The sequence below is a fragment of the Vicugna pacos genome, chromosome 36 (genome assembly GCF_048564905.1).
Source record: "Vicugna pacos chromosome 36, VicPac4, whole genome shotgun sequence".
Taxonomy (NCBI): Eukaryota; Metazoa; Chordata; class Mammalia; order Artiodactyla; family Camelidae; genus Vicugna; species Vicugna pacos.
In genome coordinates this window covers 2,988,106-3,274,824 of record NC_133022.1, presented here as the reverse complement: position 1 = coordinate 3,274,824, position 286,719 = coordinate 2,988,106, and the positions used below count along the sequence as shown (strand labels likewise).

The window sequence follows — 286,719 nt, the reverse complement described above, 5'->3', positions numbered from 1 at the left end:
CTTGGGTGACAGGGGGGAGTGCACTGCTGGGACGTCTCATTAACAGAGTAAAGAAACATAACTCACCTACATAAAATTACAAAAAGAAATTTAGACAAGATGAGGTGGCAGAGGAATATGTTCCAGGCAAAGGCACAAGATAAAATCCCCAAAAAATAAGTAAGTGATGAGGAGATAGGCAATCTACCTGAGAAAGAGTTCAGAGTAATGATTGTTAAGATGATCACAAAACGTGGGAGGAGAATAGATGCACAGAGGGAAGTTTTTATCAAAGAGTTAGAAAACATAAAGAATATGCAGAGTTGAAGAATACAATCACTGAAACAAGTAATACACTAGAAGGAACCAGGCATAGTCTAAATGAGGCAGAAGAAGAGGTCAGTGAGCTAGAAGACAGAAAGGAGCAAATCACTACTGCAGAACCATAAAAAGGAAAAAAAATGAGGATAGTTTAAGAGACCTCTGGGACAACATGAATTGCACTAATATCACATTATAGGAGTATCAGAAAAAGAAGAGAGAAAGAAAGGACCTAAGAAAATATTTGAAAAGATAATAGCTGAAAAATTCCCTTGGGAAAGGAAACAGTCACCTAAGTCCAGGAAGCACAGAGTCCCACACAGGATTAACCTGAAGGACACACCAAGGCATACTGAGTAATCAAATTGACAAAAATTAAAGATAAGGAGAAAATATTAAAATCAGCAAGAGGAAAGCAACATATAACATACAAGGGAACTCTTATAAGGTTATCAGCTGATTTTTCAGCAGAAACTCTACAGGCCAGAAGGGAGTGGCACAATATATTTAAAGTGATGAAAGGGAAAAACCTACAACCAAGAACACTCTACCCAGTGAGGCTCCCATTAACACTTGATAAAGAAATCAAAACCTTCACAGATAAGCAAAAGCTAAAAGAATTCAGCACCACCAAACCAGCTTTACAACAAATGTTAAAGGGAATTTTATAGGTAAAAAAGACAAGGCCACAATTATAAACAAGAAAAGTAATCATGAGGGGAGAAGGGTACCAATGCAGGGTATCTCAAATGCATTTAAAATTAAGAAATCGGCAACTAAAAACAGTCATGTATAGATATAGATATAGATAGATAGATTTTTATACCAAAACCTCATGGTAAGCACAAACCAAAAATCTGTAATAGATATACACACAAAAAAGAAAGAGGAATCCAAATGTAACTCTATAGTCATCAAACCACAAGAGAAAATAAAAAGAACAAGAAAAAAAGATCTATAAAAACAAACAATAAAATGGCAGTAAGAACATACATATCAATAATTACCTTAAATGTAAATGGATTAAACTCTCCAACCAAAAGACATAGACTGGCTGAATGAATACAAAAACAAGATTAATGTACATGTTGTCTACAAGAAACCCTCCACAGAGCTAGAGACACATAAAGACTGAAAGTGAGGGCATGGGGAAAGATATTCTATGCAAATAGAAACCAAAAGAAAGCTGGAGTAGCAATATTTATATGAAACAAAATAGATTTTAAACTAAAGACTGTTATAAGAGACAAAGACGACACAAAATAATATTTAAGGGATCAATCCAAGAAGAAGATCCACAATTGTAAACAGATACACACCCAACACAGAAGCACTTCAATGTGTAAGTCAACTGTCAACAAATATAAAACGAGAAATCAACAATAACACAATAATAGTGGGGGACGTTAACACCCCACTTACATCAATGGACAGATCATTCAGACAGAAAATCATTAAGGAAATACAGGTTTTAAAAGATGCATTAGACCAGGTGGACTTAATTGATATTTACAGAGCATTCCATCTGAAAGCAGTGCACATTCTTCTCAAGTGCACATGGAACATTCTCCAGAATTAATCATATGTTGGCCCACAAAGCAAGTCTCAGAAAATTTAAGAAATTTGAAATCATATCAAGCACTTTTTCTGACCACAACAGTGTAAGATTAGAAATGAACTACAAAAAAAACATACTGCAAAACCTGCAAACATGTGGAGGCTAAAAAATATGCTGCTAAACAACCAATGGATCGTTGAAGAAGTCAAGGAGGAAATCAAGACCTCTGGGACACAGAAAAGCAACTCCAAGAGGGAAGCTTATAGAGATACAAGCTTACCTCAGGAAACAAGAAAAATCTCAAATAAACAACCTAACTTTACACCTAAAGCAACAAGGGAAAGAAGAACAAAAACCCTCAAGTTAGTAGAAGGGAAAAAAAATCATAAAGGTTAGAGCAGAAATGAAAGAAAATAGAGAAAAATAGAAAAGACCAATGTAACTAAAAGCTGGTTCTTTGAAAAGATAAACAAAATTGATAAGCCTTCAGTCAGACTCCTCAAGAAAAACAGCGATAGGGCACAAATTAATAAAATCAGAAGTGAAAAAAAAGTTACAACTGACACCACAGAAATACAAGGTATCATAAAAGACTACTATGAGCAACCATACACCAAAAGGACAACCTAGAAGAAATGGACAACTTCTTAGAAAAGTACAATTGGTCAACACTGAACCAGGAAGAAATAAAAAATAAAAATAGATCAATTACCAGTACTGAAATCAAATCAGTAGTTTAAAAACTCCCAACACATAAAAGTCCAGGACCAGATGGCCTCACAGGTGAATTCTGCTAAACACTTAGAGAAGAGTTAACACCTACCCTTCTGAAACTATTCCAAAAAATTGCAGAGAAAGGAACACTTCCAAACTCATTCTGTGAGGCCGCCATTACCCTGATACCAAAAACAGACAAAGACATCACAAAAAAAAGAAAATTACAGGCCAGTATCACTTATGAATGTAGATTCAAAAAATCCTGAACAAAATACAAGCAAATCAACTCCAACGATGTATTAAAAGGATCATACACCATGATCAAGTAGGATTTATCCCAAAGATGCAAGGATTTTTCAGTATCTGCAACTCAATCACTGTGATACACTACACTAACAAATTGAACAATAAAAACCATACGGTCATCTCAATAGATGTAGAAAAACTTTTGATAAAATTCAACACCCATTTATAATTTTTTTAAAAACTCTCTAAAAAGTGGGCATAGAGGGAACATACTCAACATAATAAAGCCAATATATGACAAACTCACAGCTAACATCATATTTAATGGTGAAAAGTTAAAAGCATTTCCTCTAAGATTTGCTCCTCCAGGAATAAGACAAGGATGACAACTCTCACTACTTTTATTCAACTCAGTTTTGTAAGTTTTATAAGACCTAGCCACAGCAATCAGAGGAGAAAAAAAAAAATAAAAGGAATCCAAATTGGAAAAGAAGTTAACGCTGTCACTGTTTGCAGATGACATGACACTATATATAGAAAATCATAAAGACACTACAAGAAAATGACTAGAGCCCATCAATGCATTTGGTGAAGTGGCAGGATACAAAATTAATACAGAGAAATCAGTTGTATTTCTATATACTAACAACAAAATAGCAGAAAAAGACATTAAGGAAACAATCCCATTTACCATCACATCAAAAAGAATAAAATACTTAGTAATAAACCTACTTAAGGAGGCAAAGGACCTGTACTCTGAAAACCGTAAGACAGAGATGTAAGAAATGGAAGATGAAACAAGCATATGCGAAGATATACTGTGTTCTTGGATTAGAAGAATCAATATTGTTAAAATGGCCATACTACACAAAGCAATATACACATTCATTGCAACCCCTATCAAATTAGCAATGACATTTTTCATAGAACTGGGAAAAAATGCTAAAATTTTTATGGAAACACACAAGACCCCTAATCTTGAGAAAGAAGAATGGAGCTGGGGGAATCACGCTCCCTGACTTCAGACTATACTACAAAGCTAAAGTAATCAGAACATTATGGTACTGGTGCAAAAACAGATACATAGATCAATGGAATGGGATAGAAAGTCCAGAAATAAACTCACTCACACATGGGTGGTCAATGAATCTATGACAAAGGAGGTAAGATTTTACAATGGAGGAAAAAACAGTCTCTTTGATAGGTGGTACTGGGAAAACTGGACAGCTACCTGCAAAAGAATGAAATTAGAACATTCTTTAACACCATACACAAAAATAAACTCAAAATGGATTACATACCTAAATTTAAGACTGCATACTATAAAACTCCTAAAGGAAAACACAGGCAGAACACTCTTTGACATAAATCACAGCAATACTACTTTTGAACCAACTTCTACAGTAATGGAAATAAAAGTAAAAATAAGCAAATGGAACCTAATTAAACTTATTAGAACTCTTGCACAGCAAAGGATACCATCAACAAAATGAAAAAGACAACCTACAGAATAGGAGAAAATATTTGCAAATATTTGCAACCGACAAGGGACTAATTTCCAAAATATACAGCTCACACAGCTTAATATCCAAAAAAGCAAGCAACCCAATCAAAATATGGGCAGAAGACCTAAACAGACATCTCTCCAAAGAAAACATCCAGATGGCCAACAGCACATGAAATGAGGCTTGACATCACTAATTGTTAGAGAAATGCAAATCAAAACTACAATGAGGTAACACCTCACACCAGTCAGAATGGCCATCATCAAAAAGTCTACAAATGATAAGTGCTGGAGAGGGTGTAGAGAAAAAAGATCCCTCCTACACTGTTGTTGGGAATGTAAAGTGGAGCAGCCACTATGGAGGACAGACAGTATGGAGATTCCTCAAAAAACCAAAAATAAACTAACCACATGATCCAGCAATCCCACTCCTGGGCATATAGCTGGAGGAAAATATAATTTGAAAAGACACATGCAGTGATGAAAGAGAAAGATTTACAACCAAGAATACTCTATCCAGCAAGGCTCCCATTCAGATTTGATGGAGAAAACAAAAGCTTCACAGATAGACAAAAGTTAAAGAATTCAGTATGACCAAACCAGCTTTATAACAAACGTTAAAGGACCTTCTCTAGTCATCAAACCATAAGAAAAGAGAACAAAAATAAGACAGAGAATGGAAAAAGACCTACAAATAGATTACTTTGGCTGTTTGGGATCTTTTGTGATTCCTTACAAATTTTGGAATTGTTTGTTCTAGATCTGTGAGGAATGTCATGAGTATTTTGACAGGGGTTGCATTGGATCTGTGGATTGCTTTGGGTAGTGTGGACATTTAGATACTGTTGATTCTTCCAATCCAAGAGCACAAGATAGCTTTCCATTTCTTTGTGTCACTTCAGTTTTTGGTTTTTAGAGTATCAGTAACCTCCTTGGTATTTTGGGTATTTTGTTGTTTTCGATGCAAAGGAAATGTTTATGCCAGTTATAAAATTCCAGTTTTTTAAATTTTAGAAAAACTGAATGGAAGGCCACAAATGGCAAAATATCCATCTTTCTTATGGGTGAGTTGTTTATCTTGGCAATTATAAATAATGTTGCTGTGAATAGCAGGGTGTGTGTATCTTTTTGAATTAGTTCTTATTTTGTGGTTGGCTTTATTCCTCTAATAACTATGTAAATTTAAAAAGCTAAAGCTCTAAATGTTCTTAGAAACAATGAACAGTATACATATGTAAGGTTAAAAAAAAACGTGCAGTAAAAAAAAATGTTGTATTAGTTTCTGGTGTACAGTGTGGATGGACTTGGAGGGTACTGTGCTGAGTGAAGTAAGTCAGAGAAAGACAAATGCTATAAGATATCACTTACATGTGGAATCTTAAAAAATACAACAAACTAGTGAATATAACAGAAAGGAAACAGACTCATAGATGTAGAGAAGGAACTAGTGGTTGAACAAGGAGGAGAAGGAAGGGGGAGGGGCAAGACAGAGGTGAGGATTGAGAGGTACCAGCTACCAGATATAAAACAAGCTACGATGTATTGTACAACACGGGGAACAGACCCAGTATTTTATAATAGCAATAAATGGAGTATGACCTCTAAAAATCTGTGAATCACTATGTTGTATACCTGTAACACATAATATTGTACATCAACTATACTTGGAACCTACAAGTATTCTTAGTCCCTTCAAGTCCCTCAATTTTTTACTTCTTATATTTTGATGGTCTGACATTACGTGCATAAATTCTTATAACTGTTACATCTTGCCGCATTCAAATATTTGTTGACAGGTACTGCCCACTGTCTCTTGTAACCATTTTTGATTTGAAGCCTATTTCATCTGAAATTAGCATATCCACTCCTGTCCTCTGTTAGTAACTATTTAAATGTAACATCTTTCTCTGTCCTTTCACTTTCACAAAAAATGGTTTGTGTCTTTGGATCTCAAGTGAGCCCCTTATAGGCAGCATTTAGTTGGATCATGTGTTTTTATGCATTCTGACAATTGCTGTCTTTTAATTGGAGACTTTAACCCACTTACAATTAAAGTAATTACTGGTAAGAAAGCACTTAATTTTTGTCATTGTGCTTTTGGTTTTCTACAGGACTATAGCTTTGTCCTTCATTCCTTGCAATCCTCTTTTTTTTTTTTTATTTTGTTTTGCTTTGTTGATGTTTTGGTAGTGAAATGTTTACATTCCTTCTTGATTTCCTTCTGTGTATATTCAGTAGCAATTTTCTTTGTCGTTGCCATGGGGATTACATTTAATGTCCTAATGTTGTAACAAACATTTGAATTTATAGCACATTAACTTCAATAACATACAAAAACTCAGCTCCTAGACACTCTGTCCCCACTCCTTTGGGTTGCTGACGTCACAAGTCACATTTCTATACGTGTGCCCCAAAACGTAAACCAACAACTCTTCAAATGCATTCGTCTCCTAAATTACATACAGAACAAGATTTGGAGTTACAAACCAAAGTTACATTAATACTAGCTGTTACATCCATTTTTTAATTTAAATACATTGGTGTCTTCAGTCATGCAGAAAACAAAAAGTGTAGCTACAATCCATTGTTACAATTATACTAGCTATGGGGGTGGAGGGTGGGAAGGGACAGACGGGATTTCAAAATTGTAGAACAGATAAACAAGATTATACTGTATAGCACAGGGAAATATACACAAGATCTTACGGTAGCTCACAGTGAAAATGAATGTGACAATGAATATATGCATGTTCACGTGCAACTGAAAAATTGTGCTCTACACTGGAATTTGACACATTGTAAAATGATTATAAATCAATAAAAAATATTTAAAAAGAAAAGTAAAAAACCAATTATACTATTAGAATTGCCCATGTATTTACCCTGAGGTCTTTATTTCTCCATACAGCCTTGGGTTACTGTCTAATGTCATGTCGCTTTGTAGGACTCCCTTGAGCAATTCTCCCAGGGCCAGTCTAGTGCTCAAAAACTCCTTCAGCTTTCTGAGAACTTTTTTCAGCTTCTTGATTTCTCCCTCACTTTTGAAAGACAGTATTGCTGGATACATGAATCCTGGGTGACAGTTTTTTCCCTTAAGCACTTTGAATATATCTCCCCCCTATTTCTGGCCTCCAAAGTTTCTAATGAGCAATCTGCAGATAATCTCTTTGCGGATCACTTGTATGTCATGATTTGCTTCCCGCTTGCTGCTTTCAAGATTTCTTCTTTGTCTTTGTCGTTTGAAAGTTAAATGTCATGTGTCTTGGTATAAGTCTCTTTCATGAATCTTAACTTGGAGTTCACTGAGCTTCTTGGATGTTTACATGAATGTCTTCCTTTAAACTGGGGAAGCTTTCAGTTATTATTTCTTCAAACATTTTCTCTGCCTCTTTCTCCCTTCTTCTGGGACTCACAATGTGTGCCTTTGCCTTTCTGATGGTATCCAGTATTTCTTAGGCTCTGATGCTTTTCTTCAATCTTTTCTCTCTCTGTTCCTCAGACTAGATCATTTCTATTGTCCTAGTTTCAAGTTCACTTAATCATTCTTCTGCCTGCCAAGTGTGCCTTTGAATCCTGCTAGTGGATCTTTCATTTCAGTTACTGTACTCTTCAGTGCCAGAATTTTGTTTTGGCTTCTTTTTAGGTTTTCTATGTCTTTATTGGTATTTCCATTTTGTTCAGTCACCATTTTCTTAACTGTTTCCATGTCTTCCTTTACTTTTTTCCAGCATCTTTAGGACCATTGTTTTAAAGTCTTTGTCCAATATACCTGTCATGAAGTATTTTCAGAGACAGATTTTGTGGTAATTCTGGAAATCAGATTCTTCCACCACTCCCCAGGGTTTGGTCTTGTTATATTTTGGTTTCGGCATTTTTTTAACTTGTTTTTTGTTTGTTTGTTTGTTTTACGCTGTCTCTATGCTTAGGGTTAGCCTAAGGAGTAAACTTAAGGTCTTCTCTGATCCTTTCTGAGCATTTTCCTAAGAATGCACAGTAACTTTCTAATTTTCCCCACATACAAAGTTGTTTCTGAACATTCTAGTCTTTAACATGTGGCTGCCAAAAGTGGAAAAAGTGAAAATTTAAGGTGGGAGGTGAGAGTGTTGGCCTTTTTTTTAAATGGCAGTATAGTTGATTAACAATGTTGTGTTAGTTTCTGGTGTACAGCACAGTGGTACTGTGATTCAGATATAAAAAGTATATATTTTTTATTATAGGTTATTACAAGACATTGAATGTGGTTTCCTCTGCTATACATTAGGATCTGTTTTTTTTTTTAATGTATTTTATACACAGTAGTTTGTACCTGCTAATTCCAAACTTCTAATTTATCCCTCCCCTCCCTTTCCCCTTTGGCAACCATAAGGTTGTCTTCTACGTCTACGAGTCTCTTTCTGTTTTGTACATAAGTTCACTTGTATCTTTTTCTAGATTCCATATATAAAGGATATCATATAATACTTGGTTTTTTTCTGACTTACTTCACTTAGTATGGTAACTTCTAGGTCCATCCATGTTGCTGCAAATGGCATTACTTCATTCTTTATGGCTGAACAGTATTACATTGTGTGTGTGTGCGTGTGTGTGTGTCACATCACATCTCCTTTGTCCAATCATCTGTCGGTGGGCTTTTAGGCTGCTTTCATGTCTTGGCTACTGTAAAGTGTGCTGCTGTGAACACTGGGGTGCAGGTGTCTTTTTGAATTAGAGTTTTCTCCAGATATACGCCCAGGAGTGGGATTGCTGGATGATATGGTAGCTCTATTTTTAGTGTTTTAAGGAGTCTCCATACTGTCTTCCCATAGCGGCTGCACCAGATTACATTCCCACCAGCAGTGTAGGAGGGCTCCCTTTTCTCCACACCCGCTCCAGCATTTATTGTTTGTGGAGAAGTGCTGGCCCTTTAATTCCCATGTAAGTCACTTCAGTTAGAGGGTGAGGGGCTTGCAACAATGGGGGGAGGTGCAGCAGCAATGGCTGACCCCCCTTTGTCTTCACCTCCATGATCAGAAGCAGCAATCAGCAATCAGAGCATGGATGCTGGATATTTAGAAGATAGGGTTCTTTTTGCCCACCTTGCTTCCCACAAGATGCTCAAGCTGCTCCAGGAGCACAGTCAAACCACGTACCATGTGATGGCAGGTTGGAGACTAGTAGCTGCTACTGCCCTAGGAGCTGACATTGACAGAAACTTACCAATTCACTGCTACAAGTTACCTGGCTTCAAGAGACTTCAGAGCTCCAAAACAGATACATCAGATGATTCTGCTGGTGCGGCTGCTGCCTAGTTGGGCAGACAGACTCCTGGTGCTTCTGATTGCACCATCTTCCCAGATCCTTTTTACTCTTCTCTTTTTCTTCATCTATCCAGGTAAAGATTTGTCAATTTTGTTGTTCTTTAAAAAATACATACATTTTTTATTTTCATTCATCTTATCTGTCATTTTTCTAATCTATATTTCACTCATCTCTGTTATTTTTTATTATTTATTCCTTCACATAGCTTTGGGTTTAATTCCTCCCTCCCTTCTAAAGGACAGTTTTTGGCAGATACAGGATTCTTGATTGACACTTTGTTGTTTTTCTTTCAGTATTTTGAATATACCAGCCCATTGACTTTTGGCATCCAAAGTTTCAGGAGAAAAGTCTACTTGATAATCTTATTGAGGATCGTTTTTACGTGATGAATCGCTTCTCTCTTGTTGCTTTCAAGATTTTCTTTTGACAGCTTTTGTGTCTCCTTGTGGCTGTCTCTGAATTCATCTTATTAAGAGTTCATTGAGGTTCTTAAATGTTTTTATTCTTGTCTTTCCTTAAATTTGGAAAGTTTTCAGGCATTTTTTCCTTCAAATAATCTCTTTGTCCCTGCCTGTTAGTCTCTCCTGGGACTCCCGCAATGTATGTTGATCCTCTTGAAGATTTTCCACAGGTTTCTAAGGATTCGTTTCCTTTTCTTCAATCTTTACTCTTTCTATTCCTCAGACTTGATAATTTCGATTGTTTTATCTTTTAGTTCACTAATTCTTTCTTCTACTCAAATCTGCTTTTGAATGCATCTAGTGAGTTTTTCATTCGAGGTATTGTACTTCTCCACTTCAGAATTTCTTTTTGATGTATTCTTATATTTTCTCTTTCTTGATATTTCCATTTTGTTCATACATTTTCCTGACTGTCTCCATGTCTTCCTTTAGTTTTTTTAGCATTTCAATTCTTTGTCTGTTGTGTCTGCCATCTGGCCTTTCTGACCAGTGTTTTGTCTTTGGTTTTGTTTTGCTTTGAATGGCAAAATGTTTTATCCTGTTTCTTTGTATGTCTTATAATTTGGGGAGAGGGAGTGTTGAAACACTTAGTATTTGAATCTAATAGTGTAGTAAGTCTGGAAAACAGATTGTCCCATTTCCCCAGGATTTCCTTTCCTTTTTGTTTATTATTTTTGATATTTTCATTAATTTAGGCTGTCTGCCAGGGATCAGCCTGAGGTATAAACTTAAGATCTTCTCAGGTCTTGTATGAGCCTGTGTTTCTCCTTAGGCATGCGTGGTAACTTTCTAAATTCCCCTGTATGTATGATTGCTTTTGAATGTCCTGCTCATTAAATATCTTGCTCCCCCCACCAAAAAAAAGAGGGAAAGAGATAAATAAAGATGGGGACAATAGTTTCAGCTCTTTAAATCTCCTGGAAGTTGTTTCAGCTGTTGCAAGCAGCTTGCAACAACATGGGGTGTGGTGCAGCACTGGCTGTCACATCTGCATCTTTACTTACATTATCAGAAGCAGCAAATCAGAAATCAGATTCCTGATATTCGGAGGACAGGGTCCTTATGGTCCATTCTGAGTCAGCAAGCTTCATGTAAGCTGCTTCTGGTTCAAACGCACAACTGACTGTCACAGAGTTGAGGGTGGGGGATGGGTGGCCATTGCAGAAATTGACCAGAATTAACCGGAATTTCCCATTCAAGCCTTCCCCTTGAAGTTGCAAGTCTGAATAGACTCCAGAGTTCCAACCTAGTTGTAGCAAGCAGATTCTGCCAGTACAATTGTCGAGGCAAGAAGACAAGTTTCCTGGCACTTCATACTCTGCCGTCTTCCCAGAATCCCACAGCTCTTTTTATATATTGCTAAATCCTACTTATTAACGTTTCATTGAGGATTTCTGCATCTGTATTCCTGAGAGATACTAATCTGTAGTTTTTCTTTTTTCTGAATGGTCTTTGTATGGTTTTGACTTCAGGATAATACTGGCCTAACAAAATGAGTTGGGTAATTTCTCCTTTTCTGTTTTCTGGAAAACAGTGTGTAGAAATGCTTATTCTTTATATGTAGGATTTTCCACTGAAAACATCTGATTCTTTCTTGGGAGTTTTTTAATTAAAAATTCAATTTCTGTAATGTCTGTTGAACTATGTAAATTATGTATTTCATATTGGGTGAGTTTTGAGGAACTGGTCCATTCACGTAAGTTGTCAAATTTATGCATGTAAAATTGTTTATACTTCCTCATTCTACTTTTGATGTCTACAAGCTCTGCAGTGATGTCCCATTTCATTTCTGATATTGCTATTTTGTGTTATCTTTTTTGCTTTATTGATCTTAGAAGTTTGTCAATATTATTGATCTTTTCCAATAATCATCTTTTGTTTACTTTCTCTATTGTTTTTGTTTTCAATTTCATTGATTTCTCTTTATATTATTTATTTCTGCATCTCTGGGTTTACCCTGCTCTTCTTTTTATAGGATCTTAAGGTGAGATTTTACATTATTTTCTTGAAATTTTTCCTCTTTTCTAATGTAAGAATTTGGTGCTATAAACTTTTCTCTCAGCACTACTTTAGTTATATGCCATACATCTTGGTATGTTTTACTTTCATTTTCATTTAGTTCAATGTGTTGTTTTTATTTCCTTTGTGACTTCCTCTCTCACCCAAAGATTACTTAGCAACTTCTTTAGTTTCCAATTGTTTGGAGGTTTTTCCTGTTGTCTTTCTCTTCTGATTTCTAGTTTGGTTCCATTGTGGTCAGCACACAGTATGAATTCAATTATCTTTAAAATGTTGAATTTATTTTATAGTCCTGTCATGGTAAGTCGTTGATCTTGGTAAACTACCCTTGGGAACTTGAAAATAATGTCTATTGTGCTGTTGTTGAGTGAACTGGGGAGTGTGTGTGTGTGTGTGTGTGTGTGTGTGTGTGTGTGTGTGTTGGATCCTACTGATTTATGGTACTGCTGAGTCATATATCTTTGCTGATTTTCTGTGTAGATCAGTCAATTGTTGAAAGGGAGGTTTTGAAACCTCCAACTATAATCATGCGTTTGTCTATTTCTCCTCTCAGTTCTGTCAACTTTTTCATAAATAAAGTTTATTTATTTATTTCACAATATTATATTTTTTAAATTGAAGTATAGTTGATATACAATGTTATATGTTACAGGTATATAATTCAGTGCTCACAATTTTTAAAGGTAATTTCCATTTATAGTTATTATAAAATATTGGCTAGATTCTCATATTGTGCAATACATTCCTTTTTGCTTATTTTATACCTGATAGTTTGTACCTTTTAATCCCCCACCTCCATCTTGCCCCTCCCCCCACCTTCCCACTGGTAAACACTAGTTTCTTCTCTACATCTGTGAGTCTTTTTCTTTTCTGTTATATTCACTAGTTTGTCGTATTTTTTAAGATTCCACATGTAAGTGATATCTTAAAGTATTTGTCTTTCTCCGTCTGATTTATTTCACTTAGCACAGTGCCCTCCAAATCCATCTATGCTGTACACCATAAGCTAAAACAACATTTTAAATCAACTGTACTTCAATTTAAAAGCAAACAAACAACCCATTTAAAATATATGCAGAAGACTGAACAGACATTTTTCCAAAAGAGGAAATGCAGGTGGCCAACAGGAACATGGAAAGTTGCTCAACATCACCAACATCAGGGAAATGCAAATCAAAACCACCACCTCACACCTGTCAGAATGGCCATCATCAAAAACAGCAGAAATACCAAATGTTGGCAAGGATGTGGAGAAGAGGGAACCCTGTACACTGTCGGTGGAAATGTAAGTTGATGCAGTCACCATGGAAAACAATATGGAGGTTTCTCAAAAACCCCCAAACCAGTTTTGTCCATTTTTGCTTTAAGTATTTTGCAGCTCTGTGTCTTGGTACATACAGATTTAGGACTGCCATATCCTCTCGATAGCCTGACTCTTTTATTGTTACGAAATGCTCTCTGACCCTGGTAATTTTCTTTGCTATAGAGTCTACTTCATCTGCCATTAATAGAGCCTACTGCTTTTTTAAAAATTAAAGTTTGCGTTGCATTCTCTTTTTCCATCTTTTCAATTTCAACCTACCTATACCATTAATTTTGAACTGAGTTTCTCATGGGGAGCTTATAGTAGGTCTTGTTTAACTAGTCTGCCCTTCTCTTTTAATTGGTGTTTTCAGACATTTATATTTAATGTAACTACTGATATGCTAGGACTTCAGTGGAGAGTTTATTTCATTTTATTTTGTTTCCTTCTGTTTTCTCTTTCGGCCTCCCTTTAAGTGACTTGTACCTTTTATTTTAGAATTACATTGTGCTTTATCAACGATGCTTTTCAATGTACCTCTTTGTATAAATGTTTACTTGTTGCTCTAGGCATTATACTATGCGTACGTAACTTTTGGTGTATTTTTATTCATTTGAGTGAAGTGTTAAAACCTTACAATCCTTTAAATTCTTGTACCCTGTGTCATTTATAATAAAATTGTCCTAAATATTTCCCCTACATGATTTCAAATGCACATCAATGTTGCAATTTTTGCTTGTAATCTAATTTAGAAAACTTAGAGAAAAAAATCCATTGTATTAATATTTTTACTCTATTGTTCTACTGCCTTTCCTGATATTTCAAGATTCCTTCTTTTATCATTTCTTTTCCAATTCAAGAACCTCCTTTAGCCTTTTTTTTTTTTAATATGGTAGAACTCCTGGTGACAAATCCTTTTAGTTTTCCTTAATCTGAAAGTGTCTTGATATCCACTTTATTTCTGAAGGATGTTTTCACTGGATATAGAATTCTGAGTTACAGTTCTTTGTTTACAGCACTTGGAAATGTGACGCCCCTTCCTTCTAGCCCCCTCGGTTTCTGATAAGAAGCCTGCCGTCATTCGAATTGCTATCCACTGATAGGTAAAATATTTTTTTCTTTCTGCTTTCAAGATTTTTTGTCTTTAGTTTTCAAAATTTTGACTATGATGTATTTTGGCATGATATATTTGGGGGGGGTGTCCGATTTGGGGTTAGCATCTGTAATTGCTAAACTGCTAATATTTCTAGAAGCTTTTTGTAATCTCATTCAGATTTTTGTGTGTAGACAATCATGTCACTTGTGAATACTTTTGTGAATACTTACTTTTTCCAGTCTGCCTTTTATTTCTTGTCCTTGCCTTACAACAAAATGGCTAGGGCATCCAGTATAACATTGGATAGTAGTGAAAACAAACTTGCCTTATTCCTGATCTTAGGGTGGGGCAGAGGAAGCATGTAGCCCTTTCATTACCATTGTGGACTGAATGTTTATTTCCCCTCAAAATGTATATGTTGAAGCCCTAACTCCCAGTGTGGCTAAATTTGGAGATGGGATCTCTATGGAAGAAATTAAGGTTGAATGAGGTCATAAGGGTGGGGCTCTGATCCAACAGGACTGAGAGAACTAGTGCTCACCCCCTACCCCACTCACCATGTACATGCACCCAGGAAAGACCCTGCGAGTACCTAGTGAGAAGAAGGCCATTTACACACCAGGAAGAGAGCCCTCATGGAAACCAAGTCAGCCAGCACCTTGGTCTTGGACTTCTAACCTTCCGAGCTGTGAGAAAATTAATTTCTGTTATTTAAATCACTCAATATATGGTATTTATGGCAGTCCTGGCAAACTAACACAGATTCCCTTGGCTCAAGTTTTTTCACTAGGTTGCAGTCAAGCTGTCAGCCAGGATCATCCTAATGCTTGAGTGGGGAAGGATCGAATTCCAAGCTCATTCATATGGTGTTGGCAGGATTCAGTTTCTTGTGGAGTGTTAGACTGACGACCTGTTCTTCACTAGCTATCGCTAAGAGACCTCCCTGACTTCCTTGGCACAAGGGACTCTCCACAGGGCAGCTTACAATACGGCAGCTAGTTTCCATCACAGTGAGGAAGTGAAGGACCTAGGGAGCAAAGAAACAAGAGAGTGTGACAGCAAGAGCGTCTGCTCAAGATGGACCCTAAGCTCAGATGTGTCATCCCATCAACTTCTCTATTCATTGGAAACATCACTAAATCCAGCCCACGCTCAAGGAGAGATCACAAAAGAGCCTGGATACTAGGAGATAGGTATCATCAGAGGCCACCTTAGACTCTCCTGACAACAAGCTCTCAATGGCCAAATTTGGGATGACTTGAGAAGCATATTAAATGATGACACTAATGGATTAAAACCGATAGAATAAACATCCATGGGTCCATACTGATACAAACAAGATACCTGAATACAGATCTTCCTCAGTGTAAGATGGGGTTATGTCCTGACAAACCCATTGTAAGTTGAAAATGCACTTAATACACCTACTAAACATCATAGATTAGCCCAGCCTGTCTTAAACATGCTCAGAACACTTAACACTAGCTTACAATCAGATTTAATCATCTAACACAAAGAATATTTAAGCACTAAAGTATTGAAAAGTCTCGTGTATTCTGCTGAATACTGTACTGAAAGTAAAAACAAAATGGCCCAATGGGGACAGAATGGTTGTAAGTGTACTGATTGTTTACCTTCCTGACTGTGGGGCTTACTGGTTCACTGCAGCTCCCCAGCATCACAAGAGAGCATCATAACACAACGCTAGCCCAGGGAAAGATCAAAACTCAGAATTCAAAGTATGGTTTCTACTGAAGTTCTATTGCTTTCAAATCAACATCAAAGAAGTGTAAGTTGAATCACTGCAAGTCAAAGACTATCTGTAAGTAAATGGAGGAGAAAGGACAGCTCTTCCTTACAGCAGAATTCCATTTAACAAACGTAGAAAGAAAACTAGAAATAGAAAATTACCACTTGGTAAATACTACAGTAATAACTGCTGTAAGCAAGAATGGAATCTAAAATTACTAGATGATTTCACACAACATTGTAAAATGATTATAAATCAATAAAAAATGTTAAAAAATTAATAAAAATGAAAACCTCTTTAAAAAAATTACTGGATGAAAGTCTGATTTTAAAAAATAATCTATTTACTTAATCTCAAAGTTACTCCTCACAATCCACTTAATTTAAAAAGAAACATGTTTAGCTATACAGTGGAGTAATCTGACAAATGACTTAACAAAATAATCAGACTTAACCAGTCATGATTTATCAATGTCACATGTCTCTAATATGATGCACCAAAAAGTGCAAAACATCACTTCTCTAACAGTCTTGCCAAAAATGCATAACCTTAATCTCATCAACCAGAAAACCCAAATTGAGGAACAATTTACAAAATAACTTTCACATACTTTTCAAGTGTCAAGGTCATCAAAGACAAAGAAAGACTAAAAGTCATCTAAGACTGCAGGAGACTACAGTGACAGGATAAACAGATGTAACATGAGATCCTAAATTGAATCCTGGACCAGAAAAAGGACATGATGTGGACAATTAGTGAAATTTAAATGAAATCTGTAAACTAGTAAAAAGTATTATTTAGATGTTAATTTTCTCAATTAGATTATTATGTTAGTTACATAATATGCTAATGTTAGATGCTGAAGGGTATACAAAAACTCTGTGTATCGTGATTATATTTCAAACAGCTTTACAGACGTATCATTTACCCACTAGCAACCACTCCCTAGTCCTGTCCTCTCAGCTCTAAGCAACAACTAATATCCTTTGTTTCTACAGTTACCTATTCTAGACACTTCAGATAAATGGAATCATACAATATGTGCCCTTTTGAGACAGGCTTCTTTCATTTAGCATAATGTTTTCATCCATTTTTATGTGTTAAATTGTGTACCCTCAAAAGATGTTGAAGTCCTAACCCCAGCACCTGTGAACATGCCTTCATTTGAAATCTGAGTCTTCACAGATGTCAAGTAAAGATGAGGTCATTTGGTACAGTGGGCCCTGATCCTGTCATTGAGTCCTAATAAAAAGGGCAAATTTGGACAGAGATAGACACATATAGAGGGAAGGCGATGTCAAGACACAGGAAGAACAGCGTCCACAAGCCACAGAATGCCTGAGGCTACCAGAAGCTAGATGACAGGCATAGAAAGGATACTCCTCCACACTCCCCAGAAGAAACCAACCCTGCCAATACCTTGATTTCAGACTTCTAGCCTCCAAAACTGCAAGATAATAAATTCCTATTAAGCCTCCCAGCTTGCAGTACTGTTATGACAACCCCAGAAATCTATACATCCATGTAGTAGCGTATATCAGTACATTTTTTTGTATTATCGAATTATTTCATTGTGTGGCTATACCACATTTGGCTTATTCATTCAACATTTGGGTTGTTTTGACCTTTTGGCTAATATAAAAAACGCTGCTATAAACATTTGTGTACAAGTTTCTGCATGAACGTGTTTTAATTTCTCTCGGGTATATAGCTAAGATCGGAACTGCTAGGTCATATAATTCTACATTTAACTTTTTAAGGAGCTGTCCAACTATTTTCCAAAGTAGCCGCACCATTTTATATTCCCACCAGTGAAGCGCCACGGTTCCAGCTTCTCCACATCCTCGTCAACACTTGTGTTGTCTGTCCTTTGCATTACAGCCAAGAAGGTATGAAGTAGTATCTAACTGGAGCCGTGATTTGCATTTTCCTAATAACTAAGGATGTTGAGCTTATTTTATGTGCAATCATTGGCCACTTCTGTATCTTCTTTGGAGAAATTTCCACTCCAATTCTTTACTTTTTAGCTTATCTTTTTTATTAAGTTGTTAAAGTTCTTTACATATTCTGGATACTGAATCCTTATATATATGATCTGCAAATATTTTCTCCCATTCTGTGTGTTTCCTTTTTGCTTCCTTGATGGTGGTGTTCAAAGCACAAAAGCTTTACATTTTCGTGAAGTCCAATTTATCAATTTTTTATCTTTTATTGTATTTGCAACACTTCTGTACGTATAAAATTACTTCAACACAAAAACTATGTATAAAAACTTACATAAAAAATTTAGAAGACTACGCTCTAGACTAGCAACAGGAAGTAGAAATGTAACTTTTCATTGCTATTCAACACAATTGTTTCTTTTCTTTTTTCCTAGATTATACAAGTGATGCAAATTCTCCGGAAATTTTGGAAACTAACATTATTAGCACACTCATCATCCAGAGATAACCATCATCGTCACTGAGGTTTATACTCTTACATAAATATAAACACTTATAAAAAATTTAAGATCATGTATTCAGTCGGGGGAGAACCATGTAAACAATGTGAGGATGGATGACTCAAGAATTAACTGGAATTTGTGTTGCAAAGTGACACCAAGGAGAGGTGGTGCTCAACCAGGGCCATTCTGGATTGGAGTCGGGGAGGGGGTGATGCTTGAACTTGCTTTACAAGGTGAGTGATGGCTGTGCATCAGGTGAAAAGAAAAAGATGGTTTCTAGAGAGTAACCAGGAGTAAAAGAGTGTATTGGGAGCAGTGACGGAAACCGTTAATAGTAAGCCAGACTGGGCAACACTGAATTTTCAGGAGCCTTCCACGGCACTGGGTGTAATCCTTGGAGGTCATGGGGCGTCCCTGACGACTTTGGGGCAAAGACATGGCTGGGGACCATGGAAATGTCTGTAACACATTTTACATTCTGACTGAGTACCCACATAGACAGGACCATATGTCTTGACTGGCCAGCGAAAGCCTCAGATTACATCTTTGGTCCTGGAGTAATTATACTGCACCTCCTTCCACTCTCAAAAAAGCGCCTAAGTTTAGAGGATAAATACCATCTACACACACACACACAATCAGAACTTTCACAATTCTTACCTTTATTATGTGAAATGCACTAAGATTTTCTATTCTTTTTTTTTTTAAATGTTGGTTGCAACCCATTTACTTCGTGATGCATTTAATTGTACCTAACGCAAAAACTCTAACCTAGATGATTGCCAGGTCTTGGGAAAAGCAGGGAGGAGGCAGAGAAGTCAGTCTGGAGGCACAGTTTAAGGCCGTGGTTCTCAACTCTGGCAATGCGTCAAAATGCCGTCAAGCGTCACTGGACATGCCCCTCGCCAGCCCCACTGCCACGTGTACTTCTGCGCAAAGAGCAGCAACGTATTCGACGTCCCACGTGAGAGCATGAATACTTACAGACACACGTTCAAAGCAGGGGGAGAACCACTACCTCCAGGAACACGCGACAGCCCGGGATGGCCCACAGGACGGGGGTCAGAGGGCAGGGCCGCGGCGACGCCGCCCCCGGCCCTCGATCACCGGGCGGAGGCGACAGGCGGCGCACCCGCAGCCGCACGCGGGGACGCCGCCCCACAGTGCCCCGCGGCGCGCACGCGCAGGGGCCGCCCCGCGCCGGCAGCCGCCGCACCCGCAGCGGGGGTGGGATGGCGCTGACGCGGATCCAGGCGAGGCGTCCTCAGCCTTCGTGCTCCCTGCGAGTCCGAAGCGTCGGTTCGCGCGCCGCCCGGTGAACCGCGGCTGAGACGACACGCAGCGCGGCGACACCTGCCACGGAGGGAGGCGGAAGCGCCGCCCTGGCGGCCTTTAAAGGGCACGGCGCGGGGGGCGGGGCGGCGTCACAACAGACTATGGGGGCGGGGCGGCGTCACGTGGGACTAACGGCGCGCTGGGCGGGGCTGCGTCACAGGGGACTATGGGGGCGGGGCGGCGTCACGTGGGACTAACGGCCTGCGCGGCGGGGCGGGGCGACGGCTGCGTCACAAGGGGCTGTGGGGGCGGGGCGGCGGCTGCGGCGCCTCCGCTGGGCGCCTGGCGCTGGACCGGGCTCCGGGCCGCGGCGGGAGGAGGGCGAGCCCCTGCGGGGTGTCGGGAGCGCGGGGAGACGTGGCGCGGGCGCCTGGGGCTGAGTAGGAGCCCCGCGGGGGCGGGGACCGGACGCGGCGGGGCCGGGGCGCGCCTGAGGGCCCGGTGCGGGCACCGCTTTTTCACCCTGCGGGTCATTGGCAGTCCTCTAGGCGTTTACCGTATTAACTAGAATTTGGAAAACGCACAACGGCAGAAGACAGAAAAGGTGTTTTCAGGTCTACCGTATTACCGCTTGTTGACGTTCCCGCGCACCTGCTCCCAGTCTCCCCTATACTTAAAAAGAAGTTACACTGTATTTCGCATCCCGCTTTTTCACGTAGCATTAAACGTGAGCACTTTCCGTGTTGTGAAATGTTATTCGTAACTAATTTTGAACGGTAGCATTCCATTAAGTACGTGAGCAGTTAATTATTTAATCATTACCTGGGAGGAATAAACGCGTGGGTCACAGGGACCCTGGGTGGTCCCAAAGAAGAGTGTAGTCAACTTTTTTCTGATTATAAATGTTAATTGTTCTTTACAGAGAATTTGGAAAATCAGGAAAGTACAGATGAAACCGTATTTCACCTACTCTTAAGATGAACATTTTTTCACGTCTCTGAAATTGAAATGTTTCTTAAAATCACTGTCAGCCAGTAACGTAGAGTGACCGCAGGCAAGGTACTTAGTCACTCCCAGCCTGCGTGTCCTACGTGTTTATAGACTTCTTTTAGGACTTAAACGATAACATGTTTAGTACGTGCTTGGCAGACACCTAGCACCCAATATGAGTTAAGTGCTACTGATATTCTAAATTTTATATAAAGTAAGTAATGCTGTGATGAGCATCATTGTTCAGTGAGGTTTGATTGCCAGAGGTGGAATTACAGGATCTCTTAAGATGAATAGCTCTCAAAAAAAAAAAAAATGTTTCGGGCAAAGTATTTTCTAAAAGGGGTCACCTGTCATCCTAGGACTTGGAGGCAGGTGAATGACGTGCTCAGATCTGTGCCATAAAAAGAGCCTTCTGGCCCTGACGTGGCCTGGAGTGGGCCAGAGACTGGGACAAAGGGAGAGTAGAGAGTGTTGTGAAAGTCAACAAAGGTTCGTGCAAGACCATGGAATGGATACCAAGGCGAGCACCGTGCTGGGGTGTTATGGCAGGGGTAGAAGCGACAGGACTTGAGGAAGAACATGCGGTGAGAGTGAGAGAGGGAGGTGCACGAGATGGGTAACTGGGTGGTGGGTAGTGTCACTGCCTGCGACGGGGACTCAGACGTTTTGAGGCCAGGGAGCCGGGTCGGGGAGATAAGCAGTGCAGGTTTGAACCTGCACGTTGGAACATGTAGGCTGATGAGATTTACAGAAGGGAGAAATAGGAGAAACAAGTTTGGACCTTGAGGATGGCATGGCAACCATTGATAGGTAACTGAAGTCATAAGGCCAAGGGAGAGCCTTCCTTGATACTAACCAGTAAGGGAGAAAGCAGAGGTGGCTTCACCAGTATGTGACTCATCCGGTCTCACGGGGCCCCCCGGCTGTGAAGGGCCCTGCCCTTGGTTTAAAGCTCTGCCGTGACTGTCTTGAAATTTTTGATGATTAATTGAACAGGAAACCCTGCATTTTTATTTTGCACGAGGACCCTGCACATTCTATATCAAGACCTGGAAGAAACAACACAACTTGAAAAGTGCCAAGCCCACGGAAGTCACCAGTGGGATGATTTAGGAAGCCCTTGCTCACAGAATTGGAGGTCCGCAGGACGTGGGGAGTGACTGCCCTTTTTCTGTGAGAGCCTATAATCAGTAGCTGTAGGTCCCACTGCCCACTGGACACGGCCTGGGAGGCTGGGGGGCGCTGGCTTCCAGAAGTTCTCAGCCCAGCGAGTCATTTTTTTTTTCCCCTTTGCCCCTTGTTATGAATCAGGTCACATCCATGAACCAGTGAATAGTAAGGAGTGTGGCTGCCCTTAGGCCTGGAGCTGAGGGTGAGTCTGCCACTCCTGAGGGCCTGGAACTGCCCAGAAGCTCCTCAGGACAGAGGGAGGGGAGTGGATGCTGGCAGCTTGAGGCCTGGTCAGGAGGGGGCCTTGCGCTCGCCATCCCCTTAGCTCCCAACCCACAGCCCTTGCCAGCCAACTCCATGCCTTTTTAAAAAGCTTTTTCTAAAGAGTTGAATATGTGTGCGTGAACTTTCACTTTATTGATCAAGTATTTCCTTCAATTAAACAAGAATTCACATTTTAAAACTATGAATGAGTGTCTAACACTTCTAAATGCCTTCAGCAGGGACAGGGGTTTATGTGACAGCATTACATTTATGTCCTTTAGAGAAAATTTGGAAAATACCCGCAAAATGCTGTTTTCAAAGAAGTCATCTATAGCCCCACGAGGTAACTGCAGTTGACATTTTGATAGCTTTCATTCCAGTCTCTTCCATGTGAACGTGTGTTTCTGATGGTCATAGTCACGTGATGGATCAGATTTTTTTTTTTAATATTCTGCCTTTTCTCCCCTTTTCCTTAATGTTGTTTCATGACGTTTTACTCCTGTTATTCTGTAGTGCTTAGAAACTATAATTTTGAGTGATTGCATAATTGATTCAGCTTTCCAAAACAAGTTCAGTCAACTTTTTTTCTGATTATAAATGTTAATTGTTCTTCACAGAGAACTTGGAAAATCAGGGAAGTATAGACGAAAGGGTATTTAACCTACTCTTAAGATGAACATGTTTTCGCATCTCTGAAATTGGTATGTTTCTTAAAATGGCTGTCAGCCAGGCGGCAGTTGTGACTTAGTGTCACCATGTTTGCGTGAGCCAGGTGCATATTACAGAGGTTAAGTGCATTGTCGGTGTGTTGAGTTCAACTGCTTTAAAAATGTCTTCAAAAAGATACTGTGATTAAAAAAAGAAAGAAACAAAGAAACAAGCTGTTAAATATAAACTAAAAAAAAAAGGATACTGTGATTTAACACTGAAATTAAAAGCTTTTGTGAACACAGGCACAGAAACAGAAGAGCGGGGAGTAACTTTTATGTTAATGGAATAAATGTTGTTGGAGAAACCACTACAGTTCTCTTTTTCATGCCAAGCTGACCAAATGCTTCAGAGACCACAGAAAGCACCGTGTACCCTTGAGTCAGTGAGACCGGATCACCTTCGCTTGCTGGGGTTTGTGCAAAGAGATTGTGGATCATGGGTCTTTGCAAAATGAGCATCAGTGGCTTGGAAGAAAACTCCAGAAACAGTAGGGAAGGAGTCTGTAAGAATAGCCACATCACTGTTGCACAGACTCTCAACAGAAGAACCAATGTATTTATTTCTCTTCTTTTTTCTTTTTTTTTTTTGTATGCATGAGTTGATTTAAAAAAAAAAAAACTTCCACCCGAGTGAGCTTAATTTTAAAGTGAATTTAAATTAAAAGTTTTCAGTGTAAAGAATGCATTTGGCCTTAGTTTAATTACCAGCATATTTTCTTTCTTAGTTGTACGTATAATAAAAATTGTGTCTAACATTGAACAAGATCTTGGATTCAGTGAAACAGCTGAGACCTGTGGCTTGCTTAACTGTTTTCCTCTGGTAATTCCCTCTGCTTCCACCTTCTTTCCCCTTTTCAGGATTCACCTTTATCATAATTGTTATTTATAACAATTATTACACAGTTTGAACCTGCATAATAAATTAATAAAATATTTATTGAATAGGTAATACAATTCATAAATTACAAAATTCAAAAAGTGCAAAAGATTCTACACGGACAAGCCCCCCATCCATTTCTGTCCCCAGCCATCTAGTTCCCGTGGCATCCCATCCCGGGGCTGACCGGGCAGTGTTGTTAGTGTCCCCTGTATTTTTCTAGTACTGGCTGTTTTCTGTCCTTCCTCATTCTTCTCTTTGTGATGCTAATGACCGCATCCTCCACGCACTGTCACCCTTGATTCCTTCCTGGGTACCTTGTGTACAGTAAACACATCACGAAACTTCCAACCAAACATGAGTACTGGCCAGTTGACAGGCAGGTGTTACAGTTACAGTTTAACAGGTAATTGTACTGAGGCCCAAAGAGGTCACAGAGATTTTCCCAGCGACAGAGCTGAGGCTCAGCCCTGGATCTTCCAGCCTCTACTAGGAAAGCAGAGGAAGGCAATATGTGAGTGGACTAATTTCTTTTTGATCACACTGTTCTCCCTTGAAACGCCAGTTAGCATTTGAAACTCCTTGGTGCTGGGTGGAGTCCGTCAACTGAGACCCAATTCTGGGCCTCCAGGAGTCATTAAATCTCAGTGGCCATTCATCACACCCCTAACGAGGTACCTGCATTCTGGGGACAGGGAACGGCTCGTGCGAAGGCGTAGAGGTGTGGAGAGACCTGGTGAGCTGAGGAACTGGCCTGTAATGCGGCTTTTCCTGCCCCCAACTGCTCGTGTGATCTGTCCAGGACTTGCCTCAACAGCCTTTCCACACAGCATCACAGGAGGCGTGAACAGTCCCCCACAGGGTAGTAGGGGAGGTACCCAGGGGCAAGCAGGAAGGGAACTGTTCTCTGTTATCTGGTCCCCTCACGTGACCTTAGTTGTTCCCCAAGCTCATTTCTACTGTCACAGCTAGTAATGCCGGGTAACGAGTACTCACCAAATGCAACCTATTTAGATACATTAGATACCAGCTAAGAACTGATCAGTGCTGTACTGGTAGGTGTTTAAAAACCAACCCTCTGGGGTAAAGCATGGCTTTGATTTGGCAACACTTGCTGGCTTCTGGGGTATAAACATCCCCACCATGGCCAATTGTATTTGTGCATAGGTGGGCTAAGTACAGGATGGCTGGACAGGCAGGAGTTACTGGAATGATCAGCACGCCCGGAGATTATAAGGCAGAGTCAGGAGGGGCTTAGTGGATGAGCTCAGTTTCAGGCTTCGTGCAGGGAAGGGGGACGGTCATCACCAAGGATTGAACTTCATGTGTGTGTCCCGGACCCTGGGCTTTGCGATCCTCTGAGGAATTTATGTGTCACCTGATGGACCATTCACTGTGCAGCCTTCCTTCCCTTTAGAACTTGTCTAGAAACCCCAAGAAGTTTACCCAGCTCTGGGACCTGGGGAGAGAGGGGAGTACCACGGACCGCCTGGTACACACAAGCCCCAAATCTTAGGTCTTGAGGCTCATGCTGGGCTAGGATGAGTTTTGGGGATTGTGTCCAGAAGTTGGTATTCCATTAAAGGAGTCTAGTTATGATATAATTACTTTCCCCCATCAGTACACCAGGTGGCCGCGCTAGACTAACTCACATGCCCTTAATCTTCCACTCGGAGCCCTAGGGTTCCCGTACAACCAGTGGTCAGTAGGGCCATAGGGGAAGTAGAAAGATTGAAAAACAGGAGCCCTGTCCTTAACTGGGCACTTCCTCCGGGCTGAGTGTTGCAGGCATTAAATCTGGAAGCCAGAGCTAGAACCCAGCGGCCCCAGCCCCTGCCTTCTCCACCTGGGAGACACAGGAGACTCCTTGCTCTGCCCGCCTGCAGCTCTGTGACCCTGGGTAAGTAGCTTACCCTCTTTACGTCTCAATTTTCCAACTTATAAGATGAAAATGATAATACCTTCTTCCAGTGTGTTTTCACAGCCACGAGCAGACCCTAGTTTTCAAGGATTCTGCGGGTCCCCGGTTTTCCTGAGGTGCGGGAGCCCCTCCCACCAGGAGAAGGCACTTCTGGCCGGAGGTGTGGGGTGCGGAGCAGCACCCCCAGTTCACACAGCCGCTCTGAGCTCACTGTCCTGTGTTCCAGGAATTAAGTGACTTGCAGAGGGACTGTCCCGCCCCGTGCTCCACAGGACCCGTGGGAGATGACTGTAAGCGCCTTTCAGGGCACCAGATCCCAGGCGCCCTGCAATCAAGACCCCCAAATTTATCACCTCATCGGTTTTGTTTTGGTTTGTTTTTTTAAGAAAACCTGTCATGTTTTCCCTTCATTTGCTCGTGAACTGCTTCTTCAATAGACACATTGAGATCATAGGCAAGATGCTGCCAGAAGTTACCACCTCCCAGTCAGTACCCGGCCGGGGAGGGCAAGAAAGCCGTCTTGTCCCAAGGCACGTGGCTTCTGGAAAATGCCTCTGATGAATTGAAACTTGGGGAGCTGGTGTGAAAATGGTCATGAAGTGAGTCATCGACCTGCTGCGGCTGCACTTGGCAGAACTGGAGGGCTGGCGCGGGACAGGGGGCTGGCTCTCTGCCTCTGCAAAGGGGAGGAGCGGTGCCCATGGTTTTCCCCCACGTCTGCCCTTCCCCAGGGGAGCCTGAAAAAGCAGCGTGGCCAGCCCACTGCCACCCTCTGTGGCCAGCTGGCCACAGGCCAAGCTGCCTAACACCTGGGTTCCCCAAATCCATACTCCTCTCTCCCACTTCACCTCCACTTTCTCAGCATCTTAGGCTCGAGGACACTCATCCTTTACTGTGAGGCTGCAGTCGCTACAGCCGAAGGAAGAACAGGTAGGGAAGGGAGAGACTGGGTGACAGAGAGGGGTGGTGCCCTTCAAGTGTCAGAGCAGGCAGATGGCTAGCCATGAGCAGAGAAAGGGGTACACAGACCACGCGCGGCAGGAACTGGGCAGAAAGGAGGGGCACAGGCCAAATGCAGGGAACCACACATCATGTGAGCACCAGGGGTCCCTGGGCAGAGAGAGAAAAGCAGGAACCTTCAGGCTGATAAGGGATCACACCTTTTGGAGTGATGAGTGGCCTGGAGAGGAACAAAGAAAGGTGAGAAAAGGCAGGAATTTCCAGTGTCCGAATGTAACCTTTTGCTCATTATGCCCTCATTTCAATAACATTAGCCTTGCAGATTGGAAGTACCCATCATACATCGACACCATGACACTTCCCATCCAGACTAAATAAGGACAGAAGTCCCTCCTCCCTTCAGAAAGGTGGAGCTGGGATGAAAATCAGGGAATATGACCCCAAACCCTTCCTCCCCAATGAATATTCTGCCCATTCATTTTTACACCCTATGTAACCAACTTGCCAAAGAAACTCGGGGCAGCTGCTCACCTGAGTCTGCCCGCTCTCCCCTTCAGAGTGTGCTGTCCACCCCGTAATAAATCCCCACTTTTTTAACCACTGCATCTTATCTCTGAATTCTTTCCAGGACGGTACAAGAACCTGGAACACCGGTTACATCCACTGGCAACACAAGGACACCAGAGAATTAAAAACAGGGACTCAAACAGAACTTGTACACCAGTGTTCATTGCACCACTATTTACAATCCCCCAGAGGTGCCCAGAAGCCCATCAACAGGTAAATGAATAAGCAAAGGGTGGTGTCTACATACAAGTGCACGTTATTTAGCCAGAAAAGGGAATGAAGGTCTGGTACGTGCTGTAATGTGAGTGAAGCTTGAAAACATGCTGAGTGAGATAAGGCAGAAACAAAAAGACGAATACTGTATGATTCCATTGATATGAAATATCTAGGCAAGGCAAATTCATGGAGACAGAAAGTAGAGTAGAGGTTCATAGACGCTGAGGGGAGGTAGAAATGGGGAATTATTTCATGGTTCAGAATTTCTTTCTGGAGTGATGTAAAGGTTTTAGAAATGGGTCATGGTGGTGGTTGCACAACATGGTGAATGCACTTAATGCCACTGACCTATACACTTAAAAGTGTCTAAGATGACATATTTCATGCTATTTTTTTAAACTTTTTTATCATGTTAAAATACCAAAAAAAATCATAAAGCTGGAAAAAAAAAAAAAAGAAAGTAGTGTCACTTGTCTGTGTACCTGCATGTCCTGTGGGCTGAGTCTTTAGAGGTGGTGGACAGACGGAGCCACTGAAAATGAAGGGTTCCACCCTCCTGCACTGTCGGAGGGAATGCAGTTTGCTGCAGGCATTATGGAAAACAGTCTGGAGATTCCTCAAAAAACTGAAAATAGACTTACCATATGATCCAACAATCCCACTCCTGGGAACCTTAATTCAAAAAGACACCTGCACCCCAACGTTCATAGCAGCACTATGTACAATAGCCAAGACATGGAAACAGCCTAAATGTCCATCAACAGATGACTGGATAAAGAAGCTGTGGTATATTTATACAATGGAATACTACTCAGCCATGAAAAAGAATAAACGCCATTTGGAGCTACATGAATGGCCCTGGAGAATGTCATTCTAAGTGACGTAAACCAAAAAGAGAAAGGAAAATACCATATGATATCACTTATATGTGGAATCTTAAAAAAAAAGAAAAGAAAAGACAAATGAACTTACTTACAAAACAAAAACAGACTCATAGACAAACATGGTTATGTCCGGGGGGAGGGGAGTGGGAAGGGATAAACTAGGAGTTTGAGATTTGCAGATACTGACAGGTACATATAAAACAGATAAACAAGTTCATACTGCAGAGCCCAGAAATACACTCAAGATCTTGTAGTAGCTCAGGGTGAAAAAGAACATGAAAATGAATATATGTATGTTCATGTATGACTGAAGCACTGTGCTGTGCACCAGACATTGACACAACATTGTAAACTGACTACAATTCAATTTTTAAAAATTTTTTAAATGAAGGCTTCCGAAAGCTTTATGTGAGAGTTTAAATAATTTGTGCAGAGCAGAGCAGAAGTGATTCCCACTGCATGTGCAGAGTTTAATGAACAAGTGTGGCTCCAGCTTCACTGTTTCTCGGCCCTGACTGTTACCTGCTCTGTGTTGTCCTTCCAGCATCCCAGGTCTCAGAAGTATATTTTCCTTTCTTACCTGTTTCTTAAGATGATGTCAGACCGAGGACACGGGTCAGATCGCACTGGTACTGATCCAGCCTCTAAAGATGCCCCTGGGTGCTTCTCTGCCCCGCACGCGCTCTCACGCTGAGCGTGAGTCTCAGCCCTGGGCTGGGAGGCAGCTGACCGTATCAGACAGGCTGGCCATCCTCCATACTCAGTCCCTGAGTCTTGATGAGGTTTGTACCGCCTTGCAAACTGGCTAACCTTTTGGGACCATGTCACGTCTGCCCTGCAGGCAAACAGCCGCTTTCCAGCATCCCTCTGCAATGCCCTTTCTTTTCCTCTCTTTTGGGACTTTCTCTCCTGACTGTGCCCCAAGCCCTGCTCAGCCCCTCAGCAGAGCTCGGGGGTTAAAGTGAATGGGACCAGAGGGTCCCAGCCTGTTCACCAGAAGGAGCCAGTTGCATTACCCATCCCTCCGCATGGGCTCCTGACCTCCAATATGTCAATTATCAAATCCCCTTATTTAATGACCAGCTGAAAATAAACCTACGAGCCGATGATTAGCATGAGCTGGAATAAAAACAGTCCAAAACAGACAAAGTGACCTTTGCATTGGCTCCGGCAGCCTCACTGTAGCTGGAGGCGCTGTCTCCAGTAGCATTTCTGGAAACGGCCATGGACTGCCGTCTTGGGCACCCCTTAGGGTTTGGGGGAATCCTCTTTAGTCCCTTCACTTGCTTCCCCTCCTCAGCCCTTGGCGGTTTCCTGTCCCGCTGTCAAGAGTAGAGTCTGTGAGATGTTTGAACAGGTGGCAGGAAACCCAGGCCAGAACCAGGAGGTCTGAAACCTTGGACAAATCCACCCTCAACGTGGATGCATGAGGCAGAATTCCTTATAGAATGACAGACACCCCCGCCCCCAGATGCTCTCAGCAGCCCTCTAGGGTGGGCAGAGAGGTGCTTCCCACAAAGACTGGAGTCAGCTCTGATGGAAGCCTTGGAGGTGAGTCAGTGGCCAGCCTTACTGAGTGGACCGGAGCCTTTCCGGGGGCGGACAGAGCAACACAAGAAGCCTCAGACACCAGAGAGGGCAGCAGAAGTGCTGTGTAACGAGAGAAGCCTCTAACCCACCAACGAGGGCGCCTGGCCTGACCACCAGAGGTGGGGACCTGGGAGGGGAGGACGAGAGGGGCTGGTCTTGGCTGTGTCACCTTGTCCCTGGAGCACAGGGTGCTGCCTGGGGAGACGTGGGAGGGGACACAGATGGCGAGTGGCTGCGTTGAAGCCCCAGGGCCACGGGCACTGACTGGCTCCTGAAAAAGCACCTTTGGAGAGGACTTCAGAGTGACCCAAGCAGAACCAGGGAGAAGAGAGGTTTATAAAAGTGACGTGGGAAGTGGCTACAGCCCACCGAAGGCGGAGCTCTATGCAGAGAAGACCCAGCTGTCGTTCACTGGCACCTGAGTAGTAAAGAATTCAATCTTGTCCATAGCAGACCTGTTCTTTGTCCCCAGCCCGTGGGAGGTGGCCTCTAGGCTGGCCTGCCTGATAGGGCTGTCTGTTTACCCAAACGCTTTGACTCACATCAGCACTGTGATTTTGGGTGGAGGCTGGCCGCGCTAGAGAGACCAGCCACGTGGTTTGAGGTTGGGGCTTTGGGTCATGTCTGAAGGAGCCGGAGACTGAGATCAACCACGCGGGGAGTCTATTAACCAGCCCTGCTGATGTGATGAAGCCCTAGGAAAATCTCCGCCCGCTGAGCCTGGGGTGGGGATCCCTGCAGCCAGCCCTCCGCGTGCTCAGGACCACCACCCCCCGCCGCCGCCCCTGAACTTGCACTTGGCGTCAGCAGCGAGGGAAGGCCTGTGTGGACGGTGCCTTCTGCGCAGAGCAGCCCCTTCTTGGTGGAGACGCGTGTTTGCTGGGCAGGCTCTTCCATCCCGTCTCTCTCGTGTCTTGCAGGGGTCCACGGGCAGGCCACTGTCATGATGGGCGCACCCTCGCTTTGCTGTTGAGCAAAGTGCTAACTTGCTTTCCCCGTCTCGCTCCTGCAGAGCGGCAGTCCTCACCAAGGAGGGGTTTCTCCCTGACCACCCGCTTCCCTACAGGTGAGGACAGGGGATGGGGACAGCGTGCCGTGACGTCTCGGTGCAGACAGCTGCATGTGGGGGCTTCTCCCAAGGGCCCGAGCCCGCCTCCCGGAGGACAGCCTCCCAGGAGTTAAACTCTGGACTTTCAGAATCAATTCCTGTTGTGAGCAAGGGCCAGGCGTGGTGAGGGCTCCTTGTGAGGTGGCTGAGTGGGGACATGTCCCAGGCTTCCGTTCCCTTCTCTGCAATCCCTTTCAGTCTAGAACAGGGCTTCTCGGGCCCTGCCCTTGGGACACTGGGGGTGTTAAAACATGAGGTGGGAGCGACATGCCTGGAGACCAGGAATGCTGCTCGGCACCCTGAGTGGCACGGGATGGCCCTCCATGTCCGTAGGTGGAGACGCGCTGGTCTAGGACCCTGGCACCTTCCTGCACCCCGTGGAGTCCTGTCCTCATGACGCTCACAGTCCTGTGAGGGAGATGCTGAGTGTCAGAGCTGGTCGGTGCTGAGGGGACGCACGGAGCAGGAAACTGGGACAGGACAGTGGGGGCGGCTGGCAGAGGCATCACCCTGTGCATGGGGGCTGGGGTCACATGGAACTGAGGAGCAAGTCCGTGTTTGGGGGTTGGGAGGAGGCCAGAGGGCTGGCCCATGGCACGGGGTTGACTGCTCTGCCGTGATGAGGCGGAGAGGCCAGCTGGGGGCAGGTGCACGGGGGTGGGGAGGAGAGGCAGGCTCCGGGGTGTTCCAAGGGGGGGCCAGCAGGACACGCTGCCGGTCAGATGCGGTCACACAGCAGTGACGTGTGTGTGAGTCACATCACTTCTAACGTATTTTTCTGATTGAAAAACGGATCAAATTGATTGCTTTAAAATCAGGACGCTTGGAGAACTAACTAACATGCAGGTGGGAATCAGTGTCCTGATAAACCTACCCCCTAAGAAGACCCCCAGACAGCTGACAGCCCCAGTGTGCATTCCTCTGGGGTCTTTTCCTTCATACACCAATATATACTTTTATTTCCTTCTTTTTAATAAAATGGTCAGTTCCGGTTATGCATGAGGAAACAGGCTCTGACCGGGCGCATCATCACCTGAAAACGGCACGGCTCGCCGCGGAGGGTGGGACTTGAACCCAGAGGTGTCAGCCTTTTTTTTTTAACTGTTTGTTTTGAATGAATGTTAGACTTAGAGAAAAGTTACAAAAACGGTACAGGGTTATCTCCATGTCCCTTGTCCAACTTTCCCTGAAGTCGATGTCAGAACAGCTGGCAAACCCAGGAGATGAGCGCCGGCCATGATGCTCTGAACGAAGCTACCAGCCTTACTCTCTCACCAGTTTTCACTGCTGTCTCCCTTCTGTTCCGGGACCCCCAGCGGCACCTACTATCCTGCCTCTTCCAGCTCCACAGTCTGTAACACGCCTCCGCGTCCCTGGTCTTCCACACCCGTGATGCTCTCAAGAGGTAAACTGTCCACGGTCCCGCATTTGGAGACGTGTTTTCTCAGGCTTGAACTAAGCTTTTGCATCTTGGCAAGACTTGGGCTGAAGTCCCATCTCAGGGTTTGCGACGTGCCTTACTGCCCTGAGGTTGGCCTTGATGGCTCAGTGTGAATCCGGCCCTTAACCCCTGTGTCCACATTGTATCTGAGCCACGGGGGAAGCCTCTCCGGGCTTCCCAGCTACACCTCTTCCCAGGCTTTGACCCCTGAGGCCACTCATGCCTCAGTTTTTGGGGGTTTTTTAACATTTTTTATTGAGTTATAGTCATTTTACAATGTTGTGTCAAATTCCAGCATAGAGCACAATTTTTCAGTTATACATGAACATGTATATATTCATTGTCACATTTTTTTCGCTGTGAGCCACCACAAGATCTTGTATACATTTCCCTGTGCTGTACAGGATAATCTTGTTTATCCATTTTATATACACCTCTACAAATTTCAAACTCCCCGTCTGTCCCTTCCCACCCCCCGCCCCCTTGGCAACCACAAGTCTGTACTCTATGTCTGCAGGGGAGACTGGGGTGTGATGCGCAGAGAGGGAGATGCTGAGATAACTGCGGAATTTGAGTTCCCTGCTGTTCCAGGGGGGTTGGTGGAAAAAGTGTGTTTCATGGTCTCGAATCTACCCACCCCTCCCCTACCCCTGTGGGGCATGCTGCTGTATCTTAAAAAGCAGTGCTTTTCCATCTTCTCTCCTTCATTAGCTTGTAAGCTGCTGAAGATGTTTCCTGAAATAACAGATAGGATGTCATCCTGTATGTCTGTTGGGCATTTTCAGGATCCCCAGTTGCCCAAGTGTTGCCAGTAGATGCAACTGGTGTTCCAGGTTCTTGTCCCGTCCCAGAAAGAATTCAGAGACAAGACACAGTGGTAAAAAAAAAAAAGTAAGGTGAGGATTTATTAAAGGATGGATAGGACTCTCTCAAGGGGGGAGCGGGCAGACTCCGGTGAGCAGCTGCCCTGAGTTTCTTTGGCAAGTTAATTACACAGGGTGTAAAAATGAATGTTCAGAATATTCACTGAGGAGGGAAGGGTTTGGGGTCGTATTTTCTGATTATCACCCCAGCTCCACCTTCCCGAGGGGAGGACGGATTTTTGTCCTTATTTAGTCCGGATCAGAAGTGTCCCAGCATCGGTGCATGATGGGGACTTCTGATCTGCAAGGCTAATGTTATTGAAATGAGGGCAGAATGAGCAAAAGGTTCCATTTGGACACTGGAAATTCCTGCCTTTTCTCCTTTCTTTGCTGGTCTCCAGGCCAAAAGGTGTGATCCCTTATTAGCCCAGAGGGTCCTGCTTTTATCTCTTTGCCCAGGGACCCCTGGTGCTTACGTGATGTAGGGTTTCCTGCATTTGGCCCAGGCCCCTCCTTTCTGCCCAGTTCCTGCCATTTGGTCTGTGTCCCCCTTTCTCTGCTCATGTCTAGCCATCTGCCTGCTCTGACAGAATGGCCCAGCGGTCACTTCTGCCTTCCTTGGCTCATTTTCCAGACAGATCCCATCTAGAACGTCCCTCTGGTCGGTCTGACTTGAGGTCTCCCATCTCTTCGGGTTGCCTTCCCAACCAACCTTTATCCCCGAACATCAGCAGCAGCAGCGGCGTCTGCCTTGGCAGCCTGGGGTCCCAGTGGTCCCCAGCACTGCCAGTGTGAGCTCGGCTCCGACACGGCCCTCTACCCCCACGCTCCTGGCAGGAAAGGCAGGCAGGCTCGCGGAGAGCAGGCAGCTTCCCGCAGCCCGCGGTCACAGCCTGCCGGGGAAGACTCCAAGGCGACACTCTCCCTGCCCCCAGCGCGTCCCCGCGGGTCAGCTGCCGTGGGATGCTCCAGCCAGACTGTCACATGGGTGCAGGAAGAAAACATTGACCCTATTTATACTTCTTGTCTAGAAATGAGAAAGGCAAATACTCTATTACCTTCTCTGTCCCCTCTTTTATTCTCCCATCCAGTGCGGGTTGTGAGCGGCCCTGAAGGGACAAGACACAGGGCTTGCTCCCGGGGCCTTGCGGGTCATGGGGGACCCCTCCCTCCCCCCGAGCAGTGCTCTGAGCTCCGTCTCGATGAGGCTGAAGAAACCAGTCTAAACTGGGCTTAAAGAATGACGATACTCATTCCCAGCTGAGACGGGCTGAACACGGTTGTGTGTACACTGGGCCGCGAGTGTAGACGGTGTGGCTATCCTGTCAGTGGAGCGGGTGGGCAGCAACCGCAGAGAAACAGGGTCCCAGCGCCCAAGAAACAAGCAGAGTGGAGGGTGAGGCAGGGCCTCAGGGAGCAGACAGGGGCCGCGTGGGACTGTGGTCGGGCCTTGGACTCATGGAAGCAAGCGTCACACTTGCTGGGGTCGTACAGAGGGTCCAGGGCAAAGCCAGGAATGAATGACATGTCTGCGTATCTGCCTGGGTCGCCGAGTCCCAGCAGCACGCCTGCCCCGGCAGGGGGTCCTCGCAGGTCCAGAGCAGGACTGAGACGGGGCAGGGCAGCCCTGTGTGCACTCGGTTGAGAATCTTGCTTTTACCCATTTCCTGGGAGTTCCAAGTCTGTGACCTCGGACAGGTCACCAGAATGTTCGGAGTTCCATTTTATTTCATAGTAAGCAGGGCCCCTGGGACCAAATGACAAAGGCCCATGGGGTGGAGACAGCGCTTTGCAAGAGCAGGGAGTCAGTGTCCTGGAGCACAGGGGCCTGGGCCTGCCCCAGGATAAAATCACCATCCGGCTGGTAGATGGGCAAAGCGACCACGTTCATGACTATCGGGGCCTCAGAATAATGTACGTGGGATGTTGAAAGGAATACAGTTGTCCTGTAAACAGAGAATTCAAAGTGAGGGGGACGCTCACTGCCTTGTGGCCGCAGCTGACCCACCTTTTCTTTTCTTCCCCGCTCTCTTATCCATCAGTTTCCTGCTCTGCGACCCCAACCCTGACCATCCTCTGGTGCCGGAGATAGCCCACACTTACAAGGCCGACAGAGAGAAGTGTGCATCCTCTTTGGATTGCCTTTGGGCCTTAGCTGCCCCCCGGCAGCTCCTGGCAGTACTCAGCCCTGGGCTGGGGCTTCCAGGCTAACCAGGGTCCCGTGGACATCTTCCTGCCCGGCTGAGCCCATGCAGTGGGTGTGCCCTCGGCTCGGACCCCTGACTCTCTCATTAGCGTACCCTTTGAGGATCTGAGGATGGAGAAGGAGTTAGAAGCACACCCTCCTGGACCTTAAAAGATCCTCGCCAACCCTGCCCTCGAGGCGAACAAAGTCAGTGGTCAGCCAAGAACGGACGCAGAAGACTCTGACAACAAGAAACTTCTGGATTAAATTATAAGATTTATAGCACAAGATAAAGGGAGTGTCTGCCCGGATGTGCCCAGGGTGAGGCCAAGGCCAGTTGATGCGGGAAACGCTGCTGGGGTCAGTTTGCTGGTCGAGGCCGAGGGGTGGGCAGCGTGTCGCTGGTTTACTGACAGACCCTCACTGCCGAGTCTCTGGTTAAACACTGGTCGCCAGACTCAGGATCGTAGAATTTTCACCCATTTGGCCACACACAGCCGTGTGCGCTGCAGCCTGGTGGGGCTGATACAGGCAGGACTCCCCTTCACCATGTGACACCTCTGAGCGCTGACAGCTCCGTGATGAAGGGCCCTGTGTGACAGGGGCCCGGGCACTCGGAGTGGCCCGGGAGCGGCTCTGGCTTCTAAAGGAACATCTCCAGTGAGTCTGTTAGTTTATTTAATAACTTCTCTTCTGTCCGGAGAGATTAGAATGTAATATGGTTTTTCCAATTCATATATTTCTTGAAACCTTTGTAGATGTCAGTATTTCCTCATCTGAGTTTTCCTGCATGACAGCAAAGCGATTTTTCAATGGACTAGATTTTAATCTGTATTTATTAATTTCAGCATTTATGGCGATGCATTTCAGATGTCCCAAAAGTGTTTTGTTTCATTGCCTCCCGTCGACAAATCTCTCTTCCAGCGTCATGGCACCAGACGTCATCACAACCATGAGGAAAAAGGCACAGATTGTCAGTGGGCACCAGACCTGCCCCGTGGCTGCCCCGGGGGGCACTGACTCAGGCTGGTGGCCAGGCTCCTGGAGTCCGCGTGCTGGACAGCCAGGGGCTATTCCAAGCTGACCTCCAAACTCTCTCTTCCTGATCCTCATGCATCCATGTTGCAGGGCAGGAGAGAGGCAGGGAGGAGGTGTGTTGCACTGTTCAATCTTCCACAGCAGGGAGTTAAGAAGAACCATCAGGACTCGCCACACCAGGGCTTTGCAGCCGTGAATGACGTGTTTCTGCTCCAGGCAGCCTTTACTTCACTTACTCATCTCAGTTATTTGACCAGAAGCAGCTGCATTCTACGTTCTGTTCTCTACTCCACATTGAAAGGAAGCGGCCATCCTGAATGAGGGTGTCACCCCCTCTGCTTTTTCCGTCCAGGTACAACAGACGAGCAAGAGAGTGGACCCAGAAATATGCTGCGTAAGTGCCTTGGCGGTTTTCCACGAGAAGCCAGCCGTGAAACAGCTGGTGCACAGAGCGACATCTCTTCGGCAAACAAATGTTGGTTGCCCCGCTGTCTCCAGCCACGGCATGTTGGTACCACTCTCAGCCTCAATGGTTTTGATAGTGTCATGTCTTTGATGCTAGAACAGTAGTCACTGTTATGATCCACAGCCTTGCTGGCTCCAGGGGAATCGGTCCCTCCACCCCGACTCACTGCTCACCTCTTGGGGGCACCTCCCGTGCCCAGCCTCACCCAGGCAGCATCACTTGCCATGGCCACACGGGGGCCGCAGCCTGGGCCCTTACCACCTGCTCTTTGTTTTTAGAACTCAAGCCAGCCTGGGTGCCCAGGGCGGGGCAGGCAGGCTTCCCTGTCAACCCGTCTGCCACAAACCATGCCCCGAGGAGTCTCAACTTGTCCCAGGAGGCTCCTGGGAATTGGGCACAGTGTCACTGGGACGTAGAGGGCTCGCTCCACGGCTGCTACCAGCCTTCCTCTGCAGAGCCACCTGCTGGCACTCTCCCTTCATGCCAAGAAGCAGCAAACAGAATGTCAGGATATAAAGCACATAACACGCCAGGAGAGATGGCTGTCCTTTGAGACGCAAGAGCAAAATAATGAAACCTGGAAAGATCTGGGTCATGCTTTTCTATGTGATAAGGTTTTGCAACATCCCTGCCTCCTCCCGCTCAGCAGTTACTCATAAATGTAAATAAAAATGCAGTTTCACTCATAACCCTACATGATAACTGAAATTGAAGTCTACTTTCTTTTTCCCAGGCAGAACAGAAGATATGGAAGCTTTTAACAGGCTCTTCAGAGCCTTGAATTGAAAATAGCCTGTTGGGATGATTGGATAAAGAAAATGTGGTTTATTTATACAATGGAATACTATTCAGCCATAAACATGACAACATAACACCATCTGCAGCAACTTGGATGTCCCTGGAGAATGTCATTCTTAGTGAAGTAAGCCAGAAAGAGAAAGAAAAATACCATATGAGATCACTCATGTGGAATCTGAAAGAAAGAAAGAAAGAAAGAAAGAAAGAAAGAAAGAAAGAAAGAAAGAAAGAAAGAAAGAAAGAAAGAAAGAAAGAAAGAAAGAAAAAGACAAATGAACATAAACACAAAACAGAAACAGACTCAGACACAGAATATAAACTTGTGGTTGGCAGCGGGGAGGGGTGGGAAGGGACAGACTGGGAGTTTGAGATTTGTAGCCACTGACAGGTGTATACAGAATAGACAAACAAGATTATACTGTGCAGCACAGGGAAATATATACAAGATCTTGTGGTGGCTCACAGCGAAAAAGAATGTGACAATCAATGTATGTATGTTCATGTATGACTGAAAAATTGTGCTCTACACTGGAATTTGACACAACATTGTAAAATGACTATAACTCAATAAAAATATGTATATAGCCGGTCGGGTAGCTGGCCTCCGCTCTTAGGGTTCTGACGCAACACGTTTTAAGGGCTGCCTTTAGAGTTTGGAGGTGAGCTAGCAGAAGGGCAGGAGAGGGGTTATTCTAATTAAATCTCCAAAGAGGGAGGAAAATTGAGGGGCTTCAAACCTCTAAAGTCAGATTTGGTCTGATCTTTTCTGAGTGGGTTTACAAAACGCGTCCACTCCCGAGACAGCCATAAACGCAGTGTTCGGGTAAGTCGGAGCCAGGGATGGGGAAACAGTAAAATTCTGTAACCAGATGGCGAGGCCTGTGGAGTTTGGAAGGAAGGCCACGGACCTCGCCCGTGGGGATCAGCAACAGGTGACCTCACCTTGGGAGGCTGATCTGCTCCAGAAACTCCCAAGTTGTGACACAGCTTCACTGCGGCATCTTTCCAGTGAGGGTATTGAGCTTAGTCACCGCACCACGTCCTTAGCAAAGCAGGCTGCAGGTAAGCCTGGCCTGCGTTTACTTTATGGGGGGGGCCCCATATGGGACCCTCTGCTATCATTAAGGCTGCTTTTTTGGGTTCCATGCACCCCATTCCCTGCCCCTTACCATGGTGAGGACTGCCCTTTGAATTTTTGCCTCCTTGTTCCCCTATGGTCTCTGCTGAAACAAGATGATACATTTCAGGTGGCCTCACACGGCTCTGCCACCTCAGACAGTGATCCCAAGGCACCCTGAGCCGAGCGCAGCAAAGCTTGGGAAGTTGGGCCAGATCCACATTTATAGGAAGCAAGCCGGTCCAGGGTTCGAGCCTCTTGCCAGAGCTTTGCGAAAGTCTTCTTTAAAGTGTGGTTTATTTTCTCTACCTTCCCTGAAGCCTGAGGGTGCCAAGAAGTGTGTAACTTGTAGTCTCTCTCTAGGGCTGTTGTGGACCCCTGTGTGATTCTGGGTATAAAAAGGGGCCTGTCATCGCCCTGGAGGGACTTTGAAAGTCCAAACCGAGCAATTATTTCTTGTAAAAGGGACTTCAGTAGCCTTTTCAGATTGAGTAGGGAAGGCTTCAACCCATCCAGTGAAGGTATCAACAAACAAAAGACTGGGGCGGGGAGGCATCTGGGTGAAATTTAACTGCCAGTCTTTCCCCCGGGGTATGTCCCTCACTCTGAACCAACCTGAGCATTGAAGGGGGAGTGGAAGCGGCTGTTGTTTTGAGCCCCTGCCCTGAAAAAGCTTTTTGCATCGAGCCCCGTGCTGCACCCCGATGTCCCCTACAGTGGATTGCTGCTACGTGGTCAGGAGCTGCACCACTTCTGAAAGAGCCAGAATTCAATCTTTATGGGACAATTTCCAGCCATTGACACTCCACTTCTTTCCCAAAGGCACATAAGCATGCACCACGTGGAAACCATATTTAGAGTCGGTAAAAACATTTACTTTCTTATCCTTTCCTAATTGCAAAGCTCCCATGAATGCAATTAGCTCGGCCTTCTGGGCTGATGTCTGGGGTGGCAGGGCCTTGGCTTCCGTGACTCCGTGTAGAGTAAACTGTGGCATTTCCCCACCTTTCCGGCTCCCATCTCTACAAAACTTATCAGTAACTCACTTGCCTCGGGGCTGTCAGGAGGTTCACCCAGAAGCTCAGAGCTGGAGTCCATTTGCTCTGTGGTCTCTGAACACTGATGCAGTTAAGTCTATACCCAGGAAGCAGAGTTGCAGGGTTTGGCACACCTTGAAGGTAATACTCCGGGGGTGTAATTAGGAGAGTATGATGTTTATTTAACCCTTCCCCAGTCAACCAATGATGTCCTTTGACGTTCAGCACAGACTGTGCGCGATGAGGGGTCAATACATCGAACCAACAGGGCTGTGCCCGCTGCTGCCCGCAGGCAGCCTGGCCATCCCAGGGCACTGAGTCCACTTGTTTTGAAAAGGAAGCCGGCAACTGGCCTTCGATCTGGTCCCAGCTTTTGGGCTGGGACTCCTGGTGGTGTTCCTGAACGTACAGGGTAAAGGGCTTGTCCAAATCTGGAAGCCCCGGGGCCGGTGCCCTGCTCAGCTTAGAGCCTCCAGGTTCTGCTGCTGGTCCCTCTTTCACTGAACGGGCTCCCTTACTTCTCCCTTTGGAGCCTCATATCGGGGTTGGCTATAAGGCTATTAATTTGGGATTAAGATACAGCAGAACCCAGCCATCCTGAGAAAGGCTCAGAGCTGCCTCTGCGGTTGGAGATGCTAATGCACTAAACGCTGTGTTTCAGTCTATGGCCATGCCATCAAAACAAACTCCCAATCCTGAACCAGGTGCTGCGAGACCTGAGCCTTGGTTGGGGAGACTTTCATATCCCGTTTCTGCCAGAAAATTTAGCACCGCAACAGTATTTTGATCTGGATCTTGCTTTGCCTCCCTGCTTTTCAATAAATCATCAGCACATTGCAACCGACTTTCCTTTCCGGGGCTCCCTCGCTAACCTGTTTCCAAAAAGATGGGGGCTGTTCTGAACACCCCACGGAAGCCCTGTACCAGTGTGCTGGGCTGCCTCCAGGGTTCAGGGGCCCTTCCTCCAAAGGCAAAAAGGTATTGAGAGTCTAGACATCGGGGAATCCAGAAAAACGCACCTTCGAGTCTTCAAGTGAGCGCTCCCCGGCACTTGGGTGAGGAGGGTGTGTGGACCTGGCACCAGCAGGTGGATGAGAGTGACTGCCTCATTTAGTGCTCAGAAGTCTTGCACAAACCAGTATTCCCAGTCAGGCTTCTGAGCAGGGAGAATCGGGGTTTTGCAAGGGGGTTGGCAGGGCCTAATGAGTCTGTTTTGGGAATCTGGCGAGCAGTGGTTGGATCCCACTTTGGGCTTCAGGTTTTAAAGGTACTGTCTCTTCCAGTGGTCTTTTTCCCCGGGTCTTAATCTTCTTTCTGTTGGGGAAACACATTTTGCCCTTCCTGGCACCAAGGTATCTCAAACTACAGGGTCCATCTGTTCCCTAACTTCTTGGGGGATATTTTGATGACCAGCAGGTGGGTCATCTGGGGCTACCAAGAGAAGCATAGTCTCTGTTTGAATTTTCTACCTTCTAAGACTTCACCCCATCCTGAGCTCTCGATTTATTTAACAAGTCTCTTCCGAGGGTGGGGACAGGGCATTCTGGCAAATACAAAAAGGAGTGAGTAATTATACTGCAGGCAAGGGGAGATGTAAATCGCCTTACCTTAGGCCGTCCATCATCTCCCGTCACAGGACAGTCACGGTTGGAGAGGGGGCCCGCCAGCCAAGTCAGAACAGAGCAGGTGTCTCCAGTGTCTCCAAGAAATTCACGCCTCCTGCCTGCCACGTCGAGGGTGAGCGGAGTCTCTGTGGGGGTGGTGAGGACAGATCACACGGGACGTGGACCCTGGCAGGCACTCGGGGCCATCAGTGGGTGTGCGACAGTCTCCGATTCTCAAGGAACTGGGGCTGGTTGGCCTTGTCCCTTGGGCATCACTGAGGAGGGCGTTCAGGACATTCCGCGTTCCGGGGCCCATTCTTCCAACAAAAGGCACGCTGGTTTCAGCCCAGGCGGCTTCTCAGCTGTCTGTCTGGTCTGCTCAGCCCTCTTGAGTCCCTGCAAGGAGGCGGGTGAATCAGAGCAGCCGACAGCTGTGGTTTCTTTATTAGCCTCCTATCCTGTACCAAGGATGACAGCAGGGTGTGGGGCCCAGCCTCGAGCCTTTGTAATTTGGTCCTGACATCAGGAGTGGACCGGGTGTTACGATGCATGGCCAACGGCGATGTCCGTCTGCAGACCCAGGGTCCTCCTGAATGCCTCTGTCACCCGGCTCAGGAAGACTGCTGCGTTTTCATCTTTTTCCTGGGAAACGTCTGGAAACATCATAATTTACAGGCTTCACCACACACCTTTTCATTCCTTTTGAAAGATGGGTAATGTCTCATCTAGCCTGACCGACTGAATCTTCTTTGTCCCAGTGCGGGTCATGCTCTGGGACTGTTGCCTCTACACCTGCTTGGTAAATTTGGTGGTGGGGAATGGTGGCCAGTAGGCCGTCTGTGAGTCCCCTGGCCCTTCTTAGCATGCGCTCCTTTTCCTTCAGGGGGCAACGGTGGGCCAGAGTGACTGTGATGTCCTGCCAGGTCAGGGGGGCCGTTAACCCCAGCCAGACAAACTCACCCCTCAATTTGCCAGGGTTCTCTGAGGACCTGGGGTACAGGTTCCTTGTACCCCATCAAGGAGGGGACATGCACTCCAGTAACCCCTCCGTTTCCACCAGCTACTTCCCAAGACAGCACAAGGGCCTTGTGGGGCAAAAGTGCGGGCTGGCTTTGAACCTGACCGGAGCCCCACTGGGGCAAGCACTGGGGGCTCCAATTTGGGAATTTCTGACTTGACAGGGTCAGGTGGGGCTCTGGGGGCCAAAGGTCACGGTGAAGGAGAAGGAGGCTCGGGGTGCTGGTGGCTAGTCAGCGGTTGAAAGAGGGGGTCCACGAGAAGCTCTGGCTCTGAATCTTTTGGGGGTGACAGGAGAAATGGAGGCCGCACAGACACAGTAGGAGTCCCTCAGACCGGAGTCTTGATAACGTTTCATAAAGGCCTGCACATACGGGACCCCTCCCCATTTGGGGGTTTGCTGTAAAATGGTGCTGAAGTTAAGGGATCCATCCTGTGGCCACTTCTTCTGGTCACCCAAGGCATATTGGGGCCAGGCTGTGTTGCCAAAGAAAATCAGCTTATTCCTTAACCCATCTCATTTAAACTGTCTCCAGTTGATAAGAAGGTGGCAGAAGAGAATCTTTGGGGATTCCATATAAATTTGGGGTCTAACAACTAGAGATTGGGGTCCTCGAGGCCCAGCGTCATGACAAAGACCACAGAATACCAGCCCCAGAGTTAGTGATGCAAACAAGGACTCTCCAGGGACGGGAGTGTAGGTATGAGGACCAAGCGAGAGGAAAAGGGAGCAGGAACAGAAAAGACTGCAAAAGAGAGAGACAGAGAGAGATTGTCCTTTCAACCCACACGCTGCTGGTGTCTGTTAAGGGGTCAGTCTGTGAGCTTCCAGAAAGGCTCAGCGAAGGAGGGGCACCCTTGCCCACTGGGGTGCTCAGGCCCCCAAACCAGCCAGGTGTACGTCGTCTGCGGGACTCCAACCCACAGGTGTACAGAAGCCTGCCACTTCCGCCCATTCCCAACGGGACTTCTCTTGGTGGCAGGAAAATAAAGGCAAAGATACTGGGACAGTCAGACTTGCAGCCACCGCACAACATGAGGGCTGAACATGTCACTCTCAGAAATGTCAGGGAGAGCCCGCTGGACCAAGGCCTGCATGCTGTGAGCCGATCTTGTTTGTCACCCACCAGGGCAAGCTGCCGTCCCCCACAGGGGGCAGGTCTCACAAGCTGAGAGGATGGATGTCCGACATCCACTCTCTTGGAAGGAGAGGACGGAGAAGTCGGAGAGGACCAAGGAGAAGTGGAGAGATACCGGGAGGGGGCAAGGGGGAAAGGGGGAAAGGAAAGTGGAGAGGGCAAAAGGACAAAGGGGACGGGGAAGTATCGCCCGGATGAGAGGGAACTGAGGCCCTCAGGCGGCCACTTAACCAAGGAGAGGTTGCACTCGCTGGTCCAAGAGGTGCCTGGATCCTCTCCTGGGGAGGGGTTGCCATGGCGAAGTCGCCGCAGAATGTGTTATCGACCTGGGCCCTTGGACTCTTTTTAATGTTAGATGTTGGTAAGAGGCAGGAAAAATTCAGGCAAAGCTCAATTGGGACTCCTGCTGCAGAACAAGGGATTGAGAACAAGCAACAGGTTTCGTTCTTCGCGCCCTGAGGAGGGAGGGTGAGCTGGTCCCTTAAATGGGGCGAGGGTGGAGCGGATTGGTGGGTCAGGCCACAGAGGTGGCGCAGGTGGCCTGCCCGCCCCCTTGGTGGTGCTGTGCGCGGGGATCATGCACAGTGCCCTGCTTCTGCTCCTGGCCCCTCAGAAATGGCAGCTGGGTTTTGGACTTTTTGTATCTTACTGTTCACAATTTCCCCCAACTGCACACATATGCAGTCATTTTTAGTCTCTTAGAGTTTTTTGTGTTCTGTTGCTCCAGGAGACGTTTGTCTGGGTGCAAAACACTGCAGCAAAGGGTCCCAGGGCCAAGCCTATCTCACCAGCACCCCCAAGACAGCAGTCTGGTGCCAGGCAGGCAGGCATCCTGGCTACGCACCTGCTGGCCATTGGTGAGAGAAGGAAGGACCTGGTGTTCTCTGTGGCCAGTCTGCTGGCTTCGCCATGCCCACCACCAGCATCTCTCTCTGTTTACGGAGATTTTATTAAAAACAAAACCAAAGGGGGACGGTACAGCTCAAGTGGTAGAGCACATGCTTAGCATGCACGAGGTCCTGGGTTCAATCCCCAGTGCCCCCTCTAAAAAAATAAATAAATGTAGTTACCTTCCCTCAAAGTAAAAAATAATTAAGTAATACAAAAACAAATAAATACATAGAATTTAAAAATAAAACAAAACCAAAAAGCCATAGAAAGTCTGCAAATCCCCTATTAGACCAAATAATGGCGTCTCAATTTTCCTAAGAAAAGTCTCCTTTCTACCCCACCCCAACCTGCAATTCTCCCAGACAGGCGCACTTGATCTAACTAGTTCCCCGCAACAGAGCTTCCCTCTGGGTGCAGGGGCTTGGCTGGCCAGGCTCCACTTCCGGAGGTAATGACCGAGCTGCCCCCTCGGAGCCTGCTTGTCACCCCTACTGCCCAACCCCACCAAGCTCAAGGAGCTGGTCTTGGGGAAAGGCTGGTCACCTGCTGGCCAGCCATTGTTAGCATTTTCTAATGACTTTAGGTGGCTTCACCCAAGTATTCATTGGGGACTTGCCAAGTGAAATGTGAAGGGGAGAGGAGCGGAAGAAAATTCTAGAAAGAAAGCATGGTGTGGCTGCCTTCTGGCTGGGAGACCACAGGGTGGAGAAGGCCTCAGGAAGGAGGCACGACTAGGGTGGGGCCTGATGGATGGACAGACAGGGAGGACGGTCCTGCAGGCAAAGGCTGGGTTCCAGAACATGCACAGCACTTTCTGGAAGCTGACTTAGCACCTGGGGACACTCTCATACCTGACCCTTCCCAAACTGGGGTCCTCTTACCCTCTGGGAGCCAGAGGGGGCCCCAGGGTAAATGGAGATGCAGTCCTCACCTTTGTGGAGCATCAGTGAAGGCAGAGGAGTGGCAGGCTGAATACACATTTTTATCTTAAGCAGATGGGACAATTCATGTAAGTTGGCGTGTAAGACCATTTCACAGCCTAGGCCCCGAGGGAAACGAGCACTGTCATTGGACCAGAGACCTTTTAGGGGCAAGGACACAGGCACAGAGCTGCCTCTATCCTTCTGTCCATGTGAAGAAACGGAAGAAATACCCCTAGGCCTGAGACCAGCCTTGCCCCAGAGTCTGTTCTCAGGGGCAGTAATGGCCTGGCCAGGGCGCGAGATGGCCAGCAGTGCTCAGGGGGCAAGATGACCCAGCAGCTCCAGAAACCCGGGGGGTGGGTAAAGGCACGCGCTGTAAAGTTGGGGGTGGCAGAGATAAGGGGTGGCCACCCTTCCCAGGAAAGCTGGCTGTTTCTGCCTTCAGTGTCGAACGTCTAGCAGTGCCAGCTCAGGACATCTTCATCTGAGACTCACAGAGGGGAGGGACCAACAGAACCTGCTGACATCTTTGGGTGTAAAATGATGGCAGAGTTGTAGAGAAACCGCAGAACGTCTGTCACCTGTATCTTCTGTCCCGCTTTGGGCCTTATGGAATTCTGCTGGCTCCCTGCTGTGGGCCCACGCTTCCCCAGCAGGGAGCTTGGCTGATGCACCCATGTCTCCAGGCCTCTGAGGCTGAGGCCTCAGGAATCTGACAGGCCAGAGGCCCTCCCAGCGAGAGCTCTGTGAACAGCAAGGGTGCCGTCTCTGCGGCCTCTGTAAATGGTCAGGGTGGCAAGACAGAGCACTGGTCCTCCTCGAGGAGAAGGCTTTGCCCTTCCTGCGAGCCCCTGCTTACTGACTCGCGGCTGCCTCTCAGAGCCCAGTCTGAATCTTAACTGGTGAGCAGACCCCACTGGCCACTCCCCACCTGAGGGCCTGAGTCCCAGACCGGGGTCAGGACCGCCACCCTCCCACCGCCCTGCTTACTCCCTGCTAAAATCGTAACAGGGACTCAACTAGGAAGGGCTGGGTTTTGGTTTTTTTTAAATCTCTCAAGATGAGAAATATTTGTTTACTAGATTCTACTTCCCATGCAGCATAAATAAGGTTTTCTTTTCAGGGCAGGAAAAGCAATTATTTCATTTCTCTAAGGCCACGCGTGGCTGGAGCAGAGAGATGTAATCCTCGTGGTTTTTAAGAAAATGATTTCCTTGCTAATTGACACTTCTGTTGATGAAAACTTTGAATAAACACTTACTGTTTCTTACTGATTGTTATGATCTGAATGATCGTGCTCCCCTCAAAAATGCCTCTGTTTCAATCTTAACCCCCCAAGGTAATGATATTGGGAGGAGAGACCTTTGTGAGATGATTAGGTCATGACACAGAGCCCTCATGAGCGTGCTTATAAAAGACACCCCCCCCCCCGCAGAGAGCTCCCTTGACCCTTCCTCCATGGGAGGACACAGCAAGGAGGTGGCCCTCTGTGGCCCAGCAGTGGGCTCCCACCAGGTGCTAAATCTACCAGTGCCCTGATCTTGAACTTCCAGCCTCTACAACCGTGAGAAATAAATTTCTGTCTACGGTATCTTGTTACAGCAGCTCAAATGGACTGAGGCACTGGGGGACACTGCGCGCTTGGCAGGCAGTTGTTTTTCTCAGTACTGCTGGTTCCTCTTATTTTTTTAATATTTTATGTATTTATGATTGCATTACTTTTTTTTTTTTTTTTGGCAGGAAGGGGAGGTCATTAGGTTTGTTTATTTTTAGAGGAGGTCCTGGGGATTGCACCCAGGACCTCATGCATGCTAAGCCATGTGTTCTACCACTTGAGCTGTACCCTCCCCACTGTCGGTTCCTTTTTGACAGTGGGCTCCAGAGGGAGTTGGCCAGCCTGGTCCCTCTGCACGTGGGTCCACTGCCCTCAGGGTGTGGAGGACACTGACCACTGGGAGCCCCACTTTTGTGCCCTGGATCTGTTACCTAAACCCACATCAAGAAGTAAGGCAGATCTGAGTTTATCCACATGCAGGAAAAATATAGAGGCATGTGTGAATGACAGAGAAATTTGTTAAGAAGAGAGCAGAGCCCTAGGAGTGACCCTGGGGGACATCTGACATTCTCAGACCAAGGAACAACCAGTCAACGAGAAAGAGATGACAAAAAAGAAACAGGAACTCAAGAAAAGCAGGCGTGGGAGAGAAAGGGGTGTGAAGAGGATCCACACACAGCAGCCAGAGGGACATTTTTAAAGCACTCCTAGAACACATGCTCTCTCTTAGGGAGCTGAAATACACTCACACACACCAGAACAGGAAGGGGGATCCTAGCGCCCCCACCTCCCTACACCAGGGACCCCTCGTCTCAGTGGAGCCTGGGTCTCCCCGCTTTTCCCTCATCAGTAGGAGTGAACCTGGTCCCCACACGGAGCTGGTCTGTTTTCAGAACAAAGAGACCTGACTCTTTGGTCTGCACAGCCCTTCGAATCAGGCCAGGTGGGCCCCCCGTCTCAAGTTGACTAACATGTTGAAAGGTGTTCCCCGAACTCCTAAGGGCCAGGGGCCCCCGGCTGGGAACTTGCAGACACGTGGATGAAGGAAGCTGGTAATCAGGGTATGTTTAAAACGGAGAAACAAGAGAAAACGAAGACCCGTGGGGCCAAAGAGAAGAGGCGGGAAGAATGACAAGGCTGCCTGAGGGCTGAACGCCCCCAGGATATGGAGGGTGGAGGGACTGGGGAGGATCAGAAAATCACCTGAAGGTCGAGTCTGAGTCTGAGGGGAAAACCGACAGCAGAGATGTTACTCCAGACAAAAGAAGACCAGAAATTGGAAGCGCTGGGAGGCCTCCACCTAACAGAGTTCATTTTTCTGATGCAAACACAGCGGCGAAGTCAAAGTGGAAAAATGGGGACTCCTGTGCACTGCAGAAGAGAAGCCCCAGGATGTTCGGGGGAGGAAGGAGGGCTACACATGGGGCTGCTGGAGGGACCCAAGGTTTCCCCAGGTTGGGACCAAGTAACTGATGGCTCTGCCCAGCAGAGAGATGTCACCGTTTTTGCCTGTTAAGACAAGCGATAATGATGTGAACAGAAATGAAAATGGACGTAACAAATGACAATGTTTGTGCCCAAATAAGATTCAAAAGCCCTTAAATGTACAATCCAGACCCCAACACCTTAAGATCTTGGTAACTCATTTGTCAGCAAAATCTGACCTGCACCGCCATGAGGCAATTTAGAGTTTTTCTATAATGCCCTTAACTGACTTTTCACAGACATCGCTGCAGAAATATGAACATGTTTACCAGGTGCTGCTCAGGATGGCAGGGTTTACAGAATACAAAGCGTATACACAGTACGTTCCGAAAGCTGAACGACTCTGAATTCCAAAGCACACCTAAGGGGCTACAGGACTGTTGATCTGCATTTTAGGGAGGTGGGGGGAGCTCTCTAGGGCAGGAAATGAAGCTGCTATGGGCCGGGCATATGTCCCTGTTCCCCTCCAGGCAGGTCGGTCACGTGCAAGTGCATGGAAGGAAATGATGTGCGAAGGGAGCAGACTGAGGCACTGTGAGGCCCTGCCTTCAGTCAGCCAGGGCGGGGGAAGACCCAGGACTGGAACCAAGCAGGACCCTATGGGGCCTTCCCAGGTTAGACCCCTCCCCCACCACGTCCTCCGCCTGCCTCCTACACTTGGAAGAAAACTTTAGCCTCCTAGGCCTTCCCTGAGTTCCAAACAACAAATTTAATCAGAGAAGTGAGAAAATACAGAACTAAAGGAAAACCGTCAAGCAAGACAAAATAATAGCGCAGCCATTAAACAAAGTCAAGGACATTAACTTCCCTCTCAAAGGCTACAGATAATATTCTGAGCCATGTCCTTGGAGCTTTACTGCAGACACTGAAACCCCCAGCAGGTGGAAGAAGTTAACTGCGTGCTGACCACCAGCACTAGACCCCAGACGGGTCGGAACCAGAAGGCTGATAACGTTGACTCCCAATTACATCACCAGCAACCAGGCAGGGGAATGTCCATGAGCTGATCACACATCCACAACTCCCCTCCCTCACCCTGCCTTTTAAAACTTTTCCCTAAAAGCTGCTGGGGCGTTCGGGTCTTTTGCGTATTAGCTGCTGGGACTCGCTGCTTGGCGCCCTGCAATAAACGCTGCGCTTCCCTCCTGCACAACCAGTGTCCGCGGATCGGCTTTGCTGCACTGGCGCCGGCCAACCCGAGTTCGGTTCGGCAACAGGGCCAGCACAGGCAGGTTCTCATCCTTCCTGCCCCATCCCATCCTCAAGCAAACGGCAGGTGAAGATGCGGCTGAGGTCAAGACACACAGCAGCACTTGGAGTTAGGTCCGTGGAGGCGGGATCACCACTGAGCACTCGTTCGCATCCTTCCACCCGTTAATCCACGCATGCATGGTTCATGGATAGAGCTGCCGCTGCGTCTCCTGCCCGCCAGGAACCCAAGGTCCTCACGTAAGCGCACTGACTTTGCGGAGCGCAAGAGAAAATGCACGCTGCTCTGTGACCACAGCTAATTGCGGGCTGGGTGTGGTCCCCGGGCCAGACCCGCAAGGGGAGCCCGCGGCCGCGCAGGAGGGCACGACTTGCCTCCTTCCCGTTGTCCAGCTGCGCCCGGAGACAGAGCGCGCGAACCGCCGCAGACGCCCTGGCTACTCTCTGTCCGCCCACCCCGGGCCCCGCCTGCACCGCTTCCGCTTCCGGCTGTCAGGGCGGGGCTCCCGGCTCCCGGGGCGGGGCTTCCTATTGTCGGGGCGGGGCTTCCAACTGTCGGGGCGGGGCTTCTAGCCTTTGGGACGGGGCTTCCGGGTGTCGGGGCTTCCGGCCGCCGGGGCGGGGCTTCCGGCCGCCGTGGGCGGGCCGGGCCCGGAAGCGGCGGCGGCGGCGGCGGCGGCGGCGGCAGTGGACGCGCGGGGAACGCGGGGTCGGCCATGGCTGCGAACCTGAGCCGGAATGGGCCGGCACTGCAGGAGGCCTACGGGCGGGTGGTCAACGAGAAGTCCCCGACCGACTGGTGGGCGCCGAGGCGGCCGGGGGCGGGCGAGGGCGGGCCGGGGAGCCCTGTCTGCGCCGCTCCGCTCCCGGGAGGTGCGGTCCCCACCCTCGTCACCCGCCGCCTCACCGAACGGGGGGACCGGCTGCACCTGGCGTCGGGGCGCCGGGGGTCCCCAGCCCTTCCTGCGCCGCGAGCCACGCCTCGGCCCCGGCAGCCTCGGTGTTGGGTTTTGCTCTGGCTGTTCTCCTTTCTTGCCTGGGGACTTCCCTGGACAAAGGGGCCCTTCACAGCCCTCCCTGCGGAAGCCACGCCCGGCTTCTTCCAAACGCCGTTTTCGGGGATGGGCCCCGAGCGTGGTCTGGGAATGGGAGCCTTGCTCCGGAGGCGCCAGACAGGGAGGTCGAGGGGTTTAGTCCCTCGTTCTCTGTGAATGTGTATTTCGGAACCTCCCCTTCGCCAAGAATACTCATTTCTGTCTATGCCTGAGCCATGGAGAGATGAATGACAGGATAGCGCTGGCTGTCTATTTGGGGAAGGGTCCCATCTTCCCTCCCCCTCCCGGTGACACCCTTCTCCAGGCTGTCAGGGTTCGGGGCGTTGTAGTACTGGGAGTCTGGGTCCGAAGTCCCCGGGCCCCCCGTTCATGTGATCAGCCTGCGAGTAGGGGGGGTCGTTCTCTCTTACTTTCCCTTTTGCTGAAGTTGTTTCCACTGACCAGGTCTGAGCAATCAGTTCTGAGAAATATGCGGAGTGTGATGGACCAAGGTGACCAGCTTCCTGGAGCCTTTTCTCATTTCCAGGGAAAGGGCCCGCTGGCGTGGCTGTGCTACTGGGGCCCTCTCCCCTTGCCAAGTGCCCCTGCTTTCTCCTCTCTGCTTTCCCTGGTGCCCGGCGCAGAGTGGCTCTCATGCAGTGCACTGTTGTGACCCTGAGGACGGATTGTAGCCTTTCCTTTACTTCACCCCCAGGCCTTTTGGGGAAGAGCTTCAGAACACCAGCAGCCTGGGTTTGCAGAATCTCTGGGGCCACGTCAATGTGGGCAGATCCTGTGGGGCAGGTCCTCATTCACTAGTTGAAAAAACACCTAGACCATGTCACTTCCCCTCTTGAATTCTGCAGTGGCTTCCTGTTGCATAACGAATAAAGCCCAGGCTCCTCGCCTCGGCCGGCCCGGCTCCTGACTGCTGTGCTGTGGTCACACCTGTGTACCACCACGCTAGCTTTCTTTCTCTTCCTTAAACTTGCACACTGGTTCCTCCTCACAGCCCTGGTTCTTGCTGCTTCCTCTGCCTGGAGCGCCCTTCTACATCCTCCTAGGGGGCCCCCAAACTTCCTTTCTCATGTCTGATGTTGTCTTCTTGGAGAGGCCTTTCTTGGTTCCTGGGTCCCCAGCTGCAGTCACATTCTTCCATTTCCCTGTTTGACTTCCTTCGGACACACGCCAGACACCCTCACTGCTTTTCTTGTCCCCTTTCTGTCTTCCCCAGAAAGGGTGGGGTGAGCCCCATCTTTGTCCCTGGAGCAGGACTGTTACGTTGCTCCGATGAAGGATGGACTGAGGGATACAGAAAAAAGCAGTAGAGGATATCAGAGGAAGGCGTGGCCTCTGGTTTGGTGGGTCGTAAAAAGGTTCGCACGCAGAGTGGGTGCGTTGGCCTGGGCCCTGGAGCCAGGCGGAGCGGGGACCAGCCACAACACCACCTCTCCACACTTGGGCTTCCTCCCGATTCCCCCAGGGGGTTCTTCCCCCAATACTGGTGCGCCTTTGCTCACTTTGCACACCGCTTCACTGCACCTGACCGTACATTAGTGGTGATATGTGTGTTCCTTGGTGTCTTCCATCAGAAAGTATGTTCCACGGGCAGGGCTTCCTAGCTGCATTGCCATCACCAGCAAGCAGCAGCTTCTCCATGTGTGTTTTTGGAAAGAGTGAATTATAAGGTGCTCAGTGTTCATACACACTGCCTGAGCCGTAGGCCTGCACGAGCCAGCACACCATTTTTTTTTCCTCATGTTGGTTTGAAAGAAGAGTGGGATTTGATTGAATGTGTGGTGAGCCTCTGACCTGGGAATACTCAAGAAAATGACTTAGGCTGGGGCAGGGTGGAGGGGAATGAAGTCAGAGGGCAGGTGGCAGGCACGGAGCTCGGCTTTTGTCAGTTGCTGCATCCTTTCTTGGACGAGCTGAGCTGAGCAGCCATCTCTGGGCCCTGCTGCTTGTCCGGTGTCCCTGTCTTCAGCAGCCGGAGCTTTGTGGCCTTTAAGAAGAGGAGGAAGGCTGGGCAGGACTCCGGCCACCAGAGTCCGGCTGTCCGCACCTCCCAAGTCTGTTTCCCCCCGTTTTTCTGAGTGTTTCTCTCCTTCTGTATTTTCTCTCCTTTCTCGGAAAGCAGGGGTTCTTCCCCGGCAGCCCGTCCTCCCCTCCAGCCAGATCTCTGGGTCTGTGTACAATTTCTTCTGGCTTTCCCAGGCTTACGCAACTCTGCCCAGTGGCGGTAGCGAGGCCCTGGGGAGGCTGAGTTGATGTTGACACTGTCGACCCTGGAGCGCCTCCTGCTGTGTCTCCGGAGCACGGGGAGATGACGCACCACACAGGGTCTTACCTTTGACTTGCCCTCCAGTGGGTTAACCCCTTCACCTTGTGGCCTTCCAGCACTCTCTGTAGCTGAGCTCCCGTAGAGTCGGTGCTGGCGGCAGGGGCTTTGTGTGGACCGCAGGAAAGCCACCTCTTTCAGAATGTTCTTTTTCAGCACCCTCTGTTCTGGTCAAGGGACTGTCCCCGGCCTGGATTTAATCAGATCTATCATACTTCTCTCAACCCTTCTGAGGCACAAGTGCACAAGCCCAAGTCTTTGCCAGAATTCTTATGAATAACTAGTCTAACAGGAGAAGAAAGGCGTGGCCTCTCTAGATACAGAGCTTGCGCAACCAAGGAACCTGTCCTGTGAGGGGCCTGACTCCACGTTGAGTCATGGCCCCTGTGGCTTGTGATGCCCTAGGCCACCTATAAAAGTCTGTGTCTGCTGGAAGAGTCTCGGACCCAGAGACACCTGCTCCGCCAACCCTTCCGTCTGCCCGGAAGACAGCAGGCAGGCACCAGGGCACTGCGCATCACTAGCAGCGCAGGGGTTCTTCCTGCTTCTGCTGGGGTGCTCTGGTTTCAGGAACGTGCAGGTATCTTTTGTCGGTTCAAATTCACAAACCCGGCAGCCAGGCGAGTATTTCACACATGAATGTCTAGAAAGTTGCCATAAAACGTCACAGCGTAGTTTTCTTCAAAGCGCTCCCCGTCACCATAGGTTTGTCCATCACAAGCCGCTCAGGTGAGCTGAGAAGGCTGCCGCCCCGCGAGGCCCAGCAGGCGGCCGGGGTCCTGCCGGCGGAGTTCATCGCGGGGCCCGCGGCAGCCCGCAGCGCTGCCGTCGGGCTGAGCCCTTTGGGGTGCAGCACGGAGCCCTGGCGGCTACAGTAAGGACAGACGGTGACCCGTGCGCCGGCTACAGGGCTGTCTGTGTTTTGTTTCAGGGCTCTCTTCACCTACGAAGGGAACAGCAATGACATACGTGTGGCCGGCACTGGGGGTGAGTACAATCAGGCGAGGAAGCGGGGGGCTCTTGTGGGGCGTCAGGAGTGAGGACGGGAGGACGGGAGGATGGGGTGCGCGGAGGGGGGAGAGCCGTGACGTCAGTGCCCCGTCTCTGCTGGCATTTCAGCCATCACAGCCGGAGGCAGGAGACTCGGTGCGTAGGTGTCGCCTGCATGTGGCCTGACTGCAGTGACACCTTCCCTGGCTTAGGGTGAGCCCACCCCACATCAGTGTCAATGTTGGGGAGTTCCCTCGTCCCCCGATCCGGGGCTGGACCAGGCAGAGCGGCTGCAGCCCCGCAGGCAGGGCAGAGGCCTCCACCGAGCAGTGTGGGGCCCCATGCCCTCACAGCTAGTCTGGCCACCTTTGGGTTTCAGGTGTTTCTTAGTGAAAATACGTCCTTCTCGGCTCTCTCCGCCTCGTGGTGCAAGGCAGCACTGCTCTCTGTCTGTGTTGCAGTCGGGAGGAGCCAGGACGGGAAGCGGGCCTGCGCTCTCCAGCTTGCAGGCAGCCCAGGGCCCGGCCCGTGCCGCACACCCAGCCCGGGGCTGCGGCTGGGAGGGTGATGGTCCCTGGGAGCTGGGTGCCGGTGGAGTAGGAGGAGGTGCCGACGTCCTGCCCCTGCCCTCCTCCTGGGGGCTCAGTGCCTGCAGGGCACACCCTCGCCCACGCGGTCACGTCAGTGCACGTGGTCAGCTGGGACGCGGTGGCCTGGACCAGTGCTTCTCAGATACGGGGTGAGGAAGTTCCTCAGGCGGAGGTGGCCCTCGGCCAGTGCTGGGCAGAGGTTGTCCGAGGGGTCTGGGCCGAGACACTGGGCTGTGAACTGCAGGCCCCCCGCCTGATACCCTGACTCCTCAGCTGACCTGCGTGACCCAGCTTGGTTTCCCTTTGTTTCTCACCAATGGCTCGGCTGACTTGTTGATAGAAAGCCCCTCCCTATTACGAGCACCACTCGGTGACGGTGCCCTTCCTAGCACTGCCGCTGGCGGCGGTCTCGGGGGCGCTGGGCTGCGGAGGGGACTGGGAGGTGCGGAGTTCAGCCGAGTCTCATACCACCCTGCAGTGGTGTTCACGCTCTGCCGCGAGTGCCCGGCGCAGGGCCTCGGGACCGCCCCTGGTTCCCTGCAGCCCCGTAGCTAAAGTAGCTGAGCCAGCTACTCCTCACAGTCTGGGGAGGTTTGGGGTACCTGATAAGAACCCCAAACTCCAGTACATGCTGGAGGTCACAGCCTCCGTGTTGGGGGAGGATGGCCCAGGGTGGCCCACTCTTGTGTCCCCATCACTCCCTTATCCCTACGCAGAGAGTGTAAGAGCCGAGCCCCTGTGTGGCTGTGGGATGTCAACATCAGCTTGGGACCCCCTGGGTGGCCCTGGATTCTGAGCAGACATCTGGGTGGGGGCAGGGGGACTCACAGCGGGCCCTGCTAATCCAGGTCGCTTTGTGGAGTCTAGGAAATGGTAAAATCGTAGAAACCCTCCATTTGGAGGTCTGGTGCCTGCCTGGCTTGCCGCAGACATGACATTTTTATTTCTAGAATTACCTGTGGGTTTACAGGAGTGGTTTATAGACTAGTGTGGGTAAAAAAAAGATCACCCCAGGTGCTTTTCACAGGCACAGACCCCGGGTCCCCTCCTGTTCTTGTAAGTTAGCTCAGTGGGGGCAGGCCCAGGAGACGGGTTCTGACGCAGGCGGGGCTGAGAACCCTGGCTTCGAGGCAGCTCGGGTTTCTGTCCCTGGTGGACTAGGTGCCAGGGCGGGTGCCGGCTGCCCGGGCCGCCTCTGACCCTCCTCGTCACTGCCGCAGACGGGGGCCTGGAGGAGATGGTGGAGGAGCTGAACAGCGGGAAGGTGATGTACGCCTTCTGCAGGGTGAAGGACCCCAACTCCGGCCTGCCCAAGTTTGTCCTCGTCAACTGGGTATGTGCAGCCTGCGGGCTTCGAGTTCCCATCGAGGTGGGACCTGGAAGAACCCCCTTTTCTTCTTTCCTCCTCTGCCTTGTGTGCTGGAGCAGCTCAAATCTGGTGAATGAACAGGACAGTGGACTGATTGAGTGTGGCCCAGAGAACACGTGGGGCCTTCCGAGTGCAGAACTCACTCCCCAGCCCGGACTACTCCTGTAAAATGGGCGATCCCGGAACACTCACGTCCTTGCCCTCTTCGGGGTGGTCATCGTGAGGGAGCAGAGGGGCTGGATGAGGGCTGGGAAGGCTCTAGGGGCTCTAATGAAATGGAGCCCCGTGGGTGGGGACGAGGGAGCTCTAAGGTAACCGCCCCACAGTGGGAGCTGGTGACCATCCACACCAAGGACCTCCCTGGCCTGGAGGTGTGGGAGCTTACGGTGTCCTCTGCAGTTTTCTCTTTCCTGGGACACAGGGAAACTGCTAAGTCCCTGGGGTGGGCAGTGGCCTTGGAGGGAGACCTGGGTCACACGGGGAAGTGGCGGGTCATGGCGGGCGTGTTGTGTTGCAGACCGGCGAGGGTGTGAATGACGTGCGGAAGGGAGTGTGCGCCAACCACGTCAGCACCATGGCCAGCTTCCTGAAGGTGAGGGCAGCTCCCCACGGGGCCTCAGAGTTCGCCGGGTCCCAAGGTCCCAGGGTGGGGGTGAGCGGGAACCACAGTCAGGGGTGAAGGTGTCGCCCACGTCACGATGCTCCACCTGGGCAGAGGCCGCTGGGCCCTTTGCTCAGGATGTAGCCAGAGCCACCTGGCAGCTGGCTTCAGCGGGGAGGACGGGCAAAGGCCCACCAGGAGACCGCGCTGGAGCAGTGCTGTCAGGATTTGGAGGGGAGGGGCAGTCGCTTACGCCCACAGCCTCGCCACGCATGTTCCCTTTGTCGCTTTCCTTACCAGCCCGTTGCTGAATGTATTCATGTCTGTCACCATACACTGGAACCTGGCTTGGTTTCAGAAGCATTTTGTATCCAACAGCATTTGTTCCTCGCTTGCCAGCTTGCTTTTTTCATTCCTCTGACTACTGGCGAGGAGACTCAGGACTTTGTTTTCCAGTAATCCAGGTGTGCCTCAGTTTCCCCATCCTGGAGCTGAAAGAGAGGGCCCCAGACTTACTGAGTAACTGAGGTCGTGGGTCTGACTTCTCATGAAGAAATCAGTAACGTGCATTTTGTACAAACAGAGCTTGTTTCCAGGTGTTTTTTCAGGTTTAGTTTTCGTTGACTAGAATGAAGCGCTGCCCTGCCTGGGTTGTCTGTAGCACCAGGAACAGGCCACAGGCCACATGGTGGCTGGCACGGGCCTCACGTACAAGCTGGGGCAAGGATGAACATCTGAGGGCTCGAGAAGAGCATGCCTTGGTTCCCGGCAGGGCCTCCTGCCCGCACCCTGTGAGCGCCTGTCCCCTCCTGGGGTCGCGGTGCCTTGCCTTCGTGACCTGCTGCTCCTGCCGTAGGGGGCCCATGTGACCATCAACGCCAGGGCCGAGGAGGACGTGGAGCCCGAGTGCATCATGCAGAAGGTGGCCAGGGCCTCGGGTGCCAACTACGCCTTCCACAAGGAGAGCGGCCGCTTCCAGGACGCAGGCCCCCAGGCCCCAGTGGTGAGTGCTCCTTGGGCCCGGGGCGGCCAGGCAGGACTGAAGTTCCTGGCTTCCAGACTGACTGGACCTGCCCTCTGTGCTTTATCCCTCGAGGGGCTGGGCTCCCCGCTGTCCTGGATCGAGGTGCAGGTGGTTGCCCCATGCCTGACGGGAGCAGAAGCTGCGTCCTGGGGGGGCGGGCCCGAATGGGCACGAGGAGCAGCCCCTGACTGTGCCTGGTGGCTCCCCCCGCCGGCTGTCCGGAAGCTCTGACGCTTGGTCTGCGTGATCACAGTTTCTCTGCAGGGAGATGCCACCCCGCCTCAAGGCCACGGCACCAACATGGTCGGTGCGGCCCTGGGTGGTGGCCACTTTGGAGAAACTTCAGGTGGTGGACAGACCGGTCAGGCCCCTCCAAGTTGCGGGCAGACACCTGCCGGCCTGTGCCTGGAGCTGGCTGGGGAGCCGAGTCCCCTGGCGCACAGCTGGGGCCCTAGGGGGCTCTGCCATGGCGGTCAGCCGCCGGCGGCTGGTGGGCCGTCCACCTAAGGACGGCCTCGGAACCGCCAGCCTCCGGGAATCTCAGGCAGCCCAAGGGGCCTTTCCCGCCTTGGATTCCGTCCCCCAGGGCCTGCTGCCGCCAGAGCCTCCGCCAGTGTTGTCTGGGGTTGAGCCTCCCCGCTGGGCAGTGTCCAGGGCCTTTCAGGCCATCTTGGTGCCAGTCTCCTTAAGGGTCAGCAGGCCAGGCGCTGCTCCACCTGCTGGCTGTCAGCCTGACAGTTCTCACCTGTGCTCTGCGCCCCTGCCCGCCGCCCCGCAGCGAACCCTCTGTCCCCCCGCAGGGCTCCGTGTACCAGAAAACTAACGCCATGTCTGAGATCAAAAGGGTCGGCAAAGACAGCTTCTGGGCCAAAGCCGAGGTGAGTGCTGCCCAGGGCAGGACGGCTATGAGAGCTGGCGTTTGTGGAGCGTTGTGACGCACCAGACATGAAATATTTCGCTCGCTGTATCTCAGTTTTCCTTACAATTAGCCTGTAGAACAAAGGTGCCTGTCAGCGCCCATTTACGGAGGGTCAGAGTGAGGCTCAGAGGTGTTAACGTAACAAGGCCTGTGGGTGTCGCTCTGGAGCCCACGGCCCCTGCGGGCTGCCTGGGGGGGACGGGGACAGAAGGCAGGCCCGCGAAGCCCGCCCGCGGTCTGTGCCAGGGGCTGAGTGGGGCGGGCCGGGCCGGCTGTCCCTGCAGAAGGAGGAGGAGAACCGGCGGCTGGAGGAGAAGCGGCGGGCGGAGGAGGAGCGGCAGCGGCTGGAGCAGGAGCGGCGGGAGCGGGAGCTGCGGGAGGCCGCCCTCCGCGAGCAGCGCTATCAGGAGCAGGCCGGCCCGCAGAGGTGAGGGGGGGGCTGCCGCCTGGCGCCGGCCTTCCCTCCCCGACTTCCCGCGCCCTCCAGAGTGCCCCCTGGAGGCAGGCCGGGCGGAGGCCGGCTGCAGCTCTCCCCTCTGCCCCTCCCCGCAGGAAGAGTGAGCAGCACGAGGTGGCTTCCAGGAGCCGAGAGGGGCAGGTGAGGCTCGGATGCGTGTCCCTGCCCCCCCGGGGGCGGGTCCCGGACAGGTGCGCGGGCTGCCTGTCGTCAGCCCTGGTGGCCACGTGTGTTCCTGCTCATGCGCACGCCCCGCCCAGCAGGCCTGCGGGAGGGGCTTACTGCCGGGGCCCTGCCTGGCCCGACGCCGGGTCCTGGGCGAGGCCTGTGGGCCCTTCAGCTTCAATGTTTGGCTTCCGGGCTCGGCTGCAGGGAGCCAGGTGGGCCGAGGGGCCCCGGGTCCTCACTCATTGCGGGGTCCGTGTGCGCCCCGCCAGGAGCCTGTCTGCCAGCAGCCACCACACCCCCGGGAAATTTTCAAGCAGAAGGAGAGGGCCATGTCCACCACATCTATCTCCAGCCCCCAGCCAGGTGAGGCTTCCCTCTGGGCCCAGCTGTGAGGCGGGGGAGGCTGAAGGCGAGCCTGCAGTCCCAGTGCAGGGCCTCCCGAGTTGGTGACAGCTGTATCAGAGGTGACAGGGATGGGCGAATAAGGGGAACTTCCAGGAGGGGAGCCGGGGACCCAAATGTCCCCTTCCTGCTCTTGACCTCTTCTTGGAGGTGGGACAGGAGGGGCCACGTGTGGCCCCAGAGTGGGTTCCCTGTGAACCTCTGGTACATCTCAAACGTTGGCTGTTAGCTGAGTCCCAGGGACCTGCGTCTGTCACCTCTCTGGTCCCCAGAAAGAGATTGGATTGCAGTGCTGGTCTGCACTTTAACACTGCACAGCGTGACCCCCCGGGGCTGCTGGAGTGTACGGTGTGTGTTTGTGGCGTGGTGTTCCCGCAGCTGCTCCATGTCGCCATTCATTCCCTGTGTGACAGCCGCTGTCCCAGAACAGGTCTGCCCTCCGGGCAGTACAGCACGTGGAAAAGGCAGAGACCGCTTGGTTCTCCCTCTTGGCAGCTACGTGAGGCCTTACATGTTTCTCACTGGTTTTCAGGCAAGCTGAGGAGCCCCTTCCTGCAGAGGCAGCTCACCCAGCCGGAGACCCCTCTCAGCAGAGAGGCGGCCCACGCCCCTTCAAGGCCCCGGGCAGGCAAGGCACCCAGCTGCCCCAGGATGGGGTTGGGGGCGCGAGGGGGACACGGGATGTCCGTCCTCCTCCCCAGGCTCAGTGGGCTGCTTCCTCCTGTGCAGATCCCCGTGAGGAGCCAGTGCCCAGCGCCCCGCCGTGTCCGGCGCAGGTGGAAGCAGAGGCCGTGTACGAGGAGCCCCCAGAGCAGGAGACCCTCTACGAGGAGCCTCCAGTGGTGGGTTCCCTGCGGCAGGGCGGGACAGAAGGGGCCCCGTGCCCGGGAGCGCGCTCCCTGGCCACGCCGATCGTGGGGTGCCTGGCTCTTCCATGGCTCACTGCCTGTGAATTACCCTGCTCGGTTTTGAGGTAGCTCCTGCCCTCCGTGTGCCGGGCCCCTTCCCCCAAGTCTGCCATGAGCCCTGGCCACGGGCAGGGCTGAATCCGGGGTAACAAGGACCCCAGACTTCTCTTGTGCTTTCCCATCCACGGGCAGGTGCAGCAGCAAGATGGCAGCTCCGAGCACGTTGACCACTACCCGGGGCTGAGTGGGAAAGGGCTCTGTGCCCGGGCCCTGTATGACTACCAGGCAGGTAATGTGCCGTAGGCTAGCCCCCTCGGACCACAGGGCCCAGGAGCAGGAGGCAGGATGTGGGGGCTCCCTCGGGGGCACAGCCCCACGGGGCATCGGAAGTGAAGACGGGGGTGGGGGTGAGCAGGGAGAGTGGGTGGACGCCCTGCACAGCCCAGGCCGCCCTGCGCGCTCTGGGAAGCTGCTGGCTGTTCCCTGGTGTGCACCCGGTTGCCCCCTTGCTCTAGTGACCAGAGGGATGGGCCAGGCCTGGCTGCGGGCACCCTGCTGACCCTGGGTGGAGTCCTTGGGGAGCAGGCTGGCGTGTGGAAGCACCACATTCCAGCCTCTCGCTGGAGCGGTGGGCCCAGAACCTGCCGCTGTAGGAAGGGGTGTCCTAGGGGAAGGGGCACAGGAGCTGCACGAGGGCAGACTGGGGGCCGGCGCCCAGGGCCGCCAGCACAGCGTCTGGGCTCGCCTTCCCGCAGCCGACGAGACCGAGATCTCCTTTGACCCTGAGAACCTGATCACGGGCATCGAGGTGATCGACGAAGGCTGGTGGCGTGGCTATGGGCCCGACGGCCACTTTGGCATGTTCCCTGCTAACTACGTGGAGCTCATTGAGTGAGGCCCCCCGGGGGCGGCTGCAGCTGCGCGCCGGCCTCGCCCGCGCCCCCCCGGACGTGGTTTCCTCGCTGCTGGAAGCGGTGGCGTGAGGGTTGTAAGCAGCGCTTTTCCGGGAGTGGGACCCCCTGACGAGGACATGCCCCTGGGCTCCCTCTGGCCTGGGGGACTTCGCCTCTGTTACCCCAAACGCAGCAATACCTGGTGGCCTCCCGGCGTGCTCCCAGCGGTTTCCCGAGCCCTCCCGACCAGCCTGGCCCTCGCCCCCCAACAGAGGACACTGGCCGCGCCCTGTCCGGGGCCAGCCTCTCAGTGACCTCCGCTCCAGGTGCGCGGCTCTGCTGAGCTGGGCGGTCTGCAGGGGCGTCTGGAGGCCTCCCTCCTTCTGCATTGGCCCTTTTCTCCTTTTCCTCCTGTCTCTAAGGGGTGGTGGCTGTTAGCGACCCTTGGGGACAGTGAACTTCAGAGTTTATGACCAAAGTCGGAGTGGGTCGTGACAATTTGGGACGCAGTCGTTACTCTCTCTGGATCCTGCTCTGTGCTCCTCGTTTCTCTGTCCCTCTGCCTGGGCCGGGGGCAGTGGAGACGGACGACGGAGTCCCCGTCTGAACACGTGGCGGAAGGAGGCAGAACGCCCACAGACGCGGCGGGGCCTCGCACGCGGCTCCCTCCTGTCTGCTGGGCCTGCTGGGTGCTGCTCAGTTGGTCCGGTTCAGGAAAAGTGACCACAGTGGCCTCTTCCTTTTGTCGTCCCTTCTCTCTGCCCCAGCCCACTCGTGTCTGCTTCTGGAGTAAGAATTGCCCCACACAGGCCCTCGTTCTGATCTAGCCTGTTGTGGCCTGAGTGCCCCCTTTGGGAACAAGCCCCTTTCTGGGTGTCTTTGGCGGGTGTGGGTGACGTATGCCCTCAGACCTTTGACCAACCGTTAGCCGCCTGGAAGAGGCATAAAGGTGAAGATGTGCCGGAAGTCCGCCTCCTTCATTTCAGTTCCCTGGGAGGGGCCGAGGACCACCCTGATCCCTGCCATGAGAGTGTGCACGCAGTGAGGCACCTGGCACCCACGGAGCGTCTGGGGACTTACAGCCCCTCTCGTGTTCCGGAAGGTGCTAGGTGGGAGTGGCTTGGGTCAAAGGCAGTACTGAGGAGGCTGCCGGCCCCAGGTGGTGGCCAGTCCCACCTGGTTACAGGTGGCACTCCCTGTCTGCTGCGGGCAGGCCTCGCCATGTCCTGATTTTCAAGACAGGCGACAGGGCCCGCCCCAGGTGTGCATGCCCCATGAATCGGGTTTGCTTGCTTCTCTGTCACCGGACGAGGGGACACCCAGGAGGCGGGGCTCAGCGTACCTACACCTCGCCCTTCCCACCCTGGGGCTGCAGGGACAGGACGGCAGGCAGTCTGAAGGGAGCGGTGGCCTGGCTGCAGTGCTCGCTGACCGCAGGGAGGACTGGGTCACTAGGACCCTCCCTGAGTAGCCCCGGGCACTGATACAGAGCAGGGTCACCACGACGCTCTCCAGCTTAGGGGGTCACCCTAGGGGCTTGGCAGGGAGTACGTGACAGCCGGGGATGGGGACAGGCTCTTGCCCGTGGTCCCAGGGTCACGCCGCCCACTGAGGCAGGCTGGGCGGGCAGCAGGGGCCGGGGGTCGTGTTTGTAGTGCGAGCCGGTGCTGGGGGTGGGCTTCCGGCAGCCCGCGTGCCGGGCGTCCGGGGCCACAGTGAACTTGAGGCAGCGGGAGGAGGTACCTTTATTGGCAGAGCCCACCCCTCACTTGGCCTTGCCCTGGGCGGCCACAGCCTCCATGGCCTTGCGCACGGTCTCCTCGTCGCCCAGGAACCGCATGGGCTTGGTGGGCTTCAGCGCCTGGTCCAGCTCGTACACGATGGGGATGCCGGTGGGCAGGTTCAGCTCCATGATGGCCTGGTCCGACATCCCTGGGGGAACAGGGTCCTCAGCCCCTCCCAGCCTGTGCGCTAGGCAGCCGCCTGCTCCTGCGTCCCGCGGGCTCCGTGACCTTTGCGGGCCACAGAGCCGTCAGCCGGGCTCAGCCCTCCCGTCCCTGACGGCAAGGCCGCAGAAGTGTGGCTCGAGAAGGTCAGGGCAGACCTGAGACAGCAAGCGACAGAAATAGCTGTGGTAAACGGAGGAACCCCGCTCCACCCTGGGGCGACGCCATTGGTCCTCGCGGCCCGACGTGAACTCCAGCCAGACTGGTGGATACTTGGGTTCAGAAGGGACATTAACCATTTGGTTCCTAGAGAGTTCTAACTTCTCGGCACCCTAAGCAGAGGAGCAGGGGTACTTCTGAGGAAGGGAGAGGGGTAGGGACCGTGAGAGGGGCTGCTGGTGGCCGAGGTGGACGGGAGGCCCTGCCAGGTGGGAGGCAGTCTCTCGTGGAAACCCTACCCTGCCAGCCTCCCGCAGCCCCTGGCCTGGAATAGCAGCTCGACCTTTGCTGTCCTGCCACCCCACCCCCTTGGTGCAAGGAGGGCTCAAGGGAAATGCGTAAGTGGGAGGCCCCAGTCCCTCTGCCTCGCCTCGGGGCATCCTTTCCTCCTAGGCCAGCCCCCAGGACGGGGCTGGATGATCGACTTTGCACCTGCTAGACTCAGCGCCGGCTGTGAGGCGTCTGCCGGACGCAGCATCCTGGGGAAGGCGGACTGGGGCCAGCCAGGCTGTCGTGCTGGAAGGGGTTGCCCCCCTAAAGAGAAGCCCAGCTCGCAACCTGGGGTCCCCAGGGGTTCCCACACCCTGCATCCTTCTTTTGGTGGTCTTACCTGTGCCTGCAGTGGGCGTGAGCTGAGCCCTGCCGAGGGTCACTCAGACCGGGACTTAGAGCTGGGTGGCCCTGCCTTCTCACAGGTGGGTGTCCTTGGACAAGAGGCCCCCCCCCGGGGCACCCCTCCTCTCACCTGGGGCTTGTGTTTGGGAAGCCAGGCCAGCCGTGGGCCCCTCAGCCCCTGAGCAGGGCCTGGGCCCGGGGTCAGCGGTGCTGGACGCTGTCACCCACAGTCTCCGAAGGAAACTCCTCTTACACAGTGTCCCAGCACACACAGGTAGGGACTTACACAAAGCTGTTTTTTTTTTTAAATGATTTCTCAATCCTCCGTGTTTGATTCACAGTCCGAAAGCGCCACTCCGGGCGCTGTGCTGGAATGCGGAGCTGGGGGCTGGCCGGCCGCAGGGAGCGCGTGGCCGCGCCCCGGGGCGGCGGGCCTCACCTTCCAGGTGCTTGACGATCCCCCGCAGGCTGTTCCCGTGCGCTGCGATCAGCACTCTCTTGCCGGCCTTGATCTGGGGGGCGATCTCGTCGTTCCAGAAAGGCAGGGCCCGGGCGATCGTGTCCTTGAGGCTCTCGCAGGTGGGCAGCTCCCCGGGCTTCAGGCCCGCGTACCGCCGCTCCTGGGGGCGCCCACACTGCGGTCGGCCGCCCGCCCGCCGCCCCCCACCCCGGCCTGCCTCCCGCCCCGCCCCGCCGCGGCCGCTCACCTTGCTGATGGAGCTGTAGTAGGGGTGGTGCTCGTCCATGGGGGGCGGGGGGATGTCGAAGGAGCGCCTCCAGATCTTCACCTGCTCCTCCCCGTGCTTGGCCGCCGTCTCCGCCTTGTTGAGGCCGGTGAGGCCCCCGTAGTGCCGCTCGTTGAGGCGCCAGGTGCGCACCACGGGCAGCCACATCTGGTCCGTCCCGTCCAGGATGGTCCAGAGGGTGCGGATGGCCCGCTTGAGCACCGACGTGTAGCAGATGTCAAATTCCATCTTCGCATCCTTGATGGCGTGCGCGCCCCTCTTGGCCTCCTCGGCCCCCTTCTCGCTCAGCTCTGCGTCGAACCAGCCGCAGAAGCGGTTCTCCTGGTTCCAGGTGCTCTCGCCGTGCCGAACCATCACCAGGCGGTGGTGGGCGGACATGGTGCCGGTGGGGGCTGTGGCAGGTTCCCGACGGCGACAGGTGCCCCTCCAGCGCCCCTGGCTTTATAACAGTCTGTCCCCAGCCCCCACCCAGCCAACTGCCGATCAGCATTCCAGGCCTGACAGGCGGCGGCAGGTGGCCAGTAGCAGGGCTCCGTGCGCAAGGCTGGCCAGGAGCTGGCCTCAAAATAGCCTCAGCGGCCTCCGGTCCCCACGGCCCGGAGCCCAGGCTGGGCGGGGCCGGGTGGGGCCCCAGCAGGGCTGGGCCTGAAGGGCAGAATCCGGGCCTGCGGCAAACCTGGGAGGTGGGGGCTAGCAGGGCTCTCCAGGGGGAGACTCCCCCTAAGGTTGGGGCTCCCAGCCCCGTCCGGCCCCTCCCTGTTCCCAGACCCCCCAAAAAATCCCAGCCACATTCACTAGTCACTCAGCACAACCGGGGACAAGCCTGAGTTTCGGTAGGGACACTGCTCGATTCAAGGGGAGCTGCGGGATGCAGGAGCCCTGTGGAAGCCTGTGGCCGACAGCCAGCCTCGGAGGGGCTGTGGCACCCTCTCCACTAGGGACGGAGGAGGAGGAAAGGTTGCTGTGGGCAGAGCTAGGGAGCAGGTGAGGGCTCTGGCCCTGGGGAAAGAAGAGGTCTGGCCTTGCGGGAAGTGGCAACAGTGTGGGGCGAGGTCTGAGCTGGGCAGAGCGGGGTTTCCAGGACAGTTGGGAGCTGAAGGTCTGGCTGCTTGGGCCAGGGAGGGCCAGAGGGGTCTCTCTCCTCTCGTGCCCCTTTTTTGCATCCTTATCCCACATCTGGCTACGCTCTCCCGCTCTGCCTTCACCCAAGCCAGGCTCATTCCTTCCAGCGGGAACCACCTTTAAAAAGAAATCCTGAATGCATGTCCCCAAGAGGCCCCAGGAGCAGAGGCCACTGTGCCCATCTGTGGTCCCCCATGTCTTCCCACCCGCTGCCACGTTTCTGAAAACGGACAAGGGTGGGTGGGAGGCCATTTCAAGCTTGTGGTGGGGGGAGGGTGTAGCCCAAGTGGTAAAGTGTGTGCTGGGGTTCAATTCCCAGTACCTCCTCTAAAAATAAATAAATTAGCCTAATTCCCTCCCTCCCTCCTCCTCCCAAACAGCAACAACAATAAAAAAACACATAAAGAGGCATTCTGATTATACAAATAACCTGTGTTAAGTGCAGGATACTTTCAGATACACAATTAGAAAAAAATGAAAAAAAAAAAGCGAGGCGAGAGAGACTCTGACACCCCTCCCTCCAGCCTTGCTGCCTACCCAGCGTAGGGGCTCCCAGCTCTGAGCCCCCGAGATGGAGGCTCTCCACCCTAAGGCTGGAGGCGTCTACTTTTTGTCCCTTTGCCCCAGGGGTCCATCAGGGAGCCAGGTGGGGGGTTGATACTCCAGTGGGGAAAGGAATATGTGAAAGAATTTCAACCTAAAATAGGACTGGAGGGTATCAAGTGGAGAATCTCACACATGTGCCCTCAGGAAGACTGAGCGAGACCTGTGGGACCTTCCTGGGTTAGACACCTCCCACCCCCGACCCCACCAAACCATGTCCTCCACCTGCCTCTCTTTTGTAGAAGAACTTTCCTAGGCCTTCCCTAAGTTCCAAAGAATAAGTTTAATCTAAGTAGGAAAATGCAGAACCAAAGGGAAAAAGCCAAGCAAGACGAAATAGTTTAGCCATTAAACATAGTCAAGGACCTTAACTTTCTTCTCATGGGCTCTAGATGATATTCTGAGCCATGTCCTTGGAGCTTCATTGCAGACACTGAAATCCCCACCGGATGGGAAAAGCTAAGTGCGTGCTGCCCACCAGCAATAGACCCCAGACCGGTTGGAACCAGAAGGATGATGGTGTTGACTCCTGACCACCTTACCACCAACCGATTAGAAGGATGTCCATGAGCTGATCAGACAGACACAACCCCCTTCCTCACTCTGTCTTTAAAAACTTTTCCCTGAAAGCCATCAGGGAGCTCAGGTCTCTTGAGTACTAGCTGCCTGGACTCCTTGCTCGGCACCCTGCAATAAACGCTGTGCTTTCCTTCGCCGTAGCCAGTGCCGGTAGCCTGCCTTCCCTGCACCCAGGTGGATGCACCCAAGTTTGCTTTGGTAACAAATTCCCATCAATGCCTGATGACAGAAAGCTGATAGTGTAGGAATTTTCCCAGATAATGGGTGGTTGATCACAAGTTGTCTTGTATGAAAACTTGGGAAGTTTTGCCTGGGGCATAAATCAAAGATGACCCAGGTTGGGTTGGTCTCACGAAGTGGGCTGAAATGAGCTTTGTTTGTGTGGCTGAATGGATTTTTTCTGCTTGGCAAGTTTTCAAGGCTGGTCCCTTTCTGGTTTTGATTTTTAACTGACCCGAACCACACTCTCCCTGACCATTAATACAACCTGCTTCAAACCCTCAACAGACCCTCCTGGACCTTGCTACAGAGTTTCCTGAATTGCAGCTCCTCTTTTAGTCCTGAATAAACTCATCTTTGGGGCTTTCCTCAGTTTACTTCTTCATATTTAGGCCAACAGATGACACAGACAACTCAAGCTATTCTGGTCCATCCTGGCCACTAGGAAAGGGGAAATAATGGGATAGAGAGAGATGGAAGGTGACAGGGCAGCGACTTTTGGTGGGAGGCGGGCGTGGGGGTCTGGAGATAGTCCTTCAGGCTTGACATCTGAGAAACAGCAGAATGCAGAGGACTTAGCTTTCTTGACTCCTAGGGAGAGAGCATTCCAGGCAGAGGAGCCAGGAAAGAACCGATCTGCACAGAACAGCAAACAGGTGTGAGGCAGAGCGGCATGGAGGGGCTGGGCCCTGAGTCCTGAGGAGTGGGAATCACTGGAGAGTCCGAAGTGTGGTTATATCTTAAACTCACTTATGGCTGCGGATGCAGGAGTGGAAGCCGAAAGCCCTGGTAGAGGCGGTGGCTTTGTGTTAAAACGAGGTTGCTTGGCCTGGGCTGGGTACAGATTGCGTGATGAGGAGCCGCCAGACTGAGATGCTGCGGGGCCTTTCTGCCAACCAAAGGGAGGGGGTGGGCATGCCTTCCTGCCTGTCTGAGGAGTGCTGAGAAAGTGGGGCCCTCAGAGGAGAGTGTAGGACTGAGAAGACAAGACCCAGCTTTCAAGCCTTGGCTGCAGCCTGGCTCGTTCATTCAACAAGTATTTGCTGGGGATGTTCGAGCGCTGGGGGTACCAGTGGTCCAGCGTGGCCCTGCCTGTGGGGACCTCCATCCCAGTGAGAGGACACGGACGACATGCAACGTGTGGCACGGTGGACAGTGATGAGGTCCACGGAGAAGCAAGTGAGGGGTCAGGAGAGATGCGGTTTCAAGAGGACAGTCCTGGGACGATGGAGCGAGGACCGCCCACTGGTTTCTCCCCATGATCACAACTATAAATCCTGGACAGAGGCAGAGAGCGGATCTCAGAGGACTGAAAGTAAGTAACAGCAGGCAGATGAAGCAGGGATGTCAGATTCAACATTCCACGGTGAGTTTACCTTTTTTCTGTTTTTTTACTTCCAGGATTGCCCACCTTGAAACCTAGAAGTGCACCCAGTGTGGACAGAAAAGGCTCCAGAGAATTCCTCTGGTCCAAGGAACAGAAATAAATTTCCTGAAACCTCACCCCCAACCCCGTTTGTTTTTTCACCTTCTTACCAACACCAGCTCCTGGGTGGTAATGTCGAGGTGGCATTGTGATGGCCGCGCCAGCCAGGCAGGCATCTGAAGCCCTGAGAAGGGGAGTGAGCCTCTAACCAGAGGAGTTGAAGCCACAAGGGTGTGTGGCAACCACTCACTGCTTTCCCTCTGCCCTCACATCTTTTTCAACCAATTGCCTGTGGATGGGCACTTGGGTTGTTTCCATGTCTTGGCTCTTGTAAATTATTCTGTTATGAACAACGGAGTCCATGTATCTTTTCCAATTAGAGTTTTACCCTTTTAGGGTATATATGCCCAGGAGTCGGACTGCTGGACCTACTTTTGGATTTTTAAGGAAACTCCACACTGTTTTCCATAGTGGCTGCACCAAGTTACAGTCCCTCCGAAAGTGTGGGAGGGTTCTCTTTTCTCCACACCCTCTCCAGCATTTATTATTTATAGATGTTTTGATGATGGCCATTCTGACTTGCGTGGGATGGTACCTTGTTGTAGTTTGGATTTACATTTCTCTAATAATTCGTGATGTTGAGCATCTTTTTATGTGCCTGTGGGCCATCTGTATGTCTTCTTTGGAAAAATGTCTTTTTGGGTCTTCTGCCCAATTTTTGAATTTTTTTAAATATTTTATTTACTTATTATTGTATTACTTATTTTTTATTTTGGGGGGGAGGTAATTAGGTTTATTGATTTTTAGAGGAGGTACCAGGGATTGAACCCAGGACCTCATGCATGCCAAGCATGTGCTCTACCACTTGAGCTATATTCTCCCCTCTGAATGGTTTTTTTTTTAAAATATTGAGTTGTATGAGCTGTTTGTGTATTTGGGTTATCATCCCCTCATCAGCTGCATGGTTTGCAAATATTTCCTCCCGTTCCATGGGTTGTCTTTTCAATTTGTTGATGATTTCCCTTACTGTACAAAAGCTTCTGTGTTTGATTAGAACCCATTTGTTTATTTCTGCTTTTATTCCTTTCACGTTGGGAGACTGATCTAGGAACGTTATGGTGTCATGTTTTATATTTAGATCTTTAAGCCATTTTGAGCTTATTTTTGCATATAGTGTAAGGGATTTTTCTACTTTCGTGGATTTACATGCAGCTGTTCAGCTCTCCCAGAATCACTTATTGAAGAAACTGTCTTTTCTCCATTGTATATTCTTGCCTCCTCGGTCATAGATTAATTGACCAGAGGTGTGTGGGGGTTTTTTTTCTGGGCTCTCTATTTGGTTCCATTGATCTATGTATCTGTTTTTGTGCTAGTACCACACTGTTTTGATCACTTTAGCTTTGTAGTATAGCCTAAAGCCTCCAGCTTTGTTCTTTTTCATCAGAATATCTTCAGCAATTCTGCATCTTTTGTGGTTCCGTGTAAATTTTAGGATAATGTGTTGCAGTTCTCAGAAAAATCTCATGCCTGTTTTGATAGGGGTCACATTAAATCTGTAGATTGTTTTAGGTATGTGGTCATTTTAACAATATTAATTCTTCCAAGAATTCTATCCCATCCAAGAGCATGGAATATTTATTTCTTCGAATGATCATTTCTATTATCAATGTTTTATAGTCTTCAGTATATAGGTTTTTTTTACCTCCTTGGTTAAGTTTATTCCTAGGTATTTTATTTTTATTGACACAATCTTAAATGGGATTTTTTTTCTCTTTCTCATCATTTCACTGTAATGTAAAGAAATGCAACGAATTGCTGTATGTTAATCTTGTATCCTGCTACCTTGCTGAATTCATTTATTAGTTCTAATAGTTTTTGTGCGGAGACTTCTGGGTTCTATATATGGAGTATCATGTCATCTGCAAATAGTGACCATTTTACCTCTTCTCTTCCAATTTGTATATATTTTATTTCTTTTTTTTGACTGATTGTGGTGGCCAGGACTTCCAATACCATGTTGAACAGAAGTGGTGAGAGCGGGCATCCTTATCTTGTTCCTGAACTCAGCAGGAAGGATTTCCATTTTTCACCCTTGAGTATTATGTTGGCTGTGGATTTGCTGTGAACAGCTTTTACGATGTTGAGATACGTTCCCTCTACACCTACTTCAGTGAGAGTTTTGATCATGAATGGGTGTTGAATTTTGTCCAATGCTTTTTCTGTGTCTAAGGAAATAATCTTGTGGTATTTGCCTTTTCTCTTGTTACTGTGAGGTATCACAGTGCTTGATTTGTGTATATTGAACCATTTTTGCAGCCCCGCAATGAATCCAACTTGGTCATGGTCTCTGATCCTTTTTATGTATTGTTGGATTTGCTTTGCTAAAGTTTTGTTGAGGATTTTTGCATCAATATTCATCAGAGTTACTGGCCTGTAATTTTCTTTTGTTTGTAGTGTCTTTGTCTGGTTTTTGGTATCAGAATGATGTTGCTTTCATAGAATGAATTTGGGAGTGGCCCTCCTGTTCAATCTTTTGGGGTAGTTTGAGAAGGATCAGTATGAATTCTTCTTTGAATGTGGTAGAATTCCCCAGTGAAGGTCCTGGACTTTTGTTTTCAGGGAGTTTTTTTTTTTAATTATTATTATTACAGATTCCATTTCATTTCTAGTGATCTGTCTGTTCAAGTGATCTGTTTCTTCTTAAGTCAGTTTTATCAGGTTGTATGTTTCTAGAAACTTGTCCATTTCTTCTAGGTTGTCCCATTTGTGGGCATACAACTGTTCATAGTGTTTCCTTATGATTTTTTGTATTTCTGTGGTATCTATTGTTATTTCTCCTCTTTCATTTCTTATTTTGTTTATTTGGGTCCTCTCTCTTTTTCTCTTGGTGAGTCTGGTTAGAGGTTTGTCAGTTTTATCTTTATGAAAAACCACATTTGGGTTTTATTAATCTTTTGTATTGTTTTTTGATCTCTATTTTATTTATTTCCTTTCTAATCTTTATTATGTTCTTCCTTCTGCTGACTTTGGATTTTGTTTTTTTGCTTTTTTTTTTCCTAATTCTTTTAGGTGGTGGTTTAGGTTGTTCATTTGAGATTTTTCTTTTTCCCGAAGAAGACTTGTATTGTATTTCCATCTTAGAACTGCCATCTCGATCCTCCTGGCCAAGCTCTACATTTTTATCCACCCTCGTGTTTTATGCTTTTGATATTACAATTAAATTTTTTCATGCATTTTTTATCCATTAACAAATTCTATTTTGTTATTTAAAATACTTTTGTCTTTTAACTTTCATTAGATTTATAAGTGATTTGTAGATTTATAACTGGTTCATCCATCACCATTACATTAGAATATTCTGAATTTAACTTTACCAGTGAGATTTCTAATTTCAGATGTTTTTCTGATACTATTCTAATAAGCATCTTTTCATTTCAGCTTTTGAAGTCCTTTTAATATTTCTTTCAAGGCTGATCTAATGGGAATGAATTCTTTCTGCCTTTGCTTATCTAGAAAATTCTTTATCTCTCCTTTAATTCTGAAGGACAACTTTGCCAGTCAGAATATTCTTGGCTGGCAGCGTTTTTTCCCCAGCAGTTAAAATATATCATGCTGCTCCATTCTAGCCTGCGAAGCTTCTGCTGTACACCTGAAACATTATGTATCACCTATACTTCAATAAAAAAATTAAAATTAAAAAATCAATTTGAAACAGACTAAAGACTTGCACATAAGACCTGAAGCCATAAAACTCCTAGAAGAAAACATGGGGGGGAAACTCCTTGACGTTGGTCTCAGCAATGATTTTTTTGATTCCACATCAAAAGCATAGAAAAAAAGGCAAAAATAAATAACTGAGACTATCAAACTAAAAACTTCTACACAGCCAAGGGAATAACCAACAAAATGAAAAGTTAGCCTATGAAATGGGAGGAAATATTTGCAAATCGTTTGTCTGATAAGGGATTAATAGCCAAAATAAATATAGAAGGAACTCTTCACTCAATAGTAAAAAAACAAGCAATCAAATTGAAAAATGGACAGAGGAAGTGAATACATCTTTTTCTAGAGAAGACATACAAATGGCCAACAGGCACATGAAAAGATGCTCGACATCACTAATCATCAATGAAATGCAAGTCAAAATTGCAATGAGATATTTTGTCTCACAGCTGTCAGAATGGCTGTCAACAAGGGGGAGGGTATAGCTCAGTAGAAGAGCATGTGCTTAGCATGCATGAGGTTATGGGTTCAATCCCCAGTACCTCCATTAAAAAAATTAAAATTAAAAAAAAAAAAAAGAATGGCTGTCAACAAAAAGACAAGAGATAACAAGTGTCAGTGAGGATGAGGAGATTCTCCACACACTTGTGCACTGTGATGGGATTGTAAATTGGTACACTATGAGAAACAGTATAGAGTTTCCTAAAAAAATTGAAAATAGAACCATATGATCCAGCAATCCTACTTCATGGCATATAGCCAAAGGAAATGTTTTCCTCAGTGGATGAATGGATAAAGACAATGTGGGGAATGTGTGTGTAAAATTCAGCCGTGAGAAAGGAAAAAATCTTGCTATTTATAGCAACATGGGTGAAACTGGAGGTCACTGTGTTAAGTAAAATACATCAGAAAGAGAAAGAGAAAGACAAATACTGTATGGTATCACTTATATGGGGAACTAAAAAAAAAAAAAAACCCAGTCCAGCTCATAGAAACAGAAAGTACAGAAGTGGTTTTTTAGAGGCTAGGAGTGCTAGAAATAAGCAGATGCTGGCAAAATGGTACAGACTTTATGCAGAACAGATAAACAAGATTATACTGCAGAGCACAGGGAAATATATACAAGATCTTATGGTAGCTCACAGCAAAAAAAAATGTGACAATGAATATATGTATGTTCATGTATAACTGAAAAATTGTGCTCTGCACTGGAATTTGACACAACGTTGTCAAATGACTATAGCTCAATAAAAGTGTTTTTAAAAAATGGTACAGACTTCCAAGTGTAAGATGACTATGGTCTGAGGACCTTATGTAAAACGTGATGATTATAGTTGTTAATGCTACTGAACAATTGGAATTTGCTTAGAAAGTAGAATGTACATGTTCTCACAAAACAAACAAACAAACACGTTTTGTGCCAGGTCCCTGGAAGCTCTCTACTTTCTAACTTCCGTGCTACCCTCTTTTTCCCTTCCTGTCCCTTCCTGGCTATTCCCTGCTCAGCTCTCATGTTTCAAGATGTCACGTCTTCCAAGCCTCTGCTTCCCTAACTCATCAACTCATCTGGCATTGCTGTCCATCCTATGTCATGTTTCTTTGAGAGCATTAATTAGTTCTACTGCGATAGTTTGAGTCTTTCCTAAATCGTAGCCATTATCCCGCTGACAACATGCGTAGCTGTCCATCTCCAGGATACAATCAAATATTACCTAGTATATAAAACCAGGGAAATTTCAACATGTAAGAAGAAAGACAATCAACAGGTGCCCACCCTGAGATGTCATAGACATTGGTGTCATCAGATAAAGGCTTTACAGCATCTCCTGTAATCGTGCTGCAACAAGTATCAGTGAACGTTCTTAAATGGGATGGAAATGTACAAAGTACCATGCAAGAAACAAGACATAAAGAGGAACAAATGGAAATTTTAGAACTGAAAAATAAAATAACCAAAATTTGAAATCCACCTGATGAACTCAATAGCAGAATGTAAATGGCAGAAAACAAGAATTTGGGAAAAGATGGAAGCTTATAAATTCATGAAGTTCAGTGAATTACAATCAGGATAAACAACCACCAAAGAGCCGAAGCCTAGAAACATCCGAATGAAATTTCTGAAAACTAAAGACCGAGAAATATTCAAAAACCAGCCCAAGGAAAATGAAGACATGTCCCACACAAAAATGTGTACGTTAATGCTCATGGCAGCATTATTCATGAGAGCCAAAAAGTGAAAATAACCCATTTTTGTGTCCTGTGGGACTCCCACTGTCCTGGACCTGCTCCAGTTCCAGCCAGAGCCTCGGAGGTGGTACTCCCCATAGGCTGCCCCCAGCCCTCGCCCACTCCAGCCCACACGAACCTGCCAATTCAGCTTTAGGCGCAGCGCTCCCCGTGGACTGAGCCTGGCCCTTACCCACTGCCGCTCCAGCCTCCCCTGGCCTGCACCTACTCCAGCTCCAGCCAACCTGTCAAAGCCACCAGGTAGAAGCGGTCCACACAGGGAATGATCCCACACAAGATAACTCTTTCAAGACCAGGAAAGGTAGCTGGTTTGCTTAGTTCATAGAAACAAAAGCCAAAGGTCAAACAAAGAGGAGATTGATGAGCATCTTCCAAATGAATGAACGGTAACAATAAAAGCCAGAAAATCCCTAATGAAACAGAAGTAAATAATTTACCTGATACAGTGTTCAAAGAAATGGTCATAAGGATGCTGAGTGAACTGAGGAGAGGAATGGAAGAACTCACTGAAAACATCAACAAAATCTTAGAAGAGATAAGAAAGAACCTACCAGAACTAAATAATACAACAACTAACATTTTTTAAAATACCCTAGAGGCAATCAACAGCCAATTAGATGATACAGAAAAAAGCAAAAAAGAAATCTGGAAGATAGGATAGTGGAAATTGCCCAATCAGAAGAGTTATTATTATTATTATTATTATTATTATTATTATTATTATTATTATTATTATATTAATTGTATATATAATAATTTAAATTATTATTATTATTAAAGTAAGAATAGTTTAAGGGACCCCTGGAACAACATTCAGTGTGCTAACATTTGAATTATAGGGGTCTCAGAAGGAGAAGATACAGAGAAAGAAACAACAAAAAAAACTTATTTGAAGAAATAATGGCTGAAAAATTCCCTAACCTGGGGAAGGAAACAGAGATCCAGGTACAAGAAGAACAGAGGATTGCAAACAAGATGTACCCAAAGGGATCCACACCAAGATATGTTATGACTAAATGCAAAAGTTAAAGATAGAGAGAGAATCTTAAAGGCAGGAAGAAAAAAAAAAAAAGATTAATGACATACAAAGAACCCCCCATAAAACTATCAGCTGATTTTTTTTTCAGCAGAAAGTTTGTAAGTCAGAGGGAGTGGCAGGATAAATTTAGAAGGCTGAAAGGAAAAACAGTACAATCTAGAGTACTCTACCTGGCAAGGTCATTATTCAGAATCGAAGGAGAGAAAAGAGTTTCCCAGACAAGCAAAAACTAAAGGAGTTCATTATTAGTAAACTTGCCTCAGAAGAAACGTTAAAGGATCTTCTTTATGCAAATAAGGAAAGACCACAACTCAAAATAAGAAAATATGTGAAAATATGTCTCAGGAGGTAGAGCACATGCTTTGCATGCACAAGGTCCTGGGTTCAATCCCCAGTACCTCCTCTGAAAATAAATAAATAAACCTATTTACTCCTTCTCCCCCCCCCCAAAAAAAGAAAATATGTGAAAGGGAAAAAATCTCACTTGTAAAGGCAGAAGACTAGCCACTTAAAAAGCTAGTATGAACAAGCTTACACTGTGTAGCACAGGGAAATATATACAAGATCTTGTGGTAGCTCACGGTGAAAAAGAATGTGACAATGAATATACATATGTTCATGTATAACTGAAAAATTGTGCTCTACACTGGAAATGGACACAACATTGTAAAATGACTATAACTCAATAAAAAATGTTTAAAAAAAAAGCTAGTATGGAGAGGTTACAAGACAAAAGCAGTACAATTAATTATAACTGTAATAAGTAGGCTATGTATACATAAAATAAAAAGATGTAAAATAAAACATCAAAAACATAAAGCATGATAGAGGAGAGTAAAAAATGTAGTGATTTTAGAATACCTTCAAACATGACTATCAGCTTAAAATAGACAGCTATAGAGAGGGGGCAATATAAACGAACCTCATGGCAACCACAAATCAAAAACCTGCAATAGATACACAGACGAAAAATCCAAATATAACACTACAGAAATCCATCAAACTACAAGGGAAAAAAACCAAGAGAAAAACAACCAGGAAACAACAAAGTGGCAATACATGCATAGCTATCAATGATTGCTTTAAATGTAAGTGGACTAAATTCTCTAATCAAAAGACGTGGAGTAACTGAATGGATTTAAAAACTAAGACCCATCTCTATGCTGTATACAAGGGACTCATTTCAGATCTAAAGATACACAGACTAGAAAGTGAAGGGATGGAAAATGATATTGTTTGCAAATAAAAAAGCAAAGAAAGCCGGAGTAGCAATACGCATATAAGACAAAGCAGAGTTTGAAATAAGTACGACAACAAAAGACAAAGAAGGGCACTGCATAATGACAAAGGGGTTAATCCAACAAGAGGATATATGATGTGTAAACATTTATGCATCCAACACAGGAGCACCATAGTCTATAAAGCAAATATTAACATAACTAAAAGGAGAAATGGAATGCAATATTAATAGGGGGGTTTAATACCCCACTTACATCAATGAGCACATCATTCAGACAGAAAACCAGCGAGAAAAACCACTGGTCTTAAATGACACGTCAGACCAGATGGGCTTAGCAGATCTATGAAAAACATTCCATCTAAAAGCAGCAGAAAGCATTGCATGCAATATAATGTGTATGTGCAGTCGAACTGTAATAATTCGACATAATAAAACTGAAAAAGAAAAAAAGAGAGAGATGTAGATGGATCCAGACATTGGATCAATGTGCTTTGTAGAAAAAGAAGAGGCAGTGAAGAAAACATGCAGGTAGGCTCTAGAATGTGAAAAAAGCCAAGGTAGAGAAATTCTTCTCAAACGGTTAAAATTTACAAAGCACGAAAAGGGAAATGTTTGATGTTACTACCATTAAGCACATTTATTCGATAAAGTTAATGTGTTTTTAAAAATAAAAATGCAGCAGAATACACGTTCTTCTCAAGTGCACATGAAACACTCCCCAAGATTGATCACATGTTAGGCTGCAAAGCAAGTCTCAATAAATTTAAGAAGATTGAATCATACCAAACCCCTTTTCAAACCACAACAGGATAAAACTAGAAACGAGAAAATTAAAAAAACAAAACAAATCACACAAACACGTGGAGACTAAACAACATGGAGGAATGAAAAAATTTTAAAAGGAGGGGGGAAGTGGCCAAGACGGCAGAGTAAAAAGTCACTGAGCTCATGCTGTCCACGCACACAGCAAAATTAACAACCATTTACAAAGCAACCATCAATGAAAAAACCTTAAAGGCTAACAGAAGAGAATTTCTCCATCCAAAGACAAACAGAAGAACCACAATGAGACAGGTCAGAGGGGCAGAAATATGGTAGAGTCAAGACACAGACTTCGGGGTGGGAGACCCACGAATGGGAGGCTAATTTCAATGGCAGAGGCAGTCCCCAAGGAATGGTGGGTCCAAGTCCCATATCTGGCCCCCCGGACTGGAGCTGCTGCCCTGGGGGGATGAAGATGAGCCCAGATCATTTGGTTTTTAAGGCTGGCAGAGTTTACTTTCAGGAGAGCCGAGAGGCTGTGGGAAATTGAGACATCGTTCTTAAAGGGCACACACAAGATCTCAAACGTCCCAGGACCCGAAGCAGAAGCATTCATTTGAAATGAGCCAGGCTCAGACCTGCCTGCTGACCTTTAAGGGCCTCCCAGAGAGGCAGAATGCAACTGGAAGTCACCCTGAGGACATAGATGCTGGTGGAAGTCATTACTGGGAGCTCTTTCTACCACAGGGACACTGCTCCTGGCAAGGGTCATTTTGCAATCCTGCCTCCAGCCTATTAGCTTCAGGACCCAGCCCTTCCCACCGCCTGTTAGCACAGTCTTGGGATGCCCCCGGCCAAGCAAGGAGCCAGGCAGGACATACCCCACTGACCAGTAGATTGGCTGCTGCCCTGAGGCCTACTCCCACCCTCCACAGGGACCCACAACTGGGCTGGCACTAGCCCTGGGACCCATGAGACCCCACAATGGCCACCCCAGGATCTAGACTTACCTACCAGCAGCCAAACACAAGCCCTGGAAACCACCCCCAACTCGCCCATGACCTTGCACACCAGCACACTGACACCAGTGCCAGGACCCCCATCCCCACGGAGGAGCCACCCTGGGACCCAGCTCCATCCGTCAGCAGTCTGACGCTGCCTCAGGACCGCCCAGGCACTGACACCACCCATCATCAGCCAACAGAGTTCACACTAAGCAGGGCCTGGCAAGCAACAGAGCTGGAAGCCAGCCACACCAACCAGCATCCCACGGCAGCCAGCCTGCCACACGCAGCCCGCAGAGAGGCACCCCGGGGGCATATGGCCCTGGAGACTGCTGGCCCCGAAGGGACACTTCTCCAAGATCAGCAAACATAGCCAACCTACCAAATACATAGAAATAAAAACAGAGAATTAGGCAAAATGGTGGCGGGGGAATATAATTCAAACGAAAGAACAAGATAAAATGCCATAAGAAGAGCCAGGGGAAGTAGAGACAAGAGATCTACACTTATTCAAAGCCAGACAGAGAAAGAAAAATACTGCAAGATACGGCTTACATGTGGAATCTAAAAAAAAAAAAAAATACAGCAAACTAGTGAATGCAACAGAAAAGAAACAGACTCAGATGCAGAGAACGAACTAGTGGTGGAACAAGGGGGAGAGGGGAGGGGGAGGGGCAAGATGGAGGCGGGGGATGAAGAGGTATCAACTCTCGCGTATAAAATAAGCAAAAAGGATGTATTTTACACCAGGAGGAATATAGCCAATATCTTATAATAGTTTTACATGGAGTATAATCTATAAAAATTTTGAATTACTGTGTTGCACACCTGAAACTGATATGTCGTAAAACCACTATATCCTGATAAAAATAATTATATTTTTTAAAGTCAATGGATTGGATATTGACATTAGCATCATACTGGTCTAAGACAATTAATTAGACATTCATCCATGATCAGAAGTGTCTCAGTGGGAGCGGTGGGACACAGCGTCATTTACCAAGGGACCCTGGAGGACTGTCACTCACCTGCATATCTGAAAAGAGACAAAAGACATTTGGTGAGGACTTCGTCTCAAGCAGAGTTAGTAAGCTTGCCCCACTCCTCCACACCATGACTGGAGAACAAAACTTCGGGAGTGCTACCTCAGATGGGCAAGAGAATTTTTAGAAGTCCGGAATCCCTGAGGATGGACTCCAACACCCATCAGAGAGGGAGGATGCAGGTTTGGACCCAGCGAAGAAGAAGCTCCTCCCCCCTGCCACTCCCATCCAGCCGCCCCAGAGCAGCACTGAAAGCGGCTGGTCTGTTGGGTTTGGGCAAACTCTCCCCACAGGAGAGTTGGAAAGCTGGCAGCGAGTGCCTGGCCACCCCAGCTGTGTGGGGTGTGACTGGACAGGTTCATTTTTCTCCAGCAGCGCCCAGAGTACTGGGGACAGACCTCTATGACAAGGGGCAATGGCGGAGAAAGACAAAGATGCAGATGAGAACTTCCAACATTAAAGGCACATGGACTCTGCTGACTGCTTTAGGATTTCAGCAGGAAGGCAGCCCCCACAAGCTTCTCGGAGAACCCCAACCAAGCATCTCCCCATATGGCCCGAAGGTACCCCCAACACCCCTTTGCTAAACCCCAGCCTCACCCATTCTGTGTCCAGATCCTTGGGAGAGCTCCCAAGCGCAGCAGGTGTGGCAGATCCAGTCATCACGGTGCTTCCAGAAAAACGGATCCGGGTCTGTGCGCAAGGGAGAGCCACCAGCTGAAGCTATAACACTACCTTCCGGAAAAGAGAAGAAAGATTTCTAGCAGCCAGCATCAAGAGTTGTAAGAATAAGAGAAGACATTATAGATACTGACAGGTGTATATAGAATCGAGAAACAAGTTTATACTGCATAACACAGGGAAATACATTCAAGATCTTGTAGTAGCTCATGGTGAAAAAGAATATGAAGATGAATATATGTATGTTCATGGATGACTGAAGCACTGCGCTGGACACCAGAAATTGATGTGACATTATAAGCTAACTATACCTCAATTTAAAAAAATGTATTTCAGAGCAGCTGAAAGAAAAAAGAGAGAAGACATTGAAGCTTGATAGTTCTACCACAAGGGGGAGCAGGAAGAGCGGAGAATGACTACACATGCACAATCTAGGAAACCCCAGATGAAGCTACATCAACAAATAGGGCTCCATCTGAAGGCAACCAGCAAAGATTTAAGGAGGTGTCTGCTACTTCCAGTGTGAAAGCAAAAATGCCAAACTGCAAGGAACACGAGAAATCACGGAAATATGTCATCACCAAAAGATATCAAAAGCTGCACAACCACCAAGCTCAAAACCACAGAATATTGCGATCCGGCTGATGAAGAATTCAAAGCAGCTGTCTTGAAGACACTCGATGAGCTGCAAGAAAACCGAGAAAGAAAGTCAATGATTTCAGGAAGCGCTTTACCAAATAGATATTATTTTTTTTAACAATATAACATTTTTTATTGATGTATAATCATTTTACAATGTTGTGTCAAATTCCAGTGTAGAGCACAATTTTTCAGTTATACATAAACATATATATATATATATTCATTGTCACATTTTTTTCTCTGTGAGCTACCACAAGATCTTGTCTGTATTTCCCTGTGCTATACAGTGTAATCTTGTTTATCTATTCTACAATTTTGAAATCCCAGTCTATCCCTTCCCACCCCCAACCCCCTTGGCAACCACAAGTTTGTATTCTATGTCTATGAGTCTGTTTCTGTTTTGTATTTATGCTTTGTTTATTTGTTTTTAGATTCCACATATGAGCGATCTCATATGGTATTTTTCTTTCTCTTTCTGTCTTACTTCCCTTAGAACGACATTCTCCAGGAGCATCCATGTTGCTGCAAATGGCATTATGTTGTCGGTTTTTATGGCTGAATACTATTCCATTGTATAAATATACCACCTCTTCTTTATCCAGTCATCCGTTGATGGACATTTAGGCTGTCTCCATGTCTTGGCTGTTGTAAATAGTGCTGCTATGAAGAAACCATTTTTTTTTAAATCAAACAGAAATTCCGTGGCTGAAGAATTCATTGAGGGAGATACAGGATGCAAAGGGAGCACCTGTAGAAAAGATGAGAGAGAGGACCAAGGACGAAGGTGATAGGAATTTTGAAATAACACAGAAAAAAATAAAGAATTTAAAACAGTGAGGAAAACCTGTGTGACCAAATGGGAACCCATTAAAAGGACAAATATTAGAGTGATCTATATTCCATACAGGGAAGATTGGAAGAGGAGTGTAGAGAGTTTATTTAAAGGAATAATGGCTGGGAAATTCCCAAATCTTGGGAAAGACTTGAATATCCAAGTTATGAAGTTAATAGACCACCCTATTTTTAGTTATTATTATTAATTATTATAAATTATTATTATAATAAATTATTGTTTTCAATACCAAAAGACCATCTCCAAGACACAATACAATTAAACTATGAAAAATCAGAAGTAAACAGGTAATACTAAAGGCAGCTGGGGGTGGGGAAGTAACCTACATTAGGCTGTTAGTGGACTTTTCAGCAGAAATTCTACAGGCCAGTTGAGAATGGAATAATATATTCAAATTGTTTAAAGAAAAAAATTGCCAGCAAAGAATACTCTATCGGGCAAAGCTAATGCAGAAAACAGCAAAGGAAACCATAAACAAAATGAAAAGACAAGCTACAGACTGGGAGAAAATATTTGCAAATGATGCAACCGACAAGGGCTTAACTTCCAGAATATATAAACAGCTCATACCACTCAACAACAACAAACAATGCAAACAAAAAATGGACAGAAGACCTAAACAGATATTTCTCCAATGAAGACACACAGATGGTCAACAGGCACGTGAAAAGATGCTCAGTATCGCCAATTATCAGAGAAATGCCAATCAAAACTACAATGAGGTGTCACCTCACACCGGTCAGGATGGCCATCGTGAGAATGTCCACAAATAATACATGGTGGGGAGGATTTAGAGAAGAGGAACCCTCCTATACTGTTGGTAGAAATGTAATTTGGTGCAGCCACTATGGAAAACAGTATGGAGGTTCCTAAAAAAAACTAAAAGTAGACTTACCATATGATCCATCAATCCCACTTCTGGGCATATATCTGGAGAAAACACTAATTCAAAAAGACACATGCGCCCCACTGTTCACAGCAGCACAATTTACAACAGCTAAGACATGGAGACAGCCTAAATGTCCATCGACAGGTGACTGGATAAAGAAGATGTGCCTGTGTATTACTCAACCATAACAAAAGGAAATGCCATTTGCGACAACATGGATGGAAACCTAGATATTATTATATTAAGTGAAATAAGTCAGAGGAAGACAAATATCACATGATAGCACTTATATGTGAAAACTTAAAAATGACACAAACGAACTTATTTATAAAACAGAAATCAACTCACAGACATAGAAAACAAACCTATGGTTACCAAAGGGGAATGGGGGGGGGGTGAGGGATAAATTAGGAGTTTGAGATTAGCAGTACAAACAACTATACACAAAATAGGTAAAGAACAAGATCCTACTGTGTAACACAGGGGTATGTATCTGAATCACTAGCTGTACACAACATTGTAACACACTAACACTGTAACAAACTCACACAACATTGTAAGCCAACTATACTTCAATTAAAAATAAGCAGTAGACAGAAAGTTCTTTACTGAAGAGACGGAAACAATTTTTAAAACACTAAAGAGAAATTCTGGAGCTAAAGAATGCATGAAAGAAATGAAGAATGCAGCTAAGAGCGTCAGTAACAAGGGAGACCAGATGGAAGACAGAGTAAGTGACATGTCGGACAGGAATATAGGAATAGCTCAATGGGGAGAGAGAACAAAAGTATTAAAAAGCGAGGAAACCTTGCAAGACCTATCGGTGTTGATCAGAAAGCAAATATAATAATAATTGGTATACCAGAAAGAGAGGAAGTGGGCAGAGAGTTTATTGGAAGAATAAAAACTGATAACTTCCCAAATCTGGAGAAGGAACAGGACATACAAGTGCATAAAGCTAACAGAACACCCCATTATCACAATGCAAAAGAGCTTCTCCAAGACACATTGTAATGAAATGGTAAAAATCAAGGATAAAGAAAGAATATTAAAGACAGCCGGGGGGGAACAAGAGGGTAAGCTACAAAAGAACCCCTATTAGGCAATTAGCAAATTTCTCAGAAGGAACTTTACAAGCCAGGGGAGTGAAAAGACATTTTAAAAGAGCTGAATGATAAAATTGCCAGTCAAGAACCCAAAGTCCAGCAAAGTCCAGCAAAATATGAAGGAAAAATAAAGATTTGCCCAACAAGAAAAAAGTGAGGGAGTTCACCACCATCAGATTTTTTTTTTATTGCAAGAAGTACTACAAGAAGTTCTTGAAACTGATTATAAAGTTGCCAATCAGTTACATGAAAACGTGTAAGAGTACATAACACTTTGCTGGGGGAAAAATAAACACTCAGATTTTGTAATTTTGTATTAGAATGGTGTGTTAACCACTTAACTATGGTTAACAGAGTAGAAGTTAAAAGAAAAGAATATTATGAGAACTACAGTATGACCAGAAATACAAAATTTTGCTACTAACACACAGCATAAAAGAGGTAAATAGTGATATCAGAAATATAAAAGGAGGAGTGAAAGTGTGGAGCCTTAATAATTGAATAAAGATAAGTTACTGTCTGCATAAAATGGACTGATTTATCTATGAGATATTTTATATAAACCTCTTGGCCACCACAAAGCAAAAACTTAGATTGGACTCACAAAACAAAAAGGAGGAGACAGAGCATATGATCATGGAAATACACCAATTTATACAGGAAGAAAAACAAAAGTGGAGATATCAAACAACCACAAGGCAAACAATAAGATGATAGTAGCGAGTCCTTACATATAATCACTGTATGTGTTGGGGAGAGGGTGTAGCTCAAGTGGCAGAGCGCATGCTTAACATGCATGAGGTCCTGGGTTCAATCCCCAGTGCCTCCTCTAAAAATTAAGATGTAAATAAACCTAGTTACTTCCCCACTCCAAAAAAAAAACCGTAAATAAATACATAAACCACTGTTAAAAAAATTTTTTTAAATCATTGTATATGTAGATGTATTGAAATAAAAAGGAGCAGAATATATGGGTAGATTAAAAAAAAAAGACCTAACTGTATACTGCTCACAAGAGATTCCTTTCAGTTCTAAAGAAACAGGTAGGCTCAAAGGAAAGGGATATAAGAAAATATTCTAAGTGATGGAAACCAAAGAAAGAGGGTAGCTATACTTACATCAGACAAAATGGATTTTAAGCCAAAAATGGTGACACAAGACAAAGAAGGTCAGTGTATAATGGTAAAGCGATCAACACACCAGGAAGATATAACAACCATGAATAAATGCACCCAACATTAATTGGATTGCCTAAATGTCTTAAGCAAACACTACCAGATCTGACGTGTGAAACAAGGAATACAGGACTAGTAGGGTTCAATACTGTGCTATCAGCAAGGGATAGCCGATAGCAAACAGAAAACCAACAGAAAACATTGGACTTGAATCAGTTGTTAGATAAATGGACTTAACAGGCGAATCCAGAACATTCCATCTAACAGCAGCAAAATGCATGTTCTCCACTAGTGTACATGGAAATTTCACCAGGATAGATCCTATGAGAAGACACAAAATAAGGCTTAGAAAATTGTAGAAGATTGATCATGCCAATTATCATTTCTGACCTCAGTGGTGTGAACTAGAAATCAACAAGGGAAAACTGGAAATTTACAACTATGTGGTAACTCAACTAATTTAAAAATTATCTCGAAACAAATGAAAATGGAAATACAACATATGAAGTCCTGTTGGGCACTGTAAAAGCAGTCCTGAGAAGAAACCTTATAGCAATAAACGCATACATTATGAAATTAGAAATAGCTCAACATAATTTTACACCTGAAGGAACTAGAAAAAGACAAGCAAGTTAAATTCAAAGTTAACAGATGGAAGAAAATAATCAAGATCAGACTGGAAACAAATGAAATGGAGACCAGAAAAATTAATAGAATAGATCAATGAAGCTAAGAGCTAGTCCTTTGAAAAGATAAACAAAATTAAAAACCTTTAGTCAGACTAAGATAAGAGAGAGAACACTTAAATAAATGAAATCAGAAATGAAAGGAGAGACGTTAAATCTGACAGTAGAGAAATACGTAGGATCATAAGAGACTAGTATGAACCATTATTAGCCAAGAAGTTATATAACCTAAAAGAAATGGATACATATCTGGAAACACACAACCTACAAACACTGGATTAATAAGAAATAGAAAATCTGAACAGACCAATAAATTAAGAGATTGAATCAGTTATCAAAATCCTCCGAACACAGAAAATCTCATGACCAGACAGCATTACTGGTAAATTTTACCAAGGAGTTAATGGAGAATTATGGAGAATGGAGAATTATCCTTCTAAAACTCTTACAAAAAAAATTGAAGAAGAGGTAATACTCCCAAACACATTTTATGAGACCAATATTACCTATTACCCTGATACCATAGCCAGATAAGATCACTATAAGAAAGAAAATGTAGGCCAATATCCTTGATGAATATAAATGCAAAAATTCTCAAAAAATATTTGGAAACAGAATTCAAGACCACATTAAAGGGTAACAAAATGGCTGCAATCAAGTGTGATTTATCCCTGGAATGCAAGGGTGGATTAACATAAAGCAAATTAATAAATGTAATATGTTACATTAATAAAGGGTCAGATAAAATCACTTGATTAGTGGATACAGAAAAAGCATTTGAAAAAACACAATATTTCCTCATGATAAAAGCCCTGACACCTTGGTGTTAAAGGGAACATATCTCAACATAATGATGCCCATACGCTGCAAACCCACAGCTAACATTATATTCAATGAAGAAAAATTGAAAGCTTTTCCTCTAAGATCAGGAACAAAACAAGGATGCCCCCTTTCACAACCTTTATTCAATATAGTTCTAGAATTCCTAGTCAAAAAATTAGGCAAGTCGAAGGGATGAAAAGGCACCCGAATTGGAAATGAAGAAGTAAAATTGTCATTATTTGTAGAGGACATGATCTTGTATTTATAAAATCACAAAGACTCAACCAAAAAATGTTGGAACTAATCTACAAATTCAGTAAATTTGTAGGATATAAAATCAACACACAGGATTGATGTTAGCATCATGGAGGCATGAGTCATTTTTTCTCCCCTTCAGTTTGCAACTAAACAGATATCTGTAACTGAACAAAAGCACCTCTGTACAGTACGTCAGAATACCCAAGAGATCCAATCATCTGTGCATCGGAAAGTGTGTGGATTGGACCTCAGGGAAGGGTATGGACCCAAGGGAGTTGTGGCTGTGACAGGGCAACAGCAGAAGTGATGTTGGAGGCAATGACACCAGGGTCAGTGGCACACGGGTCAATAGCAGTGGCATCAGAAGCACCAGAGAACTTTCTAACAGAGGAAGTGAAAAGGGTGGATGACTGTCTGCCCAGTCACATGGGCTTCAGCTGGAGGGTCCAGCTGTTCTTCAGCAAAACCTGGATCTCTGAGGAGATACCTCCATGGCTGAGGGGAGGCTAGGAAAGGAAAGAAGGCAGTCAAAGAGAACTGACAGAGTATATGTCCTGCTGTCTGCCCCAGGTTTCTAGCAAGAGATCTGTCCACAGATCTGCAGAATTTCCCCCCATAGATCCCCTACCAGGCCATGAGCATACCCAAAGCCCCAGTTCTAAGGGCACATCTCCCCACACTCTGCCATTATCTTTTTCTGCCAGTTTTTTTATGTACATGCTCCAAACTTTAGCAAGCTATTAGGTTCCATTAGAAAAGTCAACATAAGAATAATGATCATTCTATGTTATTCTAAGTGAAATAAGCCAGAAAGAGAAAGAAAAATATCATATGAGATCATTCATATGTGGAATCTTAAAAAAAATGAACATAAATGCAAAATAGGAGCAGACTCATAGACATAGAATATAAACTTGTGGTTGCCAGGTTGGGGGGGTGGGAAGGGACAGACTGGAAGTTCGAGATTTGTAGATACTGACAGGCATATGCAGAATAGATAAACAAGATTACACTGTGTAGCACAGGGAAATATATACAAGATCTTGTGGTAGCTCACGGTGAAAAAGAATGTGACAATGAATATACATATGTTCATGTATAACTGAAAACTTGTGCTCTACACTGGAAATTGACACAACATTGTAAACTGACTATAACTCAATTAAAAAAAAAAAAGAATAATGATCATTCCAGAAGAGAAAGAGAAGGAGAAGGCAATGAGCTTAAAAAGAAACAGTATCTTGGACTTCCCAAACCTGCAGAAAGAACTAAACACACAAATCCATAAAGCTAACAGAACACCAAATTATCTCAATGGAAAAGACTTTCTCCAAGACACATTATAATGAAGCTATTAAAAGTCAATAGTAAATAAAGAATTTTAAAGGCAGCCAAGGGGAAAAAAGAGAACCTCCATTAGGCTGTCAGCAGATTTTTCAGCAGAAACTCTATAGACTAGGAGAGAGTTGAGTGACATATACAAAGTATTGCCAGCCAACGATACTCTATTCTGCAAAGTTATCCTTCAGTTATGAAGGAGAAATAAAGGCTTTGTTAGACAAACAAAAGAGGAGGTGTTCACCACTAACAGACCTGCTTTACAAAAAAATGGGGAAAGAAGCTTTGCAAGCTGAAATGAAAAGACAAAATACACAAAACCAGAAGATATTCTAAGTAGAAACCAAAAGAAAATGGGCGTGGCCATATTTATATCAGGCGAAACAGACTTCAAGCCAAAAAAGGTAACAAGAGACAGAAAGGACATTAAATAATCATAAAGTGGTCAGTACATCAAGAAGATAAAACACTTACAAATATAAGCATTCCCAAGACTCAAGCCCTGAAATTTTTAAGCAAATACTAACAGACCTTAAGGGAGAAATGGACACCAATAATAGTAGGAGATTTCAATACTCCACTATCAGCAAAGGATAAATTGTCCAGATGGAAAATCAACACAAAAATGTTGGAATCGAACCATGCTTCAGAGAAATGGACTTAGCAGACATACACGAGACGTTCCACACAACAGCAGCAGAATACGCATTCTTTGCAAGAGCATATGGAACATTCTCCGGAATAGGGCATATGAAAAGATGCAAAACAAGTGTTAGCAAATTTAAGAAGATTGAAATCATGCCAACTATCATTTCTGACATCAGTGGTGTGAAACTAGGAGTTAACGGCAATAGGAAAGTGAGACGTCCAGCAAATATGAGGAAACGAAATGAAACAGTTCTGAACAATGAATGGGTGAAAGAAGAAAATTAAAAGGGAAATAAACAATTATCTCCAAACAAATGAAAATGGAAACATAACATATCAAATCTTGTGGGGTGCAACAAAAGCAGTTCTGAGAGGAAAGTTTATAGCAATAAACACATATGTTAAGAAGTTAGAAAGCTGTCAAATAAAGAACCTAACTTTATACCTCAAGAAAGTAGAAAATGAAGAATGAATTAAGCCGAAGGAAGGAAATAATAAAGATCAGAGTGGAAATAAATGAAAGAGAGTCCAGAAAAGCAGTAAGAATGGTCAACAAAACTAAGAACTGGTTCTTCCAAAAGACAAACAAAATTGACAATCCTTTAGCTAGATTAAGGAGAAAAGAAAGCAAACTCAAATAAATAAAATTAGAAATGTAACAGGAGATATACAACGTATACTACAGAAATACACAGGATCATAAGAGCAATTACATGCCAAGAAATTACATAACTTAGAAGAAATGGATGCATATCCAGAAACATACAATCTACAGAAGCTGAATCAGTAAGAAACAGACAATCCAAACAAACCAATAAGGAGTAAAGAGATTAAATCAGTAATTAAAAAAAAAAACTTTCAATGCAGGAAACTCCAGGACCAGATGGCTTCATTGGTGAAAGCTACCAAACTTTTAAAGAAGAATTTAAACAAATCCCCCTTCAAACTCTTCCAGAATATCAATGAGTGGGACCACTTCCAACTTACTCTACAAAGCCAGCATCACCTTGAAACCACAACCAGATAAGGATCCCACAAGAAAAGAAACCATGGATCAATACCCTGATGGATATAAAAGAAAAAGTTCTTAACAACATATTAGCAAACAGGATTAAGGAACAAATTAAGAGTCTTATACACCATGTCAAGTGGGATTTCTCCGCAGAATACAGAGATAACTCAATAAGTGGAAATCAATAAATGTAGTACATCACATCAATAAAAGGAAAACCAAAAATCATGTAACATCTCAATAGATGCAGAAAAAGCATTTGACAAAAAGCACTTGACATCCTTTTCATTGATAAAAACCCTTAACAGGTTGGGTATAGAAGGACCATAACTCAACATAATAAAGGCCATATATGAAAAACCAATGGATAACATTATATTCAATGGAGGAAAAATATTGAAGATTTTTTCTCTAAGATCAGGAATACAACGAGGATGCCCACTGTCATCACTCCTATTTAATAGATGGTTCTGGAAATCCTATTCAGAGCTATTAGACAAGATAAAGAAATAAAAGGCATTCAGATCAGAAACAAACTCATAAAACGGTTGGTAGTTGCTGATAAGATCTTATATATTGTAAATTCCAAAGATTCAATCAAAAACTCTTGGACCTAATGAATAATTTCAGTAAATGAATGAATGAATGAATGAATGAATGAATGAATGAATGAATAAACAAATAAATTGAGACAAAGGGAAAATGGAAACCAGCCATTTGTGACAACATGGATGGACCATGGACCTTAAGGGCATTATGCAAAGTGAGAGAAGTCAAAGACAAATACTGTATGATATGATTTATATGTGAAATCTTTAAAAAGCTGAATTTGTAATAACGGTAGAGTGGCGGTTCCCAGGGGCTGCACTTGGAGGAACAGGAGAGATACTGTTAAAGGGTACAAACTTTTGCCGCTAGTAGGTAAATACATGGCCATAGATAAATGTATCCAGTTAACATGTTGCAAAACTCAAATTTGCATAATGTTCTGTGTCAAATATGTTTAAATTTTTTTAAAAGAAAAGAAAATAGATTAAACGCCCCCAATCAAAAGATGTAGTTTGTGTGTATGAACGGATTGGCAAAGTGGATCCATGGAGGGAGGGTGTAGCTCAGCAGTAGAGCGTGTGCTTAGCATGCACAGGGTCCTGGGTTCAATCTCTGGTCCCGTTGTTAAAATAATTAAAATTTTATTTTATTGAGTTGTGTCAATTTCCAGTGTAGAGCACAAGTTTTCAGTCATACATGAACATACATATATTCATTGTCGTGTTCTTTTTCACCATGAGCTACTACAAGATCTTGTATATATTTCCCTGTGCTCTACAGTATAATCTTGTTTATCCATTCTATATATACCTGTCTGAAATATTTAACTTTAATTAAAGAGTACACCAAGGCTGAAAGTGGAGGGATGGAAAAAGATATTCCATGCAAACGGCAACCAAGAGCAATCAGGAATTTCTACATTAATATTACACAAAAAAAGATTATTATGTCCAATAATTTGAAAGCAGAATATTGAAAAGATATTTTTACACCCACATTCATAGTAGCACTATTCATAATAGCCAAGATGTGGAAGCAACCCACTGTCCGTCAACAGATGAATGGATTAATAGTATGTAGCAATGCAGTGTCTATATACAATGGAATATTATGCATCCTTCAAAAGGAAGAAAATTCTGATATATGTCACATCATGGATGGACCTTAGGACATCATGCTAAGTGAAATAAGTCACTCACAAAAAGGCAAACATTTTTGCATAATTCCACTTATACAAGTTACCTAAAGTAGTCAAATTTGAGAGACACCAGCACGATGGTGGATAAGAGTTCTCTACCATCATCTCCCAAAAGAATATCAGTTTTGAAAATCACCCTCAGTTAAGAGAACCTTTGTGGGAGTCCAGGATTCCAGTGCAGAAATTCCAGCACACTGATGGAAAAAAAAAATCTGAGTTTAGACGCCTTGGAGAAGTCAAGAGGAACAGTTTCATTTTAAATGTGTCACCCTCAAATAAGGGGACACAACCAAGGTGCCAAAGAGACTCCCTCAGCCCATGATCTCTCTTGTAGGGGAAAGAGAGAGCGAGTGAGTAAGTGCCCAGAATCCCCAGGCATGCAGGATGCTGCCCACGTGGCACATCTTTTTCTTGCCTTCCCCATATTAGAGAGGTGATTTGTAAGTGTGGGGAGGTAGGGGAAGGCTGGGAGCGTAGCAGTCAAGGCTTGGAACTCAACAAATGGATGTTACTAACTAGCTTAGAATTGTTCCCACTAACCAATTCATGGTCTCCATCAAGACGCTCACATATGAGCAGCTAAGGACACCTTCTCTGCAGACCCTAAAGAGCCCCACAGGCACCAAATACTTCACGTGTTTTTACCACCCTCTCCCCACATGGCTGGACTCCTGCATGCACACTCCCATGGATGGTAAATTGGTAACTAAGAAAGTCCAAACCTTAGGAGGTAGAGAGCAAACACAGAGTGCCAGCCCAGCTCTGTGGAACTGGGAGAAGTATCAAAAACCTGAGCAATTCAGGAAACCACCCTACAGAAAACAAATGGGAGGCTGTCAGCACCCAGCCTGGCTTTGTGAGATTGAGAGAAGGCACACAATGTCAAGAGCCATCCCCCAGCACCTCCACCCAGAGGACACTACGTCTATAGAACGAGAACGTCTATAGAAAAGATCTGAGAAATCCTCAGAACCCCAGGCTGGACTGGCTGGTGAAGTTATGTCTTTTGCAAAGTGAATAGAAGACTGGAAGGGGTGATTACTTCTTAAAATGTGAAGACAGCAACTCAACACTTCAAGGAACATGAAATATCAAGGAAATATCAAGACACCATCAAAGGAATACAAAATTTTCCAGTTACTGACTCTAAAAAAAAATATATAGAAAAGATTGACAAAGCTAAGAGCTTGGTTTCTGAACGATAAACAAAATTGACAAATCTTTGGCTAGATATCTAAGGAAAGAAAGAGAGAAAACTCAAATAAATAAAACCAGACTTGAAGAGTAGACATAACAACTCAATACATATGATCACAAGAGATTACTGAAAACGAATGTATGTATATTCATGTATGACTGAAAACCCATGCTGTACACCAGACATTGACACAACATTGTAAATTGACTATACCTCAATAAAAAAAACTTAAAAAACAAGAGATTATTATGAACAGTTGTATGCCAACAATTGAATATCCGAGAAAAAATGGATAAAATTCTACAAATATACAACCTACCAAGACTGAATCAGGAAGAAATAGAAAATCTGAACAGACTAACAACAAGTAAAGAGATTGGATTGGTAACCAAAAACCTCCCAGCACAGAAAAGCCCAAGATTAGATGGTGTCACTGGTGAATTCCACCAAACAAAGAAGAGTCAATATCAATCTTTCTCAAACTGTTCCAAAAAATTGAAGAAGAGGGAAGACCCCCACATTTTACAAGGCCAGCATTACCCTGATACCAAAATTGGATAAGGACAGTGTAAAAAAACTATAAACCTATATCCCTGATGAATATAGATGCAAAAATTCTAAATAAAATATTAGCAAACCAAATTCACCAACAAGTTAAAAGGTCATACACCATGATCGAGTTGCACTTATCTCTAGGTTGCAAGGATGTTTCAACATATGCAAATCAGTAAGTGTGATATACATTATTACTAGGATGAAAAATAAAAATCATATGATTGAATAAATAAATGCAGAAAAAAGTTGACAAAAGTAGTACAATTAACTATAACTGTAATAAGTAGGCTATGCATACATAAAATAAACAAATGTAAAATGTAACACCAAAAACATTAAACGTGGTAGGGGAGAGTAACAATGTAGTGATTTTAGAATGCCTTCAAACTTAAGTGACTACGGTGCCTACAGAAGACTCACTTCCGGGCAAAAGACATACACAGACTGAAAGTGAAGGGATGTCTATTCAGTTCCTCTACCAATTTTTTAATGATTGCTTCATTTCTTTGTTGAGTTGTATGGGTTTTTATATATTCTGGGCATTAAACCTTTATCTGATAGATCTTTTGCAAATATGTTCTCCCATTCTGTACTCTGCCTTTTCATTCTGTTGATTGTTTCTTTTGCTGTGCAGAATCTTTTAAGTTTGATGTCGTCTATTTATTGTTTTTTGCTTTTGTTCCTTGTTCTTTTGGTGTCATTTCCAAAAAAAATTATTGCCAAGATCAATATCTGGGAACTTCTTTTCTCTGTTTTCTTCTCACAGTTTTACATCCCAGGGCTTACGTCTTTAACCCATTTCAAGTTATTTCTGTGAGTAGTGTAAGATACAGGTCCAATTTTGTTTTTCTGCATGTGTTTCTCCAATTTTCCTAACACCATTGATTGAAGAGTGTATCCTTTCTCCACTGGCTCCCTTGACTATATATACAGGGGTTAATTACTGGGCTCCCTACTCTGTTCAGTGGCTCAGGGAAATAGCTCTCTGTGTCCTTTTTTATGCTGGTACAATACTGTTGTAATAACTATATCTTTACGTATAGTTTGAAATAGGATGTGTGGTAGCTCCAGCTATATTCGTCTTTCTCAGGATTGCTTTGGTTATTCTAGGTCTCTTGTGGTTTCATACAAATTTTAGGATTTTTTCCTATTTCTGTGAAAAATACCTTTGGAAACTTGATAGGGATTGTACTGAATATGGCTTTGGGTAATATGGATATCTTCACAACATTAATTCTTCTGATTCATAAACATGAGACAACTTTCCATCTGTTTCCATCGTCCTCAATTTCTTTCATCAAAGTCTTATAGTTTCCATTGCACAGAGCTGTCACTTCTTTGCGTAAATTTATTCCTAAGCATTTTATTGCTTGGACGGTGTTGTGAATTTATTTCTTTGTCAGATATTTCAATTTAACTGTTTATTAATGCAACAGATTTTTGTATGTTGACTTTATCCTGCAACTCTACTGAAGTTGTTGGTTATTCCCAACAATTTTATGAGTCTAAGTCTTCAGGGTTTTCTATAAGTGAGATCATATCATGGCAAAGAATGAGTATTTTATTTCTTTCTCTCTAATTTAGATGACTTTTAGTTCTTTATTGTGCTGGATTGCTCTAGCTAGGACTTCCGGCACTATGTTGAATAAGCTTTTTAAGTGTCTGGTCTACGGCCTTTACCAGTGAGATATTTTTTTCCCCAAAGAAGACACACAAGTAGTCAACAGGTACATAAAAAGATGCTCAATATCAGTAATCATGAGGGAAACAAAGGCTGGTCAAACCCACAGTGAGATGCCACCTTACACTCAGTTTGAAGACAGCCATCTTTCAGAGGACAAGACATATAAAGCAGTGATGAAGACGTGGAGAAAAAGGGCCACTTGTGCACTGTTGGTGGGGATGCAAACTGGTGCAGTCACTGTGGAAAACAGTGTGAAGGACCCCTGAAAAATTAAAAATAAAACCACCATGTGATCCAGGAATTCCACTTCTGAGTAGATGAGCAAAGGAAAACAGTGTATCAAAGAGGTATCTGAACTCCCTTGTGCATTGCAGCATTGTTCCAATAGTGAAGACAAGGAGGCAATCCATGTGTTCCTCAGTGAATGAATGGATAGTGAGGAAGTCTCATATATATTGCAATGTATTGTTATTCAGCCACGAGAAAGAAGAGCGTTGAGGGCATTACGTGAAGTGAGATAAGTTCGCCAGAGAAGGACAAATAGTGTATGGCGTCAAATGATGTGGAATCTGAAAAAGCTGAAGTCATAGAAACAAACAAAATGGTAGTTACCAGAGGCTGGATTTGATAGGGAATTGCAAGGGTACAAACTTGCAACTAGTAGATAATGAAGTTCTGGGGATCCTATGCGAAGCGTGGTGATTATGGTCAACAATACTGGTTTATATACTGCAAACCTGCCTGGAGACTTGATCATAAATGTTCTCACCACAAAAAAGAATTGATAATTATGTCACATCATAGAAGCGTTTTCTTACTCTCTGGTGGTTATCAATGCAGTAGATGAATGTATCAAATCAACAGGTTATGCAACTTAAAATTACACAATGCTATGTGGCAACTGTATCTCAATTTAAAAAGCAAGTAATTTTTAAAGTGTAAGAGATAGCTGGCTTCCCCTAGAATGGGTGATTCAAGAGAACAAGGAGAGAGTGGGAATGTCTTTTATCGCTTAGCTACAAGTCACACGCCATCATCTCCACTGATAAACTATGAGGAGATTACATGGGGGCAGGAATATTAGGAGGTGAGATGACCGGGGGCCATCATAGAGGCTGGTTCCCACAGTCCTACACAACAAAGATTTCTCCACGGTTCCTTCAGGATAACCTGCTGGATATTTATGCTTTGAAAGACCTATTTACAATTCTCTTAAGTCTAAAATCAAACTGCGTTTTATGTGCGAACACAATGTAGGTTTTGGACCATCTAATACACACTAAATTTTCTAGGAATGCAACTTCTGTGTAAATAGAAGGAAAGATTGTGACTATTTGGTTTATAACTGTACTAAAAATTTTTCATCATTTCGGATAACCTCACTTGGGCTATTTTGGCCACACAGCACACCTGGCAATTCTGGTTTAATTCCCCTAGTTGGTAACAATTCTCCATATAAGTGCAACTATCTAACCACTTCACTGACTCAAGCGATGCTAAATATTTATGTATCAATATATATCAGTTAATTATAAATAAGGTTTTCTCCTTTATATTGTAATTAGATTACTCTAATGGTTTCAATTATGTGTAGGGGATGTCATAGAATTTATGAATTTCATTTCAGGATGCTAAAAGGAGAATTACAGTAGGTTTTAAGAAAAGTTGTGAGAGTGAGCCCTTCCGCAAAGAAAGGAAGAGAGAACAGAGGAATGTTTGCCAGGGCTGGGGAGTGAGAAGGGTCTGGAAACAGGTGGCAGCGCTAGGGGACTGCATCCTTTTCACATTATGGTTGCAGAATTTATGCACGTTAAAACATCACAGAACTGTACATCAGAAAAGTGAATTTTTACTGTTTGTAAATAAAATAAAATAGAAATTCATCTGGAAAAAAAGAAAAAAGGTTGTGAGGGTCACATAATGTAGTGGAGTATTGTTTTAATCCAGCATCCTTTTTCACATTTATAAACTGAGGACAGAAGAGGCTGAACATTTGAAACATTTCATGTCTAATTAGTGGAGGAACTTGGAGGAAAACCCAGTCCTTAACATTAGCCCAGTGCAGACTCAATTGCATCCAGTTCCAGGCACTGACTTTCTAATTAATCGCTACACTGTGAACACGGATCAGCCTTGATCAGCTGTTGGCCACAGTGGTCCAGGAAACTCATTCTTTTAATGGCTAGCCTCTTTTCCTCCCCAGCCCTCCAAGGAAAACACAGTTTAAATCTATCTTACAAATTACTTCTTACTACCTCAAAAGTTACTCTCTCCCATCATACCTGAACAGTTGATTGTATATTTAACAATATGGCCCCATGAGGACTTTTGTAAGTTGCAGTGAATTTTGTGTGCGCAAGATGTATATGTCTGTTATTGTAATTTTATTAGGCAGAGGAAAATTTTACCACAAGCGACATGAATCATACATGCAGATCTTTTTTTTTTTACATAAACTTGTAAATAAAATCCTTGTATTAAGAAAAGGAAATTTAAGCATTGGAAATGACTTTTCTGAGGAATGAAGCCCATTGGGGCGATGAACAATCAGAAGAAAACTCTTAAATCTATTAAAATTTAATTTAATCAATTAAATCTACTAAAATTCATTAAAATTAAATCTATTAAAAATCCAATTCATGTTTCCCAAGTAAATTCTTTCATTGTAATAAAGACTGGGTTCCTAGCTATGGAATTGTATCCTTGAAATATGGATTTGGCTGCAAGGAATGGAGACTGAAAATGTCAGCGGTTTAAATAAGATGGAAATGCATCTCTCTCTCAAGTAAAGGGCCAGAGGGATGCAGCCAAGGACTGCAAAGAAAGTTCCTCACTGATGGAGTGGTCAGGGAGTCAGGCGTCTCCAGTCTCACTGCTTCTGTCTTTCCTAGAGCGTGACTCTCATCCTTATGGTCCCACATGGCAGTATCACATCCGAGGTAGCTGCTAAATGAAAGAACACACACACACAAAAGGGCGTGAGTTTCTGAGAGCAGATCCTGAAAGTTCTCATCCCAAGGGGAAAAGGTTGTAACTCCACGAGGTGATGGATATTAAGTAAACTCACTGTGGTGATCATTTTGCAACATATGTAACTCAAGCCATTACGCTGTGAGTTTAAACTTAGGCTGGTGGCTGTATGTGAAATAAACCTCAATAAAAATGAAAACCAAAGACCCTTAGCCATCTGTCTCTGGCTGGCTGCTTTCCTTTATGTATCTTGCAACTTTTTAGCACGAATGTTTTTACAAACAGAGGAAGATTGAAAATATGCATTAAGCGCTTTTTGACTTTCCATCTTGAATCAACAGTTAATATTCTCTCTGTGTTCCAACCCTCTCTCCCACCTCCCTTAAGCGTGTGTGTGTCTTCAGTAACCAAAACATGTGAAAATACATTTTAGAAATCATTTTCCGCCCTTAAGATTTCATCTGCATTCTCCAACCTACTCACAATTTAATTATCACAGAGAAGAAAATTAACAATATTACCTGCTATTCAGATTTTTCCAAATGTTCCAGGCAAGGCTGACAAACCACATTCAGTTTTTATGTTTCTTCAATCTTCTCAAAGAACAGTTCCCCTAATTTTTTTTTTTTTTTGCTTGTGTCTGGCGTTGTCCAGGGCACCCTCCATTGTAAAGGTGCATTTTTGCATTTGCAATTTGAAAGGCATCTCTTAGGTGATAATTTAGCCTCCCGCTCATATGTTTTTCCCCAAACGTAGCTCACTCAAAGGGTGACGATCTTTGTCTGAATGGATGACTGCATAGATGTTTACAAAATATAAAATTTCTAATCATATCATTGCTTATGCATTTATTAGCTGCTGCCAGTTGCGTCTTAAGTAACAGACACCCTGGAAGATGCCACATATTAAGGAAGACACCTTTTTATGTTTCACTGGTGTATGTTATGGGCTGAGCTGTCTTCCTCTTCGTCCAAATTCATACGCAGAAGGCTCAGAATGTGACTAATTGGAAAGAAGGCCGTTAAAGAGGGGATTAAATTAAAAGGAGGCCATTCAAATCCAATCTGACTGGTGTCCTCATAAAAGGAGGGAACTTGGACACCCAGAGAGATACGGGGGTGCGCATGCACAGAGTGACAGCCATGTGGCAGGCAGCAAGAGGGTGGCCGTCTATAAGCCAAGGAGTGGGGCCTCAGAGGACACCAGCCCTGCCAGCACCTTGGTCTTGGACTGACTTCCAGCCTCCAAGGCTGCGAGAAAATAAATTTGTGTCGTTCAAGCCACTCGGTCTATGGGACCTTGTTATGGCAGCTCCAGGACGTGGATACAGACTAGCACTGAGAATTGGGGCGCTGCTGTAGCAAACACCTAAAACTGTGACAGTGGCTTTGGAACTGGGTAGCGAGCAGAGCCCGAAAGAGCTTTACGGTACGTGTTAGGAAAACCTGAAATTACCTTGAAGGGAGGATCGGTAGGTCATTCTGATAAGGTCTCAGGTGGAAGCGAGAACAATTGTAATGGGCAGTGGAGGAAAGGTGAGCCTTGTGTTGACTGAAATAAAATCACACAGTGTGAGAGCTGGGGGGTAAGTTTTATTGGGGGCAAAATAAGGACTATAGCCCGGGAGACAGCCTTCCAGAAAGCTCTGAGAAACTGCTCCAAAGAGATGGGGGGAGAACTCAGTATTCTGTGTGACTTCAGTGAAGGATGGGCACGTGCAGCCAAGCACACACTTAGGCAGAGGCTGGATGCTCGTCACAAGGCGCAGATGTCACCATTAACAATTTCAGCGCTTTTCTAGATGTGAGAAGACACAAGAATTTGAGCTCATAAAATCTTCTGCCGCAAATATCTGTCTGAAGGCCTGCTCGGCCAGTTTCCCCAGGGCACAGCGCGCCTCATTCCTGACCTCCACCCTGAACTCCTTTCTGGGTGTGTTGGAGGCCAGTGGCTGCAGCGGCTTGGGGCTTAATCCAAGCACAGTTCGATGGCAAGTGCCAGCGTGATCAATCCCTGGAGAGGCAGATGGCCAGTGCCAAGTTTTAGTTAGCACCTGTTGTAAAGTGACAAAGAAACTGGCTGAACTGTGTTCTAGTGTTTTGTGGAAGGTGGAAACCAGAAGTGACAAACCTGAGAGATTTCTAAACAAAGTTTGGAAGGTGCAGGCTGGTCTCTCTATACTGTTTGAGTAAGATGAGAGAGGAGAGAAATTTAAGAATGAATTGTCAAGCAAAAAGGATCTGTAACGTGAAGATTTTAAACTCTCATCCTGTCCATATTGCAAAAACTGAGAACGTCTGTTCTAGACAGAATCCCAGAGTGGCCGGACACTCACTCCGTAAAGAGATAACCGTGTGACTCATGGATCCAGTCAGCTGTCTCAGCAAAGGCTGGGGATAGAAACGGGGATGTCCCAGCAGGGACACAGCCATCCTGAACTAAAAAGGGACAGAAATGAGATAAAATGTAGGAAGGCTGTTGGGGACTCTTCAGGATGAGAGGGCAGAACTATTTCGCTGTCAGTATGTGTTATCCTGTAAGAAAAGGAGAAAGGAACCCTATGGTGGGGCTGTCGCCTCTTCGGGTCCAGAGGGCAGGGCCACTTCCTAGGTAACAGTGGGCCAGGCTGTTGTGAACACAAGGTGGGCGGGTGTCACAGGTGGGGAAAGGATTTACCAAAGACCACGGGGATTGAGGGAAAAAGGCGAGATTTAATAGCTATGCTGGACAAGCAACAGTGGGCCACACACACAAGAGGCACCTGCATGAGCCCTGAGGGTGGCCTTGCGGGGTCTTTCATTGGGGGGAGGAGCTGTGCCCACAAGGGGGCGGGGCTACATGATCAATTCGGGCACAGGCGTCTGATTGGTTGTAAGACCCTTAAGGATATCTCTGAATAATAGGATTTATGACTTTGATAAGGGAAGGATGCAAGGTCTGTCCGGCCAGGGTATTGTGAGCCGGGCTATGTCCCAGTTTTGTTCAAGGGAAGATGTTTCTGTCTTGCAGAAGTGCAGGTGTGCAGCGGGTCCAGCCGTGGGGAGTGGGGCTGAGGTGTCTCCAGGCACACAGAGAGCCCTGGGGTGGGGGTTTTCTAACTTTAAAGTGGCTTCAGAGAGTGCCAGCTGGCCCCACACAGGCTGCTACCGCCCAGAACTGAGGGAACAATTCTTCCCTCCCCACCGCCACCTGGCAGGGGTCCCAGAAGGCAGAGCTGCCACCCTAGTGAGCCCGGAGAACAGAACACTGAGCCACGGAGAATTATTCTCAAGTCTTAAAATCTAACAGAATTTGCCCTGCTAGGATTTGAACTTGCTTAGAACCCATCATGCTGCCCTTTCTCAGATTTCTCCCTTTTGTAAGTGGCGCTGTCTACACTGTCCCCATCCCACTGCTGTATTTTGAAAGTGGATAACGTGTGTGGTTTCACAGATTCAGAGCTGAGGAGGAATTTTGCTTCAGGATGAATCACACCTCAAGCCTCACACACTTGATCTAGATGGTATTTAAATGAGATTTGGGACTTGGCGTTGACGCTGGAATAGGTAAGACTTTTGGGATGTTGGGATGGGGGTGAATGCATTTTGCGTGTGTCAACTGGAAAAAAAAAATTGCACAGCCTGAAGTTGAAAATGATGTTTTATTTGGCGTGGAGCAGGCTGGCACTCTTTGGGGTCATATAAACCCCCACCCTTGGGCTCTCTGTGTGCCTGGAGCCCTGTTGACAGCTTGACCCCCAGTCCCCACCGCAGGACCACTCTGCACGCCTGCATTTTGCAGGACTTCAAACCACCCGTCATGTGAGTTTGCATTTGGCAGACTCACTGATACTGGCAGACTTAAGCCTGGGAGGCAGCCTCTCAGATCGCTGAGGATTGTTCCAAAGAGGTAAGGGAGTGCCCAGGATATACAGGAGTTTTTGCAAAAATCCTGGTAGCCAGAACATTAAAAAAAGTTACTATTAATTAAAGAAAACCAGACATCTCAAGTTAATGAATTCAGTGCCCTTCTCTGTATGGGAAGCGTCGGGGCTCATTGAAATTATTCCTTTGATCTGCAACTTAACTATCTTACTTTCCTCCAGCCTGAATCCCCTCAGGGTGCGCGGTCAGGGACAGCTGAAATGGCTGATGGCTGGATGCCTGCAGCATCCTTTGTTTACTGAGATAGCAGGTGACATCCTTTGCCCACGTGTGTGAGAAGGACGTGAATTTGGGGGCGAGGGCAATGGTGGAATATTGTGGGTTGAATTGCATTCTTTCCAATTCATGTGATGAGGTCCTAACCACCAGCACCTCAGAATGTGATTGTATTTGGAGACAGAGCTTTTAAAGAGGTGAGTAAGGTAAAACAAGGCCATCAGGGCACGCCTGAATCCAGTCTGACTGGCGTCCTTAAAAGATGGAATTTGCACAGAGAGAAACTCCAGGGCCAAGAGCAGATGAGGCAGGAGAGGGCAGGGCACAGCCATTCAAGGAACCCTACAGCAATTAACATCAAAATGGTGAAAGATTCAAACCCGGGAGGCCTTGAGGCTCAAGACAGTGGGAGATTTGACGTCTAGTAGACCTTGAGCTTCATTATACGCCCTTTGTAATATATTAACATGGTGACTAACACCCCCACAGCACCATGGCAGTCCCGAGGCTGCCACAATAGGTCACAGGGTGGGAAATGGCCAACTCCCTGGGAATCCCAGCCCCTTCCCCTTAGGCTGGTCCTTCTACTTATCAGCATATGAAGCCACCAAGCCCATAAAAATGGGCAGCACTGCCCCTCACGGCCGCCACCTGTGTATCCCTCTTTGGAGACAGCCCACACTCTTGTCTACGGAGTGTGCACCTGCTGTTACTCTGAGCATCCAACCCCCACACCTCGTGGCCTTTCTCTTGCCTTTCGATGTATCTCTCTGAATAAATCTACCTTGACTCAACCGTGGCTCGCTCTTGAATTATTTCCTGCACGAAGCCAAGGACCCACACTTGGTGGGGCACGTCCCAGGGGCTCCACCAAAGCCTGGGACACAGCCTTCCTCATGCCCCACACCCATTTTTCCTGCATCCCAGAAAGGAACCATCACATGAAGAGGCCACAAGCAAGTGGCCACCTGAAAGCCAGGAGCGAAGCCTCAGAGGTAACCAACCCGGTTGGCGCCTTGATCTTGAACTTCTAGTCCTTGGAACTATGAGGAAATAAATGTTTATTCTTTAAGGCACCCAGTCTGGCATTTCTTATGGCAGCCTGAGCAAACTAATATGCGGAGTCAACTGCAAACACCTTGTGCAAGGGATGCTGAAAACTGTAATCCTCATTATTCTAAACCCTGGGGGACTGTTTTTATGGGAGAAAAGGAGAACTGGTATGATGGGCAACTCAGACCATCACAAGCCCTGCACAGACGCGAATTCCTGAGGAGAACTTTCCTTTTTAAAAGGGTCCAAATAATGCTTAAGATTGGGAAACACTCAACTCAAGAAACATCTGTAGTTAAAGGCGAAATTATGTTGCAAGTTCTGAGTCCTTCAGTAACCCGGAGACAGGAAACTGCCAAGTCTTTCAGATAATGATGATTGAGGGGCCAGGGCTGCTAACACAGCTGAACCCAGTAGGTGACAGCTCACTGCTCTTCTCCACAACCCCGGAGTTTGAAAGTGTATTTCTCCTGGATTCCAGCTCACATCCTCCTTACATGTGAAGCTCCCCAGGCTTTATTTGGGACCTATTTAAAGGTTTATATTTCTAGTAAAGGACTTGTTCTGACTGTGAGCACTCATTTGGCACTTTGGTCTGATTTTTTTTTTTTTTTATCAGACTGTTTCGCTGAAACTGGCTGAAATTGCCCTTGGTTTATTCCCTTTGGAACAGGTGGTTAACCTTTGACTCATCCCTTCAGGAACAGAGGCTGTTTCTCTGAAACGGTGCCAAGTTTTTCAACCTTTAGCCTGTTGCTTTGGAAAGGCTGTCTTCTGAAGACTGGCTTTTTAAAAAAAGCCTTTGGCCTGGCTCCTCCAGGACCCACCGGTCTCCTTAAGACTGGCTGGGACAGGCTTGCAGCCTTTTGAATTGAGCTGTTTGAAAATTGTTCTTTACGCTAGAGGAAAAAATCTCTGAGAAATAATTGCAGGGATATTGTATCATATCACTTACATGTGGAATCTAAAAAAAAATCGTACACATGAACTTATAAAACAGAAACAGACTCACATAAACAAGCAAACGAACAAACTTGACTGTCTGGAAGCTGGGGAAGTCATCTTGAACTTCACGGTGATGGAGGAACCCACGTTACTGGCCAGGTGTTTTGACAACTGTGCACCGTGTGGTCGGTTTTAAAACGCCTTCACTGTTCTTATCACCTCGGTCCTCTGGTTTCGTGGAACCTACTAATGGCACCGTTAAGACTCAGCTGGCGAGGTCTGTCACAAGCATTGCTGTTGGTCCTTCTAAGTCCCAGGTCCACCTTTTTGGGAACTCATAAACTCTCACCTTTCGAGATGGTCACAGGGCGTCCAATGCACTTGGCTCCTGCCTCTTTTCACCCACAACTGATTAAAAAAAAAAAGAGAGAGAGAGAGAGATACCTCAATATTGCAAAACCCTAACTGCTTCCATTAAAAATAACCATCTTTTTCTTTAACACTTTTTATTGATTTATAATCATTTTACAATGTTGTGTCAAATTCCAGTGTTCAGCACAATTTTTCAGTCATTCATGGACATATACACACTCATTGTCACATTTTTTTCTCTCTGAGTTATCATAATATTTTGTGTGTATTTCCCTGTGCTATACAGTATAATCTTGTTTATCTATTCTACAGTTTTGAAATCCCAGTCTATCCCTTCCCACCCTCTGCCCCCCGGTAACCACAAGTCTGTATTCTCTGTCTATGAGTCTATTTCTGTCCTGTATTTACGCTTTGTTTTTGTTTGTTTGTTTGTTTGTTTTTGTTTTTGTTTTTTAGACTCCACATATGAGCGCTCTCATATGGTATTTTTCTTTCTCTTTCTGGCTTACTTCACTTAGAATGACATTCTCCAGGAGCATCCACGTTGCTCCAAATGGCATTATGTTGTCAGTTTTCATGGCTGAGTAGTATTCCATTGTATAAATATACCACTTCTTCTTTATCCAGTCACCTGTTGATGGACATTTAGGCTGTTTCCATGTCTTGGCTGTTGTAAATAGTGCTGCTATGAACATTGGGGTGCAGGTGTCATCCTGAAGTAGGGTTCCTTCTGGATACAAGCCCAGGAGTGGGATTCCTGGGTCATACGGTAAGTCTATTCCTAGTCTTTTGAGGAATCTCCACACTGTTTTCCACAGTGGCTGCACCAAACTGCATTCCCACCAGCAGTGTAGGAGGGTTCCCCTTTCTCCACAGCCTCTCCAGCATTTGTCAAAAAATAACCATCTTTTGGCAGAGCAATCTTTTCACAGTGTGCTCCCACAGTGTGGGATTCAAAGACCTGAAGTATTACACTTTTCAACGTGGAGTTTTTGTCCATTGGAAGGGATTCCTCCAGAACTCTCTTCAGCCTCACTGGAGCGCCCCCCCCATCAGGTTCTGATAACCAAGTCTGGGGCTGCCAAACTCCAAGGAAAAGACTCGTGATTCGCATGGCACATCTTTAAAAAGCACCAAACCCTGACTAGATCTTCACACCATCTGGTGACCAGAAAGAAGAGACTTACCGGAACTGAAGCCGATGACATGTGATGAAACAGCTTTCCCAGGATATCCGGATCAGGCTTAGCTGGAAGTCTGTCGCCAAACCTTCGACAATGACGTAACACTTCAGATGATCTCCAGAGTCTATGGTCTTGACAACATATGAACTTCAGATGAAAAAATGCCTGAGTTCTCTTTCCTAACCCCTCTTTGTTACTCAGCTGTGGCTTTAATAGTTTTCCAACCTGTGCATTTTCCCTCTGACATAAGACACTGCACCCAGGAAAGATTCTTCCCAACATTAAGGGATAAAAAGCTGTTGACACTAGAAAAGCCATCAGTGACGCTTTCACAGGAAGATCTTGATCAAAAGGGGTAAATGCAAAAAATTAATGAAAAGAAATCTCAGTTAAATAGTTGAGAGACCAGAAGGGGGAGCTCTCATAACCTATGATGATAGCAGAACCCAATAGGAAAGAAGCAAGATTTCTCTTCTTGCTCAGGGAGGACCCAGGCAAAGGAAAGTCATGGACTCTGTTTACTTTAGCCACCCCAACGTCCTCCTCTATAAAAGGGTACTCCCTCTTTCCACTGTGGGGCATGCATGTGGCATGCCATGGCCACACACCTCAAATTGCAATTCTCTGCTGTGTCTGAATGAACCCATCTTTGCTGGAGAAATTACTTATTTGTTTCAGGGCAACAACCCATTAATGAGGAACCAGCAAAGCTACTTCAAGGGAGAATGCAAGCAAGTGTGTATACAGAGCAAGTGACAAAGAGGAGAAACAGAAAACTCTTGGGGTGAAATTGATGAATCAGACAGAAAACTGGTTAAGGCTCTGAGCGTGGCAGAGGTCACTTGCATTTTTACAGGATAAGATCGTTTACATCATCACTGGGGAAAAAAAAACTTTGCATCTCTGTTACACAACACAGCCTGGGCTTCGTTTTCTGCAAGTTGAATTCTGCCCTTTAAGAGTAATAAAATGCTCTCACTTTAAATAGTAAGTCAAAGTTACTGGAGTCCAAAGACCCTTGGCGATCCTGTCCGATGGTGTGTTACCATTGCAATGAAGAGCAAGGGCGGCTTTTCTGCTTTACTGGCAAGTTCTGGTTCCAACAGGTGTGGTCTGGTGTTGCACGATTCAGTCAATCAGATGTGCACATTTGCTGAGATCTGGAAAAGTGTCTGGGACTCGTCTGAGGTGTTGTCTATTTCCCTGACCCCCCTCCCTTCACCTCTGGTCATGGGTAAGTTCATTTCCTTTACCTCCTTAACTAACTTGTAGCCTCACCGTCTGCACTCAGCACTTTGCATCCTGCTGGCGTAATTGATTCTCTCTCTCTCTAGACACCAGGCAGAATTTTCTTGCAACCCTCTGTGTACTGGCTCTCCTGCTCGGGGTCTGGTACAACTTACAAGTTCAAGAAATGGTTTTCGAATAACTGCACGAATAAGATGGGATCTGAGCCGTGTTGTGAAAAAAAAAAACATGGTGGGTAAGAGGTAGTGGGGGGTGGAAGGGGAATTCAGCAGAGGTGAAGGACATCTCAAAGTCACCAGCTGGAGGGTGGGCTTCAGTGTGGGCCAATTGTAGGGGAGCGCGGGGCAGGGCCAGGGCGGGAAGATCCAGGCATGAAAGCTCCACATCTAAGTGAGAGGTGAGGCTCAGGGAGCCTTCCGTCCGCGGTCTGCCTCCTCATCCTTTGGCTGTCCTTGCTGTCACACGTGGGGAGAGTGCATGGCCCCACCGGGCGCAGAGATCGAAGGGACCTTGAAGAACCTAGAAGCACACGACGCCGCGAGGCAGAGCAATGGGTTCACGGCCAGTCACCGCCCTCTGGAACAAGCCTCAGCCCGCAGGGACTTCGCTTCTTTCCAAAACCTTGCCAGGCCTATTCCAGGGTGACAGGACTGTGTCCTAGAGGGAGGAGACCCCTGGCAGCCACACTCCACCTCGGCGGCCCAGCCACTGCCCTCGGGGCCCCTGGCGCGCGCACTCAGGCGGGGCGGACCTTGGTCCCCAGGGGTGTGCCCAGGGGGTTGCGAGCTGGGGCGGGGCGCGCGAGCCGGGGGCGGGGTTTGCGCGAGAGACGGGGGTGCGGTGGGCGGGGGCGCGCGAGCCGGGGGGCGGGGCTTGCGCGCGAGCCGGGGGTGCGGTGGGCGGGGGCGCGCGAGCCGGGGGCGGGGTTTGCGCGCGAGCCGGGGGTCGGGGCTTGCGCGCGAGACGGGGGTACGGTGGGTGGGGGCGCGCGAGCCGGGGGCGGGGTTTGCGCGCGAGACGGGGGTGGGCTGGGCGGGGGCGCGCGAGCCGGGGGGCGGGGTTTGCGCGCGAGCCGGGGGGCGGGGCTTGCGCGCGAGCCGGGGGTGCGGTGGGCGGGGGCGCGCGAGCCGGGGGGCGGGGCTTGCGCGAGAGCCGGGGGTGGGCTGGGCGGGGGCGGGGCGCGGCGAAGGCTGCGCGGCGCATCCCCGCTCCTCGCCCGCTCGCGCGCCCCCGGCTCGTGCGCCCCCGGGGCCGGATCCCGCCCGCCGCGCAGGGGACGTGCCGCTATCCCGCGTCTGCGGCGAGGAGGGCGCGCCGCCATGGGCCGCCTGGCCAGGAGGGTGGCGGCGCTGCTGCTCGGGCTGCTCGTGGAGGTAGGGCCCCGCCGGGCCGGGCCGGGCTGGGCGGGGGCCGCCCCGAGGCGCACGCGAACCCCTCTTCGGGGAGCCCGGAAGGCCGAGGGCCCCTCTGTGTCGGGGAGTCGCCCCAGTGCCCCCCGCTCCTCTGACGCCCGCCGCGCGTGTGGGGAGGACCCCGAAGCATCTTCCCCGAGGGGCCCGGCTCGGGTGGGGGGGGCGATGAGGGTCCAGGGAGCGGCCCGGCGGTTCGGGGCGGGGTGGGGTGCCGCCGGGTCAAGGTGCAAGCGCGCGGGGACGCGGATGTGGGACATGTCACGGGAGCGCGAGGCGGACGGCAGGGCTGAGTAAGAGGGAATGTCGCCCTTGAGAAAACAGCGCAAAAGCTTCAGATGCAAGAGCAAAGCCCTGGAGAGCTGGCAGGGTGGGTGTGGCCTTCGGAGCCTGGACCGGGGACTGGACTTGCTGAAGCGGTCGCGGCGGGGGCGCTGGTGACCGCAGCCCCCGTGGGGACCTCGGCTGTCCCCGGCTGGGAGGTCGCGCCCTCGGATGCGGGCCACCTCCTTCTTGCCAGAGCGGCTTCCTTCAAATGTGAGCTCGTGGGATTCTGGGGTGTCGTTTGCATTCGGGTTTGTTCCGTCCCCTGCTCAGCTCCATTATTTTGAAGTGAATGTGTATTAAATTAATGAAGTGAGAGTAAGTGATGAGACTGCCTTCCGTTTCTGTCTTGAATATTTGTGGTCTTCAACTCTTTTCTTTAATAGTGGGGTGTTCGTGTTGGAAATCACCCCTTGGTTTTCTCCATTTATAAAGAAAGATACGTTACAAATGCTCTCCTAAAAGGTAGGTTGATGGCCAAGTTTCTGGCCCCAGGATCCGCCATAACAAAGGCTTCCTGTTCTGTTCTTACATCTCCCTGGCAGAGTGGTTTCTGTTTTTGTGGTTTCCCTCCACTTGCATTCTTTTCATTCATTCAGAATTCTATGACCTCACGAATCACATCGCCTCGGTGATTACGAGACAGGATAATGGGGAAATGAGTCTGAGGCCACTATTCACATAAAAAAACAAACGTATCTGTTCTTACACGTGCAGTCCCCGCACTTTTCAATCAGCACTTGATGAAATTATCTGGCATTTGTTGCTTCTGTCTTCCCCAGATCGTCTGTGTGGTGCTGTCCCCTGAATGTAGGGTAGACTGCCTCTTCCCAAAATAGATGCTCAGTTGCACAGGAGTGTTGCTGTGGGGGAAAAAAACAAAAACAAAAATGTACAACTGCAAAGTTGAGAATTAAGTTTAATTCAGCAGACTTACTGAGGACTTAAGCCCCGGACACAGCCTTTCAGCTCTGAGGGACTGCTGGGAAGAGGTCAGGGAGGAGCCAGGATATATATTTTTGCAAAAATAAAATAAAATAAAATTAATTATAGAAATAATTAATTTCTGTTAATTAAGGAAAACCAGACATCTCAGGTTAATAAATTTAGCGCCTTTCTCTGTATGGGAAGATGCTGGAAGAGTCTGGGCGCGTTGAAATCATTCCTTTGATCTGCAACTTAACTGTCTTGGGGCCAGAATTCTGTTTTTCTCCGTCCTGAATCCCCACAGGGTGCTGTCTGGGGCAGCTGCAGTGGCTGGTGGCTAGATGGATGCCACATCCTTTGTTCACTGAATATGGCAGGTGACATTCTTTGCCCACAGGAATTTATGGTCTTAACAGAGAATTCAAGTCATGTCTGAAAACTTCAAACAATCTTAGGCGGAACTGCGACAACACTAAAATTTAAGTGACGAAATGGATGCTGGCACACAGTCAAATATTTAGATGACTGGTGATTTTTGTTTTCATGGGATGGTTATTCCAAGCACCTGTTCTGTCTGTGGCAGAGGTATCTCTCCAAGGAATTACTAAGAAGATTTCTTTCTAATTTATCGCGTGGAATTTTATACATGGGGTATACGTCTGAGATGTTGTCACCTGAAGGGGGTTGCTCTGAATTTTGTCTAAAATTGGGTGTTACCAGCATACCTCGCGTGCTTTTGAAGCCCTGAATCACATGCATAAATGTGCGATTTCAGTTGCCGATTATGTGGAGAGGCCGAGGGCTGTCTTCCAGGTGAGGGCATAAGACGATCAAGGCAGATGTTTGAAGGCTTCTGACAGCCAGCTGCAACCTGGGATTCTTGTCTTTGTTTCTTTGTTCTGCTTGAGCTGGCTTCATTGCAGTCCTGGTGTGGTAGATCAGAAGCCACCTGGCAGCCTGTAAGCCGTCCGGGCCCCTCCTCTGGCACCCTGTTCCTAGCCAGCACCACGCAGGAAGATTGCAGGCGGGGGTTAAGCTAGCAAGGGGTCCTTGAGCAGGGAGAGGGGTCTGAAAGCCGTCTCAGAAGGGCTTTCCTCCCCTGCCTCACATCCTCTTATAAAAATTCACTTTGCTTCTACACATAAAGACTGCGTGTTTGTTACTTAGCAAGCACTTCCAGAGTGTGTACCCTGAGGCACGCATTGTTCTGAGCACTTGACAAACATTAACTCCTTCATCTTATCAATTGCTTGTACCCGTTTTTGTTTCAAATGGGAGGTGTTAAAAGAGCTTGTCCGCAGTCCCTCTGCTGTGAGGTGGGAGGGCTTGAGATGTCAGCTCAGGCGGTGGCCCCCGCTCCCTGTGCTATGCTCCTGGACAGACAGACATGGAAAGGGTTTGTACACGGGTGCTCCCAGGGCCGGTGGTGGGCTCGGAGAGGTGTTCGGTCCACGCAGGAGCTAAACCAGCAAAGTGCCCTCTAGGAACTCAGCCACATCTCCTTAGGGGACCACAGAATTTGGCATCCACACTGAAATCGGGGGCTGTACCCCAGGCAGCGAGACCGTCCTGGAAGCCCTGGTGTGCACCCCTCGCCAGAAGCCCAGGCAGGGCTTTAACAAAGTGGGAACAGGCCGCTGATCGCAGCGTCACTTCCCCGGGGAGGCTCCTGATTCCCGCAGTGGCCTTTCCTTCCTGTTAACTCAGAATTGCCTGTGAGTTGCATGGGGAGCCGGCGAGGACCCTGTTTCATCTTCCCCCTTACCCGGTCACTCTGCGTACATCCCAGGCCCCCGGGCCATGAGCGTGGCCACACAGTAGGGGTCTTTTGGGGTCATAAAATTCTATGATGGTCTTCTGTCCCCTGGTTCATGTGAGGCCCTGAGAACAGCGCCTTTAGGAAGAGGGAGAATGCTGAGAGCCGCCTCCCAGAAGCCCTGGTGAAGCAGCTCCCAGTGGCCGTCCCTGGGCTGCAGAGCACCTTAGAAACTGGAAAAGAAAAGAGGTTGGAAAGCTGATGGTGCCTTTGACCCTGGGGAGCCATTAGGCCCCGAGCATACGCGCTCCTGTGGGCCTTCATCAGAGGGCGTGGCTTTCTAGCTCTGTCACTGCAGTTTCTTCCCAGGGGCCGGGTTGTTGACACTTTTGTAATAGACTGAGTGGTGTTTGTTCTGGCTTCTGTCCTTCCGGAAATGAGCGCAGACCTGCGCAGCGCCCCGTTCAGTGTGACACCCTCCCGTGCCAGTGTCGGGGGTCCCGCTGTGCCCATTCACGGGGGAAATAACTCTGTGCCAGGTGACCTTATTAAGAGACTGGCATCAGTAGCTTTCTGACCCTCTCCTGGAGCCAAAAGCTGGAAAACTTTAAGCAAGGCCACTGTGTGTTTCATAATTATTCTGGCCAATGGACAGCCCTTCTTGGGCTAGAAAGAAAGGAGTGGTCTTGTCTTAGAGAGAGAGGGTCGGGAAGGAAGCATTGTCTTTTGCAACTAGGGAAAAATAAGAGAGTTATTGAGTATTTTTCTCAAGTCCTTTGTATTTTGAGGCCCAGGAGTCTTGAAATGAGACCCAAGTCATGTTTTAAGAGTGTTTCCTGTTGCCACGAACGTGGCAGCCTCTGGGTGCCAATTTTCTGAAATCCATCGTTTCAAGCCTCCCGCTCTTGAAGAGTTTTTAGATTTCTGCAGTTTGAATGAGAAAGGAGCCTGTAGGGAGTCTGTTAGGGCTGGAAGCTCCACGGGAGGCCGGGGGCGCGAGGATGCGAGGTGGCAGTGATCAGCGAACCTGGTGGCACGGACACCACTCCGAAGTGGGGCAAACTGGCTCCCGGTGTGTGAGGAGGTCTCAGAGCTCTGGGCCCAGACCTGGGAGCCTCGTGAGCCCTTGCTGTCCTTTGGTTTGTACACAGCTGGGGCGGGGGGGAGTCGGTCAGTGACTCCAGAAGTCCATAGATTAGGCTGGTGGCCACTGGATATCTCACCATGGGTTGGCACGTCATTTTTTTAGAACCCATGTGTGTCCTCTCAATGAGGCCTACCAAGATCTTGCTCTGACCAAGCCCCTCCTTTTTCTGTGTCTATCACCTTCAAAACATGGAATATACTTTCCATAATCTAGTGGTCCATTGTGTTATCTGAAACCGTATCTGGCACAGAGCAGGGACTCAGTGCGTATTTGAGTGAATAAATAGATCAGGGGGTGATGACCATGGAGAAGAGTCTGAATAGGTCTCTAGAAAGAGAGGGGAAGGCGATCCATTAGCCGTGGGCTCTGAAGGGGGCCACGTGTGCTTCAACTTGGAGCTGACTTTTATTTGAATATTTCTAGGGCTGGAAACTCACTGTCTCAAAACAAAGCATCAACTCTGCGGCCCATTTCCGCAGTTAAAGTTTTCTGTTCCGTTGAGCGGAAATGTCTGCGCCGTTGCGCCTGGCTCTAGCTCTGTTCCTTGGGCTTTTCCAGAGGAAGTGCCATCACGATGACGGCCCCTTGGTGTCTGAACACAGCTGTGCTGGTCCCCACTGTGTTCTCCTCCAGGCTCCATCTCCATCTGTCGTTTCTCACAAGATGTGGTTTCGAATTTGAAAACCGCCAAGCTGCATGGGCAGCACTCAGGAAACCATCACTGTCTGAAAAAAGCGGGTCCTAGAAAACGGCCCCTCAGAGTGGATCCACTTCAAAAGAGGGGTCAAAATTTCATAGCTGATAGTGGGGGGAGAAAGCTTGATGGAGCGTTGTTTTGAGAAAGCAGAGCCCAGATGAGAAAGATGAATTAATTTGTTGTTTGTCTTATCATTTCTCATTTCTTTTCTTTTTTTCCTTTGAGAGGGAATGCAATTTGGTTTCTTCATTTTTCTTTTTTTTTTTTTTTAATGGCAGTGCTGGGGATGGAACCCAGGACCTCATGTATGCTAAGCACGCTCTCTACACCTGAGCTGCACCCTTCCCCAAAGATGAATGAATTTTATCCTAAGTACCCATTTTTAGAATTGAGTCAATGTGGGGGCGAGGAAGGGAGATTCACTTTTCTGCTAAAATCCTGTGATGTGTAACAGCACAGTCTTCACTTGACTTTGCAAGTTAAGGGCATGATCATAGTAAGGGTTTTATTTCTTTTTTTTTCCCCCAGAATTATTTAGTCTGTTAATCAAAGCCCACCTTACGTCCACCTCCAGCTTCTCTTGGTCTTTTTAATTCATATCACTTTTCCTTTGGGCATCTGTTGGGTTATTTCTTTTTAATAGGCTTTATGTTTTTAGAGGAGTTTCAGGTTCACAGCAGAATTGAGCAGAACACACAGAGTTCGCACAGAGCCCTCCCCACCCACACATATGTCCTCCCGACCCTCAACATCCCTCGTCAGTGTGGCATCTTTGGTGCCATCGATGAACCAACATGGGCACATTATTATCAACCAAAGTCCACAGTTTACATGAGGGCTCGCTTTTGATGTTGTACATTCTGTGGGTTTTGCCAAAATGCATGATGACATGTGGCCACCACTATGGTGTCACACAGAATAATTTCATCGCCTTAAAATTCCCTTGTGCTCCATCTGTTCCTCCCTCCCTCCCTCCTTCTCCCCAAACCGCTGGAAACCATGATCTTTTTATTGTCTCTGTAGCTGTGCCTTTTCCAGAACGTCATTTGGTTGGAATCGTACGGTTTGTAGCATTTCCAGACTGGCTTCTTTCATTTACTAATGTAACTTTTAAGTTTCTTCTGTGTCTTTCATGGCTTGATAAGCCTTTTTTTTTTAACTGCACATATATTTTTTAATTTTAATTTACATATATGTACTGTTTATTGTTTCTAAGAATGTTCAGAGCTTTAGCTTTTTGAACTTACATAGTTATTAAAGGAATGAAGCCACCTGTTGGCTTGTTACCAACAGGTACCTGCCACATCCGTTTGTCTGTTTCATAGGCTTCATGAGCCACTGCGTCTTTGGGAGATCTGCATGGTCACGGTCATGGTCACTGTGTTGGACTGTCCTGGGATCCTGCCCTCTGAGGTTGACCCGGAGCAGCTCGTGCGACGTGGCGCTGTCTGAGAAGGGGTGACTTCGGTGCTGAGTGCATTTTGTCAGCCGGCGTGCCTCCCATCTCTTCCCCCCTGGGCCTTGTCTGAGCGGTAGACACGCTCCGCCCTGCATGTGCCGTCTCTCTGGCACTGTCACCGCCCCTGTTTGAACCTTTTCATCGCGAAGAGAAGCCAAGAGTTGCACATTGAGTTTGCAGTTGCAGAGCTGTTTAGCATCATATTTAAAACCCAAATTGAGGACGATATCTTGATTCTAATTATATTTTACATTACTTTTCATCTCAAGTTCTTAAGCCTGTCAACATCTGTCTGAATACTATTTTTTTTAAAAATCCAGTATCCTTTATGGTTTTGCTACATCGAGGGTGAAGTATATGGCTAAGATTTTTGACACCGATATCCTTAATTTTTAAAAGTCAGAATTTAGCTGTAAATATTCACTGTTTTTAAGTGCTTGATCACTTGCTCTTGGTGAAGAAAGACCCAGCAAATGAGGGCCTGGAACTCTGGCAAAGTATCTAAATGTGGGTCTTCTTTGCACTCATGCTGCCGAGCAATCCAGAAGCCTTATGCGACACCGTTGTTTGGTGACCAGGAAACGGTGACCCTTCGCTACTTAAGGAGTCAGGTGGTGGATGAACACAGGGAGGCAGTGGGTATGAATATATACACTTTCAGGAAATGCAGCTGTGGACTTCAGAGCTTTTGACAAGGGCACAGAACTGAGGTAGTATCTTATAAATCAGGTTGGACGTTGATTGATGATTGATTTTGAACTTGAAGCACAGAAGACGCCTGCTGGTGGTGTTTTGTTTAGATGGTGTCAGTCCATCTGAGCCGCCGTAACAAACTTCAGAACACTGGGTGGTTTGCAAAGAGCAGAAGTTCTGGAGGCTGGGAAGACAGCATCCTGGTCCAGTCCTGGTGAGGGACCTCTTCCTCGTTCATACCTGGTTCGTACCTGGCACCTCCTCACGTGGTGGGAGGGACACACAATCTCTGCGCGGTCTCTTTTATAAAAACATTAATCCCATCAACCCTTGTGATCTAATCACACCCCAAAGCCCCCCACCTCCTAAGTCACCACATCGGCGTTAGGATTTCAACGTGAATTTTGAGAGGTGGGGGACATGAACATTCAGGCCAGAGCAGGTGGCGCCATAGCCCCGTGTTGTGGGACCTCGGCGCTTTGTGGATCGGCTGGGAGCCTTTGTAGTAAACTCAGGCTGTCCTTGGCTTAGCTGAGCCCCTTGTAGGAAGAGAAGGCCCTCGTTGTTGAGGGAAGCGGTGGGAAGGGCCACCGGTTGGAATTTAGCTCCGCACAGGTTGCGCCAACAGATTGCGAACACGGTCAGCTGTTTGTAAGCAAGGTTTTTCGCCCGGGTTTCCTGCCAGAAATGGAGGCTGCACATCTGCAGAGAGGGAGGGCCCCAAATACCTTTTTGTTTAAAAATGATGCTTTTTTGGCCTTTTTAGGGTATATGTGACTAGGCTCGGTCATTAGCGGCCGAAACAAAGGAAGATTGCGATTACTGTCCCCTTTGGCTCGTAATTTTTGCCCTGGGTAAGGTCATCAAAGGGTCCCAGCGGGCATTCTCTCCCCGCGTCTATGCTTTTTTGGGTGGTGGGCCGGAAGGCAGCAGCCACGCAGGTCACATCTTGACTTTTTAACCAAGTGACGATGAGTGACACCCTTTTAGCTCATCTCAGTCTCGTGGCATTCGGTGATTTGTGACCAGTGTTGTCCCAAGAATCAAACCAACCATGGCTTCGCGGAGGGTGGGGACACATCGCAGACTCTTATGGGGGGTGGGGAGTGTGTTTGTGAAGTGTAGTTGTGGTACCTCGTTTCCTCAGTCAGATGGAAAAGAAGCAGGGCTGGCAGGGTGTGGCGTGTATGAGGCAGGTCCCCCAGCCTCAGGGCACCCCTGTCTTTGATGAAGCCTCTAGAACCTCATTCTGCTGTCTGCTGACCTCAAGATACAGTCCAAGGAGTTCAGCCTTACGCTCTATTTTCAGGAACCCTGGCTTCTTTTTTCTGTTTGTTTTTTTTTTTTAATTTATTTCATGTCGCTTTCCTCCTGACCACTTTTCTCTAGCTCAGAGATTGTCAAAAATTGGGTTTGTATGCTCTCTGGAGGCATTTTCAAAACCCGTATACCCCTTCGCACGTTTTATGGAATCCTTTGCATTACAGATTTTAAATGATCGATAAATTTATTCCAGTGAGATCAATGGGTATTAATCGCTCAGGTATTCTGAAAACTACTTGAAATTAAACTAGAACATCATTCTTTTAATGCATCCAATGGAATCAAAATACCAGCTGCAATTTGATACTGATTCTTGTGGATGGAGAGCGTCGCCTGCCGTATCAGTAAACAAAGGATGCTGCGGCCGGCAAGCCATCAGCCACTGCAGCTGCCACGACTGGGCACCCTGAGGGGATTCAGGATGCAGAAAAACAGCAGACTGGCCTTAGTAGCTAAGGTGCACGTCAAAGAAATGATTTCAGAGTCCACACTATTGCATCTTCCCATGGAGAGAAAAGTGCAAGATGTCTGGTTTTCTTTAGTTAACAGCAATGTTTTGATGTTCAGACTACCTGGTCTTTGTCGCAGAAACTCCGATATATCCCTTACCTCTTTGGAGCAGTCCCTCCAAGCTATCTGAGAGGCTGTCTCCAGGGCTGAAGTCCTCAGTATGTCTGCCGAATAGAACATAATTCTCAAAAAAAAAAATTAAAAATTAAAGAAAAAAAGAAATATGAGACCAAACCAAAAATAGAAGGGGAAAAACCCCATAATTCTCAACTTTCAGGTTGTGCATTTTTCTTCAGTTAACATTATCATTCCTTTAAAAATAGACAAACAAGCTCATCTCTAACAGTTGGAAAATTTATGTCATCTCCTTTTCTCTGACCTTCTGCTTCCATTCTTTTTACCCTGCAGAACTTTAATGAAACCCATGCTTAAGTCTGTTTTTTTTAATATCTATCTTTTTTTGTAACAGAAATACATATCTCGAGTTAATTTTAAAAGCATTTCCTCAGATAAGCCATTCAAAGATTAGAAATTGGAACCTGACTATAACTCAATAAAAAAAATTGACTAATGGATTTATCATTACACATTTGACTGAAACAATAACTACATTCCAAGCTGAATAGTCTTCAACAGACAAGTTTACTGGAAGCGAATTTCTGGGTGAGCTGAGTGAGGATTTCTTTTTTCCAATTAGATCATGTATCACTGGTAGAAATGGAAGAAGTTTTGTACTGAACTTCTTTTGACTCATGTGCCCAAACCTCATAGTCAGCTGTGATCAGGTCATTTTTTCACTTTAGCTGGAAGCAAAGAGTTTAAGAGCAGCGGTCAAGTGTGTCCTGACGGAGACCACCTCCTTGACAGACCCTCAGTGAGCTTCCTCTGAGGGTCTCTTGACCAGGCCCCTGAGTTGCCCTTCTGGGTCGGTCTGCACAGAGCCAAGTTCAGCAAGAATCTTGCCGAGTAGCCCCCTACCCTTGGTATCCAACTGCTTTGACCTGCCTTCAGCAAGAATTCTGTTCAGTCAGTTTCGCAAAAATGTCCCCGCCCTCAGTGCGTCCTCCCAGTGATTTTTCCACTCCCTGACCCCGTCGCTCTGCTCCGTGGCTGTAAACCCCCGTTTGTCCCCGTTGGGTTTGGAGCTGAGCTCTGTCACCCTCTCTGCAAGTGCAGAGTCGTGAGCGAACCCTTTCCTACCGTCTCAGCAAGCAGCAGAGTTAGTCCCCGCGGGCAGGGTTGGTATCTGATGCCTGGGACAGTTTGCAGTTCGAGGACAACGCATCCCAGTAAGAGCAGGAGTCGGGGGGGAGGTGTGCCTTGCTTTGTAAAGAGGAGAAGGGTGACCGGGAAAGGGGGACCACCTTGGTCACTTGACCAGCATCTTCACCAGAACCTGAGTTCCCTGGCAGGTCAGTTTTAGGAAAAGAGGGCCTATGGGAGTTACGGTCTAGAAATCGGGTTTTTAACAGCACGGAGGAGTGTCCGTTAGTTAAGTCTCTGATCCTCCGAGGACCTCCCTGCCCGTCTGATACTGGGGAGCTTTGAGCCATTACCTGCGCCTTGGGCTGCAGCGCAGAGCGATGGCGTGTGTCCCCGGGTGTGGGCCCTGGGCAGCTCTGCTTTCTGAGAGGCGCTTCTGATGAGATGGTGAGATGGGAGCCTTCGGTCCTTCCAGCCAGACAAGACTTGCTCCGGGTCCCTGAAGGCACCACACTTCCTCTGCGCGTTTCCCCTTCCCCCTGACTTTGGCATTTCAGCTCCCACTGTGGTTAAAGACCCTCAGGTGATGTCTGGGAAGACAGTGCTGATGGTCCCCGCAGGTAAGAGCTGCAGGACCTGGCCAGTCTACTCCCAGAAGCTCCTAGCTCAGGGGTCTTCCTCGCCTGCCTGTTAGGTCTTCTTGAGCAGAGACGGGGGGAGATCAGAGCTTGGATATAGAGGTTAGCGCCAGGAAAGAGAGTGGGGGTCTGAGGAGGCAGATGAGCTGGAGGGAAGTTGCACGTATATTTGAGGTTTAGTGGAAAGAGGTTGAGGCAACACTGGTGGGATGTCCTGAACTTTTTGTTAACCATGAAGATGAGTGAGAAGGGTCTTACTTCAAGTAGTGGGGAAGGTCCAAGAGAGCAGCTGGGGGACCGGTCCCCAGGGAGCTGCATCCTAGCATCTCAGAGCATCCATGGTGGAGGTGAAGGTGAGCCTTTCTTTTTCTTTTTCTTTTTTTTTTTTAATTGAGTTATAGTCAGTTTACAACGTTCTGTCCATTTGTGGTGCACAACACAATGCTTCAGTCATACGGAACATACATATATTCATTTTCATATTCTTTTTTTACCGTGAGCTACTACAAGATATTGAATATATTTCCCTGTGCTCTACAGTATAATCTTGTTTATCTGTTTTATATTTACTAGTCAGTATCTGCAAATCTCAAGCTCCCAGTTTATACCTTCTCACCCCGCCCCCTTCACCGGCAACCGCAAGTCTGTATTCTATGTCTGTGAGTCCGTTTCTGTTTTATATATAAGTTCATGTGTCTTTTAAGAGTCCACATATGAGTCATCTCATATACTATTTTTCGTTCTGTTTCTGGCTTACTTCACTTAGAATGACAGTCTCCAGGGCCATTCATGTTGCTGCAAATGGCATTAGTTTATCCTTTTTCATGGCTGAGTAGTATTCCATTGTATAAATATACCACAGCTTCTTTATCCAGTCATCTGTCGATGGACATTTAGGCTGTTTCCATGTCTTGGCTGTTGTAAATAGTGCTGCTGTGAACAATGGGGTGCAGGTGTCTTTTAGAATTAGGGTTCCTTCTGGATATATGCCCAGAAGTGGGATTCCTGGGTCATACAGTAAGTCTATTCCTAGTCTTTTGAGGAATCTGCACCCTGTTTTCCACACTGGCTGCCCCGGGGTTGAGCATTTCTGATAGTCCTGTGGATACAGCCGGGAGTCCTTGGCTTGCCCCCCAGTGGCATGGGGACAGACGAATGGGAAGGTGGCACCAGAGCTGGGTTTAGTGCTGTGGGCCTGGCGGCGTGCCTGGAGTAGGAGTTCTAAGGGGTTAGTGTTCAGGTGGCTGACAACCACCTGAGGGTCACTGAGGGTCATTGCTGGAGTATGTGAGGCTAGAAGGGGGTTGATGGCTTGGGAAATGAGGACTGCATGATGGCAAAGAAAAAAGTGGAGGTCCCTTGGGAGCCAGGTGAGTCTGTGTGGCAGATCCACCAGACGGGAGCCTTCGGGAGAGGGGGAGGGTGGAGATGCTGTGCTGTGAGCTCTGTATTAGTTTCCCATGGCTGCCGTGACAAATTACCGAACACCGATGGCCTGAAACAACGCAGGTTTTTGTCTTACAGTTCTGCAGGTCAGAAGTCTTACAAGAGTCTTGCTAAAACCAGGGTGTCAGCAGGGCTGCACGGCTGCACTCTTTCTAGTGGAGAATCTGTTTCCTCATCTTTCAAAGCTTCTGGAGACTTGTCCCCAGTCCTTGGCTGGTGCCCCCTTCTTCCATCTTCAAAGCCGGCAGCGTGGTGTCTTCCAGTCTCCCTCACCCTTGTGCCTCCTTCTGTCAAGTACAATGGTTGTCGGGGTGACACTGGGCCCACCTGCATTAGCCGGTGCATCTTCCCAGCTCAGGATCCTTGGCTGATCCCACCTGCAGAGCCCTTCTGCCGGGGAAGCTTCCGAGGGTGGACCGGGGACATCTCTGAGGGGCAGAAGAGAATTCTGCTCACCACAGGGTTGAAAAAAAATTATTTCTTAAAATATGTACTGCACCTGAGCCACTGTTAGTGGCATATTTCTGCAGTTCATTGGCAAATAATGAGGCGGCTCTTTGGTCACTGACCTGAGCAGTTCAAAGCCTCATTAAGGATTTGCTGAATTAAGTTGAGGTCTGTCTCGTGCTCTGGGTTCTTGGCGGCGGTCACGTCAGTGGAAGGTGAGGGTTTCCTTCTAACTTTTCTAAGTTCCTTCAGTATCGCGGACAAGGAAGAGGTTTCTGGCACGACGGAGCTGGCTCCGGGTTATTTGGTGCCATTGGTGTTTCGACCACTTCCTCGCAGGCAAGGAGCTGCTGTTTGAGCTCATGACCCCCGGGCTTCGGTCAGCTGAGCCGGGCGTGAGGTGTGGTCCCTGGGACAGCTGGCCAGGGGCTGTTCCTGGAGGCTTCCTCCTGGATGAAGGACCGCCTTGACTGTCCACCTTACACCTAACGTCCTCCTGACCTAAGGTGTCTGTGTACTTGGAGCACAAACATCAGTAATGCAGTTAAGCCTTCGGAAGGAAACCTGAAGTACTAGAAGGCTTTCCAGTGAAGCTACTCCTCGCTGACCTTGAACCCCGACCTCCCCTTGGCGTTCTCTTGTTTTTCAGCAAGTCCACATTATTGCGGAAAAGGTCTCAGGGCACTAACATGGCTCGCTCTTTGACACCCAGCGCCATCAGTGATGCGGGGTCTGGTGGCAGCCCTTGAGCATCCCGTGTTTCAGGCCGCAGTCTGAAGTCCTTACCCCGTGGGGTCTGTGTCCACAGGGAGGCTGGGGGGAGCGCGCGGGGGGATAGGTGGGTGAGCGTGGGCCGTGGGGGTGGCACAGCCCACGGCGCGGTCTCGCTGCCCGTGTCCCAGGCTCTGATCGTGGCTCTCGGGAGCCCGAGCACAGATGGCTGGAGTTGGCGTCACAGCATCCAGGGGGGCAGGGTCCACCCGCTGTTGAACCCAGTGTCGATCTTCCGTGCGATTGTGAGCATGTACACAAGTCAGTGGGTGTGAAACATTCACGTCATTTGTGTGAGTGTACGTTTTTTTTTTGTTTGTTTTGTTTTTTTAACATTTTTTATTGATTTATAATCATTTTACAGTGTTGTGTCAAATTCCAGTGTTCAGCACAATTTTTCAGTCACTCATGGACATATACACTCATTGTCACATTTTTTTCTCTGTGATTTATCATAACATTTTGTGTATATTTCCCTGTGCTATACAGTGTAATCCTGTTTATCTATTCTACAATTTTGAAATCCTAGTCTATCCCTTCCCACCCTCTACCCCCCTGGTAACCACAAGTCTGTATTCTCTGTCCATGAGTCTATTTCTGTCCTGTATTTATGCTTTGTTTTTGTTTGTTTGTTTTTGTTTTTTAGATTCCACATATGAGCGATCTCATATGGTATTTTTCTTTCACTTTTTGGCTTACTTCTCTTAGAATGATGTTCTCCAGGAGCATCCATGTTGCTGCAAATGGCATTATGTTGCCGGTTTTTATGGCTGAGTAGTATTCCATTGTATAAATACACCACATCTTCTTTATCCAGTCACCTGTTGATGGACATTTAGGTTGTTTCCATGTTTTGGCTATTGTAAATAGTGCTGCTATGAACATTGGGGTGCAGGTGTCATCCTGAAGTAGATTTCCTTCTGGGTACAAGCCCAGGAGTGGGATTCCTGGGTCATACGGTAAGTCTATTCCTAGTCTTTTGAGGAATGTCCATACTGTTTTCCATAGTGGCTGCTGTGTGAGTTTACATTTATTTCTCTGGGGGAAAGTTTAAAGTGGGCATCTGAAAAAAACGCAGAAGGATTTGCCTGTGTGTGTTAGACTGTGTTACCGGTTGGGTTACCAGGAGGAAACCCATTCAACTGATGTAAACTTTGAGGACGTGTATTCCTTCCTCTGGTAAGAAGTCCTGCGTGGTTGGGGTCCCCTCAGGGTCAGTTCACGCGGCGGCTCTGTGCTGTCCTTGGGGCCTTTCCGCTTTGTCATTCGGCCGCGACTTGGGGCTGCTTCTGTCCTTGTGGTCGCGTCGTGGGTGGGGGTAGTTGGTTCTGCGCGAGATGCAGATAAGCCAGCTTCCCACGCGTCTGTTAAGACATCGATGTGTTTGTTCTGTTCCGGCCGAGCGGTGCTGCTTGGCTCCCCCAGCCCCAGGTTTCCCCGGTGAGAAACACATTTTGGACGAGGATGGTGTTAGATGGGTCCTTAGGGATCAGCATTGTGGAATCAAAAATCAGCCCAGTGATTCAGGTGTAAACACACACAGAGACCTTCTTGCTGAGATGTGGGGTTTTGTAACTGTTTTTTTTGAAACATCTTACACTGGAGTATTTTTCAGACTCTCCAACATTCTTTACTTTTTCTGACTTAAAAGATGATGGGGGTGATGCGGTAGCTGGCACTTCCTGCGTGTTTATTCTGTGCCAGACACTATCCAAATAAAAAAATTTGGGTCTTTCGAATTTTCTTTTCTTTTTTCCGAGTTTACTGAGATCTAGTGGACAAGTTAAAATTTTACGTACATTTAAGGTGTATAATGTGATGGTCTGATATATATGTACATTGTGAAGTGATTGACACAGCCAAGCTAATTAACATCCCCGCATACAGTTACCTTTTGTACGTGTGTGCTGAGAACAAGTCTCTTGGCAAATTAATGGTTTTATTAATTGCAGTCACCATGCTGTGCTTTAGATCTCCAGAACTTACTCCTCCTACATAACTGAACTCTTTTTTTTTACCATTTTTTATTGATTTATATAACTGAACTCTTGTACCCTTTAACCAACACCTCCCCATTTCCCCATCCACTCAGCTCTTTGGCAGACATCATTCTACCCTCTTTACGAGTTTGACTTTTTTAGATTCCATGTATACGTAAGATTGTGTAGTTTTTGTCTTTGTGAATCTGCCCTATTTCATTGAACGTAATGTCCTCCAGGGTCATCTGTGTTGTCCAGTGGCAGAATATGCTTTTTTATGGCTGAGTAATATTTCACTATAAATATAATATTATATGTTTCAAATAAATATATTTATATTTATATATAAATAATTACTTGTATTTAAACACATGTTTATTTATGTAACTTTTATTTAAATAAGTAAATATAGTGTGTGTGTATATATATATATATATGTATATACATCACATTTTCTTTTTTTTTATAATTTTTTTTTTGCGTTGGGGGGAGGTAATTAGGTTTATTTATTTATTTTCAGAGGAGGTACCGGGGATTGAACCCAGGACCTCACGCCTGCTAGGCAGGCGCTCTCGCACTTGAGCTGTACCCGCCCCCACTACATCACGTTTTCTTTATCCATTCATCCACTGACAGACACTTACATTGTTTTGTGATCTTAGCTATTATGGAAAATGCTACAGTGAACATGAGGCTTCAGATATCTCTTCAAGATAGTGATTTTATTTCCTCTGGATTTGTACCCCGAAATGGGACCGTTGGACCTTGTGTTTGCTCTGTTCTTCATTTGTTGAGGAATCTCCACACTGTTTTCCATAGCGGCTGCACCAATTTACATTTCCCACTGATGGTTCCCTTTGCTCCACGTCCTTGCCGACCCTTGTTCTCTTGTGTTTCTGGTGATGCCCATTCTGACAGGTATGAGGTGATAACCTCATCGTGGTTTCAATTTACATTTTCCTGATAATTTGTGATGCTGGGTACCTTTCCCTGTGCCTGTTGGCCATTGTATGCCTTCTTCGGGAAAATGTGTATTCAGGTACTTTGCCAAATTTTTATTGTTGTTTTTGTTGTTGAATGGTTTAAGTTCCTTGTCTATTTTACATGTGAACCCCTTGCCAGATGTACGGTTTACAAATATGTCCTACCACTTTGTAGGCTGCCTTTTCCCCTTGTTGACTGTTCCCTTTGCTGTGCAGACGTCATTTAGTTAGATGTGGTCACACCTGTTAATTTGTGCTTTTGTTGCCTGTGTGTTTGGTGTCATATTAAAAAAAATAATAATATGGGTAAGACCTATGTTAAGGAGCTTTCCCCCTATGTTTTCTTTGGGAGTTTTATAGTTTTAGCTCTTAAAATTTAAGGCTTTAAACTTGGAATGCTTTGATCTGTTTGGAATTTTTTTTGTGAACTAACACGTGATCTGTCTTGCAGGATGTTCTGTATGCACTTGAGAAGTATGTATGTTCTTCTACTGTTGGTGGAAAGTTCTGGATATGTCCTTTAGGTCCATTTGCTGTGCAGTGTACTTTGGCTGCTTCCTTCCTGACATTCTCCCTGGGTGATTGATCCATTTGAAAGTGGGATCTTGAACTCTCCTAGTATTACTGTACTGCTGTCTATAATTCCTTTCAGATCTGTCAATATTTACTTTATATATTTAGATACTTTGATGTTGGGTGAATATTTATAACTGTCTTGGCTTCCTGTTGAATTGACTTTTTATCATTATATAATGACCTTCTTGGTCTCTTTTGACAGTTTTGACTTAAGGTCAAGTTTGTCTGATATAAGAACAATGGAGCCTTGAACATTTTGGTGGATAGGGTGCCAACTGCCCATGCATTTGAAAATCCACATGTAACTTTACAGTGAGCTCTCTGTATTCGCGATTCCACATCCATGAATTCAACCGTGGCTCGTGTAGTCCTTATTTAGTATGTATGTATTGAAAACAATACCAGTAAAAAAAAAAAAAAAGGGAGAAAGAAAAAAAAATGCCAAATGAACTTAAATATGAAATAGAAACAGACGAATAGACACAGAACACAAACTTGTGGTTGCCAGGGGGGAAGGGGTGGGAAGGGACAGACTGGGATTTCACAATTTGTAGATACTGAGAGGCACATGCAGAACAGATAAACAAGATTATACTTTATAGCACAGGGAAGTATATACAAGATCTTGTGGCAGCTCACAGCGAAAAAGAATGTGACAATGAATATATGTATGTTCACGTATAACTGAAAACTTGGGCTCTACACTGGGATTTGACACAACATTGTAAACTGACTATAACTCAATAAAAAAAAATTTTCAAAAAGAAAGAAATGAAAGCAACACCAGTGTAGTATGTAAGTGGACTCGTGAAGTTCAAACCTGTGTTGTTAAGCTTATAGACACCACATTCTCTTTTGGTTGCTGTTTGCATAGAATATCTTTTTCCATCCCTTTGAGCCTCTGTGTGCTTTTGAAGCTCGAGTCTCTCATGTGCAGCATACAGCTGGATCTTCTTTTTCCATTCATTCAGCCACTCTTTTTTTTTTTGATTGAAGAATTTAATCTAAATTTAAATTATTAATTATTAACAGGTAAGAACTTGCTCCTGCAATTTTGTTTATTATTTTCTGACTTTTTTTTTTTATAGTTTCTTTGCTCCTTTCCTGCCTGCTTGCTTTCTTGCTTTGGGATTCGATCATTTTTTGCAGTATTTCCTTTGAGTCAGTTCTCTTAAGCTTTCGTTCCTATGCTGTAGGCCTTAGCTTGGTGGTTACCATGAGGTTTATATAAAAGAGCTTACAGTTCTAACAGTCTAATTTAAGCCAGTCACTTACTGTCAGCCGCACACAAGAAGTCCCCACAGCACATTGTATGCTACGGATGTCAAACTTCTTTTTGTATTTGTCTGTCCACTAACAAATCATCGCAGCCATAGCTGTTTGTAATATTTTTGTGTCTAACTCGCATACTCGAGTTGAAAGTAATTTTCCCACCAGCCCTGCTGTATTAGAGTATTTTGAATTTGATTATGTGTCTACCGGTGAGTTTGATGCTTCCATCATGTCTTCGTGTTCCTCAATCAATAGCCTCCTTTCATTTCAACTGGAAGAATTCCCTTTCGCATGTCTCGGAAGACAGGTCTAGTGGTGATGAGTCAGTCCCTCAGGTTTTGTTTATCTGAGAAAGTCTTTATCTCGTCATCATTTCGGCAAGAGCAGCTTTGCTGCGTGTAGAATTCTTCATTGGTCATCTTTTTCTCTCATCACTTTGAATATATCTTTGAATTATCCCAGTATCTCCTGGCTTGTAAGTTTTATACACTCATAGAAATCCACTTACAGCCTTTTAGGGGTTCCTCTAACTGTAAATCTTTTTTCTCTCGCTGCTTTTAAAACTTCCGCCTTGCATTTGACTGTGGATAATTTAACTAATGAACTCCCTGCCCTTTTCTCTCTTCCCTCCTTCTCAGAGTCCCGTGGTACATCTTTTGGTTTGCTTGATGGCGTCTCATACATCCCATAGGCTTTTTTTCAGTCTTCCTCATTTTCGCCTTTTCACTCTCCCTGGATAATTTCAGATGACCCGTCTTTGAGTTCATAGATTCTTCCTTCTGCTTGATCGCAGAGCGTTGAAGGAATCTACTGGATTTTTCATTTTCTTCATTGTGTTCCTCAGCTCCAGCGTTTCTGTTTGCATCTTTTGTGTGTGTGTGTGTGTGTGTGTGTGTGATTTCTTTTGGTTGGAATTCTCATCTCATTCACGTAGCATTATCCTGATTTTGTTGGATTACGTGTCTGTGTTCTCTTGCAGTTTGCAGAGCTCCCTTAAGACAATTATTTTGAGTTCGTCGTAGGGCGGAGTCATTGATTTCCAGTTCTTTGTGGTTGGTTTCTGTGGTGGCTCATGGTTGCCTGACTCATTGTGGTCCACGAAGCCTGGCATTGCTGTCTGTGCATTTGAAGGGGCAAACCCCTCCTCCTGTCTTAACAGGCTGATTTTAGGGGGACCCAAGACTGGTGGCGTTGCCTTTGCACCTGAATTTGAGCCGGGCTAGAGCCTGGTCACTCGGCTGCTATCAGGTCTACAGTTGTGTCCACCGTGGGCAGGCCCATTACTGTCTGTCCCCTGGGCGACGGGGCTGCCTCCAAGCCTGTGGTTGGGCAGGGCTGCAGCCTGGTCACAGTGCCACTTCAGGGTCTGTGTTGGAGGTCCCGTTACCAGGGACGTGGGCGCGTGGGGCCCCCCTGGCCCCTTGGCAGCTTGGCTCTGTGCAGGACCATGTCCAGGCTGGGCCAGAGCCAAGTCCACAGGGGACAGAGCTGCGTTGGGCCTGTAGCCAGGGCTGCTGTCAGCCAGCCTGCCTTCTCCAGGTCTTGATCTCGGGCTTCACTAGGGTTTTGCAGCTTCCTGCCTGAATCGAAAAGCTCCCACGAAGACACTGTTGCCTGTGGATGGATGCCAGTTTGTTCTTGGGGTGGGGGGCATGAGCTGGGGACCTCTTACTCTACATCACGCGGATATCCTGCCAAACACTGCTTTAGACACTTGGCGTTTCATCTCTAGCGCCCTTCTCTGAGCGTAGTGCTGTGTTGTGTCCATTTTGCAGATGAACCAACTGAGGCACAGGAGATGGAGAAGCTTGCCCCAGACTTTCCAGCTAGAGCCAGGATGCTAACCTCATCAGACTGATTTCAGAGTCTGTGTCCTTAAATACTGTGGTCCTCCTGCCCCAAATGTATATATTTATATAATAATAATAATAATATTTTCTTCTCTGGGGGTCTTGCCTGGCCTGGCCTGGCCTGGAAGGAGGTCCTGCTGGATGGTTCACATTTAGGGCTTTCTGGTTCTTAAGAGTGTGAGAAACTCAGCCGTGTTACCCTAAGTGGTGCGACTTTATTGTAAATAGGATGTGGAAATGAGGAAGATGGGGAGTCCGGCTCATGGAATCCAGAAACGGATAAACCAGCTTAAGTTCAGGAAGGCAGCTCAGGAACTAGTGTGCCCCACTGGGTTGTCTCTGTGGCCTCTGTGTCACATCTTCTGCGGGGCAGCCCTGCCAGCGCCCCCCTCCCCCAGGCCCCCACGTCACCAGCTCGGCTGCGCAGGTGGCAGGCAAGGCGGTGGCCTTCTGCCTCGTAACTGTGAGCGCGTGGTGCCTGCACAGGCGGGGTGGGAGGCCCTGGACAGACGTCCCCACTGGGCCATCGCCAAGCACGAGCTATTAGGAGAATCTGTTGGCAAACATCTTATAATACGTGTAAAAGAAAACAAGTGGGTGTTGGTTCGTAGACAGTTTGGCCTTATTTGTTAATTTATATTTGTGGACTCTGTTTTACTTGCACTCACTGAAGGAATTCTAGTGCAAGCCGTCTTTAAATCAGTAGGATTATAGTCCTTGAAAGGCCTCTCTAAGTAGAAATTATGTGAGTGAAATTTGGTCTCTTTTTAAAATTCATCATAAAGCATCATGCTCGCAGCCAAAGGCATACAGCTCCTGTGAAAGAAACTGGCCGCCGCTGTGCTTAATAAGGGGGCCTGGGGCCGGGGAGTAGGAGGGGAGCCCGGGGCTAAAGAGCTTTTGACAGGGGGACACTTAGGGACAAGGCCACCCAGGACAACGCGCCAAACCACAATGTGCTGCGTGCCTTACCTGTGTCCCCACAGTAACCCTGTCACACGGTCACTCCGCTGCGGCTGAGAAGTTAGGTGATTTGTTATAGGTCACACGTGCAGTAAAAGGAGATGGGGGTTTTCTGTTTAGTTTTGACATGTGCGGAAACTGAGGCACTGAAGCTTGAAGACTGTTGCAAGTCGGCATCCGTGAAGCCCCGTTATGCTTCGTGGGCTGGTGTCTGATGGGGGAGGGGGAGGGAGCAGCCGTGTGCCTGGTGGGGTGTGTGCCGACACGGGTCCCCGCCTTCCGTTCTGGCCCATGGTTTGCCGCTTTCTTTCAACTACTTCTCTGAAGTCTGCAGGCAGGCTGATAATTGAAAAAAAAAATTTTTAAAGACCTTTAAAAAGTGTATTTCTCCAATAGCCAAGATTTGGAAGCAACCTAAGTGTCCATCAACAGAGGACTGGATAAAGAAGCTGTGGTGTATTTATACAATGGAATATTATTCAGCCATAAAAAAGAATACAATCACAACATTTGCAGCAACATGGATGGACCTGGAGAATGTCACTCTAAGTGAAGTAAGCCAGAAAGAGAAAGAAAAATACCATATGAGATCGCGTATATATGGAATCTAAAGAAAGAAAAAAAGAAGACACTAATGAACTCATCTACGAAACAGAAACAGACTCGCAGACATAGTAAACAATCTTATGGTTACCCCAGGGGAAAAGGGGGTGGGAAGGGATAAATTGGGAGTTCAAGATTTGCAAATATTAACTGTTATACATAAAAATAGGTAAACAACAAGTTTCTTCAGCACGGGAAACTATATTCAATATCTTGTAACCTTTAGCGAAAAAGAATATAAAAACAAATATACGTATGTATGTGTATGACTGAAACGTGAAAGTTGACACATTGTAACTGACTATATACTTCAGCTTAAAATACATGTATATATATTTCTCTGTGAAACTTGTTCCCGATGGGTTTGTCTTTTGGCTTCCAAGCATGTTTTACTGTAGTGGTTTAACGTGGAAACAGCACGTGTTGGTGAAGGTGACATCGCCTGCTCCTTCCCTTCCCGGCGCACGGCAGAGTTCCCCGGCCCCGTGGTTCTTCCTCCTGCGCCCCCTTCCCGCACCTCTCACGTGCACCTTGGCTGCTGACGTCCTCCAGGCTTGGCTGAGGACCTCTTCCTCTTCTGATTCTCTGAACGATCCTGAGGGATCTCAGCCTCCTCTAAATCTTCCATCACGGTACTTATGCTGTCTCCCAAATCTATGCTTCTAGCCTGAGTTCCCTGCTGAGTGCCGGCCCCTGGGGATCCCGTGATGTAATAGGAATCTCTCAGGTCCTGTATCCGAAAGAGAGCCCATCCGTGGATTTTTATCTCAGTCGGCGGGCCCTGCCACGCACCCCGCGCGCTGCCCCGGAGACCTGGACCATTCCAGCCCCACCCTCCGTGCGGTCTCTGCCGTCCCCAGTCCTGCGACTCGCCCTCCTCCCGGGTCCCAGAACTCACCTCTCTCAGGCCTCCATCTGGCTTGCCTGCCGCAGTCCAGGCCCTTCTCCCTGTGGAGGACCCTCCTCCTTCTGCCTGTATGATCGTTTGAAACCCTAATCCAGCCTGTCACTTCCTTACTGGCAATCCACAAGTGGCCCTGAAATTCCGCCCCACCTTAGCTTAGTTGACAGCTCCCGTCGGCACCTGTCCATTCCTTAGGGAGTGCGTGGTGGTGTGGCCGTGCTGCCCCTCGGCTGTCTGGCTCCACGCCCTTGCCCGAACCAGCTGCTCTGTCCAGGAGTCAGGGAGCAGACATCACACATTTTTAAGTGTGTTTTATCGTAGGAGAATTAACTGATCATTGTACAAGTTTCAGAGCCTGTCTCATCAGCAGTAAGCGGGTGAGGAAGGGAGGGCCTGTGAGTGGCAAGTTCTCTCTGCCTCTCCTCTTTGTCGGGGATCACAGCCCCGGACAAGCTTTCACAATTTGGAAATCACAAAGGGTGGGAGGGAAGGAGATCCAAGATTGCAAATTTGGAACAGGGTACATTGCTAAGCTGCAACCAGGACGTGCAGTCTTTCTCAGTGGCACCCACTGATTTGTGCAGTGCGCCACCCGTGAGACTGAACAGGGCAGACCTGGGAGCCGTCCTGCTGTGAGGACGGAAATGATGGCTGACTGTGATGCCACAGGAGGAGAGTGAGTGAACGTGTGTGTGCACGCGTACATGTGTATACGGGGTGTGTGTTGAGGATGGAGGAGAGGGAACACAGTGGAATCAAAAGTAGGGGGGCCTTCTTACATGGTGATGCGTGACAAGTAGGCATGGTGTGTAGGGGGTGGGGCTGGGGTTGAAGACACGGAATGGGGGCACCCGGCAGGCTTGAGGGCCATATTTACTTCTGACCCCCAGTTTGTCTTATTGGTTTTGGTAAAGGAAATATTTAAAGAAAAACCAAAATATTTTGGCCTAGGTTTATAATCAAAATTTTATTCGTCTTGCAGCAAATGAATTGGCACATGCAGCCAAACCTAGTAACTTGTCTCAGGGTCTGTGTTGTAGGTAAACAGCCCATTTCCCCAGGCTCATCTTTCCCTCCCTTTGAAAGCGGGCCTCTTAACAAAGATTGTTCACTGATGCGGATTCCATCAGCCTGCCCTGACTCCTCGTCATACGCGGTGCAGGAGGAGAAATAACAGGATAACTTGGGAATCTGAGATTTGCAGATACTAAGTACTATATATAAAATAGATCAACAAGTTTCTACTGTACAGCACGGGGAACTATATTCAATGAAAAAAGTATGAAAAGAATTATATGTATGTTCATGTATGACTGAAGCACTGTGCTGTGCACCAGAAATGGACACAGCATTGTAAACTGACTGTACTTCAATAAAAAAATAAAGTATGTGTTTTACACACACACACACACACACACACAGAATATATCCCCGTTAAATTCTGTGAGGGGGTGGAACTAAGTAGGGGCATTAAAAACTTACCCCCCAAAAAAAGTAAAATAAAAAAGAAACTTTCCCCCAAACCTCTCCTTTTTGCAAAAAAAAAATTCTTTTTAACATTTTTATTATTGAGTTATAGTTATTTTTCAATGTTGTGTCAAATTCCAGTGTAGAGCACAATTTTTCAGTCATACATGAACATGCATATATTCATTGTCACATTTTTTTCTCTGTGAGCTACCACAAGATCTTGTATATATTTTCCTGTGCTATGCAGTATAATCTTGTTTATCTAGTCTACATTTTGAAATCCCAGTCTGTCCCTTCCCACCCCTCACCCCCTTGGCAACCACAAGTTTGTCTTCTATGTCTATGAGTCTGTTTCTGTCCTATATTTATTTTTTGGGGGGTTTTTTTTAGATTCCACGTATGAGCGACCGCATATGGTATTTTTCTTTCTCTTTCTGGCTGACTTCACTTAGAAGACATTCACCAGGGACATCCGTGTTGCTGCAAATGGCATTATGTTGTCATTTTTAGTGGCTGAGTAGTATTCCATTGTATAAATATACCGCATCTTCTTTATCCAGTCTGTGGATGGACATTTAGGCTGTCTCCATGTCTTGGCTGTTGTAAATAGGGCTGCTATGAACATTGGGGTTCAGGTGTCATCCTGAAGTAGGGTTCCTTCTGGATATATGCCCAGGAGTGGGATTCCTGGGTCATATGGTAAGTCTATTCCTAGTCAAAAAAAAAAAATTCTTGAATCCAAAATTTAAAAATAGCCGACACAATAGATGAATTATGGTTCCTTTCTAGCAATGCTTCCTGGCAGTGTTAACATGCACTGGCAAGGAGGTTATGAGATGTAATTAACTCCTGGGCCTACACAGTCACTCCCTGAATGTTTCCAAGCTTAATACATTTTAGAAAGAGTGACAGTTGTAATTATGTTGTCAAGCATTTGTCGTTTTCTGCTGTAGCAACACCGCTGAAACCCAGACAGAGAGCTCCACCCGGACTTTGAAGGGTGCAAGGCATGAGTGTTGGCTGCACGTCTTTCCCGAAGTGTGTAAATGTTTATCAGCAGTGTGTAGACAGCCCCACGTAGACTTTTTCCTTTGGGTTCAAGGGTCCAGTCTAGGCGATCCTGTGTCTTGTCCCCCCAGTGTACTGTCACCTTTCTGACTTCAGCACAGGTGGCTCTCGGAGAGGTCCCCTGCTCCCCCGGCCGCCTTGTCACTTTCTTCCATGAGTGAGTTCCCCGTCAGCGACCTGGGAGATCAGACTCCTGCCTTAGGAGCGAGGTCGGGCTGCACGACCTGAGGTCTAACCCCCAGTTTTTGGAGGTGACGTAAATGGGGTAGGAAAAAGGGCAGCTTTGGAGCCAGGCAGACCTGAGTTTTAAACCGGTTCCAGCCTTTCATTTTGGGGGTCATGTCACTTAGCTTTCCTGGACTTTATTTGTGACACCGGGGTCCCCAACCCGGCTCCCAGCGCTGGGCCTCCACCTCTCCATCCTTTGTTACCTGTTTAATGGGGAGGGTACAGCTCAGTGACAGAGTGCATGCTTAGCATGCATGAGGTCCTGGGTTCAATCCCCAGTACTGCTGTTAAAAATAAATAAATATACCTCATTTTTTTTAAAAAGCAAACACCCACTTTTGCCTTGTCTTCCTGCTTCAGCTTCCAGTCCCCCCCAGCCCCAATTCGGTGCGTTTCTGTTTGCCCCCCTGCTGTACCAGAGAGGAAACTTGCCCCCTCCCCACTCAGGGTTGCTCGTAGGAAGAAGGAGAAAGATGTCCCTTCTCTGATTTTCTGCACTTAGACTTATCCTTGGATGGGAAGATGGACCTTTGAGATACGCTTCCGGAAGTGCTCAGAATCCGATTTGGCACTGAGCGCGCTGTGTTCTGTTTCAGCCCACGAGGAAATCTGTGGGGAATTTGCCAACCAAGCAGGAATGTTCTGTGTTTTCACGGAAGAACCCAACCCCGTTGCTTCTGCTGGGGCTGCTGCCTCCTCTGGGAACGCCCTCTCTCCCTGGCTTTCTGTTCTCATTTCAAACACGGCCCCCTCCAGGAAGCCTGCCCTGATCTCTCAAGCCGAAAGGAATCTCCGACTTCCAAACTTCATAGTTAAACCATTGCGATATTTATTACGAAAATAAAACGAATGCATTCTAATCATGGAGTAATTTTAAAGCAGAGAAATATGCAGAGGAACAAAACCGTGCCCCTCCTAATTCACCAAGACAGGAGCCATTAACCTCGAATGACGTCTCCTTGCAGCATTTGTTTTCTGCATTATTCATACAGTGGTCACAGCATGCGTAAAGTTGCGCATTCTTCTGTCATGAGCACTTGCATTCCATTAAAAATGAGCCCATAAACATGGCAGTGGCTCTGTAATATTTCGAGGTGGTTTTTGATGGAGTGAGTCATCCATTCTCCAGATGCTGGACATTCAGCTTGTTCCCCATTTTCCTAGGTTTTAAGGATCCTAAGATCAGCCTCTTTGTGCATTTGGGATTTTTATTTTATTGCATTTTACTTGTTTTGGATTTTTTTTTTAAGGTAGATTTCTAAAAATGGAATAACCAGACAGACCAGAGCTGATTGACGGATTTAAGGGCATCTGCTATGTCTTACCAGCTTGACTTTCAGAAAGTTAATTTTTTTTTTAAATCAAGTTTATTCTCCCTCCGGTGGCATGTATGATTTCTGGGTCAAACGCTATGTTTGCTCATTTGGACAGAAGTAAGTTTTCCCCCCGTTACGAGACACAGAGGTTTAAAACACCAGCGCGTGCGTGCGGACACTGAAGGTGTCTTTCAGAGGCGGGCTGACCGTCCGCCCTGCGCCCAGGCTCTCGTGGCAGGTAGACTGGCCTGTTGGCTGATGTTGTTACCCCTTTGGTTCTGATGGCCGTGTTATGCAAGGTGAGGAAGCCGGATTCCGCCCGGAGTCCTTGGACCAATGCTGTGCCCTCTCCCCAGCACGGGTGTTGTCTGGCGGCCCCCCTCGTTGTGCCCGACTGTTCTGGCCCCCGGACCCCCGGCACCTGGGCTCCGGGGGGCACCCTGGGGAGCGGCCCGGTCTTGATGTGGGCGACCCAGGGGCTGCTCTCCTGGACAAGGCTCTCAGTCCCTGCAGTCACCCTGGTGGGAGTGGGTGGAAATGAGCCTTTTCCTGATTTGGGAGTCCCATTTTTTTTCTTTAGAAAGGATGAGAGTGCAGGCTTTTAAATACACAGATTTTTTTTTATATATATATATATAAAGGGGATTTATTTTAGAATATTTCCACGCTCTCTTGTCTGGGAAGAGGGCAAAGTATTCTCCGTAGAGTTGGGTGTCTGTTCAGAATGTAGTTTTGGGGGCAAGGAAGTACCTCCTTTTGTTCGGTGCTCAGGGTAAGTGTCCAGTGCTCGGAGTGTCAGCCAGGGTAGCCCTGCCCCTCCGGGTCACCCTGGGGAAGGCGGTGGAGATGGGCAGGCTGTTTCCAAGGGTGGGAAAGTGGGGGAGAGCTCTGAGAACCCAGAGCCTGGTTCGGCCCCAGTTGCAAAAATGGTACCTGAGGGTCCCTTCCTTCCTCAGCCTTTGTCCAGACAAGTCACAGACTTGGGGCTTTGGGCCGAAACCGAGCCATGAGCCGCGTGCATCCATCACCAAGTCTCCTGTCCCACGGGGTGTGCATGTCTGACCTGGGGTCACTTGCCCTAAGGGATGGGCGAATGGTGAAGGGCCCGGGGCCCTCCTGCCCCGTGACTGTCTATCTGAGCGGGCCTTTGCTCTAAGAGCCGGAGTGTGTTCAGTGCTTGGTAATGGTTTGTGATGAACTCGTCCTGGGTCCCTCATGAAACCTTTAGGTAATCTGGGGTCCATTTGGAGCACCAGGTCCCCAGCTGCCTGGACTGTCCATTATCCGCTAGCAAACCTCTCAGAATTGTGTTCTCTTTGCTAGGCCGGACCCCCACGTGATCCTCGTCCAGTGCCTACGCCCCCCAACTTCCCTGTCTCCAGGTGGCCGGTCCCCCCCGGGTCCTATGTCTCCAGGTGGCCGGCCCCCCCGGGCCCTGCATCTCCAGGTGGCTGCCCTCCTGGGCCCTGTGTCTCCAGGTGGCTGCCTTCCTGGGCCCTGCGTCTCCAGGTGGCTGGTCCCCCCAGGCCCTGTGTCTCCAGGTGCCCCTCCCCCGGCCCTGCGTCTCCAGGTGGCTGGTCCCCCCCCCCCCCCGTGTCCTATGTCTCCAGGTGGCTGGTCCCCCCCCAGGCCCTGTGTCTCCAGGTGGCTGGTCCCCCCCGGGTCTTATGTCTTCAGGTGGCTGGTCCCCCCCAGGCCCTGTGTCTCCAGGTGGCTGGTCCCCCCCGGGTCCTATGTCTCCAGGTGGCTGGTCCCCCCCCAGGCCCTGTGTCTCCAGGTGGCTGGTCCCCCCCGGGCCCTGCGTCTCCAGGTGGCTGGTCCCCCCCGGGCCCTGCGTCTCCAGGTGGCTGGTCCCCCCCAGGCCCTGCATCTCCAGGTGGCTGGTTCCCCCCGGGCCCTGCGTCTCCAGGTCGCCAGCCCCCGCTGTGGCTGCGCTAGGCTGGTCGTAGACGTGAATGGTGACGAAATAAGATCTCCTGCTCCCCCCTTAGGAGTGTGGATTTTGCTGGTCATTGGGAGATGCTGGTTTTTCATTATCCTGAAGTGCCTGTTGCAGGTCCCATGATATTTGCCTCATGTCTCATGGACCCCCAGCTTCGTCGCATCCTGAGTGATGAGAAAGAAGTGGTGTGACCTTGCCTCATCGTGTGAAGGGCGTGTTGGGACCGGGGTGGGAGGGACAGGGTAGGTACCACTCGTGGTCTAGGCGATCGTGGACAGGCCTTTGGGCTCTTCAGAAAAGTTGGAAATCTAGGTTTCTCTGGAGAGTTTCCTTATCTTAACAGTGCTGTGGGCCAAGCAGAATAAACATGTCCACTGGTGGCCTTTGAAGCTGACCCTTCTCAAGTCACCTGCCAGCAAGGGTTGAGTGATTGCTACACGTAGGTCTGTGTGTTCAGAGGCGTCTGTCAAAGGTGTTTTCTTGCTTTTATTTATTTACTTTTTTTCGAGTTTACATGATTCTGTAACTCCCAAGGAGTTGGCTATCATGTACAGAGACTTCAGTTTAAATTATTGACCCCTATACTTACATGTTGAAGAGCAGGACTTCACTGTAAAATTAGCCAAAATGTCCTGCCACCGTCTTCCAAGTGGCAGCACAGAAAGAGCGTCCGAGGTCACCTGGCCGCCCCTCCTCCTCTTCCCGCCTCGTGGGGGTGGGGGTGTCCTGCTGGGGGGGTTCTGTCTGAAAAACCTGGAGTCTTTTTTGACTTTCTCCCCAGCCCCAGAGTTGGGACAGGGTGTGACCTGGGTGTCACGATACCCAACCCACCACTGCTGCCTGGAGCTGTCCGGGGGCTGCTCAGATCCAGGGCGGAGGGCTGACGAATGGCCTCAGCTCCTGCCACGCTGGGCTCCCGGCACACAGCGTGGGCCGGGAGGGCTGACTGTCCCCTCTCTTCTGGGCTCCGGGGCTGCTGGCTCAGTCATGTGCAGACCGAGGCTTCCCCTCCCCCTCCAGGTGCAGGCTGTGGGCCTCACAGCCAGGCTCTGAGGGGCATGCACCCCGGGGCCACCCTCCCCACCCCGCACCCCCGCCTCTGCTCAGGGTGTTTCACCGCCGGGAGCCTTCATTCAGGTGTTACTCTTGTTTCTTTGTTTTGGGCATGATATATCTGTATATTTTTTAATCAGCTTTTTAACTTTGGAAGAGTCTGAGATTTATAGGAAAGTGTCAAAGCTAATACAGACTTCCTGCATACCTCTGAGCCACTTTCCACTGATCTAACGTCTGACTTCACCACACTGTATTTGCTAAAAAAAAAAAAACCCCAAAACCAACGCAACCTACATTGGTAATGTTACCATTAATGAAACTTCTGGCTTTTATTTCTGTTCCCCGGCTTTCCTACTTGGGTCTCTCTGTGTCCCATGCTGAAGTGAGGCCAAGTCCAGCTTTGCCCAAACTTCCCGCCTTCCCCTTTTCTTTGTGTGTCCCCTTTGTGTAACCATTCTCAACTTGGTGGAGTTCCTGGCAGTAACTACATGTTCATTGTGGGCTAAATTTTAAATACAAGAGCCGTGAGCCCTGCCCGGTGATGCATCTGTCCGTTTAGAAGGTGTACACCTTGGGGGAGGGGAAGGCTCAGTGGCAGAGCGCATGCTTAACACGCACAAGGCCCTGGGTTCCACCCCCAGTCCCTCCATCAAAATAAAAAATAAATAAACCTAATTACCCCCCCCCAAAAACAGCAAACAAACAAGCAATAGAAGGTGTACACCTTGCACTAATGTGGCTGGGAGCATCTCAGGGAACTTCGAGGCTGACTAGGAACCAGGGTACCACCCGAGCTCCGTCGGATGCATAACCAGGGTGGCCCGCAAGCTGGGACTCCAGCGGCAGTGCTGTCTGTTTTATTTTTCCAGTCACACCAGGGTGTAATCATACATGTGTATTCAGTTACGCAGGCCAGGCCAGAAACGGGGAGCAGGAGAGGAGACAGCTTCGACTGTGCCCGGGCCGTGCCGGGGCTGGTGGGACACCGGGGGGAGGCCCCGGGACAGGACGGGAGCGCCTTCACCTCGCAGCACCAGGGTCCTCACCTCATCTCCCCAGGGACCTTGTTGGATAGAAACGGTGTTCATTTCAGCTTGTTACTGACTATAAATGACGTATGTTGTATGTTGCTGGTGGATTTTTTTTGCTGTGTTGTATTTTAAAAAAGGAACATATGCCTGTCAGTTGAGAAGTTTAATAGTGCCAGAGCTTCAAACTAAAAATGATGCAGGAAAAACAGATGTGGGGCCTGAGGAGGGCCGTGTTCCAGGTCCCTGTTGAGTCCCCAGAACGCACCCCGCCAAGTGTGGGTCCTTGGCTTCGTGCAGGAAAGAATTCAAGTGTGAGCCATAGTTGAGTAAAGGTAGATTTATTTAGAGAGAGACACACTGCATAGAGCGTAGGCTGTCTCAGAAGGCGAGAGAAAGGCCACGAGGTGTGCGGGCTGGGTGCTCAGGTTGGAGCCAAAGCAGGTGCACACTCCATAGACAGAGTGGGGGCCGCCTCCTTTATATCCTTTGATGTCATAGTCACGTCCAGTTTCGCCACATCCCTGTCGACACTTGTAATTGTCTGTCTTTTATGCCGTGGTCAACTGAGGGAGTGTAAGGTGGTGTCTCGCTGTGGTTTTGGACTTGCGTCTCCTCAATGATCAGTGAAACGGAGCATCTGATTCTGTGCTTATTGGCCATCCTTGGAGAAATGTCTATTCAAATGATGGCCGATTTTAAAAAGAGTTTTATTGAGATATAACCCACATACACGCAGCTCACCCATTTAAAGTGTAGAATTCAGCAGTTTTTACATTCACATGGTTGTGCCAGTCAGTTTTAGATCCTTGCCGTGACCCCAAAAAGGAACCCTGTGGCCGTTTTTAACGGCTTGTCCTTTTATCGTTGAGTTTGCAGACGTCTGTATACAGGTCCCTCGTCAGCTGCAGGACTTGGCACATCTTTGCCCCATTCTGTGGGTTAGCCTTTTCACTTTCTTCATGGTATTATTTGCAGCATAGCAGTTTCAAATGTTCATGTGGTCCAGTTATGTTTTTTTCTTTCGGTGCATCCGCTTTGGGCATTTTTTTTCCCTTGTGTGTTTAACTGACGTTTATTTCTGCAGCATCCTCAGGCCCTTTTTGAGATCTAAGTCAGATATAAAAATAAACAAGACAAAGCTGTGTGACAGGGTGATGGCACTGCCCCCATCCAGGCGCATCCCAGCAGGGACATCGGTCGTGAGTTTTCTCTGAGCACTTGTCTTCAGCCAGGCTTCTCTGAGTCCTTTCTCTTCAACCTCTGCTTCAGGTGCAGTTGGGCCGGGCGGCTGCTGACCGCCCAGCGTGGTGGCCAGACCTCGTCTGCGCTTCCCTGCTGCTGGCAGGTGGACCGCTCAGGCCAGTCACAAAGATGGGGGGCAGTTCGTTGATTTAGGAGCTAAAAAGAAACCGGTTGGCCAGCCAGGGAACGTAGCCAATGTGCGTACCATTGCTTCTGTGCAAAAAAAAAAAAAAGGGGTCCTAAATTCAAAAATCATCAGTTTAGAAATAGACTTTTGAAATGCGGTCCAAGTGAGGCTGTACCTGCGTTCATTCATGGCTGCTCTTTTCCACAGCTGTTCCATCACACACAGGGAGGGCTGTGCGTACGTGCAGTTCTAATGTGCTGTGTGTGTTTTATGTCCCAGAAAGACGCTCATCCGTGTGTCCCGCTGCTGTCCAGCTCCTGAGCCTGCCCATGGGCATCGCTGCGCCAGGACCGGCTGGAAGGCAGCGTGCCCCGCAGACCCCCAGTCTACCGGGGGGAGGGGGGACACGGGCTCTGCCCAAGGCTGGTCTCCGCAGGCTGTGGCCCTTGCTTGTGAAGGGCTGTTATCCACGTGAATGAGTCAGAGCCTTTTTCCCTCTTCCTTTCAGACTCCCGTTTGGCCGCTTCACGGCTCATTAGTTTTATTTTAAGGACGGGCAGAGAGAGATGAATTGGAGGAAACTGAACTCAGCCTGGAGCTTTTTATAAAAAGGGATGGATACCAACAGACACTGCATTCTTAAATTACCTGGGGATTTCATCTATGTTGCCCTTGTCCCGTATCTTCATAGAGAATTGATTTGATTTTTTTTAAATGCACATATATGGTGTAAACAAAAAAGGGTATGAAACAGAACATAAGAGTCTCAGCCTCCCCTCCCATCTCCCCACGTCTAGACTCTCTGCAGGGGGAGAGAGTCTAATTTCTCTGTTAAACTTCTTTTGCAGCCCTCTGAATTTTTTTTTTAATTATGTGCCAGATACTTTGTTAAAAGTACGCAGATGGGGTCGTATGTTACACAGCGTTCTTCTGCATCTCTTGTCTTCTTTTTTTTTGTAAGAGAGATTTCTTGGAGCTATTTGCATGTTGGCATGCAACGCACTGAGCGCATCCTCCTTGGAACTGCAGGGTGTTCCCTGACGTGAATGAGTGCAGCTCTCTTAAATCGCTTCTGATGGGCATTTAGGTGCTTTCTGGCATCTGGCTGTTAGCAGCGCCCCGTGAAACCCTTGGGCAGGTGTCTGTCTTACGCTCTTTTGTGCGTTTGCGTTGAGGGGTTATTCTGCCTGTCTTTAAACCGTCGGAGGCCGTCGTGGTTTATAGTGATTCTCTCTGTGGACTCACGAGGCTTTGGGTTGTAGGCGGATTTGCTGTGGAAGGTTTGGGTGCAGCCCATACTCGGATTTTTGTTTTTGAGAAGATGCCTGAGCGATTAAGTTAGAAAAGGTCCCAAATGAAAGGTCTGTGTCGGGGTGTTGAACTTACACTTGGCGTCTTTGTAATGCTTTGGAGGCTGGAAGGACTTTAGCCAAATCCTTGCCTGGACTGGAGACGGGCTTGGGGGAGCAGCTTGGTGAGAGAACACAGCCCCAGGCAGGGCACGGTGCAGACAGCCCCGGGGCAGAATGGGCGGGGGGCACCTGCCCTTTCTGGGAAAGTCTACAGGACTAGACTTTGCAACGTTTCCTGATCAAGAAGCACTTCCCCAGCGAGATGGACACATGATCTGCAGAGCGGATCAGCAGTCAAGTTCTCTGCCACGTCGTCAGCTGGTGAAGGGAGGTGTCCTGCAGCGCAGGGTGTGGGGTTGGGGCTTGTGTGGCCGAGCCAGGCTGCAGTGGGACACGTGGCTCTGGCCGTGCGAGCGTCCCTGCTCCGACCTGCAGCTTCCCACGCGGGGCCTGCGAGCTCCTTGTTGGCTTGTGGGGGAGAGCTGGCCAGGGAGACGATGGCCGGGAAAGGGGACAGTCTCAGCTTCACGCTTTTACACTTACTAGCTCACAGAATCTTCGTGATACCCTCAGGGAGGTGGACTTTATCACCTGCACGCAGTGGAGGTGTCACTGGGGATCTCAGTGGTCCACCCGGAACGGGTTTCATTCGATGGCAGGTGACTGCGGGCCGACCTCTGACTACACTCCTTTGCTCTGTGTCCTTCCTGGCACCCAGGACGGTGCGGAGCTGGACGCGGGGCATTCTCACTCGCTCAGGTGGTTGGGTGAGCGATGGCTGAGTTTGCTGAAACCTGGCCCGGAGTTTGGGCATCTGTTCTCCAAAAGAAGAGGCGTTGGAGGCGACCTTCCCGAAAACTCCGACGTGAATGACTCATACGCCTCCGCTTGTGTGAAGGGCGGCCTGATCGCTGCTGCCTGCCTCGCTAGGGGCGCGCGCTGGCGTTCCCGCAGTGTCAGCATCCCCAGGAGCGCCGTGTGAGCCAGAGGGCCAGCTGCCTCACCTGGCAGGGGCCGGGGGGCGGTGCACGGTGCTAAGCGTGTTCTCTTTTCCGATCGGCCTTTCATGAGCCCTCTGGGGGCTCGGGACACCCGTGGGGAGACCAGCCTGGCTGTGAGGGAGCAGCCTCTGTCCACACGGTCCTGCTCGCTCCCCTAGGGAGTGCTGACAGCCCGTCCCAGTTCAGGGGATTGGCTGTCAGGTTGAAAGCTCTTTGATTTACCACAGGCATTCAGCCTGCTGTCAGAAGATGGCCGGTCCCTTCCCGCTTCCCCCTCCAAACTCCTCAGACATGACTTTAATCCAGTCGTGTGCCACTCTCCTGCCTCCTTCCCCTCGGCTCCGCTGGGGTCCGGTCCATCTTTGCTTCCCGCAGCAGCCGAGCTCTCCATCCTCGCTGTGCTGAGCCTTGCCTCTGTCTTAATTGGAACGTGAGCGGGGCGGGTGTCCAAACTGCAGTGTGTTAAGCCGAGTCAAATTAAAACGTTTGAGCAGGCAGAGGAGGAAGGGGATATGCAAGCATTTCCACAAGAGCGTTTCCTGAGCCCCTGCCCGGGGCTGGACCCCGGAGGTAAGAGGGCGGACGAGGCAGGACCCTCAACTTCAGAGGCTCCCGGTCTGCGGGAGGAAGCCAGACAGCACGAGTGGGTGGGCAGGGTGGCAAAGAGGGGGCATTTGAGACCCCCTCCCACCAGCTGCAGAGTGGGGGCCGCACGCTGTCCTCCTGACACGGGACAGTCCCTCCCTGATGACCCCGTGGGACAGCGCGCCCCACGCTCAGCGTGGGCTCAGCAACCTGCCCCTTCACGCTATATTTTTAGGAGCAAATAAGAAGATCACACAAATGAAAACCCTTGTGCTGTATGAAAATGCTGGAGTGCTGAAGATTTTAGTAAAAATTTAATCAGAGCCCCAAGGGGAAAACTGACATCTCATTTTTAGGAAAACTCAGGAAGTTTTCATCTGGGGACACCGAGCCTGGCCACACACAGTGTTAGCTCCAGGGAAGGGCATTCCCGGAGGAGATAAAGATCTAGACGGGTCATCAGGGATGTGCTGTCTAGACGCAGGTGGGGGCAGGTGGCCGTGGGGGGGCAGGGGCGGGACGCCTGCTGGGCTGGGGGGCACAGCCGCGCTGGGGCTCTGCTCTCCTGCCTCCACGGGTCTCCACCTGCCTCCTCTTCCTTGTCTTTTCACCCCCCTCCTTTGCCACCAGCAAGTCCACGCACGCCCACCATTCGCCTCCCGCCCCAGAGAAGGCTTGACGCCCAGGAGGGTGGAGATGGGGACGCAGGACACGGCGACAGCCATCGGAAACGCTAGCTGACAGAGCCGGGAGACGGAGCTGTACGCACTTTGCTGAGACTCGCCCAGAAACAGGGAGCATTGCCCGGAAAGTGCGGCCGCCCTCCTCCCTTGGGTGTCTCCGGGTACCCGCCACGCCACCCCGGCCCGCATCCTCAGCAGGAGGAAAGGGAAGGAGGGAAAGCTTAGGAGGGTCGGGGCACCCGAGACAGAGCATCGAGAGGGTGATGTGCCCAGGAGAGCAGCGGAGTGTAGCTGCTGCCAGGGGTGGGCAGGCGGGTCCTTCAGACCACGTGCCGCCGGCTGTGTCGGGGCACAGTTCCTTTCTAACTCACGCATTATGCACCCTGTGCATGCAAGGGCCAAGTGTGCGTCCCGCTCATGTGTCCCTGGCGTCCTGCTTAGGAAAGCGAGGGCAGCGAGCAGGGATCAGCACCAAGCACTGTGTTCCCTGGAAGCGTGGGGTGGGGGGTCCAGGACGGCGCTGGGGAAAGGGGGGTCGGGTCAGCGGGGTCCTCCCCGGCAGATCAGATTGAGGAGGAACCCCGAGTTTCAGCTGGGACCTGCAGGAGGGGCGGCAGGTGCCGGGGGTGCACGTGGCGGTGCCCTGGTGAGTGGGACGACCTCATGGGATTTGGGGGACCCAGTAGGGGCCACGCCGCCTCGAACTCGGGGGGGCTACCACTTGTTCAGCCTTTGGTCGTGTTTCGTCAAATCTCAGCTCTTCTCCATCCCCTATGCTCCCGATGGTTAAAATCCAGACCTTTCATCACTGCGTGTCCTCACTCAGTCCAGCACACTTTCCCTCCAAAATGTAAGTCAAAGAGGGGAGGCTGGTGCGCAGCCCAGGTTAGGGGACCCTCCTCTGCCCTTTTCGGCATTTTGCTACCAAAGCCGCTGTCTTTGCTAACCTTTGTAGGCATTTCTGTCCACAGAAGTTGAGAAGTGACTAATTTCTCCCTAGCCTGGTGGTTAAGTGTGTCTGTTAATCCCTTCTCGGGGCTCTGTGTGCTGTGGTTGGAAACAACGGATTTTTTTTCGTCACATTCTCACTCACTCCCTTTGAGGTCATGAAAGCAGCATCTCCCGCCTTCTTGCCCCCCGCCAGGTTGCCGGGCTCACCTGAGGGCCTTTGCACGTCGGAACTCCTGCGCTGTGTGCTCCTGAATGAGTGATGTTTTGTGGCATTTAGAAAATTTGCCATGGAACCCCTCTTGGCCGCGGCCCATGCATGCGTTCATTTCGTGTTGTTCTGGGCCCCAAAGTTCCACCTCTGAGTATTTTTCGCAACGAAGAACTTTCTCCTGAGAGCCAGAGGGACTGGCCTGTGGTTTGCCACCCAGCCATTCTGGGCGCCTTTGTTTTTGTTTTGCTCTTAGAGAGGTAGGAAGTGATAGTTCAGATGGCCGAACAACCCATAAAAGGTTGCTCGCGGGATAGAGGTGCGCTAGTCTGTGTGGTTTTGGTAGAGCAGGCAGACAGCTAGACATGAGCAGAGAAAGGGGGACGCAGGCCACATGGCGGGAACTGGGCAGAAAGGAGGGGCACAGGCCAAATGCAGGGAACCACACATCATGTGAGCACCAGGGGTCCCTGGGCAGAGAGAGAAAAGCAGGACCCTCTGGGCTGATAAGGGGTCACACATTTTGGGGTGAAGAGCAACCTGGAGACCAACAAAGAAAGATGGAAAAAGGCAGGAATCTCCAGTGAGTGTCTGAATGTAACCTTTTGCTCATTATGCCCTCATTTCAATAAAATTAGCCTGCAGATCAGAATTCCCCATCATGCACCGATGCTGGGACACTTCTGACCCAGAGTAAATAAGGACAAAAATCCGTCCTCCCCTCGGGAAGGTGGGGCTGGGGTGATAATCAGGGAACAGGACCCCAAACCCTTCCCTCCCCAGTGAATATTCTGCCCGTTCGTTTTTACACCCTGTGTAACTAACTTGCCAAAGAAACTCGGGGCAGCTGCTCACCTGAGTCTGCCCGCTCCCCCCGTGAGAGTGTGCCGTCCATCCTTTGGTAAATTTTCACTTTGCTTTTTTTAAGCACTATGTCTTGTCTCTAAATTATTTTGGGGACAGGGCAAGAACCTGGAACACCGGGTACATCCACGGGCAGCAGTTTCAGTTGGCATTTTTGGTTTCTTCTAGCAGTAAAGTGATGCCTAAAATAAATCTCATTCTGGCTCCCTGTGAGAGGTGTGGCAGACATTCCAGAGAACGAGACTGTGAATTATTGTCACACGGGAAGCTGCAGCGTCCGGGCACTGGCAGAGAAAACACACAGGCAGAAGCTGGCAGACCTCACTCGAGCCCAGCTTTCTGCCTGCTTCTTGAGTTCACTTGGCCCAGTTAAGTCACCTCTCCACACTCCATAAATGGAGTGAGCTATCCCACCCACCCCCCAACCCAAGGGGCGATGATTTAATCATGCCGGTGGAGCGAAGCCACCGTAAACCCTAAAGGACAGGGTGCAGAGAGCTCCTGGGGTGTTGAGCCCGTGGAGATGCGGGGAGAGTGGTGCGCCCGGACAGCGCGGTGGCTCTGTGCTCCCCACACCTTGCCCTGGGCGTCTTCCACCTGGCTGCTCCTGGGTTACATCCTTTTATAATAAGTCAGTGATCTCATGAGTGAAATGTTCCCAGAGTTCTGCGAGCCTCTCTTGCAAATTAATGGAATCCAGGGAGGGGCTTGTGGGAACCGCCAGTGTGTAGCTGGTCGCTCAGAAGCACCGGTGACAACCCGGACGTGTGCCTGGCATCTGAGTGGGGACTGGGGCAGTCTTGTGGGACTGAGCCCTGCCCTGTGGGACCCGGTGCCGTCTCCACGGAGACAGTGTCAGATTGAGCTGAACGGCAGGGACACCCAGTTGGTGCTGGAGGGTTGCCTGGTGGCGGGGAAAGCACACACATGGGGTGTCAGACGCGTTGTGGGTGTGGCAACGTGTGAGAGTGACAGAGAAGCAGTTGTCCAGCACGGCGGCGTCCACATTAAACTCCACGCTGAGCTAGAACTTGGATGACACGACGGCCTCGTAAATAATGTTTCACGTTGATAATTATGTTTCACAAATAGCATGGTTTTCAGAGTGCTTGTGTTCAGTTGAGCACGAACTGAGTTTTGAACGTTTCAGGGGTCCTGTCTTTTGCACCAGCTTCCCATTCTGTGCCTTGTCGCCACAACAGCTTTGTTCTGATTATTGTCAGAGGAATTTAAGACTCAAGAGAGAAATATTTGTAAAGTAACCCCGAAGAGGCCACGCTGTCCAAAAATAACGTTGTAAGTTTAGGCTTATGTGGTCCCATTCCTTTTCCTATGAATATGTCTTTATTTTTCCGTTGTTAAAATGAAATGTGTGTAAGGTGTTTTAAAGTGAGTGCATTAAATGGATGTTTTCCATGATGTTAAACTTTTTATAAATATGGTTTTAACTGCTGACCATACGAGTGTTTGTTTCATTAATCCTTTCTAACCCTTTCACTAGCTTTGCTAATCGCTTACTTTTTATTTACCTCCTGAGTTGAATAATGTTCGCTTTTGCTAACCATTTATATTGCCTTCATTTAAATATCTCTTTATACCCACTCTCTATTCTTTATTGGACTATAAATCATGTGCTTTTTAGAGCCAAATTGAATAGAAATTTTGGAACAAAATGTTACGAGTTCCATACAGAAAATGTGAAGACTGATTGCCAAAATGGACAGTGGGAAAAAGTTATCTCCGGTACCACCGGAAAGATAATTTATTGTCAATATTTTGGTGTTTATTTTTCCACAGTATTTTCTCTCTCCTGTGATTTATAACAGAAATATACTACGCCAGGTACACTATTTTATGGGCTTTATCTTTCTTTGCAAAATTTTCCCATAATTGTATGTTTCTCTACAACCTGACAGCGTATGCCTACCATCATGTCTTTTGGATGTATTATAAATTTGGTAGCCAAACCCATATTCTGAAAATTCTGGTTATTGCCAGTTTTTATTAATACTCTTTTTCACAATCGTTAATATTATTTCCTCGGGACCAATGTTAATAACCGTGTTTAAGTTACGTACATTTTTAAAGGTTTTTTTTTTTACATATATTGAAAAATTGTCCCCCTGAGACATTCCATTTATATTCCCATCTGTGTTATGTGATATGTCTTTTTCTTCACGGCCTCATCAGCCGTAGATACTAATTTTTTCTTTTAAAAAAATTTTTTGGTGGATAAATCCATACCATTGTAATTTATATTGATTTGATTACTAATGAACTACATCTTTTCAAATAGATTTATTGACCTTCTCTGTTTTTTCTTTGAAAAATGCTCATTTCTGTGACTTTTATTCTTCTCCTTTTGGGATTTTTATCTTTTTCTTATTGAATTATATAAGCTCTTTATTGTTTAAGGGTATTAATCTTATTCTACTTGAATACTTTGCTCTGTTGTTTTAATTTCGATGACCTCACTGAATGATGGAATTGGAGGAGATCTGCCTTCTACCGTTCTTTTGTTGAAAACTAAAACGGGTAAAGCAAAGAAGCTTTTTTAAAAGTAATTTATAAGAGTTCACAGAATTTTTCCAAGGATATGCAGGTAGAACTAAGTATGTCTTGCAGTCAGCATGTCCCTAGAGTCTTCAAGATATTCGTAGATGGTGCCCCATCTCTGTTGGCTGTTTGCTGGCAGTACATGAATTCCTGGTGTGATTCCTTCTATAAGGCACGGGAGTCGCTTTTATTTTTGTTCCTCTGAGTTCCTCCCCTTTTTTTCCTTTAGTCAGTGATGCTTGTGAGAAACCTCATACTCTTATTTCTTTAAGAAAAAAAGAATCAAGGCTCCTGAAAAGAAAAATGTCCATAAGCCAAAAGATTAAGTAATGAGCACTTAGGGAATTGATTTAAATTCTGATACAGGAAGCATTATCATTCCTTTTATTATTTGAAATTCAGAGACCTCGAGATAATTAACTGTCCCTCCGTCCGTAGCTTCTTTTCTTTTACTGAAATATATAGTCAGTTTATAATGTTGTGTGAGTTTCTGGTGCACAGCGTATTGTTTCAGTCACACATGTATGCACATATGTTCCTTTTCATATTCTTTTTCATTGTACATCACTACAAGGTATTGAATATAGTTCCCTGTGCTGCACAGTAAGATCTTTCTGTTTATCTACTTTACATATAGTAGTTGGTGTCTGCAAATCTCGAACTCCCAGTTTACCCCTTCCCACGCCCTTCCCCCCGCTGGTAACCATAAGTTTGTTTCCTACGTCTGCGAGTCTGCTTCTGTTTCTCAAAGAAGTTCATTTGTGCCTTTTATGCAGATTCCACGTACAAGTGATACGACATTTTCCTTTCTCTTTCTGGCTTCCTTCACCTAGAATGACAATCTCCAGGGCCATCCATGTTGCTGCGAAAACCAGTTCTTGATCGCACACCAGCAAGGCCTTCTGCCTCTGTCCCTGGTCCTGAGCACCAGGCCTGCCCGCACCCCCCAGGCTCCTTTTGTTCAGACTTTGGGAGCGTGAACGCCCGCCCTAACTGGGCCAAGCTGAACGCCGCCGGTGTTGAGTTCAGCTTCTGTCGAGTGTGCCAGCAGCACCGCGTCGCAGCACAGGACAGTGAGCATCGTCGGGTTCTTCCTCTCGGGGGACACCCCCCCATTTTGCAGCACGTTGTGGCTTACGGGCCCAGGACAGACTGGCCAAAGCTGTTACCACGAAAACAAGGATCCTTGCTTTCCAAGTGCCTGGGGCATTCGTTCTGTTGGTGAAGCCCTTGTTTGCCAGTTTGTTATTTACCTAAAGACCCCGCCTCAACCCCCTACTGAGCAGGAGGAGAAGGGATGGAATTTAGGTCAAATCCTCAGAGTTTTGAGTCTTTTGGACCTTCCTGCTGACTTCCCTGTGCCCAGAGCCACAGACGGCTGCAGTTCTAAGCTGACCAGTGTTGTGGGACAGCGTGTCTTTGAACTTGGAATAGAAAAAGGATCTATTATTTTATCGAACAGTGGCTCTGGTTCTTCCTGTATTCAGGAGAGATAAATGCAGAATCATTTATGTCAGTATGAGGATTACCATTTGGAATTAGCAGGGATGTGTTCTTTGGGGCCTTATTTAGATCTTGGCTAAGTACGGATAACTATATTTAGGAAGGGCTGAACTGCGTTTATAAATATCCTAGTCCCTGAGTAACGGGTGGCCAGGATTCTTCGCTGAGTGCAGACATCTTGTAAGCCTTTCCCAGTTCAAATCTGAGATTCCCTCACTCGGATTGCTCCTGACGTTAGACGGGTTTGCACAATCCCACATGTTCTGCTCTGTAGATCGTTTATAAATTATATGTCGCTACTCTTTACGATCCCTTCAGGACCTAGATGGCTGTGTCATTATTACTTCCATTAGACCCGGGGGGGAGCGTTGCATCATGAGCTCGTTGGAGGCCTGCCGTTTGCCCGGAACGTGGTGGAGCACGCTGGCCGATAAGGATGCCCAGACAGTAACAGAAAGCAGCTGCCCTGACCTCACCCAACAGAAGTGCTTTCTGCTTCAGTAGATGGTCAGTTCTCGCGAAGCCTTGACAGGCTCTTGGCAGAGTGGGTGGAGCTACTTTTAGCAGTTGCCATAAAACCCTGAAATTGATTTTTTTCTTAGTTTATTTACTTCTCAAATTCTTTTTCTCCTCCCACATTTTAAGGCTGTTTATTTACATCAATTTTACCTTAATTATCAGGTTTATTGACAGTTGTTCATAATATTTCCTAATTATCTTTTTTATTGAGTTATAGTCAGTTTATAATGTTGTGTCAATTTCTGATGCACAGCACGGTGCTTCAGTCACACATGAACATACATTTATTCATTTTCATAGTCTTTTTCACCGTGAGCCACCACAAGATCTTGTATATATTTCCCTGTGCTCTACAGCATAAACTTGTTTATCTATTTTATATATGCCTGTCAGTATCTACAAATCTCGAACTCCCAGTCTGTCCCTTCCCACCCCCCTCCCCCCTGGCAATCACAAGTTTGTATTCTACGTCTATGAGTGTCTCTATCTTGTATTTATGTTCATTTGTCTTCTGTTTTGTTTTTTGTTGTTGTTGTTAGAGTTTTTTTTTTTAATTCCACATATGAGCGATCTCATGTGGTATTTTTCTTTCTCTTTCTGGCTTACTTCACTTAGAATGCCATTCTCCAGGGACATCCATGTTGCTGCCAATGGCATTATTTTATTATTTTTTATGGCTGTGTAGTATTCCATTGTATAAATGGACCACAACTTCTTCATCCAGTCATCTGTCAGTGGACATTTAGGTTGGTCCCATGTCTTGGCTGTTGTAAACTGCTGCTGTGAACACTGGGGTGCACGTGTCTTTTTGAAGTAGGGTTCCTTCTGGGTATATGCCCAGGAGTGGGTCAAATTCTTTTTGGAGAAGACCTTACTCTTTTTAGGGAGATTTTTGGAAAACGGGAAAGCACACAAATGTAAGGTATTACTTATTTAGAACCTTCGTTCTCAAGAGGTTTGGAAGCATTGCTCCGTCACAGTAAAACGAGCCTTGGAAGTCCCTTGTCCCAGAGAATTAAGAAAAGTTGCTTCAGGACACACAGTTCGGGGTGGAGCTGGTAAATGGCTGTGGGATTCAGTGAACTATACACCAGTCTAGCCAGGCATTTTGATATATTCAATCTCAGTCACTTCATAAAGCTGTCTTCTAATCCTGGTTTTTAGAAATAAGGAAGCTGAGATCCGAGCTAACTGGCCACGTGGCCAGCAGTGGCAGTCAGGGTGGGAACGTGGTCCTCTCGGCTTCCATTCATTCCCCCTCGATGCGGAGAAGCCATCCGGCCCCTCGATGCGCCGCAGCCTGGCTGGGGCCTTCTTTCTGCTGTTCCCCGTGCTGCCGTCTGCCCGCTCACGGCGTCACCTCCGACAGCCCGCCAGAGTTGGGGGCTACTCTGGAAAGCCCCCTCACTCATCCCTTACAAACTCCCATTTTGACCGCCTCTGCAGAGCCCCAGCTGCCTGCCTCCGCCCCGAATCCTGGTGTTTATGCCGGGTTTGGAAATGGGCTTGGGTGGGCGGATGGTGGCTGTGCTGGTGGACTTTTCCCCCTGGCCCAGCCTGGCTCTCCATCCTGGCTGGTTTCCCGCAGGAATCTCCCCCAGCACTTCCCGCCCCGTGGAACCTAATCTCCGTTTATCCCACAAGGCGTCCGGGATGCTGTGCAGGCTGTCCATGACACCTGGTGCCCAGTGTCGTGCGTCTATTGAAGGAGAGCCTCAACAGCGAGAAGCATCAGGACCTCTCGGTCCTCATCCAGTGTTTTCCAGCTGGTGAATGAGACACGACGTGTGTTCTTTACATTATCCGTTCTTTACATTAACGATACATCTATCCGTGAAATAGATGTGTCGTTACAGCATTGACATTCCTCACAAGGAAGCTGTTGTAAAAGTCCAGCGACCAAAAAAAAAAAAAAATTGAAGGAGTTGCCTGGATATTAGCAACTTTCAAAGGACTTAACCCAATTTCAGGAACAATAAAAAGAAACTATATTTTAGCCCTAGGTAGCTCCGTTTAAAAGGGATTTTTTCTCTTCTGTTTCAGGAAATATTCATAGCCATATTTTTTTTTTCTTAAGAGAATTTTTTTTATAAAGGAGCAAACTGGGTTAATGTTTTAAAAATAGGTCTTATTTGAGTGGATCAGTGAAAAATGGCAAAAGGTTATTGGCCAGTAACTGAGCAAGAGTAACCAGCAAGGCCCAGTGGAGTTGCCGGGAAGAGGTCTGGGGGGGTCTGGGCAAGAGTGGGTGGGAATAGGGTGCTGGGCGTCTGCGCCGGGCGGGGCACCGAGGGGAGAGGGTGTCCCCCGTACCGATCTCGTGTGAGCATTAACCCCAGCTCCCTCATGTGCTTGCTCTTGGCAAAGTGGTGGCCTGTGTAGAAGCTCCCTGCTGGTCCTTAGGAAATGTCTTCAGGCTGGGAAGAGTGGATTTAAAAAAAAAAGGGGGGGGCAAGCAGTTCATTACTTTTTGCACAACCCTTCCTGCAATTTCTTTTTTGCAAAGAATTAATCAAATGTACAATTTCCCTTTTCCATAAAAACTAATGTGCTACATGCATCGCTTGGCATGGTACTTCCTCTGCCTCTTGCAAATCACTTCATCCTGGTTCTGAGAAGCCTCAGTCCTCTCGGTGGCCTGGTCCTCCACTGTATGGACTCACCGTCCCCCGCCTAGCCAGCCTGCTGTGAGCGGGCATTCAACGTCCTTCCCGGAATTTGGCTGTTAGAAGTAATGCCACGATAAATAACCTTGTGTGTGGGGCGTCCCATGATTATGGAGAGATCACCAGAGATGGAGGAGAAACGCAACACTCGCTTGGCAGGCGTTGCTAAGTGTCCTTCCCAGCAGCCACGAACGGGAGTGTCTGGGAGCCGTGCCGTCTCACCGCTCAGGTTTTCACACCAGCTGCTGTAGCTCTGTGCTCCGCTCGGCCCTGTGACACACGCGTGTGTACGTCCCCACGCCCCCGCCCGCCGGCAGCTGAGTGCGGAAGATGCGCGGGCTGGGATGGATGCTGCCTGCCGCCCGCCCCCAGCCTCTCACCTGCTGACGGGGGAGCTGGGAGCAGGTGCCACCCCTCGGTCCGTTCGCTTCTGCCGTCCTGCAGTCATCGGACGGCGGGGGGCAGTGGGCCGGGGGCAAAGGAGGTCCCTCGGGCAACTCTGGGCAGCCACACCGTAAACAAATGTGAATCTGAGTGAGACACCCTTTGGGGGCCCCAGTTTTTTGTCTATAAATTGGCCTTCCTCATATTCATATACCAAGAAAAAAATCCTAAAAGGTTTAATGGTTCTAGTTCTGTTGTTTCAAGAGTTAGGAGATGAGGTGCAGGGGGCCAGGAACGTGGTGGTTCCGAAGACGGAGCCTGCAGAGGGCCTTCCCACAGCAGGGCCTGTGTCCTGACCCCCCACCCCTGCACTGAGCTGCCCTGGGAGGGGCCGGGGCAGCGGGAAGGGACGGCTTCAGCCTCTGGCCCTGGTGTCCCCAGCTTCGGGCTGGCACTCTTCCTTCACTGTGTCTGGAACTTGAGTGTCAGATTCTGAGACCGTGTGTCTGTCCCCAGCGGTGATGGAGAATATAAAGAGGAGACATTTGAAATGCTCCCCCTGGTTTCTCAGTTGTGTCACCAAAGACTCCAGTGAAATGAATTGCCATTTCGGGCAGAGACCTGAAATTGCGCTTCCTTCCAAAATAAATTGACTTCTTCAGCCGTCTGAACTTCATTTCTTGAACTGGACAACAGCTAACCCAGTCTAAATTAAACTCACTTTCCATGAATAAAGCTGGGTCACTTCAGGCTGCCTAAATGTGCTTCTGAGTGTCGTAAAGCATATTTTTTAAAAAAAATTCAGTACTTCAAGCTCTTTCCATAACCCAGCTGATTTAGCCGGCAGAACATGTAACGTTCGAACCCACCTCTCCCTTAGATTCGGGGTCTGTTTCTGAACTTCCGCACGCACCTGTCGGGCAGGCCGAGGCAGCAGCCATCCCACACCCCGCGGGGGTCGGAGCCAGCAGGACAGTTCGTCCCTGCCTCGCCCAAAGAAAGCTTTGTTTTCACTGCTCCTTTTCCTGCTGGCAGCTTTGTGCTGTCGTATTTTGAAGGTGGGATTTACGCTTGGGGCCAGTGAGCTGGATCGTGGAGGTAGGAGGGTGTGTATTTTATTTTTAAATGATGGCATGAGTGGAGTGATTTTAGAAGAACCTTGCTGGGCCAAGTCAGGGCACTTCCACTGGGAGCCCTTGGTGCACAGACGCATCTGCTCGGGGTGGGAGGTGCAGCGCCCCCCCCCCCCGCTCTGCCCCGCCCTCCGGGAATTTCCACATCAATTTCCTCGGAAGCACAGGGGAGGCTCCTGTGGTCCCTCCTTGTCCCCCACTTCCGTCTTCCTCGTCCCTGGGAGTGAGTGATGACCGATGCTGACTTCCAGAGTCCAGCAGACACAGGTGCCCACTGAGGGGTCGATGGCTTTTGGAACACAGTGCGCCCTCCGAACAACATGGGTTTGAACTGCGTGGGTCGCCTTACACGTGAATTTTTAAAACCAGTAAACACGACAGCCCTGAGGAACCGACCTGTGGAACCGGGAAGGGGGTGGGGGGCTAAGTTCTATGTGAACTGTCAACTCTGCAGAGGGCGGGCGCCCGGGAACCCCCTGCATCGTTCAGGGCTCGACTGTATCCTGAAATATACAGATCTAGAATTGTTCAGTTTCAGATGTCTTTCAAAAACAAAAGTGGGGGAAGCCTTTGTAATTCTGTATTTCTAACGTCCTTTAGGTACTTGAAGTAACACACCATGTGAATTTTAAGAAAGAATTGTCTAATTTTCATTTGTAATGAATTGTTCACGCCCTTGAATTTAGAGACGTGAAAGGCTAGAAAAATTTTAGGGAAATAGACGTTCTCTTCCCTTTTAAAACATCTGAAGGAATGAAAAGTCATGTTGGGGGTGGGTCTCTGTAGTTCCTTGACGTCCCCCCCCCCAGCCCCTGCTTCTCACACTTTAAGCTTCCTTGTTTCTTTCCGTGAGGTCTTTTCCCCAATATGCAAGCAACTTTTCACTGACAAATCTTTTCTTTTATTTCCAGTGTACAGAGGCCAAAAAGCACTGCTGGTATTTCGAAGGACTTTATCCAACATATTATATGTAAGTATTTGTGCTTGTCTGTGAGCCCGATTCTGCAGGTCACAGCCCAGCCTTGGGAGGCCCCCGGCCCTGCTCTCACCGGCCCCTGCCCTCCAGTGAGCAGGCCACCTCCCTGAGGACGCCCCGCCCGCTCAGACCAGCCGCTGTGGGGACAGCGTTAAATGCTGGGCGCTCTGTTCTCTGGTTCGTGTCAACTCGCACGGGATTGGTCACAAAGGGCAAGACGCCTGAGCCAGGCCAGGGTTATGTTGGTTTATGCCACTCTTCCCAGGCAGACGGCGCACCATAGCAGAAGTAGAATTTTGAATTTCTTGTGCAGGACAGGACAACGTACTTGGCTCGGCTGCTGTGACTGTGTGCATGTGAGAGAGAGAGATGACGGTGACCTCTGGGCCCCCCGGCCCCTCCCCAGACAGGGGCACACCTGCTGTGTTAGCCACTCTCTCTGCTGACCCACCTGCCTGGGTGGCCAGATTACCTTTCTAGATTATCAATCATTATTTTTGACTGTGTTTTGAAAGTCCCTAAGTTTTGAGTGGAACGCACCAAACCAGCTTTTCCCAAAAACTCTTTGTACTGAATGTTGCGAAACATGAGAAATTTCAGTAACGCGTATACCGAATGCGTCTTACAGCAGAAACATTCCATTTTCTGGTATAAAGGGAGATTGGACAGGAAATACTATACATTTACTATTTTTTTTTTTGGCAGGCGGGAGGTAATTAGGTTTTATTATTTAGTTTTAGAGGAGGTGCTGGGGATGGGACCCAGGACCTCGTGCCTGCTAAGCACGTGCTCTGCCTCTTGAGCCGTACCCTCCCCTGGGAAACACTATACATGATGATCACAAAGAGGGTTATTTTTCAATTGGCCAAGATGTACATTTTCCGTCTCTGTCATTCTTAGGGAGTTTCTCACCTCGAAGGGACCACAGTAGGTGGGACGGTGGCCTGGCTGTGCAGGGGGATGGAGTGCACGGAGATGGGCAGCTTTCCCGCCTTGGTTTCATGCCGACAAGCAGGGGTCCTTCATGCCCCACGTGATGGGGGTCCTGGCAGATGTCCTCTGCGGCTGCAAAAAGACAGAAGTCCACTTGGACAGCAAAGCAGACGCATAAGGGCTTTGGTTCTCCTTGCGGAGCTGTCACGCTGAAGAGAAATGGCTGTGGGAATAAGAGGGACGTAAAAGATTTGGTTCCTGAGTGGGTCAGCCACGTCTTCCTGTGCGTTCTGCCTCGAAAAGGCATCTTTCTCAGACGGTTTGGTAGATCAGCTGGTAAACCGTTTCCTGGTTTGTCAGAGGTCATTGCTCGTTTGTTCCTTTGTCCGTTTCTTTCTTCACTACATGTTTTGAAAGTGTTTCTGCTTTGACAGAAAAGTACCAAGCCAGGCCCCGTGCTTGTCACTTGGACCTGCTGCTTTGGTGGGTGCCTGTCACCTCTCTGCTGATAGTGAGGGGAAGGGTCCTAAAACTTAAAAAATAAAGCCACTCGACCCGTTTTTAGAGTATTGAAGTGTAAAAATGATAGCAGGGAGCATTTATTGGGCCCTTAATGTAGACTGGGCATTGTTTTATGCCCCTTTCATGAATTCGTGTCATTTAATCCCACAGCCACTTGCAAACCCCAACCCTACACACCAGTCTTCTTGAATCCATCCCTGATCTGTCGTTCCTCTGCTGTCTGTCCCCACAGCCTTCACCTGGATCCGCACCTCTGTTAACGCTCACCTGAAGCATGGCATAAGCGTTCTTACCCCCACCCCAGTTCTACTGACATATAACCGGCCTGCAACATTGTCTAAGTTTACAGGTGCGCAGTGCAGTGATGGGATGCGCTTACCTGCTGCAAAGCGATCACCGCCGTAGCCTTAGCTAACACCTGCATCGCGTCCCACAATTACCTTTATGGGTAATTATTACCCATAATTCTGTGATGAGGACTTTGAGATCTACTCTTTTAGTAACTTTCAAGTTACTTTCAAGTATATAATAAAGTATTGTTAACGACAACCACCATGCTGTGCGTTAGATGCCCGGAACTTACTTGTAACTGGAAGTTTGTGCCCTTTGACACATATCTCCTCATTACCCCCGCTTCCGCCCCAGCCCCCTGGTAACCAGCCTTCTACTCTCTTTTTTCTACAAGTTCTGCTTTTCTAGATTCCACATGTAAGTGAGATCATGCAGTATCTACCTTTTTCTGTATGCCTTAGCATGATCGCCTCAAGGTCCATCCATGTTGTTGCAAATGGCGGGGTTTCCCGCTTCCTCAGCACTGAATCGTATTCCATCGTGTGCACAGGTGCCACGTGTTCTTTACCCATTCACCCACTGATGCAGGCTGCCTTGGCTACTGTGGATAGTTGCTGCAGTGAGCCCAGGATTGCAGCTGTCTCCTCAAGATCTTTTTTCCATTTCCTTTGCATGTATTCCCGGAAGTGGCATTCGCAGTTCTATTTTTAAGTTTTTGAGGAACCTCTGTGCTGCTCTCCATGGTGGCTGTACCGCTTTGCCTTCCCACCAGCAGTGCACTGACTTCACACTTCTCCCACGCCAACACTTATCTTGTCTTCTTTTCTATTGAGTTATAGTCAGTTTACCATGTTGTGTCAATTTCTGGTGCACAGCACAGTGCTTCAGCCATACGTGAATATTCACATATTCATTTTCATATTTTTCACCTTGAATATATTTCCCTGTGCTGTACAGTATTAACTTGTTTGTCTGTTTTATGTGCACCAGTCAGTATCTGCAAATCTCGAACTCCCAGTCTATCCCTTCCCATCCCACTCCCCGCTGGGAACCACAAGTCTGTATTCTGTGCCTGTGTTACCTTGTCTTTTTCACGATAGCCATCAGACCGATGTGAGGTGATACCTTTGTGTGATTTTGGTTTGCATTTTCCTAATGATTTGCGATGTTAAGCACATTTTCATACACCTGTTCGCCATCTGTGTGTCTTCTTTGGAAAATGAACTGTTCAGCTCCTCTGCCTTTTAAAAAATTGGATTATTTGCTTTTTTCTGTATGAGTTCCTTCTATATTTTCTATATGAGTTCCTTCTAACCCCTTATCTGTTATGTGGTTTGCAAGTATTTTCTTCCAGTAGTTCATTTTGCTGAGTGTTTCTTTTGCTGAACAGGAGCTTTTTAGTTTGAAGCTTTCTGGTCCTTTTTTGCTTTTTGTGTTTTTGTTGTTTGTGCTTTTGGTGTCATGTCCAAAAAGTCATTGCCAAGGGCGGTGTTGAGGCGCTTCTCCCTGCATGTTCTTCTGGTTTTGTGGTGTTAGGTCTTACATTTAAGTCTTCGATCCGTTTCAGGCTAATCTTTGTGAGTGGTGTGAGGTAGGGGTTCCGTTTCATTTTTCTGCATGTGTTTCTCCAGTTTTCCCAGCACCGTTTGTTAAAGACACTATTCTTTCCCCATCGGGTGCTTTTGGCTCCCTCGTTAACTGTTAGTTGACTGTTTATGTGAGGGTTTATTTCTGGCCTTTTTATTCTTTTCCATTGGTCAGCGTGTGCATATGTGTGCCAGTACCGAACTGTTTGTATTACTGAACTTGGTCGTATCGTCTGATTTCAGGGAGCTTGATTCCTAGTTCTTCCTTCTCATGATCGCTTTGGATATTTGGGGTCTTTTGTGATTCCATACAAATTTTAGGATTGTTTTTTTCTGTCTCTGAAAAATGCCGTTGGAATTTTGGTAGGATTTCCATGGAGTCTGGAGGTGACTTTCTGGTGGCCCTCCTTTCTTTCTCTTCTCTCATTAAGTTCTCACTTCTTCATAAATTACTGAAAGTTCTGTGTCGCTTCCCTACTTAAAAATATCAGGAACAAAGTTCAGATTCTTACCCACCTTTAGAAACAGTAGGTCCCCATGATACTTGTCTGGCTTTATCACGTCGGGCACATGGTGGGCATCCCTGAATGTTGGGTGGATTTGCATGGCTGCTCGTCCATTCCCCACCTTTGGCTCTGCTGTTCGTCTCTGGCATTTCCTGGTTCTCTGCCTGGCAGGCTCCTTGGTGACAGGGAAACCTTCCTTCAGAATCAGTTCCTCCTTCCCTGTTGGCTCTGATACAGCATCCTGGAAAGTCTCCACACAGTACGGTGTGTCGGTTGAGTGCTTCTGGTGTGGGGCCCATAATGTGTGCATTTATTTGGCTCCAGTGTGTAGCACTGTACACGGCACAGCATGTAGCTTGACCCTCGATGCTTGTCTTCATGTCTGCGCAGCTGGTGTACTACAAGCTTCTCTCTCCCTGTTTCCATTTCCTGGATTCTGGCCCCTTGCCCTTAATCATAGATTTTCAAGTGTTTCAGAGTCCAGAGGATTAAGGTCTAAATATTTGCTCTGATACTTTTGTGTAAAACTGAGGTGAAATTCTCATAACAAAATTAACCATTCTAAAGTGAACGGTGCAGGGTAAAGAAGCTGTGGTGTATTTCTACAGTGGAATACTACTCAGCCATAAAAAATGATAAAATAATGCCATTTGCAGCAACATGGATGGCCCTGGAGAATGTCATTCTAAGTGAAGTCAGCCAGAAAGAGAAAGAAAAATACCGTATGAGGTCACTCATATGTGGAATCTAAAAAAAAAGAAAAAAGAAAAAAACCAAATGAACTTGTATATAAAACAGAAACAGACTCACAGACGTAGAATACAGACTTGTGGTTGCCAGAGGGGAGGAGGCGGTGGGAAGGGATGGACTGGGAGTTCGAGATTTGTGGATACTGACCGATGTATATAGACTAGATAAGCAAGTTTATACTGTAGAGCACAGGGAAATATATTCAAGATCTTGTAGTAACTCACGGTGAAAAAGTATATGAAAATGAACATACATATGTTCAGGTATGACTGAAGCATTGTGCTGTGCACCAGAAATTGACACCACATTGTAAACTGACTATACCTCAATTTAAAAAAATAATAAATTATATTGGAATTCTTAGAACACAAAAATAATGAATCAGTGAGTAAATAAAGTGAACAGTGCAGTGCCCCATAGTTTAGTCATTGTGTTGTGAAGTCACTGACTTTGTCCAGTTCCAGGCATTTCCATCGCTGCTCTGTCATTTCCCAGCCCTGTGACCTTCTCAGCTGGCTTCCGCATGAAATGTGAACACAAATGTTGACCTCCTGGCTTGCAGCAAAGGGCCTGTGTGTGGTCAGCGCGGAAATTGTATGCAAATATGTGCCCACCCAAGGCCAGCTGGCATCTCTGTGGCGCGTGCGCACAAGACGGGTTCTCACCCAGACTGGCCCTGCCACTTCCCTGCAGGCCTGAGGGACATCGGTGCCCTGACACACCCCCCGGGGCTCAGTGTGGTGCCACGGAGAGGAGCCGCTTTTGGGCGTCCACCCCTGTTATCCAAGGGGAAGGAGGAAAGGTGACTTAGGTACATTCTACTCTGCCCAAGCTTACATTGCTCAAGGATTGATTTGCTGCAGGTTGGACGGCTTTTGGACGATCACAACCTTGAGCCTGTGTGTTGGTCCCCGAATCCAACCCCATCGTGGTTTCTGTGGGCGTGGCACCGATGTGGTGCAGATAAAGGAGACTGTCACCTGGTCCAAGCTCGCTTGCTGGGGGCCTGGGCATCCAGGGCCCCACCAGGGCTGGTGCCACGTGGTCCACACGGTGTGTCAGACACATGTTCGGATGCGGGATGCTTCCTGCTCAGGCACAGAGATATTGCCTCTTCTCCGTTCAGTCCACATTTGCATGTTGAGTGTCTGGCACGTGCTGATTGTGATGATTCAGTGGCGCCTGTGCCGCGGGGGCTGTGGCATAATAGTGTGTGACGGACCAGTTCATTTTTTGAAGCACCTTCTAACATTATTTCAGAAACCATGGGTTATAACATCTCATTTAAAAACTGTATCCCACCTCTCATTTCTTCTGGGTTAAGTGCTTTATGCTTTATTCTCTTAAATACATAATTCTTTCAGGATATGATGACTCAAGATGGTATTTTTATTCTATTATAGGGTTTTTCCCTCTGGCAGAAAATACGTTACAAATGGCACCTGTTTTATGCTGATCATTTGCCCTGGAGCACACTGGGGAGAGAACGTCTAGGTTACACACTTGTTTTAGAGATTTTACTCTTACGTTTGAAATCTAATTTCATTTGTCTTGCGGTGGGAAGCCCCATGAAAAGACCAGCAGGACCCCCAGGCAGGGCCACTGCTTTGCCACCCATGCCATCATGTTCCCTAGCCCTGCGGTATTATCTTGCTTTTGTGCTTCTGTAAAAGGGCTGGCTTCTAGGAAAGCGAAACGTACCCCTAAGAGTCTATTGATTCCCAAAGCTCACTCCTGATTGGTTCATTTCTAACACCTCATTTGCATAAAGCTCACTCCTGATTGGTTCATTTGTTACACCTACTCTGCATAGGATGTTGCAGAATCTTGACTAGTACCCTATAAAATCCTGTGTAAACCCACAGACGGGGTCCAGAGCTCGGAGTGTTAACTCCTCTGGGCCCGCTGGCGTAATAAACCCGAGTTCTCCAACCCCCCCAGTGTCCCTCGATCTCTTGCCCGGATCCAGGTTGCTGTCACCCTGAGCTGTCACCCTTTGCTGTAACAGCACCGCCAGAAATCCCCCCTGCGCCTTCTGCTTCTCTTCTCTCTCTGCCTGTTCCTGAATTTCATTCTAGCGTTGCGGTTACCAAGCTGATAAGGCTAATTTGTTTTTTAAGATAATTAGGTTTCTGCTGTAGCTCTGTGGACATTTTGACTCTGGCCTGATTGAGTTATTTATCCAAATTCTCTCTCTCTCTCTCTCTCTCTGCCCTCTCCCTTTGTTGAGGTTTTTGATTTCTTTAATTTGTCATTTTACCAGTGCTGAACTGGAAGACTGCATGTGTATAAATGTACAAACAAAATATATTCTCCTTACTTTTGAATGAAAATTCCCTTGGGAAGCTGAGCGGAGAAGCAACACGTTATTCAAACCTCTCCCCTGTTGTTTATTCTTTCTACCTACCCTGCGCTTGACCACCTTTCTTTCCTGTCTCCAGGCTGTCCTTTCAAAGGCTTTTAATTAAAATGTGCCTTCCTTGTACTTCGGTTCTGGGCTCACAAGACGTCTCCTTGTAGCAACAGTGTGATTTAAAAATCGCAGTGGCCACGTGGCCTCGCCAGGCCCCTTGCTGTGCTTTTCCTTCATTCCTGTCTTGAGTTCTGAGAGGGCTTGCCCATTCAGCCCCTGCCTGCGGTGGGCAGGTGAGGTGAGAGATGGGGGTGGTCTGCCGGGGAGCGGGTGCCCGCCAGCCTCGCAGGGCTGCACGGATCAGGGGAGGCAGATGTCTTTCCTCCCATTTGTTCAGAGTCCAGGGAGCACTGCACACCGTGGGGGGCTGTCAGAGAAGGGTCTCGATGCAGCATCACATCCGGGGGCACTTGGATGTCCTGTAGCTGCTGGAAACCCTCGTCCGGTGGCTGGAGCGCTGATGGGTCCCGTGCTCCGTGCGGCACCTGGGTGGTTCTGGCTCACCTGCGCTCACCAGCAGATCCCTTGGCCTCTTGGTTCTCTTGGTACAAGGGAGCCATGGGAGCAGCAACTCCCACGAGTGTAGATACAGCCCTGCATGACTGTAATGTCTGTGTCATCAGTAATGGTTGCCATTTCCTTGTGGCTGGGAGAGGGTCCGTGGCTCTGTGTGCAGAGAGGACCAGGTGGGACCTCTGCCTTTAGGGGTGGGGATGCTGCCCTACAGAGGTCGGGGCGCTGGCCGAGCTGCTCTCGCTGTGGGGTGGGCTCTGGATGGCTCCGAGGGGCCCTTCGCAGCTTGTATCCAGTATCCAGAGGTGCCTGGGCGGGCACCACCACGGCCAGAATCGACCCGGTGTGGGCAGTGGGGGCCTCTCAGATCAGGGGCACTGTTCCTGCCGTCTGCAAGAGATGCCACCGTGTCTGCTGAGATTTACAGCCCGAGGTCACCCACCCACAGCTGCCGTCCACACGCGCCCACGAGAGCAGAGGTGGGAGACCGCCTGGGAGGCAGAATCGGGGGAAGGTGGTGGGTGTCGAGTCTGTGCTGGGCACGTGGACTTGCGTGAGTCTCCAAGTGTGGGGGACCCGGGGCCTCAGGGCCTTCGGGGAAGCTGACGGCGGTGGGAGGCCCTCACGCCCGGGCCCTCCCTCCAGCCGTCCCCGGGAGCCACCCATGTTTCCAGGTCTTCCTCAGAGCAGAGAACGGCCCTGAGCTTTCCCAGGCTAGCTGAGGCGGGGCCGCCCGCTGGGTCAAGCAAGTGGCGAGGGAATTAATGAGTACAAAGGCTAAGAATCGCTGGCATTCTTGAGCGCTGACTGTGTGCAGTGGGCTTCCCTGTGCTCTTTAGTAATGGCTCGCCGTGGTGGCCCCCTGCAGGCTTGGAGAAAGAGAGTGACTCACTGCCATTCTTTGATGATGGGGCTTGTTTCAGGGACCTGATGTCGAGAGAACCTTCTCGAGTCCTGCTCTGCCGTCAGATTGCTGTGTGACCCTGGGTAAATCTCCTAACCTCTCTGGGCCCCAGTGTCTTGGGCTCGATCATCTCCAAGGTCGCATCCTGCTTATTCTATGGCAGCCCCTGGCTGGCTGCGCCGCGTCATTTAGAGCCTGGAGAACAAAAAGATGAAAAACCAGAGCAGGCTTGTGTGTTGAACCAGAGGCGAGGGTGCAGATGTGAGATGGATTTTCGCGTGTTAAGGGTCCAACCTGCTTGCCAAGTACAGAGTAACCCCCTAATATTTCCTCTCTAAGCAGTGAGTCATCCTTCTTCTGCGGGTTCTTGGTACAGACACAGCAGTGAGGAAAGAATGCTAGCCACACAGTCGGGTTGTGGACTGGGTCTAGGAGCCTGGGACCACTCGCTGTTCCGGATTTTGAGGTTCCTAAGATGTCTCATGGAGCTTTGTGACAGTCAGGTGCCTGGAGGTTTATTCCAACAGTGACTTTTTCCGTCTGATTTTAAACAAGCCAGAGAAAGCTGGTGATTTAAATGTGTGTGTTTCCTGTTTTGTATGAACAGAGATGGATCTGGTAATTCCTTCCAGAAAATTCAGGGCATGTTAGAAATTGATTCGATCTGCTTAGCTGGACACCAGTGATTTAAAAACTTGACCCAGGGGCCCTCGGTAGAGCTGGCAGGTGCGAAGGGACCCAGAGGGGGTCTTTGATTTACCTTTATTCTTTTAGAATACGAAGGAAACCTTGAGACCATTCCTACCTTGTTTTACAAGTGAAATAACTCCACCTGGGCCCGTGGTGTCTTCAGGAAGACACTCAGTCACCCCTCTGGCCACCACGTGGATGGAACAGAGCTGCAGGGCCTTTGGGTTCTGGGTGGCGCGCTTGCTCGCTCCTGTTAGCTTTTCCTTTAGATCTAACTACCGCCGGAGGAGAGAATGTGGGGAACCTCTCCGAATCAGTGCAGCTGAGACTTGGACTCATTCCACAACTGCCCGGCTCAGAGGGCAGAAGGAACTGGGTTACTCCCATCCCCCCGGTGTGTTGTCTCGCCGGGTGCATATCTCTGCTGTGGATCATTAATGCTGTGACTAGGCGCAGTGTTTGCAGGGGTCAGGTCAAGATCCCAGACACGGCCCCCACCCGCCTGCTGGAGGCGGAGGGGCCAAGGTTGGTCCAGGGGGCCTGCGACCGGCAGGAGGCTCTTTGGTGACCTGGGGCCGGATGGAGAGCACCCTCCGTGCCGGCCAGATGGAGAGCACCCTCCATGCCGGCCAGCAGACCCCATGCGCCCAGCTCCCCCCAGCAGCTTGGGAAGCCTGAGGTGTAAGCAAGGTGGACAAGGTGGGGGGCAGTGGGGCAGGGCAGGGGGCGTCCTCCACGGTTGGCGGTGGAGCAGCTGAGCACAATCTTTGGTGGCAGGCCGAGGAGGGGAGATGTCTGGTCTGGGGACAGATAGTCTAAAGATCTTTTCTTCTCCCTCATTCCTTTTTTTTTTTTTACATTTTTTTAATTGAGTTATAGTCAGTTTACAATGTTGTATCAATTTCCAGTTTAGAGCACAATTTTTCAGTCATACACAAACATACATATATTCATTGTCACATTCTTTTTCGCCGTGAGCTGCCACAAGATCTTGTATATATTTCCCTGTGCTGTACAGGATAATCTTGTTTATCTATTCTATATATACCTGTCAGTGTCTACCAATCTCGAAGTTCCAGTCTATCCCTTCCCACCCCCTTCCCCCCCGGCAACCACAAGTTTGTATTCTGTGTCTATGAGTCTGTTTCTGTTTTGTATTTATGTTCTTTTTCTTGTTTTTTTGGTTTAGATTCCACATATGAGTGATCGCATATGGTATTTTTCTTTCTCTTTCTGGCTTACTTCAGTTAGAATGACATTCTCCAGGAGCATCCGTGTTGCTGCAAATGGCGTTGTGTTGACTTTTTATGGCTGAGTAGTATTCCATTGCATAAATGTACCACATCTTCTTTATCCAGTCATCTGTCGATGGACATTTAGGCTGTTTCCATGTCTTGGCTGTTGTAAATAGTGCTGCTGTGAACACTGGGGTGCAGGTGCCTTTTTGAAGTAGGGGTCCTCCTGGATACAAACCCAGGGGTGGGATTCTGATCTTTTATTCTTGCTGCACTTCTTACTGAAGACTCCTGATACAAGCTGGGGGCATTTTCGTGTCCTTAGAACAGGGAGGAAGATGTCACAGTGATTCTTCCTTTCAGATGTCGAGACCCCGCTGTGGTCTGAATATTTGGGTGCCCCCAAATTCACATGCTGACTCCTACCCCAAAGGTGATGGTATTCGAAATTGCTTAAGTCATGCGGGTGGACCTTCTCACACGGGATTAATGCTCTTGGGAAAGCGCCTCCAGAGAGCTCCCTTGCCCCTCCGCCGCGGGAGGGCCCACGAGGAGGCTGTTCCCCCAGAAGCGGCCTCGCCGAAACATGACCGTGAGCTTGATCTTGGACTCCCCAGCTCCCAAACTGTGAGAAATAAATGTGTGTTGTTTGCAAGCCACCCAGTCAGGGGAGTTCTGTTATAGCAGCCTGAACAGACTGAGACAACCTCTGAAATGTCATGTTTCTATATATATTCTGTAACTTGGTTTTTTTTTTTTCCATCAAGAGCGTATTATAAATATTCTTCTAAATCAGCATCCACAGCATCCCCATTGTAACTCCCAGTGACCCAGCAGTCCCCAGGGAGGCACTGCGATTCATCTACATGTTTCCTTACAATCATCATGCATTCAGGTAGCGCCACCTCTGTGTCTACTGTTGAAGGTCCACACTCCCTAATCTGTTGTTCTACAATGCCAAGCAGTGCTCATCAACAAATTTTTTTTTAAAATAATTCCCTTGGTAGGGAGATTGGACTTGAACACCACGGGGCTATTTTTATCTCATTAAAATTCCACTTAGTATGATGTGTTAAAAGATGAACGGAGGCATGTTCGATTTTTTAAGAGTTCGTTTGAGCAAAAAGCATCCATTCAAGATTGACAGCACCATCCGGTGGCGGGGGTGGGGGTGGGAGGGGGTGACGAGGACCCTTCTGCCGACCGACCGGAGCTGGGGGCGGGGTGTTTACAGGGATGCAGACAAGGAAGCGATCTGACTGGCTTAAGCGGCTGCCTGCTTTGGAAAACCGAGTTGGCTGCAGGTCATTGGTTTCCTTCCTCACCTCGAGGCATTTACAGGAATCCACTCTGGGCTGGGTTTCAGTTCCCTTACGAGGCATCGAGCCCCTTGGAGCCACGTCAGGCTAACGCAGCCTCCTGGTTTGTGCATTTCAGGGCAGGTTCGGCTGGCAGCGATGTGTCCCACGTGGTGTTACTTATCTCACAATTCATGAACCCAGACCATTCTGGGTCTCTACAAATCTGACCCCAGTAGTTTGGGGGAAGGATCCCGGTGTGCCCCAGGACTGAACTAAACATGTCGTAGAACTTACTTTGTCACGAGATGAATTTGCAGAAACAGAATTGCCGGCGCAAAGGTCATGCTAATTTTATATTCGAATAAATGCTGTTGGTTCCCCAAAGGTTGTCCAGATACAATCAGCCATCAGGGCGTCATGGCAGCTGCTTCCGACCACCCTCACCAGCGCTGGGTGTCATGCTGTCATCAGGGGACAGTTTGCACCCTGAGTTCTAGGTCACGTGCACGGTCACCGTAGGGAGTGTCTGCAGCAAATCACTCCTGCTGAAGGCGAAACACTTAACGGTGTGCCGGGAGCCATGGTGAGCACCCGGGCTGTGCATGAAGGGATGGGCGAGTGTTGCTCTTAAGCTCACGGTCTGGCAGAGGACAGATGCCTTTAACAATGAACGAAAATATTGTGCATGGTCAGGGCTGCAGAAATGGGGACCCAGCCAGGGGAGGATCGTGTCCCGGAGGGGGTGGTGTTGGGAAAGACCCCACAGAGCTGAACTCTGAAGGGCGAGGAGCAGGCTCAGAGGCGCCAGTGAGGTACGGAGGTGCTTGCACATTTGGGGAAGTACAAGGCTTCAACTGGGGCTGCCTTGGAGGTGGCAGGGGATGAGGTGGGGGGAGGCTGAGGCTCACTTAGAAGGGTCTTGAATGGCCCTCTGAGGAGCTGAGGCTCCCTTCTGCACAAGGCAGGGGAGCAGCCTGGCCCCTCAGAAGGCTGCCTGGACAGTGATGGGCTGGGGGTCGAGCCTGGAGCTGAGGAAGTTGCTTTGCAGGGGGCACAGCGTGGAGGGTCTGACTCTTTCAGTGCAGATGGGGCCAAGAAGCAAGGTTCTGGACTCAGGCGTATCTCCCAGAAGAATGGATGCAGGGTGGAGGGAGCCATTAAAGCAGAGCTCTCTGGTTGGACAGACCATGAGAGAACCCACGAAGAGGGCGGGTTCAGGGAGGGGTTTAGCAGAAGAGGGAGGGCAGGACATTGAGTCTGACATTCCAAGAACATTCCAGAACATCCAAGCAGTGAGAGCTTTGCTTTTGGAGCTCAGGAGGGTGCAGGTCGACGAGGTCTAAGCATGCACGTGATAGTTACCAAGTCAACTGAAAGTCGAGCTGAGAAAGTCAGCCACGTGTCCACCCGAATCCAGCTTTCTAGACTTTTGAGCGAATGGGCACTTGAACGTCTGCTTGCCAGGGCTCATGGCCAAGTTCATGGTTCCATGTGTACTTGCCACGCTTGTGTTATTTCGGTGAAATGAGATTTATTATCGGATTTCAGTTCTACAGGGTCATAGAAGGACTTCTGTTTTACCATTTCCCGTAGGACCTCCCTGGCCAGAATTTATCTTTTAATCGGAGACTTGGTCAGCCCCAAAGTCTAGAAGGAAAAGATCCTTGTTTTCCAGAATAGAGTTGACTAGAACTGATATTCAGTGATCAGCAATTTACCCAAAGGAGAAAAGTGGAGAAACCCTTAGAAACACGAGGGTGGAGCTTCAGGCTCCGAAGCCAGCAGAGGTCGGCAATTGTGCGAAAGTCCGTCTTACCTCGTCCCCCCACCTCCGCTCTGGGTGCAGCTGGGTTGGAGGCAGCAGCTGATCAGAGGTTAAAACGGCAAGGAAATGAGCCCTTTCTAACCTATGTGGTCTTTTAATTTTAAGGCTTACAATAAGCATTTGTAATGCCTTCTCCCTGGAAGACGCGGAGGTAAAATTTTCCCAGGCAAACCCCACGTGCCACCGATAAGGACAACCAGTTTCAATTTGATCAAGTTTGAGATTTTTTTGGTAAAAGACGTGTCTCTGGAGGAATGCCTCGCAGGGGGTCTGTCCCCGCCACCCTCCAAGTCTCGAGGTCAGGTCTCGTCAGAGCCCCTGCGGTCCCCTCTTCAGAGCCCAGAGATGTGTGGCTTTGCCACGAGACGATGAAAGGTCGTCAGAATATAACCATCTGTCTTCCCAGACCCAGGGCACATCCCCGCCTGTCAGGGAAGTCAGATCAGACCAGGAAGGGAAAGATTCTGACGGGAGAATCGCCGGCTAAAGTGGCAGAAAGAACGAACCACCAGTTCACCCTCAGGTCTGTGAAGTTTTTGACTCGACGGCCAGGCACGTATGAGGGCTGAAACCTGTGACTGGAGGGGTGAAAGTTCTTTTGACAGAAGAGTGGAAACTTACCAGAGTATGTCCGTTACTCATTTGTGATGACGGCACCGTGGGTTTGTATGTGTCCAAACTCAGCAACTTTGTACGTCTGGACTATGTACAGTTCTTTGGGTATCAATTTTACTTCAGTACAACTGTTTTTTTTTTTTAAACTGATCAGAACCCCCAGAACCCTGCCCCTTCCCCTGCGATGGGTCCCAGGAGAGGAGTGACAGACAAGAGCGTGCCACCCGCAGGGCGCTGGCTCTCAGCCTGGCTGTGCCCTAGACTCGCCTGAGGAGTGACTTCCAACCAGCAGGCACGGGCGGATCTTAACTCCCATGCCAGTAACTGGGATGGGAGGCGGTGTTGAGCAGCCACTGCTTTCACAGTGACCATCTGAAGCTGCAGGGCTCCTCCTGGGCCGCCTCCTTTCCTGTTGATGGAAAGGGTCCTGCAGGGGAGGGCTTACGGCTGCTTCATTCAAATAGAGGACTTCCCCATCTTTCCCATGGCAGCTGGAGCTCCGGTTGCCATGTTCTGCCGTAATAAGGCTAAAAATAAACAGATACTTTAAATGGAATTGAGAAGCTTGTTATCAGGAAAGTGGAGTTGGTGGTGAGTAATAGATAGTGTGGGAAAGAGATGGCTCTGACTCATTGATGTCTTTCAGGGAATTAACGGGAACCCTGAAGCGTCATGGGGACCGCAGACGGCCTGGTTTGGGAGGGAGCCGAGGCTGGAATGCCCAGGCCATCATGTGCTAAGGAAGCAAGCAGTCGCCCAGGCTGAGCTTTCAACAGGGCTCTTGCGAAAGATGAGAAGTGAGTGGTCCCCCAGGGCAGCGGCGCAGGCACCTCCGCGAATCACCCAGAAGGAATTGTTAAACGGGTTGTTGCCATTCGGGCTTGCCTGCTAACGTCCTGTGAGGTTGGGCGCGGTTTCCCAGTGGGACCACAAGGCTGGGAGATCTGCGACCCGGCTTGTGCCTGAGCTGCGTGGAGGACCTTTAACAGCATCTCAGTCCGTGTCTGATAAGATAGGGAATTCCAGGCTAAACAAACAGGCCGGCTAGGCCGACTCGTGACTGGCCAACAGCTGGACCCGCACAAGTAGAATCAATGAGAAAGCAGCACGGAAGGAAGGTCTTCAATGGGATTCGCCGTCGGCTCCGTCATCAGTATGTTTTCAGGTTGTACGGAGAGAAGGTCTTACATCTAATCTTTTTTCCTTTTCCGTTTCCTTTCCTTCCTTCCCTCCCTCCCTTTCATCCTCCGTCTTTTAAAAATGAACACGCAAGTCACATACCGTAACGTTCAGTCGTGCTGTGTTTGTGCCCAGGCCGTGGGCTGATCGGGTTGGCTGACACGTAGGACAGCTGAGCAGACACCTCGTGGGGGCCTGGGCCACGTGCCCGGGTTGGGATCCAGGAAATGCCCAATGCACCCAGCCCCTCCTCCCTCCCCGCCTGCACCGCCGGCTGCGTCCCCTCTGACAGTCCACGCAGCTCAGCCAGGGCTCCGTTCTTGGGGTAGCCTCCTCTCTCTTTCTCTTCCATTGATCTTCTTCCTCCAGACACCCTGTGGGAATGTGGGGAGACCTCGGAGTCTGGCTTACGGCTTCAGGGTGTGAAAGAGTCCACTTTGTGTCCCGACTCAAGCCTCATTCTCCTCCACCTGGCCTTGCCGTGGGGCGGCTGGACACTGCCACGCTGCCATCTGCCGTGGGGTCACTGCAGACGGGTGTGCTCGGCACTGCTGGATCCCAACAAAGCTTGACTCCCATCCTTCATTTTAAGCGGCAGAAAATGACAAGGAGTAGTGAACGCCTGGAGGGGCACAGTGAGGCTGCAGAAGCTCCGGACTGGCTGGCGTAATGGGCCAGATTTCATGCATTTAATTTTCACTGTGGATAACTGTAGGATGCTATATTTAGGTCCCGAAGCCCTGCTGTACCGGCGCAGGATGGGAAGACAGAATTTACTGCGAGAGCCTGGCAAGTTGGCGTTGACAGAGAGTTCGCTATGACTCAGCTGCCTATGGTTGCTGACGATGTTAGCACCGTGTGAGGCTGCAGGCAGAGAGCGGAGGCATCCTTCCTGATGATGGGGAGCCAGGGTGGGACCCAAACGGGGCGTGCTTTTCCTGGAGAAGAGAGACCGGGAAACCATGAGAACCACCCCCTCCAGGTGTTGAAGGGCTGGCTCGTGCTGTAACGGCCCCGTGAGGCGGGAATGGCATGGGGCGGGGGGAGCAGACGTGGACTGTGCGCGAGGAAGGATGCCCGTGGCCGTGGAAGGTGTGGGCGGCCCCAGGCGGGGAGGGACGTGGCCGTGGTGGCTTCCTCCATACGGGTGAGAAGGGGTAGAACCCGTCAGGCCCTTACGGGGAGACCTGCCAAGGGCATTCTGTGGGCCCGGGGTCCAGCCAACCTCTGCTCCATCCTTCGGAGTTTTCACCTCCCCTTTGGGGTTTTCTCTCATCTTGTGGGGCTGTGTTTAGTTTAGGAGCCCACTTTCTCACAGGTTAATTGCAAGTCTCAGATAACGGTGCACAGATAAAAGCACACGGCAGATGCTTGAAGAAGGTTTCCTGAGTTAGCATCAGGAAGCCTTCTTCAAGCATCTGCCGTGTGCTTCGCCCTGCAGGAAAATGCATGTGACAATAAAAGCTCTGTAAGAAGCAGGTCCAGGTGTCAGGACCCACGTGGTCGGGGAGGAGGGTGTAGCTCAGGGGTAGAGCATGTGCTTAGCAGGCACGAGGTCCTGAGTTCAATCCCCAGTACCTCCACTAAAAATAATAAATCAAACTACGCCCCCCCAAAAAATAAAACTTAAAAAATTCCATACAGTATATAATTGAGAAGATCAGACCTGCTGTCAAACTAAGAAACTTCGGACTACACAGGGGGAAAAATGTCCCGGCAGCTACTTAGAAGAGAGAATGCTCTGCTGACAGCTAGCCCAGCAGGTCGGGGGAGGATTGGCCCGTGCGTGAAGCGGGGTTGATGGAATTTCCTTAAAACCCTCAAGCTTTCCTGTTTCAGCCATGCTCTGTTCTTTACCACCAAAAATGCTTCATCCGCCACGAACTCCATCCTCCGCCCTGAAGACTTGACTCATATTTTAGGTGCTTTGCTAGATGCCGAGATAATTTTTCATGAATCAGTTTAAATATAAATTACCATTTTACATCACATGACAAAAAAATCTACTTACCAACATTTTGCCATTTTTCTTTTTTTTTTTTTGGTATATATATGTATTTATTGAGGTATAGGCAATTTACAATGTTGTGTCAATTTCTGGTGCACAGCACAGTGCCTCAGTCATACATGAATACACATACGTTCATTTTCATATTCTTTTTCACCATAAGTTACTACAAGATATTGAATATAGTTCTCTGTGCTGTGCAGCAGAAACGTGCTGTTTATCCATTTTATATACATTAGTATCTGCAAATCTCAGACTCCCAATTTATCCCTTCCTGCCCCATCCACCCCGTGGTAACCATAAGTTTGTTTTCTATGTCTGTGAGTCTGTTTCTGTTTTGTAAATAAGTTCATTTGTCTTTTTTTTTAGATTCCACATAGGAGTGATATCATTTGGTATTTTTCTTTCTCTTTCTGGCTTATTTCACTTAGAATGACAATCTCCAGGGACATCCATGTTGCTGCAAATGGCATTGTTTCATTCTTGTTTATGGCTGAGTAGTATTCCATTGTATAAATATACCACAGCTTCTTTATCCGGTCATCTGTTGATGGACATTTAGTCTGTTTCCATGTCTTGGCTGTTGTAAATGGTGCAGGTGTCTCTTTGAATTAAGGTTCCCTCCAGGTATATGCCTAGGAGTAGGATTGCTGGATCATAGGGTGAGTCTATTTTTAGTTTTTTGAGGCATCTCCAGACTATTTTCCATAATGGCTGAACCAAACTGCATTCCCACCAGCAGTGTAGGAGGGTTCCCTTTTCTCCACAGCCTCTCCAGCATTTGTCATTCATGAACTGTTGAATGATGGCCATTCTGACTGGTGTGAGGTGACACCTCATTGTAGTTTTGACTTGCGTTTCTCTGATAATCAGCGATATTAAGCATTTCTTCGTGTGCCTATTGACCATTCATGTGTCTTCACTGGAGAAATACTTGTTTAGGTCTTCTGCCCATTTTTGATTGGGTTGCTTGTTCTGTCACTATTAAGCTGTATGAGCTGTTTACATATATTCTGGAAAGTAAACCCTTGTCAGTCTCAGCTTTTGCAAACATTTTCTCCCATTCCACAGGTTGTCTTTTTGTTTTCCTTTGCAAAAGGCCATTTTTCTTTAATAGAAAGACTTTGTCCGTTTATTAATGTCGGACCCTCCCTGACCTGATACGCTGTCTTTCTCTGTGCTTTAGATTTGTCTGACTCAGAGGCTAAGAATAAATGCATCTGGTGGTCAGACCACATCTCCCCTCCTGGACAGTGCTAAGCATGTCATGTGCTTACTCCTTAGGCTCCTGAAACTCCCTAAGGGACCTCTTGTCATCTGTGCCTTTAACCCCCTGCTACGATGAATTTCTAACTCGTGACAGATACACTCCCAGACATGACCGTCCCCAGAACCACATCACCTGTCATTTCCTTGGGGGAGAACCCGCACACCCTGACTTTACCCCTGTGATGTTCTTCCTTACAAATTCACACCTGCTCAGACCATCCCATCCTCTGATCTTACCAGAAATTTGTGTTTGGATCCCGGAATACAGTGGCGAATACCTGGTTAACAGGGAGCAGTTCCAGGGGCCCCGTTCTGCTAGTGCACATGCTCTGTTCACCCTTCCGAAGCCGCTGTGTGTGTTTCAGAGCCCCAGACCTCTAGTTGGATGTGTTGGGAGTCGGTTTAGTTAAAATCAACGTCAGTTGCAGCCTGACATCTGGCGCACAGAGCAGCATGAAGAGGAAGATTGCTTCCTGCTGTCTCCACCCGGACTCGTCCCGCCCGCAGCACAGCGAGGGTCGTGGGCTCAGTCAGGCTTCCGCTGGCCTTTGGGACATCAGAGCCACTTCAGGGCTTGAGCACTGGGGCCGGGGACCTGGTGTGTCCCATGGTGAGTTATTTATTCGCTAGACTACCCACTCACATTGGCTGCTTTTGCTTCAGCTCGGTGTTCACACTTAACTCTCTTTTTATAGTTGCAGCTGTTAGAAATGTCAGCAGGCGGTGCTCTTAGGGCCCCAGTTTGCCAGCAGGTTCATGGGGAGAAAGCAGCAGAGAGAAAGCGGGTGACGGTGACACCCCCACAGGTTGGAGCCAGGCTCCTTCAAGTGGCTGGCTCTCCCCAGCGTCCACGCCGGGAGCCGGGCCAGGACCACAGGTGACACAGATGACCACAGTGCTGGGGGCGAACGTGTCTGCAGCTGAACGAAAGAGCATAAAAGGCAGTCTATTTTGAGGGGAAGAAAAGGACATAATCTGTTGACAATGCATATTTCTGCTGGCCTTACAAATTTCGATCCCAAAAAGTGAGACAGAGTTGGGGTGCTTCAGTGTTGAATCTTGTCAACAGAGGCATTTGAATGAGGAACTCACAGTCAGTACACTTCTAGCGTTTGCTCTCAGGCTGAGGTGTGTGTATAATTTGAGACAGGAGGCGCTAAGGATGTTTAAAAGCTCGTAGTGATTCTGGTCTCATGTGCTTCCTCTAACATGAGAATAGGATGCTGGGGGGCTTCCTTGTAAATGCGACACTGAAAGGGAGGCATTTAAATTTAAGCACATTGAGCTCTTGAAAGACGACCCACTCACTAAATGTTATCCCCACCTGCTTTCCTCTTCTGTACTAAGATCCCAGTTGCCGGACTGGGATGGACTCCAGGAACCCTTCAGCCCCGCTGTGCCCGAGCCAGGAAGCTCTGGGTGTAGTCGGGGTCGGGGCTAACCCTCCAGGAAACATCGCGGTGACAAAAGGCGTAGGACAATGGGAGAGAAGCTGAGCTGACTGTGAGGATCGCAGTCTCGTTTCTCCTAAGCTGCAGGTGTCTGCCATCTGTGTTCTCCGTCCTCTGCAGCCGCCTCCTGCCCTCATTCACAGGCTGTTCATAGGAGGTATATGAGCAGGGGCACTCCCACCGGAGAGGGTCTTCAAGATGTGACAGCAACCTGAATCCTGTAGAGAGACCAGGTGACACTCGGAGGGTTGGAGAACTCAGGTTTATCACGCTGGCGGGCCCAGAGGAGTTAACACTCCAAGCTCTGGACCCCGTCTGTAGGTTTGCACAAGCTTTTATAGGGTTTTAGGTTTTGATTGAGTTTGTACCATATGCAAATGAGGGGTGAGAAATTGAGCAATCAGGAGCGAGCTTTGGGGACCCAGTGGAATTTTAGGGGTAAATGCAAATGAGGTGTTAGAAATGGACCAATCAGGAGCGAGCTTTTGGGAACCCATGGAATCTTAGGGGTAAGTTTCGTTTTCCTGGAAGCAAGCCGTTTTTCAGAAGCGCAAAAGCAGGAAGGCAGTGGCCCTGCCTAGGAGGTCTTGCTGGCCCCTTTGTGGCTTTTCCCCTTCAGGGAGAGCTGTACCTTCTAGAATTTGATTGTTGCAGGACATTTAGCAGAATTAGGAGCAAAGATGCAGTAGGTCATTGGACCCAGTGTCACCCAGACAGAAATCACGGGGGCCAGAAAGAACCCTTAGCTCAGCACTGTTGACAGCAAGAAGTGCCCTGCTAGCTAGTCAGGGGACTGGGACCTGCAGCTGCCCGGAACCCGCCAGGAGGACGAAGCCCATGCAGGCACAACAGAAACTTGAGCCTGTCCGCGTCTGACCCAGGGCTTCCACAGCGCTAGCTTTGGAGGAATGTGTTTATCTGTGTGGCTGCATGTGTGACCCAAACCTAAGTTCCACAAAACACGAGTTATGTTTGGTGCCCTCTGATTTGTTAAAAGTGATCTTTAAAGTGGGGGAGGATGTAGCTCAAGTGTTAGAGCGCATGCTTAGCATGCATGAGGTCCTGGGTTCCATCCCCAGTGCCTCCTCTAAAAAATAAATAAACTTAAATTACCTATCCGCTCCCCCCGCCAAAATAAAATAATTAAATAGAATAAAAAATAAAGCTAATTTGTAAAAAAAAAAAAAAAGTATGAAAAAAGTGGTCTTTACCTTTGTAAAATGCCTGTCACAGCCCAGTAACTTGATGTCACAACCCAGCAGTGGGTCACGATGGTTGAAAACTCTCTTCTGTCGTGTCATATTGTGGGAAATTTGATCTTTCTTTCCAAATCAACGCCATGCTTTTAGCCAGTGTCGCATCTTAATGGCTTTCTGTCTTTATGATATTTTCTAAATATCATAGCGAGTTCTTGACATGCAGTGTGGCAGGTGGCTGGGGAGATTTGCAGTTCCAGCTTAAACCAAGGACCCCTTCGGGCGTTGTTAGAGCGGTTGCCGAATTTCTCTCTGTGGCTGTATCGTTTGCCCAAGGGCTGTCTGGTTCCTTCACGTCGCCTGTTCCCACAGTCCTGCCGAATCTCCATCTTTCCTCCTGCTTCCTCTGGGCGTGGTCTGCCCTCTGGGAAACTGTGAACGTCACCTTCCCTTCTACACCTCCCCAACCTCTTTCACTCTCTTACACATCCCTCCACATCCCTGCTTCTCCTGGTCCCTCCCGGTTGGTGCATTCGCATGAACGAAAAGGTTGTGGAATCTTACACCGTCACTGTTCACGAACACAGTCACAGCGCACCATCGCCGTGATGGCTTTTGTAAGAAGCGGGGACAAGGAGGAATAGGAGAGTTAAGTGGGATCGGAGAAGGCGGCCCTTTGGTGATGAAAAACGCAGTGTTGCCGAAGACGCAGGGTCTCCGCCAAGTGCCTCCCTGAGATGTTGGCCAGCTCCACCCTTGGCTTCAGCGGACGGTGACCTGGGCTGGGTGGAGGTGTGGCATCCCTCGTGCCCTGGTTCCTGAGCTGCTTTCAGACATGGGAGTGACGGTAATTACGTCGTGTGACCTGGCATCCAGGTTGTTAAGCTGTGCCCAAAGCCTGTAAGCGGTGTTCTTATTTGTATTAAAATCCTATTGCTGAGTGATGAACCACACAGGTTATCAGATTTAAATCTCGTATATTTATGATCTTTGAAATCCTGTGGGTCACGAACCGGGCAGAGCATTGATGGGTCCCTTTGCTCCTGGTGTCGCAAAGCTGAAACCACGAGGCTGGCGGGGGCGTGCCCTCTTTGGGGCTCGGGGTCCTCTTGGACACTCATCCAGGTTGCTGGCAGGATTCATTGCCTCGCGGTTGCAGGACTGACGCCCCAGTCTCCTTGCTGGCAGGCTGTGGTTTGCACCCACTCTCGGAGACCACCCTGAGTCCCCGCCACGCGGCTCCCTGCAGCCGCTTCCTCAGAGCCAGCAGTCTTGCACGATGGTTCACCTTGGGTCCATGGGGGTGGCCGTCTCACCCTGTTCGCGGGACCCTCCACACTCCAGGGGAGGAGGTCACACAGGCCATCTCCTCTAGGAGGGCGAGAGTCTTGAGGCCCTCTTTGAGTTCTGCCTTCCATAAGGTCACATTTGTCATGAGTCTGGCGCGGTTGCTAAGGACTTTTTGCAAATTCATGATCGGAAGCAGTCCCATCTCTTTTTTGTGTACAATTAATTGTCTGAACTCCACGTTCGCTAAAACTGAGACGTCCTTTGTCTCCCTCGAATGCAGCCCCCGCTCCGTCCACGCACACGTGCACGCACACACCAAGGGGTCGCTGTGGGGGATGTTGTGTGCGCGGTGCTGGCAGGTGGTACCCTGGGCCCCCGACCCAGTTCCTGTTTTTCTTGCTTATTGTTTGTCTCCCTCTTCTAGAAAGAAGGCACCTCTGTGGCAGGGACGTCTGTCAGGGTGTTCTTTGCTCCACCCCCGGGACCCAGCACAGGCCAAGTCCCTAGTAGCCTCAGTGGCTTTTTGTTGGATGCATAGGTTATGAGAGCCCATAGCATTTTCTTAAAAAAATTTTTTGGGGGGAGGGGAGGCAATTAGGTTTATTTATTTACTTATGTTTAGAGCAGCTGCTGGGGATTGAACCCAGGACCTTATGCATGCTAAGCACATGCTCTACCCCTGAGCTACACCCTCCCCCGTCTCCATAGCATTTTTAAGCACACATTTCGGCGCTCTGCCAGCTGTTGGTGGGTTAAAGCAAGTTAACCAGGTTAGCTTATGTCACAGCTTATAGGAGCATCTCATTAGAATCGGCAGTTTCTAACCAGCTCGTGGACTCTAGGGAGAGTGGGCTGAAATGTCCCATCATGTGGAGAACGGGGGGTGTGTGCGTGCGCGTGATGGTGGTGGTTCACTGGTGGGGGGACCCTCTCAGCTCAGTTTGTCCTTGAAATGACAGAGGACTCAGCAGGGAGTGGGTGCTGGGGGTTTAAGGAGCTGGAAAGCTAGCAGAGACCTAGATCTCAATTCCATGATCGTATAATATTATTGAAAACCTGCCTCCCCCTGCCCCCAGCCCGGTCCACTGCCACCTGGACTGAAATTGTTTCAGTGGCAGTATGTCTGTAGAAACCAAAGCGCAGGGCCTTTCCCGGGGACCGAGCAGAGGCCTGTCCTTGGGCTGGGCAGGGGGTGCTTTCTAGGGCCCTTCTCGGGGCTCCTCTGGGGGAGATGGACGCCGGACACCACAAGCGCCAGCATCGCGGGGCTGGGAGGCGTGGCAGCCGGTCCTCATCATCACTCCCCATCAGACTTCAAGCAGGCCCTGAGGGGCTCCTGCCCGCCCACCCCTTCTGCTGATGGGGAAACTGAGGCTTCCAGAGGGCGGTTCGCTTGCCAGAAGTCCCGCGGCTGGGCTGAGCCCCTCTGGCTGCGGGCGGGCAGGTTCCACGCCGGTCCTCGGGCCTCCGGCCACGGTGCATCCGCAGAGGGAAACGCTGTGATCGGCCCAGGGGATGTGCAGCGGTCACAGTGCTTTGAAGGACACCGGCCCTGGCCCTCTCAGCGCCTTCCCTTTGGGCCACCACAGCTCTGCTGGTGCCACCAGACGCAGCAGTGGCAGCTGTGTCCTTCGCGCTGAAGCCCGCCGGGGCCTGCTGGCCGGCCTGGCCCTTGCCTCCGCGGGACGCTGACCAGCCTGTGCCCTCTCTCCCACAGATGTCGCCCCTTCGAGGACTGCTGTGGCTCCCGGTGCTGCGTGCGGGCGCTCTCCATCCAGAGGCTCTGGTACTTCTGGTAGGTGGCGGCTCTCCCTGCTCCCGGGTGCTCCCCACCCCCAGGGGCCCTGCCCGGGCAGCTTGTCACGGCCGCAGTGACATCACCCCCACCCCAAGGGCGCGGTCAAGGACGCAGGGACGTCCGGGCTGGCTTCACAGAGTGTGCCTGTGCTTGGGGAGAAAAGTTCTTCTTTTGGAAACTGGGCTGGACAACAGCCTGGTCCTTCAGTGGCTCTGACCCCAACTCTTAAAGAATCAGAGAATCAGCACATCTTGCATGAGGTTTCTGCCGTCTGGAAATCTTCCTTATGCACCTTGTGCCGGCTAAGTCCCGAGACAGACGGCCTGCCTCCCTGTCCATCCTCCGGCTCTGCTGAGGGAGGCTGGGAGAGCTGTCTGGAGTCTATGAAATTGTACCTTGGGAGGGAACGAGCGAGCCAACCTGACAGAGTGTCCCAGAGGCTGGGCGCAGGGCTTCTGTTAACGAGAGGGACCCCCCCGTGGCTTGCCATCCTCAAAGGATGCCCGTTTGGAGGTTGGTCTGAGGAGTTCTGGCTCTGCAGATAAGAGAGAGGCTTCAGATGGTAGAGATGGCAGAGCGTGTGCGGGAAGGGGTTTGCCTAAAGCCGAAAAGAGCCTTTCCCGTGCCCGCCAGCCTCTCCTCTGCGCCACCGCGGGGGCCAGTCATCCAGGCAGACCCCACACAGGGGCAGGACCCCGCTTCGTGACTTTCAGATTCGGCCGCTGCTGACTTCTCATGACCCCCAGGCCTTTCCCCTCTGACAGCTCTTCTGGTGTTTGACTAGGGGAGCCGGCAGGAGGTGGGGGCTCCACGTGCCACGTTGTCCTTCCCAGGAGAGCCTCCGTTCGTGCTCACCGTCACCACCGCCCTGATGGGACATGGGTCACGGGGGGCCCTGAGCGGTGGCAGGCTGGCGCCGGCTCTTCCCACCTCCCGGTGCTCAGGCCATCGAGCTCTGTAACAGGAGGGTTTTTTTAGCCCAAGATCTCTGTGTACGTGTCGAGGTGGAGGTGACTGGTCCCAAAGCGGGGGGGAGGTGGCATTTCAGAGCTTTGCCTGGCTTCACACGCGCTTCCCCTTGGACCTTGGGTTGAAGCAGGCAGGACTGTCTGGGGCGTGAGTCCCAGAAGGGTTCAGCCGGGTTGGTCCGAAGCACCTGCTGAATGATGATAAAGTTGTGGAAATGCTCCTAAAAATGAAAAAAAAAAAAAGTCACAACTAGGTATTATGTGATGAGGAAGAAGGGAAAGTGGAGCATCCTGGCCGCTCCTGCAGCCTCCGTCGGCCCTCCCAGGCAGCCCTGCCTGAGCCAGCAGCCCCCCGAGCTGCTGGCCGGCGTCACTTGCCGGGGCCGGGGCGCCTCGGCGGCTCTGGGGGACCCCCACACACGGAGGCGGCTGGTGAGCGCCGTCTAGGGAGGGCAGGTCGCAAGGGGTTGGACTGCCAGGTGCCGGAGGCCTGGCCGAGTTCTTAGAGCTGAGATTGTGCTGCCAGCTTCTACCCCGGGGACACAGCCAGAGAACACCTTGCTTTGTGAGTCCGAGGTGGCCCAGCTGAAGTCAGAGGATGCGTGGTCTCCGCTCCACGCTCAAGTGGCTCCTTGTCTCAGTAAACACCAGGTGTCCGGTGCACGCCAGGGCCCCAGGGCCTCGGGGCAGTCGGGCTCCTGGAGGAGACAGGTGTCTCAACAGATAATGACACCCAGAGGCTTTGAAACCAGCGCTCTGGAAACTGCTGCCCAGGACCTCAGAGTTGAGCGCTGCTGACCTCGTGCTGGGGCAGGCAGGGAGGGACTGAGGAATCCAGATTCCTTCTGATCCTAGAAAAGGCGCCGACATCCTGTCTTCATCCCAGGAAAGCGCCCCCGCCCTGCTCAGCAGTGAAGCAGAGAGGAACCATCCTGCAGCTCACGGCGCTTCCAAGAGATGCTTTCGGCCCCCTTCCCTCCCTCCCTGACACCCTGCGTCCTCGCTTTCCTTGTCAGCAGAAGCCCATTCCCTTGTCACCTCTCAGTTTGTCTCTTAAAATAAAGTTGGTCTCCAACTACTGTTTCAATCAGGGGTGACTCTGGCGATGACCGCCTCCCGCGCCAGGAGCTGGCCTCCTGCGCGTGACGTCTCGTCTGCTTGCACCGACTTGCTCTCTGGCCGTCCAAGGCAGGAGGTGCACACGGCTTTAATTTTCCTAGGGAAAAATGTATATTCGATTTGACAGTGTGACCAACGTTTTGGCTTATCGCACAGAAAAGACCAAGACCTCATCCGGCTCCTGCATGTCCAGTGCAGGGAGCCTGGCCTTCTGTTGCTGAGAAAGTAGACCTTTATGTCATTCGCCTCCCTGTGCTTTGCGCTCCTGCGCTCGGATGCGCGTCGTTGGACCAGGGTTGGATGTAAGATTTTCAGGGAGTCCAAATGAAGCCGTTCCCTTTGTGATTCCAGCGTCTGCCCTGCTTTGCCAGCCCCCCACACGGCCTGGATTCCTCCAGCTCCCCAGGACTGCACGCCTGGCCCCCTCCCCATCTGCCGCCCACAGTGGTCCCCTGTGGGTCCCTCGCCCACCCAGCTCTTCCTACGGGAGCACCCGCACGTGTCTTTCCACCCAGAAAGCTCCCCTTCCCTGCCCTCCAACGTGTCTCTTTTTTTTTTCCCCCATCCTCAGCTGTTTCCAAAGCTCAGCTGTTGCTTTGAAGGAAAGGAAGCTTTTCTGATCTTCCTCATTCTGACATGTACCCTTGTTTAAACCTCTTATTACCCTGAACAGTACCTTGACGTGATGGAAATGGTCAGTTGTGTGTTATATGTGTTTTACTGCACACACACACACACCTGTGTTGCATCCTTGATTTTCCTAGAACTACTCGAGTTGTAAATAAATACTTTTGTTAGTTTGTTGTCTCCGGCCCCCCTCCCCTAACAGAACGCAAGTTCAGTGACAGGACCTCACCTGTCTTACCCCCTGTAATGCACGCATTGGCGCTGGGAGCGTGGCAGGTGCATAAAGTCGCTTGTTGAATGAATGTGAATGAAAAGATCAGAAAGCCAGTTTCAGCCCTTTCTTGAATCATTTCCTGTCTGGTGCCTCTGATCTTGGCTCCCGCTCACCGTCCCAAGGTTGTCTGGTAAATGCCGACTGACTAACTGTGGGACTTAATACTTCACGTCATGTGAATGCTCCCAAGGGCTTCACTCTCTGCTCTTTTCTTAAATTTCATTTGTGCGTGGACAGGTGCCTTTGACCATGACGTGGCTGGCTCTGCTGTGTGCTCATCCTCCACAAAAGTGCATGCGTGCGTGTGCATGTGTGTGACGTTCTGGAAGGTTCCAAGAGCCTCGTCATCATGTCAGTTTAGAGATGGGCAAGTTTCTTAGTGAAGTCTGTGTGGGACAGACAGCTTGGCCCTTCTCTGGATGAATGACTCCCCCTGTTTCTAGAAAAGCAAGTATAGGCAAATGTGAGGCGGGAAGAAGTCATTCATTCATTCGTTCATTCATTCATTCTTCACTGAAAGCCAGTGATGTGACAGTCACTAAGAATCCTTAGGTGAGTTGGACAAAGGTCCGGTCCTTAAGGCAGTCAGGTCTGCATCAATTAGACCTTAGGGTCACAGTAGAAGGTACCCCCTTACGTAGAACTTAAGAATTTTAAATCCGTTTTTTTTTTAATTGAGATCTAGTCAGTTTACAATGTTGTGTCAATTGTGGAGCAGAGCACAGTGCTTCAGTCACACATGAACATACGTATATTCATTTTCAGATTGTTTTTCACCACAAATTACTACAAGGTATTGAATATCGTTTCCTGTGCTGTGCAGTATAATCCTGTTTATCTATTAAATCAGCTTTTTTATTGATCGGGAGTGTTTACTCCTGTGGTTCCTCTGTAATTAAGACGTGCCCTAGAAAGGACGCCTTTTACGTTTTCTTTGTGGGTGGCCGTATGACAACGGGGAGACGACTGCTGGAACGGAGCGCACGCTTACTCTCCTTGCGGTGCAGAAAACGGGGGGCAGCAGACAGCAAGGAGCAGCCCCAGTGTTCAAACAGGACTGAGAAGGGACCTCCTGTTTTGACTAAGGTGGAGGCGAGGTCAGAGCCACGGACAGGAAAGTCATTGCACCAAGCCTCTGAAGCCAGGAGCCATTGGGATGTGCTTGAGACAGAAAGCGCACTTTAGAGAGCGTCTCGGTGGGGGTGGCGTGGTCCGGGGGCACCCAGAGCTGGGCAGGCCATGGGACACCTCCACCGGGAACTGTCCCCGGGGAGAGGGGCCAGGACAGGGCTTTGGGACCTGCCTCTCTAGCCTCGGCCTGAGCTCGGCATGTGCTCTTGAGGTGGGACGCCCCAGGAAAAGACTGGCAGGACCCCCAGGCAGGGCCACTACTTTCCTGCCAGCACCATCCGGTTCCCTAGCCCGGCGGCATTATCTCGCTTCTGCGCTTCTGTAAAACAGCTTGCTTCTAGAAAGCAGAACTCACCCCTAAGATCCTGTTGGTTCCCGAAGCTCACTCCTGATTGGTCCACTTCTAACACCTCAGTTGCATAAAGCTCACTCCTGATTGGCCCACTTCTAACACTTCATTTGCATGAAGCTCACTCCTGATTGGCCCACTTCTAACACCTCATTTGCATAAAGCTCACTCCTGATTGGTCCGCTTCTAACACTTCATTTGCATGAAGCTCACTCCTGATTGGCCCACTTCTAACACCTCATTTGCATAAAGCTCACTCCTGATTGGTCCACTTCTAACACTTTGTTTGCATAAAGCTCACTCCTGATTGGTCCACTTCTAACACCTCATTTGCATACGGTGTTGCCAAATGTTGCAAAGTCTTGACTGGCAGCCCATAAAAGCCTGTGTAAACGTACAGACGGGGTCCAGGGCTCCGAGTGTTAACTCCTCTGGGCCCGCCGGCGTGATAAACCTGAGTTCTCCAACCCCCTGAGTGCTGCTTGGTCTCTCGCCCGGATCCAGGCTGCTGTCACCACTGAGCTGCCACTCTGAGCTGTAACACGCTTTGCTGTGTCATTTCGTCCCAGGTTCCTGCTCATGATGGGCGTGCTCTTCTGCTGCGGAGCCGGCTTCTTCATCCGGAGACGCATGTACCCGCCGCCGCTGATCGAGGAGCCCGCGTTCAACGTGTCCTACACCAGGCAGCCCCCGAGCTCCACTCCAGGTCAGCCGCGCCCCAGTCCTTGTCTCTCCTCCCTGCGCTTTCCGCGTCCTTCTGCAAGCCTTTGGAAAGGGCACTGCCACCGAACATGCTCAGAGGGAAAAAAGAATCAGGCCGCCTGTGTTCACTTAAGTTCTGGTGGTCAGCCCTCCTGTGCGTTTGTGTCGGTAAAAAATGCACCATCTGTTGTGCTGTGTGTCTGTCACCTCATGTAATCGCCTGATTAGCGGTGCGTCTTTTATGCAGTTCATAGATGCACGTTATTTGCATTTTCCTTCAAGATTATTTCATGTATATATTATTATGTAGAAACAGTTAAGTGCTTGCCTTTCTTAATGCTTCTGGACAAAATATTAATTACGTTTCTAAGTGGTGAAATGACACTTAGATATTCTGTCCTGGCTGACCGTTCGCTTTCTTTTGTTTTGCTTTTTATTCATTCATTCATTCATTCAGTGTTCATTGTGCTTTGACTGGTATTCTGAGTACTTACAAATAGCGCTGCTACAGACATTTCTGTACAAGTTCCCTGTTCAGGGAACATTTCCTAAAGTGGTGCCCCAGGGTCAGAAAGAATTTGTGGTTTCTTAATTCGTGTAAAACACTGCTTTAACTACCTAAAACTCCAAGGTACTGTGGTGGGTAAATTCGAGTCTCCCTTGGGATGCAGCCCGGTTCCCTAGCTTGACAGTTTTCCCTTTGGGGCCTGAGGGGTGCCAGGGGCGCTGGGGGGAGCCCCCTCTGATGTTCAGGGTTGTTACCATCATTTCAGAAGGTGGGAGGAAATGTTTGGAGGAGATGGATAACTTCATGGCATCTATGTGATGATGGCTTCATGGTGTATATTTAATCTCTAAACTCATTAACTTTCAGACATTAAATTTCTTCACCTTTTTGTATGTCCGTCACACCTCAGAAAAATTATTTTCAAAGGAAAAAGAAAGAAGCAGACGACTGAGGGTGGGAAGAGCTCTCTCCTGCTCTTCAGACACAGAGGTGCGGAGATGGACCTTTGCTGACCTGTCTCTTAACAGTTTTCTTCTGCCAAATAAATTCTCCCCGGGTTTTTTTTTTTTTTAAGAAGCATCTTTATTATTTTTTAAAATGTTGCTCAAAAATCTGAATGTGTATTTTGCACAACGGTTACAGAGATTGCTGTACTTAAAGCTTTGACTCAAGGTTAGTACCACGTTTCACGCATAGGTAGGTTTTTATTCTTTCACATTTGGAAATACCTGAATTGTGCCCCAGCGTGGGGTAATGCGAAAATTTTCAGTTAAAATGGGAGGTGAAAGTTAGATTTTACCTGGGTTAACCTGACTTTTCAGTCCTCTTCGACTGTTTTTCCAAGAAGCAGGCAGCAGATCGGAGAAATGGGTAAAAGACTAATGGATTTCCTCTTTCCATCTTCATTACGTGGATTTCTAGTGTCCCATGTGGTCACAGAGGCAAGAGGCCATGTGTCCCTGGCCCACAGTGTCAGCTCTGTGGTTCCTTTCCTGGGCCACGCCATTCTGGCTGAATGTCCTCAGCGTCTCAGTGTTTCCGGACAAGGATACCACGCACCCCCGTCACCCCCTCTCCCTGTCCCCGTCATCTCGTTTCTGCATCACAGTGCACCATGTCTGACTGGAAACCTCAGCCCCCTTGTAATAAATAGGTCATCCGATCCTACCCAGTCTTATTTCAGACGCTCACCTCGCCCCTGAGCAATGCCTGCTGAAAGCGTTCCCAGCCACTGGCCTCTGCCAGCCCTTCTCTGTCTCGCATGTTGCCACCAGAAAGTTCTTGGTGGGGAAAAAAGAGCACATAGGTCACGTCGTTCCCCTGCTTAAGGGTCTCCACCAGCTCACTTTGCTCCCAGCAAGTCCAGACTCCTCGGTCAAGGACCCAGGCCCCCGCCACCTCATCCCGCATCCTCACCCTCCCAGTCCCCCGGGGGAGCAGCCTGCCCCCAAGTCCCCCACCTCACTGGGGCCCCAGCCCCCGCCCTCCCTTTGTCCCAGGCTACTTCCCTTCCTCCTCTTTCTCTCCTGGGTGCTCAGGTGATTTAACTGCACTTATTGTGGTGATTTTCTTTTTCGTTGACATTAGCATCGGTTTACATTAGATCAGTTTCGCGTGTACAACTTTGTATTTCTGCTACTGTGTACCCTAGTGTCCTTACCACCAAAAGTTTACTTTCCATCCATCACCATACAGTTGATCGCCTTTACACATTTTGTCTGTCCCCCCTTCACCAAACCCCCCACCCCCTTAACCACTACTCTGTCCTCTGTATCTGTGTGTTTGTCTTTATATTCTCAATAAGAGTGAAATCATGGAACCATATTTGTATTTGTCTCTCTCACTTAACTTCTCTTAGCATAATACCCGCTAAATCGCATCTGTGTTGTCACAAATGCCAAGATTTCATTCTTTTTAATGGCTGAGTAATATTCCATCTCTCTCTCTCTCTCTCTCTCTCTCTCTCTCTCTCTCTCTCTCTCTCTCTCTCTCTCCCCCTCTCTCTCTCCCCCTCTCTCTCTCTCACACACACACACACACACACACACACACCCTACCTTCTTTACCTCCATTCTTCCATTGATGGACACTCAGGTTGCTTCCATGTCTTGGTTGTTGAGAATAATGCTGCTGTGAACATTGGGGTGCATGTATCTTTTTGAATTTGTGTTTTCATATACTTTGGAAAAATACCCAGAAGTGGGATTACTGGCTCGTATGGTAGTTCTGTCTTAATTGTTTGAGGACCTTCCATACTGTTTTCCGCAGTGGCTGCACCAGCTTACGTTCCTGCTGACAGTGCACAAGGGGTCTGTTTTTCTCCACATCCTCACCAACCCTTGTTATCTCTTACCTTTTTCATGATAACCATTCTCATAGGTATGAGGTGACATCTCATTGTGGCTTTGATTTGCATTTGCCTCGTGATTACGCGATGTTGAGCATCTTTTCATGTGCCTGTTGGCCATCTGTATATCCTCTTTGGAAAAATGTCTTTTCAGATCTACCCACTATTCAATAAGATTGTTTTTTGTTGTTGTTGAGTTGTATGAATTCTTTATATATTTTGGCTACTAACCTGTTATCAAATCTATGATTTGCAAATATTTCTCCTATTCAGAAGGTTTCCTTATTCTTTTGACTTTCACCATTTTAAAAATTCATTTATGTATTTATTTTACAATATTGTATTTTTTAAATTGAAGGATAGCTGACGTACAATATTATATGTTGCAGGTATGCAATGTAATGATTCACAAATTTTTTAAGGTTATACTCCATTTATAGTTATTACAAAATATTGCGTATATTCCTCATGTTGCACAACACATCCTTTTTGCTTATTTTATACCTGAGAGATGGTACCTCTTCATCCTCCACCCTGATCTTGCCCCTCCCTTGTCCCTCTCCCACTGGTAACCACTAGTTCCTTCTCTACATCTGTGAGTCTGTTTCTTGTCTGTTATATTCACTGGTTTGTTGTATATTTTTAGATTCCGCATGTAAGCAATATCTTACAGTATTTGTCTTTCTCTGTCTGACTTACGTCACTTAGCATAAATGCTAAATCCATCCATGCTGTGCCCCAGAAACTAATACATTTTAAATCAACTGTATTTCAATTAAAAAGCAAACAAACAACAACGCATTTAAAATATGAGCAGAAGAACTGAACAGACGTTTTTCCAAAAGAGGAAATGCAGATGGTCCACAGGACCCCTCACGCCCGTCAGAATGGCCATCACCAAAAAGAACACAAATGGATGTTGGCAAGGATGTGGAGAAAAGGGAACCCCTGTACACTGATGGTGGGAATGTAAATTGGAGCAGCCACTGTGGGAAACAACCCGGAGGGTTCTCAAACACCCCAAAATAGAACCACCGCATGGCCCAGCAATTCCACTCCTGGGAATCTATCCAAGAAAGCTAAAACGTTAATTCAAAAAGATATACACATCCCACTATTAACAGCAGCGCTATTTACGGTTGCCAAGACATGGAAACATCCTCAGTGCACACCAACAGATGCAGGGACAAAGAATACGTAGCATGCATACGTAATAGAACGTAACTCACCCACAAAAAAGAAGGATATTTTGCCATTCGCAGCCCTTCGTTCACTTTTCTTTTTTTTTTTTGACTTCAAAAACCAGAATTTTTTAACTGGCATAAACATTTCCATTGCATCGAAAACAACAAAATACCTAGAAATAAACTTAACCAAGGAGGTTCCCTATACTCTGAAAGCTGTGAAACGTTGATGAAGGAAATTGAACACGATACAAAGAAGTGGAGAGATAGCTTGTGCTCTTGGATTGGAAGAATCAACATTATCAAAATGACCACAGTACCCAAAGCAATACACAGATCCAACGCAATCCCCGTCAAAACACCCACGACATTTTTCACAGAACTAGAACAAACAATTCCAGATTTTATGTGGAGCCGTGAAAGATCGCAGATTGCCAAAGCAATCTTTTGTAGGTCTTTTTTTCTTTTTGTTCTTTTATGGTGTGATGACCAGAGAAGTTCCTTTCATATTTGTTGTAAAGCTGGTTTGGTGGCGCTGAAACCTTTTAACTTTTGTTTATCTGTGAAGCTTTTGATTTCTCCATCAAATCTGAGCGACAGCCTTGTTAGACAGAGTGTTCTTGATTGTAAGTTTTTCCCTTTCATTGCTTTAAATAATTCATGCCACTCCCTTCTGGTCTATAGAGTTTCTGCTGAAAAATCAGCTGATAACCTTGTGGAAATTCCCTTGTATGTTATCTGTTGCTTTTCTCTTGCTGATTTTAATATTGTCTCCTTACCTTTCATTTTTGTCAGTTTCATGACCATGTGCCTTGGCGTGTTCCTCTTCGGGTTGATTCTGGGTGGTGCTGTCTGCACTTCCTGGACCTGGGTGACTGTTTCCTTTCCCAAGATGGGGAAGTTTTCAGTTACTACCTCCAAAAATTTTCTCAGGTCCTCTCTCTCTCTTCTCTCTGGGACCCCCATAATGTGAATATGAGTGTACTTCATGTTGTCCCAGAGTTCTCGTAAACTATCCTCATTCCTTTTCATTCTTTTCTATTTTTTTCTGGTCTGCAGTAGTGATTTCCACGAATCTGTCTTCTAGCTCACGGATCCGTTCTTCTGCCTCATTTAGTCTCTTCTTGGTTCCTTCTAGTGTGTGATTTATTTCAGTGATTTTATTCTTCAGCTCTGTTGTATTTTCCGACCCTTTGCTAAAAACTTCTCTCTGTGCATCTACACTCCTCTTGAGTTCTCTGAACATCTTGGCATCATTACTTTAAACTCTTTCTCAGATAAATTGCCTCTCTCCTCATCACTCATTTTTCCTTCTGGGATTTTATCTTGGGCCTTGACCTGGGAGATAGTCCTTTGCCACCTCATATCGTCTGCCTTTCTATTTGTATCTTTAGGTAGGTTAATTACATTTCTCGACCTTGGAGAGGTGGCCCTCTGTGGGAGACATCCTGTGTGTCCCAGCAGTACACTCCTCTCTTGTCCCCCGAGGGCCAGGTTCCAGCCAGTCCCAGTATAGAGTCTGGCCTGCGTTTGTGGATTCCTTCCACAGGCTTTGGGGCTGTTGTTTTCGCATTTCTAGTTTCTGCCACCTGGTGGGTGAGGCTGGACGAGAGGCTTCTGCAGGGTCCTGGCAGGAGGAGCCTGCCCACCGCTGGGAGGGGCTTGTTCCTGGAACTCTGGTGGGTAGGGCTGTGTCTTGAGGCTTCCCGGCATGTAAGCCTACAGGCTGTTGGGCAGGGCTGGGTCTTGGTGCCAATGAGCCAATCAAGATACCAGCCTCCGGGAAAGCTCGCGTAGCTGAACACTCCCAGGATGTCCACCCCCGGCCTTTTATGTCCCCTGGGTGAGCCGCAGCCCTCCCCTGCCTCCCCAGAGATTCTCCAGAACCAGCCGGCAGGCCTGGCCCAGGTTCCTGGGAAATCACCGCTTCTGCCCTTGGACCTGGCACACATGGGATTCGGTGTACGCTTCCCAAGACGGCGAAGTCCCTGTTTCGCCCAGTCTTGTGGGGCTCCTGGAGTTGCGCCCCACTGGCCTTCAAAACCAGACGTCCGGGGGTCTCCTCCTCCTCCCAGGGCTGGAACCCCAGGCTAGGGAGCCTGACGTGGGGCTCAGAGCTCTCCCTTGTGGGGGGGCCTCTGCGACTTAATCGCTCTTCAGCTTGTGGGCCACCCACCCGGTGGGGTAGGGGACCCAGCCATCGCGTGAGCACGCCCCTCCTACCGTCCTGCTGTGGCTCCCCCTTTGTGTTTCCAGCTGGAGAAGATCTTTTTGGCTAGGTTCCAGTCTTTTTATCCTCCATGGTGGTTTAGCATTCAGCTGTGGTTTTGCTGCAGTCGTGAGGAGAGACGAGCTTGTGGTCCTGCCACTCCTCCATCTTGACCAGAAACCTTGCTTTATTGTTTTGATGATGGTTTCCTTCACTGTGAAAAGCATTTTAGTGTGATCTTGTCCCATTTGTTTATCTTTGCTTCTGTTTCCTTTGCTTGAGGACACATGTCCGAAAAAGGTAATGCTGCATTCTCTTCTAGAATTTTCATGTTTCCAGGTCTTACATCCAAGCCTTTAATCCATGTTAATTTGTGTGCGTGGTATGTGGTAGTGTCTGGTCTGACCCTTCTGCATGTGGATCTTTAGTGTTTCCCAACTCCATTTTTGAAGAGACTACGCTTTCTTCATGGTATGTTTTCTTGCTGCTTTCTTGTCAATGAGGCGTTCATATATGTGTGAGGTTACTTCTGGACTCTCGGTTCTGTTTCATTGATCTGTGTGTTTGCTTTTATGCAGAGACCATGCAGCTTTTATTACAATAGCTTTGTGGTATCGTTTGAAATCGGGGTGTGTTCCCTCCAGGTGGGTTCGTTTTTCTCTCGGATGCTTTGGCTATTTGTGGTTCCATGTAAATTTTAGAATACTCTGTTACATTTCTGCGAAAAGTGTCATTGGAATTCTGATCACGACTGCGTTGAATCTGTAGATTGCTTTAGGTAATATGGACATTTTAACAACATTAATCCTTCTAATCCATGAGCATGGAATACCTTGCAATTTCTTTGCGTCATCTTTAATTTCTCTCTTACTGTCCTACAGTTTTTCCGTGTGCAGGCCTTCACCTCCTTGGTTAAATGTATTCCTAAGTATTTTGGTTTTTTTGTTGTGTATATAAATGGGGTTGTTCTCTTAGTTTCTTTTTGCTAGCTTCTGTATAGAAAAAACAGATTTTCCTATATTGATTTGTGCACCCTGCCACTTTACTATGCTTATTATTTCTAATAGTTTGTTTTTTTTGTTTTTTGGGGGTTTTTTGCTGGTATCTTTAGGGTTTTCTCTGTATCGTGGTGAGTTTTAACCCCTTATGTATACTTCGGGCCAAGTGCATCTGCAGGACTGTCCACTCAGGGTGGGGATTTGCTGTGGCCACACTGGGGGCCTCACTGGATGCATACTGACTGCACACCTGCTAAGATGCTGCAGGTGTGTGGCGTGCAGCCTGGGTCCCAGCCCTGACTCACCCCCTTTTGCACTGCATGGTTTACACAACCAGATGTGGGAGCGCTGTGTAGTTGCACAGTAACTCTCTAGTCACCAACTGATGAGAGCTACGGGGAAAAGTTCAGGATGCTGGGAAGCCTTTTAAGTGGGAAACTCAGTCGGGTGCACAGATGGAAGGGACTGAAGAATACGTAAGAATGGTTAAGTGGGAGTGAGGGCGGGCGGAGCGTGAGACGGAGAAGCCACCAGTGCGACTCTGGTGGTCGTCCTTTGCCACCAGCCTCTCGCACACCTGCCCCCCGAGACTCCTGAGCTGCGGGATCCAAACCGCTACTCTGGTGCCCGCAGCCACAGCATCAACTGCAGGATGCTCGTGAAGGGTGGATAAATGTAGGGACAATACTGAGTTTCTGTGAACAGTGGAGACGGGAGGTGTTACCGAGTCCAAACCTGTTCTGCTCGCCGCACGGCAGGCCAGTAAATCGGGAGACAAGGTGTTGGGGCAAGGAAGAGCGACTTTATGTGGAAAGCCAGCAGACCAAAGGATGGCAGACTGCTGTCCTGGAGAACCATCTTCCCCAAGTCAGAATTCAGGCTCCTTTGATACTAAAAAAGGGGCGGGGGCGGGGTTGGTTGTTGCAAACTGCCTGCTGCAGGAATCCTTTGTTCTTGCAGCTGTCCCCCGGGGTCAGGTCATGGTGCCCCTGCAAACCTCCAGCAAAACAAAGGTTATTTTCTACTCTGCAACTTGTTACCTTTATATAAGTGCAAAGGTGTTAACATCCTTAAAGGCCTGAGCCTTGAGAACAGGCTCTCCTGTCTATTTCAGGCTGAAGGCAACGCTGTTTCACAAAAGGTGCAGAGCCAGCAAGACTGAGCCCAGAGAACAGGGCACAGGGTTCAAACCAAAGGAACAGATCTAATACGGAGTCAGATTTGTCCTTTTCTAGTACAAAGCTGCTGGTCGGAGGTTGGGGTGAAGATCCAGCTCGACTGGGCCTCTGCAGGGAAGGCCGAGGGGGAGGAGTGGGGAGGAGCGTGGCCTGGGGACCAAGACGAGGCGCCGGGACCGGGCGTTCGGAGGCCTGAGGTCCGCGGGCTGGGGCGGGCCCTGTCTCTCCTGAGCCTCTGCACCTTATCTGCAAAATGAAATTGTGTTAAGAAGAGCGGTCCTCAGTGTAATGAGTCTATACAGAGGCGGCCACCACATAACTGGAGAAGGTCCGAGGTCCCCGAGTGATGCAGACCCCCAGTCCTCCCTGCCGGGAGCTGGAGGCCCGTGGACACGCCCCCTGGGGAAAGAGGGACGCCTACCCTGTCCCCTCTGTCCCCCCGGGCAGCCACACTGCGTTCACGCAGGAGGAGGGTCAGAGGAACACGTGCTGACTGCCCTTTAAGAACTTGCAGAAGCGGGTGGTGAGTGAAGGGGACAGGGGTCCTGTGGGGTTAGACTTCCACTTATAAGATAGATGCGTAGGTCCTGGGGCTGTCGTGTGAGCTTGGTGACTGTCGGTGACTGTATTTGAAAGCTGCCAAGTGAGGAGATCTTAAAAGTTCTCATCATGAGGAAAGAATGCGGAACTGCGAGGTGATGGACGATAACTCACTGGGGTGATTATTTCGCAGTATGGTTGTATATTCAATCATTACACCATCTACATCTTCTGTTTGTCCAGTGTTCTGTGTCAGTTACAGCTTAATAAAAGTGGAAGTAAAAAAGAACTCTTAGAAGAGTGGGAAGAATGTAAAACCTCGTTTATAGCACGGCTGCGGGGCTGGAGGAGTGTGGGGCTGGGCCTCAGGGAGATCTGAGCCGACCTTGTGCCCTGGACGCTGGTGTTGGGAACGGTTCCCGCGGGACACAAAGGAAAAGATAATAATGTTACGGTCCCTCTTTGTGGGATACTGTGTGGCTCTCCAGCTGACAGTCTAGATCAAGGCCCTGTAACTGTGGCAGGACAAGTGTGAAGCTGTATTTAGGGAAGCGGTGTGTGCCGTGTGCTCACACAGGTGCACAGAAGTGCGAGAGGACAGGAGGAATGACAGCTGTGCTGTTAATGTGACTTTAAATTGTCTTTACAAATGGTTAACTGTAATGTGACTAATCCTCATTAAAAAAAAAAAAGTGAAACAAAAGTAGAAGGATTGTTCCCATTGGGAGATACACTGTAATTCCTTTCCACCAGTGCATTTCCGGGGAGTTTGTTGACTGACTTTCTGATGGATCCTATACTAAACCTGTCAGTTGCAGTAACAGTAGTGGCCTGGATAAATGATGCCAAGTGCAGGAAAATGGAAATGGTAGGGAGTGTGTTTTGACAGTTTAATTACCCTCCAAATCAGAGCTGAGACATAAACGGGGCTGCTTCAGCCATGAGGAGAAGCTCCTGTCTGCCTGTTCCCGTGGGAGGCGAGGGCCCCAGTGCTCACATGTGTCTTGGCAGAATTGCAGCTGGATAATCCCTACAGACTGTGACAGCTCAGCCTGAAAGGCCAGGTACCTAATACAGATACGGCTTTGCCTTCCATCCTCCCCCTCCTCCCAAAGAAACAGTAAGAGAAAGGCCTTCTGTGTTGTGGATAAGCGTTGCCAGAGCAGACAGGCGGGGTTGGGACTGCTGGCTCCCTTCCTGGGGCCGACCCGTGTGACCAGTCTTTCGTATCTTTCAAGAAATGATCCATGACTTTTCTGACATGTATATAAGAAAAGAAGTCGTTTTGATACTGATAAAAATGACTTTGCGCAGTGAGCTACAACTCGAGCCCTGTGTTGAATAACGTCAAAGTATACAAAATGGGAACTCAGGAGAGGAAAGTACGTGGAAACTGTAGACGTGTCAGTGCATCATTATTAATCTGATCAAAATATAACGTGGAGTATTTAGACGAATTTATCCAATTTTACACTATGAAGAAAAGTTGAATCAGTCTGCAAGAGCAGAGATCCCACGCTGTGGGGTCCAGACCAGGATGCTCTGGGCCCCACTGCTAACCTCGCGTCCCTCTAGCACATCTTGGGGAAGTGACTCCGTTTCTCTAAGCCTGAAGCACCTGACCCGTGACACACTTTCTTAGCGTGACTGCACATGGGGTGATCCCGCACAGGGGCAGCACGGAGTGAGTGGCAGTAAAGGCTGCTGCCAGTATTCCTGAAATGTGTCATTTTAAGAAATCTGTAGACGAGCAAATGAGTCATCTGCACCCACTTGGAAGTGAAGGATTCCCCCCTGCATTAGTCATTGAGCGAATGAAGGCTAGGAGTGAGGGAGGAGCCGGCTCCCCGCCCTCACTCCAGACCTGCTCGCCCATCTCTGCTGTTCCCACCCGCCGTCCCCGCTGTCCTGGTCCCCCTCGTCCCACGCCTGCTGCACGCTGCCCTTCTGATTTTCTGAAAACCTCCAGGCTGCCACGTTGGTGCTTCAGCACTGTGGTTTCTTCCACCTGAAAGGCCCGTTCTCCATCTGTACCCACGTCCTCATGTACCCATGGCTGCTCCTCCATCACCTGCTCCCCGTGTACACCTGGCCGGTCCTCCATCATTAGCATCAGTAATAGACTATGTATTGTTCAGCTGGCTTATTGTCTCTCTAAGCTGGAAGTAACTTAAGGACTTGAGATTTTCTGTTTTTGTTATCGCTGTATCCTGAATGCCCATAACAGCGCTGGATGATTGTTAGAGTTCAATGTTTGTTTAATATACAAGTGAATGAAGCATCTGTGAAAAATTAATACAAAGCCATATGCAATGCACATGAGCTGATATTTAGGTAAATTCATAGCCGCCTTCTTTATTAAAAATTTAAAATAAGAGAGAAAATGAACTGACCTCTCCTTAAAAGAGGTTAAGAAATAAAATAAATTCACTGAAAGCCATGAGAAATACGTAGTATATAAAAATATAAATTAATTACATAAAACGGAAAAACTGGTTTTCAAGGCTAAAAGTTAGTGCCTGGTAAAAAGCAATTGAAGTAAATAATATTGCCACTTCCACCCCCTGATAAATCTAATTAATAAAACAGGATAAAGGTAAAGTCATAAATCAAAACATGACATATCCATTAGAGATGTAAAATTACACTAAGTATCCCTGAAATGGACAATGTTGGTCAGACAGGAAAGTGTACATTATCAAAGATGCTTTAGAACGTTGAACATTTCAGTGGTCCCAAAAGCAAACGAGTTTGAGGACATTTTCAAGGAATTAGCTTTCAGAATGACTCCAAATTCATATGGTATCACTGAGACTTTTAAGAAACAGTTCATTTCAGTGCAGCGTAAATTACTACAAAGTACAGAAAGTGACGGAAATCTACCTCGTTTTTTGTAAAGCTACTGCAACTTGGAAACAAACACTAAAATAAAAATCATGTTTAATGAGCATGAATGCAAAAATCCTGGGAAACTGCATTGAATCATATGTCAAAGACACTGCCATGACCAAGCATTGGTCTTCCTACCACGAGAGGAGCTGTTAACATTGTACATTATGTCAGAAAGCAATTATTGGCAGAGGAATCTGGGAAGACGGTGGCGTAGGAAGTTCAAGGCTTCTTCCCCCTCACCTCGACAAAAATGGCACCGGCAGAATTTGTCTGATGTAACTGTTTTGGGACTTGGAGTCTGTTCAAGACGTGCAACTTCCAGGGTAAGGTCTGGAGGGCAGACTGCACTTAACTTTGGTCAGTGTCAGCTCGTGGCACAGTAACACCCCTCCCTCACCCCAGGCCACAAAGGTTTTTCAGTTTTACAAGATGAAGGAAGTTACGGGGATGCATCACGGTGATGGGTTGCACAGGGAGGTAAATGCATTTAATTCCACTAAATTGCATACTTAAAAATGGCTAGCGTGTTTATTTTTTAATTTTATGTTATATATATTTTGCAATAACAAGAATGTTAAAAAAAAGGCAACAAATATCTCAGTAAATGCTGAAGAAGCTGTCGATGAAATTTTATATGTACATTCCTTACCACAACTCTTTCAAAACTAGTAAGGTGGAGGGGTATAACTCAAGTGGCAGAGTGCACGCTTAGCATGCACAAAGTCCTGGGTTCAATCCCCAGTACCTCCTCCAAAATTAAATAAACCTAATTACCCCCCCCACCAAAAAATAAATAAAATAAAATAAAATAAAAAATTTTAAAAATAGTAGAAAAAAATTTAAAAAAAAACAAACTAGTAAGGTGTTATGAGCTAGTAATGTAACTAGCAATGTAGGTCTTTTTCTTGATATAATAAGGCTTACACTGTATGTTCCTTGAACGTCTTTGAAGGCAAGGACCAAGTCCTCAATGATATACACCTTAGTGATACCTCAATGATAAATCAATAATGAACTATGAGAAAGAGAAGTTAAACAACCTCATTTCCGATTGTCTCAAAAAGAATAAAATGCCTAGGAATAAATTTAACCAAGGAAGTGGAAGACATATACAACAAACTGTAAGACACTGATGAAAGAAATCGAAGAAGACACAAATAAGGACAAAGGTATTCCATGTTCATGTTTTGGGAGAATTAATGTTATTAAGGCGTCCGCACTGCCCAAAGCAATCTGCAGATTCAGTGCAGTCCCTGTCAAAATTCCAGTGGCCGTTTTCACAGAACTGGAACCAGTTCTAAAAGATCCCAGGTCGCCAAAACAATCTTCAGAAAGAAGAAGCAAGCTGGAGGTAATGTGGTCCCTGATTTCAAGCCATACTGCATATCTATAATAATCAAAACGTTCACAGCAGCACTATTTACAATAGCCAAGACATGGGAACAGCCTAAATGTCCATCAACAGATGGCTGGATGAAGAAGCTGTGGTATATTTATACGATGGAATACTACGCAGCCATGAAAAAGAATGAAAATTTTCTATTTGTAACAATATGGATGGACTTGGAGGGTATTACGCTAAGTGAAATAAGCCAGACAGAGAAAGACAAATACTGTCTGTCATCACTTGTGTGGGGAATCTGAAAAATAAAATGAATGAATATAACAAAGCAGAAATAGACTCACACATAGAGAACAAGCTAATGGTTAGTTGGTGGGGAGAGGGAGGAGGGAGGGTTAAGACAGGGGTCAGGGATGAAGAGACACAACCACTATGTGTAAAATAAACGCGCCACCAGGAGGAAACATAGCCATTATTCTGTAATAACTTTAAATGGATTGTAACCCATAAAATTTTGAATCAGCATTGTACACCTGAAACTAATATCGTTAATCAACTATACTTCCATTTTAAAATTTCTAAATTAAATTAGAATTTAAAAATACCTATGCCCCCAACCTGCGCCCTTTAGAGCCACCACCTGTCGCCTCTCTGGTCTTCAGCCCTTCCCCCCGAGTGGCTGCTGTCCCGGCAGCTGGGCGTCTGTGCGGGCTTGGCGGGCACAGCCCTGATGTCCTCAAGCCACCGAGGCCCCACGTCTTATCCGATGTGGCTCTTGTCCTGACCGCTCCTCCGCCTTGCGGGCTGCCAGCCCCTCCCCCTCCCCGAACTGGCCCTCTCCCTCTGGGATGTGCCGCGGCTCCTGCCTCAGTGGTCCCCGCTTCCCCCCAGCCTCCTTTCCTTCTCCTCCCCCTCCGTGCTTTGCGTTTCTCCTGCCCTGAGTGTGGGTCTCAGCTGCAGCCCTCCCCCCGGCCACCCCCTGTCCCCACACGCCCTTCCAGGGCCGGGTTGCTGCCACTTGCACACCGAAGGCTCCAGAGCTGCGCGGGCTGCCGCGGGCCCTGCCCTTCCGCCCATCCCCTCTCATGCTTGCTGGGCACCCTTAGTAAGACCAGAAGCCGGCTCTTCCCTCCGTGCGCCTCTTCTCGCTGGGCCCCTGTCCTTCGGTGACACCAGGATCTCTTCCCCGTCCCCCCCATTTCCTCGCTCATATTCCAAGGCTTCCATTGTGTCTCCCCTGGACCCTTACAGTAGCCTCTTGTGTTAATCTTGAACTTCTTATTTGTATGAAATAGAACGGGATCCAGAGATACATCAAGTGTCACCTCCGCCCTTGAGAAGCTCCTGGCCGTGGCGGCCATAGGCCCGCAGACACACATGTCACACACACACACACACATAGTTGGGGCTAGATTTGGGGCAGGGTGACCACACTGTTTCCTCTCGTCACCGGCTGGCCTGCGACAAGGGTTGGCCCGCATCCTGCAGCCTCTCCCCAGGACAAGAGCATCTTCCTTCTGCAGCGTCCAGGGCAGGCAGGCAGTCCCCGGGCGCGTCAACCCGTCCGGCCCGCTGGCATCGGGCCCCGTAGGCTGTCTCCCTGCCTGGGAACGGGGCTCACCTGGAGGACAGGTAATCTGCCCTGAGCACCTGCCATACCAGCAGGTGGGGATGGAGATCCTGCTTCAGCACACTGTTCTCAGAAGGCTCGTGGAGGTTCCGGGGATGATTGCGGCTGAGAGGCAGAAACCCAGGGTCTTCTTAACTGGCTGACCTTCCCGTGCCCCGGGTTTCTTGGCTGCAAGTTCTGCGCAGCCCTCTGCTGGTGCGCCTCCCCAGGTCTCGGCCAAGATGCCCTGGTGTGTCCCTCGGCTGCGGGCTGACCCCCGCCACCCCTGATCCTGGTGAAGCCCCGTCACCAGGCACCGTCGTGCTGCCCAGCAGTCTGCACCCCTTCGCCCGCGACCTGCGCCCAGGTGCCCACCGTGGCTGGGGGCCTCGGCCCCGGACACACGTCAGCCAAGGGCGCACCCGGGGCGGTGGTCCCCCCGGCCGCCCGCTGGCGGTGACGGGCGGTGATGGGTGGTGGGACTTTGCCGCTGCGCTCACGTCTGTCTGCTTGCCTGTCTTTCAGGAGCCCAGCAGCTGGGGCTGCCCTATTACACCGACCCCGGAGGACCAGGCATGAATCCTGCGGGGAACCCCGCGGCGATGGCGTTCCAGGTCCAGCCCAGCTCGCCCCAGGGAAGCTCGGCCTACCCGCCGCCCCCCTCTTACTGCAACACGCCCCCGCCCCCGTATGAGCAGGTGGTGAAGGACAAGTAGGGGGGCCTCCTGGCGCCTGCCTGTGCGCTGGGCCCGGGAGGCAGGGAGGGCTGTTGTCCCTCGCTCCCCATCCGCGCTCACTCCCAGGAACGGCCTTGTGAGCCACTGAGGGCGACTTCTCTGCTATCTTCAAAGCACGCCCAGCCTCCCCTCAAGTTTTCCTCGGAGGACCAGCATCCGAATCCACCCACCCCCGTCTCCTCTGTTGCTCCTGTTCCCGACGTGATCTGTGCTCCGGCCGCGCGGACGGTCCCGAGGGGTGACACCCTGGGGTGGCCTGCCCAGATCCTCAGGAGAGAGAGCAGGTCGGAGGCCCGGCGGGACACGTGCGGCTGAGTGATGCTGGGGGGGGGGGCGGGCGCCCAGCCCGGGGCTTCCTCCCACCCCGGGAGGCCCTGCGCCCGGCAGGCTGCTCGCTGAAGTCAGCCCCCCACCCCAAGTCACTGTCCCAGCCCCTTGTCCCGTCAGCCTTCCTCTTCAAAAAGCTGTTAGAGATGCAGTGGGTGGAGAAGCGGCCTCTCAGCACCTTTCCATCCCCTCTCACTTGCTAAAGCCGAGGGAGGCCGCCCTGTGCACACCCAGCCCTGGGGAGCATCGCGTCTGCTGTCCCCGCGGGGAGCTGAGCAAGAGGAATCAGGCCCAGCGGGATGTCTGTAGTTACTTGAAAATCACTAAGGAAAGTTATTTAAATTCATGGGAAATTGCCCCCGGTCTCAAACCGGGTCGTTGCATTTTATGAGTTCTTGGTCTGACCTGGGGAGGGAAAAAATGTGCCCCCCCACCCCCGCCCCATTGTTAGTGGGTCCTTTGAGGTCAGGCTCACGGGCGCCAGCCTGCAGTGCTCCGGTCTGTGATGGTGACCAGATGTCTGTGCCCTGACATCAGGCAGCTCCGATGGTGGGTCTTGCTGGACACTTTCCAAGCAGGCACATCCGGCTGGGAGCCACACTGGCCCTTGGACAGAGGCGGCGTAGGAGCCTGGGTGTCTGACCTCAGCAGGTGTGCGCTGGGCTCTGAACAGGAGGAGTTTGCTAAGGAAAAGAACGCAAAACCCCAGGGCTGCAGAGACGGAGCTCTTCAAAAAGAACAGAATAGATCTCACTGGTGGGCTGATCAAAATGAGCACCAAGATGTGGTTGGAGCCGCCAGCCCCGGCCCGGGAGCCCCCTCACCCTGGGATCACAGGTCGTCAGTGGGCCGGGGTCCTGCCCCCCTGCATAGGTAGTAATGCCCGTGACCGTGGCTCTAAACCCAGATTGAGACCTGCCCAGTCAGGTATAGGGGATCAAAGGGCACAGCCAAGACAGGAAGGTCCCTGTGTGTGTGGTGGGGAGATGGAGGGGTGCAGCGGGGGGGCGCTTTTTGAAATGAACTAATCAGAGCCTCTTGAGAAGTTGTCAGTCACTGAACTTGAGCTGGAGTGGGCCCTGCCTTCGTTCCCACGGCCCCCGGCTTGGTGTCCCTGGTCTATGGGGGACGAGTGAGGAGTCAGGATGGGGCCACCGAGACTTCCCTTTCCTGAGGATGGAGAGTCCAGGAGCCTCCCAGGGGCCCCGGAGAGCTGCCGCCGGTGTCTCCGACCACCCGCATGTGACCTCTGAGCTCCTGCCCCCACACTCCAGTCCTTGATGGGACAAGATCACAAAGCACAACACTGGCTGTTTACAGCCAAGAGCAGCCCCGTGGCTCCCTGAGTTCCCTCCTGTAGGGCGTCCGTTTTGCATTTTCAACATCACCTTCTCCCTTTTACTGTCTTGATAACGAAGCACACGCAGAACTGCCCCCTGGATTGGATCTTTGCGGCTGGACAGACGCCCACATGCCCGGGACTAAATTCTGTTTATCTTTTTGATAGCACATGCTTTTAAGAGACTGGATGGTGCCGGTGGCACTCACCACTTTTATATTCATGTTTGTGTGAGAGAAGTTCTGTGTCCCCTTGACCCTGGCTGAGAACGGTGGGCACCTGTGTGTGGAGAGTCCACTTGCGGCGACATCGCCTGCCCACGGGTCCCTCCGCGCTGCGGGGGGGGGGGGCTGTGCCCACGGCTGGGAGCAGATCTGTGCATGTTTCTCCTCTGCAACTTGGCTCATTACTCTTTTCTGTTCTTTTGATAGGGTCCTGTTTCCTATGTATGCAGAATAAAAACAAATTTGGCCACGTGCTCTGACTGTTTTGCTGGGGAGGGGGAGGAGGGGAGAGAGGGAGTTGCAGATAAGGGAGTGGACCCTGAGTTCAGCGGGGTGGGTGATGCGCCCAATCTCAGGAGAACTGGAAATTAGATGCTTTCAAAGAATATAGGGAACTTTTGGTTCGCCAACACATTTCTTTAAATGTGGCTAAGGGAAAAATTATCCAGGGTCAGTAGGAAGATACAGGCATGAATTACGCAAACTCAGAAACTCGCTGACGTTGGTTGACCGGATGTGCCTTCCACAGGGAGGTGATTAAAAATCCAACTGTTTGGTCAGAAACGATCTCTCTCACGGATCCTTTGCTGCTACAATTGGGCTGTTTTAGATGAACCACTAATTGAGATGTTTATAAAGAAGCGTTTTATAATTTGCTGACTTAAAACGGGACGGGAAATCAAGCCAGAGGAGGCCAGGCGGCCCCTGGTGCCACTTCGCACGCCTGCCCTGGACGTGGCTCCCGGTCCTCAGCCTCCCCCGGTGAAACGGGGGCAGGTAGTTTCCAAATCAGAGCTCAAGACTCGAGATGGCAAAGGCGGTGCTCACTTCATCTGTCCCTCCTGAGTTTCACTGAACTCCAAAAAGTCCGTTAATAGCTCTCAAGGCAAAAAAAAAAAAGTGCAAGAAGAGGAAGTGTGAGTAATTTCCAAACTAGAAGACAGCAGGTGGCGTTGACTGATGGAGCTGGAAATGTGTGGAGGAGGGGGGTGGGGAGACCCCAGGGCCCAGCAGGCGAGCGAGCAGCAGTGGCTGTGGGCAGGAGGCTGGGTGGCAGGGTGGCCGGCTGATGGTTGTTCTGGATGACGCGGAGGGAGGGTGGGTTCCATCCTGCTCCCATGTCAGCGGGGCGGTGGGCGGTGGGAGTCCGTGCCCCCGAGCCCACCTTTTCACAAAGCGGGTGCTCTGCGTGGTGAGGTGCTGGGAGGTGGGCTGTTGGCATCAGCATTCAATTTAAAAGCCGGGCCAGCGTTTTTTAGTGCATCAGCCAGCTAAGGCCTGCATAGCCTGAGCTGCCACAGCCCCCGGAGCTGGGCCAAGATTGCAGGGAGTTTCCAGAAACTCAGGGTCTGGGCGACACCACGACCCAGCCACCAGCGCCAGCCGTCCCTTCCTCCCAAGCTTTCTCCGACACCAAAGGAAGGAGGCTCAGCCCAGCTTCCTTCCGACCAGCCTTTCGCCCCCATCACCCCAGCTTCTCCCAGCTGAAATAATCCTTAATAGTCTGAGCTCCCAACTTCCAATATTCTTTGAGTGCCAAGGAGGAGAGCACAAAGCAGATGTGAGGGCAGCCCCTGCAAATGTCACTGTCCCTTGTGACACCAGGGTGAGCCCTGGGCTCTGGGTCTGCTGTTCGCTGGCTCTGCGTCATCAGGCACGTTATGGACACTCAACAGCGTTGGAAACCCTGTTCTCCCTCATTCCACGTTCCCCGGAGCAAGAGAGACTGAAGCCAAGTGGGAGAGAGACTCCCGCCCGATGCTTTGTCCATCAGGGGATGCATCTTCCGTGCATTCACCATCTCAGGCCATGAGCGTGTGAAGACGGAAGCCAAGGGGGTCCCATGCACCCCAACGTCACCATACTGGCTTGAAATGTTGGCGGGTGCTGCTCAGCAGAGGGCACTGAGCCAATCAGAGCTCAGAAGGAGGACCCTCGCCACCATCTGTCTCCCCACCCTTTATTTATGAAGGATGGACGAGATCTGAGTGCCCCAGAACCAGCCACGAATGACAAGCAATATTTTTTTGTGTGTCATCACATCACTTGTCTGTCCCCCTGACCACAGCTGTATCTTGAGATGCTCCTGCCTCAGACGGGCTGTGCCTGAAGCCTTCCTAAAAACGGCGTGGTGGGTGCAGGGATGATTTTCGACACAGCCCCCCTCCCCGCAACACCCAAGAAGGAGCTGGAGGGTTCCGGCTGGGTCCTGGCGCATCGCCCCACTAGGAGATTAGCGCTCGGACTCCAGCCACGAAGGTCCGGCTCTGCTTCTGGGAGGCAGGACTCCTGTTCCTGTGATGATGGGAGGACAAGGAGGGTCCCGCAGCTTCCTTGCAGCCAAAGCAGGAATGCGGGAGGGCTGCTCGGCAGTCCTGAGGTCCTGAAGCCCCTGGGTCGTGGCTGCAGCAGACCCAGTCCATTAATCATTGCACAGATGGAACAGGAGACTTGACACCCAGCGCGCACCTCCGACAGGTGCCTGGCTCAGCCCTTACCATCACGATCCCTCGTGTTTTTGAGGAAGAAAGGAATTTTTCATCTTGCTTTGCAGTTTACAAGGAGAAATGCTTTTAGGTGTACCTTCTAGACCAAGACTATCCATTAAAAACATAATGTGAACAAAGTATATTAAATGGAACTTAGTTACATTTTTGAAACGGTGAAATTTATTTTAATGATATTTAACCCAATCTATCAAAATGTTATTTCAACTTGTAGCAATATACGGTGTATCAAGAAATGTGACGTCCTTTTTTCCACAGTCTTCCAAATCCAGCGTGGGTTTCATGTTCACGGGCAGGGGCGCCACCTGGAGCAGCTGCATCTCAAGGGCGCGGTCAGTCCACGGCCAGCGGCCACTTCACTGGACAGGGTGGGACGAGACGAGAGCCTGAGAAAATCCTCGGCCCTTATGTTCTGGCTGGTTGCTCGCAAGACCCAGTGAGGTTAGAAGGAAGTTAACTATAAAAAGGTTGAAGGTCAAGTTCAACCTCACCCGTGACACAAGTCTGCAACTTTTAGGGAACCTAAATCAAACATCTGGTACCGCAGATTCTGTAACAAAACTTGGGTGTTAAAGTAACAAGCCACGTCTCGGGAGGCGGCACAGGGGACAGTGGGAGGGTGACAGCATCCCCTGAGGGCAGAGTCGGGCGGGTGGGAGGGCCCTCTGCTCTCCTCCGCTCTTCTCTGCGCTCCCCTGGGGAGATGCCAAGCCCGGGACCCTCCTTCCAGATGGCCTGGCCTCTCCCAGAGATGAGGGGGAGCCGGGAGGGTCTGTGCGTCTGGTCCTCAAGCACCAAAAGGCCCCGGTGCCGGGAAAGTGTGGGTCAGTTCTGGGGAGCCCTGGGGAGGTAGGTGCGCGCCTTGCTTGGGTCCATGGGGGTCCCGCAGCGCTGGGATGGCGCTCTGTGTGTGCTGACCTTGGACGTCAGCTCCCCCTTCCCACCTTCTGCTCCCGCTCTCGCCATCCTCCGCTCCCCGCCGCCCTGGGTTGGGGTGAAGGCCCGGCTGTGCGCTCGCCCGGGGGCCGGATGGGCACGGAGGGGACCGCGCGCACACGTCGGTGGCCGTGCCGGACGCCCCGCCTCGGTGGCGCATGCGGGGTCCTAGAGAGACACGACTCCCGAGTTGCTTCCACGAATGGGGTCACAAAGCTCCTATTTCCCCATTGAGAAAGTGGGGCCACGGAGGTGCCCAGGGGTGTGATGCGGGCTGGACAATGACGCACAGGCCAGCCCCACGCTGAGACCTGGCACCCGGGACGTGGCTTCTGGTCCCAGATCACCGACTAGATGTAGGACCAGGACCCCAGGACCCGAGATGGGGGCCGGAGCCCCGGCCCCAACGCCAGCCCCGACTTACCAGGCCCCCTACCTTCGCAAAGAGGGTGGGGCGGCCCGAGGGCAACTCCCAGAGGGGACCCTGCGTCCCCCTTCTCAGCAAAGTCCCTGCAGGTGTTCTCAACTCAAAATCAAACCCATGCCTTTATTTTTAATGTAACTGCGAAAGTAATACTCTCATTGCAGAACATGCACAGTGTACAGGATGGAAAGCACAAAGCAAAAGGCAAAAAAAATGGCCCGCGACCCCAGTGCCCCAAGAGTGCAGGTGGACGTGTTTCTGTCGCTTCCTCGGTCCCTTGCTCTGACGCCACCCACCGCAGGATCTTTCGTAGCCCTGTTTTTCTCTAGCATTTTTCCTGGCATTTAAATATTCTCCGGCCCCTTCCCTGCAAAGGTTAAACAGCATCTCGGCATAAGGCTGCTCTGCAGTTGATCAAATGTGGGGATCGTTCCATTTTTTCAGTTTGAAATAACAAAGCAGTCCACACACAGAATAAGGAGTGTTAACTTTTGCATAAGGTGGGTGGGCGGGGTGGGGCCGGGCGGGCAGTGGAGGGGGCGCCGCGGGGGACTGGTGTCCCCCTGCAACTCCTGCAAAGCCCTTGATGCGCTCCCTCCCTGGCACCCGGAGGCCAGTGGAGGACCCCCTGGGCTGTGGAAGATGGAGACGAGCTCTGGACGACTGCCCGGGGCTCAGAGCGCCTGCAAACTGCAGGATGGTGGCTCCAGTAAAAAAATCAACCTTTACTGTGGTGTCTCACAGTGTGTTGGCATCCCTGTGGGTGATGCAGACCAAATACAATAGTAAGATGGACACACATCCACTCTTAGGACACCGAACTGGGACCCCTGTGAATCTGCCTCGTGGCACCTCCCACCATCACCTATTTTGTATTTACAATCCCCCCTGCTTTTCCACATAATTTTACTTTGACTTTTAACTTCATGCTATTAGTGCATTTCTCCAACTTGCTCTTTCTGCAAAAGTTGTTGCTAATTTTTGCCTGTTAGGAGTAACGCTGTGCTGAGCACGCATATGACCGTTTTTTTTTTAATGTTCATTCACGTTTATTTTCTCAGAATAAAATCTTAGATTTAAATTGCTGAGTCAAAGCATTTTTATGTACTATTTTTTTAAAAGCTTTGGACACATATTTCCATGAGGAAGATTATACTGGCGTGTGCCACCAGCCTTTGCCGACACTGCATGTGATCATCAGTCCATGTGTAACCGCCAACTTGAAGAGGAAGGGGAAGCCCATTTTTGTTCGATTTGCATCATTTATTACATGAATGTCTCACCATCTGTGGGAAACACCTTCCTGAAGGGTGTGTGGTTGGCAGGACCAGAGCTGGCAAGACCAGGCTCTCAGAAAAGAGATGGTTGGGGGGGAATATGAAATATAGCATTAAATATCTATTTATGAAATAGATATGAAACATAGCAGTGTATACAGCATTAAGTATATAGATATATGAAATATAGCATTAAATTGTATTATACTTACATCCAGAACTCTAATTCAAGAAGACACCTGCACCCCAGTGTTCACAGCAGCACTATTTACAATAGTCAAGACATGGAAACAGCCTAAATGTCCACCGACAGATGACTGGATAAAGAAGATGTGGTATATGTATACAATGGACTACTACTCAGCCATGAAAAAGGATAAAACAATGCCATTTGTAGAAACATGAATATCCCTGGAGAATGTCATTCTAAGTGAAGTAAGCCAGAAAGAAAAAGAAAAGTACCCTATGAGATCGCTCATATGTGGAATCTCAAAATAAAAGAAGATAAATGAACTTATATATAAAACAGAAACAGACTCACAGACATAGAATACAGACTTGTGGTTGCTGGGGGGAGGGAGGTGGGAAGGGATAAACTGGGAGTTCGAAATTTGCAGATACTGACTGGTATATATAAAATAGATAAACAAGTTTATACTGTAGGGCACAGGGAACTATATTCAATATCTTGTAGTAGCTCATGGTGAAAAAGAATATGAAAATGAATATATGTATGTTCATGTAGGACCGAAGCATTGACACAACATTGTAAACTGACCATTACTCAATTTTTACGATGTATTATAATAAATGTTCTGTAAGCGGTCCCCTCCCCGGAGAGCTGTGGGCACAAGCAGGCTGCTCCTCCCCTGAACGTCCTTCTTCAGTTCATTACTCAGGTGGCAGTGTCACTGTCTGGGCCACCCTGCCCCTGCTCGCTGAGGACACACACATCCTACTCTTGCAGTGTTTGAACCAGCCCAGACCCAGGCAGCATCCGAGTCCCCTTCGCTCTCCTCAGTGAACGCGCCTCGCTAGTCACGTGCGCTGGAGCACAACGGCATCTCGGCTGCTTACTTCCTGGGTGACCCTGGGTGGGATATTTCACACTCTGAGCATCAGCTTCCTCGTCTGACCCATGAGATGGGAACACCTCCACTGCTGCTTGGTTTATCCGGCCCTCATCCCTTCCCTATATCTTCTCCAGAAGCCAGGAGGGCTGCACCACATGTGCATTTCCCCAGTCTCTTTGCAACAGGGGTGCAGGCTTGGCCAATGACAGATACTATAGAAGTTACTCGGGCCTCTGGGAAAGACTTTTGTCATAAACCAGAGTTGCTGGCACTGCCACGTTCGGGTTCACCCTGCTTGGATCATTGATGTGATGTCTGGTGCTGCAGCAGCTACCCTGTGAGCATGATGGAAAAACCAAGGTGATCGCAGATAGATACCAGCTTTCACAGGGTTGAGCTGCTTAACTGGTGAACCAGTTCTAGGTTTCTTATTACCAGAAAAAAATTCATTCCTGTTAAGTAGAGATTTTCTGTAAGTAAGCTTCCTCATCAGGTGGTTGCGAGAAATATGTGAAGCCATTTTTTTAAGGACGAAATACAGTGCTTAACACTGACAACTACTCAATAGAAAGAATTGTGTGGTTATTAGTAGCAGTGTTGGTACCAACCGACTAGCATCAGTGACCTTGGGCAAGTCTTGAACCTCTGTGGGCCTCAGTTCCCTCAGATGTTTATAAAATAACATCAAAGTTCCCTCTCAGCTCTAAAATTCTTTTATTTTTATTTTCCCTAGAAATATTTTCCATCACAGGATGTGGGATCCCGGCGGCAGGACCAGAGAAGGATGTGTTGGGGGGGGTGGCGCGTGACACTGCCAGTTATGCGTGCAGTTTACAAGTCCCTCAGGGCCCCTGGGACTCCCAGCATCCTGGACGCTCTTCCCGGAGCGTGTGTGATGCAGTGTGGAGCCACAAACGTCACCGAAGGAGCAGTCATGCCAAAAATGTCCAACGTGGGTGTCATGGCATCGGGAGCAGTGTTATCCAGCCAATTTTTATGATGAAGGGAACATCTGCACTGCCCAGTATGGTGGCCCCTGGCTACAGGTGGATACTGGGCACTTGAAATGAAGCTGGGAAGATCAGGAACTGCGTTTAAAAATTTAAGTCAATCTCAGGATGGAGGGCAGAGGTCAAGTGGTAGAGGGCATGCTTAGTGTGCACAAGGTCATGGGTTCAATCCCCAGTGCCTCCTCTAAAAAAATAAGTTAATAAACCTAATTGCCTCCTACCCCCCAAAAACAAATTTTAAAATAATACAATAATAAATAAAATATATATTTTTTAAGTTCATGGGTTCAATCCCCAGTGCCTCCTCTAAAAAAAAGTTAATAAACCTAATTGCATCCTACCCCCCAAACAAAAAAGAATTTAAAAATAATAATAAATAAAAAATTTTTAAGTTAATCTCCATTAAACTAACTTAAATTCAGATACTCATCTGTGGCTCGTGGTCAGAGTTCAAACCTCACCTCCAAGTTACAGGAAGGGGGAGACGGCAGAACACGTCCCCAGTGGGGAAAGAATCAGACGAACCCATGGGGTGGTTTTATAACATGACAGCCCTAGAGTCCCCAGAAAGTCAGTGTCATTAAAAGCAAAACCAAACAGCAGGTGAGGCGGGGACTGTCCCAGGTTAGAAGAGATTAACAAAAGCATAGATCAGGAAACTGGATTGGATCCCAGTTGGAAACAACAGCAGAGACTTTAAAGCGTCCCTGGGTCCGCGGGGGGCACCGGGCATGGGCTGGGGGCCCCGTCGTGTTGCAGAATTCTTGCTCGTTTCCTGAGGGGTGACCCCGTGCTTGTGATGACAGTGGCATGTTATTATTTCTAGAAGATGCACAGTGAAGTCTGAGTCACTATGCCGGCAACTTTGTAAATGATGCAGCAGGTGTGTGGGGGGGTGTGTGCAGAGAGGCGGGGAGAGAGAGAGAAGGTAGAAGCGATCAGGGAAATGTTTCTAAAATAGTCCTGTCACGCATAATACTTCTTCCAAGAAAGCAGATGCACTTAGTAATCTAAGTGTCTTAGGAGAGGTTTCCAGGAAGAGCGTCCAGGATGCTCTCTGCCGGCTGCCCGCTCTTTACAGTGAAACAGGGGACAGAGCAGCTCAGAGAGGCTGCTACACACAGAGGAGCCAGGACTGCTGGCTCTGGAAATTCGCGGACCCCCAGATGCATATGATGCTAAAATGAAGCCGTGGCTTCCGGGCAAAGGCAGAACCCAGGGGCTGTCTGGGGAATATGGTACAAAGGCGATTCAGTTTTGTTAAGAGAAAACTCCAGGGTCGTGCCTTAGACAACCGTCCGGATTTTAAAACAGCTGTGCTGCTCTGCAGCCCGGAGCTGCTGCCGCCGCGGGGTGAGCGTCTGGGGGGCCCGGGGAGGGGCTGAGTGTGTCTCCTCGGGTGCAGGGATGTGACTCATGCAGCCAGCCTCCAAGGTGGCCTTCGAGGTCCCCGCCTCCTGCCACCTGTGCCTCGTGCAGACCTTCCCCTCTGAACACAGTGTCGCAGAAACGGTGTCTGGCCGGAGCACGCTGACCCTGGGCTCCCCTTGCTCGGGGGGATCCAGCGGCCCTGGCATCTGGCCTCTCAGGCCCACGTGGAGAGTGTGGTCAGCCCCCGCCAGCCCCACATTCATGTCCTTCCCAGACCCTCAGGATGTGACCTTAATTGGAAATAAGTTCTTTGCAGACGACATTAGTTAAGATGCGGCCATCCTGCGTAGCGTGGTGTCCTCAGGGAGACCGGAGAAGGGGCACAGAAACACACACGTGTGAAGATGGAGGCAGAGCCTGGGGCGACGTGTCCGCACGGCAGGTGCTCAGTACAGTGGCAGCCCCCGGAGCTATGAGAAAGGCACGGACTGCATCCTCCCCTGGATCCTCAGACAGCACGGCCCCGCTGACACCTTCCTTCCAGATCTCCAGCCATGAGAACTGAGAGAATAAATCTTGTTTCAAGCCACCCAGAAGGTGAGACTTTGTATGGTGGCCCCCGGAAATGAACCGAGAGATGCGCTGAGCCCTCCTGCCCGGAACACCGGCTCGCCAGCCAGGGGGGTGCCCGTCTGGGACATCTTCCTCCAGCTGCACGGGACGCCTTCTCTGCAACGTCACGACAGCCCCTGAGCCCCAAATGCCAGCCAAGGGGCTTTTCAATTTCTGTCCCACAGAAACAGGATTTTAACTGAATTTCGGGGTAGCGTGGCACACAGCTAAGATTAACACGGCAAGGATCTTGGGGGAAGGCCATGCGTAGCCTTGAATGAATGAATACATTCACTTCTTTATTTTAATAATTTATTGACTCCGGTCGAGAGCTATGGTGATGGTTTGGAGGCTTGTCCTGAGCAATCAGTTTAAAGATGATCAGACTGAAAATGTGATGCGGGAAACGGTGTGGCCTTCAGGGTGGTGGAAAGAGCACGGTTCCACGTCACGGGGCGTGAGCCCCGAGCACCTCACAGCCCGCCTTCCCCAGAGCACCCTCCTCGTCCCCCGTCCCTCCCACAACTCAGGGCCCTCCTTTCAGCCCATCCTGCCCAACACGACTGCAGGTCAGAGCCCTGCTTTTCCAGCGTTCTTCCCAGACCACCGGAGACCCATGGTTCCAGCCTCAATTAGAGGAAACTGCAAAAAACACCGAAGAACAGAGACTAGGATAATGAACTCCTAGGCACCCATCACTAATCGTCAACAATTTTGACAATTTTGAGCTCATGGCCAGTTTTATTGGCTCAGTCTCTCCTCCTTCTGGCCCTTCCCTGAATTACTCTGAAGCAAATCCCAAACATGGATTTCATCCCCAAATATTGCAGCGTGGAGTGTTCACCACACAGTTACGACCAACAGTAATTCTTCAGTATCTTTAAAAATCGAATCAGTGTTTCCATTTCTCTTGTCTTGCAGGTTTTTTAAAAAATCATCTACAGTGACATCACGATACTGATTCTTGTATCTCTTTGGATCCCTAAGTTTCCTCTCCATTTCTTTTTATCCTTTTGTTGTTTCCCTGTAAAAGAAGCCAGGTGGCTTTCCTTGCAGGTTTAGCCACCGTCTGGGACTTGCTGATCGCATCTCCACCGTCACAGCGACTCAAGTATCTCCACGATATTTGGGTTTCTTGCAAACTGGTACGTAGAGAAGTTCGATCAGATTCAGGCTTCGTTTTGTTTTGTGAGTTTTATTTGGAAGGGCGACCGCGGAGGTGGCAGTGTGTATTTCCATCAGGAGGGACACAATGCCTGCATGTCTCGATTGTCCCTGCCTAGACTAACTAATTAGGGGCAATGCTGTACCATTTACATTCCTTTATTCCTTCAAGTGTATCCTAGGCTGAAACAGGCAGTCATCCCTGTTCAAACAGAGTATGCAACAAGCATCCTTAAGCTCCCGTGCACGACTTAATGCTTAGGTCCTGAGCACATCTTTGGGCGGCTGCTCTGAGCATCCTGTCCACGGCGCTGACCATGACATTACTCTCCTGCGCATTCTAATGGTGTATCTCCCTCCCCTCCCCTCTCAGTGAGAATGGAAATTAGCTCCGTTTTTTATCCGTGACCTTGAAATGACCCATAGATCTGGGTCTGGCTGAATCTCTGCCCCACACTCGGGAGTCCTGTCCCCTTGGGCAGCCCTTCCCACCCCCGAGTCGCCTCCTATAAGACGTGGCTGCGCACAGGCTTCCCTAAGGGTCATCGCACGCGAGGAAGGAGGCGCGCTCAAGCCATTAAACGTATGCGGGCCTAGAATAAACGTGCGGAGACTCCCTGTCGCTCTGTCCCTCGCGTGGTTACTGGGGACATTACCGGGAACTCCAAAATGTGCTGGTTTTACTTCTATTCATTTTTTTGTTGAAGTATAGTTGACTTATAACAATCTATTAGTTTCAGGTGTACAACACAGTGACTCCATTATTTCAATAGGTCGCACTTCACGTAGAGTTAGTAATAAAAATATTAATAGAAGACGCTGGGGGTGTCCGTGCTGACGTGGGGAGGCCAGCGCCCCCCAGAAGCCGGCCTTGGGGCCCTGGAAGGATCAGGGGCGCTGCAGCAGAGGCAGGAAGCACCGAGGACGCTGTCCCACCGTGGCCCCGCGGTGACGCCCGCACACCCGTTTCATTATCACAGACTTTTTTCCCTAAAAAATGACCTGATGTCAGTTACTTCTTCCCTAATTGGACAGTGAACGTGGCACTGGGCACCTGCACTGTGCTGGGCGCTTTCCTGGGCTGTCTGACGTGAGCCCCCCCATCAACCCTGTGGGGCGGCAGGGACAGAGGCAGAGGGTCCAGACTGGAACCCGGAGGGCCTGGTGTCCGGGCCCATTCTTGTCCCTTTGCCCCCCCAGGGCACTTAACTCCCGGCTTCTGCCCGGCGTGGGAGGCAGGCCCGTGGCTGCGGGCTGACAGCCGTCCGGCTGGAGGGGCAGCGGGCGGGTGGTTGGGGTTTGGCCGCTGCGGGCCCCCCTCCTCTCTGTGCCCGCCTGGCCGGCCGCCTCGGTACTGGTCTCCGTGACCTTCAAGCACTGCTCCTCCAGACACGGCACGTACCTGCGATGGCCAAACAACTGAGAAACGAGGCTGTTTGGCAGACACTTCACGTTTGTCATTTGTGGATTTCCTATCTGACAAAAATAGGCAGACTTCCTACGTGGGACCAGATCAAAAATAAGGTGGTAGTAAGAGAATTCAGTGTGAAAACAGTTCAGAAAAGCACCACACACACAGCCCTCCCTAGACCCTGTTTCAGCACACGGCGGGGCCGTGGATCAGCGGTGTCGGGGAGGCTGGGGACGCGATGCCTGGGGTGCCCCGCGGCGCTCAGCCCAGCTCGGGAGGAGCCCCAGGAAGATGAGGGAGACGAAGGCCCTCGGGCCACACCCAGGCCTTCGAACCTGGCCAGAAGCTGGGGGCTGGGCACCGGGGGCCCCCCCTGAGGCCGGTGAGCGGCCTGCCCCCCAGGGGATGCCCAGAGAGCATGAAGTCAGCGGGGAGGAAACAGCCACACGGTGAGGAGGCCCCAAAGCAGATGAGAGGGGGGCCAGTGACTGAGCAGAGGGGGCCCTGAGCCCAAAGCAAGAAGGGCGGGAGCCCCCAGGCAGCCTCTGGGGGCAGGGAGGCCAGGCCCACGCCCCCTCAGACACCAGATGCCTCTCCACCCGCCCAGCAGCGTCACGGCCTCCTCCCCTCCTCTGCCAAACCGGGGCCTTCTTTTCTGGAAAGCGTTCTGGTCTCTGGCCTGGAGGACAGTGGATCTAGGTGAAGGTGGCAGTGCCATCCGTGACGGTGGCTGTCCAGCTGTCTTCCTCACAGGGTCCCTCCTGCCGCCTGCAGGCGGGGACCGGGGACCGGGGTGGGGGGGCCTCAGCAGGGACTGATGCCAGCGCTTCACGGACCGAAGGCCCCGCCAGCTCCCACACGCGGACCGGCATCCCCAGCCGGCGTCCGCAGCACGGAACCAGCGGGCCCTCTGATGCGAAAGATAAAAACTGCAGCCCGCACGCAGGAAAAGCAATTCAGATCAACTAAAAAGCATGCTGGACGCGGCCGGCACGGCAGACCAGCCCTTCTGAGTGCCCGGAGGAACCAGGAAGGCAGCCAGAGGATGCTGTCCTCACGCAGGGGTGCCCGGGGCAGCGTCAGGGCCAGCCTGGCACCGGCCAGGGGACAAACCCCCGGGCCCCGCCCCAGACCAAGGGAATCAGACACTTGCCCAGCAATGGCATCTCAACAAACCCTCCGGGGAGGGGACCCCCGGCCTCTGAGCCGCTCGTGCCCTCCCCCACTCCCCCCAGGATGGCACCCCCACTTCCTCTCCTCTCCGTCAGCCTCCCTCCCCCTCCTCCACCTCCCCAGCATTTGATGCCCGGCTCCCGACTTCATGGAGGACGCCCGCACCCACGCCACCACCCCCCGGCCCGCCCCGCGCCATCTGCCCCCCGGGCTGCTCACACAATCCGGCCGCTGAGCCCAGTGGCCACGTCTCCATCCTCTTCCGTAGCAGGATCGCCTGTAACAGCTGCCGGCTCCCTTCCCTGCCGCAAATGACTCCAGAGGGAGTTTTTCTCCCAGGCTTCCCTCTAAACTCCCCGGTTAGCAGACCCCATGTGCCTAAGCAGACCCCGATCCGCCTGGCTGGCCCCCCAACCTGAGTGGCGGGCTGCGCCCCATCCGCGGCTCGGGCCGAGCACCCCGGAGCCAAGTCCGCCTGCCCTTTCCGCTCCGCACCCAACGGCCAGGAAGCCTCACTGCCTCCGGCTTCAGGACACATCCGGACTCTAACCGTCCTCACCAAGCCCACCAGCCACCTTCCTGGACCAGCCCTCCAGCCTCCTTCCCCCTGCCCGGCATTCTCGCAGGGCGACCCCTTTCCTGCATTAATCAGGTAACGTCCTGCTTTGGCGCAGAAAGTCTGGGAGGCTCTCTACTCCACCCAGAGGAAAAGCCAGACTCCTCGGAACGGCCTTGCCTTCCTGCATCTCCTCCCCGCCAGCCCCTGCCCCTACACACACACCCTCACTCCGCTCCCAAACAGAACAGGCTAAACTAACATCCTCAAAGAGGTAAGACATTGCAACAAGAAACAAGAAGAGAATGTACCCAAAAGATACCCCAAGACCAAGAAAAACTCCCGGAAAGAAGGGAACACACAAGAGGATTGGAAAATGAAGCTGAAATCTCTTGGAAAGGGAAGCAAAAACGGCAGAAGCAGGGGGAAAAAAAACACTAAGAGAGTAATTCAAAAGAAAATTCCGAGAATTGAAACACATGAAGTTCTAGATCGGAAGGGCCTGCCAAGAGGCCAGGACCCGGCTCGTTACTGTGACCAAGTGACAGAGAGAGAAGTTCTACAGCTTGCAAAGCGATCACACCAGAACGCAAGATCGCACGCAAAGAAACCAGGGTCACCGTGGCCGTGAGGTTCTCAGAGGCGACGCTCCTGGAAGCTAGGAGACACATGATGCCTTGAAACTTCACTCGGGAGGTGACCCCCGGTGCAGAATTCTCTGAACCACCTGTGATTTCAGTGTCAGGGCAGAACAGAGACCTCCTTCAGACACGCGAGGTCTCAGGACCTCTAGCTCGGCTGCAGGGAGACGGGCCTCCCTCCTGCTCCTGGAGAGCCTCTGGGGAGGGGACTGCTCATCTCTCTGTCACCTGCCTTGCAGCTCCAGCTGCCAAGCATTAAGCCTCCGATGGCTTTCCCATGGCCTCCGCCAGGAAATGGTCTGAAAAGCTGGCCACATCCGTTTTGGGGGCTGTCTATGGGATGACAGGTGGGCGCTGCTGGGTACCCGTTTTGTTCTCTCAGGCACAACACTTTAAAGAGTGGGGCGAGGTCCCTGTTAACACATGACCAGTGCTGCATCTGACGGGCGATCCTATGAAAGCCGCAAGTCCACCCGGTGCAGAACCGGGACGGTCCCCGGGGGGCACTGAGCAAAGAACAGCCCAGAGGAACGGAGAACCCGGCCTCTCTGAACTTTTTAGATATTGCGTAAGCCTGAAATCGTGGCTCGGTTCCTCCCTCCCCCCTGAAGAACCTTGGGGCAGCCAGGCGCACACACACAAGATGCACACACGGCTGGCTGAAGGCTCGGAGCTGCCAGGCAGAGCAGTGGTTCCAGATGTGGTGATGCTTGGGATCTTGGAGCTGGACAGGTCTGGATTTTCATCTCACCACGGAGGACAGTTCACTTGAATCCTCCCCCTAACCACAGGCGGTTGCCCCGAGGACACAGAAAACCTTTCCAGGAAACCGCGTGCCCAAGTTCAGACCAGTGGTTGAGCTCTGGGGTGAACACACACATCCAGGTTCGAGTCTCCGCTCACGAGCTCCGCTCCACAGGCTCCTTGATGACAGGGACAGCCTGAGGGCATGACGCTGCAGGGCTGGGCTGGCCACACTCACCTGCGGTCCCCTCGCGCCGTGACAGGCCCCGAACGCAGAGGAGCTGTCCCAGGTCCTGCCCCGGGCGGGCTCCCTGGAGCCTGAGCGTCGAGGCCACTCACTGTTGGCACCTGCCTCTCAGCACGCAGCACGAGGCTGGCATGCTGGAGGCGTGCAATGGACGCCTGCTGAATACAGGAACCGAGGAGGGAGCCGCTCAGGGGAGCTGCACGGCACCCCTGGGTGCTGCTCTCGTGAATTTAGCCAACGAAGCAAGAGCTGTGAAATCCCCTTACAGAGTTGTAAGTGGTACGTATGCAATTGCACCGGGTGGTTCGAGGGCCCCTCCCAGCCAGGAAGGCGGGGGGACAGAGGACAGGGCATCCCCCTGGTCTGTTTCCTCCCTTCTGTGCTGGGCACACAGGGGAAGAGGTACTGGGGACAAGTCAGAAGCGTGGCCCTTGGCAAGAACCGTTCGGGTCTGAACACTGCCTGTCCCTCATTCCAGCCGAGACCCCGGGCAAGGCCACCGGCCTTCTCACGTGTCAGACAGTGCCCAGCCCGGGCAGTGCCGTGACCGTGCAAGGCGGCTGGGAGCAGAAAGGCTGTCACACCTGCAAGCTCAAGACAGGCTTCTCTTCTCAGACCACCCAGGTTTTGGAGGGCCTTGGAACCAAAAAAGAAAGTTGTCGTTCTAATGAATTACCTGGTACATCAGACCTGAGCAGCGGCCATATTTTTAAATCTTCAGAACGGTGACCAAAGTTCCTGATTGTCGCTCGCAAAGTCAGGCGCAGGCGAGAACAAACAGAGACCCCACAAGTGTCACCACGGAACCGAAACTTTACTGAGCACCAAACCAGAGAACCCCGCGCACTTCTTGTAGACATCGACTTTCCTTCTTAAAATGGAACAGTGCACACGCATTATTTAAAAAACTCAAGACACATTATCGAGGACACAACCAAATCTTAAGACATCGCTGTGAGATGCTCGGAGATCCGAATTCAAACACCTGCTGGAACTATTCGAGCGGCTTCTGCACACCCTGTCCGGCTGCCTTCAGGGCCTGAGAGCCGGAGCTGGCGTCGGCGGGCTGCCAGTGTCAGGGGCTAGGAAGTGAGTCACTGGGAGTCACAGGCTGCACCTCTGTTAGCAGCATGTGTAAGTAGGCTGTGAATAAACCTTGTAAATAAAATCTCCTCCATGTACCCAACAAGTGCGCTATCTTTCCCTCGGCGTGCCAATCAGAAATTAGTTGAACAAGTATTTTTCATACACAGTGAGATGCTCAGATGACTGGGGGTCACCCTCGCTGCTTCTGCTCAGGAGACACATCAGATGCAAGGCGTCCACGACCCGCCGCCCTCTTGCCGAGCCGGGGTGGTCCCCGGGCAGCCCCACCGGCCTCCCCTGAGAAATGGCAAAGCTGCAAAACCTGTCGCCGAGGCCCCGAGGGCGGCCGTGCGGGGTGTGGCATCAGCAGGGCTCCTCTGTCGGAAGCCCCCTCGGCTTGCTCGGGTCCCGCCTCCGGGTCCCGGGGACCTGGGCTTCCCGAGAGGCACACGGGCAGGCCCAGGGAGCTGGTTACACCACCACCGGGAGGATTTACACCCACCGAAGTCACCACCAACCTCACTTGAACGATCATGTCTCAGAAGCCAGAGTGCATGAAGAGACCCACGGGACAGCATTCGGAAGCTGGGGGTCACACGGGGGGTGTCGCCCCACAAGCAGTGGTCACCAGCGCCCTGAGAACGGCACATGTGCGAAGGAGTCTGTCTCCTACATCCACATCCTTCTTTCTCCTTTGTGGGGGGGGGGACACTACGCCTCACAAATAGAGACCCCCCCTTGTAGATAAGGACCCACCAGAGACCCACCTCGTGCTTCAGCATCGGGCCTCGGCTTGTAAGATGCGAAGTCTGGAGAAACCCTAGACCATCGTGTATCTTGACAACAAAACTCTTCTAAAAACTGAGATCTATACAGTAAAATGCAAACTAATGCCCATTTTTAAAATAAAAAAAGTCAGACAGGATCGCGATGTTCCTGGCTGGAACCTCGTTGCCCACGTGCGTAAATGCAGACCAGCGCTGTGTACTTAACATATTTCACCAACATGCGATTTTTTTTTCATCACCCAAATAGTAGACAAAAAATGAGGACTATCTTCATCCCAAATGTACACTTTGCTAGCTCACCGAATTTTGAAATCAGTTTCACTGGAGGGACATGGGAAGAGCTGAGTGTCTTTCTGTTTATTACCCACCTAGACCTGTGTCCACTGAACTGAATGCTGAGTTAGTGTCGGGAAAAGTGAGGTGCAGCCTGTTTGAATAATATACCCTGAAGGAGGACTGGCCAAGCTTCAGTCACTGCTGCTTGGTTTGCAACGTGGCCGTGGAAAGGCTTCCCTTGAATGTCCCTGGTGTCACGAATCCACTCCCCAGGCCACAAGCTGCCTTGGACTGACCGCGAGGAGAGTCTGGAATTTCACACCAAGACGAGCACAGAAGCCCTGCCTGGTGGCTCCCCACCCTCCACGCCAGCAAAACTTCCCCCCAATCTGTTCCGATTCTGTTCGTTTCTGGAATGGCCTTTCTCTCCTGCTCATCTGCAAGGTACCCGCAGGAAATGTTGAAAAGTCTTACCCCTGGGCCATCACCTTAGGGAATCTTTCTGATACATAAGAGACACCACCCGCCAAGTCCCTGGTTTGCCAACACAGAAAATACCCCACTGTAAGTGTTATATACAGAGAAGCGGCTGCCGTGTGCCCTCATGCACAGCCAGCTCGGGCGCAGGGATGGGAAGGGCTTCCGCCAAGAACAACCTACGCCTACAGACAGCGAACACCGAGACATGCAAACGCTACGGAGGGCCGGGCACGGAGAGGTCGTGTTTGACACCGGTGAGGGGGGCACGGGGACGGGACACCGACGGGGCGGCCCCGCCACTCACGCTGACACAGGGGGCCATGAAGGAGTCTGCCTCCCCCGCTCCTCCCTCTTGCAGGATTCACAGTCAGTTCTGTGTCAGGCACCGAGCAACCCGGCGGCTCCTGGGCCAGCTGGCTCTCTCAGTAGTCTTTCTGCATCTTTGCATCCCTCTGTGAAGAGCCGAGTTCAAATGCTGGGAACCGTGACGTCTCGGGGACCAGGATGTCGGACAGAAAGTGAATGGCGCCGGCCATGCCTGCAACGTAAAATGCAGTCCCTTATGGAAAAGGGTGTGAGGCTGGTGTCCAAAACCAAGTGACTTTTTTTTTTTAATTTTAATTTTGGTTGGATTTTATTTTATGTATTTTTAAACGAGGTACTGGGGATTGAACCCAGGACCTTGTGCATGCAAAGCATGTGCTCTACCACTGAGCTGTACCCTCTCCCCCAACAAAAACCAAGTGACCTTTAATCACTGCCTTTAGCAGAGCTGTAAGGGTGCGGGGAAAAGCGATGAGGACTTTAAAAATAACTTCACACACACAAAAAAAGGAAATCCTTGTATCAGCAGGTAATGACACCAGTTTTCTTCACCACTTATTTTTAAAAATTGGTTTCTAAGCTTTAATCTTGCATCTTGACTCTTTTAAGATGGTTTCACAGAATTGCTAACAAAAACGTTAAGGCATCTATGATAGTTCAACATACAAACCTCCTCTCAGAGCCTTGATGTTTTTGTTCCAAACGAGAAAGTTGCATTTTACACTTAAGGAGGTTTTAAAAATGTTATTTTAAAACGATCTGTTTCTTAGGCTCAGTCCTGCTGGGTCTGCACTCACGTAAAGATAACAAAGTTGCAGAATAGAGAGTAACCTTTGTCTTGTGGAAGGTCTGCAGGGGCACCATGGCCTGGCCCACGGGCACCGCTGCAAGAACACAGGATTCCTGCACCGGGAAGTTTGCAACAACCAACCACAGCCCTTCCCTTTTTTTTTTTTGGTATAAAAGGAGCCTGTGTTCTGACTGGAGCAGGATGGGTCTCCAAGACATGAGTCCCCCGTCCTCTCGGTCTGCCAGCTTTCCCAAAAAAGTCGCTCCTCCCCGCCCCAGCACCTCGTCTCCCGATTTACTGGCCTGTCGTGCAGCGAGCATGAGTTTGGACTCGGTTCCAAGCGCAGCTGTTCTCCCACCTTTGGGCTGTTCCCAGCCTTCCCTGGAAGTTTTTGTTTGGGAAAGGGTTCCAGCAGCATAAAATATCTGAAAACCACTGATCTACTAGAAGTGGCTGGAAGCGGACAGCGACCCCAGCGCCGTCAGGAGGGGCTGCAGAGCTGGCCACGCTGAAAGGACCCCGTGTTCTTGTTTTGGGGGCGGGGCGGCAGGCCTCCCCGAAGGACACCTGGGCAGGAGGGACTCCGCCAGAGAGGGTCACGGGTGCTGCGACCCTGCCAGCCCGGCGGCCTTGACACGTGCCCACCCATCCGACAAGAACCTGGTCGCTGTCTACTGCCAGGCTCTTGGGAGGCACAGCCGAACAGGCGGATGTGGTAACTCCCCTGCCTTTAGGGGCGGACCCTCAGAGACTGTCACCCACTGCGGCTCTACCGTGGCCACCACAAACATGAAGCTATAAACCTGAAAGAACTCCACTCAGAGTTCAGGCATTAACTCTGTTGTATCTGATGCAAATACATTGCATTTTTATGCTACAAAAGACTAAAAACGTTTATTCTGAGAAATATTTTTTCATTATAATTTCTTAGGTATCAAAAGGATCTCATTCTGCCAAAGAGAGTAAGAAATGCTCCATCTTCTGCTCATTTTTCTATTATATGATTAAAATATTATCAATAGCAGAAATAAAACTGCATTATCACAATTTAGACACCAAAAATATAATAATAATAATAATAAAATAATAATAATAAAGGAATAGTACCGAAGCTTTATGCACATAAATTTGACCCCATACGTGAAATGGAGCAATATCTCAAAAATACAAAGTACTAAAACTCATTGAATATGAAACAGGTAACTTGAACAGCCTTATAAACTATTCAACAAATTCAATTTATAAATTCAAAACTCCCGAGAAAGAAAACTCGAAGCCAGGAAGGTTTTCACTGAAGAATTCCATCCTAGCTTTTAAATTGGAATTAGAATTAACACCAATTTTTCCCACCAATTAATACACAATCTGTTTCAGAAAAGAGAGGAGCAGGTACTTCTCAATACAGTATCAGCCAGTATTATTACCCTGACAGCGAAACCAAAGACGGTGTAAAAACGGAAAACTATATTCCTCATGCATATAGATGCAAAAACCCTCAACAAAATACTAGCAAATACAGTTCCGCAGGGTCAGAACCGTACACCGTGGCCAAGTGGGGTTTACCCCAGAGACGCAACGTTGGCTTAATATTTGAAAATCGACCAGCGTGACCCAGAACACTAGGAAGTCAAAGAAGAACCATGTGATCTTGTCACCTGATGCAGGAAAAGCACCGGACCCAGCTCGACCTCCTTTGATTTTTTTTAAAAAGTATCCAATCATTTATTCCTTCTGAAATGTATTTTGGAATTAGAATGAAATGCGGCTCTCAAGTGCATTAAAAAGCCAGCATTGATTTACCCTAACACATTTAAGCTTTGCCCTTTGGTTCCCGTGGCTTGTGTTGCAAAGTTCCCAGTTCTCTCTCTCTCTCTCTCTCTCACACACACACACACATACACTAAGCGAAGACTATCTCACGTCTCTGTGGGACTTCCGTTTCATCTTCCTGAACTGCATTCTGTATACTGTGCCTGCAGAAGACTCTTAATGTTCTCTGCTGGTTTCCTGTTTTCCAGAACTTTCTTCAATTTTCTCTGGGTATTTTTTCCAATGACTATTTTTACTTATTAAAACTTTTGAATTACTAATGTTGGTTATTCTTTCTAAGACTTGAACAATTACATGTATTTTGAATAACCAAGTCGGCTGTGAACAGGTCAATGCCACACACACAACGTCGCGGATGAAATGCAGGGGAGGGAACTTACTGTTTCCTTACTGAGCAGCGTGCAGCCTGCGTTGTGCATCCATACAGATTTCACAGAAGATCCCAAAATACCCAGAAGACTTTCACAGGAGCCCAAAACGGGCCAGGAAAGAGACTCGGGGTGACTTTCAGCAGCGAACGGTTCTGCTCACAGCCATCTAACAGCTGCGGGGTCAGGACGACCAGCTGTGACAGGGCCGGTGCAGACGGACAGAGGGACAGACTCCCGCCCCCAGACACGGAGGCCTGGAGCTGCTCCCGACACTTACCTTCAAAGAGGGAGTAGGGCCTGTCGGGAATGCGGCACCCGTGTGCTCCGTATTCGAGACACCACTCTGCGAACTAGGAGGGAACAGATGTGTCTGTAAGAGCAGAGACTGCACTTGGGCAAGCGCGACAAATGAGACACCACGGTGAGTCCACCGAGAATCAAAGACACCAGAGTCTCGGGGGGGGCGAGTGGTCAGGAGCGCGGGCTCGGCGGGGACGCGGCACCCCGTCTTCTGAGCGGGGGACACCCACCTGGGCCCGTCCCCTCACCTGTTGGGGGGCACTCCCCTCCAAAGGGGGCCGCCCGCTGTGATCGGCCGCGTGGCTCGTCTTAAAAAGCCAGCCCTCTGCTTTCTCAGCCACTTCCTTTGCGCTCCCGGTCCTTCCCTCTTAAACCTCTTCAATGGGTTTTTACGTTATAATGCGTTTCCCTTTTTCTGCTTAAGGTAACTATTTTTTTGGTCACATGTATACAGATAATCACAAGGAGCATCAAATTCAGCGCGTATAAAATAAGACCTCCCCTGCCTCCTGCCTCCGAACCCGCTCCCTCTTCCAGCTCGTGTGACGCCCCATCTGGTGGCCCCAGTCAGACATCCGGGAGACATCTGTCCATCTCCCTCTTCTCCACGTTAAAAAAAAGCCACTAAATTCCGTGGACCCAACATCCGAAGTGCTTCTAAATCTCTCCCCTGCCGTATGGCAGCCCACGCCTCGGTTTATAACTCAACGTTTCTTGCATTAATTATTAAGCAACAGTTTGGAGAAACCCGACCTCTACCCCGTTCGTTCCACTGCGACCACGGCGAGCCCTTCAAGAGAGGAGTCTGAACACGAATCCTACAGCCTTGTGAGGCCCCCCTTCCGGAGGAGGACCCGCAAGGCTGGCCACAAGCACCCCCTGGGGGCTGGGCCCCCTCCCGCCCGATCTAGGGGGGGCTCCTGGCGTTCTCTCAGAGCTCCCCACTGAGGCTCAGGTGTGACCGAGGCTGAGATGGGCTGACTACAGGCGAGGATGCGCTTCCCCTGGCCTCCGTCCCCCCGAGTCCACGGCTCAGCCCCCCACAGCCCCCAGCGCTCCCGGCCTCTGCACAGCGTCCCTCGTACCCGGCGGGCTCCACCTCGCCTTGCCACACCGGCCCGGCCACCTGCCAAGCTCGTCACCTTCAGAAAACGAGCCGTGCCTCGCCCGGTGTGCGGTCTCTGCCAGTCTGCACGTTTACTTCACCATCTGCTGCTGAGATCACCGCCCTCACCTGTCCGGCCCCATCGCCTGCTCCGGCCACAGGGATGGGGGGCGCACCCTCCAGCCCCCTCCGCTGGTGGCACTGCTCCCACCCCTCCAGCCGTGCCTAGGTCACCCCCCGACACCCGGGCTCAGCGCCTGCCCGCCCTGCGCCCTCCGTGTGCGTCCCGGGCGCCGAGCGGCACGTGTGTCCCGGGCAGCGGGGCGGGGGGCTCTAGTCCACCTGGTTGGAGAAAAGGTGTCATGACAGTAAGAAATTTACAGAATAAGCCGCCCGGAACGCCTCCGTCTACCAAGCATCATGGTCAACACTCCGCTGTATTTTATTCTATCTGTTTTTCTGCGTCTCTGTAACTCTATTCTGTGAAGTGTGTATAGTAATAAAAACACCTGCCAACATTCTCCGGGTGCTGCTCTGCGCATTCGTTTTCACACCTCGGATGCATACTTAATACGCCTCTACGTGGCGCCGGGCTCCGCTCCAGGCACCACTGAGGGCCGTGACCCGGACAAGCGGCCGTGGGAAACACTGGAGGCCGGTAAGCAGGGGCCGCTACAGGCGACCTGCCCGTTATCTCAATTAATTCCTCGTGGGACAAACCGAGGAGGGTGGCATTTTTACAGATGGGGATGCTGAAGCTTGAAGGAGCGCCCCGAAGTCGTAAAGCTAGTAACTGCGCAGGAGGGCACCCGAGCGGGCCGCTCCCTGGACCCACCTCACAGGGGCAAGGCTGGGCCGGGAGGAGCCCCAGAGCCGGGAGAGCACGCCCGGAGGAGGAGGGCACGTGCAGGGCGCTGTGCACGCTCCGGGGGGCCCGGGGCCGTCTGGCCGGAGGCCCCTACCTTGCAGGCGCGGTAGAGGTACTTCTTGTCCTGCGTGAGGTGGTACAGGGACAGGAAGGAGTAGCCGTTGCCGGCGGCCCCGTGGCAGATCCCATAGCCCTTCCGCAGCAAGCCCCGCTGCCAGATCACGTCGCTGCACTCCACGGCGTCCTTCAGGTACTTCTCCTCCTTGAACACCTGGGCCGGGGAGAGCAGGTCAGGATTAAAGAGACGGCTTCCGTAAGGGAAAGCAAAACGCTTCCCTTCCTGTTTAGGCAGCGGGGGTGGGGATGGGGTAGGACCAACCCCCGCCCGAGCATCACACCAGCAGCCCCGCGGCCCCATCCGCTCCTCCTCCTCCTCGTCCTCCGTCCGTGCCTGGTTTTTCAAAAGCAGTTCTAAGACCGAGTTCAAAAATCAAAGGGGAAACTAGCAGATCTCTTTTGTGAAGATGTTTTTTTCACCAACAGACCGTCCTGCGCTTCCTGGGCCGCAGGCTGCGGCCCTGAAATTCCTGCCCGTGTAGCGGGCGGTCGGCGGTTTCACAGCATCCTGGTGGCTACGTCTGGAACATTCTATATCCCAGGTCAGCCACGCACGAAAAGTGCCCCATGAGAGGACATACACTCGCACAGCACTTCCAGCTCCGGGGAGGGGTTTAAGCGGACAGACAGACAAAGCACGCCCGGCGAGACAAAGCGCCATTGTCACCTCCCCAGATTCCCTTCACACATCGCTATGGCCTCTCCCTCGTCCTCTCCTCCGAATCATGAGCAATCTCCACCTGCCTGGCTCACTACATTCTAGGGCAAACGAGTTTTGGACCACGGATCAGCGGCAAAAAGGTCACTGGGGACACCTTCCTGGGGTGGAAAACAGGACCCTCCCTGTGACTGCCGAGCAGTGACCTCCTCCTGGGCACGTGGCTGAGAAGGTCGGAGGCTGCAGGGAAAGCAAAGGCCTGAACTGCACCCAGAGCCCGCCCGGGGCAGGGCCACACTCCCACGTCAGTCACCGCTCCCGGGGCAGCGTCTCGCGGGGTCAGAAGCAACCTGCAGTCACGAAAGCACTGAGACGCGGGCTCTGGGGCCAGACTGCCGGCGTCTGCATCTCAGCTCTGTCACCGTTAGTGGGGGCCCTGGGCAAGACAGTTCGCCTCTTATGTCTGCGTCTTCTTCACCATTTCTTTATCTCAGCGGCTTGCTGGGTGAAGATGAAGTCACGTACAAGAAGCTCTTAGAACACTGCCTGGCACCCAGACAGAGCTAACGACTTCCGAGCCGCCATCAACGACCATTCCTTCACGTTGCCCTGCCAGCACACGCGCTCCGTCCTGTCACTTGTGTCTGAAGCCTCTTAAGATGAACTATAAAGAGAAACTTGCCCACCCGACACAGACATTTGATCAAAGCTAATAGTGTAACAGAAAAGAACAGATCTGACTCCATTTGAGACCTGTTCCTTTGGCTTTAACCCTGTGCCCTGTTTTCTGGGCTCAGTCTTGCTGGCTCTGCACCTTTTGTAAAGCAATGTTGCCTTTAGCCTGAAATAGACAGGAGAGCCCGTTCTCAGGGCTCTGCCCTTTAAGGATGTTAACACTTTTGTACTTAAAGACAACAAGTTGCAGAAAAGAAAATAACATTTATTTTGCTGAAGGTTTGCAGGGGCACCATGACCTGACCCCCGGGGACAGCTGCAAGAATAAAGGATTCCTGGACCAAGAAGTTTGCAACAACCAACCACACCCCCTCCCCTGTTTAGTATAAAAGGAGCCTGAATTCTGACTCAGGGAAGATGGTTCTCCAGGACATTAGCCCCCATCTTCTCGGTCTGCCAGCTTTCCAAATAAAGTTGCTATTCCTTGCCCCAACACCTCTCCATCGTAGCCATTCAAACTTGGCCAGAAAATCTGTTTACTTATCCACCTTCTTTTCTCGAATGGTAAATTTCCCTGAGCAATGTCAGGACAAAAGGTCGGAAGAGGCATGCGCTGTCTCCGGACACAAGGGACCTGGAGTAAGTAGACACTGGCTGGATTCCCTCTTCCACGAACACTAACTGTGTAACTCTGGGTGGCCGTTGTGACTTCTCCGATGGATGCTGAGACGACCAAGTGTTGAAAACAGAAACGAGGATCTGAGGCAGTCATTTAAAATCTTTCAGGATGAAAAGGAAACTACACTCATCACCAATGAAGGGTCTGGAAATCTGAGAGAAAATGTTACTATAAAAAGAAACAGAAACCCGGGAACTGAAAAAGCGCCAACAAGTGAGATAAGTAAACTCACTGAGTAGGCTGAATTGCAGACTGGACGTAGGAAAGGAAACCACTAGTGAAGACGAAGCCGGATAAATGGAAGTTATACAGGAATTACACAATCTGAATTACAGAAAAGGAAAAAAAACCCTAAAAATAAAAGCCTCAGAGACCTGTTGGAAAGTAATGGCCTAAGTTCAGCAAATGCACTGACAGACATGCAATTACAAGTTTAAGGAGCTTAAGGAATGTCAAAGCAGGAGAAATACACAGAGACACAGGGGTGCAAGCGTGATAAGACTGAAAACCAAAAAAGAGGAGATTCTGAAAGCTTCCGGAGAAGACACACACTGCGCGTAACGGATGACGGACTTCTCAGAACCGTGGAGGCCACGAGACACTGGCGCTGAATCTTTGAAGTTCTGAAAGGAAAAAATTAAACTGTCAGCGTAGAATTCTACTCTCAGCAGAAATATCTTCAAAGAATGAAGGGGGAATAAAGACAGATGTAAGATGCGTGAAAATCAACGTGTGGTCACCAAACCTAGACCACAAGAAATGCTAATGGAGGTTCTTTGGGCCGAAGGAGGTGAGAGGCTGGAACGTCCAGAAGGAATGAAGAGCACTGAAAAGGGGAAGTACACAAACAGATATCAAAGACCATGTTTTTTGTCTTGATTTCTTTAAAACACACAGGACTATTCAAAAAGCAAAAATTATAAAATGGTATTGGGGGTCTGCAGCGCTTGCTGACATGTCTGACAGTAATGATGTATGCAACTGCAGTCAGACAACGCGCACCCGGTCCTTTCCTACAGTTTCGGTGAAGTCACAGTGTTAACTCTGAGCAGACTGTGAAAAGTCAACGTGTACTGCAATCTGTATGTTGCAACGTTAAAGACGCGTATTGAGCGACCACTAAAAATACGTGCAAACAGACACAGTTGAAGAGCCAACAGAGAAATCACAATGGAATTCTGGGAAATATCCAATTAATCTCTCCTACCTCCCTGAAAAAGGCAAGAAGGAAAAAAACCAAAGATCAAAACAAAAAGTTCTAAGATGCAGCCGATAGAAACCACGTGGAAAAGAGGCTGAGCTAAATCCAACCATATAAATAATGACATTAACTATATATGAACTGAACATTCCAAATTAAAGGCCGAGATTGTGAGACTGCCTTGCTAGGCAAGTCCCAATTATGAAGAGACACACATTAAATACAAAGACATCAAAAAGTATAAAATGTTACTGACATATGTGAAAGAAAATGCAAATAAATGGAGAGATACACCGTATCTGTGGGTAGGAACAGTCAATACTGACATCAGTTCTACCAAAATTGATCTACAGATGGAATGCAGCTTCAGTCACAATCCCAACAGACCTCTTTTGCAGACACTGACAAACTAATTTCTAAAATTTATATAGGAATGCAAAGGATTCCAATGTGGACTATTTAAAGCAATTCTCAAAAATAGCAACAAAGTTGCAGCCTTAAATCACCTGACTTTGAAACTTACAATAAAGCTAGACTAATTCAATCCACATGGCACCGCAGTGACAGGTAAACAGGCCAGAGTAACAGAACAGAGCCCAGAAATGAACCCACACTTACCAGGTCCCTTGGTCTTGACCAAGTGCCTTTACACGCACCGAATCAATCAAATGGGGGGGGAAATAAGTTCCCACAAAAGTGATGTGGGAACAAGCAGATACCCCTATGGTTAGAAGAAAAACCTCACTTCTTGCTTCATGTAACATACAAAACTAGGGAGAGAGGGTGGAGCTCAGGGCTAGAGCGCGTGCTTAGTGAGCATGCACGAGGTCCTGGGTTCAATCCCCAGTCCCTCTGTTAAAATAAATCAGTAAATAAATAAACCTGATTACCTCCTCCTATAACATACAAAACTTAATTTGAGACAGATCACAGTTCTAAATGTAAAATCTAAATCTACGAAGCATGCTGGAGAACATTATCGGTGTAACCTGGGGGTAAGTAACATCTCTTAGACAAGATACAGAAAGTGACTGCCATTAAAAAAAAAAAGGGTAAGATAGACTTTATCAGAATTAAAAACTGTATTCATATTCATAAAGAATATGATTTAAAAATGTGACAATGAGTGTGTATATGTCCATGAATGACTGAAAAATTGTGCTCTACACTGGAATTTGACACAACATTGTAAAATGATTATAAATCAATAAAAAATAATAAAAAAAGACTAAAAAAAAAAAGAATACGATTAGGCCAACTACAGACTGGGAGAAATTATTTCCAAAATATGTATCTAATAAAAGGACTTGTAACCAGAACATATGAAGAACTTTTACAACTCAGTAATGAAGGGATAAAAAATAAAACACATAAAACAGTGTGGGTAAAAGACATGAACAGACACTCAACAAAGATACACAGCCGACCCACGAGCAACGTGGGGGCTGGAAACACTTACATAACGTTACCGTCGGCCCCCTCTGCGTGCCCTTCTGTATCCTCAGATTCAACCCGCCCTGGACTGTGTGGTACTGTAACTATTGACTGAAAACATCCTCATAAAAGTGGCCCCACACGGTTCAAATCCACGTTGTCCAAGGGTCAACTGTACACACGACCCATGAGAACAAGCAAAACTGCTCCACATCCTTAATCAGGAAGACTCAAATTAAAACCACGATGAACCACCCACCAGAGTAAAACTAAGGCTTCCAATGTCAAGTGTTGGCAGAGATGTGGAGCAACCAGAACTCCCCTGAGCCGCTGACAGAATGAAAAACGGCTCAGGGTCTTAGCGAACTCAACAAGCTACTTTCTGATTTAGCAATTCCACTCCCAGGCATCAGCGCCAAAGAAATGAAAACACACGTCCACAGAAAGACCTGGAGCAAGAATGTTCACTGCGGCTTATTCAAAATAGTGTAAAAAAAAAAAAAGCAGACACAGTTGAAAAACAAAGCGATAAATCATAGTATGTTTATAAATAATGCTTAACATTAGGAAGATATCAGAATCTTGAGGAAGAAGGAGGCACAGCTGGAAAAAATCTCTCCAGGTGACTCTGATATACACCACCTGGAAAGACATTCCATGTTGGGAAAAACCAACTTACAAATGAGCTTTTGGAACATAATTTCTATGAAAATATTTCCTGATGTACAGTCAGCAGGTGCCCATCAGGACACATTCCTAACACAGCTCTGTTCTGGGAATGTCAGAGCAGGCTTGCGGGTTTAGGGAGGGGGGTACAGCTGTCTCGTTCATTTAGCGCAGAATCAAAGGATTCACTGGTACCACTTCAGGGTGACTTCTGTGGCTTTCTCGGGCAACGTGTTTACCTTTCCAAATGCAATGTCATTTGACCGACGTGAGCATTTGTTTACCCCGCCAAGTCCATACAAACTGCTAGTGTCCTAGGGCTTAAATGTGCAGTCAGAGGAAGGCAGAATTTGTTGCCATTACCTGTGATTTACCGTCAGATAATCAAGAACTGACTGTTAGCTCTTCATCAAAGTAGCTTCCAGCTATGAGGTCCCCAAATGTAATTTGTTGGGAAACCATTTACAATTAATAAAGTTCCTACCACAGCATGGAAATACTGTTAAAATCTTGACTTTTTTTCCCAAGGCCATCTAAAATACTAAATAATTTTAAATAATACATGTTCATACAAAAGGCAACCCTCCTGCACTGCTGGTGGGAATGCAGTTTGGTGCAGCCACTGTGGGAAACTGTGGAGATTCCTCAAAAGCCTAGGATAGACTTCCCATATGACCCAGGAATCCCGCTCCTGGGCATATATCCAGAAGGAACCCTACTTCAAAAAGACACCTGCACCCCAATGTTCACAGCAGCGCTATTTACAACAGCCAAGACATGGAAACAACCTAAATGTCCATCAACAGATGACTGGGTAAAGAAGCTGTGGTATTTTTATACAATGGAATACTACTCAGCCATGAAAAAGGATTAAATAATGCCATCTGCAGCAACATGGATGTCCTTGGAGAATGTCATTCTAAGTGAAGTCAATCAGAAAGAGAACGAAAAATACCATATGAGATTGCTCATATATGGAATTTAAAAATAAAACAAAAAACAAAACAGAAACACGAAACAGAAACAGACTCACAGACACAGAAAACAAACTTGTGGTTGCCAAGGGGGCGGGGGGTGGGAAGGGATAGACGGAGAGTTCAAAATTTGTAGATACTGACAGGTGTATATAGAATAGATAAACAAGATTATCCTGTAGAGCACAGGGAAATATATACAAGATCTTGTGGCAGCTCACGGCGAAAAAGAATGTGACAATGAATATATGCATGTTCGTGTATAACTGAAAAATTGTGCTCTACACTGGAATTTGACACAACATTGTAAAACAACTATAACTCAATAAAAAAAGTTAAAACAAAACAAAATAAAATAAAATAAAATAAAATAAAATAAAATAAAATAAAATAAAATAAAATAACATATTCATACAAAGAAGAGCAAACCCTAGCTGAAAGGTGATTAGCACCTACAGGAAGGGAAAACAAAGTGAGTGAAGCTGGACTCAACTTACAATTTTATTTGTAAAAGACATTAATTACGTTTTTCAAATGCTTGAACACCTTACGCCTTCATAAGTGTTCCTGAAGCACTTAACGTCTTTATGTGCCAGCATAAGGCACTGTTCAACGCTTGTTACTCAACAAAATTTAAACACTTCCTGATTTTAAGAGATGGTCTCAATGGACGCGGACCCTCTTACTCTGAGTTAACAGTAACTTGAGAGAAAACAGTCTAAGAGCTGGGTTTCCCTAGCACCACCCCCTGCCCCAGCCAAACACAAATTTCACTCCACTCACTAACTTACACTAGGAAGATGTATTTTTAACCCCAATTGTTTTGTTTTTTTAAATATGTTTATTTATTATTATAGTATTTAATTACTTTATTTTGGCGGGGGGGGGCAATTCAGTTTATTTTTAGAGGAGGGACTGGGGATCGAACCCAGGACCTCATGCGTGCTAAGCACGCACTCTACCGCTGGAGCTACACCCTCCCTCCCTTTACCCCCAACTGTAAAACCGTGTTATAAATGTGTCTCCAAATTCCCACTGGTGCCTCTGCCCCAGAAAATCCTGCTGTACTTCCTCCTTCCTCATGTTTGAGAATCTTGACACAAATGGACAAAATGAAGTTCCAGTGACTAAGCGCGGGGTCTTAATGCTCACCGCCCGCGGCTCAGGCGCTGAAACGCGTGGGGAGACCCCCAGGAGCCAAGGTCATCAGCCACCAGGAGTGCCTCCCTCGACAGCTGATCGTCTTTAATGCGAAAGACAAAAGGGGTCTGACAAGCAGAAACTTCCACTTTCAACGAAGTCATGTGTCTGTTCTGAGTATCAGAGGATTCCTGCTTGCGCTGTCAAATACTGTGCTCAGATACTCTGGTTGGATATTTTTAACATTACAGGCTTATCTCTATGTCCCTGAAGATACAACCGCTCTGAAGTCTAGAAAACGGGAGGCAGCGATGTGAACAGAATCGAGTTTCAATTCAAAAGCTGAAATAGCGTTAGGAACATGAATCACTAAGTTCTTCCTATTTCCAAAAAGTATACTTACCGCGCTTCCCTCTCACCAAAAATCGTATCTTTGAGTTACTTTCTTGAATGCTTATACTTGACTTTTACATTATGCGAATTATTTTTCGTGTTATTGCTGTAGGACTAAAAAATTCTGAGAAATAAGCCGAAAACATGAGCGAATTCCTCAGTTTTTCTAACTTACTGTAGTTACTCGTAAAAGGAAAATAAAATTCAATCAGGGGCCAGTTCTTCTCTAACTGTCAGGTAGACACGTGAATTCTGCTCCCATGACTCCACCTGTTTCTGCAGAACTGAGAGACCCTGCCAGACACTTACCGATCACTGCGCTGACAGTTACATACTTGGGTCTATAAGCAACAATCTCCGACATTAATTATTACAAATAACGATGCATTAAAACAGAAATAAAATTGCAGAAGCAGCGTTGTTCGCTTTCAACTGGCATGACAACTCAAAGTCCAGGAGAGGAATCAACAGTATTCTTAAAACTGTGCCCAGATCTAGACCCTACTGCAATTAATTAGTAAAATTACTGCCTATTTTCCCGCAATACCCACTAAGTGTAAAAATTTGAATGCCACATTTATCTCTTGTAAATAATTTTATAGTAGTTTTTTTTAATTTTATAGTAGTTTTAAACTCAAATTTAAAAGCTCCTGAATCTTCACCATCATATCAAGCAATAAAAGCTTATGCAAACAAGGAAATCAAATGATGCAACGTCAAATAAAGAAGCATTTTGGTTATAATACTGTCCACTGCCTTACTGGTTATTCATACTTATTAGAATAAAAATCATTAGTATGCTGTCATTTGGGTTGTTTTTTTTAACACATGAATACGATTCCTGTTAAAACACACACATGTACACTGACAGCTCTAACCCCAGTGATGAGCAGCGAAATAAAAAGACTTTCTGTAAAAAAGTGAATTCAAAAAGGTTTTACATTTGCAAGCAAACGCGCTTATCAAAATCAAACGGGAAGCTTGGAGGTGCTGACTGTCTCTGCACACGTGGGTGCTCAGGACACAGGCTGCACTGACCTTGTACGCCTGCATGAGCATGTGGATGACACCCGGCGCCCCGTGGCACCAGTGCACCAGCCGGTCTGTCTCATTGCTCAGCGACGACGGGTAATTCCCAGATCGAAACCTCTTGTGGCGCATGTAATCAATGCTGGGTTTCACCATCTCAGTCAAGGTTTCTTGGTCCACTTTTGCTGCTGGCTTTAAACAAACAAAACCAAAACATTTATTTTTCCGTGGTTTTTTTTTTTTAACCTCTACGTGTAATTAAGCAGCAATTAACCTGGAATACTGAGGAGCATCTAAAATTGGAATTAATTCTCCAGCTACTTAAGACTTGGGCATTAATCCCTGTTGACACTGCACACAAAGCTGAAAGCCGTTCGCTGGAGAATTCTTTCTTGCTCAGTGAGGCCTTCGACTGATTAGACGAGGCCCACCCATCTCGTGGAGAGCAAATATCCTCACCCAAAGTCCACCCGTTGAAACGTAAATCTCAACCATTACACCCTCAGAAACACCCAGAATAACGTGTGACCCGACACCCGGGCATGGCAGCCCGGCCACGTTAACAGATAAAATTAACCACCACAGGATCCTAGCTAACTTTTTAAATGAAGATGTTCACACACCTTTATCTACAAATCTCTTATCTAAACTGTTTCTCCAGAAAAAGAAACTTCAGTCTCCGTGGGAGATGGAGGCGGTGCTGCCAGCCAGGGAGGGAGAGCCGGTGGTGTGTGAGGCTGGCTGTGTGGACACTCATGAAGCCCCCGTTTCAGTTCTGGGCAGGAGTGTCACGGTGAGGAATCTATGTAAATTACATGTGTATTGGGTAGAACTCGCTCCTAGAGGATTTTTCTGTGAAAAATGCCTGATTTGGAAACTAGCCTTATGAAAAACCTGCCCTCATCAGTCGCATTATATGCAAATATTTTCTCCCATTCTGTACGCTGTCTTTTTGCTCTGTTGATAGTCTCCTTGGCTGTACAAAAGCTTACGTTTAATCAGGTTTGTTTATTTTTGTTTTTATTTCTATTGCCTTGATACACTGACGTTGCAGAACACTGCTACGATTTATATCACAGAACATCTCGCCTATGTTTTCTTCTCGGTTTATGGTGTCTGGTCTTATGTCTAAGTCTTTGGTGTGTGGTGTGAGGGAGGGATCTAATATCACTGATTTACATGCACCTGTCCAGCTTTCCCAACACCACTTGCCCAAGAGACTGTCTTTTGTACACTGCATATTCTTGCCTCCTTTGTCAAAGATGAACTGACCACATGTCTGTGGGTTCATTTCTGGGCTCTCTATTCTGTTCCATTGGTCCATGTGTCTGGTTTTGTGCCAATACCATGCTGTCTTGATTCCTGTAGCTCTGTAATATTGTCTGACGTCTGGGAGGGTTATTCCTCCAGCTTCGTTCTTTTATTACATTGAGATATACTCCCTCTATATCCACTAAGGTAAGAGTTTTTACCATATGCACTGGGCAACCAAAAGCTCCCATGACTAGCTTCACTGCGGTATTTGCTTTATCGCAGCGGTCTGGAACTGAACCCGTGATGTCTCCAAGGTCTGCCTGAAGGCTGTGCGCAGAGCAGAGAGGGGACCCACAGGACCCACAGGCCGTAAGGCTGGAAGCAGGCCACAGCAGTACTCAGGGTGAGGTCTTTGTGTGATGGAAGAGTCAGTACTTAACTCACCAGACGTCAGGGATGACTCGGAGACAAGATCCTAACCACAACAGTAAAATAGTTAAAAATTCTGAACGCAACTGATAGCAAGTTGTGGGTATCTGAGTATGAAAAGGCCTCTGCCCCAGTCTGGATTCCAGAAGCCCTTCCAGCCCCTGGAAGGTTTTCTATTACAAGAACAGGAGGACCTGGACAGAAATACAGCTGGGCAGCAGACATCTAATCCAGCGCGAAACTGCACACGGGATGTGCTTTCAGGAGGTCCCTGCCTGGGGATGCAGCAGGGCCTAGGGAGCCAGGACTCCAGGCAGGATCCTCATTTCATTTCGACCTGCTTGGTTTGTAGTAAGACTAAAGTCCCCGTCTCCTGTCCCAGCGGGGATCTGTTCGAATGTGGTCCCAGCGCCAGCCACGCACCTGCATTAACATGTAGTAGATGCCGGCCATGCCGTGGGCCGCGCCGACGTACTGCTTCCTGTGCCACTGATACAGCAGCGGGCAGCGCTCGGCCTTCTTCTCCTCCCGTGACAAAGCCTTGCCCGACTCGATTATAGCATCGACCACCTGCAGAGACGACGAGACAGCACAAGTTTAAGAACCGAAATCTGTTTTAGCCTAATTAACAGTAACGACACGTCTTTACATAGACAGGTGACGATCTAAAAATCTTCAGTTAGTAGCCAACATTGTTACCTTTATTTTATTAATTAATAAATACAGACAGAGAGAAATCAGAAGACAATCTCAGAACAGAAAAAGATATTAAGAAGTAGAAACCAAGAACTCAGAGGGTCTTTGTATGAACAGTTCACTAGTACCGAGAAAAACTTCTACAACTCTCCTACGCTTTTTACTTGCTTTGTCGCTTCAATGTTTTCCCAAAAAGACTGGCAAGTACAGTCCCCCCTCCGTGTCCACCGCAGGTTCCACACCCACAGATTCAACCAACCTCAGCAAAAAAATTCAGGAAGTTCCCAAAAAGCAAAACTTGACTTGGCTGCATATGTGCCACTATTTACCTAGCATTTACACTGGGTATGACAAGTCATCTAGAGATGATTTAAAGTACAGGGGAGGGCGTGTGCAGATTACATGCAAATAGACCACTTCACACAAGGGACTTCAACATCCCAGCATTCGAGTGTCTGAGAGGATTCCGGGCACCAATCCCCAGCAGGTGCTGAGGGCTGACTGCACATCGTCCGAGGCTGGAGGAACTGGCTTTATTCATGAAAGGCTAAGGAAAGGAGGTGTATTGCAGGATTCTAGTTAGATCAAAACTGTCATGATTACGGGGCAAAGACACTCACTGTTTCCTCATACCCTCTCCCCTGTATACTTTTGGTAACAATGCTCCAAGTTTTAGCTGAGCATCTGGCCTCTAAGATGCAGACAGCTGGACACAGTCATCTGACTGAGGTCTTCAAGTGGGATGTGAGCAGAAGGGAGGTGGGCAACTTCTAGTCGGCCTTAAGGAAGGTGCTCAGCCTCCACCTCCTCACCACCCCGGGGGCTGCCGGTGCTCAGCTGGCTCTGGTCCTGCAGAGAAGGGCCCAGCCCTAAGATAAGGTGGAGCGAGGCAGAAGAACCATATTCGCCTGGACTCCCCAGCTGTTCAGAGACCTCGCGAAGGAGAAATAAACATCCTGTCTTTCTGAAGATGCTGTTTGGTTCTAGTGAAAACAGCTTAATTAACACAGATCTAACTTTTAAAAAAAAAAATCCCTGATAGGAGAAAAGAAAAGGGGGCTGCTTATTAATCTTATGAGATGCCTTAGGAAATTACTCCCCCCGCCCAGAGGCAGAGTCCAGCCACCCCTCTAAGTCTGTACAAGCAGCCAGGCGGCGGGGACAGGACGCCGCGGTCGAGGGCATCCCACAGTACCTCTTTGATAGCTGACTCGCACACGGCGCCGGGGCCCACCTCCGAGTTCACGTAGAGCAAGGCGTACAGATAACCGGCCCGGCCATACAGCAGCTCGTCGGGAAGGTCCGATTCCCGGCAGACGATGCTCTTCTGGAGCTGTAAGAGTCTACGCGACAAGAAAAATGACCCGCGAATGTCTGCGGTGCCTTCCCCTGAAACCGCAAGTAGCCCTCTCACCTTAGAGATCATCTGTTTCCTTTTAAACAGATTTAAAAAAAAAAAAAAGGAAAACAAAAACTTCCCCACTACAGAACCAGATTTCTCTCTCAGATCTCAAAACTAATCACAAAACAGCTTCCTGTTCAAAAGTTCTATATTTACATCTAAAACAGGTAAGATACATACATACGAACCACGTACGGTGCTCTGAATCATGCAAGACACTCAGTTCTGAAATCCAGAATTACAAGGAAGTGATTTAAAACCTTAATGACAATGTTACCAAAATGTATAGCTTGAGCCGCCCCATCTTTAACAAGCATTAACCAACGGGCACCTGCCAGACATGCTTCCAGACCACGGCGGTGAGCCCCGAATTCTGCCGCTTCAGGAGAAGATGAGCCAACAGGTGCAGTAAAAGTTCACAATCTCTAATCGTTTCACAGACAATTAAAGTGCACCTAAGGTGTACAAGCTGATTTTCATGCACTGAAGGCAACCAAAAACCACTTAGGAGAAACCATGTTTGGTCCCCCCTCAATCTGAGGGGAAGTTAAGGCAAACACATGCTTGGACAGCAAGGGAGCATGTGACCAGGACCACTACACAAACTCCTCGCTTCTAGCGGAGCCCTGTTTGCAGGAGTCAATGAATTAAAATCCAATTTTGCTTTTGAATCTCTTTCTGCAGCAAGACTGAGAATTTGGAGAAAGTACTTGTAGCTTTGAAAACTCACTTCGTGATGCACTCCTGGGACTCGCAGTCGCTTTTGAGTTTATGGTAAACCACAGCCCCGACGGCAAGGGGCCCGGCATCTCCGCAGAGGAAAGTCACCCTCCGGCCGCTCAGGTTCCGAAGCGTTCGCTTCACGTAGTCCAGGGACCGGAGCAGGTAGGTCTGGTCACGCGTGACCCGGTACAGCTGCAGGTACAGGAGGGCTATGCCTGCAAGGAGCCCCCGCCCCCAAGCAAAGCGTTACTGCCTTGCCTTTGCACCTTCAGGACATTATTTTATGCTTCCAGGAAAAGCCTATACAGAAAGCCTGTGTTTCGGAAGGGGCAACACCAAATTACATATGTTTCTTAAAAATGAAAAAAAAAACAAAACTCAGGGGAGAAAAAATTGAAAACAAGTTTAAAGGTGTTATCTTGAATATAGTTCCCTGTGCTATATACAGTGGGGCCTTGCTGTTTATTCCCACAGTTTTATTGAGGTACAACCGACAAATACAGCTGTATATACAGTGAAGTACACATTTAGGACGATGTGATGTGCGCTGGGAAATATACCGCAGTCAGGCTGGCACGTCCATCACCCCACACAGTTATCACCTGAGGTCTGTGCGTGTATTAATGAGAACGCCTCAGACCTGCTCTCTCAGCGAGTTACACGTAGACAAGGAAACACTGTGAACTCCCCTGCGGCACGAGATCTGTACAAATGTAGACACTGTAGCTGAAGGCTCGTGCCCTGGGACCGCCACTTCTGCATTTCCCCCACCACCCAACCCCTGGTGATCCCCCTTCTACCCTGTTTTCATGAGTTCGATTTCTGGTTTGTCTCTTTGAAGAATTAATATGTATGTGAGATCACACAGTTTGTGTCTTTCCTCTGTCAGGCTTTTTTCACTTAGCATAATGTCCTCTAGGACCGTCCACGTTGTCACAAATGACAAGATTTCTTTCTTTCTCGTGGCTGAACATTCCATGCATAGACAGCGTAACACTCCATTAGACAGACAGCTAGATAGATAAGACATCTAGATGGATGGATGGATGGATGGATAGATGGATGGATGGATGGATAGATACACAGACACATGGATGGATGGATGGATGGATGGATGGATAGATACATGAATGGATGGATGGACAGACAGACGGATAGATAGAGAGAGATGGATGGATGGATGGATAGATGGATACATGGATGGATGGATGGGGAGATGGATGGGTGGATAGATACATGGATGGATGGATAGATACATGGATGGATGGATGGACAGAAAGTCAGACACACAGATAGATACACGGATGAATGGATGGATGGATGGATAGACAGATGGATGGGTAGATGGATGAACAGATGGATGGACGGATGGACAGACAGACACATACATACATCGGTAGATCACAACCTCTTTTTTTCTTCCCTTTTGGATTTATAATTTTATTGAAGAACCAGTAGATACGTTTTTTAGATCACAACCCTTTTCCATTCAAGGATCGATGGGAACTCAGGTGGCTTCTGTGTCTCGGCTGTTGTAAACGATGCTGCTGTGAACGTGGGGGTGCGGACAGCTCTTTGAGACACTGACTTCCCCAGAAGCGAGACTGCTGACCTATTAGCAGTTTCATTTCTAATTTTCAGGGGAACCTCCATACTGTTTTCCACAGTGGCCGCACCGATTTATACTCTCCCTGTGTACTAGGTTTCCCTTTTCTCCACATCCTCCCCAACACTTGTCTCTTGTTTTTTTTTAATTTTTTAAACAAAAAGCCTTCCTAACTAACAGGTGTGAGGTGGTATCTCATTGTGGTTCTCATTTGCATTTCTCCGATGATGAGTGACGCTGAGCATTTTCATATAGATGCCAGCCGTATGGATGCCTTCTTTGGAAAAATGTCCACTCAGGTCCCTGGGTCCATGTTTTAATTGATCATTTGTTTTTCCCTGTTGAGTCACGCACGTTCCTAATACGCTTTGAGTACTAGCCCCTTAGCAGAGGCACGGTCTACAAACATTTTCTCCAGTTCAGTAAGCTGCCATCTCGTTTTGATTGTCTCCCTTGCAGTGTAGAAGCTGTTCAGTTTGATGTGCCCCCCGTCTGTTTGGTTTCGTCGGTTGTGCTGTTAGCACGATGTCCAAAAGAATTACTGCCAGATTCTTCTAGCAGTTTTACACTTTCAGGCCTTGCATATTCAAGTCTTTAATCCATTTTGAGTCCACTTTTTGCGAGCGGTGTAAGACAGGAGTCCAGTTTTCCCAACACACTCACTTGAAGAGACAATTTCCCCACTGCGTGTTCTTGCTGCCTTGTCCAGGATTAACTAACTGCATTCATACGTGGGTTTACTTCTGGGCGCTCTATTCTGTTCCACTGGTCTCCACGCCTGGCTTATTTTATTGTATTGTATTTGGTTGTTGGGAGGTAATTACGTTTATTTGTTTATTCTTGGAGGAGGTATCGAGGATTGAACCCAGGACCTCTTGCGTGCTAAGCATGTGCTCTACCACTTGAGCTATGCCCTCCCCTTATCTCCATGCCTGTTTTGATGCCACTAATATATTGCTTTGCTCACCAGCCCTTTGTAATGAGGACGTGTCATGCCCCCAGCTTTCTCAAGATTGCTTTGGCTATTCTGGGTTTTCAGTAGTTCCACAGAAATTTTAGGATTGATTTTCAATTTCTCCGGAAAACATCGTTAGAATTTTGATAAAAGCTGCGCTAAATCTATAGACCACTTTGGGTAGTATGGACATTTTAGCCACGCTATGCTTCCAATCCATAAACAGGGAATATCGCTCCATTTACTTGCAGCGTCTTCAATTTCTTTCATCAGTGTCACAATTTTCAGTATATAGGTCTTCTACCTCTGGTTAAATTTATTCCTAAGGATTTTTCTTTGATTCTGTTGTAAATGGAATTGTTCTGCTAAACTCCTTCTGCAGTGCTTTGTTGTTAGTGTATAAAAGCACAACTGATTGCTGTATCCTGCAACTCAACTGAATTTATGGGCTTTTTTCAATCGGTTAATTTTTTTGGTGGCGTCTTCAGGGATTTTTTTATATATAAGATTATGTCACCTGCAAACAGAAACAATTTTATTTCTTTCTGATTTTGTTTGTTAGTTCATTCACTCATTCATTCATTCTTTCATGGGGCATAACTTCTCCGGCTAGAATTTTGAGCACTGTGTTAAACAGAAGTGGCAAGACTGGGCATCCTCTCTTTTGTTCCTGCTGTAAGAGGAAAGGCTGAGCACTGTTAGCTACATGCGTGTCACCGAGTATAAGGACAGCTGTGGGCTTTTGTTATGTCGAGGTATATCCTTCTGTATCCAACTTGTTGAGAGCTTTTATGATGAAAGTATGCTGAATTTTATCAAATGCCTTTTCTGCATCTATTGAGACGACCATATGATTTTTAGCCTCCATTCTGTTAACGTCGTGTATTGTATTTACTGGCTTGCGTTTGCTGAGACGCGACATCCTGGCACCCCTGGGGCAAATCCCGCGGATCAGGCATATCCTTTTAGAGAGCTCCTGATGGGGGAGGGCATAGCTCAAGTGGCAGAGTGCATGTTTAGCACGCATGAGGTCCTGGGTTCAATCCCCGGTACTTCTTCTAAGAATAAATAAGTAAACCTAATTACATCTTCTCACCAAAAAGGAAAAAAAAAAAAAAAGACAGAAAAAAAATTTTTTTAAAAAGCTCTTGGACTGTGTTGGCTGGTATTTTGCTAAGGATTCCTGTATCCACGCTCATCAGAGACTGAACATTCTTGTCTTGTTGATCCTAGCAGGCAAGCTCTGAGGGTCTTACCATCAAACGCGATGCAGGTTTTTCGTGGACATTCTTTACCAAGCTGAGGACGCTCCCCTCTCTTCCTAGTTTGCTAAGATTTTTTTTTAATCGTGCACAGGTGTTGAATTTTTTCAAATGCTTTTTCTGCATCTCTATATATGTTTTTTTTCTTATTTAATCCCACTCCACTTTCAAACATCAACCTACCACTTCAAGGGCAGAACGAGCACCTTATAATAACAAAATATCCCCAGTTCCTCCCTCCAATCTCTTGTCACTTGCTGTCATTTTTCTCACACATAACATACACATATAAGCGTGTATATATGCACACACACAGACAAACACAGAAGCAAACAGAGCTGAATACGCTGCCGCTATTATTTTGAACAAATATCATTTTGAACAGTTTTTGATCTGTTAGGTCATTTTAAAATAAAAATAAAAGTTTTTGTTTCACCTTCACTTATGCATTCTCTGAGGTTTCTCCCCCCTTTTTTTTTAACGCACATCCAAGGTTTTAACCTGTATCATTCTCCTTCTCAGAAGAACTTGTTTTACCATTTCTTGCAAGTCCAAGTATAATGGGAACAAATTCCCTTGATTTTTGCTTGAGGAAGTTTTTCTTTCTCCTTCACCTTGAAGGATAATTTCACAGGAGACAAAATCCTAGGCTGTTGGGTTTTTCTTTTAACTCTCTATATTTTAAGTATTTCTCTCCACTCTCGTCTTGCGTGCATGGCGGCTCAAGAAGTCTGGTGTAATTCTGATCCTTGTTCCTCTGTAACTGAAGTTTTTTCCTTTGTGTTCTTCCAAGATTTTTCATCTTTCCTCTTATGATGTTTATGTATTATATGCCTAGGTGCAGTTTTGTTTTTTTCCCTTTATTTTTTCGGTTTGGGCATTTATCCTCTTCGGAATTCTCTGAGCTTCCTGGACCTGCGGTCTGGTGTACATTAACTTGGAAACATTCTCAGTCCTCATGGCTTCCGTCCCTTCTCCTTCTGGTATTCCCATGTCACACGTGTTAAGCCTTCTGTCACTGTCCCACAGTTCTGGATACTCTGTTGCTTTTTTCTTTTTCTTTTTTTTTTTTCCAGTTCTTTCCTTAGCTGGGTGTAGTCTGCTGATGAGCCTGTCAGAGAAATTCTTCATCGGTTACAGTGTATTTGATATTTAGTATTAATGTTCAATTCTTTCTTAGAATTTCCATCGATCTGATTACATTGCCCATGAGTTCTTGCATGTTGTCGCCTTTTTTCATTAAAATCCTTAGCATATTAATCACAGTGTTTAAAAATTCTTGGTCTGATAATTCCAACATTGCTGGCATATCTCAGTCTGGTTCTGATGTTCGTTTAGTCTCTTCAGACTGGACGGATTTTGCCTTTCAGTGTGTCTTGGAACTTTTCATGGAAAGGTGGGCACAATGTACTGCAGCCAACGCTCCCTCAGCAGCGGAGTGGGCAAGGGGAGGGGGGAGTGGCAGCGTTCCACGGCTCTGTGACTGGATCTCTGTGTCCTGCGGGCTCTGTCCCTGCACCACGAACCCCACCTCTCAGGGTCCTCCTCCCCTCAGGCCAGACAGGATGGCCAGAGGGGGCTCGAGGGGGCTATTCCTGCTCCCCCAGGTAGGTTATAAATCTCCAGTAGGTCGGGCTCTGGTAAAGCTTCTCCTGAAGGCTGGCCTTGTTAGGAAGAACAGGATGCTCTGGCGTATTTCAAAATGGTCCCTTTCCCCCTCCTGCCACGAGAAGCACGAGGGGTTTTTTTTCCAGAAGCCACGGTGAGGATGTGGGAGGGCTCCTGAAGTCAACCCCGCAGCAGCGTGGAAGGCGCCCTATGACCGGTCCTCCTGGAGTTTCTTTCTTCACTCTCGCGTTTGCCCACACTGAGCCTCCAGGAACTAACCACTGACCGCTGAAGTTCCATGAAGGTTTCTCCTTCCAGGTCTCCGCTCCACTAAACTGACTTTCTGAATCGCCCCGTCTGCCCTGTGACCCCACTTCTCCGACGGATCTCGGAAGAGCGGCTGGCTTTGCAGTCTGGTCAGCTTTTTGCTTTTTGGATCACAGTCCTAAACTCCTTACCAGTCAGACCAGAACGTGGAAGTCTTTCTACAACCAATCTGCTTTCGTTTTTCTGGGTTTTTTCCCCCCTTTTATGGCACTGCTGTGTTTTCGGAGGTGTCACCTCTTCCTCCATCTCCTTGCAATTTGGTCCTCATTTCTAAAGTGACTTTGTCTTTTCCTCGAATGGCTTAGTTCTGTCAGTCCTTATTTCACACCATCTTACTGTCCTGTCTTCTCTTCAAGTTCGTTTACTTCCGTGTTGTGAACACACAACGTAATTAAATTATAAAATTAATGTTCAAGGTGCTGCAACTTTTCTCCACCTTGTGGTGGTGTGTTTTCTCCTACTGACAAAATTTGATTTTCTTTTCTCTTTCCCCTCATGCTGTGTAAATAATTGTTGATTTTTTCCCTTAAATTTGAAATAGGTGGATTTTTCTGGATCAAACTATTAAGAAAATTCTCTAGAAGAGGAAAGTGGTTAGGAAAGCTTTCATCTCAAAGGCATCCTCTTCTAAGTGATGAATGGTGCAATGAATAAACGGTGACTCGGTGGCCGGAGGTCCTGACTCTCAGGTCCCCTCCTGTTTCAGCAGGGCTCCCATCACCGCCGTCCCCCCCCCCAGCCTGCACCTTCAGCCAGTGCCAGCTTCTGCTCTGTACATTAATCCCCTCTTTCTCAGAACTGTGCTTTTCTAGAAAGTCTAAAATAAAACCTCTGTCCCCCATGTGCCCCCCATTCCTTTTTATCTCTGCTTCTCCCAGCAGTTCTTGCCCACCTCCCACTCAGACACGCCCTCAGAAGCTCCCCGGCAGGGTGTGTCTCACTGCTTCTGGGGTAACTGCTCGCTGATTTGTAAAGTGGGGACAGGCAGTAGATACACAGACAGGAGAGGACAGATTCTGCACCCTGGGTCCTTGGTCCCCCTCCCCTGCTCCAGCGTGGCGGCTTTCCACAGTCACTCTGGAGGCTATCTGTTTGTCCCCCCATCACTTGTGTACGTTCTCTATCTCACAATTTTGCTAAAGGGACACGCTTGCAGTGCTTCATTTATTCTTCTATTGCACAGTTTTAGGAGAAAAAAAATAGGGAGGGAGGAGTCTAGGCAGATCCCTTACTGCTACATGAAACCCAAGGCCCTAAACGTCATTTGAGATCATTCACACCAAATACCTCCATCATGGCTCGATCAGTGACTCCAAACAATGCCAACACATGGGGATTTGTAAGAAATACTGATTTTTGGAATCCACCCCCACAGAGTCCCTGATGTAACCGTCCTGGGGTGGCGGCTGATACACAGTCTTTTTATTATAAAGCTCTCTGGATAATTCTGAAGCCAGCCAATTTGGGACCTAACAATCACGGGGTTAAAACCCCTTTTTCAACAAGAAATTTTTTCTTTAATTGAAGTATAGTCAGTTTACAATGTTGTCTCAATTTCTGGTGTGCAGCACAATGTTTCAGTCACACATGAATACACACACACATATAAAAAGCCTATGGATTTACATGTGAGCTGTCATGAGCAATAATCTCACTGCAGTCTAAACCCTCATTTCTTTTGTTCCTTGAACACCTGTTACAATGTTCTAGCTGTGTGGTAAAACAGTCAGAAGAATGCAAAGATTAGCTAACGCAAGCTAATTTTGAAATCAAACTTTTCGATGTGAAGTGCATTACTGGCTGCTTGTTTAATTATTAACACCAAAATAAAGATAAAAACCGTTCTGTGTCCAAAGGAGTACAAGCAGCAGGTTAAACCGCTCATATACATACAGGACCAGAGAAATCACACAAACACAGCTTGTCACAAAGCTCAAAGACACAAAAGCAAACAAAAAAACTGACCTTATGTGAGAGCTGGCAGATGGCTAGACATGAGCAGAGAAAGGGGGACACAGAACAAATGGCAGGAACTGGGCAGAAAGGAGGGGCGAATACAGGAAACCATACATCATGTGAGCACCAGGGCAGAGAAAAGCTGGAACCTCTGGGCTGATAAACGGTCACACATTTTGGGGTGAAGAGCAGCCTGAAGGCTGACAAAGAAAGGTGGGAAAAGGCAGGAATCTCCAATGTCCCGATGTAACCTTTTGCTCATTCTGCCCTCATTTCAATAAAATTAGCCTGCAGATCAGAAGTCCCCATCATGCACCGATGCCGGGACACTTCCGATCCAGACTAAATAAGGACAAAAATCCCTCTTCCCCTTGGGAAGGTGGAGCTGGGGTGATAATCAGGGAATATGACCCGAAACCCTTCCCTCCCCAATGAACATTCTGCTCATTCATTTTTACATTCTATGTAACCAACTTGCCAAAGAAACTCGGGGCAGCTGCTCACCTGAGTCTGCCCGCTCCCCTCTTGAGAGAGTGTGCCGTCCATCCCTTAAGAAATCCCCACCTGACTTTCTTAACCTCTGTGTCCTGTCTCTGGATTCTTTCTCTGACGGGGCAAGAACCTAGTCACTGGCAACACTTATAGCAAGTTTGCTCTTATTACACATTTTCAAAAACAGTCACATATTAGGTCAAACAATTAAGGTTACAAAAATATGGCATACTAACTTCATATGACATTCAAGCTTCAGACAGAAAAAAAGTTCTTTAGAAATAAAACTACAAAACATCTCGTCAATGAAGACAGTTTAAAACCTCTTTTAAGATATAGGGGGTGAGAAGGGATTTCAAAATGTAAAATAGATAAACAAGATTATCCTGTAGAGCACAGGGAAATATATACAAGATCTTATGGTAGCTCACAGAGAAAAAAAATGTGACAATGAATATATACATGTTCATATATAACTGAAAAATTGTGCTCTACACTGGAATTGGACACAACATTGTAAAATGATTATAAATCAATAAAAAATAAAATAAATATTTTAAATTTAAAATTCAAAAATAAAATAAAATAAAATAAAATAAAATAAAATAAAATAAAATAAAAGGTATAAGACACGGTCATCTTAAAAGGAGAACATTTCCGATCCACGTCTTACACAGCATAATCCGAAAAGCAGACCTGCCAGTCACTGACAGCGCAGGGCCTTACCCGTCCAGCCGGTATAAGCAGAGCAGTCGTGGGGATCAGCCGTCTTCAGTCCTTCTTCCATCTGCTGCAGGAGATCTTTGATTTTGGTCTGGATCCGTTTTGTGAAATGATGAATGATCTGAGAACCGAAAGCAGACAGACATTTCAATCGCACGGGACTAGGAGAATGCTGTAGTAAGTACTTCCACTAACAGTCTAAGTTGTACCAAACAGACAGAAATTACGTTACCTGGCCCGTTTCAATGTTTCATTGATTGGAGGGAGGCGACCTTGGTTGTACAGGGTAAGTCTTAAAATGAGATTAACACCCTGAATGAACTGTTAGTCATCAGTAGAATGACGGAAAATAAGTTGCAGAAACAAAATTAAAAAAAAAAAAGGGGGGGTGGGGAAGAAGTGGATTTGACCACACAAACAGTGTAACTTAAGTTAAAGAACATAAGGATGGTTTAAAAGGTAATGATAAGGGGGAAATATTTGCAAATATAAAATATTATAAATAAAAGAAACCTATCAATCCATCTAAAATTATCAAGTGTCCCATTAAAAAAAAATCAGAGGACAAACATGCAAAAATGTCCAGTCACTTAGCAATTAATGAAATGCAGAAAACCACAAGTACCATGGCCTGCCTATCAGAGAAACAAATTAAACATTAAAAAATGTGGAGTCCCAAGGCGGCTAGGAGCCAAGGAAACAGGCATTTCTGTTCAGTGCCAGGGATGTTTCTCAAGGGAAATTTGCCAACATTCTTAAACACGTAGCTGACGGTGTGTCCAGATCTCTGCCTTTGATGACTTTTGAAAATTCCACCTGCTTCGTCGGTATCTGCCATGCAGTCAGACCTCCAGCTGTGACTGTGACATTGTCTCTCCCTTTAATTCTGCCTTTTTATCCCTTTGCGCTTGCATTCCTGTTATTTGGCATAGGAAAATTCAGGACTGTTACGTTTTCCTGACAGATTTTATCGTAAAGAAATGTCCCCTCTGTGGGACTACAGGGGAAATGTTCTCAGTACTGCATAATTCAGGCTTTCGGGGCAGATTTTATTGAAAATCTGGGATTCTGGACTAAAAGCAACCGTAAGAATTAGGTTACAATTGTATACACAGTGAAAGCTCCAGAGAGGTTTATTTAACCCTGGACGGATGTGTCTACACTGCAAAGTGGGATGAGAGCCTGGACCAGGGATGTATTTCTGAGAATTGAAAGCAAATGGGCCTGTCTTTTTCAGAGAGATTTATTTATTCCAAAGACAGATATTTCCAGTGAAACTCTCAAAAAGGGAGAGAGAGAGAGTTGCCCCTTTCCCCTTTATTAAAAGCAGAGGAAACGTATTTTTCTTCATCCCTTGCCTACAATACAGGGTTTGTGCATGCAGAATATTTGACCTGACTTCCACTGCCCCACAGGTGGGACCTGGGACCCAGGGAACCACTCACTGGTTATTTTCCGTCTGGTAAATAACAAGACATCTCTGATGCAGAAACCTCTGGTGTACATTCAAGAAAAAATTAACAAGTGCAAAGATTAAAGTCCTCCACTGGGGCGACGTCAGCATCAAGGCGCTGCACCGCATCCCCTGCTTCGTCCTCCCGTTTTTAACAGAAAGCAGGCATTACCCATGGACACGGATGCCCGCCTCCGTGTGAGCCGTGGAGCCCAGCACCTCACCCCACGGGACCCACGGCAAGTCTAGCGCCGGGTGATGAGCAGACAGACTTCAGTACCAGCTGTGAAACCTCCAGGACGCTGAACCGGTGCCAGCCCCTCTCAGCTACAGCCTGGGGGTGCAGGCAGCACAGTGACCCAGGCAGTCACCTTCAGATGACAGAGCCTGTGTGGAAGCCCAGATTTCCAGAGAAGGACCAGCACTCCGCTGGAGGGAAGGAACCGGAGTTCGGATGGAGCGTGCTGGTGGAATAGCTTGTCTCCACCAGCACCACCTGGGGTTACAGGCAGGGCGCCCAGCTAAACAGATGGCCCGGGGTTTGTCCTGCAGGGCACAGGGAAGGCCCGGTTTCTAAATCTGCGCGGGACTCTGCTGAAGAGATTCCTTTCTCTCATTTCTGACCATGCACCCAGAGCACTGCAGACGGAGTCCACAGCCGGGGAGGGGGAGCAAATTGGAAGAGCACATGAGACGCCCCGAGGGCATCGAAGGACCGCAGCTCCTGCTGGTGTGTTCTGGGCTCCACCAGGTGCGTGAAAACTCCAGGAGATGTGGCATCACCCCAGGATCACAATAACCCCCCAATAACCAAACCCGAACACGAAAATCTAATATTTACACAATAAAGGATTCAAAACAGCTGTTTTAAGGAAACTGATCTACAAAACAAACACACACACACAAAGATGATTCAATGATATAAAAAAAAGTACACAATCAAAATGAGAAATATAACAAATAAATATAAAATCATTGAGAAAAAAACAAAAATTCTGGAGCTTAAGAATTTAATGAAGTGGAAAATGTAACAGAGAGCATCAAAAAGTAGAGCAGATCAAATAGAAGACAGAATCAGTGAGACGGGGACTTTGAAATAATCCAGTCTCTAGAGAAAAGAAGGAAAAAGAAGGAAAAAGAGTGAAGACGCATACCTGATCAACGAGACGTCTTCAAAAGAACAAAATCCAGTATAATATTGTTTATCTATTCTATAAGATTATACTGTGCAGCACAGGGAAATATACACAAGATCTTATGGTGGCTCACAGAGAAAAAAACGTGACAATGAATATATGTATGTTCGTGTATAACTGAAACATTGTGCTCTACGCTGGAATTTGACACAACATTGTAAAATGATTATGAATCAATAAAAAATGTAAAAAAAAAAAAAAAGAGCAAAATCCGAATCATTAGAGTTCCAGAAGGGAAAGTAAGGAGGAAAGAGGACGGAACACTTATTTAAAGAAATAACACTTGAGAACTTTGCAAACCTGGGAAGAGATTTGGACACAGACTTCGTGAAGCTAATAAACAGATTATCCCATTATCTCAACCCAAATGTCCCCTCTAAGACACGTTATAATAAAATGGTCAGAAATCAAACACAAAAAGAGAAACCTAAAGGCACCAAGAGAAAAGAGGACTATAACCTACAAAGGAACCCAAAGTGGGGTGTCAGTGAATTTCTCAGCAGAAATCTTACAGCTCGGGAGAGAGTGGGATGATATATTCAAAATGATGAGAGAGAAAAAAAAAAAGCCAACCAAAAATACTCCATCTGGTAACGCTATCCTTCAGAAAAGAAAGAGAAATACAGATTAAAAAAAAAATGCTGATGTAATTCATCACCAACAGAACTGCCTAACAAGAAATGCTGAAAGTTCTTAAAGCTGAAATGAAGGAGGCTAACTAGTAACATGAAACATACACACTGATGAAGATAAAGTCAAAAAACTCTGCAATATGGAGTGTGTTAACACTTAACTCTAGTACAAAGGTTGGAACAAGAGAACCAAGAATGACTTGAGCTACTGTAATTTGCTAATGAGTACAGAACACAAAGAGGCAAACTGTGACACAAACACATAAGAGGAAAGAGTGAAAGAGTATATACGTTTTGCATGTGATTGAAGCTAAGCTGTTATCAGAGTAAAATGGACTGTTGCATCTTTAAGATATTTTATGTTAAGTCTCGTGATGACCACAAAGCAAAAAAATCTGAGTGGACTCACAGAAAATGAAGACGAGGAAATCAGAAGTGCACAATGGTGGGAAATCACAAATTCATAAAGGAATGCAGAAAGAGTCAAAAAGGAAAGGAATTAATTGGAAATAGACACATGCACTCAACAGCAGAGCAGCCAAACATACTAAGCAAATAACAACAGAGCTAAAGGGGGAAACAGACAATACACAATTAACACGGGACTTCAGTACCATTCTGTCCACAATGGACAGGTCATCCAGACAGAAAATCAACACGGAAACACTGGGCTTGCATCATCCGTTAGACCAAGTGGTCCCAAGAGACATGCGTAAGCCGTTCCATCCAACAACAGAATACACAGCAGAATTCTGTACACACAGAGCGCTCTGAAGGATGGATCACACGGCAGGGCACAGAAGACGTCTCAGCAAATTTAAAAGGCTGAAATCATACCACGTATCTTTCCTGATACCGGTTTGAAAGTGGAAAATCAACAGGAGGAACGTGGAAAACACACATATACGAGGAATTTAAATAACACACTCCTGAACCACCAACGAGGCAAAGAAGTCACAAGGGAAAGCAAACAACATATTGAATCAAATGATAACAGAACACATACCAAAATTACGGGGTGCTGCAAAAGCAGTTCCAAGAGGGAAGTTTATAGTGATAAACGCCTACAGTGAGGAAAAAAGAAAGATCTTCACTAAATAACCTGGCTTTACACGTCAAAGGACTAGAAAAAGAACAAACCAACCCCAAAGTTAGCAGAAGAAAGGAAATAACAAAGACCACAGAAGTACATGAAACAGAAACCAGAGACACAATAGAAAAGATCAAACTTAAGAGCTGTTTTTTAAAACGATTAAAAACACCTGACAAACCTTTACGTAGATTAAGAAAAAGAGGAAACTCAATAAATAAAAACAGAAGTGAAAAAAGAGACATGACAGTGATCCCACAGAAACACAGCTGACCCTTGAACAGCACAGATGTGAAACGCATGGGTCCACTCATATGCAAACATTTTTCAGTAATAAATACTACAGTGCTGCATGGTCCATGGTTGGTTGAATTCAGGGATGTGGAGGAACCAAGAATACAGAGGACCAACTACACATTATATGTGGATTAACCCCCGAGTTGTTTAAGAGACAACTGTGCAAAGTATTATGAGAGACCATTACGAACAGTTATATACAAGATGGATAACCTAGAAAAAATAAATTCCTAGAAACATACAACTAATCAAGGCCAAATCAGGAAGAAATAGGAAATACGAGCAGGCCAGTAGTGGAGGAGATCGAATCAGTAATCCAAAACCTCCCGAAAAAGAAAATCCGACAAAATGGGTTTCTGAACGCTTTTCCCCTAAGATCAGAACCAAGACAAGGATGCCCACTCTGACCACTCTTGTTCAACATGGTACTAGAAGTCCTGGCTAGAATACAATCAGGCAAAATAAAGAAATTCAAGGTATCTGACTCAGAAAGGAAGCAGTGAAACATTCTAGATCTATAGACATGTTTTTTTTTTTCTTTTATCAATTTCTGCACCCAGTCCCCAGAGCCAGCTGAGATCTGCCAGGGTCAAAGACATGCCCCTCGAGCTCACGCGAGCCCTCAACCCACTGTGTTCTCCCAGCCCAGGGAGATGGGGAGTGGCCATCCACACCGCCACCCTCCCAGGCAGCAGACACATCTCAGGCCACCCTGTCCACCACCCAGCTCACTGCACCTTTGCTCAAACTCAGCGCCCCTAAAACCAAAGACCCATTATCTCGGGGCCTGTGTCACCTTCCAGCCCTCACTCAGCTGCCACCTCTCAGACATATCCTACCCACCCTTCCTCTTTCCCAGGGCGTCCTGCCCCGTCTCGTGGTAAGACCTCCGAGGCCATTTCAGCCATCACCAGAAGCCAGGGGCACAGCACAGGCCCAGCAGGGAAAGGACCCCAGGTGCTGGATGGACAGATGCCCTGTCCTTGGCCCTTGGTACCCAGTGAATTCCCACCCAGTGTCCACACAGTGTCTCTGCCACCTGTCCCTGCCTTTTATTCCCTATCGGGCAAATTCAAGGCCATATTAGTTCCTGCCGGCCTCTTACCAATGCCTTTTACCTCACTGGCTTCCCTGCCTGATTCAAATCAACATTCTCATGTGAGGCTTCTCCATGCTTTTAGGATGCGGGGTAAAGAGACTACCATTTAAGGTCACCAACAATAATCATTTTTCAACCTTATTTTCCACTAAGGCTTCCCGTCAACCCTGAGGTCCAGGAAGTGGATCTGCCAGCTCCATCCCTTCCTGACACTCCAGTGCAGGGAGCACCCCTTGTGAGCAGCTCAGCCCAGCACAACAAACCTTCTTCACAGTATCTGTGAACCCAAGATCAAGAGAACCATCTCTTCTCAGAACAGTGTGCATGGAGGGCACAGATCAGATGCCCCACCTTTCTCACATCATGGCATGTAACAAAAATTGTATTTGCACAACACACTACAGTTAAAATGAGGGCTCCTCAGAGCCCGAGGCGCTGGCCTGGAGCTGGGGCCACCTGGTCACAAGGAGCTCTCTCCATCGCTGCCACCCACCCATCTCGGCCAGCCGGCTCAGAAGCTCTGCCGGGAGAACCACACAGCCAGCACCTCCGGCTCCGGGCAATCCCCTGTGTGGTGACGAGGAGCCTGGGCCACATTTCACACCACGTGGCACCTACTGAGTAGTTCAAGCTCTGAAACGTCAACGGGAGGTAAACAACAGGCACATACTGTAGAGCGCAAGGAGCTATGTTCAAGATCTTATAGTAACGTACGGGGAAAAAGAATTTGAAAATGGATCGCCTGTGCGTGCATGGATGACTGAGGCATCGCGCTGTGCGCCAGAGATTGACACGACATTGCAAACTGCCTGGACTTCAATAAAAATGTGTTTTTTTAAAAGCATGTGCTCAGATTTTTCTTTTAATGTTAATGGGGTAACTTTTTAAAATACCTTTTTAAAAAAAAGCCAACACTGGTCCAACAGACTCAGGAGACTGGTTAAACTGATCAAAGTGGCCCTAGTTTTTCTGAGCAGTTGAAGTCTCCTTGTCCCTCTGCAGTACACCACGGCCACAAAGTGGACTCGCTCCCACCACCTTCAACGTCACCTACAGGCCAGGGCCTGACTCTCAGCTGCTCCCCCAAAGCGGAGCGCCTTCCCCAGGTGGTGGCCTGTCCGCTTCGGCTGCCTTTTGTGGCAAGGTCCCCTGACCTTACCTCTGCAAAGCAGGAGGAAGCCCTGGGACCTCCCTGACGGGGTGAGTGGGGGCCTAGTGGCACCAGCCGGAGGAAAGGCCTGCCGTCCACTCCTGAGCCCAGATCCCAGCTCACCAGTGGGCCTCCCAGACCCCCGTCCCCACGCCCAAGCCCCAGGACGGTCTCTTCCAAACACACGCTCGATTCCTCTAAAAGGTGTAAATAATTAATAATAATAATAATAATAATAATAAATGAAAAAATAAACCTATATACCTTCCCCTCCAAACAAAACGAAGAACTGGCTGGCAGACTGAGCTTGCCCAAAATACGCAAGAAAACTAAAAATCTGTTGCCACTACTACAAAATGCCACCATATGGAAACTCAAGAGAACACACTGGCCTGAAACCTGCTCACCTGCAAGGTTACCGCGAGCAGTTGCCTCTTAGGTGAGAAAGTGCTGTGTCAATTTTAACAGCCACCGGCTCAAGGCTAACCCGCACTGAGCAACTGGGATGGGAGGAAATGTTACACTGGGATTCTATGCAGACTCGAGGCCACAGGGCTTTTTCACGTCCTTACGTCCCTCCTAGGATGACCTGACTGCCTTTTTCAGGTGAGATCTCCTTACAATGGGCCCTGAAGACCTCCAGATTGTTAGGCTGCAGTCTCCTTCCTCGATCTGAGTGGCTCACTGTGCCTGGTAACTGAGACGTAAGACCCCAGGGGGGTCATCACATAGTTGTCAAGGATTTTGTCTCAGAGGCGAATGGAGGGGGAGCAAGAGCTAGGGGACCCCAGATCACTTTCAAACATTCCCACTTGTCCTCACGGCCACCCCATGACGTGGATGGGACAGTGGATGGGACAGCTGAAGCCAGGTGGCCAGGAAACCCACCCAAAGCTGAAGAGCTGGAAGCTGCAGTCGGTGACAAAGCCAGGCCTGTCCAAGTCCCAAGCTGGGTAGAGAGCTGTTGAGTGCAGGTGCGGAAGACGGACGGGACTTGGGCCCAGGCCTTCTCATCTGTCACCGCAAGCACCATCCAGCAATCCACTTCCCATCCCTGGCCGGAGTCTACGCAGGGAGAAAACCAGAGGAACAGGGGACCCTCTTGGTGCTCAAAGGCAGGACCCCGTGAGAGAGCTGCCTGGCAAACATCTTCCCATGTTACAGATGGAGGGCCGGGCTCTCCCTGGAAGTCAGAACGTGGGGCCCAGCAAGCCCCAGGTCAGGAAGGGGGGCAGCAGCGCCTCTGCCCTGGTGAGGCCACCGACGCAGCCATTCACCAGGGAGGTGCCGAGGCTGGTGGCAAAAGCATGCACAGTCTGACAGCAGAAAGGCCAGGGCCCGATCCCAGCTGCAGAAAAATCAGCAAAGTGGCCCTGGCAAGTACCACCCTCTGCAAGGACCTCACCTTCTCCCACCTGCAATGTGGGGACAGGTGTGGCTCCAAGGGACACCGCGCAGACAGTGACGGTTCCTCCCCCAAGCACGGAGGCGCTCCGCACGAGAGAAGCGGAGGGGTCACCCGTGCTTCTGGGCCCTGCCTCCTCCGCGCCAGCCCCGACGGTGCACCCCCGGACTCCAGCTTACTCAGCAGGTGCGCACAACAGGTGCTGGGCTGCCGAGGCATTCAACGTAGAAGTCACCATCCCCTTTTTAGAAACGGGACACAGAGGGCAAGGCTCACTAAGGTCATCATGTCATTAGGAAGTGGCCGTCACTGGGAACCTGCCTGAGGCAAAGCCAGAGCCGGCCCACGGCACCACTCTCGGGACAGGGACCGGCTGCCTGGGAGCAGGCCCGCTGCCCTGCCCGGCACACAGCAGGAGGCAGGGGCTGTGGGCCCACTCCCCGGCCCCAGGAGGAGCTGGCCGCCACCACAGGGCAGCAGGGGTGTTCTAAGTGCGCTCAAACGCATGACCTCATTTAGAATGAATTCTGTTTGAAAGGTTCAAACCAAAAGACCTGGCCAGCAAGGCGGGTCGGGTGGTGCCAGGTCTAGAGACGACATTGCAGGAGGAAGGGCAGAGAGTCTCCAGCCTCAAACAAGGGAAGCCCTTCCCCCCAGGCCCCTGTGCTGCCTCCGCCTCCACCCTCCCTGCCCTCGGCTGCACTGCATCCGTCCATCTTTGAGGCCAAGTAGCCGCCAAGCCCCATGGCGTCTGACCTTCCCCCCAACTCCTGCCTCAGCTTGCTGGGGTCCCCCTTCGGGTGCAGCCCAGCGCCTGCCAGCACATTCCACCTTGGACGCTGGCCTCTGTTCCCTGGACAGATAGCAAGCCTTCCGTCCTTTTATGTAAGGAATCCACGAACTGGCAATCAGAACAGGAAAGCAAGGCCTCTGACACACTCACCTGTGCAACAGGCACCCCTGTGAACACAGAGAGAGAGAAAGAGGGTGCAGCATCCTGATGCAAGGATGCCTTCCCACATGCCCTGGACGGTTCCCAGAGGACTCCCAGTCACCTCCTAAGGCCACCGGCACGTACTTCATTAGAGTAGGTTCCTTCATCTTCTAAAACACTAACCCACATTTTCATCAGACAAATACAGCCTCAGAAGCGAGGTGAGGGGCAAGAAGCCCGCGCTCTGACATTCCTCCTGACCAAAATGACCCGGATCGTGTTTGCTGGAACCCACAAGTATGCAAGATCTGTCCACGGCGGGCACTTCTGTTTCTAGTAACACCACCTCACTATTTCCACCTCGCTGCCACCACCACTTCAGGTGCCCTGTCTTTTTTTTTTTTTTTTAACTCAACGATCTTAACACGTTACCTTCCTAATTCAAGGCAAGACACAGCTTTGCACATTTAGCACAAGAAACACGTCTCGGTACTTGAAAGAACCGCAATCTGAGGCCAGACTGTCTCACTCACGTCCTACAACAGTTCAGGTGACTCTGGAGCATCCATCCTCACAAACCACCACACTCAGCAGGCAGCACAGTTCCATAAGCCGCCAACTGTGACACTGCCGACTCGTCGTGCTGGTTCTGCCACACTTGCCAACCTGCCATGTTACAAGCGGGTCCCAGCGATGCTCTATTACCCCAGGACGACCGCTCATGAAGCCCTCACCTACTCACCTATTTTGTCATCTTCCTGGTTTTTCTACAACGAGCAGAAATTAACTCAATGATCGGGGGGAAAATAAAGCTAAGGAAAATAGCCTTGTCCATTTCATTTGACGACACAGAAACAGCCCAAGAGCAAACAGTAGTTCTCCAGACAATCGTTTGAGTCGTCCACGCTCTCAGAGATCAGCGCACCAACAGTCCTCAGATGGACTCAGCGCTAAGGCTGTGACATTTTTGTCTCCTGGAAACTGACATATTCAAGACCTTGCAAGTCATTCTTGACTTTTCTCCCAAGAGAACAAAACACCAGAAAAAAAAGCCGACATGTCAGAATGGCTTTGCTCCCTCCCCACTCACGTCCTGCACACGCATCTTTCGGTCCTCTGCTATCCAAGGGCCATGAGGTCCTAGCTATGTGCCCCAGCACACCCTCACCGCACCAGCCCCTGCTTTATCCTCCTCAGTGGGGTCCCACTGCTCTCAAGGTAAATTCCAGACCCCCTCAGCCCTGGGTTCTGGCCGCCTGTTTGCCTCTCTCTGCTTTAGACACACCGATCTTCCTTCAGTCCCAAGCACTCTCTCTGCCGGAAAAGCTCTCCCTTTTCTCTTTTACCTATCTAGCCCCTACATGCTCTCCGATCCCAGCTGAAGGCCCCCAAGTCTCGCTCGCCAGGTCACAGTGTCCCTCTGTCCTCGGCCCTTGTAAGCTTCCCCAAGCTTATGACATTGGTTATGACCTCTCTCCCACTAACCTCACCGCAAACTCCGCTGAGCACTGGGGGCACAGTCCGCACGCTAATGTTTGTTGAATAAATCAATCCAGAAGTCACAAAATAAATGATGCAAAGCAAGTAAGAATTACTGGAGAGTTGAGAATTGGAGTCTTTAAAACGTGTTTTATTACTGAAATAAACAATGGTCCTTAACTTAAAAAAAATCAGAAAACAGAGACACCAAAGTTTAACCAAAACACAAAAACAAATAAACAAACAAAAACCCTACTGCTGACCCTAATCCAAAGATTTTGCTGTTGACATGCTGCTGCAAATCCTTCCAGGATTTTTTTCTACCAAGAGCAGCATTACTTCTTTCCTCGCTATCAAAATGCAAGATTGCAGGGTCTGCCAAGTGATGCTGCATTAATAGAGATGGGTTGACATTTTAAAAAACGATGTCATCTGAATGGAAGTAACAATGCACCCAAATCATTGCTACAGGAGCCATCCCATTCTCCACACCACATCCCAGATGAGAGGCAGTCCTCCGTAGAAACCGGCTTCAGAATTTCAGGGGGGAAACAGGATGAAAGGTGAAGGGTGGAGGGAGTATGTAAGAAGAGGGTCGAGCAAATCACTCTCAAACCCCCAATCTAAACTGCTTCCTAGCAAAGGGCCAATTTTTTGAGTTGTAAGCTATGGAAACAAAGCAAAGGAGTGACTTCGTGGCTTGGTTAAAACCCAGCTGTTACAACTCTGCTCTCTGAGGACCCAGCAGGGTGAAATGGTGTCACCAGGTCACCACCCCAACTCCAAGAAGAGATGCACTGGAGCCTGGGCAAGTAAATGTCCCTGCGTTTCAGGAGCCCTCGGGAAATGCTCACTCACTGGGCTTGCAAACAGGAGCATCCCTGGGCTCTGCTGCCCCGCAGGGAAGACGCGAGCCCAGCTCTGCCTCTCCACTGCTCCGCAGTCTGGGGCAAGCAGCCTGGCCTCCAGAAGCCTCAGTTTCCTCGTCTATGAAGTGGGACTATGCTCGCCCCTCCCCGCTGGATTGCTAGGGGCACTGGAATAGGTCTATGCACTGTGCCTGACACACAGGAGGCACTCGAATCCAGGCCAGCATGATCTAGCTCTCCTCCACCGCTTGCGGTCAGATCTAACGAGCCACTGGTCTTGATGGACTGATCTCGTGTCAGTGAACATTATTTCATATAATCTAACTGAAAAGAAGACTTGTGACCACTACCAGAAGAAAGAGAGCGTCCACAGGACAACAGGTCCAAGCCTGAAGCGACTGCACGCAAGGCTGGCTGCCCCTCCGTGTCTCTGCGCTGCCACCGCCAAGAAGGTGTCACTGTGTGAAGTGGACACGCAGAACCAGAAACTTAACCAGTACTGTTTCCAAGAAAACAGACAGAAGTAAAAGGGTGAGGAAGAGAGAAATTTAAAGGCTCCGGTGACTCACTGGGACTTTGACCCAAAGGCTCCAGAGCTCTCACGACAAGGATGAACCACACACCTAAAGGTGTGCGGTCAGAAACACAGAACTGAGCGGTCCTTGCTAAACCCCCAGGGCAGGGCAGAAACGCGCACCCCAGGTGCCACCCACTTCCTGAAGGAGGGTCCCCAGCATTTCTGGGTCCCAGCCTCTGCGCAAACAGCACGTGGCCGCCCCGCTCTGAGCACGGGCCCTGCCCCTAAGCCTCTCCTTGCCGAGGCGATCCATGCCGGTTCTCGGCTGTCATCCCCTTCAAGGGTCGGCTGCTGCCGTCTGGGCACGGATGCCGCCCCTTCCAGGCGGGACAAAGGAAACCCATCCGGCCACCGCCTGGATGGGGAGGCGGATGCAAAGCGCGCGGCCCCGTGAGAGGCTGGGACCCACACAGGGGGAAGGGTCCCCGGGCTCCCGGGGGTCGGGCAGGCCCTGCGGGCGCGCGGGGACGCTTAGTCCCTCGGCGCCCCCCGCCCTGCTCCCGGGACCCCCGGGACGCCCCGCCCGCGCGCCCACGTGCCGCCGCCCCACCCCCCCGAGCCCGTCCTGGCCCCGCCCCCCAGCCCGTCCTGGCCCCGCCCCCGGGCCCCGCAGACGCGCAGGAGAAAGAGGGGCGACGCCGCCGCAGCTTTCCGGGACCCCCGCCCCGCGCGGCCCCCACGTGCCCGGGCGGCCTCGGAGCGCGGGACTCCCGGGGGGGGGCGCGAGGAAGGCGCCCCCTGAGGACGAGGAGGGGGGCTCGCCCGCTCTCACGTTTCCATGTCCACGCGGGGGTCTCTCACAGCTCCCCCGCCCCCCGCCCCCCGACCCCGCGCGCCCCCCGCGCGCCCCCCGCGCAGTCTGGTCCGGAACGCAGCGGGCCGCGGGCGGCCGGGCCCTGGGGCAGCGCGCGCGCGCGGGGTCGGGGGCCGGGGGTGCTCGCTCCCCTGTGGGCCCCCCGACCCCCGACCCCGCGCCACCGGCCAGATCACGCGGCCCTCGGCCGCACACGCGGAGCCCCCGCCGGCGTCACCGCCCGGGACACGCGCCCCCGGTCAGCGCGCCGCGCCCAGGCACGACCTTCCACGCAGAAAACCCCGAGGACTCAGACACGAAACCGACACCGCTACGCAACACGTTCAGTGACGCTGCAGGACGTCAAGCCACACAGCGAAATCAGGGGTGCTTCTACACACGCACAGCAAACTACCTGGAAAAAGAAAGAAAACGATCCCATGACAACAGCATCAAAAACAACAAAATACTCAGGAAGACGTTTTGCCAGGGAGGTGAATGCTGCAAACTGTAAGGCTCAGATGAAAGAAACTGGGGACACAAGCAAATGCAAAGCCACCCTGCGTGCCGGGATCAGGAGAATTAACGCGCACGGCTGTCAATAAACGTGCACAGTTGTCTGATTCCCCTTCCAGCTGTTTCCTAACTTTCTGCCTCCAAGTTAGCAATTTAAGCCTCCGATTTCTCGCTCTTTGGATTCTCCCGTTAATCAGATGCACAGTGATTTTCATGGGACGAAGAAACCCTGGACAACGACCTGGCGTGGTGGAACCCGTAAGGCAGAACCCAGCTCACGTCCACTCCCCGCAGCCCGCCTCCGTGGGACCAGAATCCTGGTTGTGTTCACAGCAGCAACGCATCCAGCCCCAGGACACCGCCTTGCTTTCCCCAGCGGCAGCCACCACACAGTTGTGACCAACCACACACAAGTGCAAGTCCTCTGCGGGCTCTTGGAAGGTTCCCGTATTTCCTGATAAAAGAGAAAGACGCAGCTGGCGCTCCCTTCTTTTTCCTCCCTTCATCCTGGTGTAAATTGGACTAGAAATCGGGAACTGTAGCAGCCCTCTTGTAACACAAGAAATAGGAGAAAAACCAACGTAACTGCACAAATTGCAATTATTTCAACCCTGATTAGGCTGAAAGCAATCAGCGCCAACAGCTGCCTACTTCCAGACTTCCTGTTACACAGGAAAAACCATCCAAGATCCTCTCAACTTGAGTCTTGTTTACTGTAGCTGCATGCAGGCCTAACGCACATTTATGTACAGATTTAGCTCTGGCGTGATGACTTTATTGCAAAGCATATACTGTATTCCTCATAAATGTTCCTGGAGCAGAGTTCTAAGGCTTACGGTTACTTGCTCTAATTCCTTTTAACACTCGCCAAAATTGCACTGTAAAAATAACTTCTCTGCCTTTGCTTTCCAGTCTCTCTTCCAGTTCCTAATTTTCTAACCCTCGCTCGTAAAAGAGACTTCTAATTTGTTTATATTGGAACCAAAGTCTCATGAAACAAAGTAAGAAAATTTATTATGCTGTGATTGCTTTTGGAGAAATTTTAACTGGTTCATCTTACTTAACGATGGTATTACTATAAAGAGAATAATTATTGGGCATTTATATGCGTGGCACTACGTGCTCTACGCAATATCTCAATTAATGTTCACAAGCCGAAGGATTCTCTGATTTTTAGGTGGGAAACCTGAGACTAGCCCAAGGTCACATGACAACAGAGACAGCTCTTGGAGCTGTGACTGGACCATGGAATCCCAAAGGCCCCCCATGCTGAGCACTGGCTGAAAATCTTGGCTCGATTCTCCATTTACAGTTGACCTTTAGATTTTGGAAAGGTTTATAGCTTTCACTCAATCACATGGTCTGAATACAATACGGAAACACTTGAGGGGAAAGAATGTGGATAATTACCAAATTTTTAGTCTAATATTACATTATTTTATTCAGTTATTCTTCTGAAGAATAAATAATTCTCTCCATGTGCCAGGCACTGTTACTGGGACAAAAGCTGAAGTAAGATTGGGTCCCCACCCTCGACAGTTCCTGGTCTAACGGGACAAACAGAAATGTAATTATGATGTCACACCGTAAATGCCAGAAGGGCCACGTGTAACCTGGAACATGCCGGGAAAGGCGTCTCTACAGCCTGGAGCTGCTGGGAATGTGGTGTGTCTTGGAACACGGGCTTCGAGTCACCCTTGCAGAAGGCATTCAGGGAATTTCCTGGGTTTGTTCTCAACTCCTGCTCCTGCAGGCAGGCCAGGGTGTAGGCAGGGCGCTCAGAAGGGTGAAGAGGAGACAGAAGGGCATTAACCACCTGCGGGAGCCAGGGAAGGGGCTTCCGTAGGACCCAAGAGACCTCTCCGTGACTAGGAGAACCTCAGTGGGGCCCTCTGTGGGGTAAAAGGCCAGGAACCTTGGCTCCTCAAGCTGGAAAACGCTGCAGAGCTTGCTCGGCACAGCTGTGTGTGTGTGGACAGCTGTCCCCTGAGCTCCTTGACAGGGACACACGTCCCCTGTCCAGGTGTCATCAAACAACCCACGGCCGAGGCACAAGCATGATCCCCATCTCACCGGTGACAGACACGAGGCACAGACTTGCCCAAAACGATACAAACCACAAGTGGTACCCAGGCAGCCAGCCCCAGACTTCGAGCTTGTAACCACCATGCTGAGGACTTTGGGGGGGGGGGTCAGGTGAGCCTCGAGAGATGTCCGCGCCCTAATGCCTGGAATCTGAAACGTGTCACAGACTTAAAGTAGGGGGCGTGTCCCAGGGCATCCAAGCGGGGCCAGTCTAACCACGAGTCCCTCCTCTGCCTGGAGTCAAAGGATGTGGCCGCAGGTGCTGGCAGAGAGCTCTGCAGTGAGAGGCCGGCTCTTGTGTGGCTGCAGGGCCACGTGGAAGCCTGACAAGGACTCAGGCAGCCCCTGGGAGCAAAGAGAAGCCCCGGCCTTCAGCAGCAAGGGGACAGGGGCCACCTGCTGCACCCCAGGCCCTGAGTTCCCCGCCCACGTGAGACAGGAGCGGCTCATCCCAGCGCCTCCAGAAGGGAGCCCCGCCCTGCCGGCACCTTGACTGAGGCCTGTGAGCCTCCGGGCAGACAGACCAGCCACACGGCCCCTGGGCCCCTGACTCACATAACTGTGAGCACATACATGGGGGCTGTTTGAAGCAGATAAGTTTGTAGTAATTTTTTATGGGAGGAACGGGAAAATAACACAACTTGCTTATTTAACCCTTTGAATGGCTTCTGTGTGGCGGAGCAAGGTCATCTCCCCGGACAAGTCTGAGAATCCGAGAAACCCGCGTCGGACACGCGGCTTCCAGAGGGGTCAGGAGTCTGCAGGTGGCAGGTGCCCCACTCTGCGCTGAGGCACGAAGAGCGAGCGGTCCTTTCTGAAGAGATAAAGTATGGAATACGCAACGATTCTTTCTCAAATACTGACGTTTTAATGTATTTTTTCCATGAAAGTTGTGTTTGAGGAAATACAACTGCCAAATACAAACATACAGAAATCTTTAAAAAGATTAACAAGTAACTTTAAAAAAATCATGATCTTAACCTTGAAGAGAGAAGAGTGGAAACTCTCAAAATAGGGGTTTAACATGCACATTTAAATAACTCCTAAAGCAAAAGGTACAGTTCTGAACAGGTATTCCTGAGTCAAACTTCCAAGTATGAGTAGTATTGTCAATGGACCAGGAGAGCTTGTGAATGCAGTCATTCACTACACTCCTCATGAATGTCGGCACTTGGGGGACAGTTCACCTAATTCAATTCTGATAACTTGCAATGTTTTCATCCCTGTGTTACAGACAAAGAACCTCAAGTCAACCAGTATAACTTGCCGACATTTTTTAAGATAATTCAAAAACTGACCCAACTTTTGCGTATGTGATGATACAGGGCATGCACACCAGGATACGTGCGCGTGTACCGACACCGGCCAGGAACTCTTTCACGGGGAAGGGTTCGCGAACCTCTCTCCTGCGGGGCACTCCGTAACCTCGGCTCTCCCAGGGCAAGACACTTTGGAAGGGTTCACACATATGAGGAAGGCGCGCTTGGTTTTCTAAGACTCTGTCTGCAAACAAAAATGAGTAAGTACCCTGACCACGGCCTCAAAGTCAACCACTGAGGGAGAAAAGAGGGAAGCGCTGTGCGCGCCGATGGTGAAGGATGAGACGGTGGCGTGACTCCTCCCTTGGCTACTAGCGCTTTCAGGCAGCAGGAGAAGGGTGCTCACCCAGACCAAGTGGGCGCCGAGGAAATGCCGTTTGTCGGCTTAGATGTTTGAAAATTGTTCATTCTCTTAAAAAATAAATGTGTGTTTACATAATCGGGTCTGTCCTCTTCTCCTTATTTCAAGCGCAGTAATACTATGAACAGAAAATGCTCTAGATTACGTATTCAAAACACACGTGACTGTCCAATTTTGATGTGTGTATTTTATATCTCAAAAATTAACTGATAACGTGCAGTGTGCACTCTCTAGCGGATATATATGCTAACCACAAGAAAGTTTACAATCGCAGTAAAGAACCAAGGACAACTGCTAAGTGACGGTGCATTGGTAAGCTGATCCCCAGGGCTCAAAGCACATGCTTATTGTTAACACAGGGACAGTGGGACTTTGCGGTCAAGCTGTACTTATTTTTGGAAAGCTGTCAGTGAAAAGTTAGGCTTTATTTTGATTACACAATCGCTGCATGGTATTAGCTAAAATCTGTGGAAGAGAAGCACTTTCGGAGAAGGAAACTCAGTTTGCTGTATTCAATTCTATTCAAGTAAAATTTGCTCAAAACCTGCTTTGGCCCGAGCAGACTGCCAGGTGGCCCTGAGAGGACAGGCCTCACCTGCGACACCCATAAGGAATATCACACAGTCTTACTTTAGTTTAGAATATTGTCCAGAGGACCTAGATCATGACCCTACATAACATTCTAGACACACAAGGGATTTTAAAAATAAAATGATGCTGTTAAATAATATATAAAAACAATTCCAATAAAACAGTAAGAGTTTTTTACTTCAGTACGTTTATTCTTCATTCAACAAACACTTACTCAGTATCTACTATGTCCTGGCTTGGTATCAAGTGTGAAGATTTTTTTTTTAATAATAATAATTCAAGCATCAGTAAGAAAAAAAAATCCTGTCTCAAAGAGTACAGTTAAGTGGGGAACAGAAACAAAAAGAATTACAGTAGGCGCTCACCAATCACGGATTAAGCCTTCAGAGCTCCTGTTTGAGGTTTCAAGCATAAGCACGTGATTCTGAAGACCCACGTCACCATACACAATTCTCAGTGACGCTGAGGACCAAACGGAAACAGAAGGTGAGCTGACAGAGCTGTGGGCAGACAGTTGAGCTGACCTGCCAACATCCAATAACCCTTCTGCACCCTCACCGCCAGCCGTGGCAGTGCCCCCACTGCAGAGACGGTGACAGCGAGGAACATACGCGGGGTGGGACTTAGAAATCTGCTGACAACCCGTGGACACGCGCATGCAAGCACTGCCCGTCGGACTGCATTCTCCTCAGATGGCAAAGGCGCAAGAACAAGCCGTCTCTAAGGAGACAGGATGTGTAATTTTTTTTATATTCCACGAAAGAAATAAACCTCTATGGAATTTTTCATTATCACATTTTATACTCTAATAATAAAAGACAAGACAGATAATAATGCTGACAGATATATAATAATGCTAACAGCTACCACTGACTGACCTCTTCACCTGCTCACCATGTGTCAGTAACTGCGGAACAAGGTGCTAATTGTATCAGGCACTGTTTTGTGTGCTGCAAATGGACTTAACTCAAACACCCTAATGAGGAAGGGGTTGTATTACAACGTTATTACCATATGCTTTCAATCAATATCTTACACCAATATTATATTAAGAACTTCAATTACCTTTCCAACTTAACCCTTTGCTATAAGCTGATGAGATAAACGCTATTATCCTATGTTAACGGGTATTGTTCTAAGTGTTTGCGTGTATTAACTAACGTAACTGCCATAACCTATTGGGAAGGTACCGTCATCGCCCAAAGTCTATAGCAAACAGGTGGCAGAAAAGCAGACATCCAACCCAGGCCCGGCCAAGTTCTCTGTGGCTCTGCGCCACACTTACTGCCGAGCGGCAGGAAACGCTGATTTACAGCGTTCTGTGGTCTCCCCTCCATCATCTTCCCGTCACCTCCTACGTCAACATTTTCCATACTGGGAACTGAAAACTGGCTGGAGCTGAAGTTCACATTAACAGGGACATCCAACAAGCTGTCGGCGGTGCTCACCCACATAACGCACACATGGACCCTCCGCGGGCCTGGGGACCCTTTCAGACCCAAATGCAGGTTGTGGTTCACTGGGTGCAGGGTGGAAGCTGCCTGCATCTTCCAACAGGCTTTCAGGGAAGGCTGAAGTGTTCGGTCCCCAAATCTCACTCTGAGGACAAAGCCTGCAGACTGTATTCCCTCCCTCAGCCCCACTTTAGCTCATTTTGAATGCAGGAAAAATTGTATTTCTCTGGGCTATTGAAAAGTGCAATATTTCCTTATGTTTCCATGACATATTATGACATTAAACAAATTCTGAAGTGCAAAAACTTTGAAACAGAAATATAGAAAATCAGGTGAAGAAGGATAAAATGGAGCATTTCCAACAGCCCGAGATTATGCCAAATTACAGATCCCAAGTGAAACTTTTCTTAATCTTCGCTATTGTGTGGAAAAGGTTTATAATCCTTAGGCCCCATCAAGTCCTTCAGAATTGGCTCCAGTCCACTTTTCCTGCCTCATGACCGCCCAGTGTCATTCACGTGCCCCCCTCACCCTGGCATATCTCACTCCTTGCCACCCCCTTCAAGCTGCACCCTGTCTCTGCTCTGGCAAAGCACCCCCCCCCGTCAGATTCATTCACAGAGGCCACTGGACGGAGGTGGCTCTCACGCCCTGGCAGCCCACGTAAGCAAACCAAAATCTGGGCCTGTGGACGCCTCAGGGTTAGGAAATTGAAACACTAAGGACAACCGATCACAGACCAACAGCTCGGCTTTAAGCTGCAGGCTTAAAAGTGCTTCCACACTTTTTCCATACAGATGATCCTTGAATAACACAGGTATGAATTGCGAGGGTCCGTTTGTATGTGGACCTTTTTCAATAGTAAATACTACAGTAATACACAAACCCTGGTTGGCTGACTCCCCAGATAAAAAGAATCTCAGAACAGAGGACCCACCCATGCAGAGTTCAGTTAGAGTTAAGTTTTCCACTGTCCGGAGGGCTGGTGCCCCCACCCCTACACTGCTCCCCGCTCCTGTCGGAGAAGTGCCCCCGACCACGTCCGGCTTGGTGCGGCCTGATTCAAATCGACCTGTGCTCACAAACCTCTTAAAATCTGTAACATGCCCAAGTTTATCTTTTAAAAGCTCTGCTGTCAGAAGAGGAAATCAAAGGAGGCCCTTGACGGCCCCCAGGAGGCCTCCTCATCAATCAGGCCAAGTTTAATGAGGCTAATTTGCAAACAAATTAGCCTTACTTCGATTATCTGCAGTAGAAATGAGGACTGTAGAGGGAAAAAAAACTGTGTTTCAGTAGAAAATTACAGCAGAGCCTTGTGCACATCAGATTCTAGTCCTGTTCACCGTCTTTCAGGATTGCTCTCCACCTGTAAACTGGACGGGAGCCTGAAGTCCCACTTCTCCTAACAGCTGGCTATGTTTCGCCAAACTAACATTCTGAATTTTCTCCTACTTTCTGATTTGAAATCATAAGAACAAAGCTGCCCTTGAACCTCCCTGAAGGGACCATATCAAGTCCTCATCACAACCCAGATGGCAGCCAAACTCCAGGGCCTTGACCCTTGGGTCCACATCCCTCAGTTAAAGAGGCTCCTCCGGACTCTGGGAACTGCACACCAGCTGGAGATCTCAAACGAAACCTGAGCCGGGAGGTTCCTCCCGGAAGCAGACGATGTCTCCCCAGATCCCAGAACGAGGACTTCATCTCCGATACAGAAACCGTTACTCCTTTTGCCTTTGCGCTGCCTGTTTTTTCCGTGAACGCACCAGGAGACGCTGCTCCCCAGCTCCGGGAACCATCACTAAATCGACTGCTAAGGCCACAGCAGCACAACAGTCCCCAGGCTTTCTTGCTAAGGTGGTTCTGGGTAACAGACCTGCTTCAGATCGCTGGCTGGCTAAACAAGGCGCGTGCGCCCCAGCAATGCCTCCGGCTACACCCGGATCAACACCTCTGCCACCACAGCCAATACAGGAAACCAGCAAGCAAGCTACTCAGGGCGATGCGCCTGCAGGCACATTCTTCGATTTATCCGACACCTGCCGGTCTGGTTCACGAGGGTGGGGCCCTGGCTAAGGGACTGTTCTTCACTTCTTGGTAATTATCTTCCTAACTGTCGACATCATGGTCTCCCTGGTGGTCCGTGTCCTCTCAAGGGTCTCAAATGAATATTCACGGCCACCAACAGCACAGCAGGAGGTCTCACTGCTCTTGGAGAAACAGAACCAAGCAAACGAGATGAACGGCAAAAACAGCTCTTACACCCAATTTGAGGGCACCCTCTCATTCATGAATACTGTGAAGTTAATCAAAACAAGGAGGCCACTTAGCTAAGGTGGCTCTAAGGCCTTTCCAACCTACCCACGCACACCAAAACCCAAACCTGTAAATGCCCCAAGGTTACAAAATCAAAACCTGAGGACGACCAGTCACAGCCAACTGGGCCTCGAGCTACAGCAGCTGGATTCCTGATCCTGAGAAACTATGTGAGATCGTAGGTGTTTATTAAATTACTAAGCTGGGGAACCATTTACTACACAGCAATAGACGGCTAGTAACAGGGGCTTCTCCCCGAGTGCCCTCTTGGCCCCAGGAGTGGGGCTGCTCCTCATGTCAGCCACTCCTGTGGTCTCCAGAGTTCTCCTTACTTCTCACAGGCAGTCGCTCATTCATCCAATCACTATGGCTAGAGTAGTTCTTTATATTAAACCTTCCCTGTCAAATCCCTGTGTGGTTTCCTATCTCCTGGTGATAAAGCGAAGGGAGCTGATGCTGCTGATCAGAGAAGCACAGTCTGAGAAACGCTGGTGTAGACTAACCAGGATTCAGATCCTCAAGTCCACGGCCACGACAGAAACAAGTAAAAAGAAGGGAAGAAACGGCCAACAGTGCCAACTTTAGATACCTTTCATGATTAAAAAAAAACAAACCCTGGTTCACTGCTTTTCATAATACTTGGACCAACGTTGTCAAAATGTTACAGAAGCTTACTTACGGAAACGTACCTCAGTGAAGCAGACTTGAGCTGCGTTTAGAACTGGAGGTGAATTGCATTCATTGTTTACACCACACATACTCACCACTAACCTAAATGAAACCAACAAATGACTTCAATACTGAGTAATAAAGTTATCAGGTTGGGAGATTTTAGTTAGCCTTTTCTCACATCACCATTGGTAAAATTATTCAATGCCTACTTTACAGATTACCCTCTAAATTGGTTTCCTGGGGTGCTGAAACAAACTGGGTGGCTTAAAAATAACACAAATATAGTCTCTCAGTTCTGGAGCCCGTAAGCCCAAAATCAAGGCGCTGGCAGGGCCGTGCTCCCTGAGACTCTGGCTAGCTTCCAGTGTTTGCTGGCAATCTCTGGCGCTCCCTGGCTTGCAGATGCACCACTCCAATCTCTGCCTCCATCATTTCATAGCCTTCTCCCTTCTCCCTGTGCCGTATCGGATCAACAGCCCACCCTACGCCAGCATGAAAGTAACTAACTACACTTAACATAACTATTCTAAAACAAGGTCACATTCTGAAGTTCCGGTGGTTAGAACGTCGTCCTTTTGGGAGACACAATTCAGCCTATTAACACCCTCATTTCCATGAAACTTCATGTTTATCAAAACAAATGCATACTTGGTAACAACTATCTTTATGACGTTCTTACTATTTTAAGAATTAAAAATGTAATACTCTGCCAATCATCATCTATACAGAAGACAGTGGAACTTAATTCACATTCATTTTATCTTATGATTTTCCGAAACCTAAGAAGTATTCTTGCCATCTCTTAAAATCAGAAGTCCCTCTCTCCCTTTAATGGGCTCTCATTTTCAAGTTCAAGAATATGGAAGAAAAGTAAAAAACAAAAGAACATTTCCTTTAGCACATAATCACAACCACTGGCAAGGGTCCCCACCTGACTCATTCTAATTGTTTAGATGCACGGAGGCATCACAATACTCGCTTGTGGTTCAATTTTCTTTTCCCGAAGCCACTTTAGTATATGGTTGAGATCAAAGCCACATTTACCAGATATAAAGGGTAAAAAGAAAAATATGTAAATTCAGAACAAGTGTTTATCTTCCGTGAGGCAGAAAATGAAACTCAACTGTTTCCACCTCTTTACTGTTCTCGGGGAGACTGAAATAGTGGTCAGGAGTTCCTCTCACTCATTTTCAACTAAACATTGCAGCAACCTCCTTACTCTCAGGACAGTATTTGGACAGTGACTGACAGTATGAATGACGGGTTTAAAAATACTGACTGTAAAGAATTTGAACAAAGTCACAAACGTAACCGAAGGTATGTGAAAACAGAAGAAAATCTGGAAAACCAATATTGACAATGTTGAATTCTAAACCGTTTAAGCATTGACTTTTCAAGGGGAAGAAAAAGTTGCATTTACTGGGGGCCTACTAGGTACTACATAATGCAGTTTGTCGAGCCGTTTAGACTTCACCTAATTCAATTACCGACATCCCTGTGAGCTGGGGACTGTTCTCCACTGAATCACATACAAGAAAAGAGATGTTCAAAGAAGTCACTTGCCTATAAGATTCCATATTCGGAACAACAGCTCTTTCAAAATTTCCTTCTAAATTCGGGCGAACGTACACGTTTCCAAAGACAAAGTACGTGGGGAGCCGGGGAGGTAGAGGGAGAGTGGGAACGGAGAGCAGCGGGAAGACGGAAACCTCACCAGGAAACGTGCTTCCACCCAGCACGAAGGCAGCTGTGCACCAGCACAGGCCCACGGGTTCCCTCCCGGCCGCCTTCCCCCCCACGGGAACGTTCATCCGGACGCCCCGCGTCCGACCCCGCGGCGCAGGGGTCGGAGCCGTCAGGGCGACCCGACTGCGCAGGAACAACGCGAATTCCCAGCGCGGGGGCCCGGGGCCAGGCGGCAGGGCGGCGGCCGGCGGCGGTAAGGCAGCCGCGAGTCAGCGACCCCGGCGCCCGGCCCGCACTCCCGAGCGCCCAGGCCCGAGGCGCCAGGACGCGCCCACCGGGAGGAAAGCGGCGACAAGACACACGGCCACAGCCTCCCAGGGCCCCGTCGCCCGGGAAGGACCGCAGCGCCGCGCCGGCGAAAGGCGCGCAGAAGCGCCCGGTGCCCGGAGCCCCCGCCGCGGGGCCCAGGCCGCACCCCGGGCGCAGCGCGCGGCGCGGACGGGTGACGCGCGCGGCGCGCGTGGGTGACGTCGGCGCGAGCGGTGACGTCAGCGCGGCGAGGGGGGCGGCGGGTGGACGCTACCACCGCCGGCGCCCCCCGCCCCCGCCGCCGCCCGCCGCCCGCCGCCCGCCGACTCACCTTCCCGTCGCTGTGGAAAGGGAGGCCCAGCTCGTCGGGGGGCAGCGCGGGGCGAGCGCACGGCGGCTCCTCGGCCGGCCCGGCGGCGGCCTCGTAGTCCGGGAAGGGGTTGGGGAACGCCCGCTCCTCCATGTCCGCGTCCCCGCCCAGCGGCAGCTTGAGCCTCCGGGACATGGTTTCGCCCATGGCGGCCGCGCGCCCTGCCCTCCGCGGGGCCGCGCGCTACGGCGAGCGAGCGGGGACCAGCTTCCCCCGGGGCGCGCGGGCCGCGGGCGGGCGGGCGGCGGGTGAGCCCCGGGCGGGCGGCGCCGGGGGCGGGCACGCGTGGCTGCGGCGGGCGCCCCGCCCCGGCCCGGCTCGGCTCGGCGGGCCCGGCCCCCGGGGAGGGGGGCTGCGGCGGGCTGGGCGCCCCGGCGGGTCCCCTCCGCGGACGCTGCTCCGGCCGCCGGCGGCGCCGCGCGGACGGCGTCTCCGGGGAGGGCGGGTCCCGGGCCTCCGCCGGGGGAGGGGGCGGGGGAGGAGCCACCGCCTCGCTCTCCCCTTTTGCAGCGTTTCTTCTCGGTCCCTTCATTTTCGTTGAACAGGTTATTTTTGGTAATAGCGGAGAATGTGATAACAGACTGAATCACCTACATATTTCATTGACCCCGAAGTTCCTCCAACATTAATTGCGCAGGAGCATAACGTGTTGTAATAAAAGGACATAAGCCACTAAGTCTGTGTTTATCTAGTCACAACATGGTTAGCAGCCTTTATTGGTTCTCTCTGTTCCTGTCATTTTTTAAGTCACTTGGAACCAAATAGCTCATGATTTCTCCTCCTCAAGGGAAATACCTTATTCCAGGGTTTTTTTGCTCCCATTTAAACATTGATTCCATTTAAATGCCGAATGCCGTGTGGTACTAAGTGGTGACAAATGATAGTTTCTGTCCCGGGGATTCCAAGTTCGTGGGTGAGAAAGGTATGCAAGGTACGCATAGTGCAGCGTGATTCGGACACTTCCCTGGAACCCAGCAAGGTGTCCGTGAATGTCACAGAAGTGACCTGATGGGGCACAGCACCGAGCGCGGGAAAGGCTCCCTCCTCCTGTCCTGTTGTCGCCCCGAGCCGAGCAAGGATGCGCGTGTGAACCAGCCCCTACCTGCAGGAGGACCATGGGAAATTCCACTGCAGGAGAAAATCGTTGCGAAGGGTGACTCAGCGTAAATATCCTCAGCGCTCAAGGAAAGAGAACTGCTATCAGACGATGTGTTGAGGGCCCGCTCCGCTTTCCTGCTTCAGTCCTTTGTCCTCGGGGCCATCTCTCTGTCACCCTTAGTGAAGGACATTTCCTAACTGCTCCCGAATTCTGATGCCTTTACCATGTGAGAAACTCAGCCGCCTAAACACTGATCCTCACCTGTCTTATGTTACTGAGCCCAGGCTTGTACTCTTGGCTGCGTGACACCCCAATAAATCCAAGGTCAAGTTGCTGGGGCAATGACTCATGTCTTTGTTCAGAAAGCCAGCTCACTTGAGAAGATGGTGGACTAGTGGCCAAAAGAACCGTTGTACAGGAGTTAGAATTCAGGCTTCTTTTACACGAAAAGAGGGATGGGGGGGTTGTGTGTATTTGTTGCAAACTTCTTAGGGTTGGAATCCTTTGTTCTTGAAGCTGTCCACCTGGCTCAGGTCATGATGTTCCTGTAGACCTCCAACAAGACAGATGTTATTCTCTGTTCTGCAGCTTTGTATCTCTATGAATGGAAAAGCGTTATACCTTTAATGGTGGAAGCCTTGAGAATGGGCTGCACTGTGCATTTCAGGCTGCAGGCAGCGTTCTTAACTTGTAGCAAAAGCAATGGAATACAAAGGTTAAAGTAACAAAAAAAAAATAGATCCAACATTGTTCTTTCATATGGCACTTAGGAGCCATCCCGCTCCCATCTCAGGGACTTTACCGGACAAAATAACACACAGCACATTTTCCCCAAAGCCTGAGTTATTTAGATCGTTACACACATGGAGGTGTGACAGAAACCGCCACTTCAGGCTTTGCTACGTTAAGCCTGGTGACCTTTGATCTCTCTCTACCCCTTGTTGACTAAAAAAAAAAATGCACGACTTAAAAGTGGAGAGTTATGTTTTATTGGCGGCCTTCCTGAGGACTACGGCCTGGGAGGGCAGCCTCTCAGATTGCTCTGAGAAACTGTTTCAAAGAGGTAAAGAAGGAGTCAGGATAATCAGGTGCTTTTGCTGGAAAAAAAACAAAAACAAAAAACTGTAGTTGAATATCAAAACATCATGCTAATCACACATATAGAGCCCCCAGAGACGTGCAAGTTGATCATTTTTGTGGCCTTTCTGTGTAGTGAAGATGCCCCTCGACGTTATCCTTTGATCTGCATCTTCGCTACCCAAGGCCAGTGTCCGGTTTTTCTGCATGAATTCCCCCCAGGGCGCTCCGCTGGGGTTGGCTGCAGTGCAGTGGACTAAGGCCTTGATGGTGGGCACGAATGGCTGCTTACTGAATGGCAGGCAGCATTATGTCCACAGCTGGTGCGAGGTTAAGACAGGTTTTCTCATTCTTGTTTAAAATCTGGTGGATAGCTGTGGACGACTCTGGCAAGCACAGAAACATGCTTGAAAGACAATCCATATTTTCAAATGGCCCTTCCTTATGCAGATTATTTTGGTTTTGAAAATAGTCATTCTTTATAAAAGTATGTTTATCTAGAACATATAATTTATGTTAATATGTTGATAGTAAGTATTTAAAATTTTTTCATTTTAATTTCTAATTTGGTACATATTGATAGATATGGCCCAGACAAAATTTCTCTTGGGTCCTCAGTAATTGTTAAGAATGTAATGTGGTTCTGAGACCCCAAATTTGAGAACTACTGCCTTCAGCAAGCTGTTCCGTCAGCCATGTTCTTTGAAAGTCTATGAGTCAAAATGTGTAACTTCATACCATTCCGTACTCACTTTCAACACGGGATCAAAATCCATCATGATGTCTCGTTTGATTTCTAGATCTCTAGGGGAATCAGTGAGAGGATTTAAGTTGTGCTAGGCTAACACATAGGTGAGATTTCTGCTCCCAGAAGTTGGTTAGATCACAGGAAAGACTGAGAAGGAGCAAGAGAGGGGCAAGGGTGTAGCTCAGTGTCAGAGCATGTGCTTAGCAGGCACGAGGCCCTGAGTTCAATCCCCAGCACCGCCTCTAAAAATAAATAAACCTAATTACTCCCTCCCACAGACAAAATAAAACAATTAAATAATACAATAATTATTAAAGTTTTTAAATAAATACAAAATTTTTTAAAAGGAGCAGGAGACATCAGTGAAGTCATAGCTCTGCAGGGCTCCCCAGGGCCCCCCACCTCTCAGGCAGGCCACCCCCCAAACTCCCAGCCCTCCGAGGAACACGAGTCCAGGGCCTAAGGAGGAATGAGGACCCAAACCTGCAACATGGCACTGTGAATCCATGGTAACTGGCCGTCTCCCGGGAGTCCGAGGGCAGTGGCCGTGGTGAAGTCACCATCTCCGATGTGTCCTGCCTGAATGTGTGTCTGTGGGACAGCCCGCCTCTACTGTCCTTCCTGAACCGCCTCTGGACAAAGGCCACACCACCAGCAGAAGGCTCCCAGCACCAGCTCATCTGGAGTGCCCCCAAACGTAAGGGACAGAAAGGGTGACTCGGACAGGAGATCTCTGCTGGGGCTCAGCCGTCTCCAAGGTCTGGGGTCACTCAGGCAGTCAGTTTGCAAGGAATTTGTCTTCCGTTACCTTTTGAGGGCAAGGCGCAACCACCTGCCCAGGGACAAAACCTCAGTGGATTGCAGACTTGGTGGAATTCCAAAAACAATGCGGGGAGGGGGCTCATCCCTGGCTCAACCCTGACGGGCACCGTTAAAGAGAATGCGGTCACACTGAAGGAAGAAGGGGCTTCACGGAGAACCATGCACCTCCCCGCCCTCACCGCAGATCAGGCACAGCCTGTGGGGCGGCAGAGGCGGCCCGGGGCCCTGCGAAGTGGACACGGCCCTGGAGGAGCAGACTTCTCCATGAACACAGGAGACACACTCTGAAATATCCGCAAATCTTCCGCCAGGCAGAGAAGTGGGTTGCAGGTAATGACAGTGAAATGGGACTTACTACTGTTCATGAGAATGCCTTCATAATCTAGGGTGTCTGGCCTACCTGGTACACAGAGCAGGGGCAGAGATGCGATTTTCCCAGGAAAAAATACAGTATTTTTCACTCATGAGTATTACATGATACCTTTTCTACTTGGATGCTCTGTCTCCACCTTGTTAATTTTTCTTTACCTCTTCTCCGTGCAAAGAAACAGGCCTTTCCTGATGCAAACAGGACTTCCCCGGGACAGCCTTCCTGTTCATACAGAAAGAGCTGACTTGCTGGCTAGTTAACAGCTGACCTCCTTAGCAGACAATGGCATGGAAAGTTCCCCCTCCTGCTCTGCATCATGTGCTGTATGAACTGCCCAGAATCGTCAAGTCTATGAAGACAGGAACTAGACGAGTGATTTTGAGACAGGAGGAAAGAGGGCATGGAAGTACCACGAAAAGACTATCACAGGAACCAGCCCTCCAGGTTCCTGGGGTTGACAGGACTCAGCCAGGCAGTGCTCCCTGGGACTCTGTCACATGGTCACAGTCAGACGGGGGCTGGGGCTGGAGTCCCCTCTAAACTGCCCCTCACACGGGCCACCAGCTGGACCTCGTATGGGGCGGAAGCTGGGGCGTCTCCGTGCGGACGTCCCACGTGGCCTGGGCGTCCTCAGAGCATGGTGGCTGTGTGCCAGAAGTGAGCGTGGCTCCTTTTCTGAGCCAGCTGTGGAGGTCTTGCACCCCCACGTTTTATCAGCAAGGCAGCGCCACAGGCCTAAGACAAAGGTGCCGGGGACTGAGTTGGGTCCCACCCAAAATCCGTATGTTGACACCCTGAATCCCAACGTGAGGATGTCTGGAGAGGAGGCCTTTGGGAGAGAATTATATTTAAACGAGGTCGCGAGGGTGGGGCCCTCGTGGTGGGATTAGGGCCCTTATGAGATGCCAGACAGCTGGTCCCCTCTCTCTCTGGCTCTGTCATGTGAACACACAGCAAGACGGTGGCACCTCCAAGCCAAGGAGGAGGACTCTCAGCAGGACCCGAGCACACGGGCACCTCGATCGCAGACTTCCAGCCTCCAGAGCTGTGACCGTGAGCGCTGCTGAGCCCCCGGTCTGTGTTGTGTAGTTGCAGCCGTCTGACCTACGACAGAAACCCCAGCCCTGGATGGGAGGCGTGTGTGAGACCTTGCAGGCAGGCGTGTTTGAAAACCGCCTGGAACAGAATGGACGCAGACAGCAGCTCTGGGACACCGCAGGCCTCACGCTGGGGAGCCGGGGGCTGAGCCGCCTCTCAGGGCTCATGGATGATCAGCAGCGGAGCTACCCTGTGATCCACGCACCCCGTGACCGCAGCCCCCAGACCTTCCCCAGCATAGACGGCGGGGAGGCACTTGGTGGCCTCACCAGGGCGGCAGCACAGGACACCCTCACTCACCTTGAATCCCCAGCACGGAGCGCCCTGCCCAGCTGAACGGACGGCCTCGGGCCTCAGCACCAGCAGGTGCGGCCTGGGAGCCCCGCTGGCAGGCGGGGCCGCGCCGTCCCTCCCCGCGTCTGGCTTTGCGCCGCCTGTCGGGGCACAGAAGCCACTAAGTGGACACGGTGCCCCCGCTGCCCGGGGGCGGAGACGGCGCTGGCCGCAGAGGCTGGCCCTGGTGTAAGCAGCTGTGGGAAGGGATTTCTGCTCTGAGGGGCAGCGAGGGACGTGGGAAGGGGGACGGGCTGGGGCAGAGACGCGGGGACGCGGCTCAGATGTGGGTGACAAGACACAGTGGGGCTGGGACGCAGCCAGACGTCCCCAGGCCGCTGTAGCCTCCCACTGCTGCTCCAGGCTGGCTCTGCGACGGGACGTCGGCCACGGGCGACAGGTGCCCGGCCCGGGGCCCGGCTCCCAGGGCCCCTCCCGCCCTCAGAACAAGACAGTGACGTCCATGGGCTTCCATCGGCCGTGCTGGACTGGGGTTCAGTAAACCGGCGTCGCTTGGTACGGCAGATGGGTGGACGTGCCCGGTGGGGAGCTGCGGCTGACACGCCGGGGCTCCCTGTCCCCGGGCAGCAGGACCCTGAGGAATGGACACAAAGGCCCACAGAGCCCCAGGGCGCCCACTGAGGGGGTGGGCCTGGGGGGGCTGCTAACTGGGGAAACATGAAAAGGACACAGGGAAGGGGACCTGAGACGAAGCGGGAAGGGATTCCCATAAGCAGGGGGCTGTCACCAGGAGGTCTCTCAAGAGCAAAGAATCACCCGAGTGATGGCTGTTTAAGGCGTTCCCGTATGCCTGGCAAGAAGCAAAGCCCTTGGCCGTCCAGGGCTGCGGCTGGGCCGTCAGACGTGCCCGCACAGCCGTTCACAACTCATCGCATCAGCCGACCTCCCGGCAGCCTCTGAGGGGATGTCATCCCCTCTCTGCAGGAGCGGCCGGGGGATGGGAGAGACCCCAGAAGCCCAGGCTGGGGGGCATGAGTGTGGGTGCAGGGGAGAGCCTTGGCCATCTCGAGCTGGGACAGGGGCTCCTGGCTGATGGGCAGGCAGGCCCTGGACAACACGCAGTCCTTGCTTGGTCCAAAGACTCCGCAGGGCGCTGCCGCACATTATCAGAAAACAGGAACTGGAAACAGCTCGGGACTGGAGAGAAGACCCGCCTGGTGCGTGGATGCTGTGACCCCCACCCCCCGAGGGCGGGGCTGAGGACAGCCAGCAGGAGAGGATCTCTTGCTGACCCACGCCTCCCCCTGTCTGGGCCTCAGGCCAGGCCCCGGCCAGAGGCAGGTGGTGGACGGCGGGGCCACCGTTCCGGGGTCACCTCCGCCAAGTCGCCAGCCTGCTCTGGGCTTCAGTCCCTCTAGTTACGCAATGGAGCCAGGACACCCTGACAGTCGTGGCCAGGAACAAGCGGGGCAGTAACTGCAGGTGTCCCCTGCAGGTGCCTTTCCGAGGAGAAGGCAGCGTGACTGATGTGTTTCACGGTCTGGATGGCTCCCCGGCGGGCAGACAGGCCGGAGCCCAGAGCTGCTTCCACGTGGCAGGATCCAGGGCCCGGGCTTGGCTGAGCCCAGAGCAGGTGTCAGGACAGGACCTGGGGCCTCAGTGCCTGTTCCCGGAGCGTCCACGGCTTCCCCAGCTACCTGTCCCCCCCGAACCCCAGATCCTGCGGCCACTTCCTATTGAATAGGAATGTCTCCTCTCCAGCTCTCCTCTTCCGGTTCAGCCCACATCCTCACTGGCTTCCCTCCTTGTTCAATGGGACCTCCTTCTCTTTCCCAAAGGCCTGATCCTCCAAATTAGATGGTGAACACGGTGTAGCTCAGCCCCGCACCGCTGGGCCTGCGGCCCCCGCCCCGGGAAAGCGCGGGGTCAGTCACTGGGACGGGCTGGGGTTTGGCGAGGATGTCAACCTTCACGGCCCTGCAGACGGCAGGTGGCAGTGGTTCCTCGCAATGCGGGATTTGGAAAAAGATCTCTTAGTTTGCCAGCCAAGGAAGTCAGACAGGGTAGGGAGTGGGTAGGGAATCTGAGACCCCACTCTTACCCCTTTGCCAAGACCCAGGCTGCGGAGGGGAAGGAAGGGGTTAAGGGAAGCTGAGGGAGGAAACGGGATGGAGCCAGTGTGGGTTTCTCTGTCCCAGATCCAGCTCTGAGGAGCCCTCAACGGCATTGCCACCCTGGGAGCAGGCTCAGACCCCTGTCCATCACCTGCAAGTCTCAGGAGCCCGCCCCTCCCTTCCCCCTCCCACCCTGCACTCACCGTCCGGTAAGGCACTCACTGGGGAAGGTACTTTGGCAGTGTTAACCAAACTTATATACATTAAATATATATACCTTTTTGTATGTCACTTACATCCCAATAAACTGGGATTTTTTTAAATGTCAAAATGTACGTATTATCAATTTCATTTGCAGGAAAGCATTCTAAGAAAAGAAGTCAACATGTCAACAGAGATACATGTTTAAAGATATTCATCTAGGAGTTATTTACGACAGTGAAAATTTGGTAATAAATGGTGTAAATGACACAGTGAAATACTACGCAGTCATTAAAATTTTTCTTGGCAGAGAATTTGCGTCCACACGGTAAGATGCCAAACACATTCGGGTGAGGTGAGGAGATCAAAAGCTTCTGGGCACTGAAATCAAATTTTGCATTATTTAAATGAGAGGGAGAGAGAAAAGGAAGGAAAGAATCAAGGTAACAAAAGCTCTTAAGCAAAATCTCGATATTGATTAGTTGTGAGATTATGAGTAATTCCTTTTTATGATTAACATACATCATCAGATTTAAAAGTCTGTACTCACTAACATGAACGAGAAAACTATCTAAACACACTTACCAGCCTCATTTATTTGCCATCCTCACGCCTTAGATATGTTTTAAAGGAAACAAGCTCCAAAAATTTCAATTCAAAACATGAGATTTCAGACATACTCCTATAAAAAGAGAGGTGTTTAGGGGAAGTGGGTTTCCCTCCTGGACCCCACAAATCTCTGCTTTTATTAGTTTGAAAATGTTTAGTTATCAGCAATAGACAAGGAAGGGTCAGGAGGGGACCTCTGGGCCTGGGCAGAGTGAGTGGGGGACACGGGCCATCTGCTGACACAGGTTTCAGAGGGAGGTGGGGTGGCAGGGCTGGCTTCCCCAAGGATGGCCACCAGTCCCTGGCCCATCCTGCTCCTCAGAAACAGGCCATGTCCTCAGGGTGAGATTGGTCCGGGAAGGGGGAGCTTGTGGGAGGAGACCTGGCACCGTGGGCCTCACAAGTCCTCCATCTGACCCGCCAGGCCCTTCACGTGTCCAGGCTGTGCCCAGGCTGAGCCCCAGACAGCCCGTCCCTGCCCCTTTGACCTCCCCACATGATCATCTAAGAACCCTGGTGAATCCGCCTGTTCCCGGCGTGGGCATCACCCCCGGACCAGTGAGGGTCACAGAAGCCGAGAACCTGGGTGTCAGGATCTGCTCTGTAGCAAGTTCTCCAAGGGCCTCCCGGGCCCCTTAGCGGGTGAAGAGCGCTGGTGGGAACTCCTACCCCTCCTCAGGGCCACCTCCTCCAGGGAGCCCTCCCTGACCTCTCGCCCACGAAGTCTGCTGCGGGCACAGACGGAGAGCCGGGCAGGGCCCGGCAGAGAGTGTCTAGACCACACTCGTGGGGACCTGCGTCCCCAAGTCTGCTCCTCCCACGGATGTGCACTCACTGGAGGAATCCTAGTTCACCTCGCGTCCCCACGGGGAACCTCCGAGGGGCTCTGCTCAGGGGGGGAAGTGCGTCACACGCGGGAATCCCTCCCTGCACCCCAGTCCCTCCCCCTGCCGAGGGAGTCCCTGCTGGGGGAGCAGCTGGGAGGTGGGACCCCAGGATTCAGGGGGAGGAACCACGTGGAGTCCAGATACACGTGTCTGACTCCACACCCGGCTCCTCAGGGAAGCAGCTTTCCCAGAGGTCACCCTCCTATTCTCAAAGATTCCGCAGGGCTCTCCTGCAGAGCTGTCACCAGGGTTCACTCAGTGCCCGAGGGCAGCAGGGTCACCAGAAGGTTCTGCGTCTTCTCAGTCCTCTTCCCTGACGCCGCAGCTGCCCAGCACAGCCCCTCTGTCCTCCTCCTTCATCTCTGTGATGACCCCCACCCCAGGCCAGCACCCAGGGCTCCACACAGACCCCTGAGAGGCCCCTCCCCGGCTCAGAGGACCCCACTCCCCTCCTCCCACCAGGCCCCGGGTGGGGGTGAGGACAGCGGCCCGCTTGCAGCCCCTGGACCCCCAGCCTCGGCCCCCCTCCCTCCTGCCCCCGTGCAGGACACAGCCTTCATCCCGGGGTCTCCACCTGCACCGCCTGCAGGAGGGGGTCTAGCTGGAATCCGGGCTGAGACTCGGGGACCTCTCCCTTCCTGTGTGGGATTTAGGACACGTGTATCTCTATAAAGTTATATGCAGACAACTGTTTCTCTTCAACCACCTTTATTGTAAAACAGTTACAGAAATTGGCAACCCTCTCACACTTCCCAGGCCTACGAAACAGCGAACATTGTCCAGCATCTGCCTTGTTGGTGTGTGTGTTTCGAATCAAAAGAAAATGTATTAATTGTTACACTTAGAAATGCTAAATGACAAACCATCTGAAACAAGACAAGGGAGGTGAACAAGAAATGACAACACAGCAAACAGTGGTTGCAAAAACTCAAACTTTTCTAATCTATGAATTTAGTACAGAACTGTTACGAACTTGGGACAAACTATAAATTAAGACTAAGCTAATAGAAATAATACGTAGTTAGAATGGGATCCTCTTGCTTAAGTTTTTCTTTTTGTCCAGTTTCTTTTTTCCCCCTTTTTAATGATGTTTTTTGTTTTGGGGGGTTTTTTGTTTAGGTTTTGAAATGACCCCAAATTTGCTCAGGTCAATACCCAGCAGTTACCTCCACGTTGTCAACAGCGGCCTGATGTGCAGAGAATTCCCATCGTCTCACACATCTCTAGCAGGACACACTGAGAGGATGCTTCAGGTCACAGGGGCATTTAATCTCCACCCAAATACAACACTATACGCTACATTCCTAAGGGTTTCAATGGGAACAGTGGGTACTTAACAAAAACATGGACTTTTAAACACTGCTCCCGGCGAGGGACAACGCCCCACTCCCAGGAGACACTGTGGCCTCGAGGCGCCACCAGGACAAACGAGGGAGCGCTGGATGGGGTGCGGTGGTTGCAGGGCTCAGACCCGGGTCAGAGCGGGGGGCCGGCGGGGGGCGCTCAGCAGGTGCGCAGCCAGGGCCTCCAGGTGGGTGACTGTGTCCTGCAGGGCCCGCTCCCTCCTGGCGATCGCCTCCAGCAGCCTTGCTTTCTCCTCCTCCTTCTCTGTGACTCGCTGCCTCCATGTGGCGACGTACTGGGCCAGCAGCTCCCTGCATCGTGGACACATAGGCTGTTTCCCGGGGCGCGCTGGAGCTCGGGGGCCGGGGGGCGCCCGGCTCCCGCCAGCCTTTCCCGCGGGGTCCCCGGCACCCTCAGCCCCTGGCACGGCGTCCCCGTCGTCGGGAGAGCGCCCCTCGCCTGGGGTCTCCCCGCTGTGGGAGGAGGACCATCTGTGTATCAGGAACAGCAGCCCTGCCACGCACACCAGGGCCCCCCAGGGGAGCACCGGGGTCAGGCTCTCCCAGAGCAGCAGCAGGGCGGCCCCCAGGCGCTCCAGCATCCGGGGGGACGGGGCCCAGGGGGCAGGGAGCAGGCCCCCCATGGCTGCCAGGGCCCCACAGCTCTCTGCCTCTGAGGCCAGGGTCCTCTGTGTCACCACTGGCCGCTCGGAACCCTGCGGGGCGTTCCGTCTCCAGGTAAACAGGTCCCTGATGACCATCTGTTGGGCGGGGGAGGGGAGGCCAGCCGGGTTCTAGGAAATGGTTCCCCCAGCTGGGCTCTGGAGTTCGTGATGTCACTTGTCCAGGCACCGGGGGAGGGGGCAGGGCCGATCCCAGCCTGGAGCTGGGCCACTCGGCCCCCGCCCGGTCCCCAGGACACCCAGGGGGTCGGCGCAGGGCCAGGCCAGGACCCCTTCTGTGCACGAGGACAGGTCTAGGCCGAGTGAGGGGGACCCCGTCCCTGGGGGAGGCCCGTTCTCCTGAGTGAAGGTCCCCAGCAGCGGGGAGGGCTGTGCCCCCACCCAGGGCCAGGGATCTGTCCCCTGAGGCTCCATCTGTGCTGTGAAGGGGGAGGTGGGGGATGGCCGTGGGGAAGGCCCTAAATGTTCAGTAAGAGAGCTGGAGTCCAGGCCCCAAAACTCGGGGAAATGAGTGGGAACGGGCAGGGCTGAGAGCTTGCTGGCCTCAGTGCAGCCAGCTGGTCCCTGTTCATCCCTGGGCTCCTGGGAGGGGGCCTGTGATGCTGGCTACAGGCAAGGGCCACTTTCTCCTGGGGGAAATATTTCAACCAAGAGTCATAAATATGGTAATTCATCATGTTCACTCAGAGCTGCCAGAGCTGCAGGAGCAGTTAGCAGCGGATGATTTAAATTAGCATTGGCTGAGGCCCGGTTCCAGGTTCTGTGGACCAACCTGGATATGTGGGTCCCCCATGGCCTCACAGAGGGCTGGGAGCAGTGAGGACAGGGCCCTGTCATCACCTGTTGACCCCCAAAGTGCGGTGGATCCCGCATCCCCCAGAGACCCCTCTTCTCTTGCTGGCCCTACCAAGGGCTGCTCTAGGGCTGGCAGAGCCCCCCCCACCCCAAGGGGTGGTGCAGAGCAAGTGTCTGTCTTCCCCACAAGGACCTCCGCCCTCAGGGCCCCAGGCATCTCCTTGTGGTCAGAGAAGCAGGCAGGGAGGGAGTCAGGCCACCTGGCGCAGGGCGAGGGGGATGCTGAGCAAACAGCAAACATCTGGAGGCCACTGGGAGTCCCTCTGCTGCTGGTGGAAGTGAGACGTACAGTGGAGAGAAGGGAGCCCGAGGGGAGGATGGGGGGCTGGGTGGAGAGACCTGAACCCCAGTAAGGACACCCAAACGTGGGTGCACAGCGCAAAGTCAGAAGTGGGCTTAAAGGGAGTCCCGCTGGGAAAAATTCCAGCCACAAAGTGTAATAGAGACACTGACAGGTGGTTGCCCAGCGCGCAAATGAGGCTCTGCTTGTCTCTAGTGACATAAACACTTTTAACTAATAAAGCGGGAAAGAGAAAGTTCTTCCTCCCACAGAATCTCAGCTGACAAGGAGGGGACTGGCGAATCAGCATTTTCTGGAGGCAGTGTGGGGACAGGGAGGAAACAGGGAGGGAGGGGGGGATGGGGGGAGGATACAGGGGAAGGAGAGGAAAGAAGGTGGGGGGAGGGGAACGAGATGGGGACAGAGATATTGAGGGCTCGGGAGCATCAGAGGGACCCCAGATCTCATTCTTCTGTCCCACTCTGGCTGTTGCTCTAGAACCCAGGACATTTTTCTCTCTTTTTAAATTGAACTATGGTCAATTTACAATATTGTGTTAGTTTCAGGTGTGCAGCAAAGTAATTCAGTTACATGTATTTTTTTCAGATTATTTTCCATTATAGGTTATTACAAGATATTGCAGATTGTTCTCTGTGTTACACAGTGATTCCTTAGTGCTTATCTGTTTTATATACAGCGGTGTGTATCTGTTAATCCCAAACTCCTAACTTATCTCTCCCCCGATTCACTCTCCCCTTTGGGAATCGT

The 286,719-nt window shown here is 48.8% G+C and overlaps 4 protein-coding genes and 1 long non-coding RNA gene across 6 annotated transcripts; 2 read left to right on the top strand and 3 right to left on the bottom strand.

The window, feature by feature from the left end:
- Positions 1–30,879: 30,879 nt before the first annotated feature.
- LOC140691689 (uncharacterized) lies at positions 30,880–50,477 on the bottom strand. The gene is made up of 4 exons (XR_012067381.1): positions 50,377–50,477; positions 41,786–42,178; positions 31,505–31,641; positions 30,880–31,091 (listed from the first exon to the last, which is right to left on the bottom strand). It is a non-coding gene; the product is annotated as an uncharacterized lncRNA (long non-coding RNA).
- A 125-nt stretch (positions 50,478–50,602) lies between these two features.
- On the top strand, positions 50,603–62,663 carry DBNL (drebrin like). The gene is made up of 13 exons (XM_072955485.1): positions 50,603–50,800; positions 54,308–54,363; positions 56,177–56,289; positions 56,843–56,917; positions 57,783–57,929; positions 58,751–58,828; positions 59,154–59,296; positions 59,422–59,467; positions 59,764–59,857; positions 60,429–60,524; positions 60,626–60,738; positions 60,997–61,093; positions 61,560–62,663. The coding sequence occupies exons 1-13, from the start codon at positions 50,718–50,720 to the stop codon at positions 61,697–61,699; spliced, it is 1,281 nt and encodes a 426-aa protein (XP_072811586.1). The 5' UTR covers positions 50,603–50,717; the 3' UTR covers positions 61,700–62,663.
- A 765-nt stretch (positions 62,664–63,428) lies between these two features.
- PGAM2 (phosphoglycerate mutase 2) lies at positions 63,429–66,211 on the bottom strand. The gene is made up of 3 exons (XM_072955486.1): positions 65,185–66,211; positions 64,917–65,097; positions 63,429–63,629 (listed from the first exon to the last, which is right to left on the bottom strand). The coding sequence occupies exons 1-3, from the start codon at positions 65,599–65,601 to the stop codon at positions 63,463–63,465; spliced, it is 765 nt and encodes a 254-aa protein (XP_072811587.1). The 5' UTR covers positions 65,602–66,211; the 3' UTR covers positions 63,429–63,462.
- A 42,404-nt stretch (positions 66,212–108,615) lies between these two features.
- Positions 108,616–203,308, top strand: VOPP1 (VOPP1 WW domain binding protein). Its single transcript, XM_072955543.1, has 5 exons — positions 108,616–108,808; positions 156,112–156,170; positions 180,371–180,448; positions 185,489–185,625; positions 200,954–203,308. Exons 1-5 carry the CDS (start codon positions 108,755–108,757, stop codon positions 201,142–201,144), a joined length of 519 nt encoding a protein of 172 aa, XP_072811644.1. The 5' UTR covers positions 108,616–108,754; the 3' UTR covers positions 201,145–203,308.
- A 15,688-nt stretch (positions 203,309–218,996) lies between these two features.
- LANCL2 (LanC like glutathione S-transferase 2) lies at positions 218,997–273,853 on the bottom strand. 2 transcript variants are annotated; one of them, XM_072955559.1, is made up of 9 exons: positions 273,433–273,853; positions 248,822–248,939; positions 239,897–240,104; positions 238,960–239,107; positions 237,492–237,638; positions 235,395–235,577; positions 226,514–226,690; positions 224,424–224,496; positions 218,997–221,369 (listed from the first exon to the last, which is right to left on the bottom strand). In XM_072955559.1, the coding sequence occupies exons 1-9, from the start codon at positions 273,616–273,618 to the stop codon at positions 221,254–221,256; spliced, it is 1,356 nt and encodes a 451-aa protein (XP_072811660.1). In that variant the 5' UTR covers positions 273,619–273,853; the 3' UTR covers positions 218,997–221,253. The 2 variants fall into 2 exon arrangements, with proteins under 2 accessions (XP_072811660.1, XP_072811661.1); XM_072955560.1 differs by lacking the exon at positions 273,433–273,853 and adding an exon at positions 249,051–249,124.
- Positions 273,854–286,719: the final 12,866 nt, after the last annotated feature.

Bases quoted from the DNA above. Each gene is read 5' to 3' on its own strand.
- DBNL (XM_072955485.1), top strand. From the start codon at position 50,718: ATGGCTGCGAACCTGAGCCGGAATGGGCCGGCACTGCAGGAGGCCTAC. The intron at 60,525-60,625 runs GCAAGGCACCCA...CCTCCTGTGCAG, and splicing joins CCCTTCAAGGCCCCGGGCAG to ATCCCCGTGAGGAGCCAGTG. The intron at 61,094-61,559 runs GTAATGTGCCGT...GCCTTCCCGCAG, and splicing joins CCTGTATGACTACCAGGCAG to CCGACGAGACCGAGATCTCC.
- VOPP1 (XM_072955543.1), top strand. From the start codon at position 108,755: ATGGGCCGCCTGGCCAGGAGGGTGGCGGCGCTGCTGCTCGGGCTGCTC. The intron at 108,809-156,111 runs GTAGGGCCCCGC...TTTTATTTCCAG, and splicing joins TGCTCGGGCTGCTCGTGGAG to TGTACAGAGGCCAAAAAGCA. The intron at 180,449-185,488 runs GTAGGTGGCGGC...ATTTCGTCCCAG, and splicing joins CAGAGGCTCTGGTACTTCTG to GTTCCTGCTCATGATGGGCG.
- PGAM2 (XM_072955486.1), bottom strand. From the start codon at position 65,601: ATGTCCGCCCACCACCGCCTGGTGATGGTTCGGCACGGCGAGAGCACC. The intron at 65,098-65,184 runs GTGAGCGGCCGC...GGGCGCCCCCAG, and splicing joins ACTACAGCTCCATCAGCAAG to GAGCGGCGGTACGCGGGCCT. The intron at 63,630-64,916 runs GTGAGGCCCGCC...CTGTTCCCCCAG, and splicing joins GATCGTCAAGCACCTGGAAG to GGATGTCGGACCAGGCCATC.
- LANCL2 (XM_072955559.1), bottom strand. From the start codon at position 273,618: ATGGGCGAAACCATGTCCCGGAGGCTCAAGCTGCCGCTGGGCGGGGAC. The intron at 239,108-239,896 runs GTGAGTTTTCAA...CTTGTCGCGTAG, and splicing joins TCCCAGGAGTGCATCACGAA to ACTCTTACAGCTCCAGAAGA. The intron at 221,370-224,423 runs GTAAGTGTCGGG...TTTACGTTGCAG, and splicing joins GCCCTACTCCCTCTTTGAAG to GCATGGCCGGCGCCATTCAC.